The sequence below is a fragment of the Oncorhynchus masou genome, chromosome 6 (assembly GCF_036934945.1).
Source record: "Oncorhynchus masou masou isolate Uvic2021 chromosome 6, UVic_Omas_1.1, whole genome shotgun sequence".
Lineage (NCBI taxonomy): Eukaryota > Metazoa > Chordata > Actinopteri > Salmoniformes > Salmonidae > Oncorhynchus > Oncorhynchus masou.
Genome location: NC_088217.1, coordinates 47934179 through 48222536, shown reverse-complemented (window position 1 = coordinate 48222536; position 288358 = coordinate 47934179). Strand labels below are relative to the sequence as shown.

At 43.3% G+C, this 288358-nt stretch overlaps 3 protein-coding genes across 9 annotated transcripts; 1 reads left to right on the top strand and 2 right to left on the bottom strand.

Moving 5' to 3' along the window:
• The first annotated feature begins 97131 nt into the window (after nt 1–97131).
• Nucleotides 97132–229471, top strand: pdzrn3b (PDZ domain containing RING finger 3b). Of its 4 annotated transcripts, XM_064968896.1 has the most exons (10): nt 97132–97948; nt 101032–101118; nt 103181–103288; nt 222939–223192; nt 224053–224140; nt 225747–225845; nt 226095–226157; nt 226247–226348; nt 226489–226605; nt 226908–229471. In XM_064968896.1, exons 1-10 carry the CDS (start codon nt 97235–97237, stop codon nt 228438–228440), a joined length of 3165 nt encoding a protein of 1054 aa, XP_064824968.1. In that variant the 5' UTR covers nt 97132–97234; the 3' UTR covers nt 228441–229471. The 4 variants fall into 4 exon arrangements, with proteins under 4 accessions (XP_064824968.1, XP_064824970.1, XP_064824969.1 ...); XM_064968898.1 differs by lacking the exons at nt 97132–97948; nt 101032–101118; nt 103181–103288 and adding an exon at nt 165486–165509; XM_064968897.1 differs by lacking the exons at nt 97132–97948; nt 101032–101118; nt 103181–103288 and adding an exon at nt 180295–180413.
• A 21766-nt stretch (nt 229472–251237) lies between these two features.
• On the bottom strand, nt 251238–257997 carry ppp4r2b (protein phosphatase 4, regulatory subunit 2b). 2 transcript variants are annotated; one of them, XM_064968894.1, is made up of 10 exons: nt 257976–257997; nt 257302–257387; nt 255835–255916; nt 255474–255644; nt 254891–254984; nt 254599–254636; nt 253603–253677; nt 253340–253468; nt 252989–253245; nt 251238–252759 (listed from the first exon to the last, which is right to left on the bottom strand). In XM_064968894.1, exons 2-10 carry the CDS (start codon nt 257336–257338, stop codon nt 252419–252421), a joined length of 1224 nt encoding a protein of 407 aa, XP_064824966.1. In that variant the 5' UTR covers nt 257339–257387; nt 257976–257997; the 3' UTR covers nt 251238–252418. The 2 variants fall into 2 exon arrangements, with proteins under 2 accessions (XP_064824966.1, XP_064824967.1); XM_064968895.1 differs by lacking the exon at nt 257976–257997 and having other exon boundaries at nt 257278–257515.
• Nucleotides 257998–260242: 2245 nt separating this feature from the next.
• LOC135542165 (glucoside xylosyltransferase 2-like) lies at nt 260243–278026 on the bottom strand. Of its 3 annotated transcripts, XM_064968893.1 has the most exons (8): nt 277629–278026; nt 268230–268431; nt 265393–265536; nt 264491–264742; nt 263924–264047; nt 262224–262372; nt 262064–262137; nt 261723–261808 (listed from the first exon to the last, which is right to left on the bottom strand). In XM_064968893.1, exons 1-7 carry the CDS (start codon nt 277895–277897, stop codon nt 262096–262098), a joined length of 1182 nt encoding a protein of 393 aa, XP_064824965.1. In that variant the 5' UTR covers nt 277898–278026; the 3' UTR covers nt 261723–261808; nt 262064–262095. The 3 variants fall into 3 exon arrangements, with proteins under 3 accessions (XP_064824963.1, XP_064824964.1, XP_064824965.1); XM_064968891.1 differs by lacking the exon at nt 262064–262137 and having other exon boundaries at nt 260243–261808; nt 262200–262372; XM_064968892.1 differs by lacking the exon at nt 262064–262137 and having other exon boundaries at nt 260243–261808; nt 262200–262372; nt 265393–265524.
• Between the last annotated feature and the right edge of the window lie 10332 nt (nt 278027–288358).

Here is a 288358-nt window from a genome sequence, read left to right as displayed (position 1 = left end):
ATTTAGGAGTAACCAAAGTTACTTAGAAGTCATTCAACTTCATCCTCTACATCTAAGCAATGTAAAAAATATTTTTTTAAACATTGCCTAGATCTTTCCCTATGTTCTACCTGATAAAGCCATTTTGCAATTTTGTGCAGTGGTATTTACTGATTGACAAAAACATTGAACATATTTGCAATATTTTCTCTCCTGATTAGAACAACGTGTTGATATTCTGTGAACAAAACACTTTACTTTGAGTGAATTTTGTATTCATTGATGACAATTGTATTTAATTAACGCTTCTTAAAAGTTGGTCTAAGATATGCAATCAAGGTACAAAGGTTAGAAAATGATCTGACATTCTGCAAACGTATTTAGGCATTTGATCATTGCTGTTCTGACATACTGTTGGAACATTTAACCACAGTTCCAAAAAATGCTTGCACTTGATTGTGAAAATTAGAATTTGGTGCATTGTTTTCCCTGTGACATTTCGAGGGCTTTGGGAGATTCCAGACAATTTTGAACTGGGCTTGGGATCAGGTCATTAATATTGGCAGCCTGTGCTTCCTCTCAATATTGTGTAATTAGAGGTAGGCACTGTGCATTTTCCTAATTAAGTAGAAATGCCAAGCTCGTCAGACAGTGGCCAACGTAGAGTCTGAATGCCAACAACTGCTTCTATTTGTAAACATTGTCAGTAAAGTTAAGTGAGCCTCTCATTTCTTCACACAGACATGTTCACGGCTTTAACTTTAGCTTTCGCTTATGGCATAAGCCATTTATTTAGAATTATTCTGTTTTATCTTAATTTAATGTCAACACAGGACTGTTCCCTGGGTATGAAAATGTAAAAGGTATACATAATGTTGTACCTTCAGAAGTACACATTGAATCTCTCATCATACTGATTGGTACTTTGTAAGGGCACATGTTTGATTATTTGGCTTATTTATTTTCTGATTGATTGATTGATCTATCGACCAATAGCGATGGAGCTGTGAGCGGGCTCGAACTTCAAAGGTTGTTTTGATTTTGGTGCCAACAGACATGATTGTGCAATGGATGAACTGACAACTAACGAACTAAGAACTGGAGAGCTGTCTGAGAAACTGACTATAAAGTAGTTTTGGCTTGCTAAAACTACATTTTTTCCTGATTTGGTAGTTATACAGGCAACTTTAGTTATACAGGCACATCTAGCTGACTAACTGAACTTAGCTAACGAGCTAGCATTTTTAGCAGCATCTAGCTAACATTTTCTCATAGATCACATCTGCTTACATTATCTAAGACTAAAATGCTGGGAAAGTCCTTTTAAAAGTGTCATGTCCGTTGTTAGATTGAGACCAAGGCGCAGTGTGGTAAGCGTACATCTTTCTTTATTTGGATGGACACCAAAAGACAAAACGACCGTAAAGTTCTGCAGGCGAAACAGCAACTAACAAAAACAAGATCCCACAAACTCAGGTGGAAAACAGGCTGCCTAAGTACGATCCCCAATCAGAGACAACGATAGACAGCTGCCTCTGATTGGGAACCATACCCGGCCAACAAAGAAATAAACACATAGATTTTCCAACCCACGTCACACCCTGACCTAACCAAATAGGGAATAAAAAAGGCTCTCTAAGGTCAGGGCGTGACAAAAAGATATATGTAAAATTGTATTTGTATTCATAGATACCTTTATGAAGGTTTTCGATTACGAAAAACACAACGCAATCAGAAACCTTTATGAAAGGCATCAGGTGAAGTCAATTAATCCACAAATATGAATAGAATTTCACATACTGTACATCTCAAATTACCGTTTTTTTTTCTTCGATTTAATTATTTAATCTTGAAGCCCATTCAAAAACCATACAGGACATGATCCAGGAAATAGGCGGGACTTTCCCAGCATATTACCATGTACTGTAGATAGGTTGTTAAAACACTAGCTAGGCAGTATTATACTAGTTATAACTTAAACTAGTTAAATTACAAATCTGGTTTATCCGTGATTTGCAGACAAGCTAAACACCCACTTTGAGAACAACACAGTTCCACCGACGCGGCCCACTATCAAGGACCTCAGGCTCCCCCTCTCCTTCTCCTTGGCCGACGTGAGTAAGACATTTAAACGTGTTAACCCTCGTAAAGCTGCCGCCACAACAGGTCCAATCTCAATCACACTGTACACTGCTTTATTCCAACGGAACAAGAGGAATACCTATGTAAGAATGCTGTTCACTGACTACAGCTCAGCATTCAACATCATAGTACCCTCCAAGCTCACCATTAAGCTTAAGGCCCTTGGTCTCAACCCCGCCTAGGACAATTGGGTCCTGGACTTTCTAACGGGCCGCCCCCCCATGTGGTGAAGGTATGAAACAACATCTCCACTTCGCTGATCCTCAACACTGGGGCTCTACAAGGGTGTGTGCTCCCTGTTCACCCATGACTGCGTGGCCATGCAACGATTACCAGCAACGATGAGACAGCCTACAGGGAGGAGGTAAGTGCACTCGGAGTGTGGAGTCAGGAAAACAACCTCTCACTCAACATCAACTAAACAAAGGGGATGATCATGGACTTCAGGAAACAGCAGAGGGAGCATCCCACTATCCACAACGGACGGGACAGTAGTGGAGAAGGTGGAACGTTTTGAGTTCCTCGATGTACACATCACGGACAAACTGCAATGGTCCACCCACACAGACAGTGTGGTGAAGAAGGGGCTGAAGAAATGTGGCTTGTCACCTAAAACCCTCACAAACTTTTACAGATGCACAATCGAGAGCATCCTGTCGGGCTGTATCAACTGCACCACCCTCAACCGCAAGGCTCTCCAGAGGGTAGTGCGGTCTGCACAATGCATCACCTGGGCAAACTACATGCCCTCCAGGACATCTACAGCACCTGATATCACAGGAAGGCCAAAAAGGTCATCAAGGACAACAACCACCCAAGCCACTGCCTGTTCACCATACTTTCATCCAGAAGGCGAGGTCAGTACAGGTGCATCAAAGCTAGGACTAAGAGACTGAAAAACAGATATATCAAGGCTATCAGACTGCTAAACAGCCATCACTAACATAGAGAGGCTGCTGCCAACAAATAGACCCAAATCACTGGCCACTTTAAAAAATGGATTTAACAAAGGTATCACTAGCCACTTTAAATTATGCCACTTTAATAATGTTTACATATCCTACATTACTCATCTCATATGTATATACTGTATTTCATACCATTTATTGCATCTTGCCTTTGCCAGACGGCCATCGCCCATCCCTTATCATTTGTGTGTATAAGGTAGTTGTGAATTTGTTAGATTACTTGTTAGATATTACTGCACTGTCGGAACTAGAAGCACAAGCATTTCGCTACACTCCAATTAGCATCTGCTAACCATGTGTATGTGACAACTAAAATTTGATTGGATTTGATTTGAGTTCCCTGCATTTCCCTCTCGTTTGAATAGACAATTTTCCTGACACAAAAGGCTGAATACGAATCCTTGGTTTTGACCCTGGGAGGATGGACACTCCATCAGGCTTGACTAATTAGGAGGGCACCTTTTCAACACATGACAAGGGAGGGGAGACAGGAGGGAGGTTTTGCAATTAATCACTCGGGTTTATTAATAGGGAATGTGCTCCGTATCGCCAGACAACAATATGAGACGTGAACTATCAGAGGCTAGCTCCATCAATCATGGGCTAAACTGTAGACATCAATTGGGCCCGGCTTTTGGAAACCATCTTTATTTGTGGGAACTGAAGAATGGAATAAATATTGAACCCAGTTATGGATCTCAAATAGGTATGCATCAGTTATTTTTATTTTACTAGGCAAGTCAGTTAAGAACATATGTTATTTACAGTGATTTTCCTACCCCGGCCAAACCTGGATGACACTGGGCCAATCACAGCCGGGAGTGATACAGCTCGGTTTCAAACCAGAGACTGTAGTGACACCTCTTGCACTGAGATGCGGTGCCTTAGACTGCAGCGCCACTCGGGAGCCCACTAGGTCAAAATCAAATCAAATGTTATTAGTCACATGCGCCGAATACAACCTTACAGTGAAATACTTACTTACGAGCCTAATAACCAACAATGCAGTAGAAAAAAAGAGGAAAAATATGAATAAGAATAAGAAATAAAAGTAACAAGTAATTAAAGAGCAGCAGTGAAATAACAAGTGAGACGATATATGGGAGGGTACCGGTACAGAGTCAATGTGTGCCTAAGATAGATAAAGTACAGATAAAGTACAATGAAGTATGTACGTTACACATACAGTACATAATTAAAGACAATGAGGTCGATTTGAAAGACATACATTTTATAAGTGAAGGTATCAATCTTCACGCTGCACTTGCAGGTAATGGTAATACAATTATGTTAATTAAGAGGGGGAGGTCTACAGTACGTGGTCAGCTCATTAAGGCTGTGAGTCATATTAAGAATAATAACATGAACTATTATAACAAGTAAAACAGTTCCACAAGCAGTAGTTTGATTCCGATGTACACAATGAGCACGTGTCCATAGTTGAATTCCATCTTCTTTCAGTGGACACTTTTTCTGTGCATAAGCTTGTGATTTCTCTTGATGTGTGTAGGCAGTTTAACATACTGAGAACAATGTCACTTCCTACCAGGATAATTATGTCTGAGACTGCCTTCCACAAGACTCCTGATTCCCTTTCCCGCTTACAGCATCCAGGCACTAATAAATCAATATAGTGCTGTATGAATTTCATTTACACCATAACTAGGCTACATCAATGAGTTCGACAAATCCTGGAAAAATTATTTGACTATTTTGTTTTTTCCATTTGTATTCTACTATTCTAATATGCCACCCATCTCCAAATAGATTACAACTAAACAGGGGTCAAATTTGATATTCAAATGATTATTTAATGACCTAACTGTGACAGTGTCCTTATGTGGCTATATGCCAGTCCTGAAAATTTGATGTTCCAGGTGTGAAACTCAATGGATAAAGCCAATGGGGCAGTTACACAGCATGCAACATGTTTTTGTCCTTAACAATGACATGCAAAGACTTAAAAAAACAGTCCAAGGACATGTCTCAGCTGATTACGTGTGGAAGGTACTCAATACCTCATTGCTCTGCAGACCTGATGGAACCAAATTATTCTTGCAGACTGCTCATTTTATGTAGTTCTTTGCAATAACTGTGGCTCGGTGATCTTAGTAAGCACAGGCTTTTTCTCTGTTTGTCCTTGTGACTAGTTTGAGTGGCATTTTGACAGGAACCCTCACAGATGCCTATCCAGTGGGTATAAATACTCTTTCACCACTCTTGATTTTCTTTCTTCAAATTTTGTTGCGTTACAAAGTTGGCTTGAAAGGGATTTCATTGTGATTTTTTGTTGTTGTCATTGATCTACGCAAAATACTCCGTAATGTCAAAGTTTTCAAAGGAATACAAAATGTAATAACTCAAATATAGTCTGCAAAAGTGTTCACCACCTTGAGGCAACCCTAAACTAGATCAGGAGCAAAATTTGGCTTAACAAATCAATTCACATGTACTGTAAATAACTTACATGTAAAATAATAGGGATTGACATGATATTTCAATGACTACCCTTCTTCTGTCCCCCTGTACATACAACATCTACAAAGTCCCTCAGTCAAGTACTGAATATCAAGCACAGTATGGCTCAACAACATTGTAGTTACTCCACAGTAATGATTTAGATGACAGAGTGAAAATAAGAATGCAAATATACAGAATAATAATACTACAAAACGTGCATCCTGTATGCAACAAGGCACTGCAAAACAACATGTAGAAGGAAGACACTTTTTGGCCTGAATGTAAGCCTTATGGCAAATCCAACACAAGACATCACTACATAACTGCCTCCTTAATATCAAGCTTGGTGGTGGCTGCATCATGGTATTGGTATGCTTGACATCAGCAAAGACTGGGGAGTTTTTCACTATAAAAATAAATGAGATGGAGCTAAGCACAGGCAAAATCCTAGAGGAAAACCTGCTTCACAGTCTGCTTTACACCAGACACTGGGAGATTAATTCAACTTCCAGAAGGACCATAACCAAAAGCACAAGGCCAAATCTATACCAGAGTTACTTACCAAGGAGACAGTGAATGTTCTGGAGTGGCCGAGGTACAGTTTTGACTTAAATCATCTTGAAAATCTATGGCAAGACTTGGAAATTGCTGTGTAACCTTGACACACAACACTTTCACAGAGCTTGAAGAATTTTTAAATGAATACTGGGAAAATATTGCACAATTCAGGTGTGCAAAGCTGTTACAGACTAACTCAAGAAGACTCACAACTGTAATCGCTGGCAAAGGTGTTTCTAACATGTATTGACTCAGGGGGGTGAATACTTATCTAATTAAGGTATATGAGTTTTTCATTATTTTTTTACAGGGTATTTTGTGTATAAAAAAACACACAATGAAATACAGTTTTAACCCCATTTTGTAAAACAATCAAATATGAAGAAATCCAATGGGGGTGAATACTTATGATACCCACTGTATACTGTTGGCTGTAGCATTCACCTCTAAGGTAGGGTTGTGGGTCTTCTAGTCGACTCAAGATGAATGTGTTTGATTGCTCAGGTGCCCCGGAACCCATATGGGTGATGAGGTAAACCCAGCTCTTGAGGGGCATGTCAAAACTGATAAATACGAGCACTCTCAACAAACAATGATTGTATGAAGTTGGTATTCCAACTGAATCAGTCATCATGAATGATGTGTTTTATAGAACTGTAAAAAAAAAAAAAGAATAATCCCATTGTAACGGTTCTCGTCTGTCGAAGGAGAAGCGGACCAAAATGCAGCGTGGTGGTTATTAATGTTCTTTAATGAAAGAGAACTCGACATGAAATAACTAACAATACAAAACGACAAACGGAACGTGGAAACCTATACAGCCTATCTGGTGAACAACAAACACAGAGACAGGAACAATCACCCACGAAATACTCAAAGAATATGGCTGCCTAAATATGGTTCCCAATCAGAGACAATGATAAACACCTGCCTCTGATTGAGAACCACTCCAGACAGCCATAGACTATGCTAGATACCCCCACTAAACCACACACCCAATACCTAACCAAAACCCCAAGACAAAACACACCACAATAAACCCATGTCACATCCTGGCCTGACCAACTAAATAAAGACAAACACAATATATCACGACCAGGGCGTGACAGAACCCCCCCCCCAAGGTGCGGACTCCCGGACGCACATCAAAACAATAGGGGAGGGTCCGGGTGGGCGTCTGTCCATGGTGGCGGCTCCGGCGCAGGACGTGGACCCCACTCTATCAATGTCTTAGTCCCTCCTCCTCGCGTCCTTGGATAGTCCACCCTCGTCGCCGACCATGGCCTAGTAGTCCTCACCCAGAACCACACTGGACTGAGGGGCAGCTCGGGACTGAGGCAGCTCAGGACTGAGGGGAAGCTCGGGACTGAGGGGAAGCTCGCGACTGAGGGGAAGCTCGGGACTGAGGGGAAGCTCGGGACTGAGGGGAAGCTTGGGACTGAGGGGAAGCTCAGCACTGAGAGGAAGCTCAGCACTGAGAGGAAGCTCAGGCAGGTAGTTGGATCCGGCAGATCCTGGCTGGCTGGTGGTTCTGGCAGATCCTGGCTGACTGGCAGATCTGGAAGAGTCTGGCTGACTGCCGGATCTGAAAGAGTCTGGTTGACTGGCGGATCTGAAAGAGTCTGGCTGACTGGCAGATCTGGAAGAGTCTGGCAGATCTGGAAGAGTCTGGCTGACTGGCAGATCTGCAAGAGTCTGGCTGACCTGCGGATCTGGAAGAGTCTGGCTGACAGGCGGATCCTGGCAGACTGATGGATCTGACTGCTCCATGCTGACTGGCAGCTCTGGCTGCTCCATGCTGACTGGCGGCTCTGGCTGCTCCATGCAGACTGACAGCTCTGGCGGCTTCTTGCAGACTGGCAGCTCTGGCGGCTTCTTGCAGACTGGCAGCTCTGGCGGCTCCTTGCAGACTGGCAGCTCCTTGCAGACTGGCAGCTCCTTGCAGACTGGCAGCTCCTTGCAGACTGGCTGCTCCTTGCAGACTGACAGCTCTAGCTGCTCCATGCTGACTGGCAGCTTTGGCTGCTCCATGCAGACTGACAGCTCTGGCTGCTCCATGCAGACTGACAGCTCTGGCGGCTTCTTGCAGACTGGCAGCTCTGGCGGCTCCTTGCAGACTGGCAGCTCCTTGCAGACTGGCAGCTCCTTGCAGACTGGCAGCTCCTTGCAGACTGGCTGCTCCTTGCAGACTGACAGCTCTAGCTGCTCAATGCAGACTGGCAGCTTTGGCTGCTCCATGCAGACTGACAGCTCTGGCTGCTCCATGCCGACTGGCAGCTCTGGCTGCTCCATGCAGACTGGAAGCTCTGGCTGCGCTAAACAGACAAGAGACTCCGGCAGCGCTGTAGAGGCGGAAGGCTCCGGCAGCGCTGAACAGGCGGGAGACTCCGGCAGCGCAGGAGAGGAGAAAGGCTCTGGCAGCGCTGAACAGGCGGGAGACTCCGGCAGCGCAGGAGAGGAGGAAGGCTCGGGCAGCGCTGAACAGGCGGGAGACTCCAGCAGCGCAGGAGAGGAGGAAGGCTCGGGCAGCGCTGGAGAGGCGAGGCGCACTGTAGGCCTGATGCGTGGTGCTGGCACTGGTGGTACTGAGCCGAGGACACGCACAGGAAGCCTGGTGCGGGGAGCTGCCACCAGAGGGCTGGTGTGTGGAGGTGGCACAGGATGGGCTAGACCGTGAAGGCGTACTGGAGATCTTGAGAGCAGTGCTGGCACAGGTCGTGCAAGGCTAGGGATGTGCACAGGAGGCCTGGTGCGTGAGGCTGGCACCAACTTCACCAGCCGACTAACACGCACCTCAGGACGAGTATTGAGCGCTGACCCAGGTGCCATCAAATCCCCGACACGCTCCGTCAGGCGAATACCATGCAAAAAGCACCAACACAGCAACTCCCTCATTTCTCTCTCCTCCAATTTCCCCATTAACTCCTTCACAGTCTCTGCTTCGCTAACCTCCAACACCGGCTCTGGTTCTGGTCTCCTCCTTGGCTCCTCACGATAAACAGGGAGAGTTGGCTCAGGTCTGACTCCTGACTCTGCCACACACTCCCTGAGCCCCCCCCCCCCAAGAAATTTTTTGGGCTGACCCCCGGGCTTCCATCCGTGTCACCGTGCAGCCTCCTCATACCGGCGCCTCTCCGCTTTACCGCCTCCAGTTCTTCTTTGGGGCGACGATATTCTCCAGGCTGAGCCCAGGGTCCTTCTCCGTCTAATTCGTCCTCCCATGTCCATTCCTCTCTTTGTTGCTCCTGCTGCCGCTGTTGCCTGTTACCACGCCGCTTGGTCCTGTTGTGGTGGGTGATTCTGTAACGGTTCTCGTCTGTCGAAGGAGAAGCAGACCAAAATGCAGCGTGGTGGTTATTCATGTTCTTTAATGAAAGGGAACTCGACATGAAATAACTAACAATACAAAACGACAAACGGAACGTGGAAACCTATACAGCCTATCTGGTGAAGAACAAACACAGAGACAGGAACAATCACCCACGAAATACTCAAAGAATATGGCTGCCTACATATGGTTCCCAATCAGAGACAATGATAAACACCTGCCTCTGATTGAGAACCACTCCAGACAGCCATAGACTATGCTAGATACCCCCACTAAACCACACACCCAATACCTAACCAAAACCCCAAGACAAAACACACCCATGTCACATCCTGGCCTGACCAACTAAATAAAGACAAACACAATATATTACGACCAGGGCGTGACACCCATGTTAAGCACATGACTGTTCAAATGCCTTTGGGCCATGTAGAACATAAGGATCACTTAACATCTACACTTAATAGTATTATGCCTGTGCTATAATGTGAGCTACAGTATCATAGGACAAAACAGAACACTGCATTTGAGGTGCAGTACAACAAAGGACTTCTCTGACCCTCTATGACAAGACAAATAAAGAACACTTTTATGAAGAACTGTTGGCTTTATACTAGCATTAGCATTGTAATACATTTCTACTGCTTCTCTTCATCAAAATCATTGTGGTCAGACAGATAGGTGTTGCACGTCATGGTAACTTGAATAAAGAGCGAAATGTTATGTGGAACAAAGAAGCTTTTGACAGTGAATATTGAGCCCTTGGCACCGAGTCGTAGGCTACGAGTCAAATTATGGCCGAATTTGACATATCCATGACCTTAAGGGAACGTATCCAACTCTTGGATCGATAAAAAAATGAAAGCATTGTGCCAGAGAGGGAATATGCACATCGATAAGTCACAAATTGGATCAGCCTCGTATATTCAAGAGCCCTCAGCAGTTTGCCAACCCTTTTTCTTTGCTGTTTGTTTCTGCCAGTGAATTATTAAAAATGCACCTGTCCCTCTCGATGCTAAGAGCTATATCCCTCTCTTCGTCAAGCCAAAGGTGAGATGGGTCTACTTGCTTTACAAGTAGTGATTTGCATTTTTTTTTTTTAAATGTCTTCATCAGTGAGTGGGTTCATATTAGGACTTCTTGAATCATCGATATTACAAAAGTCTTCTGCCAGTTAGCAATGGTTTTAGGATAAACAATATGATTAGTGCAGCAATACGAAAACATCATGCTGGGGGTTATTGATTCATCACTGCAGGCTAGGAATATATAATATGGCTGTTCTGCCGGGAATTTAGAAGAAGTTAATTTAGTAGACGGTAGTATCACCTTCTTCACAGAAGTTGCTATTTATCTGGCTGCTTTGAAGTGTGATTGTGGAAGTGTTGTGTCTGGGAGCATTCAATAATAATAGCAGCACTGAACACAATTCATAATAATAGGGTGTTACAATAGATATTGCCATGGGGGAGGCATCAAAGGCCAACCTATTCAACAGGATGCACTCTTTCAATATTCCACCTTGAAAACTTTTGTTGACTGATAGATGCTGCTTGATTTGAATATACTCCAAAACATTACTTTATAGAGTATCTTTGTAAGCTCCTGTCAAACAACCAACCGGCTTTGTTTCGAACATCAGCTGATGACCTTATCTGTGTAGCAGATTGGGATCTCAGCCTGAAGTGTCTCTACTTCCGCTTTCGAATAGCTAGCTTTCTAGTTGTGCGACTGGGTGAGATGCTTCAGGGGGGGGGCGTCGGGTGTGTTTTGCGAGGCAGAGGTCCTGGGCTTGAGCCCAAGTATGAGCGGAATCAAGGGGAAGCGGTACTCGTTAAGCAAGCAGTGTGTCATCCTTTACATGCGTAACAACAGTTGAGTTGATCCAGTAACATCTCCACCAATAGACATCATCTACAACAGGGCTCTCCAACCCTGTTCCTGGAGAGCTACCGTCCTGTAGGTTTCCACTCCTACCCTAATCTAGCGCGCCTGATTCTAGTGGTTAGCTGGTTGATAAGCTGAACCAGGTTGGTTACAACTGTGGTTGGAGCAAAAAACCTACAGGAGGATAGATTTCCAGGACCAGGGTTGGAGACCCCAGATGTACAAACACGTGTCATTCAAACACCACAACCCAATATCTTGCGTTCAATTTTAAAGCAAGCAGGTTTGGCTTAGCTACTTACATTTTCAATTGCTTAGCACAAGCATTTAAATATTTTGTTAAAAAGCCACCTTTTTCTTTCAGTCCCAGTGGAGTTAGTATCAGCTCTTCTATGTAGGACTTCAGGGTGTTAGCAACAGCAGCTGTTCTCTTCCCTTTAATAATGAGTGTGGTAATAAAAAAATCTGCCATTCCTAACAACCTATTTTAGGCTTTTGCAACTGGGGAGAGGTTTTTCAGCAAATGACATTTCAGCAAATCTTTTTTTAATTTAAAAGTTTGCAGTCATTCTCATACATCCCTATGGCATTACTGACACATAATTAAGAATTCGAAGGAACTCGGTGCCGTCCAAGACATTGGTAGAAGGGGTGTTACAGGAAATGTGCTAATTTAATGAATTTGTCCATAACAGTTTCCTGTTAAAAATGTTCAAGTGGCGTGCTCCAAAATCAAATAATCAACCTCCCACCTTCAACTGTTCTTTGGACCTAGGTGCTAAACATGGTTAAATGCTGCAGATGCATTTAAAGTGTCCAATGGATGTAAACAGGCAGGATAATTAGTGTTTGTTGTGAATTGAAGGGAATACTAGGCCACCACATTTAAATGAATAGCATAAAACCTGTGGCCTAGGGGATGACATATGTTAATATATTCTTTGGCTACACTCTAATCTGCTATTCTGCACATAACCCTCAAGCAAATTAAACTTGCACTTGAATTATACATGTGTATTAGGAGGAAAATAAAGCAATGAATTGTGAGGTTATTAACATTCATGTCCCACTGCCACATGGAGTCATCAACCACAGCATTTCAAGGAGAATAATGTCGGCGTCCACACGAACCCATCTCATTCAGAGTTCTATAAAGGTCACGTATGTCCAACACAAAATGTTGTCCAGTGACATTACCATAATCTGACAGAGGGCCATTCCATGTGTTTTCGGTAGTTGCTGTGTAGTTGGGGACCTTCTTCCGCTCATAGTGTCACAGAGTGAAATAAAACATTTATCACAGATTATATTTATTTTGTCTGGTGGTGGTGTCGCACGCCTTTGTAATGATGAGCTGTGCTTACAGCACAGTGTGATGTGCCATTCATATGGAGGAGCTGGAGCTCGGTGATGTGAATGAGTTGTGGCTCTGGGCACTCCCTGGGCTGGATGGTGCCTTTCATTGTGGCTTCATTAAGCCATTAAAAGCAAATGTGGATAGTGAATGCTGATCACTATGATGTACACTACCATTCAAAAGTTTGGGGTCACTTAGAAATGTCCTTGTTTTTGAAAGAAAAGCACTTTTTTTGTCCATTAAAATAACATCAAATTGATCAGAAATACAGTGTAGACATTGTTAATGTTGTAAATGACCATTGTAGCTGGAAACGGCAGATTTCTTTTATGGAATATCTACATAGGTGTACAGAGGCCCGTTATCAGCAACCATCACCCCTGTGTTCCAATGGCACCTTGTGTTAGCTAATCCAAGTTGATCATTTTAAAAGTCTAATTGAAAACCCTTTTGCAATTATTCTAGCACAGCTGAAAACTGTTGTTCTGATTAAAGAAGCAGTAAAAATGGCCATCTTTAGACTTGTTGAGTATCTGGAGCATCAGCATTTGTGGGTTCGAATACTGTATTTCTGATCAATTTGATGCTATTTTAATGGACAAAAAAAATAGCTTTTCTTTTCAAAAACAAGGACAATTCTAAGTGACCCCAAACTTTTGAATGGTAGTGTAACTACTGCTGTGGACTGGGATTCTGAATAAAATATACTCACAGGACTTCAGGTAGTATGAAGGGCTTGGGGCTTTGATGGCTTTTCAAGCTGGTGCTGTAGATCATTTTCTGAGATTCAGCGACAGTACGTCACATGACCTTGTGCCACTGTAGACCATAGAGCACATGCTGCAGTGTGTTATTGTTTTAATGACCTAAAGACTTGTAAAGATAGTTTGCATGAGCAGATAAAAGGGACATTATTTGTCACTGCCGTTTATTACAGTGAGACTACGCATTGGACTCATGCATTTGAACGGAAATGCCTTCATTTCTGGAACGCTCAATGTATATATGCGGGAGAATGTATGCATGTGCAATGTATTTATGCGGGAGAATGTATGCATGTGCAATGGATATATGCGGGAGAATGTATGCATGTGCAATGGATATATGTGGGAGAATGTATGCATGTGCAATGTATTTATGCGGGAGAATGTATGCATGTGCAATGGATATATGCGGGAGAATGTATGCATGTGCAATGGATATATGTGGGAGAATGTATGCATGTGCAATGTATTTATGCGGGAGAATGTATGCATGTGCAATGGATATATGCAGGAGAATGTATGCATGTGCAATGTATTTATGCGGGAGAATGTATGCATGTGCAATGGATATATGCAGGAGAATGTATGCATGTGCAATGTATTTATGCGGGAGAATGTATGCATGTGCAATGGATATATGCGGGAGAATGTATGCATGTGCAATGGATATATGTGGGAGAATGTATGCATGTACAATGGATATATGGGGGAGAATGTATGCATGTGCAATGTATATATATATATATATATATGGGAGAATGTCTGCATGTACAATGGATTTTTGTGTGAAATCTATGCATGTACAATGAATGTGGGAGAATGTATGCATGTACAATGGATGTGGGAGAATGTATGCATGTACAATGGATATATGGGGGAGAATGTATGCATGTACAATGGATATATGGGGGAGAATGTATGCATGTATGTATACTGAATACACAAAAAAACAAACATCTGAGCATACATTTGAATTATCACTTGAACACTGCCAATACAGTTGATCATTGCTAATCAAGTTAGTTATTTGGTTCTCTAGGCTTGTATGTGGGATCCCTGATCCAGTGTATGTGCTTTGTGGCAGGGCCTGGACTTAGTGAGCCCTGTCTCTACACGAGAATGTAAAATAGGGCTCAATGTTCCTGGACAGTAGTGAGCTGGTGGCTTCATCTGCAGCGACAGGCCAGGCCCTTGACTGTGTGTGATGATGAGAGACAGCTAGGGGTTGGCGCTGGGTACTGGCTCTTCAGCTGACAATGTGAATTACGGAGACCTGAAGGAGCCTCGTGTACATCAGTCCCCGCCCCCCCCCCCCCCCATCCCCCTTGCCCCTGATCTATCCCAGAGTTGTTGTGCACTACGTGGGCTACAGTACCACTGTGTAGCCTGGCTGGTTGACACACACGTGTGAAAAACCCCACAATGGGAGTAATGAACCCAGGTTCTCTTTGGAGTTGTTTCTAGTCTGTGCATGTTTTATACCCCTTTCTAGAAGTGCTAATACATTTGAGCAATGATTCTGGGAGGACATAAATCAATGGGCATACTGTATCGGCATCTTGAAAACACACTTTTCTTTGACAAATATTGTTGTCAAGCTTAAGTAGCCTACAGTATAGGTTACAGTGCCAAATAAATATATATTCCGAAAACAATCCCTGTGGGATAGACAAGTCCCCAGGAATCAATGTGTATATTTGTTCTCTGTGCCTTGTAATGAACCCTGGGACTGATGTCTTGGTCTAAGAGATAGGAAAATGAGCCATTCAAAGAAATCCAAATCCGGTTGCATGTTCTTCTCTAATCCTGCCTTTGGATGATAAGTACACAGCAGAGCTTAGAAACACATACCACCCAAGCTGAACCGCCGAGCACAGTCTTGGGAGTGAAGAAACAATGGTATCAGGCTGTGCATTCTCTCACCCCCTGCCCTGCCAAGTTCACATGCCCACACAGACACCAAACTACTGCCAACGGAGCCCCACACAATATACCAGACTCATAGGACTAAAGGTAGAAATATAACAGAAGCACCAGTCCTTGACAGACCCAGCTCAAATCCGTATGGATAGATAGTGTAGGCTCCTCGTTTTCCGTTGCTGTTTGTTCCATGTATTTCAGTGTGCCCTGGATGGATGTAATTGTGTAGCATTGAAGTTCAAAGCATTTAATATGCCTCCATTTACAGTAAACATTAAGTGGTTCCAAACAGGTCATGGTCGTCATTTCTTGGATTCAGTTACCACAACATGTGTTCATGGAAGCCTATTTGTTCAAATGGAAATGGGCCAGCCAGTCATATGCCCACTATATGGTGCTCATGTAGGAACATCAATTGAAAGAGTAGTTATCTGTGTGATGAGCTCGGCTGAGTTGCTTTGCTGCCGGATTTTGTAAATGCTGTGGGTTGACTGCAAATACATGAGTGTAAGTGTGTGTGCATTACACAAGGGACGGATCTGTAAAGTGAGGGAGAGGAGGGAGAGCGAGAGAATGGGAATATGTGTGGTATGGAGAATCCTATCTGTCTTACTGCACGTAATCAGGATTGCTCTAAGAGCCCCGTGGAGGTAGAGGGGTGAGAGAAGCATGCCTATAGCTGATATGCTATAATCTCATTAGTTAGAAACACAAGTCTTTACTATTGGCATGTTGTCTGAGGCAAACACTCCCACACAGCCTGTTCCTATCCGTCTCCAATCCAATATAGTGTGATCTACATTTACTGGGAAAGTGGCACAGAGTTCTTTTCTGCACACCAATAAAGGTTAGAGTTGGCTTTATGTTCTGAGATTTTTCTACATTACAAGGAGTTGTGGGACACTTTTAAAGCAACAGAAAATACCACATTGCCTTTTAGTTGTGCCTCGGTGTAACTATTATTGAATTTGAACATTTTAGTGTTATCTCAATTCTAAACTTTAAACAATGTCACTCTAAATAATGCCACTTTAATAATGTCTACATATCTTACATTGCTCATATCACATGTATATATTGTATTGAGACCCAGTCACTGGACACTTTAATAAATGGATCACTAGTCACTTTAAACAATGCCACTTTAAACAATGCCACTTTAATAATGTTTACATAACTTACATTACTCATATCACATGGATATACTGTATGTTATATCATCTATTGCACCTTGCCTATGCCGTTCGGCCATCGCTCATCCATATATTTATGTACATATTCTCATTCACCCCTTTAGATTTGTGTGTATTAGGTGGTTGTTGGGGAATTGTTAGATTACTTGTTATATTTGTGTGTATTAGGTAGTTGTTGGAAATTGTTAGATTAGTTGTTAGATATTGCTGCACTGTTGGAACTAGAAGCAGAAACATTTCGCTACACTCTTATTAACATCTGCTAACCATGTGTATGTGACCAATACAATTTGATTTGATTTGATTTGAATTCGGGGAATATAGTTGTGTATATGGTTCTACGAATATGGTTCTATGTATATGGTTCTACGAATATGGTTCTACGAATATGCTCAGATGGAACCTGTTACTGACAGTGAGTATTGTCTGCATGTGGTATGTGGCAGTTAAATTGTATCCCTTTAGTGTGTATACATTGGTTGTATTCACCCTGTATATTAACTATTAATACTGTGTGATTTAGTGCTAATTGAAGGCTGTATTCAAAGCCCATTGTATTCACCCTCTATATTAACTATTAATACTGTATGATTTAGAGTGCTACAGTAATTGAAGGCTATATTCAAATCCTATTGTATTCACCCTGTATATTAACTATTAATACTATGTGATTTAGAGTGCTAATTGAAGGCTATATTCAAAGCCCATTGTTGTTGCGGTGCAGACTGCTATTTGTGTAGCACTTAGTAACAGTTGGTAAATGTACCGTTATTGAGCCTGTGTAACTGCTTTCTACTAACAGTGTCTTGTATCTGTTTGTACCTTATTTGAACCATCATCCGTTACCTGTTACGCCGTCTGAAGCCTACAAAGATCAAAGACACAACTTATGTTCAATAAAAGGCTCTACCCCTTGTGCTTTTACAGACACTCCATTGTGGCAACTCCCAGCCACCCACCTACAGATTTTACGCTATTTTTCAATCATAGCATTTACAGATGTTATGATTATGGTTTGCTGCTGTGGAAACAATGTGTTGTTTGTTCCAAGCAGACATACAGTATCCTTCCTGCACATGTCCAGGATAGATACTGAGCTATAGGCATATCCAGGCCATTGTGTGGTTCTGTCTTCTGGAAGCTGTCCTACTTGGCTGCCAGTAAGGACAAGATCTTCGGCTTCCTGACTGTCTATCCATTTTCATTTTACACCGTCATGACTTGATCTCTGATGGATTGAATGAACTATGACGGATATCCATCACAAAAGTCAATTGATCAAATATCTACCAGATTGATCCTGTTTTCTAAACTCCATATGTATTATTTTTCATAAAACTAGATTAGGCTACTTCATTTCAGTTAGTCACACTATTCCTCTAACCAGCGTTCTGTTTTGACACAGCAGCAGCATCAAATCTTATTAACCCACACCACTTTGACTTTTCCCCCATAAATATCTTTCATTTTTCAATCTCTGTCAATATGTCTGTCAAGTCTAAAGTCCACTGCCAAGCCAGAGAAGGGGCCATGGGATTCAGGAGGAGTGGTCCTGAATAGCACAGCCATTCATTCTGTATATGAAACAGTCCCTAGCCACCACATATGAATCACTGACACAGAATTCACTGGCTCTAGAACTAAACCTGATCTTTGTACCTTGGCTTTAGTTTGAGGCCTGTGGAGTGGAAACATGGAGCTGCAATGAATTATTAACGTCAAGCGCAGAGATGGTCAGAAATAGATGCTACTCCAACACAAACGCACACACCTGACCTCTCTCTACTGTGTATAGTCATTGTGTAAAGGAGAAAATATGAAATGCCATAATACATTTAAAGAATTGTTACATACATTTATTTAGTCTTACATATTAACCCCAAAGTCTCCCATTTTTAAAAGCGGACCACAAAAGCAGAAGGCAAATACAGTCGTGGCCAAATGTTTTGAGAATGACACAAATATGAATTTTCACGAAGTCTGCTGCCTCAGTTTGTATGATGGCAATTTGCATATACTCCAGAATATTATGAAGAGTGATCAGATGAACTGCAATTAATTACAAAGTTCCTCTTTGCCATGCAAATGAACTGAATCTAAAAAAAACATTTCCACTGCATTTCAGCCCTGCCACAAAAGGACCAGCTGACATCATGTCAGTGATTCTCTCGTTAACACAGGTGTGAGTGTTGACGAGGACAAGGCTGGAGATCACTCTGTCATGCTGATTGAGTTTGAATAACAGACTGGAAGCTTCAAAAGGAGGGTGGTGCTTGGAATCATTGTTCTTCTTCTCTGTCAACCATGGTTTCCTGCAAGGAAACATGTGCCGTCATCATTGCTTTGCACAAAACGGGCTTCATAGGCAAGGATATTGCTGCCAGTAAGATTGCACCTAAATCAACCATTTATCGGATCATCAAGAACTTCAAGGAGAGCGGTTCAATTGTTGTGACGAAGGCTTCAGGGCGCCCAAGAATGTCCAGCAAGCTCCAGGACCATCTCCTAAAATTGATTCAGCTGCGGGATCGGGGCACCACCAGTACAGAGCTTGCTCAGGAATGGCAGCAGGCAGGTGTGAGGACTGGGGAAAAGTCATTTTCTCTGATGAATCCCCTTTCCGATTGTTTGGAGCATTCAGAAAAAAGCTTGTCTGGAGAAGACAAGGTGAGCTCTACCATCAGTCCTGTGTTATGCCAACAGTAAAGCATCCTGAGACCATTCATGTGTGGGGTTGCTTCTCAGCCAAGGGAGTGGGCTCACTCACAATTTGACCTAAGAACACAGCCATGAATAAAGAATGGTACCAACACATCCTCCGAGAGCAACTTCTCCCAACCATCCAAGAACAGTTTGGTGACGAACAATGCCTTTTTCCAGAATGATGGAGCACCTTGCCATAAGGCAAAAGTGAGAGGCTCGGGGAACAAAACATTGATGTTTTGGGTCCATGGCCAGGAAACTCCCAGACCTTAATCCCATTGAGAACTTGAGGTCAATCCTCAAGAGGCGGGTGGACAAACAAAAACCCACAGATTCTGACAAACTCCAAGCATTGATTATGCAAGAATGGGCTGCCATCAGTCAGGATGTGGCCCAGAAGTTAATTGACAGCATGCCAGGGCGTATTACAAAAAGAAGGGTCAACACTGCAAATATTGACTCTTTGCATGAACTTCATGTCATTGGTAATAAAAGCCTTTGACACTTACGAAATGCTTGAAATTATACTTCAGAATTCCATAGTAACATCTGACAAAAATATCTAAACACACTGAGGCAGCAGACTTTGTGAAAACGTTTGGCCATGACTGTATATCTGTTTTGATACAAGACAATGTGATGAACCCTATCTACTGTATATCACCCATGCTAGTTAGAATGAGCTAGCCTAGTTAGCCTACAACTACATAATACATGTTGTAGCCTACTTGGTCATACTAATGGAAAGTTGTTTAGTAAGTGACTAAGCATTTCCTTGGAAATTCTTAGTGAGACAATAATGTGGAGAAACTTACAAAATCCTCTAGTGTCTCCAGGGGCAGAAAGAGATGCTAAGCATTTCCACTTGGGTAGTCAAGGAATGCTTGAGGCATGAAAACAATTTGTTCATTTTTCGTGTACTATGTTTCAACAGACTCTATACAATAGCTATTGACCCTAGGAGTGGGAACATACCCCATGGCAGTGTCTACTAAGAGTGTGAGTGGTGTTGGTAAGTGCTGTTTCACCCAAAGGGTGTGCTCTTTCCCCAGGTAATACCAACCATCACTGAGACAATACAACGCGACAAGGGGAGCAGTGACCTGGTGTTGCAGAGCGTCTAAATCTACCAGGTACCTGTATCATACGATGACCCACATCCACAGTCTTCTGAAAACGTTTATTTTATTTTTTTCTGTCGGAAACACTCAAACGCACAAAGGTATGAATGTAAACGTTTTGTTCTAATGAGGACTGAAAACTGTCTGATTCACTCAGCAACTTCCCAGTTCAGTGTGCTGCTGTGCACTGACACAATGAGGCTATACGGCTGTCACTCCCAACAGAGATCTTTAATGAATACACATAAAACACTATGGGAGGTGCTCTGAAAGTTCAAGCGGTTTGTTGTCCCGCTCCTCTAAGAGATTTAGGTCTAAACGTGGACCAAATCTAGGAAGTTGGGTGAACACTCTCCTTTGGAGCAGTACAGTGCAGTCAGCGAGTGACCTGCAGATTAGATACATATGAACAATATATAGTTGTGCATAATGCTGTCTGGGTACTTCCTGTAAGGGACGTTACAAGACTGACTTTGAATCTTCTGAGGGTGGAGATTTGAAAGCCTACTCATTTTCATTATTTTCCACATTCAAAGGCGAAATATGGCATTGTGAAATTTTAGTTCGATGACATGCTGTATTGAGGGTTTTGATTGAAAGTCAGACAGGTCACCGACAAGTTATTCTCGGGAAATAGGCCAGAGAGGAAGAGTGGGCTTTTTTTTTTTGTCTCCTGGCAAAATGTCACTTTTCACCAGAGATGAGTCTATATGCCCAAAGTCAAATGTCACTGCACTCTTTGTAAAGCAATGTGATGTGTGTCTGTCTGTCTGAAAGGGACTTCAAAGGTTTCCAATCTATTTCATATTTCATGCTTAAACGCTGGTGTCAATAAAACAGCGTCAGCCTACCAGACAGATTAAACGAAAGTACAAATGGAGCAAAGAGAAAGTTGTCCTGAAACATAGCATTATTCAGTGTAGTCCATTGCCCATACACTTTCATACTTTCTTCAGCCAAGTCGTATTTCACCTTACCTCACTTGTACCAGACGGAGCTTTAGAATGTGAGATTTGATCAAGGGTACGTCGTCTCCATGCAGGGATTGTTCACAGGTTGCTATGGTAAAGGGAGTAAGTCAGGCTTTAAGGCAGTGTGTTTGTTTTGCTGTGGCCAACACTACTGCTGTCACATGGGGACCCTGAGCCTCCCTGAGGTCTGACCAGAGACAGGGCCTGCCTATCGAAAGGGCTCGGTCAGCACAATTCCCCCTCTCCCGTGCACTCCCCAACCCCCCAGTCTCTAATATCACTCCACTTGACATGTTAGAAGGGCAGCTTGTGGTAGACCACAGAGCACAGAATCATTGTTTGCTGATAAAAGGCTCACCACGGTGGGTATGGACAGAGAGTCAACCTCCTGAGTGCTAGCTACAGTATGACTGAAGAGCAGGAGGAATACTGCGAGGCAGTCAATTTCATTTTATTAGAAGCAGATATGAAAGCATTGTGTTGACTGCAAAGAGAAAGTTATTTTTTAGATGCTAATTCTAGGGTTTAGTATTTAGCCAGCACAACTAGTCTTTTTCAAATAAGATAGAAGAGTATTTCCTTCAAGGAAGGTTACTCTCAAGAGACAGACTTTTTTTGTAAGAACAGCTTACAAAGGATTACTCTGAACATTCTAGTATTTTCCCATTTTATGTAAGTGAATGTTTGAGTGAACTACAGCTCCAGAATTCTGTGGCACAACCTACATTTAGTCGTTTCACTCCATCGTATTTGACCCTATTCTCAATATTTTAAAAGAATAACACAATAATGACCTCAAACTACTACCAGTAAGCATCACATGTACAGAGATACTACATACAGCATATCTTAATATCATACAATGCCCACGCAATGCCTAAAACAATAGGCTCTGTCAGCTTCCAGGGGAAGGCTTCGAATTAAACAAATTCTCCATCAGCAGGAAATGTGCACTTTGATCAAAACAGCATGGGATGCATCCAACGCTTTTCCCCCAGTTTGAGTCCCTGAAGGCAAAACAGACTGAAGTGGAGGTTGTCAAATTATGTTGCAAATTATGCATTAAATGGCATGTGGCTGGTGAGCTACAGAGGTGGCCAGCAAATTTTCCAGGTGGAAAGTTGCACATCCCCCTAACAACCCACTGTCTGGAATTTGGCCAGGCAAGCTGGCACCATTTTAAAGGAGCTAGGTTTAGCTCAGTTCACTAAAAGGGTTACTGCAGATAGAGACAACACAGTGTTAACAGAGCAATGGACTGGATTGACCATGTCCATGGGCCTGATATCCTCAAAGCACTGGTGCTGAATGGACAGCAGAGAATCACTTTAAACCACACCCTCTCCCATGTCCAATACATATTGTTTCAATACCTATTGTTAAACAAAATATATATATATATATGTATGTAATACTCCATAAGAAATATAGCTTAAAAAATAATTATAATAATGGGAGGGGTGTAAAAGTTTTCTTCTCACCCATCTACACATAATACCCCATAATGACAAAGTGAAAACATGTTTTTATACATCTTTGCAAATGTATTGAAAATGAAATAGATTAAATATCTAATTTACATAAGCATTCACATCGCTGAGTCAATACTTTGCAGAATCACCTTTGGAAGCGATTACAGCTGTGAATCTTTCTGCGTAAGTCTCTAAGAGCTTTCCACACCTGGATTGCGCAAAATTTGCCCATGATTCTTTTCAACATTCTTCAAACTCTATTGGTTGTTGTTCATTGCTAGGCAACTATTTTCAGGTCTTGCCATAGATTTTCAAGTAGATTTATGTCAAAACTGTAACTTGGCCACTCAGGAACATTCACTGTCTTCTTGGTAAACAAATCCAGTGTACATTTGGCCTTGTGTTTTAGGTTTTTTATCCTGCTGAAAGCTGAATCGATCTCTCAGTGTCTGGTGGAAAGTTGATTGAACCAGGTTTTCCTTTAGGATTTTGTCTGTGCTTAGCTCATATCAGTTTCTTTTTTACCCTGGAAAACTCCCCAATCCTTAACAATTACAAGCATACCCATTACACGATGCATCCATCACTATGCTTGAAAATATGGAGAGTGGTACTCAGTAATGTGTTGTATTGGATTTGCCCCAAACATAACACTTTGCATTCAACACAAAATGTTAATTGCTTTGCCACATTTTTTGCAGTATTACTTTAGTGCCTTGTTGCAAACAGGATGAATGTTTTGGAATATTTGTATTCTGTTCAGGTTTCCTTCTTTTCACTCTCATTTAGGTTAGTATTGTGGAGCAAATACAATGTTGTTGATCCAACCTCAGTTTTCTGAGCCACTAAACTCTGTAACTGTTTTAAAGTCACCACGGGCCTTCTGGTTGAATATCTGAATGGTTTCCTTCCTCTACAGCATCTCAGTTAGCAAGGACACCTGTATCGTTGTAGTGACTGGGTGTACTGATACACCATCCAAAGTGTAATTAAAAACTTCACCATGCTCAAGGGGATATTCAACGTCTGTTTCTTTTTCCCTCTCCCGTCTACCAATAGGTGCCCTTCTTTGCGAGGCATTGGAAAATCTCCATTCTCTTTGTGGTTGAATCTGCGTTTGAAATTCACTGCTCGACTGAGGGACCTTACAGATAATTGTGTGCCTGGCGTACAGAGTCATTCAAAAATCATATTAAACACTGTTATTTCACACAGTAAGTCCATGCAACTTATTATGTGACTTATTAAGCACATCTTTACTCCTGAACTTATTTAGGCTTGTCATAACAGAGGGGTTGAATACTTATTGCCTTGAGACAAAGCCAAAAAGACAAGACATTGAAAAACATAATTCCACTTTGACATTATGGGGCATTGTGTGTAGGCCAGTGAAATTTAAAAAAAAATCAATTCTGGCTGTATCACAACAAAATGTGGAAAAGGTTAAGGGGTGCCTTCTGGATGCACTGTAGGTCTAAAAAGGTTCTGAAATGGCCACCTCATCCAGATTTGATATAGAATTGTTTGTGATACAAATGTCAAAAGCGTGTCAAGCATCCTTCCTCCTATTGAAGTTACTATGTAAGAATTGCCAGAACAATCTGAGATACTGAAAATATTTTCTGGCTCCACTGGCGTGGAAACGCCCTGTACTCATACAGCACAAAAGCTAGATTAGGCACATTTAATTCTGTGTGGGCTTATACGTTCATGAACATAACAGTAACATATCGGCATGCTCCCCCCCCACCCAATTCCCCCAAGTCTGAAAATGTCCTCAGTTTAAGCAATGCCAATGGAGTGAGCCAGGACTGCCTTGTTGAATCACCACGCTCCCCTTTCCAAATCAATAGCAGGATTTATAATGGCATGTGAAGCATGCTTTTACTCTCACCTCCTGATTGGAGGGCGCTTTAATTGCTGAAATCTATTCCACTGATTAGATGTAACTCACATCGGGCTGCAGTGTGTAATTCACTGCTAATTAAAGCATTGAGTTAAGAGACTAGCTTGGTTAATTAATTAGAGCCTGGCTCCCCCACACATATGCAGACACAATCAATGACATGTTCATCTACATTTATAACCGAGGGTATTTGTTTGGAACAACTCATTGAAACGTTACAGAGAAAAAGTATTACTATAAAGACAAGACACAGGTAGCCATGTTTCCATTAACTTGTGCAGTGGTTTTTGTCATTGTTGATGTTTACAACGTTCCCACAGAAAATAGATGCAACAATTTTCTGCCAGGATGCATTTCCAAAGAGAGGAAGAGATAAAGAGAGAGGCCCCACTTCGCCCAACAATCAAGGAGTTTTTGTATGGAGGTCAATAAGAGTGTTACATTTGGTCGCCATAGAAATGTATGGCTTATTCTCTACGTGAGGTTTTATTTTATTTGAGAACTTTCATAATACTTAGGTTGTTACGAGTGTAGTGATACAAGTAGGACACATGAAACTTTTGAGAAAAAAACACTTTATATCAGAATTGTCTCAAGATGGCTATGCATATTCATGTAATAGCATCTCTCCATTGAATACAGGAGGTTGACGTCAACAACCCTCATCAAATATTCAAAAAAGTATTAAAGTAATTTGATGTATCCACCAATCTAATGAAAGGATAGGCAGGAACTAGCCCGCTGTGCCACTTTGTGGACAATGACTCCCATTGTTAGGGCAGAGAGACAAGTATCTTGTCAGTATATCAATAATCTTTGGATGTTATTGTCTGTTGTTCAAAACAGCTGTACATAATGATGTCACACCAAACTTTTTTCTCAAAAACTTACAGTGTTGAATAAAAATGTAGTAGTTGAAGTGTTTCCATTACCTATTTAGGCAAATTACACATTAATAAATTGGCGACAGACGGTTTCTTTTACACATGTTGCAATGATTTTTTGGGGGGCTATGTATTGCACCTTGAGGATTTGATGATATTAGCTACTGAAATCTGTTTGCTGATAAGTTATCATTCAAATTGCCGAGCCGTTTGCTCTTCATGGTTAATTAAAGTTAGGAGTTTGGAGACAAATCTCTCTAATTAAGCACTGCAGACATGACCCCTCTCTTTGTTCCTAGCCATCTATCTCTATAAACACGTCAACAAGCCTACACCAAATCGCTACCTTTATATTTATGACTTTGAAAAGGCTCCCACAGCACATTGAACAAACATTAGGAGACAGTGTACTTTTTGGAAGAGCAAAGCAGACAACGATAATAGATTTCACCCACTGCCTTTGAAACCTGATTGCTTTTGGCTTTAAATAATTCATCATGGTATAAGCATCTGGTCACTATCAGGTCTCTATCTTTACCACCAGAGAAATCACTGCTACTGTACTACTGAACAGTATAGGAACTAAGGTCCTCTGGACACCAACAGATTAAAGTGAAACGATAAAAAAGAAAAATGCAAAGTTGAATTATCTGATTATTTGTTATCGTCCTTGTTCAGTTGCAATGAACTCAAAAATGCCTGACCATTTTCTGCATGGCAGAAGAACTGCTACTGCTTATTATTTGGAAATACATGATATAGTAATATCAGTCTTGCGCTTGACATGATGTGCAACAACATAGTAATGAGTGGGCTGGACATGACGAGAGATGAGTTTGGATTGGCCAGCCATGTTGCACGCTTCTGTCTGTATGAGTTGGTCAGTATGTGTTGGTAATCCTGTCTAACGCAGTTGTTTATATATATATATATATCATGTAGTATAACTGCATATGTGTTGTTCTCCACTTTCTGCAGGACCGAGATTTGAAATCAGTGGAATTATAGTACATATGATAGCTAAGGAGATGGAGAAAACACCTGTCCCGGATTACATCTTCAAACTAAGGGCAACCATGGCATCCGTGACAAAGAGTAAGAAGCGTCCGTCCGAGCTAGCTACATTTTCATATATTACACGTTTCTAATTTTGTCAGAAAGTAGTTTTCATTTCAAGTTACAGTGTACTGTTAGCTAGCCAGCTAACATTAGCTGGCTGGCTCGCTAGCTAACGTGACGTGTATGATCTGTGTAGCAATATTATTCATATCTCAGAGCCATATGCTTTGAAAGCTATAGCCTAATGTTAACGAGCAAACATTTAACCTGGTTGATTAGCTACCTGAGGATTAATGCAGGGTAGTACTGTAACATCATGAGTTGGGATTATGGTTCATTGTTTAGCGAGCTATCTAGCTAGCTACACGTCTTAACAAAAGACTCCACTATGCAAGAAACCATTTCAACAGAATGTTAATGATGTCATTGGGAAAAATGTTGATAGACGTAGCTGGTAAATTCACTCTGACGATTAACTGATGCATTTACAAACGTTGGCAGAAAAGCAGAAATTGTTGCCTACAGCACAGTTGCAATCACAAACGTTCTGGATAACGTAAAAACAACCTAACCAGCTCTGCTAGGCCGAGCAAAATGGTCAGTGAGCTGATCTCTCATTTGTGTCTGGAAGTAACTAGCAAGCTAGCCAGCGTTAGCCAGTTAGCTTGGGTGTTTGACTGTTGTTGTTGTTAGGACAGAACGCTCGGATCAACCCTTAAAGAGATGGGTGGGGCTTTTTATTTATTTATTTATTTCACCTTTATTTAACCAGGTAGGCTAGTTGAGAACAAGTTCTCATTTGCAACTGCGACCTGGCCAAGATAAAGCGTAGCAATTTGACACATACAACAACACAGAGTTACACATGGAATAAACAAAACATACAGTCAATAATACTAAAGCTAAAGCTTAAGAGGGGGTGAACGATGCTAAATGGGTCTAAACGAAGAAGGGCTCTAGTATAAAAACATTCAAAGGCCATTTTCTCAAAAGTGAGGTTACAAGTTTATCAACTTTCAAGGCAGAATTACTTTCCCAGTGTTCCTCAGCTGTAGTGTATGATATACCATTTTCTAGCTCTGAGTCTCTACTTTTATCCAATGTAAAAAATAGAATTTCAAATTTTGCTACACAAGACCGATTTGAGCCGGTCGATCACGTATGTATGTGCATTCATTGCTGGCTCATAACCACATTGATGCAAACTGTAGCCAAATAATAATTCCACCAAAGTATTAGTATTGGGTGGCCATGACCTGTTAGGTATATTTAACGTTTTACTGGAATGGATCCCATAGGTAGAAATAATGGCTTCGATTACACAATTATTACAGCTTTATTTGATTACTGTCAGACATGCTTCAGTGCACATTCCCAAACATTGTATCTCCATTAAGACTGGTAGGCACAGCTGTGTATGCTAAAACGCATGTGAAACACAGAGGCATCCAGTATTTGTAATGCAGAGAAAGTCATAAGCCCAAATGTTCATGCATTATGTTGCTAGCTGCAGTATGCGTTACAGATAACTGGTGTTTTGTAAATATTAGTCCTGGTACACATTTTCAGGCTGAGTGACTCCATTCATATTAAGTGGCAACAAACAGAAGGGATGCCCGGCCCTGCTCGAGGGAGGTGAGTAGAGGGAGGCTTTTGACTGACAATTCTCTGAAAGATTGTCATATCCCTTCACCGAATGATTGTCTAATGAAATACAAAGACAGATTGGCTAGGGGGTGATGTTGAGTTCAGTCTGAGAAATATGACTGAATGGGAATACCCTATTGTTTGACTTGAAACGTCAGAGCTACAGATTGCTCTTCTTTGTTTTCCTCAGTAATGATCTCCCAATTATTCATAATGTGTGTGCATCTGAGGAATCACCATTTTGATGTTTTGGTGGTTTGGTGAGTGATGAACTAAAGCAAACAAAGGCTTGACTGTTCAATCCCCCTAGGAGTGGATGATGACAAGTCTTCACAAAGGAGATATCCATGTGTTTATCCATCTTTCCTCCATCCCCCTGTAGCCATCCCATCCTCAGTTCATCAGCCGTTTTGCTCTTTGTGCGAAATTAGTGAGCAGATGTCCAATTGATAGATAAATAACTAAATAAAGAAGACAGAATGAAGACCTGAGCTTTGGTACCGCCATCGCACGTGCCTGCTCAGCTATTTTAAGGGCCTGCTTTCACATGGTGAGTGGACAGGAACAGGGGGGAGGGACGTGTGAAGTGTTGCTGGTATGGCATGCAGAAAGAATAAAGAGAGAGTTGGATCCGGTTATCACAATCCTGTCCAAGAATCCTTGCGTGCCGCGCTCCCACATAATTCCGGCTCCTCCGGTGTGGCACCACGGCCTTGCCACCTAATTTACAGGCTGAGAGACAGCAGGTGCTCAAGAAAAAGTCAACAGAGGAGCGGGGGGGGGGGGACCAGCAGACTTGCTATTATGAGGCTCCCTGCTGTAGTCAGAATGGTGATGTACTGTATCTGTCTTGGCATGCAGAGGCTGTTTAGCCTGCCCAATCCTGCTCTGGCCAAGTGCTCAGCTGGGCCCCAGGTCATGACTTTAGAGCAGGCTGCACAAATGCTGCTGCTGCGCCCCCAAGGCACCGACCAGCAGGGAAATGAACAGGCAACACAGTATGTTATCCTTCTGTGTGTGTGTGTGTGTGTGTGTGTGTGTGTGTGTGTGTGTGTGTGTGTGTGTGTGTGTGTGTGTGTGTGTGTGTGTGTGTGTGTGTGTGTGTGTGTGTGTGTGTGTGTGTGTGTGTGTGTGTGTGTGTGTGTGTGTGAGAGAGAGAGAGAGAGAGTTGTCTCACTGCCATCACAATCTCTGTTGTTGCACTTTGCATTGTTAAAAATAAATATTTATCCTCTTGTTGTCGTTGCATTAGATACGACAACTGTATATGACTTGGACACCATTTAGGGCAGTGCTTCAATTCTTTTTATGTGAATGCAGTGATGTTCCCCCTGCTATATAAACAGTGTTCCAGTAGCAGTGTTTGTAGCAGTATTAGAATCCTGTCAGATATCATTGTGTTGGCCTCCAGTCTCTCTGCTGTCTGACCTTTTCCACACTAGGAACTTCCTCCCTCTGTTAAATATACATATTTCACTTCGACACATGCTGCTATTTTTTTGACTTATTTAGCTGGCATTTCCATGTGAATCAACATGATTTTAGCTTGAAATGTGCATTTGATATTTTTTTCCATTTTTTCCATTTCCATTGCCTAAGAAGTTCTTGCTGGCATTTGCCGTCAATATCCGAGTCTATGGGTCTGAACTTGAAGAGGGCTGAATTCATGTCCATGTGATAACAACTATGTGCTTTTTTTACCTATCCATGGTACTCCTTTTGAGATGTACTTGTCTTTGTAAGTGTGTGTGTGTCAGTGGAGGCTGCTGAGGGGAGGAGAACTCATAATAATGTATAGAACGGAGAAAATGGAACGGCCTCAAACACATTTGAAACCATACCACTTATTCCGCTCCAGCCATTACCACAAGCCCGTCCTCCCCAATTAAGGTGTGTGTGTGTGTGTGTGTGTGTGTGTGTGTGTGTGTGTGTGTGTGTGTGTGTGTGTGTGTGTGTGTGTGTGTGTGTGTGTGTGTGTGTGTGTGTGTGTGTGTGTGTGTGTGTGTGTGTGTGTGTGTGTGTGTGTGTGTGTGTGTGTGTGTGTGTGTGTGTGTGTGTGTGTGTGTGTGTGTGTGTGTGTGTGATTGTGATTGTGTACACATGTGACCGTGTGGTAGATGTTTGAGTCAGACACTCACATCCAGAGTTCAGGCTTTGACAGAAAATGTCCACTCATATCTCATCTACGAGACGGCAACAAGCGTTTCCTCACTAGCAACTCTTGTTGTCCACTCGACGGTGGCCTCATTGTCATTTCCAGCGGCTATGGACAGGCAACATTCTGTATCCACAGGGACATTCTGCAGGCCATCAAAATGACAGTGGATGGAATGACCATAGGAGTTGTGCGATATGACCAAGAGCAAAGCCATGAAAGGAAGGGTCAAATGAATGGATTGAAATGTGCTGTTGTAGGTCAGAGAAAGATGACACAGAATACAATGATTCATTTGACCATCTGATTTGGTGGACGAAAAATATGTTGCTGAGATATGCATGTGATAAAAATTGGAAGGCTGCAAATTTGTGTTGATTTCAAGCATTCTACTTTTGCAATCACTGAGGACTTGTATTCCAGAACAAAGATATCTTCCAGCTAGAGAGCACTCTGGTGGGTTTTGCTCTCAAGGTTTCTCAAACCTGCAATCACACTCACACATTTACATTCAGTGTGCATCTTAAACTATATTAAATGGCACAGCCTCCATGCAAAGTGCACCCCTCTCAAAATGTCTTGTCAAGGCTGATTTTCATGCAAGCTTGGGAAATATGGCTTTGACCTCAGCCCACTCAACATATATAAAGTTCAACCAGAACATCCATTTATCAAACAAGCCAAGCGGTCTCTTACGCTTCCCGAGCCCTGGATTTCACCAATTATCATCTCTTAAGTGGCATTGCAACCTCTGCATCTGTGTGCCTTGGATTTAATGCAGAGGACGGCTGTTCAGTATATCAAAAAATGTGTGTTGAATGTTTTTCACACTTTTAAAGGATTACGAATTAATGACAACTGTGTCATGCTGAGAATTAAGATTTAACGAAAGACTCTGTCATATTTGCTAGTCAAAGATTCAATCAATTTATCGCACGTACTGCAGAGAACTCCAGACGCATTATCTTATTGTAACGTAAGATAATACACCAAATGTTTTTTTTTAAATACACAAAATGTAAATATATATATATATATATATATATATATATATATATATATATATATATATATATATATATATATATATATATATTGTATAATATTGTCCATGATAATTTATTTGTCAGTCAAACAATGTTTTAAGGTTATGGTCAGGGCTAAGGTTAGGGTTAGGGGCAAAGGTTAGGGTTAGGATTAAGGTTAAGGGTGGGGTCATAAGTGGCAAGTGCATGACTGAAAAGCTACTCCAGTGAGAAGCATAGATTTAATTGAAAAAGTAAATAACATTGTATACAATGTTTCAGATGGGATGTTAAACAGGCGTCCTGACTCTCTGTGGTCACTAAAGATCTCATGGCACTTATCATAAGAGTAGGGTTGTTAACCCCAGTGTCCTGGCTAATTTCCCAATCTGGCCCACCTAATCATTCTCAGCTTCCTATTAGCTCATTGATCCTCCTCTCCACAAGCATTTTGCTACATCTGTGAAATATGTGTATGTATGTGACCGATTTGATTTTGTAACTATTCCCCGGGTCGTTGCTGTAAAAAAAGAACGTGTTCTCAGTCAACTTAAATAAATAAAAAAACATGCAAATAGGATGTTCATCAGATGTTTTCCTCTGCACTGTGACCAGGGCTAAAGCCCCCGTTGTTTACCAGGATGACCTTCCACCAGGCATTGTATCTAGTCCTACTGCACCACTCCCTCAGTACTCTGCTGGGACTTACTGTAGCATAGTTAGTGTATGCTCACCCAGGCAGACGCTTAGCCTGGAGCATGACTCCTGTTCTCTATATATTGCAGCCTCAATGGTGACACGGCTTAGGTCAGTCCCAATGAAGCATCCTCCCATCCACCCCCACATTCCGCTCAGTCAATACGCACCTCAACCTCTGAAGAGCCATGAGACAGGCATGCAGACCATCAGTCAACCAAACAACCCCACAGAGCAACAGCAGAGTCCACTCAGCCATCATTTTCTTCAACTTTATTCCTACTGAGCTGAATATAGTGCAGTGACAGTTATACAAGAAAAGAGAGAAATATATGATGTGAACGTAGACAGTGAGACTGGAGAAAGGCAGATGAAATGCAGAGCCACACATAGAGATACAGAATATAGGTGGGTGCTGGTTTTGGAGATGCAGTGTGAGACTCAACTTCGAAGAGATGTCTGTAGCGTTTTTGCCAGTGGCTCGACAGTAGCAGATATATATAAATTGATTGGACCATAAATCCCCATGGTGCATGTGATGTGCTATGCTGTTTATAGTGGGGAAGAGATGCAAAGTGAAGTGCAAAAAAACAGCAAGATATCTCTCTGCACCCGGAGACTTAATTACTAGAGTAACATAGTTCATCAAGAATTAGCCATTTTTCCTTATAGGGCTGTCTCAAAGGGCATGGCTATATGGAGGGGCAACTGTCTCTGTTTGTTTGGGGGTTACCTTTAAAAGAACTCATAGCTTAAAGATATGTGTTATTTATGGAAGTCTTTCTCCTGAAATGACTCTTTTGTTTGTCCTTGTCTACAACTGCTAATTGCAACAACAAAAATATTTAATCTCAACGATCAATAGTCTGTTTTGGTAAGGAGTTCTCGATTGAAATCAAATTTGAGCACCAACAACATAATGAAGCATATTCACAATTCAACTCATAAAACACATTCGATATTTATTTAAGTGATAATGCCCAAGAAGCCCATGTTTGGAGGATATATTGGCACAGGTGTTGTTAAGCCTGAGACTAAGTCGAGGGCATTATCACTTTATACAACGGGTTACCAACATATTCAAATATTGATTGACATATTTTCATTAAAAACGTTATTCTGATGAATTCATTCATACTATTTCATCCTTCCACAAGATATAGTCCCAAAACAAATCTAGGCTTGCTACCCAAGCCGGCTAGTCTTCTGGTTCTGCATCTATGGATACAACCCAGTCGTTCGTTCTAAATGTTCCAATGTCATACTGGCTGACAACGTTCATTTATTTGGATACATCCATAACAATGAGCTAATGAGGCACGATTGAGCCTGGCTTAGAAAATGTGCTCTCTCGTTAGGACACTGTTGTTTTGAGGAGCTAGCCAACAACACAGCTAACACAATAACTTCAAACTGAAGCAGGAAAGACTGCAAACTAGATGCAGTTTGTTTCGTTTTCCCTTTTTTCAAGTGACATTTATTTTTATGAATCCATAAAAATGATGCCAGCTGATTCATGATTTCGACTGGCTGGGAAACGTTGCCTTTCTCTCTGTCTCGTCCCTACTCCCGACCCCTACACATTCATTACTATGGGACCGTTGGAGATCACAATTCAATATTGATACTATCTTGAAAAGGTCGGAGAGACAGATAGCAAGGTTTATACAGATTTCCACTGTTGAAAGCTAAATGTTAGTCTAAAAGTGAGATAATGTCTACATGCTTTGTATAGTGTCGATCAAGTTTAGAACTTCCCTGCCTGGGCTGATGAGACAGTGGATTGTGCAGTCAGATGGAATAGAGTAAATAGGCATTTTAACATCATAGATTTAGCCGGTGGTAACTTGTGGAATAGACACCGGCTGGAATGCGGTTTTAACCAATCAGTGTTCAGGATTAGACCCAGCCGTTGTATGAAATATTAATAGCATGTGAAATTAGCCTTTAAGATGTACGTCTTTGGACAAAGTCAGTCTCTTGAGAAATATAAAATATGCACACCAATTAACGATCGATATTAATCAGAGGTTGAATTGTTATCTTGTAGGTGGCGGCACTGACAAAATGGATTGTCTTCCTGCGATACTTTTTAACAGAAAACTATTAAACTCACACTGTATGCTGTCTCTAACCCTAAGGTGGTGGAACTCGCAATTTAACCTATGATTTAATATTAGGTTATAATTAACGATGATACATGAGGTGCCATTGAAATCTGCTGACAGAGAACACTTACCCCACTAATGAATGGGCAGACTCCTTTATACATTTCAACAGCTGGCTTTGTTTTGGTTGTGTAATGAATTATACCTGTGGTGTGGAATATTTGGAACCCGTTTATAGGTTTGTTATGCTTCATTGTTTCTCCTGGCTCCACACAAGGAGAGTTCCAAATGTCTCCCTTATGCACTATGAAAGTGCTTCCAATTAGATTTGAAATGCCACAGAAACTGGGTCTCCACAGGCATTATATGAATAGGACTCTCCCAGGGCACTAGATGTTATATCTCATTACTAACAGTTCAATTCACCTGGGAGTAAAGTCAGAATAGCTGAGCACTTAAGCAATTGGCTTCTCTCTCGTTCCCTTTCTTGGATTGATTGGATTTATTCTCCCCAAGCACCTCTTTAATGTCAAACACATCATGTATTGACCTCTGTTTTCATGGAAAATGTTCAACTAAACTGTGAACATATTGTACTTAGCAGCGTGTGCACTAAACAGTGACGTAGATTGAGAGTCCGATTTGTTTAATGAAAAGTATACTTTGCATTGTAGTGTCTATTTGAAGAGGGATTTGAAAATAGCACTGCATGTTCAATTGGTGTTAACAAGCCGTTTAGAACGAAGGACACTCAACCCCTCCAGCATAGTCATACATACAGTATTAGCCATTTTGGAGTGGGGGTTTTGGTGGAATGTACCCCATTTCCAGAGCTCCCAGTAAGCAGTAGGGCTCCAAGTCCTCCACTCCTCATGAAGCCAGTTGAAGCAGCACTCCATGGGTTTAAAGACGTTTTCTTTTAGTAGAAGTAGTTCCGTTTACTGCTAATGAGCCCCATGCAGCCATGTAAGGAAAATAGAGCCTGACCTTCACTACCTCGGGAGAGACAGTCACACAGCACTACTGTATATGGCAGACGGCACACCGCATACTGAGAAGTAGTGAAATACTACCTTTCACTACTACATGCCGTTATGTTTGCCGTTGACTGTAGCAACGTGTGCTTTCTGAGAGACAAAACTGTAACTGCCGCCCGGGTACATGTCCTGATCCAATGCATAAATGTTGAAAGTTATCACTGCCTTACTCTCTATGCAAAACCTCCTCTCTGAACAGTGTTGTTTTCTCTAATGTTAGAGCTTCATTAGGAGCTGCATTTGCTTCTTCCATGTGGTCAGGAAAGTGTCATAAAGAAATAATTGAGGTTTGAACAAGGATATTTCACTATACAATATTTGGAAGAATATTAGTTTTGCTACTATTGAAATACCTTCCCACAGTATTCTTAAACTTCCACTTTTGATTTTACATGCATTATGGATGTATGTGTTTCTGTGAGTTGAATGCTCTGTTAATGCAGTGGTCATGTTTTGAATTCATTATCAAAGGTCCTTTTATTTTCTCCCGTAATTCCAAGGTTAATGCTCTGGTTTGTGTCGAAGCTTTGGTCAATTCCACCGGGCTTTGCGGCGAAAAAGTCTAAAAGTATCACTGTTCTGGCATCTTGTTAACGAAGTATTATTGGTGAAGTTGAGAAAGAAGTGACATGTTCCTAATGGGTGTTGTTCTCTCTCTCTCTCTCTCTCTCTCTCTCTCTCTCTCTCTCTCTCTCTCTCGCTCTCTCATTCTCTCTCTCTCAATAATTATTGCTGCAGCGACAACACACAGACATCCAGTGGGAAAGGATACCACTTCAAGCTCATTAAATATGTATCTTCTGTTAATTAGTATATATCAATTTGCAGGTACAAAATCCCATTTGTTCTGATTTGACAGTGCACCTGCACTTAATTATCCTATGGAGAGGTCCTGACCAGGTTCATGCAAATCAACTGCCTCTATTCTTCAGAGAGGCCCTCCATTAGGCTGCCTTTTACAGCAGCATGGCGCCCAAGGGCTCTGCAGCATGGTCCTCCTTCACTGCTCCTCTCCTCTGCACGTCTCCACCGTCCATCTGAGGAGACAGCCTCTTCACCTCCATGCCCCCTCCACTCCCTCCCTCCTTCTTTATCCCCCCTCCCCCAGGCAGGCAACTCTTCAGCCCACACAGGAGCAGTACAACTTTTCAGACGAGACCAACTACCTCTTGCTTTACGGGGATGCCATACTCTTATCTGTGAAAATGCCAAAAAGGCCCTGCTTAGGACAATGGATAATACACTAAGACAATGTTAATGTTGTTACAAGCCTACAGTAATGCAACACATTAAACACTAAAACAGAATTGGATTATCCAGCAAGCGTCAGTGTGTAACGTGGTGCAGTCTTCAGTGTTAATCAAACTGGAGGTGCCAGGGACGATTATTTAACGTTGCCTCTGTTTAATTTTCTTAACATTGTAAAATGCCAGAGAACGGTAATTGAGAGTTATGTAAACAATACATTTTAAAAGCTTTATTTTACGAATGCAAAGCCCTCAGTTTGTGTAGAGGTGAGTAAATCAACATCATTTTAAGAGGACTGAAGCGAACTGAATGCTAATAAATGCTTTGGTACTGCATGCTTGATGAGATATACATAAATATTGTGTGGTTTACAGTATAATAGTATTGTATATTGATGGTTTAGAGCAAGATCTGATTCCCTCCTTTAGGCTAATGAAGTTATATGCCCTAGCACAACCACCAAGGTGTCTGCTAATGTTCTTGGCTAAGATAATTAGAGCAAGGCTCCACTTACGGGAGAACATCTATATGTCAGCACTGCTGAGATGGACAAATCAAGGCTTGGTAATGCACAGAGGTAATTATTTGACTCATAGATAGGGGTTGCATGTATGTAAGGCCAGTTCACAAAATAGTGCTGAAAATGATCAGATGAATAACGTAAAGTATAGGACATTAAGCAGGGTGTTTCACACACATCAAATAGGACAAGAAAATATGCATTGACATGCAGTTAGTCCTGAATACGGGTTTGTTTAGTTTTAATCAGCCTCCACCTGAGTGTTTGGCAAATAGTGGGGAGTGGCGTAAGTTGAGACATGTTTTATATTCAGCATCACTCCATCAAGGGAAATACCGTATTCGTTCTAACAAATATATGTACATATACTTCAGGATGTTGTGTATCCTTGGAAAGAATCAGAATTCATGTAAACATTACTGTTTTGAAAACCTAAAGTGGTCTCTTGGCACAACTTACCCCGGGTATGGCGTCAGTTAAGCCACCTACACATGTATGTACTAAATGAAATATTACCAGTAACTTTTTAAAAACAATGTCTATCCTTACTTTACCAAACACAATCCAACATATTCACAGTTTATTTTTTGTCTTTTAATCATTTTGCGTCTTTTAACACAGGCTTAAGACATAACAAATACTTTGTACTTTTTGACATAGGTCTTGCCCTGTTGTTACCTCAAATCCCAGTGATAATGCCGAGCATTACGCCTTGGAAGAAAACACTTCCATTTGCTCAACTTGCCCTTGCCTCAACTTACCCGAAGGCAAACATTTTGACTACTGTATATTATCCCAAACAGCGACAAGGATGCACATTCATGCTGGGTTTACGAACTCAAATCGAAACTTATAGAGAGCCCAACTGATCTATAGAATAATACAAAAAGTATCTACTTTGGTGTAGACACAAGAGTCAAGAAACCTCGAACACAATAAATTAATTTGACTTGGTGAAAATGTATTTTTTGGAGGGCCTAACTTGCTAACAACATTTTCAACATGGTTTCTTCCGTTGAGGAAGATCTCTTCCTAAATACAGTATGTTAATCATAAAACAAAGACAAAAATCTCACTACATATGTTGAGGAGAACCGATTGAGGCTTCTAGACTTAGCAGACGGGGGTGATTTTAATGACGTACAGTATTCATTAAAAAGTAGCTCACAGCATCTCTGGAGGTGGTTCCTGTCAGATTAGTCGTACTGAGATAATGCTGGTGCTGAATGTGAAGAGCCCATATGGTGTGTCTGTTTGACAGAACTGTGACCTAGAACAGATGTGCCGCTTTTCTCTCCCATGGTGTTATTATACTGCTCAGTCACACCTGTGTTTTCCCCCTTAAGCCACACAATAACAACAACAAACAAGACTGTTGGATGTGCCCTTCTAAATGCTGGAGCGTCTTCAACGCTTGCATTGTTGACATCTCGATAATGGTATCAAAAGAGTGTGGACTGAACGCCTGGCTCGCTGCTCTATTGAGAAAATTGGGTGGTGTGTGGCTATGTTGAAATACCAACAGTAACCCGCAGTAAAAATGTTTTTTCTTAATGTCACATATTTGCATATTGATACAGTATATTGGATGGCACTCTGCAGTACCATGGATTCCAAGAGAGAGGACATGACTGTTTGGACTAGTTGTCTGAATGTCCAGATGGTTTGCCTTCAAAACTGAAATCTCACTATGTCACTGAGACAAATGATGGAGAGGCTGTGCAGCTCGACTTCATGTCACTGGTGATTTAGAGGGTTATCTAGCCCAGTCAGTCCCGCGGTATACAGCGTTATACAGCTTATAGCATCCACCTGATAAGGTGGCAGTGACTCACACTGGATGGGGAAACAATTTAAGAAGAACATACCAGAATGCCAATGATCAGTTTTCAAATATGGACTTTGCACTCATGGCAAATGTCAATGTGCCTGCTGGCAGCCTGAGAGGCATGGGTTTCAGCAGGGGAATGATTCTTCATACAGACAGAAATAAACTATCCATAAATGGGTTACTCCCATTTCCAACCTGGGTATGGCATCCCTTTTCTGCATTCAGGTTTGAAGGTATCAGTAGCAACAATAAGAAAATGACTTCCTGTGGAAGTGATGTCACACACCAGGGGTCCATGAACAAATAAAGAAAGATGGTCTATTTTTTTTATGTGAACATTTTAACTGATGAGGGTCTATAATGCATGTCAAATTGTTATGGATATAAGTGTCTATTATACAGCAGCAGCTGTCTACTGTCCCCATAAAGTCTAATCCGTCTCAGTTGGAAGTAAATGTCAATTCCTCCGTTATACAGTATATGCACAGGCATAAACCTGGAAGGGTGGAGTGACCAGTAATCACGCCATGGGGGGCATAAGGGAAGAAGAATCTCCTCAGACCTACACTGTGTGCTGCAGCACTAGTCTATCTGCAATAAGAACGAGCTCCATAGAGTTTAATGGATGTCCCCTGGTGAAATGCCATCTGGAGAGAAGCAGGGGACTATGGATTAATCACCTGAGGAGTTGTCCCTACCTTCCATTCGCTGTAACCTTCTGAACAGGTGGGAGGTAAACCGGCCTCTCTGTGGCCCTTTGTCCCACTGATAAAGCCCTGAACCATCCTCTTTCTCTCTCTGTATTAAAAGTGTGTCTGCTGCTGCTGAAGCTAAGACCTATGCCTGTATGATTTCTGAGAGCAGACACAGAAAGCAGGACCGTTAATGGACGACCCAGGGCCCACAGGTAGATTAATAGTCCAACTAGAGATGTGGGGGGGAGGAGAAGATGCCACTTTATTGGGTATTGTGTTGCAACAGTGCCAGCAGCGAGAGATTTATGATGGGTTGTTAGAAGCACATAGATAAATGATAGTTGGCCACTGTATGTGGGAGATAGTTGTTCAGCTCAAATGTGTCAGGGAAAACAAGAGAAACAGAGGTGTACTCCTGTCGCGGAGGAGATTCATCTTCTAACCTGTGGGATTGTTCTTTTATAGTAGCTATCCAGATGCAGGTTCTCTTACTGCTCTTGCTATCCTCCAACAATCCATCTAAATAGGACTTTACTACAAGTTAATGAGTGTCATCACCAGTGGTGTAAAGTACTGAAGTAAAAATACTTTAAAGTACAACTTAAGTCGTTTTTTGAGGGTATCTTTACTATTTATCTATTTGACAACTTTTACTTTTACTTCACCTCATTCCTAAAGAAAATAATGTACTTTTAAAAATTTTCCCTGACGCCCAAAAGTACTCGTTACATTTCGAATGCTTAAGAGGACACGAAAACGGTCCAATTTCAATAGTTCTTAACCCTTTTTTCTCCCCAATTGGTAGTTACAGTCTTGTCCCATCGCTGCAACTCCCGTACGGACGTGGGTGAGGCGTAGGTCAAGAGCCATGCGTCCTCCTAAACACGACCCCGCCAAGCCGCACTGCTTCTTGACACACTGCTCGCTTCACCAATGTGTCAGAGGAAACATTGTCCAACTGTCGACTGTGTCAGTGTGCATGCACCTGGCCCGCCACAGGAGTCGTTAGAGTCTTCCCCTAAACCGGATGACGCTGGGCCAATTGTGTGCCGTCTCATGGGTCTCCCGGACACAGCCTGGAATCGAACCAGGATCTGTAGTGATGCAGTGCCTTAGACCACTGTGCCACTCGGGAAGCCCCAATTCACGTACTTATCAAGAGAACATTCTTGATCATCCCTACGGCCTCTGATCTGGCTGACTCACTAACCACAAATGCTTAGTTTGTAAATTATATCTGAGTGATGGAGTGTGCCCTTGGCTATCCATTAATGAAAAAATATATATTAGAATAACCGTGCCATCTGGTTTTCTTAATATAAGGAATGTGAAATTATTTATACATTTAATTTTGAAACTTAAGTATATTTTAGCATGTACATTTACTTTTGATACATAAAAAGAAGACAAGTGCCTTTGGAAAGTATTCAGACCAGTTGACTTTCTCCACATTTTGTTACGTTTACAGCCTTGTTCTAAAATTGATTACATTGTTTTTTCCCTCATCAATCTACAAACAATACTCCATAATGACAAAGTAAGAACAGCTTTTAAGAAATTGTAGCAAATTTATGAAATAAAAAAAACTGAAATATCACATTTCCATAAGTATTCATACCCTTTAGTCAGTACTTTGTTGAGGCACCTTTGGCAGCGATTACAGCCTCGAGTCTTCTTGGGTATGACGCTACATGCGTGTATTTGGGGAGTTGATCCTATTCTTCTCTGCAGATCCTCTCAAGCTCTGTCAGGTTGGATGGGGAGTGTTGCTGCACCGTTATGTTCAGGTCTCTCCAGAGATTATTGTTCAACTCCGGACTCTGGCTGGGCCACTCAAGGACATTCAGAGACTTGTCCCGAAGCCACTCCTGCATTGTTTTGGCTGTGTGCAAAGGGTCATTGTCCTGTTTGAAGGTGAACCTTCACCCCAGTCTCAGATCTTGAGCACTCTGGAGCAGGTTTTCCTCAAGGATCTCTCTGTACTTTGCTCTGTTCAAATTTGCCTTGATCCTGACTAGTCTCCCAGTCCGTGCCGCTGAATAATATCAGCATGATGCTGCCATCACCATGCTTCAACCGTAGGGATGGTGCCAGGTTTCTTCCAGATGTGACGCTTGGCATTCAGGCCAAAGAGTTCAATCTTGGTTTTATCAGACCAGAGAATCTTGATTCTCATGGTGTGAGAGTCTTTAGGTGCCTTTTGGCAGACTCCAAGCAGGCCCTTATGTGCCTTTTATTGAGGAGTGGCTTCCGTCTGGTCACTGTACCATAAAGGCCGGATTGGTGGAGTGTTGCAGAGATGCTTGTCCTTCTGGAAGGGACTCCCATCTCCACAGAGGGACTCTAGAGCTCTGTCAGAGTGACCATCGGGTTCTTGGTCACCTCCCTGACCAAGGCCCTTCTCCCCCGATTGCTCAGTTTGCTCAGTTCTTGGAAGAGTCTTGTTGATTACAAACTCCTTCCATTTAAGAATGATGGAAGCCACTGTGTTCTTGGGGACCTTCAATGCTGCAGAAATGTTTTGGTACTCTTCCCAAGATCTGTGCCTCGACACAATCCTGTCTCTGAGCTCCTTTAACCTCATGGCTTGGTTTTTGCTCTGACATGCTCTGTCAACTGTAGAACCTTATATAGACAGATGTGTGCCTTTCCAAATCATGTCCAATCAATTGAATTTACCACAGGTGGACTCCAATCAAGTTGTAGCAAACATCTAAAGGATGATCAATGGAAACAGGATGCACCTGAGCTCAATTTAGAGTCTCATAGCAAAGGGTCTGAATGCTTTTTCTTATTTTAAATTCATTTGCAAAAAATTCAAAAACCTGTTTTCGCTTTGTAATTCTTGGGTATTATGTGTAGATTGATGAGAACATGTCTTTTATTTAATTTTAGAATAAGTCTGCAACGTAACACAATGTGGAAAAAGTAAAGGGGCCTGAATACTCTCCGAAGGCACTGTATATTTGAAACCAAATACTTTTAGACTTTTAGTCAAGTAGAATTGTACTGGGTGACTTTCACTTTTTCTTTAGAATTTTGTATTAAGGTATCTTTACTTTGACTCAAGTATGAGTCAGAAAAGATACTTTTCCCACCACTGGTCTTCACAAGTATTGAATCATACATGCCTTGGAATGTTGTTTTTATGAATGACTCTGGCACAACCCCCCCCCCCCAATTCCCCCCTTGGGAATCTTCAATAACTATCATTCATTACAATTGCACTACAATTACAACTACATTGCAGTTACCAATATGTCTGTATGTAATGTAAGGTAAACACACTGTGTTAAACCCAACATTTGTGATATATAGAGTTGTATAAAGATATATATATATCTGGTGTTTGGACCTGCAGCTCATCTTAGCAATTGCATAGTGCCTCGGTTGCTCTTTGATGATGGCTTCATATGGCTATCGCATACTTGCGATGGCTATACAATTATGAAGACCTGCAAACAGAAATGGCTCCCACTAGCTCTCTCCGTGGCTCTGTGTGGAATGTAACAAGGTCATCTGGATGGTAAACTAATGAGTAGAGTACAGTAAGCTATCTGATATTACAGGATACTAGATGCATGCATCTGAACCATGTGCCAGGCTTATCTACTAATTGAGCCCATTTGCATAAGCTCATGTTTCTATATGGCTGACAAAATGTAGCCGAGCTCCATTATTTAGTTAGGTAGACATAATATCATATATCATTGCCTCTCTATTGCCCTATTCTGGTTAAAACATCCCCATAGATTCCTCACTGGTAGGAATGTCTGGTCTAAATTTTCTAATTAAACTTTGATTAGGTTCCACTAATCAAACTTTGTCCGATTCCTCAATGATCGGCAAAGTCAATTACATCGTATCTATGAATTTTATTTTCTCATTACAATTTTTTTCCCTTCCAGTTTTAAATGAAAGCATTGAGTGCGTTGAGCCTGGCTTCATCAAGAGGAAACCTCCAAAGCCCTCTGACTCTGCAGCAGGCAATCTCACTGAGCCCCTGAGCCTATCGCTGTGAGCCAGGCTTCATCAGGCTTATACGCACTGTGTCATATCGGCATTACAGCTGATGGAACTAGCAGCGACTCCATGGAAATAACCTCTGTGTGACTAATGAATGAGGTGAGGCGGAAGCTACGACCATTCCGTCCTACTGGGGGTGAAGAGGGGAGAGTGAGAAAAAGACTCCTTAACGTTGTTTGAAAGCACGCGCTAATATCTTAAATGATGACTGGATGTAGCCTTTATGAATGATTTAATGGTTGGTGAAAACTGGCATCTGCGGAGGAATACGGGCTGTCAACTGTCTGAAGATGAAAGCCTGGGATAGGATTGACTTGCAGGGCTTGACGAGATGCCATAGTATATAGGAGCTCTGGGACAGTGAGTGGAAGGATGAGGGAATCAGGACCAGCTGTCGCAGTCACCACTGCCACCGTCATGACATTTTATGATGATAAGGGGTCCTTGGGCAGTAGAGGTTGTGTGACCTGTATTCGGAGTCATCCAGCCAGTGACTTGAGTGCTCAACATTCCATCGCTCACTTCTACCCAGAATCTTTTATAGCTTCCCTTAAAAGACTTGAACATGTATTTTTGAAGGGCAGACCACAGTGCTGTATTTTCCCCTTTTGAAGTGTGTCAAGAGTCTGAGAAGCAGCAATAAGGGCGATGCCATACGTAAGAGATATGGCGGTGCTCCTAATAAAGAAATCGATTGTATCGAAAGTTGATGCTGTCGCCGTCCTGCTGAACAACAGAGCAGTTGCGCTCCAGCTCAGTCCAAAAATGAAACCTCTAACTGCGGGGGAAGTGTGCTGTGCCTGTGCCCTACATTTCTACCCTTGAATCTCATTGGACTGCAAATGCAGAGGCAGTCGCATTACATTATTGAGATTTGTGTACAATACACACAGTCATACACATGCAAACAGGAACACACTCGCTCTCACACACACAGCCTTACTCTCTGTCTCTCTCTTTCTCTCTCTCTCTCTCTCTCTCTCTCACTCTCACTCTCACTCTCACTCTCACTCTCACTCTCTCACTCTCACTCTCACTTTCTCATTCCGTTGAGTCGGGTGTGCTCATCTCCCAGACAGTCCCTGAGACTGCACAGATGATTGAGAGGGGAGAGAGTGGTAATGTTCCAGCAACATGGCTAAACCCAGGAGAGGCTCTGTCAAAATCCCATCTAGGATAGGAAGAGAGAGAGATTCATTTATTAGTCACATGCACAGGGTCATAGATGGTACACCCAGTAGGTACGCCCATCTAGTAACAGGTCGGACCTCCCTTTTCCACCAGGACAGCACAAATTATTCGGGACAATCGACAAGGTGTTGGAAATGTTCCACAGCGATGTTGGTGCTGATGTGGTGGCATCATGCAGTTGCTGCAGATTTGGCAGGGGTACATTCATGCTGTGAACAGCCCGTTCCATCTCATCCCAAATATGCTCTATTGGGTTGAGGTCTGGGGACTGAGCAGGCCACTCAAGTAAACTGAAGTCACTTTCGTGTTCCAGGCGATGTTTTCCACTCCTCTATTGTCCAGTGTTGGTGATCGCATGCCCACTGGAGCAGCTTCTTCTTGTTTTTAGCTGAAAGGTGTGGACAAGGATCGACGAGTTGAGCGTTCCGAGATGCCGTTCTGCACCCAACTGTTGTACTGCGCTGTTATTTGTCTGTTTGTGGTCCGCCTGTTAGCTTGCACGATTCCTGCCATTCTGCTTCTACCTTTCTCATCAATGACCTGCTTTCTCCCACAGGACTGCCGCTGACTGGATGTTTTTTGTTTGTAGCACCAATCTCTGTAAACCCTAGACACTGTCATGCGTGAAAAGCCCAGGAGGGAGGACGTTTCTGAGACACTGGATCCGGCTCGCCTGGCACCGACGATCATACTTCACTCAAAGTCTCTTAGGTCACTCGTTTTGCCCATTATGACGTTCAATCGAACAGTAACTGAACGCACCGATGCTTGTCTGCCTGCTTTATATAACAAGCCACGTGACTCACTGTCTGGGGTGCAGGTAGCTGCCTAGTGGTGGCTATTCAACAACCTGATGGTCTGGGGGTAGAAGCTATTGGCCAGTCTGTCAGTTTTTGCTATGTTGCTCCTACACTGCCAGGGTCTGAGTGATAGAAGCGGGGGGGAAAGTTTGTGGCTCAGGTGGCTGAGGTCCCTGATGATCTTCTTGGCCTTCATGCGGCACCTGGTGTTGTAAGTGTCCTGGAGGGCAGTCAGAGTGCACCCAATGGTGCGTTTGGCAGAGCGTACCACATTCTTTAGAGCCTTGCAGGCTTCGGAGGTGGAAATTGTCTTTCCAAGCTAAGATGCAGCCCGACAGTATGCTCTCAATGGTGCTCCTGTAGAACACTGTGAGGGCCCTCGGGGACAGGCAGAATTTCTTCACCCTCCGGAGATTGAAGAGTCTCTGTCGGACCTTCTTGACCATTTCAGCTCCTCAGAGATGTGTACGCTGAGGAACATTACATCTTTGACCATCTCCACAGCGGCCCTGTTGATGAGGATGGGGCCGTGCCCAGCCGGGTTCCTCCACAATCAGCTCTTTTGTTTTCCTTCACCACCTGGGGAAGGCCCATCAGGAAGTCCAAGACCCAGTTGCACAGGGAGGATTTCAATCCGAGGGCCATGAGATTTGTGGTGAGTTTAGAGGGCACTATGGTATTGAAAGCCGAGCTATAGTCGATGAACAGCTTCCTCACATATGCATTCCTTTCATCCAGGTGGATGAGGGAAGTGTGATGGCGATTGCGTCGTCCGTCGATCTGCCGGGTGGTAGGCGAATTGGAGAGGATTGAGTGTGTTGGGAGAGAGAGAGCGAGAGGGTGAGGGTGAGCGAAAGAGAGAGAGGGGATATCTGTGTGCTTCCTGTGCTCGCTCATGTCTCAGCTGTTCAAAGAGAATTGATAAACTAACATCCTCAGGCCTCAGCAAACAGCGTGGTGGCTATGTGGTCCAGGCCTGAGTGCCTCTTCCTCACTGTGCACTGTGCTCTCTTTCTCTATCTCTGTCTCTCCTCTATCTCTATATCTCTCTCTCTCATTCTCTCTCTCTATCCCTCTCTCTCTCTCCCTCTCTCTATCTCCCTCTCTCTCTCTCTCTCTGTCCCTCTCTCTCTCCCTTTCTCTCTGTCTCTCTCTCTGTCTCTCTCCCTCTCGCTCTCTCTCTATCGCTCTCTCTCATCTGTATGCACAGGCTCAGAAGAGAGGAATTCTGTTTGTTTTTCTTTTTCATCAGTGTCCTATCCAAATAGTCTCAAGGGGATGTTGGGGGGGGTGAAGTAGTGAGTGATTTCAAAGATGGCGGCACACTAAAGGAAAACTAGATCATCTCAGTATCAATGATGTGCTGTTTATTACCCCTGGAATGTTAGTGGATGTTTATGTTTACTTATTTATGTTCCCAGGGATAAGCATGGATTGATGAAGGGAATGAAGCATCTTCCAAACAACTTTTACAGTTTGTTGTATAGTTCGCAGTTCACATATGGCACTCTAGTTAGTGCTTTAGTAATGTCGTCAGTGTTCCTTGAGAACAAACTTTCATAACTACTATAATACAAATAGAACTCTGTGTGAGTGTTGGATCCAATCCATGTTTTCTCCACCATCACTAACAATGGGTTTTGGATGGTCTTTGCCTCTGAAGCTTGTAGTGACAAGTTGAACAAAAGACTGTCACATTACTAACCCCTGAGTGGTAATGTAAAAAAATACAAGGCTTGGGGCGAGAGGAATATCATGTAAGGACCTGAGAGGGAATTTTCTGCTCCTATCTATCTGAGCAGATCAGCTGCTCACAGTCTGTATCTTTCTTCAGTAAATTGGCCCTCAGACATCCTCCTGGCCCCATTGTCAATCTTTTTTTTTATCTCCTCACCCAGCTAGCACATAACGTTCTGAGAACAATATGTGTCTTAGAGCTTGGTGAGAGCATGGTTGGTGTATGGCTATTTTGCATAGAACCTTCCCACAACTTTCTGGGAATGGTGCAGGATAGATGTTTAGCTTTAGAACATTTGCAGCACATTTAAGGAACTTGGCAAAAAAACAACGTTATTTCATTACTTTAACAGAATCTTTCCTAATAGTTCAAACTTGGTTGCATTTCATTTCAATTTTGGTTATGTTCTAGGAACTGACTCCAACTGGTTTGACATTGGGATTGTTTTCAAATAGTTCAGAGAATTTTAAGAAACAACATTCTTCTGTGGGGATTTTAGTACTTCAGGATAACGTTTCCTACAGGTTTCCTCATGGTTCTATTTCAAGTAATGTTCTCAAATTGTTCCAAGAACATTAAGAAACATTGTTCTTCTGTGGGAATTGCAGTACTTTGGCATGACATTTCCTACAGGTTTCATCATGGTTCTATTTAAAGTAATTTTCTCAAATTGTTCAGCCAAAGTTAAGAAAACTCTGCATAAAAAATTATGAGAACTTTAGTAACATTTATAGAACATTCTAAGAATGTTTTTTAAAAACATACATTCCGTTTTCAGAATTTTAAGAAAACTTTCCATAAAAAAAACTACTAAAAATCTACAGTAACGTTCAGAGAACGTCCTAATAACGCGATTAAAAAACTTCTACAGTACATTCTGTTCTCAGCATCAATAAAACTCTCTCTATCCTCTATTTTCTTAATTGTGTTCAGGTGTGTTGGGCATGCTCACTAACTCTTAATGAGTGCTTGTTTCCTTTGAAATAGGGTCTGTTCGAATAAAGTAAAATAAACAGCTTTGTATGCATAAAACAACATGCCGTGCTAGCTCCACCCTGGTGGCGCGGTGGACTAGTTTCATGAATAGAGACCAGAAGATTATAGGGAGTTCAACAAAAAAGTGAACCCAAAATAAGCTATTAAAAGTCTTATTGAAACATTCAGTGAAAGTTTTAAGGAAATTGTCCAAAAATCTTAATAAAACCTCCCAGTACAAATCTCTTTCAAGGTGCCAGTGTAAACCATTATCAGAACCTCTCTGCAAACTAAAAAAATAACATTTTCCCAGAACAGGTGAAACTTGTACTTTTGTTCTCAGAAGGATTTAAAAAAAACATTCCGTTTTAACAGTCAGGAATTGTATGGCTTCGCTCCCACAACCAATGTGAAACCAAAAACACCACTTCCAAGGAACCAAATGTGCTAGCTGGGTGGGCTCCGTGTGATACACATTGCACACCACAGTGTGATATTCTTTGTGTTTTAGGAAAGGGAAATAACACCATTACTCCCATTATCTCACAATAAAGAGCCCAATTTCTGCTTTTTTTTAGTCCTGCTAGAAGCAATGAAGAAAGACAATCTTTGACTGAAAGTCTGAGTTTTTGAAAGACTTTGCTTCTCCCTGCCAGGGTCATCAGAGGTTGATGGGATGGGATGGGGACAGAAGAGGCTTTAGGCTTACATTACCTGAATGGGAGTTTCATTGCCATGGCATCAATAATCCCATCCACTCTACATGATACATCTGATATTTCACATTTCTCGCCAATGCCATTTTGATGCTGTAATGATGTACATTAGAAAATTGAGAAATGATATTGCTGCTGCTACAGTTGTTATGATGATTACAATGTTGCGTAAGTCACACAGCTAGCTAAGTCATTTTAAATGACTTTGCTGCTGCTGATGTTGTATACAGCATCGAGGGGTAAAATCCTGCACCTCGGATTTAATCTCTGGAAATGGACAGTGTAATGGTTGCTTAGCGATGCCTCATGCTGGTTTAGAGCTAGGTGTATGTGTAACCATCTCCACCGGATCCCCTGTAATCACAGTACCAATCTGAACTGTACCCAGTACAGTTGAACACTGAAAAGACTGGAAACAGGTGTTTTGAAGTACATCTGGGCTTTGATACAATAAACAATTTAATAGATATCCTGTAAGAGACGATCAATGCAAACAGAGTTGAAGGGCAGCAGTGCACAACCACTCAAGGGAAATTTGACCTGTTACGCTTGTGATTTAACATTGAAGGGAAGTTGCTCTTTTTGGATGCAGAATGCTGAAAAATCAATGCTGCTATTGGATGAATGATGAAAGGACAAACATTAAGTTATTTTTATCCAAATCCCCCGATATATCCAATCCTTTTGGAGTGAAAGTTGTACCTCTGGAAGTTGAGGTTGTTTCAGAACGTGACCTTTGAGCCCTGCTAACACGTGACCTGAAAATAATAAATGTGTCAGGTACCACAATTTGCACTAAAAAGCTGCTTTTCCTTTTGAAGAGCGAGGTAACAACGCTAATCTACACCTCCTGAAAGCTCTGAAGGTTCAAACATCACTCCAGTCTGCCACCCCAGTAGCCCGTCGCTTGTGAGCTTCGCGCCATGACTCTAAATGGAATTTCATCTCGGCAGCCTTGAATGTTTAATATAAAGGGATACCTTTGTCCTCTCAATAAGTGCAATGTAATGAACTGTGTGGAATGCAATTTGCCACTAACTCAAACCCCCTTTCGTCCTCATTTTCAAAGGGCATTGTTTGAGACTAAAAAGACTGTCTATTTTTCTAATTGAGAAATGCTTGCTAACATGTACTTTATTATGAACACTCCTACACCATTTCTATAGCAATTTCCAGGCTTCTTTTTTTCTTCTTCCGTGGACATTTTAACAGCATGACACTGCCATCTCTTTGATCTTTAGAACATGGTGATTGTGAGGTTTGCCAGCCTGTGCAGCTGATTTTGTATTTCAATATCTTTATCCATACTCTTCGAGGGGGCAATGGTAATAACGCAATTACCAATGTCTGTTTTGTCTGACTGCCAATCAGCAAGATGTTTGTAATAGCAATTATGCTGAAGAGATGGAGTTTGGACAGAAAGGAATACTGACTTGATAATAGAAATAGTCAACAAGATGGTCGTGCATGTGCCAATCTAGATGCCGTATTTCCATTACTCTGTTATTACCATATAGATAACCCATCAAGGTTTAATTACGTTTCACTGTTGTCTTGTTTCACTTGAATTAAATTTTAAAAAGACTGAATCGCCAAGAACAACAAGGGTCTTTAGCTTAAACAATTGCCTGAATTGGTCTTTCGACCAATCAGATCACCTCTGAAAAAGATCTGATGTGAAAAAATCTGATGTGATTGGTCAAAAGACCAATTACTGGAAAAAACATCAGAATTGGGCTGCCTCTGAACGCAGCCACTGTAACACAGACCACACAGCATAACACGTATTTTCTCTGGAACAGTTGGACAAACACGTCACAGACACTCTCTCTATCATTGGAACGAATTTAGTGGTTATGCTTGGTTCTATTATTATGTGTGAATTTGCAGTGAAGTCAAAGTACTAAGTGGTGTAATAAGCATAGGCTCTGTGAATTTCTGCTACAACGTGGCCTGGTCTGTAGGCATGTGTGTCTCCTCTCTGGGGACTTTTAGTGTTCAGATACCATAGGCCCCCACTGAGGTCCCTCCAGGTTCCTAAATCACCCAGAGATAGTTGCTTGTAGGAATGTGGGTAGATGAAAAATCCGGGGGAAGGAGACAAGGACAAAGAGGGCAGTTGTTTGAGCTTCTAGGTCAGTGATGCATGACCCCTCTTTCATACCCTGCTGATTGTTGACTTGGGTCTACATGTACATGAACAGTAATTACCCATTGAGCTATAAGGAGTTCTTTCACTGCCCTCCAGTGGCTAATAAAATGAAAATGGGTGTGTGGTGGATCGTTGTAATACTACGAGCACTGCTGTACCAGCTTTAAATTCCCTGGAAGCTGCTGACACAGTTTTGAACTGAGCTGACAGGATAGAGAAGATCCAAACATGTTTACTCTCCGACGCTATCCTCATTATATGTTTATTTAATTTGGTGTCCCTACAGCACTCAAGAAATTACATTCAAGGTTTTAAGGAAGTAACCAATTACCAATCCATGTAATTTAAGAGTATCCAACACAAATAAGCAGAATATGATCCTTTTATTATCTGAAATTTGTAAGACGCAATTGAAAGTGGGGAAAGATTCTTGCAAAGCAAAACCAGATGTGGTTTCTTCTGCCTTTCCAAACGAAACCTTGAGGAATGTATGACTCTGACTGACTGCCTATGAGTGACAGTACGTGTGGTGAGGAAGAGAGGGTCGTGCGGTTGAGGGGTTCATTATGCTGACTGTCTAGATGAAGAACGGATGAGTCTTGGGGTCACACACCACCCCTGCTGCAGCCTGCAGCGCTGAGCGACCGATGGGGCCAGGGAGGTGGTGTCTGTGAAAAAGAGGAGCTGTGGCTATTGCAGTCAGCAGGGGGTGATGTTGACTCTCCAGACACACAGCCAGAACAGAACACCAGTCTGCAATCTCATCACTTGCCTCTCACTGGCTGCTCCTGTACCACACCCAATCAGATTGAGTCTAAGACTCAAAATAACACTGAGATTTATTATCGGAGATGACTACTTTATTTCCTCTGAAGTTTGTTTGTTCTAATTTCGCATCCAAATTACACTGGCCCTTTCAAGTTTCAAATGATATTTAGGCACATGGAATTTTAAATAAATTAGCTGACTCTGGACACAGAACAGAGAAACTTGAGGGGAAAGCATTTTGGTCAGTTTAACCATATCATCTGCACTTCCAAATATAGCCAAATAATATTGAACATTTAGTATATACAGTGGGGCAAAAAAGTATTTAGTCAGCCGCCAATTGTGCAAGTTCTCCCACTTAAAAAGATGAGGGAGGCCTGTAATTTTCATCTTAGGTACACTTCAACTATGACAGACAAAATGAGAAAAAAAATCCTGAAAATCACATTGTAGGATTTTTTATGAATTTATTTGTAAATTATGGTGGAATTGTTATCAGGATAAAAGACACCTGTCCACAACCTCAAACAGTCACACTCCAACCACCACTACGGCCAAGACCAAAGAGCTGTCAAAGGACACCAGAAACAAAATTGTAGATCTGCACCAGGCTGGGAAGACTGAATCTACAATAGGTAAGCAGCTTGGTTTGAAGAAATCAACTGAGGGAGAAATTATTAGGAAATGGAAGACACACAAGACCACTGATAATCTCCCTCGATCTGGGGCTCCACGCAAGATCTCACCCGTGGGGTCAAAATGATCACAATAACGGTGAGCAAAAATCCCAGAACCACAAGGGGGGACCTAGTGAATGACCTGCAGAGAGCTGGGACCGAAGTAACAAAGCCTACTATCAGTAGCACACTACGCCGCCAGGGACTCAAATCCTGCAGTGCCAGACGTGTCCCCCTGCTTAATCCAGTACATGTCCAGGCCCGTCTGAAGAGCATTTGGATGATCCAGAAGAAGATTGGGAGAATGTCATATGGTCAAATGAAACCAAAATATAACTTTTTGGTAAAAACTCAACTCGTCGTGTTTGAAGGACAAAGAATGCTGAGTTGCATCCAAAGATCACCATACCTACTGTGAAGCATGGGGGTGGAAACATCATGCTTTGGGGCTGTTTTTCTGCAAAGAGACCAGGACGACTGATCCGTGTAAAGGAAAGAATGAATGGGGCCATGTATCGTGAGATTTTAAGTGAAAACTTTCCATCAGCAAGGGCATTGAAGATGAAACGTGGCTGGGTCTTTCAGCATGACAATGATCCCAAGCATTTCAAGGTCCTGCAGTGGCCTAGCCAGTCTCCAGATCACAACCCCATAGAAAATCTTTGGATGGAGTTGAAAGTCCGTGTTACCCAGCAACAGCCCCAATACATCACTGCTCTATAGGAGATCTGCATGGAGGAATGGGCCAAAATACCAGCAACAGTGTGTAAAAACCTTGTGAAGACTTACAGAAAACGTTTGACCTCTGTCATTGCCAACAAAGGGTATATAACAAAGTATTGAGATAAACTTTTGTTATTGACCAAATACTTATTTTCCACCATAATTTGCAAATAAATTCATAAAAAATCCTACAATGTGATTTTCTGGAGAAAAAAAATTCTCATTTTGTCTGTCATAGTTGAAGTGTACCTATGATGAACATTACAGGCCTCTCTCATCTTTTTAAGTGAGAGAACTTGCACAATTGGTGGCTGACTAAATACTTTTTTGCCCCACTGTATGCCATTTCATTTCATGTCTATGGTTGCTGACACACACACTAATATGCACACACACTAATATGCACACACACGTAGGCCTACATGCAATACACACACAGAGCCAACCTATAAATGCAACTGAGGTTAAACATTTTGCTGTCTTTGCCAAAACTATTTATCTGGTTAGACTTTGAATAGACCAACCCAATGATTAATAGATGAATTAAAAATGTCCAAAGAGTCCTTCCCACAAGAGGAAAAATGCAATTAACTTTCATGTATCAACTGATTATTCATATCACCAATCAATTCCAGCTAATTTATTTACCTAAGAATTTAATAAGTGTCCTAAAAATACTACAAAGTATTGAATCCGATTTGTGACACATACAGTGTCTTCGGAAAGTATTCAGACCCCTTGACATTTTCCACATTTTGTTACGTTACAGCCTCATTCTAAAAGGATTAAATTGCAAACATTCCTGATCAATCTACACATAACACATGACAAAGCAAAAACATGTTTTTAGAAATGTTTGCAAATGTATTATAAATAAAAAAGAGATATACCTTATTTACATAAGTATTCATACCCTTTGCTATGAGACTCGAAATTGAGCTCAGGTGTATCCTGTTTCCATTGATCATCCTTGAGATGTTTCTACAACTTGATTGGAGTCCACCTGTGATAAATTCAATTGATTGGTCTAGGTCATGATTTGAAAAGGCACACACCTGTCTATATAAGGTCCCAAAGTTGACAGTGCATGTCAGAGCAAAAAGCAAGCCATGAGGTTGAAGGAATTGTCCGTAAAGCTCCGAGACAGTATTGTATCAAGGCACAGATCTGGGGAATGGTACCAAAGCATTTCTGCAGCATAGAAGGTCCCCAAGAACACAGTGGCCTCCATCATTCTTAAATGGAAGACGTTTGGAACCACCAAGCCTCTTCCTAGAACTGGCCACCCGGCCAAACTGAGCAATTGGGGGAGAAGGTCTTGGTCAGGGAGGTGACCAAGAACCCGACGGTCACTATGACAGAGCTCTAGAGTTCCTTTGTGGAGATTGGAGAACCTTTCAGAAGGACAACCATCTCTGCAGCACTCCACCAATCCGGCCTTTATGATAGATTGGCCAGACGGAAGCCACTCCTCAATATGACAGCCCGCTTGGAGTTTGCCAAAAAGCACCTAAAGACTCTCAGACCATGAGAATCAAGATTCTCTGGTCTGATGAAAGCAAGATTGAACTCTTTGGCCTGAATGCATCTGGAGAAGAACTGGGACCATCCCTTCGGTGAAGCATGGTGGTGGCAGCATCATACTGTGGGATGTTTTTCAGCGGCAGGGACTGGGAAACTAGTCAGGATCAGGGTAAAGGTGAACGGAGCAAAGTACACAGAGATCCTTGATGAAAACCTGCTCCAGAGCGCTCAGGACCTCAGACTGGGGCCAAGGTTCTCCTTCCAACAGGACAAGCACACAGCCAAGACAACGCAGGAGTGACTTTGGGACAAGTCTCTGATTGTTCTTGAGTGACCCAGCCAGAGCTCAGACTTGGACCCGATTGAACATCTCTGCAGAGGCCTGAAAATAGCTGTGCAGCAATGCTCCCCATCCAGAGTTTGAGAGGATCTGCAGAGAAGAATGGGAGAAACTCCCAGCTGGTTGAGAACAAGTTCTCATTTGCAACTGCGACCTGGCCAAGATAAAGCATAGCAGTTCGACACATACAACAACACAGAGTTACACATGGAATGAACAAAACATAGTCAATAATACATTAGAAAAAAAGAAAACAAAGTCTATATACAGTAAGGGAATTCCCCCCTGTATTGGACAAAAATGAATGGCAAACTATTGGCATAGTACAAACCATGTACACAATGGCCAATACCACCCAAATCGGCGTTGATTCATGCAAAATGTACTTCAAATGCCATATGGCTATTGCCAGTTGTAACACTTCAAAAATCCAACAGGTGGCGTGTGCGCTCCACCGTGGTTTTTCATATTGAAAATGGACTCCAAGTCAACATCCAAAAGCCAAATTTTGAAAAAATGGATTTTTTGTCAAAAACTTATCACCCCTTAAAAGAGTGCTTTCTGGACTGTTTTTCGAAATTCTTTCGCTTTTTTTGTCAATTACACATGTGTAAAAACTGTATGAATATACTTTTGTCCAATTTTATTATCATATTTTTTTTTATTTTTTTTACTTGCGCATTATTGCATGTGTTTTCTCCATTTGCAATATGATTTCATAGGAAGTCAGAAGTCAAAAGTCAATAATTGCAAAATTTCATAAAAAACTTCACACACCCCTAAAAAAGTGCTTTCTGGACCGTTTTTTGTTTTTTTTTTCGAATTTTGTGTCAATTACACACGTATAAGAACTGTATCAACATACTTTAGTCATATTTTATTATCATAATCTTCTTTTTTTTTTACTTGTGCATAAGGCATATGTTTTGTGGGGGCCAAATGTCATAAGAAATTTGACATGCTCAAAAATCCTGCAGAAATGCAAAATTGACTGGCCTGATGAACTCGGGATGGCCGGGCAGTGATTGTTGTTCCTTTCAATCACTCGTGGTGTTGATTTCATCATGTCCATTTGTTTATGTTTTCTCACTTTTGCAAAGTCACTGTGCATTTGCAATATGGTTAACTGGGCATTCACCATCACCAATTTGTCATGCTATAAAAATCGTGCAGGAATGCCAAATTGACTGGCCCGATGAACTCGGGATGGCTGGGCAGAGATTCTGGTACCTCTCCATCGCTCGTTTGGGTTGATTTCAGAATGTCACTTTTGGTGATGGTACCTCACTGTTAAAACATATTTCAAATGTTTTCTCACTTTTGCAAAGTCACTGAAAATTCGTGCAGGAATGCCAAATTGACTGGCCCGATGAACTTGGGATGGCTGGGCAGTGATTCTGGTACCTCTCCATCGCTCGTTAGGGTTGATTCCAGAATGTCCATTTGGTGATGTTTCTCACTCTTGCAAAGTCACTGTGCATTTGCAATATGGTTAACTGGGCATTCACCATCACCAATTTGTCATGCTATAAAAATCATGCAGGAATGCCAAATTGACTGGCCCGATGAACTCGGGATGGCTGGGCAGTGATTCTGGTACCTCTCCATCGCTCGTTTGGGTTGATTTCAGAATGTCACTTTTGGTGATGGTACCTCACCGCTTAAACATATTGCAAATGGACAAGAGTCACCTGCAAGTCACCGTCCATCAGTTAATTTGATATCATTCTGACACCAAACTGATACAAACTGACACCAAACCCACTTTTCCCAACTCGTTTAGGAGCCAAGTATCACATACTTCAGAGCTGGCCCAAAATTCACAACGCCTTCGGTTCAAACCATAAAAAAAACATAAAACACATAGTTACTTTCTAGCTGCGGGGCCAGTTCGGACATTATGTGTAGTCCTATGTGAGGCGACCCCGAATCCCGAGTTTCGGCTCGATAGGTCATTTGGTGTCCGAGTAAAACACTAATTGGTGCTGAAAAACCACTTTTTTCCATGCCTTGCTATGGGGTCCTTGAATGAGCTATCGGACAGAAACGTTGGGGTCCGTGTCTATGGGCCGATCCGGTTTCAATGCACCTAGTCTTGTGTCTCTGAGACTTTTCTAAATGTCGCCATTTTCGCAATGGTCAAAATGAATTGAAGTCATTGCAAATGTTCGAGGCTGTTTCTCGGACCGAGAACCTTCTGGAGCGCCGTAACTCACCACGCACTATCGACCTGAGGTCTAGAACAGGTTTCTAAAGTTTCGGAACTCTAGGTCTGACGGTTCTTTTTTAGCTCGAACAAAGCTAACTATTGGAGGCACTGTCAGTCTCTACACACCCCAATACGTCCCTCCATCCAAGTTGTGTATCTGTGTGATTTAGTTTTCCTTTGAATTTTTATGGGAAAAAATGACTGATTTACAGTTCATGGGGGTTGCCTAATCACACATATGAAGTTTTGGACAGATCTGTGCCCCTGAGACACCAATTATGGCACTTCCGGTTGACACAGGAAGCTATAAGTCAACACATATCCTCATTGGGCTATGCTTTTACAGAATCCTGAGTTTTAAGTATTTACGTTAAGAATTGACTGATTTACACAGGGTTCAATGCACTATGTCCATCAAATTGCAGGCAGTGTATGGATATACACTTTTAGGGTGATTTTAAGCACTTCCGGTTGGCCCAGGAATCCTAGAATCGACACAGGTAGACCTTATAGTGGCCTGATGGACTGGTACCGAAGACAGGTTCATACAGCATTCATAACCCATATAGACTACAGGTTGTATTTAGGGGAGCAGGCAATGTATTCCTATGGGGAGAGAAGTCAATGCAAACTGTTTTGATGTAAACACCTTCTTTTACCTGTGAAGGGTTAATGTCACACGGTCAAGGTTAGGCTTGCACAGATCGGGAGGACCTTAGGAACAGTCCTGTGTTTGAATTGTCCTTCTTAACCTAACGGTTCCGCCGCTGTCACCCAAAATCAAATGACGTTCTGGTGCAGGCTTCATATTGGGCCTAGTTTTCTCATGGTCGCTGCGCTTAGACCGAGCGAGCTACGGTCAAGCGGGATATCTCGTTGAACTCGGCACGGCCTTGGGATTATGTTTATGCCATTGCCTGCTCTCCGTGTCTTTAAACACCGCGCTTTGTCACTCCGTCCTTGCTGTGTGTGTGTGAGAGCTTTTCTTTGACATCTGTTGGGAGAAATTAGTGATTTTACAGTTCAGGAGGGTTGCCTAATCACATATGAAGTTTTGAAAAGATCTGACCTTTTTAACCCTTGGATACAGCCACTATGACACCATTTAAGGCACTTCCTGTTGGTACAGGAAGCTATAAATAAACTCATATCCTCATTGGGGTATGCCTTTACAGAATCCTGAGTTTTAAGTCTTTACGTTAAGAACTGAGTTATTTACGGAGGGTTTAGTGAGTGTGTGTTATTTCAGAAAATCATAGAAAATCACAGAAATGTCGCAGAGCTCCTCAGCACACTTTAAAAATATTCGTATAAACACCCTGCAACTTGATCTGTAACCGTTGAAAAAAAACACCTATATTTGAACATCACAAACCTGTCATCGTAAGATTTCTCTTAAATGACGATAGATAAATGGCTGATTTTTTTTATTGACCCCGGAGGCTCCTTGACTTTGACGTGAAGTGAAAAAATCATTTCTCTATTTTCATTTTGGACCTTTAATCCCAGAAATATGGCCATAACGCAAAAACCGTTGAGGCCTAGACGCCATCTTGTTCGGGGCCAACTGCCCATTATGCCAAACCTATGCTCACCAGGTTTCGGAATCAAAATATTTTCAGTTTTCGAGATATGGCCCGTCGTGATTCGTGATGTTTTGTCAAATTGCAATATGATTGCTTATGCCCTCTTGTGGGATTTTCCGGCATAGCGGAAAAATTGACCAAAATTTGATTATTTTATCAAACGAAAACCGAATGTCCGACAAAGTTCATTTGATGACTTCCCGGTAGGTCTGGCCCTGCCGCTCGGCCCGACGCCGTCCCCGAATTTTAAAAATGTTTTCGGACGTCTAGTAAGGGACGGTACATTTGCAATATGGACTTTCTCACTAACCATACGGTAATTGTCGAAAAGTTCCCTTAAGGTATGTGAGTGCAAATAAGGCAATAAATAGGCCATGGTGGATTACAATATGGCAATTAAACACTGGAATGGTAGATGTGCAAAAGATGGATGTGCAAGTAGAGATACTGGGGTGCAAGAGGAGCAAAATAAATAAATAAATACAGTATGGGAATGAGGTAGATAGATGGGCTGTATACAGATGAGCTATGAACAGGTGCAGTGATCTGTGAGCTGCTCTGACAGCTGGTTCTTAAAGCTGGTGAGGGAAAGTTTTACGAGGGTATGATGGGAATCTCCAGCTTCAGTGATTTTTGCAGTTTGTTCCAGTCAGTGGCAGCAGAGAACTGGAAGGAAAGGTGACCAAAGTAGGAATTGGCTTTGGGGGTGACCAGTGAGATGTACCTGCTGGAGCGTGTGCTACAAGTGGGTGCTGCTATGGTGACCAGCGAGCAGAGATAGGGCGGGGCTTTACCTAGCAGAGACTTGTAGATAACCTGTAGCCAGTGGGTTTGGCGACGAGTATGAAGCAAAGGCCAGCCAACGAGAGCGTACAGGTCACAGTGGTGGGTAGTATATGGGGCTTTGGTGACAAAATGGATGGCACTGTGATAGACTACATCCAGTTTGCTGAGTAGAGTGTTGGAGGCTATTTTATAGATGACATCGCCGAAGTCAAGGATAGGTAGGATGGTCAGTTTTACGAGGGTATGTTTGGCAGCATGAGTGAAGGAACCTTTGTTGCGAAATAGGAAGCCGATTCTAGATTTAGTATTTGATTGGAGATGCTTAATGTGAGTCTGGAAGGAGAGTTTACAGTCTAGCCAGACACCTAGGTATTTTTAGTTATCCACGTATTCGAAGTCAGAACCGTCCAGAGTAGTGATGCTGGATGGGTGGGCAGGTGCGGGCAATGATCGGTTAAATAGCATGCATTTAGTTTTATTTGCGTTTAAGAGCAGTTGGAGGCCACGGAAGGAGAGTTGTATGGCATTGAAGCTCGTCTGGAGGTTAGTTAACCTCTAGCGTCGAGCAATCCCGTATCCGGGAGCGTAATCATAGCCTCAAGCTCATTAGCATAACGCAACGTTAACTATTCATGAAAATCCCAAATGAAATGAAATTTCCTGTATGAAATTTCATCTTGGTTTCACCTGTAGCATTAGTTCTGTGGCACTCACAGACAATATCTTTGCAGTTTTGGAAATGTCAGAGTGTTTTCTTTCCAAAGCTGTCAATTATATGCATAGTCGAGCATCTTTTCGTGACAAAATATCTTGTTTAAAACGGGAACATTTTTTATCCAAAAATTAAAAGAGCGCCCCCTATATCGAAGAAGTTAACACAGTGTCCAAAGAAGGGCCAGAAGTATACAGAATGGTGTCGTCTGCGTAGAGGTGGATTAGAGAATCACCAACAGCAAGAGCGACATCATTGATGTATACATAGAAGAGAGTCGGCCCGAGAATTGAACCCTGTGGCACCCCCATAGAGACTGCCAGAGGTCGGACAACAGGCCCTCCGATTTGACACACTGAGCTCTATCAGAGAAGTAGTTGGTGAACCAGGTGAGGCAATCATTTGAGAAACCAAGGCTGTTGAGTCTGCCAATAAGAATGTGGTGATTGACAGAGTTGGAAGCCTTGGCCAGATCAATGAACACGGCTGCACAGTAATGTTTCTTATCGATGGCGGTTAAGATATCGTTTAGGACCTTGAGCGTGGCTGAGGTGCACCCATGACCAGCTCTGAAACCAGATTGCATAGCAGAGAAGGTATGGTGAGATTCGAAATGGTCGGTAATCTGTTTGTTGAATTGGCTTTCAAAGACCTTATAAAGTACTAAATAAAGGGTCTGAATACCTATGTAAATGTAATATTTCAGTTTTAGATTTTTTTATAAATTTGCAAAAAAATCTGGAAACCTGTTTTTGCTTTGTCATTTTGGAGTATTGTGTGTAGATTGATGATTAAATGAAACAATTTAATCCATTTTAGAATAAGGCTGTAGCGTAACAATGTGGAAAAAGTCAAGTGGTCTGAATACTTTATGAAGGCACTGTATTGTTCTAAGTTCTATCTTGGAACGAGTCCTTTCCAATCATAAGTGAGTTAGCTCTATTACTGCAGCGATCGTCTCTGGTGCAGGAATGGAGAATCTCATCCCCCTCTCCTTCTATCCTTCTCCCCTTCTCTCTCTCCACTGATCTTAAGATTCACCAGATGTTGTTCCATTGACCAAGTCCCTCTTTATACACAGAGGTGTGTGTGTGTGTGTGTGTGTGTGTGTGTGTGTGTGTGTGTGTGTGTGTGTGTGTGTGTGTGTGTGTGTGTGTGTGTGTGTGTGTGTGTGTGTGTGTGTGTGTGTGTGTGTGTGTGTGCGCAGAGGTGCATGTGTGCGTGCATATGGGACCCTACTGTACACCCATGTGTGAAAATATTTTGATATTAAACCTATCAATTAATTTTAGCAGTATTTTGTGTATTTTCTCAGACTGCTTTCAAAGTAAATTAACATTTAACGTTCAACTCTATCTCAATTTTCCAGTCTTGCTCTTTTAGTGAACAGTTAATACATTTTTTTGGTGTGGTGCAGCGTTTTGATCATCTGTACCAAAATGCGTGTGTCGCTTACATAATGCAGTGCTGGCTTCAAACTGAAACCATTCTCCCATCGAAGAGCTTTTGCAATCTAAATGATGTTGGTCTTTCAGAATTTCTGCTGCACCTGGTCTCTGTCAAGCGAAGCCAACACTAAAGGGCAGTTGACGCGTATCCTTTTAGAGGGTCATGTTTTCAGATTTCCTTTTGCTTTTCCGACCATGAACTTGGAGACGTGTGTCAGAGACTCTGATAAGGCTCTTGAGAGGGTCACTACATGAAAAGCAGTTAGAGTATCTGTCCGTTTTATGTGACTCAAAGCAGCAGCAGCATGACAGCATGGCATTTGCAAAAAAAAGGGATTTAAAAAAAACATCTGTCTGACAATGCAGTACTTTAGGCATGGGGCCGATTGCAGGGCAATTTATACATTATCCATGACAGATTTGTCATCTTGTGAGCCAGAGAGAGGAGGGAGAGAGAGAACTGGCTCCCAGTTAATTGAAAAGGTGTTGGGGGGGGGGGAGAACACACTCGTCTCCCCCTGCTGTCGCCTGTACTCAACACAACTCTTGACACCACATTTCTGCACCTCTCGATCTGAGTACTGCCAAGTCAACCTGTAAAGGGACCAGGATTTCAGCCTCTCTCTGAGCTCCAGAAAAAAGGAGATATCCAGCCTGGTCTCATAGATTAGACGTAACATAGGCCATGTAAATCTGAGACACTCAAATTAGTATGATATGTTAAGTTTGGTATGGTTACATAAGACAGAAGGTTAATAAGACAAACTAGCTTCTTTGTAAATACTTAGCATGATGGCTAACCCTTCCCCTAACCCTAATCTTAACATGAACCTTTCAACCTAACTCCTAACCCTAACCTTAACCATAAATGTAACACTAGCCTTAACCTCTAACCCTAAACCCTAGCCTAGCTAACATTAGTGTTAGCCACCTAGACACCTAACTAACATTAGTCACAACAAATTGTAATTCGTAACATCTCACATGTTTTGCAAATTCATAACATATTGTACTAAATGCAATTTGTAACACATTGTACTAATTGCAATTCGTAACATATTGTACTAATTGCAATTCTTAACATATCATACTATTTGGAGAGTCCCAGATTTACATTTACTATATTATTTCTACCTCTGAGTCTAGGTTGAGATATCAGCAGGCACCCTGAAGCCTACAGGTTGGAATCTTGTAGGACTACTACTACTACAGTACTACTACAACTACTACTACTATTACTACTACTGCTACTGCTACTACTATTACTACTACTACTACTACTACTACTACTACTACTACTACTACTACTACTATTATAACTACTACTGCTACTACTACTACTACTGCTACTGCTACTGCTACTGCTACTGCTACTGCTACTGCTACTGCTACTACTACTACTACTAATAATAATAATAATAATACCACTAGTAGTCGAGTCAAATAATTTTCTCAGCAGTCCCTGTGTCTGGAGACTGTCAGTTCATTAATGAGTGTTTTGGTGCATAACCTGCTGTACCGGCTTCTATTTTATCAGGGGGCTGATCTGACTCTGATGCAAGTGAACATCACCTGCATTCCCTGATAAAATAAAATACCCACACAAAGACATGAGAGAGACACCTCCCTCCAGATCAAATTAAGCTCATATGACATTATCATAACATAAAACAATGTGGGGGAAAAAACACTTGTTTTCAATTATGAAATACCTACAGAATGTGCTGGGACTCGACAGATGTTCAGAAGGAATGGCCCGGACATGTTGGAGTATGGCTGAGGAAGTGCACTCAGTGTGGCAGCCACACATGGACTGGACTCTTGCCATTCACTGACATGTGGTGAGTGTTTACTCAGCGATGGCTAATAGATCCTAGACATAGTGCTGAACAGGGTGGCATAGTGCTGAACAGGGTGGTAGCAGCTCACGATCCAATCAAATTAACCCTGTCTTCTGCTGATATTCCGTTGATTTCTTATCCATTAGGCGTAATGATTGTGTCACCAGAAATGATAGCTCTAGATCTGTGGTCTTTTAATGGAACATTAACCCTTACACACCTATACTGGTTTTCAATGGAGACTCCTCCCCTGACATATGTCAGTTGTACACACAGCAATAACTTACCTTGATGGCTTTTTCAATGTGGTCTAAAAACACCTAAATCTTCACTTTGCCACTGTAGTTGATGGAGAATGCTGCTTTGAACCCTACACTTTATGTACTGCTGTGTATTCACCATCCTGTACAATTACAAAGAGCATCAATGAAATGTATCAACCAAATCAGACCAAGATGGACACCCATGATGCTATTATACATGTTTTTGTCTGGAGTAATTTCACTGAACATAATGCATCAGAATGCAGAGAAACAAGAAAGCCCTTGACCGCAAAATGGCCATTGAATAGGGTATTCTGTGGCTCTAACCCCACAAATAAGATCTCCCATAATCCCAGACTGAGACTTCAGTTCAAGACAGTGGCCTGGTTGTTTTCTTTTGTCCCCTCACCCACCCACACAGCGTGGAATTAGTCAACCCACAAATAGAGCATTCGAGTGGAGTTTTATCAGTGCAGGCGTGGCCTTCTGAGTTTCCAGTGGGAACAGGGCTGGGCGGAACAACTACGAGATGCTTAACGTAGAGAGTCTAATGGGAATCTGACCAGTAAGACGCCTGCCTGTTGTATTATGATCCAAACGTATTTTACTTGTATTACTTTAACTTGTATCCCTTTTTCTCATCAATTGGTAGTTACCCTCCCCTAACCCAGACGCTGGGCCAATTGTGCGCCACCTCATGGGTCTCCCTGTCACAGCCAGCTGTGACACAGCCTGGGATCTAACCCAGGTCTGTAGTGACGTCTCAAACACTTGCAATACAGTGCCTTAGACCGATGCGCCACTCGGGAGGCCAGAACTGATGGTTTTTGTGTGGTCAGAAATATGGATTTGTGTGAATGAAACTAGCTGGTATACAGCAATGGATCAAACTTTTTTGGTTAACTATGTTTCATGAACCAGCTGTTTCCTTTAGCAATTTATCATGCAAAACATCACCCTGTGGCCTAACATGTCCTCATAACGTCTGTAATGTTCTGCATATCAATTATACCACTCTATGCCAGCCCTGCAGCCAAAAGAGGAGTTATACCCGAACTGTGTGTTTACGGGTTCTGTGTACTGTACACGGGCTTCCTCTCCCTGTTGTTCAGACATGTTCAGACATGTTTGTAATTTCTGCCTTAGATGTGAATCTATGCATTAACCACATTCCTCAAACTCCAAAAAGTATGGGATTCCAGCATTCCTCACAATCCACAATCCTCCCTTTCCCTCCTGGTCTTTACAAGCCCAGTGTTTTCCAGACGAGTCAGTCAGGTCAGAAAGATGGATGTTGTGTAATGAGTGTAATTGCAGCGATCCTTCCGTTTTCACAGCACTTTAATTTCTTCATGCTGTTACCTAATCTTAATTGGGACATCATTTGTATTCTGTATATGATTACATTTCCTCTTTCAGTCATTTGGCAATGGGGCTTACACACTCATGCTGGCTTGCACAATACACCATTGTTACTTTGGCACAGGCTTGTAAACAACAATACGAGGTTAAAAAAAGGGCAATACTGATACACTTTATCCACTGTATATAATGTACGTGTATCTGAGTAGCTCAAAAGCTACAAACAGAAAAGTATGTAAACCAGGAGAGATAGTTATTCCAGATGTCTATAATTTCTCTATTAAACTTTATTGTCATTTCACTCAATACTGAACTCCACTGACAAGTCTTGGACATTCATTTGAATGTTACCATTCAATTATCTGGTGCCTGTATGTCTCAGACTTACAACACATTCCCATAGAACAGCCTAGCGGTCAGAGGGAATATTAGCTATGTCATTTTGTGGTCTGTGGACTGATGGATCGTGCTATCTGATATCTAGGGGGGAGGGTGAAGTTTTCAGGTCAATAAATGTTTATTTTGAGACAGATCCAGCAGGACAGAGAATAGTTTCTGTCCGAATCAGAGGACATCTGAACAGGGGAAGATGCTAAACTGTCTGTACTAGATGATGCTAAACTCTCTGTACTAGATGATGCTAAACTCTCTTTACTAGATGATGATAAACTGTCTGTACTAAATGATGATAAACTGTCTGTACTAAATTATGATAAACTGTCTGTACTAGATGAGGATGGACTGTCTGTACTAGATGATGATAAACTGTCTGTACTAGATGAGGATGGACTGTCTGTACTAGATGATGATAAACTGTCTGTACTAGATGAGGATGGACTGTCTGTACTAGATGATGATAAACTGTCTGTACTAGATGAGGATGGACTGTCTGTACTAGATAATGATAAACTGTCTGTACTTGTTGATGATAAACTCTGTACTAGATGATGATAAACTCTCTGTACTAGATGATGATGAACTCTCTGTACTACATTAGTAGTTGTTCTCTATTCAACTCTTATTGAGATGCACAATCTCATCTGAATCTTGGCTCTCTCAGACTGGCACTGATGTTTTCAGTCCCTTCGCTGTCGAGCTTAAACAGCAACACACTGAAAAAACAAACTTATCTTTCAGCTTGGTCGGTTGTCTGCCTTCCTGCCTGTTCACTCACTCACTGGCTCCAACTGAGGACAGAAATATTTGCGACACGGAGAGGAAGGAGAGACATCGCGACTCCTGAAGGATATGGTTTTGGTCACCGTGTGCCTGAGTCAATACCTTGGAGTGTAACATTATGTATGGTTAGGATAATGGAGAGGGTGCAGTAGGACGCCCTGCTAGACTCATTATCATCAGAGGAACATTCTTCACTGGCCATGCTGGCTACTGTACCACTAATTTAGTCCATCTGATTCTCTGACTGATTCTCTCGTTTCCCTGCTGCTGATTCCCAGGGAAAGTCCCTTTTACGCTATCTACAGCATCTAATTAAGCTGTCTGTTGTCCGTCCAATCTCTGTTCACTAGCATACTAGTCGCACAGAGGGGGTGGCTGGGTTGATGTAAAAACTGACTTGACCTGGATATCCAAGTACATACAGGCTTCCGTAGAGGAACACCAAAGCTTCTTTGAATAAGCTTCTCTCGGCTTTATAAGAACGCTACAAAGACTTTCTTGACCGGTTTGTTCAGCATGTGACGAATGTTGCTATTTTCAACCAGATCCCTGTAAGTTCACAGACTCCAGACATATTAAATAGGCTACATGTCAGTGAGTACAGATTATAGATGTGGGATCTTAATTTGAACCTTATTACAGGAGAACTGCCCTGCAATGCAAAAAAATAAAATTGTAGTGCATTTGAGGCTTCAAAGGGCTTCTGAAGTTTGTAATTCACACCTCTCAATTTCAGACTTGATTTTCCCTTACAAATTTTTTAATCAACCGCTACCAAAATGTCCATTCATTATTATCCACATAATAATTCACATTTCCTGTTGCTGCAGGAAAGTGAATCAAATTAAGATCCTACATCTATAGGTTCAATCTCATGATGCTGCAGCTTATTTGTAGGTAGATAAGCATGCAGCTAGCAAGGCAGGCTCTTCATCCTTTGGCCTTGCTGTGTCTATGTCTGTGGTATAGCCAGAGGCCAGAGTGTCAGTGAGGTCATTGGCCAGGTGGTCTGGGAGAAAGAACAGCAGAGTAGTCAATGCGTTGAGCCTTACCTCCTGAGACTTCTTAGCATGACAGAGTGAATCAACAAGAAAAGAAACCCTCAAATCAAGTCCATAGGATTTTGGAACATTTCTTCATGACCCTATTCTTTGCCTTTTTTTAGTATGACTCGTGTGTTCTAGCCTGTGGCGTGTTGTTTTAGGACAGATTGACCTTAAAATGTACCTGTTTAAGGAAAAGGCCTGTACCTTTTTTTAAATGGCTGTATTGAAGCAGTTATACCAACATACAGAAATGTGTTCCCTGTGCCACCCTTGTTGGTTTGGCAGACCTTAGAATTTGAAGAAGTGCCTCCACGCTACTCTATTCTTCCTCCCTGCAGAATGTAGCTGGCTGGCTGGTGGGTCTGTTGAGAGATACGGATGGAAGGATAGGTATGTACAGTTGAAGCCTGAAGTTTACATACACCTTAGCCAAATACGTTTAAACTCAGTTTTTTACAATTCCTGACATTTAACCCTAGGAACAATTCCCTGTCTTGGGTCAGTTAGGATCACCACTTTATTTTAAGAATGTGAAATGTCAGAATGATAGTAGAGAGAACGATTTATTTCAGCTTTTATTTCTTTCATCACATTCCCAGTGGGTCAGAAGTTTACATACACTCAATGAGCATTTGGTAGCATTGCCTTTGAATTGTTTAACTTGGGTCAAACATTTTGGGTAGCCCTGCACAAGCTTTCCACAATAAGTTGGGTGAATTTTGGCCCATTCCTCCTGACAGAGCTGGTATAACTGAGTCAGGTTTGTAGGCCTCCTTGCTCTCACACACTTTTTCAGTTCTGCACACAAATTTTCTATAGGATTGAGGTCAGGGCTTTGTGATGGCCACTCCAATACCTTGACTTTGTTGTCCTTAAGCCATTTTGCCACAACTTTGGAAGTAAGCTTGGGGTCATTGTCCATTTGGAAGACCCATTTGCGACCAAGCTTTAACTTCCTGACTAGATGTTGCGTCAATATATCCACATAATTTTGCTCCCTCATGATTCCATCTATTTTGTGAAGTGCACCAGTCCCTCCTGCAGCAAAGCACCCCCACAACATGATGCTGCCACCCCCGTGCTTCACGGTTGGGATGGTGTTCTTCGGCTTGCAAGCCTCCCCCTTTTTCCTCCAAACATAACAACGGTCATTATGGCCAAACAGTTCTACTTTAGTTTCATGAGACCAGAGGACATTTCTCCAAAAAGTATGATCGTTGTCCCCATGTGCAGTTGCAAACCGTAGTCTGTCTTTTTTATGGCGGTTTTGGAGCAGTGGCTTCTTTCTTCCTTGCTGAGCGGCCTTTCAGGTTATGTTGATATAGAACTCGTTTTACTGTGGATACAGATACTTTTATACCTGTTTCCTCCAGCATCTTCACAAGGTCCTTTGTTGTTGTTCTGCGATTGATTTGCACTTTTCACATCAAAGTACGTTAATCTCTAGGAGAGAGAACGAGTCTCCTTCCTGAGTGGTATGACGGCTGTATGATCCTATGGTGTTTACACTTGCGTACTATTGTTTGTACAGATAAACGTGGTACCTTCAGGCGTGTGGAAATTGCTCCCAAGGATGAACCAGACTTGTGGAGGTCTACAATGTTTTGGCAGATTTTGGCAGATCTTGGCTAATTTCTTTTGATTTTCCCATGATGTCAAGCAAAGAGGCACTGTGTTTGAAGGTAGGCCTTGAAATACATCCACAGGTACACCTCCAATTGACTCAAATGATGTCAATTAGCCTATCAGAATCTTCTAAAGCCATGACATAACTCTCTGGAATTTTCCAAGCTGTTTAAAGTCACAGTCAACTTAGTGCATGTAATATTCTGATTCACTGGAATTGTGATACAGTGAATTATAAGTGAAGTATTCTCTCTGTAAACAATTGTTGGAAAAATTACTTGTGTCATGCACAAAGTAGATGTCCTAACCGACTTGCCAAAACTATTGTTTGTGAACAAGAAATTTGTGGAGTTTTAATGACTCCAACCTAAGTGTATGTAAACTTCCGGCTGAGGTGAAATGCCCCTCAGTTTGAGAGAATATTCCATTTTCACCTGTCAAAGTGTCAACAGCCTGTGCAAAGCCTGTGCATCTCGCTGTGAGATGTGACAAGGTATTAGAGGACATCTGCAAGATATTACATTGCTAGGTTGTTGATTATAAATGGCACTTTTCAAATCGAGTTCATGATCAAAAGCCATGGGGGAACCACATGTGTTTATATTTAGCATACATTGTCAACCTCGTTGAAAGCATGGCCTCTTACTCTCTTACAAGCTATCCAGCTGCTTCTTGTCAATCTTTGTCACTTGCTCTCTTTTTTCCTTAATGTTGTAAAGCTGTTTTTGTATTGATGTATTCAGAGAGTGGGACCTGTTTGAGAAGATCTGAAATGGAAACTAGTGGAAAATAGTTTTAAATGGTTATCAAACTAAGCTGTCATCCATACATGAAAAGACAACATGGATGATGTAGCTTCATGGCTTTTCAGTGTGGCAGGATTCCATTTTTTAACTTTTGAGAATTTATTTATAGACGTTCAAAGTGCTTCCATTCATCTATGATGAATTCTGGCAATTACATTGATTTATGTTTTGTTACCGATAACATAATGTGTAGAACCTTGTTCGTGTGGCAAGGGAGGTTTTCATTATTTACAAAACAAAGATCTGTCTCGTGTTCAGTTAACCTCACGCGATTAAAAAACATGTAGATCATAAAAGCAAGTATAAATCACCATCCTTCAGCATCACATCAGGCAGACAGTGTGATGAAAACAACTGAAGAATAATGAGTTTCTACTTGCTGAATAATGGTTGTTCTGAGGCAGAATGACTAGTCTTTGTTTATGACCAATTCAATAAAAGTCCATATTCATTTGTCCTTGTGCAACTGCTCTTTAATCACAGTCAATAATGTGGGACAAAAACTTCTGTTTGAACACTGTAGGTTAAAAAATCCATTACATAGATTACAAAATATATAAGCCATTGAATAGGAAGACGTTAGTGGTATTCTTTAGCAAGTGTTATGACCAAAATATAGTGTGAAATCGGGAGGTCTCAACAGTAAAACCTCTTCAGGTCCACTTTCAGGACAAAGTTTAGGCCAAGGGTTATAGGTGAAGTTCATTGAACTTTCCTCCTCATTTAGCATATGATCATTGACACCAGAAAAACAATCCCATTAGACAGGTTAGGACCTGACTGACGGTTCCTTGTCTGTTCCATCTCCTCTGACGAGCAGCCTTCAGACTGCATGAGCAGACGTGCCCCAATTGTCCCGCATGCATCCATCTCTTGCTGCATTTGTGAGGAGGATGCCGTGCCGTCAGGTGAGATAAGCTGTTTGATTTTCAGGGCTTAGAACAAGCAAGTGCTGATGTTGCTCAAACCCCTGGCTTGATAAGGCTTCGTGATAATGTTGCCGTCGCATTCCTGGTGCACCCACAAATTCAAGAGCGACCATGGATTCCTCCACCCAGCTTGTGTTCCTCTTCCTGGGCTAGATGCTAAAAGCGTTCCTCTCATCAGTTGAATATATAACAGGACTATCCCTGTATCCCACAGGAGGACACATGGATGTTGTAGTCACCCTCACATAAACAGCTCAGTATAAAGATGTACAGTGTCCATACTCCATAAGGAAGCCTGTCTAACATTTTTGCTGCAATGTTTCATTTAAGACGGGCGATAGCTGTTACAGGTTGGAATTCCTCCTCTAAGCATTGTGTATGTTCATTATGTATGTTCAGAAACACGGAATTTTCACAAATATTTTTTTCTTCATGATTCTGGGTGTGTCTCACTTCTTCAGGGACTTCACTACTGATCGAATAAATAGCTCACAGTATCAAGTGAGGCCATGAGCTAAACTAATGAACTAATGATACTAAAAGAAGAACACATTAATGATAATAAAACATCTAACCAATTATCAAGGCAAATCACAGATTAGAAATGACATATTTTGGCTACATGCAGTTACTTTATAAATCAAATTATATTGATTCAATCAACATCTACATTATCTTGTCATTTAAATGATAAAATATGAAAACATCACATCTAAATACATCTATCATTTATTGTATCCTTTCAATTGTATCGAAGTGTTCTGTTGGCAGTTCCTTTTAGTGTCTCGGAACGGTAGGCCGGCTGTGAGGGCTTTACAAAGAGGAATGCTCTGTTTAAACACAGTTTATACTGTACATCTACAAACCCAGAAACATGGAAGGCAATAGGTCACGGCGTAAGAGAGAGAGCCATCAGGGGAAGCCTCACATGTCACTTTGATACACTGCAAGCACGCAACAGGGGAACAAGAATGTGCCCTCCAGAGTACTGCTTCCGTTTCCACATAATACAGACCCCCGTCGTGGGGGTCTGGACCTCTTGACCAGATCTTCACAGGACAACCCACTGCTTTATGGATACATCTCTCTGGACTGTTTACATTCCAGCTCATACTCTCTCTCTCTCTCTGTAGCCCTCCCCCTTCCCCTATTTTCCCTTATTGTCCCTTCGTTGAATGATGAAATTGTCACACCCTGATCTGTTTCACCTGTCTAGGGCTTGTCTCCAACCCCCACCAGGTGTCTGCCATTTTGCCCCATTATCACCTGTGTACTTATACCTGCGTTTTCTGTTGGTCTTTTGCCAGTTTGTTTTGTCTTGGCAAGTCTTACCAGCGTGTTCTCCAGTTTTCCAGTATCTCTAGTTTCAGTTTTCTTGTCCTCCCTTTTCTGACAATTCTGCCTGTCCTGACCCTGAGCCTGCCTGCCGTTCTGTCCCTTATTGATGTTGTCTTGGATTACTGACATCTGACTGTCCTGGACCTGTCGTTTTCCTGCCCCTTGTTTTGTAATAAACATCTGAGATTCGACCTGTCTGCGTCCTGTGTCTGCATCTGAGTCTTATCCTGAGTCGTGTTAGTATCAACTGGCCATGACTGACCCAGCAGACTCGGACCAGCTCCGTAATGCAGTCTCCTCCCAAGGAGCCACCATTGGAAGACACGAGGAGTTACTTCAAAATCTTATGGAAGGATTCCAGACCTTAGCGGAACGCCATGTCCGCACTTTCAATACATTGCTGGAGCAATTCTACGGATTGTCTATTAGGCAAGGTTACCCGAGTTCCCCCTGGAATCACTGAGGTCTGCCGACTCGCCTCCTCCGTAGCCCATGCAACTTGGCAGAGCTAGATTGTCTCCTGCCAAACGTTTACACAGATTGAACAGCAAGGCCATTAAAACACCAGGCTCATCAATAGGTACGAGTATGCTGGTGGGCCATACAGAGAATTTCCAATCTTCCAGTACACCTACCCCTCTCCATGCCATCCTGTTGTGGAGTGACCGGTCAAAGTCTCTCCGGGTACACATTGACTCTGCGGCCGACAAGAGTTTTATGGTCATTACCCTGGTGTCAGAGCTGGAAATCCCCACTCAACCCCTCTTCACACCCATACACGTCAGAGTGCTGGATGGGCGCTCTATTGGCAGAGTCACCCACAATACGGTTCCTATCAACCTGTGAGTGTCAGGTAACAGTTCAATTTTGTTTTGGGGTTTTCATTACTCCAGAAGCATAATCCCCTTATCGTCTGGACTGGTTCTATCAAGGGTCGGAGCGGGTTCTGCCACGCTCATTGTCTGAAGTCGAAGCAGCCTGCCCCGTGTCATCTTCCTGCAGGCTTGAGAAAAGCCTCGGACCTCTCCGCCATTTCCGCGGAGTACCAGGACCTCCGGGAGGTTTTCATCTAGGCAGGTGCCGCATTGCTCCCTCCACATCGGCCCTACGACTGCGTTATCGACCTTCTCCCGGGCACTACACCACCTCGGGGGCAGCTTTATTCCCTGTCAGTTCCCGGAGACCAAGGTAATGGAAAGGTACATTGAGGACTCCCTGGTTGCAGGGTGTATCCGTCCTTCTGCCTCCCCCACCAGTGCAGGGACGACAAAACCCTGCGCCCGTGTATTGACTACCGGGGCCTTAATGACATCCCGGTTAAGAACCGTTACCCACTACCACTCATCACTTCGGCTTTCGAGCCTCTCCGGGGGGTTACTCTCTTCTCAAAGTTGGACCTTCGGAACGCCTAATATCACGTGTGGATACGGGAAGGAGCCGAGCGGAAGACAGCCTTTAACACGGCTAGCGGGCAGTACAAATACCTGATGATGCCATTCGTACTGACCAACACTCCTGCAGTGTTCCAGGCCCTGGTTAATCTCTCTGGTACATGTGGGACGCTGGCACCATTTTAAAGATAAACGTCTTGTAAATCTAACCACAGTGATTTAAAAAAAGGCTTTACTGCAAAAGCACACCAAACGATTATGTTAGGTCAGTAGCTAGTCACAGAAAAACACAGCCATTTTTCCAGCCAAAGAGAGGAGTCAAAAAGCAGAAATAGAGATAAAATTAATCACTAACCTTTGATGATCTTCATCAAATGGCACTCATAGGACTTCATGTTACACAATACCTGTATGCTTTGTTCGATAAAGTTCATATTTATATCCAAAAATCTCAGTTTACATTGGCACGTTATGGTCAGAAATGCATTGACTCAAACAAACTTCCGATGAAAGTGCAGAGAGCCACATCAAATAACAGAAATACTCATCATAAACATTAACAAACTATACAAGTGTCAACTTCTTTGATATAGGGGGCGCTCTTTTAATTTTTGGATGAAAAAACGTTCCCGTTTTAAACAAGAGATTTTGTCACGAAAAGATGCTCGACTATGCATATAATTGACAGCTTTGGAAAGAAAACACTCTGACGTTTCCAAAACTGCAAAGATATTGTCTGTGAGTGCCACAGAACTACTGCTATAGGCGAAACCAAGATGAAATTTCATACAGGAAATGCCCCAGATTTTGAATGCGCTGTGTTCCAATGTCTCCTTATATGGCTGTGAAGGAGCTAGGAGTGAGCTTATGTTTTCCTACCTCTTGTCTAGTGGCTGCACTCATCTGGGGTATAGAGAACCAGGTCAGTGAGGCACAGCGTTCCAAATGTTTGTCCCAGACTCTGCCTATTCCCCGGTCTTGGAATGGGCTCATTCCTACAGACTTTCCTGCCATCTTGGCTCCCGTCGGACCCTGGCCGTTGTACGACAACATTTTTGGTGGCCCACTATGGTTCCTGACGTCTCCCCGTTCGTTGTCACCTGCACTGTGTGTGCTTAGAATAAGACCCCACAGCAAGCTCCGGCTGGTCTCCTGCAACCACTCCTTGTTCCTCACCACCCCTGGTCCCATATATCCCTGGACTTCGTCTCTGGTCTCCCTCTATCAGATGGCAACACCACTATCCTTACAGGGGTGAATAGGTTTTCCAAAGCCGCCTATTTCATTCCCCTGCCCAAATTACCCATAGCCAAGGAGATGGCCCAGCTCATGGTGCAACACGTCTTCCAGATCCATGGACTTCCGGTGGACATTGTCTCTGATCGTGGTCCTCAGGACTCGGTTCTGGAAGGCGTTCTGCACCCTCAATGGGTTTTCACCCCAGGTCCAACAGCCAGTTGGAGGGAGCCAATCAGGACCTGGAGACAGCTCTTTGTTGCCTCGTCTCCACCAAACCCATCACCTGGAGCCAGTAACTCATGTGGGTGGAATACGCCTGCAACACCCTTCCCTGATCGGTAACTGGTCTCTCGCTTTTCAAGTGTTCCATGGGATACCAGCCCTTGTTCTTCCCTGAGCAAGAGGAAGAGGTCAGCATACCCTCAACCCAGATGTTCATCCGCCGCTATCGCCATACCTGGAAGAGTGCCCGGTCTGCTCTTCTCAAGACCACCTCCAAGTATCGGCAACAGGCGGACAGCCGCTGGACCCCTGCTCCCCGCTATCATCTCGGAAAGAAGGTATGGCATCTGCTCCTCCGGGCGGAGTCCCGTAAACATTCCCTGCATTTTATCGACCCTTTCCCCATCTCTAAGAATCTTAGCCCCTCTGCTGTTCGTCTTCTGTTGCCCAGCACCCTCTATACATTTTACTTTTCATGTGTCTAGAATCAAACCTCGGTCTCACAGATCTCTGTCTCCTGTTGCCAGTTCAAATCAAATCAAATTTTATGTGTCACATGCGCTGAATACAAAATGTGTAGACCTTAAAGTGAAATGCTTGCCCTTAAACAACCATGCTGCTTTAAGAAAAACAGTTTTACGAAAGTATTTTACTCAAATAAACTAAAGTAAAAAATAAATTACATTTAAATAAATTTACAGAAAAATAGAATATACACGGGGTACCGGTACAGAGTCAATGTGTGTGGGCACCGGTTAGTCAAGGTAATTGAGGTAATACTGTATATACATATAGGTAGAGGTAAAGTGACTATACATGGATAATAAACAGAGAATAGCAGCAGCGTAAAAATGAGGGTGGTAGGGACAATGCAAATAGTCTGAGTAGCCATTTGATTAGGTGTTATGGCTTGGGGGGTTGAAGCTGTTAAGAAGCCTTTTGGACCTAGACTTGGTGCTCCAGTAGCGCTTGCCGTGCAGTAGCAGAGAGAACAGTCTATGACTAGGGTGTTTGGAGTCTTTGGCAATTTTTAGGGCCTTCCTCTAGGGACATCTCCTGGTACAGAGGTCCTGGATGGCAGGAAGCTTGGCCCCAGTGACGTACTAGACCGTACCCATTACCCTCTGCAGTGCCTTGCGGCCGAGCAGTTGCCATACCAGACGAGAATGCAGGATGCTCTTGATGGTGCAGCTGTAGATCTTTTTGAAGATCTGAGGACAAATGCCAAATCTTTTCAGTCAACCACTGTTGCGTCATCTGCAAACTTAATGATGGTGTTGGAGTCATGCTTGGCCATGTGGTCATAGGTGAACAGGGAGTACAGGAGGGGACTGAGCATGCACCCCTGAGGGGCCCCGTGTTGAGGATCAGCGTGGCAGATGTGTTATGAACCCTTACCACCTGGGGGCAGCCCGTCAGGAGGTCCGGGATCCAGTTACAAGAGAGGGAGGTGTTTAGTCCCAGGGTCCTTAGCTTAGTGATGAGCTTTGAGAGCACTATGGTGTTGAATGCTGAACTGTAGTCAATGAATAGCATTCTCACATAGGTGTTCCTTTTCCCCAGGTTGGAAAGGGCAGTGTGGAGTGCAATAGAGATTGCATCATCTGTGGATCTGTTGGGGAGGCATGCAGATTGGAGTGGGTCTCGGGTTTCTGGGATAATGGTGTGATGTGAGCCATGACCAGCCTTTCAAAGCACTTCATGGCTACAGACGTGAGTGCTACGGGTCGGTAGTTATTTAGGCAGGTTGCCTTAGTGTGCTTGGTCTGCTTGAAACATGTTGGTATTACAGAATCAGTCAGGGGCAGGTTACAAATGTCAATGAAGACACTTGCCAGTTGGTCACCACATGCTCAGAGTACACGTCCTGGTAATCAGTCTGGGCCTGCGGCCTTGTGAACGTTGACCTGTTTAAAGGTCTTACTCACATCAGCTACGGAGAGTGCGATCACACAGTCTTCCGGAACAGCTGATGTTCTCATGAATTCTTCAGTGTTGCTTGCCTCATAGCAAGCATGGAAGTTATTTAGCTCGTCTGGTAGGCTCGCGGCTCTGCTTCCCTTTGTAGTCTGTAATAGTTTACAAACCCTGCCACAGGGCGTCAAAGGCGGTGTAGTACGATTCAATCTTAGACCTGTCTTGACACTTTGCTTTTTTGATGGTTCATCGGAGGGCGTAGTGGGATTTCTTACCAGTGTCCGGGTTAGAGTCCCGCTCCTCGAAAGCAGCAGCTCTACCCTTTAGCTCGGTGCGGATGTTGCCTGTAATCAATGGCTTCTGGTTGGGGTATGTACGTACATATGGTCACTGTGGGGACGACATCATCAATGCACTTATTGATGAAGCCAATGACTGATGTGGTGTACCCATCAATGACATCGGAAGAATCGCAAGAGAATTTTCCAGTCTGTGCTAACAGTCCTATAGCTTAGCATCTGCATCATCTGACTACTTCCTTATTGAGCAAGTCACTGGTACTTTCTGGTTTAGTTCTTGCTTGTAAGCAGGAATCAGGAGGATAGAGTTATAGTCAGATTTGCCAAATGGAGGGCGAGCTTTGTACTCGTCTCTGTGTGTGGTTGCACATTTAACATGCTGGTAGAAAAAAGGTAAAACAGATTTAAGTTTCCCTGCATCAAAGTCCCCAGCCACTAAGATGGGCCGCCTCTGGATGAGCATTTTCTTGTTTGCTTATGGTCTTATACAGCTCGTTGAGTGCCGTCTTAGTGCCAGCATTGATTTGTGTTAATAAATGATATAGATGAATATAGATGAAAACTCTCTTGGTAAATAGTGTGGTCTACAGCTTATCATGAGATACTCTATCTCAGTCGAGCAAAACCTTGAGACTTCCTTAATATTATATTTCATGCACCAGCTGTTATTTACAAATAGACACAGACCGCCACCTCTTGTCTTATCAGAGGTTCTATCTTGTCGATGGACTGAAAACCCAGCCAGCTGTATGCTATCCATGTTGTAGTTCAGCCACGACTCGGTGAAACACAAGATATTACAGTTATTAATGTCCCGTTGGTAAGATAGTCTTGATCGGAGCTCATCCATTTTGTTATCCAATGTTTGCACGTTGGCTAATAGGACTGATAGTAGAGGGGTATTACTCACTCGCCGTCGGATCTTTACAAAGAACCCCGACCTACGTCCCCGATATCCGTCTCTTCTTCATGCGAATGATGGAGACTTGGGCCTTGTCGAGTGTCTGAAGTAAATCCTTTGTGTCCGACTCGTTAAAGAAAAGATCTTTGTCCTGTACGAGGTGAGTAATCGCTGTCCTGATATCCAGTAGCTCGTTTCAGTCATAAGAGACGGTGGCAGAAACATTATATACAAAATAAGTTACAAATAACGTGTAAAAACACACAATATCACAATTGGTTAGGAGCCTGTAAAACGGCAGCCATTTCCTCTGGCGCCATCTCTCGTTTTGTCTTGTCAAGTCTTACCGGCGTGTTCTCCTCTTTTCCAGTATCTCTAGTTTCTGTTTTCTAGTCCTCCAGGTTCTGACCATTCTGCCTGCTCTGACCCTGAGCCTGCCTGCCGTTCTGTCCCTTATTGACGTTGTCTTGGATTACCGACATCTGCCTGTCCTGGACCTGCCGTTTGCCTGCCCTGTTTTGTCATAAAAATCTAAGATTCTAACTGTCTGCCTCCTGCGTCTGCAACTGGGTAATATCCTGAGTCGTGTTAGAGATTCTTCCACCTTCTCTTGTTTATGTATTTCATAGTTGTTCCAGATGTTGTTGATGATTTGGATTGAGTGATATGAGAAATCGCTTGCACTAACAGTCGTGTGGGAAGCCTTCATCAATGACACAGATCCTTACAGTTTTACTCGGCTACTGTGTCAACACCAGCAACGGGATACTGTGTACCAAAATCTGAAAATGTTTTGGCAGATAATAATAATGGATATGGATATCCCATTTTAATACTTCATTGCACATATTTCTCAGCCTTGCAATGTACATAATTTGGTGAAGTATAACATGCTGGTACATGTTCAAAGGAGTGAATTGTTACCACAACAAAGTCAACACAGTAATTTTGGGTATCCTCTGTCACTTTGACTTTTTTTTTCTCTTTAATGGACTGACTGAGTATTCGAAACAAAAAAATCTTCATGGTAATAAATCACGCCTGTGTTGCAAAGAATGGAGTAGCTGTCTCGAAACTATGCGAGCTGACGCTACAAACTGAAGAAAAAAAACTATGCCCTATCTAGTGTGCCTGGCATGTGCTTGGTGTTTAAAAGATTCCAGGCACATGTCTGTTAGACACACAAATAGCAATAATCAGACCACCCTAGGGTTGACACACTGGTTTGGGATACCTCTGATATCGACCAGTAAATATTTTCTGCTGATTTGCTTGTCCGTTGAAAGGTTTTTCCCATTGACTGACTACTGATAGTGCTGGCAGAGGGAGAAAAACATAGGGTAAGTTTGCAAGAGCAGCTAGCTTTGACAATGGACTGAAGTTTTGGAACATATCCCACACATTGAAATATATATCTCAAATAAGTTAGGAGATAAATGCATTTTATAACACTTAGCGGTGCTCTTAAGAAATTATTATTTGAATATGTTATACAATAAATCTGTATTAACATTCTGCCAACTGTAAATCTCAAAGATTTGGCATTAGGAAATTATCTAAAGTTATCATTTCTTTGGTTCTAATGAATCAAACAGAGACCAACGGTGGTGGCATTTGTGGTTGAAATATGATACCAAGGAAAATAAAAAAATACCTCCTACTGAGTCATGAATTATTTATAAATTGCTTTTTTTCACAAAACTCTCCTTTTTGTGGTTAATGTCTTCGGTTCTATTTTTTTCTTTCTCTGACAACTTTGATGGTCAATTATATTTAATAAACAGTTATTGTGCCGAAATAAATCAAGTTCAAGAGGATCTACAGTAATCCTCAACTGAAGCAGACTGTGAAACCACAAGTCCTGGAGAAATGGTTGAAACGGGCCGTAATGGAACACATATGTCATGCTACTAAGGCCTCTGGGAGCCCAGCGATATCCCATACTGCTCTCTGCAAGATGGTGGAAAAGTAAGGAACTGAAGTCGGGGAACTGATGGAGGAAGCAAAGCCCTGTACTTCATCCATCGACTGTTTGTCTATTTTCCCAGAGCAGACTTGTGAGGGATGGTTGTCTTCTAGTCTGTATGGCAGACCTTCAGATGAAGCCTTTTCATTATCCTATCACCCCTGGGTTTAGGGTTTGCACATGACACAGCCACCATTTCTGCACCCGCTGTTGAGCTCCACACGTGTGGTTGGGATAATTTACAAACTGTTGGGTCAGAGGTTTTAGTCCTCTCACCAGTCTGGTTAGCTTGGAAAATCTTGGGCGGGTCTGGCAGACACTCAAGTGGCTCTCCTTCTCTTGATAGAATCCTATTATTACATATGTAGGATCTTAATTTGAGCTAGTTTGCTACAACAGGAAAATAATCCTGCAGCAACGGGAAATGTGAATTATTATGTGGATTATAATTATCATTAATGGACATTTTTTTTGTAGGGGTTGATACGTTTTTCGTTAGGGAAAATCAAGTCTGGCTTTTTAAAGTGGACATGTGAAGCTTTAGAAACCTTTTTAAGCCTTGAATACTCTAGAAGTTTGCATTTCCTGTAGTAAGGACTGAAGGCATGCCATGGGCTCAGAGCAGTACTGTAGGATATACAGTTGATTCACTCTATTCAAGTTTGAGTGTCATATAGACTGAAGGATAAGTTGCTGCTTTTGCTTTGTCCACCCCACAAAATCTCCTGGAAGATGGAAGTTACTATATTGTGCAAACATTGAAAATGTTGTGATCATAAAGCACTTTCTCTGTTAATCATCCTACAAGAAATTTGCTGATAAGCATGTGTATGTCTCCAACATCTTCCAATGATTTGCATGTCTGTTTTCTCTAGCTGATTGTCCATTGCTAAGCAACAGCGGCCTTGTTCAGTTTGTGCTGGAACAGAGCCAGAAGGTTGATGATGAGGCTTTGACCACTGGGACTCCCAGTCGTTCCTGCTTGTCCTCCGTGGTTTCATGCTAAAGTGGTTTTAGCACAAGCAGATTAAAGCAGGAGGGGAAATATATAGGTCTACAACTGTACAATTGCCAAAATTAAAAAGCATATTGCAGTTGGCAGTCTGCATCAAAGAGCATTATGTTTTAAAGCCTTCTTATTTTGCCTCTGTCTCTTGGATTCTGGAACGTGACTGAATTATGCTTCATTAATGTCTCTTGAGATTCTAGGTTTAGAGATAAAATGATTGGGCTGAAGAGATCTTTTTTTAAGAATAAAAGTTTTGTTGTGGTGGATTCTATGGCCTTTTGGTGATGCTTCAAACTTTTAACAGTTGTTTTGCTCAATTTCCATCAAGAGCCTTTTCATCCTTCACCATACTTTCAACATTATGCCAAAAAGCAACATTTTTCCCAGATGCACTTTTGAAAGAACACTAATGACCTAGTTCATAGAGCTAAATCTTTCCGATTTTTTTTACAACATACACTGCTTTGTTACATATGACTGTTCTGTGGTACAGTAGGGGTATTATCCTACACTGGGGTGGAATGTGGAACAAGTTTTTAAGTCAAGCTCAAATGAATAAATATCACTATATAAGCAGCTTGCTAAAAGGAGCTTACTGTGAATTTAGCCTTTTATGCCCAGGAGTGATGTGAGTGTCCAGAATTAGAGAAGTACTCAATTCGCCTGAGAGCGAGGCTACAAGCCTGAACCCATAATTGGAAAATGATAATCGAAGGGTTCTTGCATCGATCATTTTATCATATCATCTTACCGAAATGTTTGCTTACTGAATGTGCAATCCATCGAGAATACAGGTGGTTCTTGTTCGTTTTAGATTTTTGGTCAACTTGGTCAGCTACTGTATCATTATGGATACATATCTCTTAAGAATATGTCTGATTATTTACTTTTGTATGAAAGGGGGTAGTTGTGTTCTCCACAACCCAAAAGTGCTGGATCAAAATGATACCAATTCAGCAATTTCCATTAGGCTACGTTTATGTGTTGTTGAGATATTGTAGTACAGGGTTGGTGTCAATTACACAAATATAATTTGAACCTCGGCAAGACGGAGCTGCTCTTCCTCCCGGGGAAGGACTGCCCGTTCCATGATCTCGCCATCACGGTTGACAACTCCATTGTGTCCTCCTCCCAGAGCGCTAAGAACCTTGGCGTGATCCTGGACAACACCCTGTCGTTCTCAACCAACATCATGGCGGTGGCCCGTTCCTGTAGGTTCATGCTCTACAACATCCGCAGAGTACGACCCTGCCTCACACAGGAAGCGGCGCAGGTCCTAATCCAGGCACTTGTCATCTCCCGTCTGGATTACTGCAACTCGCTGTTGGCTGGGCTCCCTGCCTGTGCCATTAAACCCCTACAACTCATCCAGAACGCCGCAGCCCGTCTGGTGTTCAACCTTCCCAAGTTCTCTCACGTCACCCCGCTCCTCCGCTCTCTCCACTGGCTTCCAGTTGAAGCTCGCATCCGCTACAAGACCATGGTGCTTGCCTACGGAGCTGTGAGGGGAACGGCACCGCAGTACCTCCAGGCTCTGATCAGGCCCTACACCCAAGCAAGGGCACTGCGTTCATCCACCTCTGGCCTGCTCGCCTCCCTACCATTGAGGAAGTACAGTTCCCGCTCAGCCCAGTCAAAACTGTTCGCTGCTCTGGCCCCCCAATGGTGGAACAAACTCCCTCACGACGCCAGGACAGCGGAGTCAATCACCACCTTCCGGAGACACCTGAAACCCCACCTCTTCAAGGAATACCTAGGATAAGATAAGTAATCCTTCTCACCACCCCCCCTTAATGATTTAGATGCACTATTGTAAAGTGGCTGTTCCACTGGATGTCAGAAGGTGAATTCACCAATTTGTAAGTCGCTCTGGATAAGAGCGTCTGCTAAATGACTTAAATGTAATGTAATGTAATTCAATTATCTTTCCCTGCGAATGCCATTTAATTCAATTCAAATTTCAGGTCAGTCTTTGAATTCAGAGTGTTACTGTTTTCTTCTAACTCCTGTAGCAAGGATCGGACCAAAATTCGGCATGGTAATTTTCATACATGTTTAATGAACGAATAAACATGAACAATTACAAAACAACAACCGTGAAACTCTAAACAGCCTATCTGGTGACGACAGAGACAGGAACAATCACCCACGAAACACTCAAAGAATATGGCTGCCTAAATATGGTTCCCAATCAGAGACAACGATAAACACCTGCCTCTGATTGAGAACCACTCCAGACAGCCATAGACTATGCTAGATACCCCCACTAAGCCACAAACCCAATACCTAACAAAACCCCAAGACAAAACACACCACAATAAACCCATGTCACACCCTGGCCTGACCAAAATAATAAAGAAAACACAAAATACTAAGACCACGGCGTGACACAGAGATAATTTAATTCCTCTTAATTCCTCTGAATTACCATGTTAGGTAAATATTATCTTCAACAATTCCATGAATTCCAATTCGAATTAAATTCGCCCAGGCTTTCAGGCTGATCATGTCACTGTTCAGACAGCCTATAGCTATACTGGAAATACAGGAATATAGATTATATTATTAAAAACAAATCCTACAGTCTATGTTTTATACTATGTGCATTAATTCCATTAACTTGGAAATTAAAAAATATAATATAAGTCAATTAAATTCCAAAGATTCAATGTTTTTACAATTCCAATTAAATTCAAATTCAAAAAGTCCAAACACTCTAATTCCATTTCCAATTTGAAGATTTGTAAAATTCGAATTTAATTCAAAATAAATTCTCCACTTCATGAATGAATTCAATAATTGAAATGGAATTTCAAATTAAATTGGAATTGACCCCAAACTTGGTGATGGTGTATGTTGTGGTTGGCCACATTTTATATTGGTAGGACCATGTACTTTATACTTTACCATGACTAATTTCAACCACACCTCTTCCCTTTGCTTCAGAATAACACAGATGTAGTGTACCATGCCCCCTCCCTGTGTACCATGGAGACAATGTACCATGCCCCCTCTCTGTGTACCATGGAGAAAATGTACCATGCCCCCTCTCTGTGTACCATGGAGACAATGTACCATGCCCCCCCCCCTCTCTCTCTCTACTGTGTGAAAGTAATATCACACCTAAAGACGTGATCAGTGGAAATAAAACCTCTAATCTCTTAATTAGCCTTATCTCACCATTTGCATCTGCTCACAATTTAACATCTGAAGTCTGAACAGTTTGAATCCACCACAGATGCCATGGTTCGGTGAGCAAGCCATATGGTTCTGTACTGTTACACATAAAATACTAGGCATGGCAATGGCAACGAATTGATGCAGATTTGTACAGAGCAGATGAAATGGGAGTAAGGAACAGCACTACATTGTAAAACCCCGTGTGATGTAAATGCCGTATCTTTGTTGTGGTTTGGGCCTATTTCAGAGACAAAAAAATCCTCAGGCATATGCTCCTTGCAACAAGGCCCTCTGTGCTGCTTTCTGTATTGTCATATCAAAGCATGACATGATCGTTACTTAGTTACGTGCTGGAAACTATCCAGATATGTAAATAACGGAATATGTGATTCACTGGAGTCTGGCCTCAATTGTCTGTGCAGAAGAGTACATTATTTGACCATAAAAGCCTTCTGTGTGTAATATAACACACCAGGACAACGACATGGCTGGTCTGAGAAGACTAGCTGGCCAAACCTCCCATCTCTATCACCACTCCCATGCAACCCCACTCTGATCATGGCCTACTGAAAAGAAGCCATGTGGTGCTGCAGCACACAGACTCGTGGGCAGGTGGAGAGTTCGCAGAGACCCAGGGGTTGACACCCCATGCTGATGTGACAGGATGTAAAGGCACAAAGTAAAGTGTTGCTAGTGCTTGTGGTTTGAAAAAGATGGCAAGACCAGATGCATAGGAAGGAGCTCTACATCTTCACACATACACTTCTTCTCTTGCCTACTCTCATTTCTGGAATGAGGGCTGTGAGGCGTGTGTATGTTTACGATTGATTCACAGCTGTATTTAGGTTATGCCATTAGGACTGCAGCCAAGAGAGTGGCAAGAAGTAGTTGCAGTAGTCACATATAATCATTTTCTGGGTCAAAGCAAATAGTTTCACTTCAATCTGTGAGACACACAATTTCTAATGTGTTTTCAAAGACTGACACACTATGTTGATATGCCTTTTCCACCCTAGACCCCACACTTTTGTCAAAGCTCATCATGTTGAAGCGTGTTTAACGTTCTTCCTAGGTTCATTATCCTCTGCCTCTTCTGCCTCCTCTTTGTCCTCATCATCACTTTCATCATCGTTCACAACTTGCATTTTTGTGTGTGTTGTAAGTGGTTGAAATCCCTAGCAGGGAAAGGAAAGCCTTTTCGAGACAAGGACAGCATGAGTTCTCCTGCGTTGTGGAATTTGGTTTGGTTTCACACCCATCCTGAGTGTATGAACAAAGGCACTATCTCCCCTCCCATCTGGTCCTGAAAAGCTTTGGCAGGAGAAGACTCAGTGTCAGGGACTCAGGACAGGTATTTGCCTACAAAGCGTCACGCTACTGAAAGAAAATGCTGCCTTGGATGATATGATTCAGTAAGCAGCTCCCCAAACCTCAGGTTTGCTGTGGAAAGAATGGACAACCCATTCATACAGCTCAGAAGTCAGAGTAAAACTGGACAGGGTGTCAGATATTACCCAGGCATCTATGGTTCCTCTCTAGGTTTCTTCCTAGGTTCTGGCCTTTCTAGGGAGTTTTTCCCAGCCACCGTGCTTCTACACCTGCATTGCTTGCTGTTTGGGGTTTTAGGCTGGGTTTTCTGTACAGCACTTTGAGATATCAGCTGATGTAAGAAGGGCTTTACAAATACATTTGATTTGATTTGATTGCGTTTGGAGTCCATTGTTTATAGAAGTTCATGGTAATGCCAAATACCAAAAATACCAAAAATGGTAGGGAACCTAGAGACAGTTTGTTCTCAGCAGTTACAGACAGTCTATCTTTCCAGAGTACAATATATTGTATGTTTTGTTCAAATAAAACATTGAGATAATTATTTCATTACACATAGTGGCCAGATGACACAGATAATGAGTGCACTTTGAAATCAGAGTCTAAATATATCATTTGAGGTGTAGCTTAAATATAGCATAGCCCAGACTGGTACTCTCTAGCTCTCCACAAGGGATAGAAATAACTATAATCTCAGTCTGCTATTTTCCTAATGGATAATTAGAGGGGGATTGTTTCCGATTAGCTCTTAATGTTGCTTACACAGGCCATTGCCTTGTTTCCGTGTATATTCAAATATCCTGCAATGAACCACTCTCAATGGTGCATTGTGGGACATTTTACCTGGTACGACTTCGTATTTCAGCTGAGATTCAATGTGGTTGTTTGTTTTTGTCCCGGATCACTCAAACATCTACGCCACATGTCTGGTTCATTACTTCTTGGAATGTTGTGATCCTAAACCCAGCCAGCTGTTGTGGTTGAGAGCTTCAAGTTCCTTGGTGTCCACATCAACAACAAACTAGAATGGTCCAAACACACCAAGACAGTCGTGAAGAGGGCACGACAAAGCCTATTCCCACTCAGGAAACTAAAAAGATTTGGCATGGGTCCTGAGATCCTCAAAAGATTCTACAGCTGCAACATCGAGAGCATCATGACCGGTTGCATCACTGCCTGGTACGGCAATTGCTCGGCCTCCGACCGCAAGGCACTTCAGAGGGTAGTGCGTATGGCCCAGTACATCACTGGGGCAAAGCTGCCGCCATCCAGGGCCTCTACACCAGGCGGTGTCAGAGGAAGGCCCTAAAAATTGTCAAAGACACCAGCCACCCCAGTCATAGACTGTTCTCTCTACTACCACATGGCAAGTGGTACCGGATGGCCAAGTCTCAGACAAAAAGGCTTCTCAACAGTTTTTTACCTCCAAGCCATAAGACTCCTGAACAGGTAGCCAAATGGTTACCCAGGCTATCTGCATTGTATCCCACCACCTGCCAACCCCTCTTTTTACGCTACTGCTACTCTCTATTCATCATATACAGCTGTATGCATAGTCACTTTAACCATACCTACATGTACATACTACCTCAATAAGCCTGACGAACAGGTGTCTGCTACTGTCATTTTCAGATGTCTTTTTACTGTTGTTTTATTTCTTTACTTACCTACCTACACACACACACACACACACACACACACACACACACACACACACACACACACACACACACACACACACACACACACACACACGCACTATTGGTTAGAGCCTGTAAGTAAGCATTTCACTGTAAGGTCTACACCTGCTGTATTCGGCGCACGTGACAAATAAACTTTGATATGTTTTGATTTGGTGAGGCAACAATTCAGGAAGAACTAAACAAAATCTTCTCATTAGGACAAACGGCCTCGTCCCAAAGAGTAGAATTCCTGTTGCATTACGTGAAGTGTTCAAAAAAAGGAAGGCCCATAAATAGGTTATACAGCCAAGTCTGGATGGGAAAAGTCTAAACACAGCTAAGCTATTGGTTGAATGTCTGTGAGCAAAATGGAGGGATATCTCTGTCTCTTCATTTCAAAAGGCTTCCATTGTTTTACTAGAGCTCCGCCTTCCCTTTTTGCATGTGAAATGTATTCGTGGCCTGCTGTGTTTTAGTGCATGTTGAGTGTAAATTCATCATAAACTGTAGTTCAATCATCCCTATCCTGTAAGTATGGTTTTATCATGCTTGATTGTGCCACAACCAGTCTCCTAAATACCCACAGCGTTGCACTAAGGTTGCCAGCGGTTACTTCACACTGCTTTGTTTAAATTGGAATTACTCTGTGAAGGATTGTGCCCAAACATCCAGGATTAGACTGAAATGTATTCATCCGAACGACTGCATTGAACCATCCATATAAAACCAACAGTTTATGTATGCCTTCTCATCCCAGCGGAAAACTGCTGTGCACACTATCCTGTTTCCAAATATTCCTCCAGCCTTGACCTATTTTTAAGAACACTAAATTATACACCTTCTGGGGTGGAAAAAATGTGGATAAACCCCAGTATAGTCTACCAGTACAATCTGTGACTACAAAGTGAGGTACAGTAGACTATTTCCAATGTGTAACATGCATAAGGTTTTCAATAATTTCATATTTTGTTATTGTTAATTGACTGTGATCAATCAGTACCGTACCACAACTCAGGACTGTTTTGCAGATAGAGATATGAATTTGAGAATGTTGTTTTGCGTCACGCCAACAGAATCGATGGAATTCTGGCACAAGGTGGCTGTGGTTATAGCAACCTTGTCTGTGTGTTTTGATTATTCAGGTCAGACTTTGCCATAACACTGATGTCTCTCAGGTGTCCAATGTTTACCACCCCTGGTCCACAGACGGAGACATAACTGCGCACAGACATTTAACTTCTGATACTGTTCACTCTTAGGACAAATGGGTGCTATCTAGAACCTAATATGGCTCATCGGCTGTCCCCGTCGGAGAACCCTTTGAAGAACCATTGTTGGTTCTAGGTAGAACCCTCTGTGGAAAGAGTTCTACCGGGAACCAAAAAGGGGGAAAGCTGAAGAACCTTTATGGAACCCTTTTTTCTAAGAGTGTATGTCGATGTATGATGGACAGACAACAGCTACAAGCCTTAACCTTGTAAACCTTTTAAGACATTGTGTATCATGACACAACGTTCCAGTTTTGGCTCACCAAATTAAGTCGGACATCTTATTCCACCGAAGGTCAAATCAGGGACAGTGGAGGGTAGCTAACGGCCGTCTGTGTTTCAATTGTGAACACAGCTTATTCCATAGACTGTAACACAGACGCCCTTCCGGCAAAGGCCCAATGAACACCTGAGAAAAGTGGTTCGACCCGAAGTCAACCCGGTTCTGCTGGCCCAGTCTGCCAGAAGATAATATTTGTGTGGATTTGTTTAAACCCCCCTGACCCCAAAACATCTGATCATTCATGTTGCAGGTTTTTTTGTTGGAGTATAAACCACAGAAAACAAGTGACAGTTCAGCTCTCCGTGAATGGTTTGTGAGGCGGTTTAAGCATTTGTTCCCTGGCTTTACACAAGGACAGGTCCAAGGAATGTAGCCACTACACACCTGCTTAGAGACATACGTACAACACTCAGCCCATTTCTCACTAAACTCACTGGTGTGCTTCCATGTTTACAGCACACTTCTTCCCATCCTCTCTGCATACATTACACTCAGCTGCACCATTGAGAGCATCTTGACTGGCTGCGTCACCGCTTCTATGGCAACTGCTCGGCATCAGAGCAAGGCGCTCCTGAGGATAGTACATACGGCCCAGTACATCACTGGGGCCGAGCTCCATGCCATCCAGTACCTCTATATCAGCCACCCAAGTCATAGACTGTTCTCTCTGCTACCGCACAGCAAGCGGTAGCGCCAAGTCTGAGACCTAAAGGTTCCTGAATAGCTTCTACCCCCAAACCATGACTGCTGAACAGTTAATCAAGTGGCTACACAGATTACTGGCATTTACCCATTTTTTTGTTGTTGCACTGACACTCTTGCACCGGCTCTATGCACACTTATTGTACTCTACCCACACATACTACACTGACACTCCAACACACACACACACACACACTCCATATGCTCACACACACAAAACAGACTCCTGTGCTGTACATGCTACCCTCAATCACCTCAACTACCTCGTACACCCGCACACTGACTCTGTACCAGTACTCCTGTATACTGTATACTGGAATACTTGTTCATTTTGCTAATTGTTCTTACCTTTTAACTCTGCATTGTTGGGAATGGGCTCATACTGTAAGTAAGCATCTCACAGTAAAGTCCACACCTGTTGTATTCGGCGCATGCGACAAATAACATTTGATTTGACTCATTACAAATGTGTGTGTGTGTGTGTGTGTGTGAGAGAGAGAGAGAGAGAGAGAGAGAGAGAGAGAGAGAGAGAGAGAGAAGTGTATCTGCAGCTCCAGCCTTATTGTCACCTCAGGTGTCACCCATTTCCCAAGAACTGTTCCTCCAACAAGACTGACCTACATGCCTTTCACACACTTCAGCAAGTCCCTCTAATCCTCCAGATCATGTAGTCGACCGGTGTGCAGAGGGATAGGACTGCAGTGTTAAGGGGTTGAGGGGTGACATGAATCACATGATCACATTGATGAATACAACCATGCAGAGGTTTGGTTGGGAAACACTTTACATTACAAAGTGCCTGTGTTCTTCATTTGTGATCAATTACTGAATTGAAATGTTGAAGTCATAAAAAACAAACCTGTGGGTTTAAATGGTCTGGCATCATTTCTGTGGGTCGACATAAATATTTTTTCTACTACGTTTTTAAAAAGAAGTGATAAGGATAAGAAGTGTCAAGTTGACTCTCTATCTCACGTGTAGAGAGCTTCCAGACAATGTGTGGTGACACTGAGGCTTCAACGTGGAACTTCTGATTGGTTCTCTCTCCATCCTGTTTTAAACAGTCTCGGGTGTCCCTTTGCAAAACGAATCATCTGTTTCTAATATTACACACTTCCCACTAGTCACAGACATCAATTCAACATCTATTCCACGTAAATGAAATGACGCGGAAAAAAAACGTTGATTCAACCAATGTGTGCCCAGTGGGTTGTCCCTGGGCACACACTGGTTGAATCAATGTTGTTTCCCCATTGTTTCCACGTAACTAATGCATGTGTTAGTCCATTTGCAAGAAGGCTGAGAGATTTACATAAGATCTACAGCAAATTACATTCTGAAGAGAATAGTTGTTTTTTTCAGGTAGATTTATCCCTTCTCACTTCATAGAGACCAGCTTTGTGTTCCAATTAACCAATGCCATTCATCCCTCGACTTGAAATCGCACGCCAACACCATAGAAACACTTGAAAGACACTCAGCTAATACCACCTCATATTTTTGGTATTTCTATCTTTTTTTCCCAGCTGTACTGACTTAAAGAACCTTAAATCAGCAGTTGTCAAAGCCTGACATCCTGCCTTTCCTGAATCTTGCTCCACAAGACATAATGTTTATACATAGTTTATTTCCTACTCCCAGGCCCACAATAAAACGCCTATACATATTAAATTAGCTACCGTGTGTGCGGCAAACAGACTAAGGTTAGATTTGGTTCATTTGAAATGGAGATTGCCCTTCTAGTGTAGTCGTGATTTGGTGCTTGTCCTTCCTGGTTTCTCTCTGACCCATATCCTTTCACTCCACCTCCCAAGGTGTTTTCACTCCATTCTTAAGTCTGTCATGTGAGCAACATCTCTGTGAAAACACTGGTGACGTTAGAACATCACCAATCCCAGTCTCACATGTTTATGCCTCAGATTACATTGTGACGGTTGAGCCGCTGTTCACTGTCATAACACACAGAAAGGTACTGGGTGGTTATTTAGTTCTCACACCATCTGTCATCAGCATCCTCTGGAAGACGAGTGTGGCCTTGCCTTGCCAGTTCCCAGTTTGGACCCCTCCCTTCCCATGCAGCTCCAAAGAGCATGATCACAAGTCACCCTGAGACCAGTAGCAACATGTTTTACCCACGGTTCCCTAACAGGGAACCCCAGGAACATTCAGTTCAACCATAGACACAGTTTTCTTTTTACTAACCCAAGAGGGAACAGTCAAGCTTAACATGAACAGCATTATATAGGAATGTAACTAACGAAGCTAATGTACAGTACAGCATGCCATTTCTGCAACGTGTGCAAGGTTAGCATTACGCACACTAGTTGACCGTGACCCAAAAAAAAGCAGTATGAACAAAGGGAACTGAAGCGTTGAGATAGATGAAAGTGCTGCTTTTGTAAGTACACCGTGTTACAAAGCCACATGAAAACACCCCCCCCCCCACAAAAAAAGCAATAACTCATCTTCACAGTCTCCCACATGACCCTTATGTTTCTGACATATCTGAAGAAGCCTGGTGATGATTACTATATGGCCTTGCTCCAAACCCCCCCAGAACACCCTCATCACGCTGCTGAAACCTAGACCTCACTGTAGCGTTTTGTCAAGAAAACAGAGCGAGAGGGCTCATTGACCAAGTCCTACAGCCTCCTAGCGATATCGGTCACCACATACAATGAAATGTGCACTTTGTAATCAAATGAAAAGCACTCGGTTGTATGTTTTTACATATTTTTTTGTTGTTACATCTGTCCATTTTGATGAGCCAGGATTTAAACAAAAAATGATTCACACAATTTACCCTACTATGATCCATCCAGTGTGTCTTGCCCTTGCCATGGAATGGGGCCCAAATAGAAGTTCACTATATTATTTTTTATTTTATTTATTTTACCTGGCAAGTCAGTTAAGAACAAATTCTTATTTTCAATGACGGCCTGGGAACAGTGGGTTAACTGCCTGTTCAGGGGCAGAACGACAGATTTGGATGTCATAAGGTGAATTCACCAATTTGTAAGTCGCTCTGGATAAGAGTGTCTGCCAAATGACTTAAATGTAAAATGTAAATGATTTGTACCTTGTCAGCTCGGGGGTTTGAACTCGCAACCTTCCGGTTACTAGTCCAACGCTCTAACCATTAGGCTACCCTGCTGCCCCACCATGTTTTTCTTTGTCGTGTATCAGTCTGTTTGTATCCTTCGATAGCAGTCTGGGCCTGGAGAGTTGGGATCAACTGTTGTCTCCACTAGGACCCCGTCTGTCTTTGTGCTGGACACCACATAGAGTTGTCTGCGCCCGATGTTGCCACTTCATCCAAGTTCATGGACAACAGTCCCAGATGTCATCTGCAGAGAATTCCATAGCAGAGTGAATAGCCTCTCCTTGTAAAATGTAGATACCATTCCTAACTCTGAATAATCACAGGGCGATATTCTCAAAATGTCTGACGGTCAAATTAACATTTGGATATTGCTGGTTATTGTTGATGTTTGTTTTCATGTCTTTACATTCCGGAAAACAAATATTTAATTTAGTTTGACGCTAAGAGGGAGACTCGACAGATCAGCCCCAGAATAAACAGCTAGAGGGAGTCTGTTATTCTGTGGGAAACAATAATACAGAATTATGAGGGAAAATGGGCAGGAAACGCAAACAAACAGTACTGTAGAAAATCTCATCATTCTCAGCTACACACTACTGGAAATTGGGAAATTGGAGAACCTCAGTTGGCAAAAGGGGTGTAATAGAACAATAACATTTATCACAGTTCAACATTTATGATTTTGCACATTTGAAAGCTAACAGTTGCATTACTTCCAACATAGCCAATAAATACCATCAAGGTGTCCAATTACATCGCATTTGACTCATGAGACACCTATTCATCATGTGGAAGAGCATTGTCTTACACATGACAGAGGTCTGCACTGATGGCAACTGCGTGTCACGTTAGGATGAAGCCATTTGACAGAAGGCAATGGTGGAAGAGTTGATGCATTACCTCAGTCTTTAATTGACTGCGAGTGTGCTTTTTCTTTCTGTCACTCTGCCTCCAAGAGTCATTGATGAGCCCGTTGGTTTAAGTCTTTGATAGGAACACATGTGGAATGGGTTTATCAAGCATAACATCACATGCTATTGGGTTTCCCAGAGAGTAGGCAGCCAATAGAAATGTGTTTCCCATCAGCAATATTACGGAGTCTGATGAACAAAGATGGACTCTGCTCACAAAAGACAGTTAAGCTGCCAGCGTGCTGGCCATTCTTGCCCTGTCACACAACCGTCGTTCCCTGTGAGTCGCCCTTCCATCATTGACAATTCAAATGCATTAATGACTGTAATACTTCCTGCTGAGATTGACAGAGAAACAGCCACAGACATGCACAAACAATCTCACACACACACACACACACACACACACACACACGCACACACACACACACACACACACACACACACACACACACACACACACACACACACACACACACACACACACACACACACACACACACACACACACACACACACACACACACTTACTTATGGGGATTGGCTAATAGAGTTCAAGTGTAGACTGCCTCTCTGATTATATTACCATAATTGGCCAAAGGCCTGGCTGAAGGAATATGTTTTACATATTTTTCCATGCTTCACATACAGTACCAGTCCAAAATTTGGACACAACTACTCATTCAAGGGTTTTTCTTTATTTCTAGTATTTACTACATTGTAGAATAATAGTGAAGACATCAGAACTATGAAATAACACATGGAATCATGTGGTAACCAAAAGAAGTGTTAAACAAATTAAAGTATATTTGAGATTCTTCAAAGTAGCCACCCTTTGCCTTGATGACAGCTTTGCACACTCTTGGCATTCTCTCAACCAGCTTCATGAGGTAGTCACCTGGAATGCATTTCAATTAACAGGTGTGCCTTGTTAAAAGTTAATTTGTGGAATTTCTTTCCTTCTTAATGGGTTTAAGCCAATCAATTGTGTTGTGTAAGATAGCCCTATTTGGTAAAAGACCATGTCCAAATTATGGCAAGAACAGCTCAAATAAGCAAAGAGAAATGACAGTCCATCATTACTTTAAGACATGGTCAGTTAATCTGGAAAATGTCGTAAAAATCATCAAGCGCTGTGATCAAACTGGCTCTCATGAGGACCGCCACAGGAAAGGAAGACCCAGATTTACCTTTGCTGCAGAGGATACGTTCATTTGAGTTACCGGCCACAGAAATTGCAACCCAAATAAATGCTTAACAGAGTTCAAGTAACAGACAAATTTTAACATCAACTGTTCAGAGGAGACTACGTGAATCAGGCGTTCATGGTGAAATTGCTGCAAAGAAACCACTACTAAAGGACACCAATTAGAAGAAGAGACTTGCTTGCGCCAAGAAAACGAGCAATGGACATTAGACCGGTGGAAATCTGTCCTTTGGTCTGATGAGTCCAAATGTAAAGATTTTTGGTTCCAACCGCCGTGTCTTTGTGAGACACAGAATAGGTGAACGGATGGTCTCTGCATGTGTGGTTACCACCGTGAAGCATGGAGGAGGAGGTTTGATGGTGTGGGAGTGCTTTGCCGGTGACACTGTCAGTCATTTATTAAGAATTCAAGGCACACTTAACTAGCATGGCTACCACAGCATTCTGCAGCGATACGCCATCCCATCTGGTTTGCGCTTATTGGGATTATCATTTGCTGGTTGAGAGAATGCCAAGAGTGTGCAAAGCTGTCATCAAGGCAAAGGGTGGCTACTTTGAAGAAACTAAAATATATTTTGTTTTGTTGAACAGTTTTTTGGTTTTTGGTTACTACATGATTCCATATGTGTTATTTCATAGTTTTGATGTCTTCACTATTATTCTACAGCGTAGAAAATAGTAAAAAAAAGAATACCCTTGAATGAGTACTTGTGTCCAAACTTTTGACTGGTACTGTAGGTACAGGTAAGCATTTTCCAAATTGCCTTTTTTTCCCACACATTTTAAGTATGGACTGATGGTGACTTAATGTTGTTGCTAGCAAACCCGTTATCAAAACTCAACAGAGTCATAATACCCATTCATTTTTCCCATAGGGGATTTTAGAAACACATCAAATAAGGGCTGTGTTTCCTGTAGGCTTACCCTGGCGTGACATTTTGATAACCATGTAAATCTCTCTAGGACAAGATGACTTTTAACATTATATTTGCCTGTATTTACCCCCCCCCCCCCCAAAAAAAAAATGGAATGCTAATGAGCTGCTAATGTGGCTAACATAAAGAACTACAGATGCCATGATGATCTAGATGAGACTGATGAATCAAGGCAAAGGTAAGATTCTCTGGATGAACTATATAATGTTGGCTAAATGTAGTAATTAATAAATTGGCAACATTTGTTTAAATGGACAATTCTGTGAACTGACTTGTGCAAGTTTTACATTTACACAATACCTGTTAGCAAAGGTGTCAGCTTGAGATGACATGCAGGAGCTAGCAGGGATATGTAGTTTTGCATGATGTCCACTTTGATGCTAATTGGCATTTTCAAATCTGAGAGTAAATAGAGCCGGATATATTGATAAAAGCCATCTTGTCCGAGGGAGATTTACATGGTTATCAAAAAGTCATGACAGGGTAAGCTTACACAAAACACAGCCCTTATTTCAAGTGTTTCTAAAAATACCCTATGGGAAAAAGTTATGGTGGAAAAATTATTTGTACAATTTCCATGTTTGACCGCTAGGCTTTATAGGTATTATGACACCTCCACCGTGGCTATACTCTGCCTCGATATAAGAGAACTGAGTTGAACGTTCCTCAGCAAGTGATCACAACGTCTTTGTTTTTATAGATCATACACTGCCAGTCACAACTACTGTAGTCAGTAAACACATATAGCCATAGCTCTTTCTAACAATGTCACACTAACATGGTTTTACAAAATGAGAAGTCATCCTCAGAGCACCATCCCTTCCTCCTACACACATTGTTAAAACGTGCAATATCTGTTTATGGCATTTGCAAATACAATACAGATAAATTCAAAATCTAAAACAATGATTCTAGGATCCACAATTAATTGGAGTCTGTTGCATAACATTTTCACTTAGTAAGTAGAACTACTACTATCTACAATCTGCCTACACTTGTAGCCAGCCTACCTGTCTTTGTAACTTGTAAATCACATTCAAAAAGCGTAAAGAATGCCCTCTTCGAATTATCATAGCAATCGTCTGATGATTGCCTTGCACTCGGGTGCGCGGCTCTTATGGCAGTTACGGTAGAGAATTCCTCCACATTTTTTTTCCCGGAGGAAGTCTCGGTCAATTAGTTTAGACAGTAAGGAGAGCTTGAAGTCAGTACTCCTCCAATGAGAAGCTAAAACACCCACTGCTCTTGCTTCGATTTGTGGGAATCCCGGCGGAATTTTGGATTTATTTAAAAACATGGGATTTGAGTTGGATCGGTTTAAAGGGGCTGTGGACCCAGATTTTAAATGTAATTTGTGTAATAAAGTTCTAGAAGACCCGCTCACTACTCCGTGTGGTCACGTCTTCTGCGCTGGCTGTGTGCTGCCTTGGGTTGTCCAGCAAAGCAGCTGCCCCGTCAAATGTCAAAGGATCTCCACGAAAGAGCTGAACCACGTTCTCCCTCTGAAAAACCTGATTATGAAGCTGGACATAAAGTGTGACAATCATGCCAGAGGCTGTGAAAAAGTGGTAAAGCTGCAACACCTGGCAGAGCACGCCGAGATGTGCGATTACTCGCCGGCAAAATGCAGGAATAAAGGATGCAACGAGGTGCTCAATCTGAAGGACATGGATGCACATATGCGCGAATCGTGTGATTGCAGACCGGTCGGGATATGCGAAAATGGATGTGGCTTGATGCTCGCCCACAAAGAGCAAAAACTAGACACCCATTGCTGTTTGAAAGCCCTGAAAGCACACAACAGTGCATTGCACGTGAAGGTGGTCAGCTTGGACAAAGAGTTCAAGAAGCAATCTTTGAAATCGAGCAAAAGAGAGAAATCTCTTCTTGCTCAACTCTCTGCGGTGCATAATGAGCTACAAATGACAGCACTGAAGTATCAAAAGAAATTCACTGAATACAGTGCAAGGATCGACTCGCTGACTAAGACCCTTGCCCCCCCGTGCAAGGTAAATTCGTTTCAAATTACATCATTTGTGGCTATGGAATTTGTAATGCTGGTAGTTACTTTGTGATTGCCGGTTGTTCTATTGTGTGTTACTTTGTGTCTCTTCTGCGCGCGTACTGTCATTCTTTTCACATATAGTTTTCGAGCGCTACTTTGTTGCATGTTCCGTTACTTATCAGAGGCTTGTATTTTTAACCAACGGGAAACTTTAGAGGTCCGATGTCTGCAAGCCCTTGACCAGACAGACTTTGAGTCTCCTGTGGTCAAACACGCTTTTATTAGTCTCCTGCTTAAATGGCGTTTAATGTGATTTCCAACGACGAAGTAATTGTAGGGGCCAAGTAATGGTCAGAAGTGTTTCTTCTCCTCAGCTTTCCATAGTGTATGTCTGTCAGCTGCACGGACAGCCAGCTGGCAGTCTGGGGGAGGGGCAAATATTTACTATTGTTCTGTACACATGACTCAGGTCACAATTTCCTCCTCAAGGATCAAGTCAACCTCTTCAGGGTTGTTAGGGACTGTCTGTCTGAAGATGTTGGAAGAGAGACTGTGCTATTGTAATAACAACATAATAAAAATGTGCCTAGTTTTTTGTCATGTTCTATAGCCAACTCAACACACGGGATAGAAATGGATATAGGCCTCTCTTCTGGTCAGTAAGGGAGTGGTTGAAGTGTTTATGATGTTGTGTCAGTCCACATAAACCCATAGTGGAAGAGCAGGCGAGGTACAGTAGTAGAAGGCCACAAGCATTCTGAATGTAAGGTAACTGGAGAGACATGTCAGCAGTGTGACATCTTTTGAACTGAACATGTGTGCTGCACCGCACTACCACACATTCACAAGATGCCAATTATCAGTTATTATAACTAACCATCTTTTTTCAGCCTGGTAAGAGGAAACCCTTTCAACGGAGATTCAGGTTACTTATTTAGCACTGTGTATTCAACCCTCTGAAATGACTGCACTGGACAAACTCAGTGAAAGGGGATGCACAAAGAAAGTTGTGCTCCTCCTTGGAGCTCTAATCCCTGGAAACATCTCCAAAGGTATCGTCTCTCATATCATCCGTGAAAGACAAAAAGAGGGAAGCCAGAAAAAAAAATCTGAATGTGGATGATGTGGATAGTTTTTAAAGGATTTCTTTCCCCCTTCCGAATTTTCCCTTCGGATTCAGTCGAGCACTGCGAACAGGATTGTTCGGCGGAGAACTTCGGTGCACATGTGGCAGTATCAAACGGAAAGACACAGGTGGAATTAACTGTTGGAGGCGGGCAATTTGGTGACTGTCGCTGCGTTGCAAATCTTAAGAGAGCCAGCGTCTCTGTTTCTTCTTCTTGGGCTAGTTCAGGTCACGTGTGAAATGTAGGACTTATTTCAGATTCAGGGTGACATATTTGGTCCACAAAGCCACCGCCAAAATATCAGTGGAGACAGTGACTGGTAGCCTCCTTTGACTGCTGAGTTTGGGGCTTGGCTTCTGATGTACAGAATAAGTAGACTGGCTTAGAACGACTGGGCTGGATATGGGAATGTTGTCTTTCACCTTGGTCCTGTTGTAAATAAGGCTACATATTGTAGGTTAGATGACTGAGAAGCAAGATCAACACTGTCTGTGACGATTGCTGTCTGCCTGTGGGATTTAGTACCTTTCTGGCATGACATGCTTACCCAACTGGTTTTTAGAAGTCCTCAGTCCTCCTTACACGTTGTCTTGGTTACTCCGTTCTGACAGATCTAGGCTGTCCTTACAATGTCTAAAAGGTAGGGACAAGGCTGAGTACAAAAGACTTCACTTCCTAGCCTATACTTTTTTTCCCTATTCATATTGTTCATATTCCCAGTTATTAGATGTGTTCAATTCCATGTTGAGTGACAGAGAATCAGAATTTTCACTTAAAAATATGTCAAGCAAAAACCGTTGCTTGCAAACCATACAGCTCTATTGTGTTATTGACTGAATGTTTGTTTATCCCATGTGTAACTCTGTTGTTGTTGTCGTCTCACTGCTTTGCTCTATCTTGGCCAGGTCGCAGTTGTATTTGAACTTGTTCTCAACTGGCCTACCTGGTTAAATAAAGGTGAAAAAAAACACACTAACCAACTCCTTTTTCCAAAAACATGTACTTCAAGAACAGTGCAGATGCAGAGTTTGGTAACAGAATGACGGTGTGTGCTGTTTTGAGATGTCATTCTGTTACTAAACTTTGCATCTGCGCTGTTCTTGAAATAAATGTGTTTTTAGAAACTGTTGAGTCTCAGTGTTACTGTGGAATTGCACAAATGCCATTATCCATTTAGTAAATGGCCAATAGTTGTCTTTTAAATGTGGAACTCTGTTCACATGCATCTACACAACTTGGTCCAGCAGCAGTGCTGTACTCTGTACCCTATCCTGTAGCCTATATAGTAGCTAGACTCAGTCATGACACTGTACATACCGTTAATATTTGCTTTTATATTTAGTCCCTGTATGCTATGGCATACCCCATACTGGGATGACAGCTGACATGATGTTCCCAGCCCCCCCCCCCCTCTGACTGTCCTCCTAAAAAGGTGGAGAGCTGACTGTACTGGTTTCCCAGCATTTCACTTGTCCTCCCTTCATTGACCGAGAACTCTACTGCTGTATTAATATAAGGAGCAAATGTCTTCTGGAGCGAGAGAAGGGAAATGGCATGAACCCTTACTGGAATCAGTCACTTAACAGCTCTTTCTCAGAGCGGTTGTAGATCCACAGAAAATCATGTTGTAGATCCATACCAGCGATGTACTAAAATGTTGGTTATTGTGATACTTTTTTACATATCAATGAACTGTGTATGGAGTAGTCTTGCATTTGACCCTTGTTACCTCAGGCTATTTCTATAGCTAAAATACACCATTGACTTCTAAGTCAATTTCCTAGATTTATTTCAGTCCTTTCTACTGTGTTATTTTTGTGTCGTTTTGAAGTGAAACTAAGCTCCAGTTCTCCATCGCTCAGGGAGGGGGTGTCATTGATTTTGTTCAATCATTTATGTTATTCAGTGACATTTGTGGGTTGCTAATGACTACCTGTCTCCTGCCTGTGTCTGTCCACAGGGTGGGGAGACCAAAAACGTCACAGCCATCCTTCATCGGGAGGGCGGTTCTCTGGGCTTCAACATCGTGGGAGGACGACCATGTGCGGTAAGTTGAATCTCTGCGGTTACTGTTTTATCTCGTTGATGGTCTGCCAAATGTCGTATGGGAAGTCCGGGATGGAGGCACATACTTGAACCACAACGAATTATAATGTAGTGTTATACCCCTTTACTGACATAGACATAGACAGTAATACACTGCACGTTTCTCTCTTGAGCCTATGTGGACGGACCGCATCAATCAAGGTTTTATTGTGTTAGTTTATTGGTTGGGTTTAGCGGATTTGGTTTTTCAGATAAAAACTATAATTACTTTATATGAGTGTTAAATGAAGGATTATGACTGTGCCTCCAGTTTTTTTTCGTCTTTAATTGAGGGGACATATAATGACATGGTTAACACAGACCAGCTGTGAAATGGGTCCTCTGCTCTGGGCTGATAGCCTTTCATGACTTCTGTATTTGCTGCCTCACAGACAAGCATTAATGATTCCATGGAGTCCTCTGATAAGAGTGTCAGTGTTGAAAATATCACTGCTGACTTGGGATCCGAGCGCATATTCACAAAGATTCTTAGAGTAGGAGTGCTGATATAGGATCAGTTTGGCCTTTTTCGAGATGATAATGAATAGAATAATATTTCACAGGAGGGACCTGATACAAGATCGGCACTCCTACTCTGAGATACTTTTGAAAATTCTGGAACTGGGTCTCCCATACATGGAGCCTCTCTCTGTCTCTCTGTGTCTCTCTCTGTGTGCAAAACTGGCCCCGTTGAAATGGTGTTCGCAGTATCTGTTTCACTGGGAAGAATGTGTGCCAAAAGGTTCCACTCAGGGGTGTTTTTCTGGGTTTCATTACAACATCCGAAGCAGATTTTTTTTTCTTAATTCCATGGTCTTGTTGATTTGTAACCTTTCTCGTTCCCTTGACAGAACCATACATCAAGCTCAACCCAAAGAGAGTCCAGAGGATACAGTCAACTTGCTCGCAGTGTTTTTAAGGCTCCGGATGAATTCATAAAGAGGTCACCAATCCTCCACAAGAAACGATTGATTTGAACGGAAATAACATAGAGGCTTTGCAGATTTTGACACATGGAATTTTCATCCTTGACTGGGGTTGATACGATGGGGAGGCCAGGATGGGTCGGGTCGCCAGGATAACTATGATTAAGGGCTGGCCCTTGTAGAAAATAGAGGGTCTAAATGCTGGGGGATTCATGGCAAAGCATCGGGCCTCTCACACTGCCCTGTCGTGACATTCCGTTGGCACTCCGGGCCATTTTTTTGGGTTGCATCGTGTTGGTTTCACAGTAAACACTGTGCTGTGATGAGCTCGGATAAAAGAGGAAGCAGACCTGAAATAATGAATTACAGCATTCACAGCTTGATTTCTGAGGTTTCTTTAAGTATTCCATAAAAACGTAGCACAGTATTGCACGACTTGGCAGAGGTGCGGGTTGGATTGATGTGGTTTTAAGAGGAGCTGAGATGGATGTTGGCAGTGGTTTTGTTAAGCCAATCATAGCTTTTTCAACTCAGGGGGTCACAGCCTCATCGATGGACGCAGAGTGTACCCATCCAACACATCCATTCAACATTTAGCCCCTCTAAGGGGATGGGTCGTAGTCGCAATCTCCAGCCCTGGGAAACATGTCAACTGGCAGGCCATTTTGGCACTGGGGTTGTGTGGACCACAATATTAAGCCCTGTGTAATGTGCACCTGCAACCCACTAGTGAGTCACTGCGGGCTGTTGATCCAAGCGGTTAATCGCTGGGTTAATCCAGGCTGCGTTGATGACTATGGTTGTGTTCACATGTGACTGCAGGGTGTCTCTGACCCTGATTGGTGAGAATGGGTAATGGGAAAACCATTTAGAATTGTCTGCATATTATCCTCAGGACCTTTGGAAGTAGGTTAGGCAGTTTTAGCAAGAGACTTGTTTAATATTTTCAATATCTTATTTTTTTCTGAAGAATTTGAAGTCGATTATCATGTATTTTAGTTTCATATTTTTTTATTTTTATGTAGTCATCTTCAATGGTTACATTTGATTTCTTATCCAATTTGATCCATGTGTAATCTGAGATAGTTTCTCCCACAGGACGACCACGATGGCCCTTCGAATGAAGGGATCTTTGTATCTAAGATTGTTGAGAACGGACCAGCAGACAAGGAGGGAGGCCTTCAGATCCACGACAGAATAATGGAGGTATGTGACCTGTGCCGTTTCATGTGAAGGCCGATTCAGTATGCAGCCCTTTAACCATATCTGGAGTCTTGGTATTCACATGCATACGTTGTAATGTTTGCACCAGAGAACCAGATACTCTACAACACCCTAGCACACAACAGTAACCACTTCAAGCAGCAGTAACAAGTGGCTGAAATCCTGCTGTTCATTCAAATTCATCATAAGCTCCCTTGACAATAGACAGATTGAGCCACCAAAACCGACAGCAATATACTTGGCGCCTAGTGACTTAAGACCACTGGGGCTTCCAAGTGGCCTAGTTGCCTGGTCTGTAAGGAGAGATTAGTTCACGTGCCGTGTGAATGTGTGTCAGTGTGACTTACTGGGAGAAGGGCTGTGTGAGGGTGATACCAGGGGGAACCAGTGTACGAGGTTATATGAGAGGACACCTCTTGTTATGCTCAGTTAATAGCCATTCATCTTGAATCAAGTTAAAAGAAAGCAAATTTAGCTTAAAGGTGCAATATGCAGAAATCTCTCCAGCATTTCCTGGTTGCTAAAATTCAAATAGTCATTTCAGTTTATGTGACAAAACAAGAAATTGGGTCCAATGTGTGTAGGATCATTGTACCATCTAAACCGCTGTGAAATATATTTTCAATAGCCAAAAATATTGTATTTTCAGCTGTTTAAGCTGGTGTACAAAACCGAAAGGAAAATATGCAAAAATGTCATTTTAAGAACGGGAAGCAAAGAAATGGCGCACATAGAACAGATGTACAGTTTATTAGACTTGCTTTCAATGTTCATTTGGTCAGGTCATCCAAAAAGGTGTAATACTGCAGCTTTAAAGATGACATTGGACCCACATTGGTGTTTTTGTCTCTGTATTGTCTGTGACTTAGTGGGGGAGAAGTCACAGAGAGGAAGGTGGAGAACGTTAAGAGAATGAGGACATTGAGGATGGAACTAGGGACCCTATTCAGTGACGCTCTCTCAAGATGAGTGGGGTGACTAAACAAAACCGAACAAATAAAAAAACATAATTGCTGAATCGCCGTGGTGCCTTTAATTTGATAGGGGATCATATATCAGAGGTGGTTTAAGTTTCTCAGCAGCCATCTTTGTTACAGCTCAGCCGTAAAAATGACCTTGTCATATACGGATTCTTCCCTGGTTGAAGAGAGATGTGTAATTGAGGCAGTTCAGTTGTGTTTCCTACCTGGGGTGATGGAAGTCTCAGTGGGACCTAGTGATTCATTGAGGGGGGGAAATGAATACCAAGAACCCACCAGCAGTTCCGTGTACTGTACTCCCAACCCTGTGTGGCTAAACCAACAGTAGCCTCATCCTGCTATGTGGGGCGCCGTGCACAGCTGGAGCGTGCATTTTTAAACCTGCACCACCGGAACCCTTCCAGGTACTGCCTCGTCTCTCCCACATGTCTTCTGTTTCTTTCTTTCTTAAGTGCTGTTCAAATGGCTCCTGCTTTTCTCTACTTTGAGGTTGGAATCACCGTGATGCAGTTTAAATGGTTGTTTGTGGATGTGGCACATTTTTATTAAGTTCCTGGCGTTTTGTTATGCAGGCTAAGTGAAAGTTGAAGACTGTAATTTGTCCAAATCCACATCATTTATATTTTTGTGGATCACAGTCGTGGTGCGTAGCCTAATGCTGGTATTATGCCCCTTTTTTTTTGTTGCTCAGATTCTCAACAAAGGACTGTGTGACCTGACAGCAAACAGGACATGGGTGTCACACGTCATGTTTTAATATTCTGATTTCATTGTCCCTATCCCCTTTACACTTGGGCCTGCGCAGGTGTGTGAGACGCAACAACTTCAGTGTTTACTCCTCACCCCCAACCCATTTCTATTGCCTTTTGAAAATCAAAGCTTTTTTCTTCTTTTTTTTTATGAACACCATATGAATGTAAAATCCCATCATGTGGATCACCACTCATTTCATGCGCCACAAAAAAAAGCTCCAGTGCCTTTCCCAGCTGCGGTGATCAGCTGGCGTAAATGGAGCCATTTACATAACATGTGGAACTAAGACGTAATAACAAGTTCAACTGAGGAGGCAAAAGCACTGGGGTCACTTCTTTCATACATACTAACTAGTGATGGGGGGGTCGATACAGTTAACTATCGGGATATTATTTTTGATGCATCTTTTGACAATACCACAATGTTGTTTTTGCGCTAGTTGGCCGTGCCTGCTTGTTCTCAGTCTACTTTCTAAATACTGAGGCAATTCATTTTCCGCACTTAAAAAAAAAAAAAGTATTTCCATGACTGATCAAAACTAGTTCTCATGGCTCTCTTGTCACTGCAGCAGACGTACGGTGAGCCAACACGTTTGGAACGTCGAATCGCAACGAAATCACAGTATCGAATCACAATCCATATAGAATCGCAATACATGTCGTATCGGCACGCGAAGTATCATGATAATACCGCATCGTGCGGTCCCTGGCAATTCCCAGCCCTACTACAAACAAAGTGTGGTGTTCGGTCTTCCCCTTGTGACGGTGTTAGTTCCAGTAAGTATACATGGATGTAACATGTCCATGATGATCCAGGATTGTTCCTCCTTAACAGACTCTTAGTGGAGGAGTGTGATCATGGCAGATGTCCCTCCTCTGCACCACTGCTAACACTTCAGCCTGGGATGAATCTGCTCATGAATGCCTCCTTGTTCAGCACAGACATGTTCTTGTAAGTTGGAGCAGTGTTTGCTTTTGCTCAGTCTCCACGAGCTGAAATTGTAATACATAGGTTTGATTCAATTAAACTCACGGGGCTGGGTATAAGAGTGTAATGTACCTAGTCGAAAGGGGACTTAGTTTCGCTAATGTTTTCACTTTCACTTTGAAATGCGAGAGCTGTGTTGAAGTAAGAAATGGCGTTCTAGTATGTCTTCCCTTTTTTGGGGGGGGGATAGCTAGGCAACTGTTAAAAGGATATTATCTATCTGCCTGCCCATTTCATATAGCCCCAGTCTCCGAGGCATTGATAAGTTCTTCACATTGACAATGTGTGTATGACACCACACTGATGCAAACATTGTTAGAACCAATAAAAATGGAACACAAATGTGTGCTTTGCGGTTTTTGTCTCCAGGAAATGGCGCAGGATATTTACTCATGTCTCACATATTATGCTGAATCTTAGCATCTTTGTTTGAATGACTAAACCAATGTCACAATCCTAAAATGACTGCCTGATCTCTCAGGATCGAGTTGTTGTTTTTGTAGGCATCCAAGTGCAAGAACAGGAAGAGAACGAGGACGCTGAGCCTGAGACTACAGTTGTAAATGTCACCTTGTAAATCCTCTGCAAACACTCAGGTCATGGAGGGTGAACAACAACAACTACTTTAAAAATAAACTGACATTGAGGAGATGCCAGTTCTAGTCTTGGAGGACATGTTATTGCCAGCAGAAATGTGTCCAAATTTAAAGTTAAACTCAGCGATATGACGTTGCCACGAGCAGCGCCGGAGATATTGAGATGAGCGAGATGCAACACTTCGCTCTCACACGGTATCTGCTCATGTGCACGGTTTCGCTTCACGCTGTCACAGCATGGTAGCCACGGAACCAAAACAGCAGAGAAGTTGAGCCTCGCGGTTCAACGCTCTGTTGTTGCGGAAATTAACCCACTATGCTGTTTAATTTCTGCATCTACGTTACATCGCTGAGTCTGCCTTTAATTGTGGCAGCAATGTAAGCTTTAGTCAAGAATCCCCCCTGGGCTGACGGTGTCATGCTAAAGCCTGTCTCAAGTCTGTCAAAGTAATAGTGTTCAGAGTCCAGTTTAGTGTCGTTGTTGTTTTTACTTGCTTGGTGACTCTCCCTGTTTCTTCTGTAGTATTTGAAGTGAAGGCTCAATCCAATGTTCTGATAGATGCAGGAATAACACAACTTTGGGCCACATCTCTTGTAAATGTCCATTCTATGGTGTCATCAGCTGTGTTTTTATTTAGCTCACTGTCATATGGTACTGATTTTAATGAAAGTGCTTTAGGTTATTTTTTTTCTTCAGAAATGAATGTGATTTTTCTTCTTCGGGCATTAGGTAGTTTATTGTTGTTAGAAGAGTGACTTCACAGTTTGGCTTCACAGACATGCATTGACTAGCCACCCCGAATAGAACCGAAATAGCATGCAATTTGTTTCTACACAACACAAACACACCGGGCGTAACATATGACAATATTTATTCACAGGCAATGACTTGTGGTTTTTCTAGTCTGCTTGGAAGTGCATGCGGAGGACTCTGGTGGAAAAATGGCTCCGTTTTACAACCACATCCGTACTGCAGTAACACTATTTTGACAATGATAATATTATATTTACCTCTTGACTCAATCAACCTCATTGCATTTGACTTACCCCTCACCCTTCCCCTTATTTTTATTGACCTTGAAATGTGTATCATAAGTTCATGGAATTGTGTTTAACTGCTACGACTGACTATTGCAAAAACGACAATGTAACATTTTAGCTTTGGATACCTACTGACTGCCGTTTGGTACCCCCACAAATTCCCATATTAGGATTGGACACTATTCATCATGTCAATTCTGTGAGCTGGAGGAGGTGAAATCCTCGTCTAAGGTCTGGAATTCTGCAGGCCACACCAGAGCAGTCCCTCCTTATCTTCCTGTGACCGCTGAGCTGTGAGGTTACCCACAGTGCACCACTTAACACCCCATACCTCCCCCTAGTTATTTTAGTGACGACTCACCAGCCAGACCCTCCCGGTGCTAAATGGCAGCCATCTGTGGAAGATGGCTGATTAGAAATGTGAGTTGAGTGGAGGGGCGACCAAAGCATGCATGTTGATGAGGCCTAATTCTGTTTGATGTCTTGGTGTTAGCATTCCTCCCACTTCCCGGGCAGGCCAGGCTAGGGGGACAGAGATGTTTGGACAGTTTGAGGGAAAACCAGCTCTGCTCTGCTGTGTTCCCACTTGTTGCAAAGTGGCCCTGTCCCTACCCTATAGGGAAACATGGTGATCGCCCAAGTTTCTGCCCCAAAAATATTCTAAGCTTTTTTCTTGAAGTTTTGCTCAGAGAGTAGTTTGCGAACATTATTTTTTAAACCTACACTACCTTTTGAAATATATATTCAATCTCTCAAAGTTATTTTTTTTGTATGTTATCTAAAATTGTATTTCAATCATGAGTGAACCTCTAGAACTTGGGTTAAAAGGATTTAGGGATATTTGTAATTTTGTATTACAGCTTAACTGTTTTAATTCAGTATTCAATGTGAACAAATTGACTAGAATTGGATGTACTTCCAGTACATGAGTCTGTGATAGATTTAGACCTTTCCCAACCAGGGCCCCTCTCCTTCCATTCCCCTCAGAGGGACAGAATGCCAGCATGGTGTGGGCGGTCCGTACCCACTGTCACTAATAAGTTGTCACAGCACATGGCATCTTGGACAGGCTGAGTCACAAGTTCCCATGTGTTATTTCTGACCCGGAGGCTATGAGGAACAGAAATGGCAGTTATTTCCCTAAGGGGATCACATGTTGTTTGGCATCCCGAGGCAAGAAGCAGGCCTTTGTCAGGGCCTTTATTGAATTTAGGCCCCTGTGCAATTGGCCTCTCTCTCTCTCGCTGTCTGTGTTTTTCTCTGTTTCTCTATTGCTCTCTCTTGCCCTTGCTCCCTGCTCAATACTCCAGTCTCTTTGGCCCTCCCTACTAAAGAACTCTCGTCTACAGGCCCGGCAGGCAGGCCAGTTTCAGCAGCACAGGAAGGCACATTCCGAGGCTCTCTGGCTAAGCTAAGGCAGGGACATTAAATCAAATGCAACTTTTAAAGAGGCCATAATCAGCTTCTGGTGGTGGCCGCTGCACTGTGCCGGGCGCACACACGGACAGAATGGCCGCCTTTGTGGTTTAAGCAGTGAGTGCCACCGACTGGAACAGTCACAAGGCACATCTTTGTTTTCCCTTCTCCATAGGGAAAAGAGCGTGAGGTTTTATGAAGCTGTGGAGTGATTACATATACAACCCTGAGAGGGTGTGAGGTGAACTCGCTCCTCGGCGGTGCCGGCCAGCTCCTCTTTTTCTGCACCGCCACTGTACGCCAATGCCACACACACAAAAAGATAGCATTTTCCACTGTGTTTAAACGGCGTTCTTCCTCAAAGGAGAGCCGACGGTTGATGATTTTCATGGAGACACTCTGTCTGGCCTACTGTAAATGTGTTTGCTTTGCTCCGACACCAGTCTAGTTAAAGGTTGGCTCGGCTCTCTCTCTTTATTCATAGGGCCCACTCCCTTTAATTTATGGCCCCTGAAAGGTTTAGGGGGCAGAAATAGACAGGTGTAATTAAGGATGATTTTCCTGCCAATTAATCATTGGTATTGTGAAAGCGACTCAGTAACAATAAGCTCAGGTTACCAGTTGCTCTCCCTGTCGGCCCCTGACTCCCCCTGTGGACTGCCCACTGTCTCCCTAATTAACTACCCCCAATTAAATGCTAATAGGCTGATTAACAGACCTTTGTTGTGCTGTATTGGCCCGGCATTTCTTCCTCGTGGCCCTCTGAAATGTGTAAAGACTGCAGCACGTTAATCACTGCCCACTCTTGAGTGATCTCTGTGGGCTCGGCAGGGACCGGTTTGGCCAGCTTCACGCTCCACTGTTCTCCAGCTTGTTTCACTGTGATTGATATCCTTACAACAACAACAAAAAGCCCAGAGTCTAAACCACCGTTGTTTCTATGATTTCATCTGTGTATTATGTGAACTACAAAAGTCAGGGAGGACCAGCGATTTAAGAAATGCTCCATGCAGTCAAATCAATTATGGGACAGAGGCTGCTTGTCATAACCCACAGCTGTACACTTTAGGATAAATCACACATAATGCTGACATGCATGTGGTTTGGGGTGGAAATTTTGGGTGTAGGGTTTTATTTATAAAATAATCATAGTTTTATGGGAATGGAGCTTTCCTAATATGGAGTTTAACAGATGGAAGAAGAGAATTATATTTTCCTTAAGATACTTGGGACTGGGAGGTTTTTACGACACAGTCCAGCATTGTAGTGAAACATGGAAGTACTTTCCTGGTTTACTTCCTGGATATTTTTTTCTTTCTTCTAAAGTTGGCTTCAGACTGTGTGTGTGGCTGTTCCTATTGAAATAGCCATACTTTAATTTGAACAAAGTTTGTTCAATATTTCGACGGTCACTTCGTGTTCCAACATCAGTCCCTTCAGCTGGCTGTATAGATTTCCAACTCTACAGATGTCTCATTTCCTATCATAAAGCATAAGAGTGGATTTAATGTGTTCTCTTCAAATGGAAACTACGAGCTCCTGTGAGTGTTGAATTAATATTCCATTTTTCACCAGTGCTTTTTAATCGAGTACATACGTTATGTTGAGCTATACTGTATATGCTGAAATTCATGGCAGGAAACTTTTCTTGCAGAGTGACATATACCAAACACCCCATAAAAGGTCTTTGTCTACCTGCACTGCAGCCAGACCTCTGTCTAAACTGCTTGGTAACTCAAACTCACTTTTCCATTGGAATACAGTCAAAGCTCTCCCAGGTGCCAATGGGTGTAACTGTACAGTGTTTTGCTTTGTAAGGGTCTTTGGATTTTATTCCGGGAGAAGAATACAAAGCGTGTACCATTGTACTACAGGTAACTCTCCCTTTTCTGACTTGCAGATGATGGCTGATATCTGAGCTAATTAGAAAACATCGCCTTGCATGTTTCTTTAGAAAAAATAAACTACTGAACAAGTCATGCAGAGAAAATGCTCCTCCATTTGCAGTACGTCACAAAGAGACACCTGCTCCAACATCTCAATAGGCTGTTGCCAGTCTGGACAGTGGACGGGTCACAACGTGTCATTGGATGCTGGAACGGTATCCCAGGATGCTTTGATGTAGCACAAATTCAAGGCTTCGTGGTGGCATCCTGGCCTCCGTTGTACAACACCTTCTTCCATTCGCTAATCCTGACAACACGGGCAGCTTTAGAATTCTAATGCTCCCATCCTCGTGAGCCATTTTTTTTCAAGAGGGTTTGTAGATAGACGCCCTTTAACTTGGCAAGAAAAGCGTAACCGGGTGGCTGCTGCGCACCTTTCTGATGCAAATGTGCGAATAGAAAAACGATGTTCGTCAGCTTGGTTCGTTACGCATTACGCTGGTCTTTCCTTTCTCTCTCTCTCCCTTGAGAGGGATGTTTTGCTTTCAAGTGGTACCTTTCTGTCTGAATTAAACCTTTTTCTTTAGAGAGAAATTGCCAGAACTTCCACAACTAGGAAGAGGTTATGGAACACACACACACACACACACACACACACACACACACACATGGAGTGGGAGTTAGGCTAGGCTGGGGGCACCTCCCTCAAAATACCTACTTCCTCCACTCATGTCTCTTCTGTATGCCTTCACAATCAATGAAGAGTAGAACTTTTCAGCTTTCTCACTCACTCACTCACTCACTAGAGAAGAATTCAACAAAGTGCGTTACATGTTTAAATTAATGATATTTACCCATTGATTCTTAAAGAATATAAATTAGAAATGCCTCATGAGCTTAGTTCAACTGTCGTACCCCATCAGAACCCAAAATATAAGCTTATTTTACAAAATTATTTGTCAACAATGTACAGTGGCTAGAAAAAGTATGTGAACCCTTTGGAATTACCAGGATTTCTGCATAAATTGGTCATATAACTTGATCTGATCTTCATCTAAAGCACAACAATAGACAAACACAGTGTGCTTAAACTAATAACACACAAATTTTTGTGTTTTGTCTATACTGAATACCTCATTTAAACATTCACAGTGTAGGTTGGAAAAGTATATGAAGCCCTAGGCTAATGGCTTCTCCAAAACTATAGTTTTGGCAAGTCGGTGAGGACACATTGTACATGACAAAAGTCATTTTTCCAACAATTGTTTATAGACAAATTATTTCACTTAGAATTCACTGTATCACAATTCCAGTGGCTCAGAAGTTTACATGCACTAAGTTGACTGCCTTTAAACAGCTTGGAAAATTCCAGAAAATGATATCATGGCTTTAGAAGCGTCTGATAGGCTAATTGACATGATCTGAGTCAATTGGAGGTATACTTGTGGATGTATTTCAAGGCCTACCTTCAAATTCAGTGCCTCTGCTTGACATCATGGGAAAATCAAAAGAAATCAGCCAAGACTTCAAATTGTAGACCTCCACAAGTCTGTTCATCCTTGGGAGCAATTTCCAAACGCCTGAAGGTACCATGTTCATCTGTATAAACAATGGTATGCAATTATAAACACTGTGGGACCACGCAGCCGTCATACTGCTCAGGAAGGAGATGCGTAAATTTAGAATTCAGCACTGTTGTGATGACTGCAAGAGCACAGTGCCGAATGCTCAATGAGGTTAACCTCTTGAAACTCTGGGGGCGCAATTTCATTTTTGGATGAAAAACGTTCCCGTTTTAAACAAGATATTTTGTCACAAAAAGATGCTCGACTATGCATATAATTGATAGCTTTGGAAAGAAAACACTCTGAATTTTCCAGAACTGCAAAGATATTGTCTGAGGGTGCCCTAGAACGGGAGCTACAGGCAAAACCAAGATGAAACGGCAACCAGGAAACCAGCAGGATTTTTGAGGCTCCGTTTTCCATTGTCTCCTTATATGGCTGTGAATGCGAGAGGAATGAGCCTGCCCTTTCTGTCGTTTCCCAAGGTGTCTGCAGCATTGTGACGTATTTGTAGGCATATCATTGGAAGATTGACCATAAGAGACTACATTTTCCAGGTGTCCGCCCGGTGTCCTCCGTCGAAATTGGTGCGTCTTTTTCAGCTGCTGGTATTTTTCCATGCGATTCTGAGGGGAAAGCAGGCTTCCACGAACTGCATATCAATGAAGAGATATGTGAAAAAACACCTTGAGGATTGATTCTAAACAACGTTTGCCATGTTTCGGTCGATATTATGGAGTTAATTCGGAAAAAGTTTGACGTTTTGGTGACTGAATTTTCGGTTCGTTTCGGCCAAATGTGATGTACAAAACGGAGCGATTTCTCCTACACAAAGATTCTTTCAGGAAAAACTGAACATTTGCTATGTAACTGAGAGTCTCCTCATTGAAAACATCCGAAGCTCTTCAAAGGTAAATTATTTTATTTATTTGGTTATCTGGTTTTTGTGAAAATGTTGCGTGCTAAATGCTACTTAAAATGCTAAGCTAGCTTAGCATACTCTTACACAAATTAGTGATTTGCTATGGTTCAAAAGCATATTTTGAAAATCTGAGATGACAGTGTTGTTAAGAAAAGGCTAAGCTTGAGAGCAGGCACATTATTTTCATTTTATTTGCCATTTTCAGAAATCGTTAACGTTGCGTTATGCTAATGAGCCTGAGGCTTTATTCACGATCCCGGTTCCGGGATGGGGAGTATCAAGAGTTAAGAAGAATCCTAGAGTGTCAGCTAAAGACTTACAGAAATCTCTGGAACATGCTAAAATCTCTCATGAGTCAACGATACGTAAAACACTAAACAAGAATGGTGTTCATGGGAGGACACCATGGAAGAAGCCTCTGCTGTCCAAAAAGAGTCTAAAGTTTGCAAAAGTGCACCTGGATGTTCCACAGGGGCTACTGGCAACATATTCTGTGGACAGATGATACTATAGTTGAGTAGTATGGAAGGAACACACAACACTGTGTGGTGAAAAAAAAGGCACAGCACACCAACATCAAAACCTCATCCCAACTGTAAAGTATGGTGGAGGGAGGGTCGTGGTTTGTGGCTGCTTTGCTGCCTCAGTGCCTGGTCAGCTTGCTATCATTGACAGAAAAATGAATTCCCAAGTTTATCGAGATAGCTTAACATTCTCCTGCAAAATATCTGTCCGCCAATTGAAGCTCAACAGAAGTTGGGTGACGCAACAGGACAACGACCCAAAACACAGAAGTAAATCAACAACAGAAGAAAATGCGCCTTCTGGAGTGGCCCAGTCAGAGTCCTGACCTCAACCTGATTTGAGATGCTGTGGCATGACTTCGAGAGCAGTTCACACCAGACACCCAAGGATATTTCTGAACTGAAACAGTTTTGTTAAGAGGAATAGTCCAAAATTCCTCCTGACCGTTGTGAAGGTCTGATCCGCAACTACAGAAAATGTTTGGTTGAGGTTATTGCTGCCAGAGTGTCAACCAGTTATTAAATCCAAGGGTTTACATACTTTTCCCACCCTGCACTGTGGATGTTTACACGGTGTGTTCAATAAAGACATGAAAACGTATAATTATGTGTGTTATTAGTTTAAGCAGACTGTGTTTGTCTGTTGTGACCTAGATCAGATCAAATCTTATGACCAATATATACAGAAATCCAGGTAATTCCAAAGGGTTCGCATACTTTTCTTGCCACTGTAATTGTAAACTAACAGCCTCTCAACTTGATTTAAAACTATAATTTTGACATCACGGATGGTCAGTCTTTGTATTCATAGCTCCATAAATGAATATGAAAGTGGTTACATTTCTCTAGCCCCATCCCGTAGCTTTTTACCAAAACAGTGGCGGGGTGCCTACACTTTGTTATTGTTTGATCTGCAGATTACACCTTTAATCAAGAAACATATCTGTTTTTCATTACAAGATGTGGGGGAACATAATTTAAGCAAAACCACAGTCATTGCCAATGTTCCCACATACACCAGTATGGTATGTGTTTTAAATGGTCTGTGTTGCTGAGTTGGGTTACACCGACTACTAACTATCAAAGCTGCAGTGTTGGTTAAAGCTACAAGAGTGTCACAGAAAAGTATTTCTCGATGCGTCATCTGCTGTTTCAAATGTATGTACAGCACAAAGGATGTTCAATCTCACTTGGCTCATTATTTGGGTTGTTTTACAAAATGAGTGCCTTTTGCGTCCCTTTGATATTTTAAGTAGAAAATGTGCACGAATATAGAATTTTAAAAGGGTGTTATATTAAATAAAGTGCCCTTTGATGTAGACCACATGGAGAATTCAATAAATCATATTTTCAATATGAATAAAGAGTTGCTAAAGTGGCAAAAGATTACCATATTACAACGAGAACTAATATTTTTTGTTAATACATTTTTTTTATAAGAAACATTAATAGTCAAATCACAGTGTAAAAACAGGTGAGCTGGTTCTACTCGTTTCAGCCATTTCCTGGTGTTTTATGGTGGAAAACTGAGTGGGTCGAGCATAACACATCAACCCTGTTATCCATAGATAAATAGGCTAGACATTTTTAGGTCCAGTGCACTCAAAAACATGATTTCCTGTGTTTTTATATATATCTTTCTACACTATGAAGTTGTTCATAATTACACAGTATTATTCCATAATAATGCCCTTTTAGTGCAAGAGCTGTTTGAAACGACTGCCTGAAATCTCAGCTTGTATTGTTGGGATGGAGTTTTGGCCTGCCTCACCAGGCGGTAAATTAGTTAATAGACCAATAAGAAAGAGAGATCCAAACCTCACTGCCAATAACAGCTCATTTTAAATGTTCCCCTCCCAACTCAGACCACTCCCAGACAGTCCTAGCTAAATTCTTGCTTGATAAGTTGCCCAAGCTAAAAAGCTATTTTTGTTTCTTTTAGACCATTTTATATTGAAAACAATCACAGTAAGGCACTGAATTGTTTGCCAGAATTTCCCCTTCCTATTGCACACAACAAGCTTCCATTCCCCCTGTCAGAAGGGGATTTATGGCTGATTTAAGATAAAACTGTCAACCCTGTTATGGTCATCCCTGTTACTTTATTTGGCACTTAATAGGAATTTACTACTGTCATTATGTTATTGAACCTCTTGAGATGGGAAAACTTTTTTTTTCTGAAGTTGAACATGTGCTCTTTTTGACAGAATCTTAAAATGAGGTGAAATCGGAAGTTTTCACATTTCTCAAATGGTGAAGCGACACATTTACTGAATCTGTGCTCGGCACAAAAGAACTCGGCTCTATACGTTCTTTTCTTAACTTGATTTAGTGTGTGAAACAGTATGACTTCTCATAGAATCTATAAAGTCGGTCCCATCTCACGTTCTCTCTCCCTACCCATCTATTTCACACGCATATAGACACTCACACTCCTGCTCTGTAGTTGAAAAAAATTCTAAATTCCTTTAGATTACAACACATGATAGTGCCAAGGCAGAGAAAATAACTCTTGGGCCAGATGGCGAGACGCAGGAGACCACCGAGTGGAGAGCAGAGCAGCGTGTCAAGGTCAGGGTGTCAATAAAGTTGCCTTTACCGTCCCTCCTCCACCAACTGGGAAGCTTTCATTGGCCCTCATATCGGGACACATAGGACCAATCAAAAAAGCATGGGATGCAGAGGTAGCCATAAACGGTGTATTCCTTTAGTTCCCATCACATTTTTCCATAAAAACTAACATTTCCCTGCTGTGTTTGAAAGAGACCGAGCACAAGGCCAGATATGTGATTGATATGTGCAGGTGGTTTCCCGATATCCCCATGAGTGAAGTGCTCCTTCCAAACTTGAAAATTATTATTTTTTTCCCCCCTTTGCCATCCTATGAAAACAGTAGTGTAGAGCTGAGAGGCAGGATAGTTCAGGGAATGAAGAAGGGGGAAAAAAGGCGGTGTAATTGAAGCACATTGTTTAACGCCATGCCTGCTCTAGCTGGACAATGAGCCATTGTGGACTAAACTGCTACGTTTTGCACCTTCTGTCCATCAGCCAAGACACTGCAAGCAAAGCCTGCTCAGGTTTACTTTTTAAAGACGTCTTTTTTCTTTTACTGACATGTTCATGAATCCATTCTCCATTTACAATCTGCTATGCTATTTTCTGAGGAGACCGAAGCAGTGGAAGCAATAGAGAAAGGACTCTTTCGTTGAAATACTTTTCTACCTCAAAGAAAGGTTAACACTATATGTTATTCTCCTGCGGTGAGTAGACACAGATTACATGGGCTTTGGTGAGAGTCCGAGTGCAACCTGAAACTATCTGTCTGGGTTCCCACAGAGTCTCAAGACAGTGGTGTCTAATACACTCAGACCCCATGCCCTGCACTCACTGCAGGATGTTTCAGAGCTGGAGTCGAACTCTGAGCAGACACAGAGAGCCAGGGTCAGAGATGAAACAGACCTCAAACAACGCCCCTTTGCCTATCATCCCGGGAGAGTAGTGTAGGCATGTGGAGGGGGCGACAGCCAACAGAGGGACTGATTTAGGGAGTGTCCTGTTGTTGGACAATGCAAGTTATGTTGAATAAACCTCCCCACATCTGCAGAGGGACTTCAGTTACTGACAGCTCCTCCGGCAGTCTGACAACAAAGTGCTCCTTTCTAGACTGCTGAAGGAGTCCGTTTGTGTGTGTGTGTGTGCGCGTCTCACTCGTTTCTTTTCTCTTTCTGTCTATATTTCTCTTTATCTTGCTATTCCTCTCCTCCCTGACTAACTAGCATAGCTAAGCACAAGGTCAGAGTCTTGCCAACGTCATATAGGTTGATGCCAGATATCTTGTTTTTGTATCAGATGCCGTCATCTAGCCTTATTCTGTCGGGACACGTACTCTCAGGGTTAAGAAAGATTAGAAGCGGGAAGAAACAACAAGGAAAATATGATTTGGGAGGAGCTCATGCCATGCCCAGCTGAAGTTGTGATGTAGATCAAGTGGAACGAGGCCGTGCAAAGTGTACATGTCATCACCTTGACAGGATTCAAAATCCTCACTTTATTAAACAGGAAGATGAATTTAGGGCATGAGTAGTGTTACATATACTAGGTACTTCTGTTTGTATTCCAGCAGTTGAATTCAATGATTGAGAAAGCAGACATTCACTGTGTGTTAGAAGAAAAGCTAATAAAGAGAATTTGCACCTCTGTGTCCGTGTCTAATGTCACTCTGTTTCTGCTGTCATAACTGTCAAGTAGAGATAAGTAGAAACATTTAAATCCTCCCTGTTCCTCTGGCCTTAGGTAAATACAGTGCTTTTGGAAAGTATTCAGACCCCTTGGCTTTTTTTAAATAAAATTGATTAAAATAACAAATGTTCCTCATCAATCTATACACAATACCCCAAATTGACAAAGCATTTAGATCCTTTGCTATGAGACTCGAAATTGAGCTCAGGTGCATCTTGTTTCCATAGATCATGCTTGAGATGTTTCTACAACTTGCTTGGAGTCCACCTGTGGTACATTCAATTGAATGGACATGATTTGGAAAGGCACACACCTGTCTCTACGAGGTCCCACAGTTGTCTATGCTTGTCATAGCAAAGGAAGGTGACCAAGAACCTGATGGTCACACTGATATTTCATCTGTGGAGATGGGAGAAACTTCTATCTGGTCTGATGAAACCAAGATTGAACACTTTGGCCTGAATGGCAATCGTCATGTCTGAATGAAACCTGGCACCATCGCTATGGTGAAGCATGGTAGTGGCAGCATCATGCTGTGGAGATGATTTTTAGCTGCAGGGACTGGGAGACTAGTCAGGGTCGAGGGAAAGCTGAACGAAGCAAAGTACAGAGAGATCCTTGATGAAAACCTGCTCCAGAGCACTCAGTTACTTCAGACTGGGGCAAATGTTCACCTTCCAACAGGACCACAACACTAAGCACAGAGCTAAGACAACGTAGGAGTGGCTTCAGGCCAAGTCTCTGAATGTCCTTGAGTGGCCCAGCCAGAGCCCGGACTAGAACCCAATCGAACATCTCTGGAGAGACCTGAAAATAGTTGTGCAGTAACGCTCCCCATCCAAACTGACAGAGCTTGAGAGGATCTACAGAGAAGAATGGGAGAAATTCCCAAAGTACTGAGTAAATTTGCTAAAATAAAAATAAATTGCTTTGTCGTTATGGGGTATTGTGTGTAGATGAGGGAAAAAAAACGATTTAATCAATTTGAGAATAAGGCCGTAACATAACAAAATGTTTTTAAAAAAGTCAAGGGGTCTGAATACATTCCGAAGGCCCTGTAGGTTGGGTCAGAGTGGGTTCAGAGAAAAAGAGAGGCTGAAGGAACACAACATATTTGAACCGTCTGCCTGCCCCCTCTACTCTGTGCTCCTCTCCAGCCATGCTATATCAGGCCAGCAGCTGCTGTCTCTCTGCTAAGGCATGCTGCATGCCTGCCTGGGCTGGGCTAGGCTTTCACCCACGCTACACCGGATCTTACACAAGGCCCTTTTATTTTGCGGCTTATGACCCTCCTACAATAACAACCAGACCAGGCTCAATGTTTATTAGCTGGGAAATATGACAACAGTTATTTGTGTCTGTCATGAGAGGCCATGCGTGTCTAAATAGATGTGGAATAGTTAGCCAAAGTGACTTGGGAGTCATGGTGTTTTTGAGAAGGAAGGTGTCTCAGGTGAACGTTACAGAATAGGCAAGACCAGTCGGCGTACTTTTGTGTTCTACACTCAAATTCCTTGACACTGAGCCAAAGAAATGTAAGTCTTCTCCCAGCTGTCCCTTGGCACATCCAGGCATGACCTTTATCTGATTTGGGAGAGTTTGAGTGTGTGCAGCATGAACAGTGAACAGTACCTCTGTGGCCTGCAACCTATTCAGCCGTCACACTAGAGCCTGGGGAGCTCTGCTCTCCTCAAACAACACAGGCAAACACAATGTAACAGCCATGTGTTTGCGAGCTAGTGACTCCAGCCAAGCCAACCTACCCTGCATGCTCAACACGCTCAAGCAGTCGCACAAAGCCAGAGGGAATCAGAGCTTCTCTCTCGCTCCGCCTTTTTTTGAATTGTTATGTTTTCTATAACTTGAAAGATTTTTTGAAAAATATTTTTTGAAAAATCTTGGAATCAATGGCTGCAGTAATATTTAGAAACAAGAACAACTTGTGCTAAAGCTAGCTATGAAAATGAGAACCACATGTTTGGCCACATGTTGTACATAAAGCTATGTTATAAAGATAACAATGTCAGCTTTTCTCTGTTTTCTCCTGGACCTCTTACCAGTCCCTTACCTACGAGCAGCAGACAAAGCCAGCCACAATCACAGGACAGGAATTACCTGGTGCTCCAGAATGCATTTCATCATATTTCAATAAGGAACATTTCCGCCTTAAAAAAACCCAACAAACTCAAACAGTAAATAGGAAATGTTCACCGGCTACCCACAATTTCACAATTCAGGCATTATGAAAGTCAATGTTATTTTCACCTAATTTAGTCGGCAGAGAAGTGGTTCCAGACCGTTAATGTCTATCACAGGAGAAACGGAGTCCCTTGGTTATTTTCGTGTAAAAGTCCAAATAAACCTTGTATGGGTCTTGACCCCACTGATCTGAACCAAATGTGCCGTGCTTGCCGATCTTTTTTTGAAAGCATTACCAAGTTTACCTTTTTCCACAGTTGCCTTCCTTCCCGAAGCTCTTCCTCCGCGAATGTTGCTATAAAACATTCCCTGGGTAAGAACATCACTCTGCATGTAACAGGGCTTGCTTTATCCACACTGTGTGTTTATTGACACAACTTTATTTGTCAGATAGTCAGCAGGCAGGTTTAAGACAAATATACAGTGTTCAGAACACTTCCCTTTTCCACATTTTGTTACGTTACAGCCTTATTCTGAAAAGGATTACAAAAATACATTTCTCATCAACCTACACACAATCCCCCATAATGACAAAGCAAAAAACAGTTAACATTTTTGCAAATGTATTTAAAAATGAAAAACAAAGTATTCAGACCCTTTGCTATGAGATTCGAAATTGACCTCCAGGTGCATCCTGCATCCATTGATCATCCTTGATGTTTCCACAACTTTATTGGAGTCCACCTGTGCTAAATTCAATTGATTGGACATGATTTGGAAAGGCGCACACCTGTCTATATAAGGTCCCAAAGTTGACAGTGCATGTCAGAGCAACAACTAAGCCATGCGGTCGAAGGAACTATCTGTAGAGCTCCGAGATCGGATTGTGTCGAGGCACAGATCTGGGGAAGGGTACCAAAAAATGTCTGCGGCATTGAAGGTCACCAAGAACACAGTGGCCTCCATCATTCTTAAATGGAAGAAGTTTTGCTCAGTTTGGCCAAACTGAGCAATCGGGGAAGAAGGGCCTTGGTCAGGGAGGTGACCAAGAACCCGATGGTCACTCTGACAAAGCTCCAGAGCTCCTCTGTGTAGATGGGAGAATCTTCCAAAAGGACAACCATCTCTGCAGCACGCCACCAATCAGGCCTTTATGGCAGAGTAGCCAGACGGAAGCCACTCCTCAGTAAAAGGCACATGACAGCCCACTGGTCTGATAAAACCAAGATTGATCTATTTGGCCTGAATGCCAAGTGCCACGTCTGGAGGAAACCTGTCACCATCCCTACTGTGAAGCATGGTGGTGGCAGCATCATGCTGTGGGGATGTTTTTCAGCGGTGGGGACTGAGAGACTAGTCAGGGTCGAGGAAAAGATGAACTAAGCAAAGTACAGAGCGATCTTTGATGAAAACCTGCTCCAGAGCGCTCAGGAATTCAGACTGGGGCAAAGTTTGCCGTTCCAACAGGACAACGACCCTAAGCACACAGCCAAGACAATGCAGGAGTGGCTTCAGGACAAGTCTCGGAATGTCCTTTAGTGGCCCAGCCAGAGCCTGGACTTGAATCCGGTCGAACATCTCTGGAGAGACCTGAACATAGCTGTGCAGCGACGCACCCCATCCAACCTGACAGAGCTTGAGACGATCTGCAGAGAAGAATGGGAGAAACTCCCCAAATACAGGTGTGCAAAGCTTGTAGCTTCATACCAAAGAAGATTTGAGGCTGTAATTGCTGCAAAAGGTGCTTCAACAAAGTTCTGAGTAAAGGGTCTGAATACTTATGTAAAGGTGATATTTAATTGCTTAATTTTTAATACTTTCATCATTATTTAATCAATTTTAATCCATTTCATAAGGCTGAAATGTAACAAATTTTAGAAAAAGTAAAGGGGTCTGAATACTTTCCGAATGCACTGTATACATGTTTTCGTGAACCCGGCTTTTGAAAACAAAACAACTTTAAAATATGTTTAAAATGAATGCATTGCTTTTCTTGTTCATAAACTCATCAGCGACTTTATTTCATAAGGCTAATTAGTTAGTTGTTACTTCCATTACTACACTGAGAACATTTTCATTATGGACAGATCTCTTTGAAGATTGGGCCATTCATCAAATGGTGATTGTCAACACTTTCAAACATGTTCAAAGACTAAGGGTAGTCCATGGAGAATGTTTCGTCTATCACTCTCCTTTTTCTCCCCCAGAACAACTTACATGGTTCTCAAAAGCTGGTCAATATTTATGTAAGTGTGTACATTAGGGAAAGCTGACGGCCGAGGCCTGGGGCCCTGATCAAACGGCCCTTTCATCTGTGGTAGGAACTTCCTCCGACTCGGCTCCCAGAAGCCCCGGACGAAGCTGGGGGTAATCGGATGTCAGGCTGGGTGTTCGCCAGGGATTTTCACAGACATCACCTCACTCACTCACTCACCACTCACTCAAGCTGCTGTCTGACAGACTCTCTCTACCTGTTCTGTTCACCCAGACAAGTCCCAGTGGTGCGGTGAAAGTTATATACAGCGCATGTTCATGGGCAGCAGTTATAATCTGCTAAGAACTACAGGAACGTTTGATTGTCAGCTATCAGATCGTAACATAATATACAGGGCCTTTAGAAATATTCACACTCCTTTTACTTTTTCTATATTTTGTTGTGTTACAGCCTGATTTTAACATTTATTAAAATAAGATTTTGTGTCACCGATCTGCACCCAATACCCCATCATGTCAAAGTGGAAAAGCTGAAATGTCTTGAGTCAATAAGTATTCAACCTCTTTGTTATACCAGGAGTATAAATTTGCTTCACAAATCACGTAAGTTGCATGGACTCATTCTGTGTTCAATAATAGTGGTTAACTATGATTTTTGAATGACAGCCCCATCTCAATACCTCCTAAAAATCTGTATTCAACAACAAAGACCAGGGAGGTTTTACAATGCCTTGTAAAGAAGGGCACCAATTGGTAGATTAGTAAAATAAAATAAAAAGACACTGAATATCCCGTTGATCGTGATAAAGTTATTAATTGGGCTTTGGATGGTGTATCAGTACACCCAGTCACGACAAAGATACAGGCATTGTTTTTTGGGGGGGATAAAAAAGAAACGGAATACAGCTAAGCACAGGCAAAATCCTAGAGGAGAACCTGGCTCAGTCTTCTGTCCATCGGACACTAGGAGACAAATTCACCTTTCATCAGGACAATAACCTAAAACACGAGACATATACAGTTGAAGACGGAAGTTTACATACACTTAGGTTGGAGTCATTAAAGCTCCACAAATTTCTTGTTAACAAACTATACATTTACATTTACATTTAAGTCATTTAGCAGACGCTCTTATCCAGAGCGACTTACAAATTGGTGAATTCACCTTCTGACATCCAGTGGAACAGCCACTTTACAATAGTGCATCTAAATCATTAAGGGGGGGGTGAGAAGGATTACTTATCCTATCCTAGGTATTCCTTGAAGAGGTGGGGTTTCAGGTGTCTCCGGAAGGTGGTGATTGACTCGGATGTCCTGGCGACGTGAGGGAGTTTGTTCCACCATTGGGGGGCCAGAGCAGCGAACAGTTTTGACTGGGCTTTACTTCCTCAATGGTAGGGAGGCGAGCAGGCCAGAGGTGGATGAACGCAGTGCCCTTGTTTGGGTGTATGATCAGAGCCTGGAGGTACACAGCTCCGTAGAAGCACCATGGTCTTGTAATGCGATCCCTGGAAGCCAGTGGAGAGAGCGGAGGAGCGGGGTGATTGAGAGAACTTGGGAAGGTTGACACCAGACGGGCTGCGGCGTTCTGGATGATTGGAGGGTTTAATGGCACAGGCAGGAGCCCAGCCAAGAGCGAGTTGCAGTCAAGACGGGAGATGACAAGTGCCTGGATTAGGACCTGCGCCGCTTCCTGTGTGAGGCAGGGTTATACTCTGCGGATGTTGTAGAGCATGAACCTACAGGAACGGGCCACCGCCATGATGTTGGTTGAGAACGACAGGGTAGGATCACGCCAAGGTTCTGCTTGGGAGGAGGACACAATGGAGTTGTCAACCGTGATGGTGAGATCATGGAACGGGCAGTAGGAAGAGCAGCTCCGTCTTGCCGAGGTTCTTGAGGTGGTGATCCGTCATCCACACTATATGTCTGCCAGACATGCAGAGATTACCTGGTCACAGAAGGGGGAAAGGAGAAGATTAATTGTGTGTCGTCTGCATAGCAATGATAGGAGAGACCATGTGATTTTGGTTATGACAGAGCCAATCTCTTGGTATAAAATAGGAGATTTGGTGAGAGCGCGTGTTCTCGCCACGCCACCTGGTAGGAGCGACCTGTCAGGTAGGACCCAAGCGTGGGCAGCGCCGGAGATGCCCAACTCGGAGAGGGTGGAGAGGAGGATCTGATGGTTCATTAGGTCTAGAAGGATGAGAAAAGAGAGAGTTAGCTGAAATACAGAGAAGAGCAGTCTCAGTTGAATGACTAGTCTTGAAACCTGAATTTGGATCAAGAAGGTCATTCTGAGAGAGATAGCGGGAGAGCTGGCCAAGGACGGCACGTTCAAGAGTTTTGGAGAGAAAAGAAAGAAGGGATACTGGTCTGTAGTTGTTGACATCGGAGGGATCGAGTGTAGGTTTTTCAGAAGGGTGCAACTCTCGCTCTCTTGAAGACGGAAGGGGCTAGCCAGCGGTCAGGGATGAGTTGATGAGCGAGGTGAGGTAAGGGAGAAGGTCTCCGGAAATGGTCTGGAGAAGAGAGGAGGGGATAGGGTCAAGCGGGCAGGTTGTTGGGCGGCCGGCCGTCACAAGAAGCGAGATTTCATCTGGAGAGAGAGGGGAGAAAGAGGTCAGAGCACAGGGTAGGGCAGTGTGAGCAGAACCAGCGGTTTTTGACTTAGCAAACGAGGATCGGATGTCGTCCCGAAGTCATCTGCAGAGAGGGAGGAAGGGGGAGGGGAGGAGGATTCAGGAGGAGGAGAAGGTGGCAAAGAGCTTCCTAGGGTTAGAGGCAGATGCTTGGAATTTAGAGTGGTAGAAAGTGGCTTTAGCAGCAGAGACAGAGGAGGAAAATGTAGAGAGGAGGGAGTGAAAGGATGCCAGGTCCGCAGGGAGGCGAATTTCCTCCATTTCCGCTCGGCTGCCCGGAGCTCTAGCTCGCAATGAGTCATCGAGCACGGAAGACATAGAGAGTCAAAGGATGCAGAAAGGGAAGAGAGGAGGGTTGAGGAGGCAGAATCAGGAGATTTTATGAGCAGAGGGAAGAGATGATAATGGAAGAGGGAGAGAGTAGCGGGGAGAGAGAGCAAAGGTTGGGACGGCGCGATACCATCCGACAGTGTGGGAAGTGTTGGATGAGAGCGAGAGGGAATACAAGGTAGTGGTCGGAGACTTGTTGCAATGAGGTTAGTGGAAGAACAGCATCTAGTAAAGATGAGGTCGGCGTCCTGCCTTGTGAGTAGGGGGGAAGGTGAGAGGGTGAGGTCAAAGAGGAGAGGAGTGGAAAGAAGGAGGCAGAGAGGAATGAGTCAAAGGTAGACGTGGGGAGGTTAAAGTCGCCCAGGACTGTGAGAGGTGAGCCGTGGAAAGGAGCTTATCAAGGCATCAAGCTCATTGATGAACTCTCCGGGGAACCTTAAATGATAAGGATGTTAAGCTTGAAAGGGCTGGTAACTGTGACAGCATGGAATTCAAAGGAGGCGATAGACAGATGGGTAAGGGGAGAAAGAGAAAATGACCACTTGGGAGAGATGAGGATCCCGGTGCCACCACCCCGCTGACCAGAAGCTCTCGGGGTGTGCGATGGGCGGACGAAGAGAGAGCAGTAGGAGTAGCAGTGTTATCTGTGGTGATCCATGTTTCCGTCAGTGCCAAGAAGTCGAGGGACTGGAGGGGAGGCATAGGCTGAGATGAACTCTGCCTTGTTGGCCGGATCGGCAGTTCCAGAGGCTACCGGAGACCTGGAACTCCACGTGGGTCGTGCGCGCTGGGACCACCAGATTAGGGTGGCACCCGGTGTGGAAGCGTTTGTATGGTCTGTGCAGAGAGGAGAGAACAGGGATAGATAGACACATAGTTGACAGGCTACAGAAGAGGCTACGCTAATGCAAAGGAGATTGGAATGACAAGTGGACTACACGTCTCAATGTTCAGAAAGTTAAGCTTACGTTCTTATTGACTAAAATGATTGAAATGATACAGTACTGCTGGAGTAGGCTAGCTGGTAGTGGCTGCGATGTTGACACTACACTAATCAAGTGTTCCGTCGAGTGTAATAGTTTCTACAGTGCTGCTATTCATGGCTTTTGATTGCATTACCTTAAAAGAACGACAATAGCTGGCTAGCTAACCTAGAAAATCGCTCTAGGCTACACAATTGTCTTAGATACAAAGACAGTTATGTAGCTAGCTACATCAAACAAATCAAACCGTTGTACTGTAATAGTTTCTACAGTGCTGCTATTCGGGGGCTAGCTGGCTAGCTACGTTAAAAGAACGACAATAGCTGGCCAGCTAACCTAGAAAATCACTCTAGACTACACAATTGTCTTAGATACAAAGAGGCTATGTAGCTGGCTAGCTACGATCAAACAAATCAAACCGTTGTACTGTAATGAAGTGAAATGAAAATGTGATACTACCTGTGGAGCGACGGAATGTTGACCGGGTAGTTGAAGTTCAATTCGGTAGAGGTTGGCTAGCTGTTGGCTAGCTAGCTTCTCCTGTTCAAGGACGACAAATAGGTGGCTAGCTAACCTCGGTAAATTAAGATAATCACTCTAAGTCTACACACTCTAAACTACACAATTATCTTGGATACGAAGACAGCGAAGACAACTATGTAGCTAGCTGACACTAAATCGAGTCGTTCAGTTGAGTGTAATAGTTTCTACAGTGCTGGTGGACAGTGGATGTTAGCTAGCTGCTTAGCTAGTTGCTGGGCAGATACGTTAGGACGACGAAATACGATAATTATGCAATTATCTTTGATACAAAGACGGCTATGTAGCTAGCTAAGAAGAAATTGCTAAGATTAGACAAATCAAACCGTTGTACTATAATGAAATGTAATGAAAAGTTATACTACCTGCGGACCGAAGTGTAGATGCGACCGCTCGCTCCAACCCGGAAGCGGAAGCATATAGTTTTGGCAAGTCGGTTAGGACTTCTACTTTGTGTATGACACAAGTCATTTGTTCACAGACAGATCATTTCACTTATAATTCACTGTATCACAATTCAATTGGGTCATAAGTTTACATACTGTACACTAAATTGACTGGGGCCTTTAATCAGCTTGGAAAATTCCAGAAAATGATGTCATGGTTTTAGAATCTTCTGATTGACAACATTTGAGTCAATTGGAGGTGTACCTGTGGATATATTTCAAGGCCTACCTTCAAACTCAGTGCCTCTTTGCTTGACATCATTTGAAAATCAAAAGCCAAGACCTCAGAAAAAAATTGTAGACCTCCACAAGTCTGATTCATCCTTGGGAACAATTTCCAAACGCCTGAAGGTACCACGTTCATTTGTACAAACAATAGTACACAAGTATAAACAACATGGGACCACGCAGCCATCATACCGCTCAGGAAGGAGATGCCTTCTGTCTCCTAGAGATGAATGTACTTTGGTGCAAAAAGTGCAAATTAATCCCAGAACAACAGCAAAGGACCTTGTGAAGATGCTCAAGGAAACCGGTACAAAGGTATCTATATCCACAGTAAAGCGAGTCCTATATCGACATAACCTGAAAGGCTGCTTAGCAAGGAAGAAGCCACTGCTCCAAAACCGCCATAAAAAAAGCCAGACAGTTTGCAACAGCACAAGGGGACAAAGATCATACTTTTTGGAGAAATACCCTCTGGTCTGATGAAATAAAAATACAACTGTTTGGCCATCATGACCATTGTTATGTTTGGAGGACAAAGGGGAAGGCTTGCAAGCCGAAGAACACCATCCCACCCATGAAGCACAGTGGTGGCAGCATCATATTGTGGGGGTGCTTTGCTGCAGGAGGGACTGGTGCACTTCACAAAATAGATGCCATCATGAGGCAGGGAAGTTATGTGGATATATTGATGCAACATCTCAAGACATCAGTCAGGAAGTTAAAGCTTCGCAAATGGGTCTTCCAAATGGACAATGACCCCAAGCATACTTCCAAAGTTGTGGCAAAATTGCATAAAGACAACAAAGTCAAGGTATTGGAGTGGCCATCACAAAGCCCTGACCTCAACCCCATAGAAAAGTTGTGGGTAGAACTGAAAAAGCATGTGCGAGCAAGGAGGCCTACAAACATGACTCGGTTATACCAGCTCTGTCAGGAGGAATGGGCCCAAATTCACCCAACTTATTGTGGGAAGCTTGTGTAAGGCTATCCGAAACGTTTGACCCAAATTAAACTATTTAAAGGCAATGCTACCAAATACTTAATTGAGTATGTAAACTTCTGACCCACTGGGAATGTGATTAAATAAATTAATCTTTCTCTCTACTATTATTCTGACATTTCACATTCTTAAAATAAAGTGGTGATCCTAACTGACCTAAGACGGGGAATTTTTACTTGGATTAAATGTCAGGAATTGTGAAAAACTGAGTTTAAATGTATTTGGCTGTGGGTGTATGTAAACTTCCGACTTCAACCATACGCTGAAGTTGATTACCAAGACGACATTACATTTTCCTGAGTGGCCTATTTACAGTTTTGATTGTCTTGAAAATCTATGGGAAAACTTGAAAATGGCTTTCTAGCAATGATCAATAACCAATTTGACAAAGCTTGAAGAATTAAAAAAATAATAATGGGAAAATATCTTACAATCCAGGTGTGCAAAGCTCTTAGACTTACCCCAAAAGACTCACAGCTGTAATCGCTGCCAATGGTGTTTCTAACATGTATTGACTCAGGGGGGTGAATACTTCATCTATGGATTTCACATGACTGGGTATCCAGATATGAATCTGTTGATCACAGATACCTAAAAAAGTAGAGGCGTGAATCAGAAAAACCAGTCAGTTTCTGGTGTGACCATCTCCTTTTCGTAGAGTTGATCAGTTTGGTTATTGGCCTGTAGAATGTTGTCCCACTCCTCTTCAATGGCCGTCCGAAGTTGCTGGATATTGGCGGGAACTGGAACACGCTGTCGTGCAAGTTGGTCCAGAGCATCCCAAACATGCTCAATGGGTCACATGCCTGGAAGGACTGAGACATTTTTGGCTTCCAGGAATTGTGTACAGATCCTTGCGACATGGGGCCGTGCGTTATGATGCTCAAACATGAGGTGATGGTGGCGGATTACTGGCACGACAGTGGGCCTCAGGATCTCATCACTGTATCTTTGTGTGTTCAAATTGCCATAGATAAATGCAATTGTGTTCGTTGTCCGTAGCTTATGCCTGCCCATGCCATAACCCCACCTCCACAATGGGGCCCTCTGTTCACAACGCTGACATCAACAAACCGCTCACATCTGCCCAGGACAGTTGAAACTGGGATTCATCCGTGAAGAGCACACTTCTCCATCGTGCCAATGGCCATCGAAGGTGAGCAAATTGCCCACTTATGTTGGTTACAACGCCAAACTGCAGTTAGGTCAAGACCCAGGTGAGGACGACGATCCTGCAGATGAGTTTCCCTGAGACGGATTCTGACATGTTGTACAGAAATTCTTCAGTTGTGCAATCCCACAGTTTCATCAGTGCGGCTGGTCTCAGACGATCCCGCAGGTGAAGAATCCGGATGTGGAGGTCCTGTGCTGGCGTGGTTACATGTGGTCTGAGGTTTTGAGGCCGGTTGGACGTATTGCCAAATTCTCTAAAACCTACGTTGGAGGCAGCATATGGTAGAGAATTTAACATTAAATTATCTGGCAACAGCTCTGGTGAACATTCATGCAGTTAGCATGCCAATTGCAAGCTCCCTCAACTGGAGACATCTGTGGCATTGTGTTGTGTGGCAAAACTGCACATTTTAGAGTGGCCTTTTGTTTTCCCCACTACAAGGTGCACCTGTGTAATGATCATGCTGTTTAACCTGTTGAGTGTAGGGGGCAGTATTTTGATGTTTGGATGAAAAACTTACCCAGATGAAACTGCCTATTGCTCAGGCCCAGAAGCTAGAATATGCATATAATTAGATTGGATTAGGCTAGAAAACACTCTAAAGTTTCCAAAACTGTCAAAATATTGTCTGTGAGTATAACAGAACTGATATTGCAGGCGAAAGCCTGAGGAAAATCCCACTTGGAAGTGCCTCTTATTTTGAAACCTCCCTGTTCCATTGCATGCCTTCCCTCCATTTAAAGGGATATCAACCAGATTCATTTTCCTATGGCTTCCACATGATGTGAACAGTCTTTAGACACAGTTTCAGCCTTTTATTCTGAATTATGAGCGAGAACGATCACATCGCGTCAGTGGATGGCTGGGTGCCAGCAGTTTTGCACGCGCCAACAGCATGGAGCAGACATTTTCTCTCTATCTCCTATTGAAAAAGCTACGGTCCGGTTGAAATATTATCAATTATTTAATGTAAAAACAACCTAAGGATTGATTATAAAAATGTTTGATATGTTTCTACGAACTTTACGGATACTATTTGGAATTTTAGTGTGCCCCGTCGTGACCGCTCGAGCCTGTGGATTACTGAAGATAACGCGCCAACCAAATGGAGGTATTTTGGATATAAAAATAATCTTTATGGAACAAAAGGAACATTTGTTGTGTAACTGGGAGTCTTGACATTAGAGGATTTTGTGTATATCATTAACCAAAAATGTCAATTAAATATATTTTAATCCAAACTTGCAGCACAACAAAATGTGGAAAAGGTCAAGTGGTGTGAATACTTTCTGAAGGCACTGTAAAGGCATCAGCATGCTTCCCAGATGAAACAGTTCGGAAGAGTTTGTGTGTATATATTATGACATTTTGTGACGTTTTTGTTCATTTTGGACTTCCATAAGGCTTTTTTCGGCGGTTCGTGCACACAAAAATGTTTCTCAAGGCAAGCCGAAGTTGGTAGCCAAAGTCTACACCCCTTCGTCTGTGATTGGTCAACAGTAGCAATTATTCAATAAAGTATTTGTTGTCATTCAACGAGGGATGACTTGTTTTAATGCACATTTTTACATTGAGAAATACTCCCCCAAATATCTTTATAAGATGTAAAATTGTGCAACTAAGATCTTCTTGGCAAAAACCTCAAAATTGATGACAAGTCAAGAAATGTAACTTAAAGCATCTACATTAATTCTGAATATTTTGAGGAAGTGTATACTGTCTACGGCATCTGTAAATGGACAAACAGTACTATTGATGCTTTTTCTAATTTTTCAAGCGAAGGTCTTTTAAGGGAGTATGCGAGCACACTCGTTCGGTTTGCCTAGCCTTACATAAGCATGCTGACACCTTAAGACAACATGGTGTACTGTAGACATTTACTTGAGCATTTAGGAAACGTGTTAATGGTTTGCTATGTATAGCACGTCTCTCTTATGTTGTTATGCAGTATGTCATAATAAATGTGCATACCCATATTAAGATTTTTCAAGATTAAAAAACAACTTTGCAAATTCTCAATTCCTAAAGAACATAGTTAGTATGAGGTCAAAGCTTCTTTTAACAGTCACCACTGTTCCCGGTGTGGTGAAGAATGACACTAGGACATACAGTAAGAACATAGTTAGTATGAGTTAGTATGAGGTCAAAGCCTCTTTAACAGTCACCACTGTTCCCGGTGTGGTGAAGACTGACACTAGGACATACAGTAAGTGGTTATCTAAATGGGTAATCCACAAGGCCATGTATTTACACAGTAAACAAAGAGTTAGGACCATTCATGACCCAAGAGGTGTTTGGCATCTAAAAGAGCTAACTTTGCGATTACAATTACTGGAAATGTTTTCTCAGAGGTTTGTGGAAGTAATTTGTCTGGCATGGTAAGTAACCATCACTGTCATCCTGTCTTCCAGCAATGGGAGCATTGGTTATGGGTCTGTTGGTTCTGTTTAGCTACTTCTGAGCCAAGGGCTGTCAGCGAGCTCGGTAGGTGGACACTAGCTGTGTTTCGTGGCTTATGAATAAAAATACATGATGCAGAATCTCTAGGGGGGCAGACTAGAGACTCCAATCTCCAAGTGGTGAGCGGCAGTGAAATAATTCCTAGTTTCCTTTTCAAGAGGCTTTTGTGCTATCAAGCTGAAATGACAAGTAGCAGCTTTTGACTTTGAGACTGCCACTCTTACTTTCTGTCTGAAAGGTCTCATTTTTGCTTTTCTTTCAAACTCTCTGCCTTTCTCTTTATGTCTCTCTCCCTTTCTCCCACTGACTCTCCCTTTCTTCTCTGTATCTGATTTAATGAGGTATGACTCTCCAAGGAAAAAAATGCAATTCTGTGGCCCTCCAGTGCTTCATTCCTGGTTGCTGTGTCCAAAAATGTTATTTTTTAGCTTAATATTAAGTCTGGAAGTTGGACGGTCTGGCAACCACCCCATTACAAGTACCATCTGTAGATAAATTGCCTGCTACTTTGTAGTGCTCTCATTTAAATCATTCCTAGGGCCATTCTTGAAAATGAATAACCTTTCGTACCATGGTACCAAACGAATCAAGATGATGTTTCCAGGCCACTAAAGTTGCAGGCAAACTGCACAATCAGTGTTACGATGGACCATAGTCAGGACATGGAACATGACACAGCTTGCATAAATACATATTGTTTATGCTAACCGATTGAGGCATACTATGATTCATATTGCATATGCTAATACATGTTTGATGATGGCACTGATCCAGCACAAGTGGGAGTTGAGGGAGTGTTCAGTGCAGACAGTCAGTACAGGTTGTTTTTTGTATTGTTGGAAAGTTGTGATGGTTGGAGCGGGGACAGCTAACTGGCCTCTGGCTCCATATGGCTGAAACAGACCCTGCTGCAGGTCAGTTCTGTCAGCTTGGACAGAGACCATTCTCAGATTAGCCTCGCTCCGCTCCCTCCGCCTTTCTCTGTTCCACTTCCATTATTGTTGCAGTCTCTGTGAAAAACAGGTTGCATTGGCTTTCACAGCTGACTGAGTAACACCCAAACCGCCCCCCAAAATAGTAATTTTCTCCCTCCATCACCTCACCTCCCTCTCTTCTCCCCTCCACTTCTCTCCTCATCACAAGAGCAGAAATCATTCAACTAGAACTGAGGAGAAACCCTCGCATGCAGACACATGATTCTCTTAGTTAATTAGCCTCTTCATTCAAAGCTTCTTTTTATATCTCCTCAAAGATGCATTGGCTTTTGTGTGGATTTCATTCCAGAGACTTGGTTGGTAAACAAGCAGGTCTTGAAGCCCCTGCCATTCCAAGCCATAGAGGTGAGAGAGACAGAGAGAGTGGAGTAGTTAGCACAGAGTTACATAATGGCTAACTGTGAACTTTAACACCTCACAAAGCAACTGTTTTTATTATGCAGAGGTTGTTGATTCTGCTCTTCACAAGTCCTCACTGTTAGCCCTTGTTGTGACTTTACTTTGACATTAATCTGATGACTGTTATTTATCTAATAAACTAACCATGTTTAATTGTTACCCGATTTTAAATTCATCATGTAACCATCAGCTCATTAGGATTTGGGGCACCACGAGAGCGGTTCTTTACAGAGTTACCCAAATTAAACCCAAGGTCTTTACTTATTACATCTGTAAACAGTCAATTTATAAATCATAACCTCGTTAGGTGCCCATCATCATTCTGAACAGTCGTAACCTCCTTGCACCTGCAAAAACCAGAGCCTTACTTATGATTCAGTACTACAGAATTGGTTTAATTATTTATTTACTAGCTAATGAAATGGTAAGAGAGGATAAACATACATACTTAATACATTAGAAACAGCTCCCTAGCGGACGGACAACAATATGGCTGCTTGTTACAAAAGACATTGAGAGGGCGAGAAAGAGAGAGGGACAGACACAATGTTGGTACGTTTAGAAACTACTCTCACTTATACTTTATCTGTTGTACTCTGCATTAGTCCGGTATCCGGTGACTTGTCGTGTAGTCCTGGACAGAACTACACGTTTATTCTCCTTCCATTCGCTCAGGTAAATGCTTCTTAGAAGAGAGGCTAGCCAGCCGTGTCGATGGTTCCCAGTGGGGTGATGAGAGTAGTGTACTACGATGGTTTAAAAAGAGTAATAGAATGGTCCCACTTAAGTTCACTTTTCTAAATACTTTACTTAGGACAGCTAATCAGCCATGCCAGTGATTGTCCGGGAGGTGACTTTATCGTTTCTACCTCGTGTTGAGATTCAGAGTTCAAACCACTTTAAACATGAGCTGCAGCTCCACGTCTCTCTGGTCTAATATGTTCATTCTTAACCCATCATTTTATACCGTTCATTCAAAAGGGGTGGTTCCGTCAGGCAGGCATGCTCTCTGAACCTCACTCAAGGCAGCAGTGACTATAGAAACAATTTCCTCTTTATAGTTTCTAAAATCACATCCCTCTCATACATTCATATTTTTTCATGCACAATGCAGAGGATGGAAACTTTGTAAATGTGGTGCGTATACTTTTCAAGTTACAGTATTTCATTTATATCATTTTCAATGATCTCACAAAATAACACCCAAAACAACATTGGTGTTCTTTTTAGGTTGCCTCTGACCATACCCCGCGTTCTATGTTAGAAATATTGTTCCAGTAGTTACTTTTGAACGTGTTAGAGTTTAGGCTGGGGAAAAACAAAGCACCTTCCTTGGGTGAATTTGGAAAGGGATGTCCGAGTGTTCTGTCCTTGATTTACAACAGGGTGTGAGGTTTTAACCCCCACCAGTTCCCTCCTCCCCACCTCTGAGGGTGAGAGTGGGTCTGGTTGAAGTTACTCATTATAAAGCTGATTTCACCTATTTGGATCCTCAAAGGACAGTCATGACACCCTATCTATGGAAACACGATTTCCCTAGTTTAAAATAAGGCTGTATACACTAGTGTAACACTGGTGTTGCAATCGAAAAGCAGCATTAGAGTAGTCTCGAACTCTGGAGCTCTGGGACGACGCTCCACCCTTTGAAAATAGGCTTCTTCCCCACCGGAGAACCCTTTTTGTTTCGGGTAGAACCCTAAAACATAATCTTCAGTGGGCCATAGAATTGCCGCCTTTCCTTATGTTGCTATGTGCATAATAGCAAAGTTCACCAGTATATTGGGACTGAGAACAATGTGGCGGAGGCTGCAGCAGTAGAGATGAGGAAACAGCCCCTGCCTTAGCCTAATTGTTTAATAAAATTGAGGGAGGAAACCCCAATTTTATTTATGTCTATAGTCAATAGCTTAACTGTTAAAAGTGCCTGGCTTAATAAATCATCCATATATATCTACAGAAATAAGACAAATCTGGCTTTTGTTGCCCATTCGTTTGAGTGTTTGTTTAATAGCCTAATGATTCTGTGAACACCAAGCCTCATGCAATGGCAAAATGTTGGATAAAGCAATTTCACAGATTCAGCTGTTTTTAATCTTTGCTATGCTGTAATAAAGGCTTTACTTTTTTAAATTTAACAGGCTGCTATTACTTTTATTATTTATTTAGTGTTTAAACTGTTCCAAACAGGCAGGAAAATGATATTGTAATCTAACAGCACCTGTTTGTCATTCATAATATGCACGCAGCTTTAGCTCCTATACTATTTTTTTTTATCTCATTATTGTTATTACAATTATGATAATCATTATAATAATACGTCCTGTCGTTATCATTAGTAGGCTTTGTATAGTATCCTTATATAACCACCATCAAGCTGAGGGGCCTAAGAGTGCATCCTGTTGAGTCTCAATACCGTGACTTACGGAAAGTATTCAGACACCTGGACTTTTTCCACATTTTGTTACATTACATCCATATTCTAAAATAGTTTTTTCCCTCATCAATCTACACACAATACCCCATAATGACAAAGGATAAACGGGTTTTTAGAAATGTTTGCAAATGTATTAAACAGATCACGTTCACATGAGTATTCAGACCCTTTACTCAATACCTTGTTGAAGCACCTTTGGCAGGGACTACAGCCGAGCAGAGTCTTCTTGGGTATGAGGAAACAAGCTTTGCCTCACCTGTATTTGGGGAGTTTTTCCCATTCATCTCTGCATATCCTCTCAAGCTTTGTCAGGTTGGATGGGGAGATTCGATGCACAGCTATTTTCAGGTCTCTCCAGAAATGTTAGATTGTGTTTAAGTCCGGGCTCTGGCTGGGCCACTCATGGACATTCAGAGACTTGTCCCGAAGCCTCTCCTGCGTTGTCTTGGTTATGTGCTTAGGGTCGTTCTCCTGTTGGAAGGTGAACCTTCGTCCCAGTCTGAGGTCCTGAACTCTGGAGCAGGTTTTCATCAAGGATCTCTCTGTACTTTGCTCCGTTAATCTTTTCCTCGATCCTGACTAGTCTCTCAGTCTCTGCCACTGAAAAACATCCCCACAGCATGATGCTACCACCACCATGCTTCACGGTAGGGAGGGTGCCAGGTTTCCGCCAGATGTGGCACTTGGCATTCTGGCCAAAGAGTTCAATCTTGGTTTCATCAGACCAGAGAATCTTGTTTCTCATGGTCTGAGAGTCCTTTAGGTGCCTTTTGATAAACACCAAGTGGGCTGTCATGTGCCTTTTACTGAGGAGTGGCTTCCGTCTGGTCACTCTAACATAAAGGCCTGATTGGCGGAGTGCTGTAGAGATGGTTGTCCTGGAAGGTTCTTCCATCTCCACAGAGGAACTCTAGAGCTCTGTCAGAGTGACCATCAGGTTTTTGGTCCTTGACCAAGTCCCATCTCCCCCGATTGCTCAGTTTGGCCGGGAGGCCAGTTCTAGGAGTCTTGGTGGTTCCAAACTTCTTCCATTTTAAGAATGATGGAGGCCACTGTGTTTTTAGGGACCTTCAATGCTGCAGAAGTTTTTTGGTACCCTTCCCCAAATCTGTACCTCGACACAATGCTGTCTCGGATCTCTATGGACGATTCCTTCAACCTCATGGCTTGGCTTTTGCTCTGACATGCACTGTCAACTGTGGGACCTTATATAGACAGCTGTGTGCCTTTCCAAATCATGTCTAATCAATTGAATTGATCCACAACAGGTGGACTCCAGTTGTAGAAACATCTCAAGGATGATCAATGGAAACAGGATGCACCTGAGCTCAGTTTCGAGTCTCATAGCAAAGAGTCAGAATACTTATGTAAATAAGGTATTTCTGTTTTTTATTTTTAAAGTTGCAAAAATTGTAAAAGCCTCTTTTTGCTTTGTCATTACGGGGTATTGTATGTAGAATGATGAGTTTAAAAGAAAATCTATTTTAGAATAAGGCTGTAACGTAACTAAATGTTCATGCCATCACACAGCATACAAGACACTCATGCTTTGAAATGCAATCAAGCGTATTAGTTTTAAAATGAAATAAAGGGAGCTTTGAATAATTAGCCTAAACAATAAATAAACTGCAATTCATGAATGTATGCAACTGTCTTTAGTCTGCTGTAATAAACGCTTTATATATTATTATTTTTTCCGTTAGAACTGACTATCCGGCGCACTTATTTAGTTGTTTACACTGTTCCAAATGGTTAAAAAACAAAAATCATATTGTAAACTAACAGCAACTGTTTAGCACCCCTGATACTCACGCAGCGCCTGCCCCGAAACCCTCCTTTTTCTGGATCTCCAGTAGTTTCCACAACTAAGTCACATGTCTTCACACACATCTTCCCCTATACCAGTTTCAAGTTTATTTTTTATGTCCTCCTCATCCATTTTGCTGTCGACAATACTGAGTTTGTTATAACCAATTTATTGATGTGATTATGATAGGCTATAGGTCTCGCCCTATTGGTCACATGCATGTGATGCTTACATGTTTCAGGTAAAGAGAGCAAGGATTGAGGGAATAGTAGGGAATGATTTTCATAAAATGTGGTATTTCGGTAGCAGAACGTTTTGTCAGAAACAAGTAAGAAACGAAATGTCTGAAACGGTGTTGCACCTTCAGCACAGACAGCGCAATAAACACTTGCTATGCTGTGGTGTCTTTTCGCTGCAGTAGGGAGGAAAGCGAGACAATGTGCACTAGTCACACAGGCACTCGCTGTCATTTTTTTGACAGTCTTTCTTGAGTCATTTGTGTGTGAATTAGTTACTTAATAAAACAGTATGCTTAAAGCATCAAACAAGTTCAGTGCATATGCAGTTTGATTTTATAAAAATATAGGGTGTGTCTGTATATATATGTATGGAAAAATATGTTTAAACATTTAGACCAATCGAACGAACAGGACTACTGTGTTGACCAATATTCTTTTCTGTTGTTGGGGACAGCCCTAATGTAGATCCCTCTGGAGAATGCCAAAAAACAGTTTAAAGTTCTAGATAGCAACTTTTTTTCTAAGGGTGTAGAAGCTGTGATTCACCAGCAACTATATCACAACTACAGAACCCTCCTCAGGGCCTTAATAAACAATACACTTTTAAAGTGTGCATTAAATACACACACACACACACACACACACACTGAAACCCACTCATTTAAAGTTGCTCCGAGGCACTGCATTTAATGATGCAATGTGCTTTGATGGTGAGGAGTATGAAATCTACTCTGAGCTTTAAATGTGTAATGTGTGGTTGCAGAGTACATCAAACGTAATCATGAATTTGTTTAGACACATCATTTGAACCTATGGCTATATGAAAATAATAACAAGGACATGTCTATCAGCTAGTCCAACAGGATTTGTCAGTTTTGAGGGAACGTGGTGCACAGTGCTGGGATAGATTGAGATGTGGATTGCTGAAGAGTCAAGAGCTGCTGACTGGAAGACAAATGATCTCTTTAAGTCCTTTATCAAATGTGTTTCCATAATGTCAGTGACCTACTTGGTTCATCTAGTCACAGAATGCCCACTGTACTGGATGTTTAAAGGCCTGACATTTGGTTTTCATTTTAACAGTTGGATTGTGAAGATGGCCTTGGAGAGACAACATTAGCCTACATGTATTTGAAATAAAAGCATTTTTAAACTTTACTGTGTCAAAACATCCCAAAAATCTTGATGGGGGGGGGGGACAAGATTTGTATAGTCAAACTCGTGCACTAGACGAGGGAAAAAAAAAAACTATTTGGATATTCAAACCTCTGGCACTTTTGTTCACGTCCTTCTGCTCTTGAATACCACTGGGTTGACCTGGGACCTTGGGCTATAGTCATCAACACAATCAACTGTTTGAGATGCTGCATTTTTTCAGTGAGCAATGGTGCTGCATGGGCAGGTGCCACCCTGAATGTCCACGTCTCCGCCTGACAAAGCACCGAGACGGGCTGATTAGCAAGTGTGAGATCACCAGCCTGTCAAGTCTATACAAAGGTTGTGTGGCCATCTTGAAAACATGCATTGTGTTAGAAGATAGAGAAAGAAAATAAATGGGGAGATGCAGAAAGAAAAGTAAATGGTAAGGTACTCTACAATGTATACATTATGGACACTGAAAAGTGGATTGTACTGTACTCTACAATGTATACATTATAAACACTGAAACATGGATTGTACTGTACTCTACAATGTATACATTATGGACACTGAAAAGTGCATTGTACTGTATAGTATACACACTCTTCAATGTATACATTGTGAACACTGAAAAGTGCATTGTACTGTACAGTATATACACACTCTACAATGTATATATTATGAACACTAAAAAGTGCATTGTACTGTACTTTACAATGTATATATTATGAACACTGAAAAGTGCATTGCACTGTACTTTACAATGTATACATTATGAACACTGAAACATGGATTGTACTGTACTCTACAATGTATACATTATGGACACTAAAAAGTGCATTGTATTGTACAGTATACACACTCTACAATGTATACATTATAGACACTGCAGAATAGTTTAAAGATAAATAAAAACAGTCCAATTTTCCTCACTTATATTGCAGAATCCCCATTTACTAGGCACATACAAATATATAGATCCCCATTGCTTATTGGAGGCATATCCTACATTTGGTCTGAGGGAATGTTCAGGAGAGAGTCCGATTTGGAATGGGCACAGGGGTTATGTGTTGGTTGTTTCAACCAACTAGGCGGCAGGGTAGCCTAGTGGTTAGAGCGTTGGACTAGAAACCAGAAGGTTGCAAGTTCAAACCCTCAAGCTGACAAGGTACAAATCTGTACCTTGTTGTTGTTCTGCCCCTGAACAGGCAGTTCCTAGGCCATCATTGAAAATAAGAATTTGTTCTTAACTGACTTGCCTAGTTAAATAAAGGTAAAATAAAAGAAAAAATGTAGAGGAGGGGACTCAATATTTTTTGACTGTAGGTTTAGTAACGTCCTTCTTTCTCTTTGCCTGCCTGCCTGCTGTCTACTGGCCTGGGTCTGGTGTGTTGTTCTAGAGGGCGATCCCCCTGCCTGGTTCTGCTTATCTAAGCACATCTAGTCTGGTCCAGTTTTGACCCACTGCTCACTTTCAGCTGAGCGTAAGGCCTAGTTCCCCCATTGAGCAGAATGTGTGGTCTATTGTGAGTGTGGCGACAGGCAAACAGCATACGGACCACCAAGGTGAATAGAGAAACCATAGTGGGAACAGCTACAGGGAACCGGGGAAGGCAGGCAGACGGCTAGGCCACTCAGGGACAGAAACAAAACAGCACATTATACTAGAACCTCTCTATTCTCCACTAAAGTCAACAGAGGCCTCACACCTAATAATCCGAAAGGGCACTTAATGACAACAAAAAGTGTGTCCAGTTATTTATTTTACTGTAACAGTAACTAATGCCTTACGTGTCTTTAGCCACCACTGGTAGAAATACAGGCGGCCATGTTGGAACATGGTTCTCTCTAGCCTATTTCTCTCAGTAGCATATCTGGAATGATACACTGTACGATCCCTACACATTTTACAGTTGGTAGTAGGCTAGTGTAATGAGCTGACCTAGTTCATCATGCTGTACGACAGACCCGAGCTGTAGAAGCCACTGAGCAGTGAGCAGCCTTCTTCATTAGTGAGATAGCTGATTCCGAGCAGAGCCCATAGAGCCCACTCTACACTCCTCAGCCAGAGCAGATGTGGGTCTCGCATAACATCCACTCTTTACTAATGTGTTTTTGCTAGGCACTACCAATGGAGATCTGACTTACCGCTGGATCTCATATCACTGTTTGATCTGTTTTGCACTTTGAATAATGAGCTTGGAAGGAATTGATACTGAGTCTGAGGGAAAACTAAGTTCCATCTTGACTATTTGAAAATGGGCTTTTCCCATATAAATAACCATGTCGAGAATGCTCTCCGTATTTCAGGGAGTGTTTTTTTGATGTTGAAGCTCGATTCACCTAAAATTGGTTTTGGAATTAGTCAGGAAAAATTTGACCTTGGTTCTTGCTAAAAAGCATTGTGTGTTTTAATGGGGATTTAAAAGGCTTGTTGTGGAGAACTGCTGTTAGAAGTGTGTCCCATTTCTCACCACAATTTTATACACCAGTCTGCCCCTCATTGAGTAAATGTGTTTCCTTTTGGCACAGTGTTAAAATAATCATAATAATTTGCCTGCATAAACAACTCACACAAAAAAAGACCCAGCATTTTGCAGTGATTGCAGAACAAGGCTAGTTGATTATGCGTTGCGGTGTTGGCGAACTGGGGCCACATGTGCCCTTCCTACATCACATTACCAGGTCTCACAGTTCACACTGACAGATAGACGGCTCTGATGAGATGACACAATCCCATATGACATGCTCGTTTCAGCAGTGCCCTGATATGCACCTTGTCCGAAGAACAAGAGAATGTAATTCTTCACATTCTAACCCAGATCCTCGGTTCACTCAGGGTGACCTTCACGTTATCTCTTCATCAGTGCATGTCTGCGAGGGAAAGAAGGAAGGGGTAGGGAGGGGGGGTGAGAGACCAGTAGTAGATTGGAGTAGCTTGTTACAAACCAAATCTGGTGTGGTGTTCTCGAGTAGTGTGCAACCTCAGCAGTGCCCTGGCAGTCTGGCAGGGCTCCTAGGTGTGTACTCTGTAGTAGTAAACAAGGAGGCAGACTCCTGGCTAAGTATGCACGATATATCGGTGAACATATTGGAATCGGCCGATATTAGCTAAAAATGCCAACATCGATATCGGCCCGATGTCTAGTTTAACGGCGATGTGCAAAACCGATGTCAAAGCTGACGTGCATACCTATATAACGTAGGTACATGATGTAATGACGCCACGTAAAACTTTGCACTACACGTGCAACACAGCATTATTTAACTAGCCCACAATGTCTGCTGTGTACAGTAGATCGAGCAGTCAACAAGTCGAGCAGTCATTTGAAAGAGTAAGAACATTTCAGCGAGACACCTCAAAGGCAAAATCCATTAAAGCCAAGATAATGGAATTCATTGCCCTTGACAATCAACTGTTCTCTGTCGTGGGTGATGTTGGCATTCAACGACTGGTCGAGCACTGGTACACACTACCAAGTGTGCTATTTTTTTCAGATGTTGCCCTACCGGAGTTACACAGTAATGGCATCACTGCTATTAGCTTCACGACATACATACAATGGAACGCCGTTTGGGTCTTTGCCTGTCAAAAAAGATACAGTAGCACTGTCAAAGCTGTACAAAAAAGTCTGCAAACAAGCAAACACCGGCCACGAACAATGTGTTTACAATACCGCGTTCGTAATAAAGCATAATTTGTTTGACCGAAACTTCTGGGGTAGCTAGCTTTAGCTTGGTACCTAGCTAGCACCAATACAACCAGCCTGAAAACAATGACTAGCAGAACCTGCATTATTCTTAGCAATGATTTAGGAATCCTTGTGAGTAAGTAAGTATTAGCTAGGTTTCCACTTGTTGTTTGCCTATTGAAATTGAACTTCAGTTCATGAAAATATATAGCTAGGCAGCTACTTAACCCTGTTGCCCAAAGCTAATGTTATAATCAGCCAGCTAGCTTCATCTGGCTAGGGAGGCTCGACCACACCGGGTTATGTTGTGAAGCTAGCCAAAATAAGGATTAGGCACAATAGTGGAATTTGCGGTTTGCCTTCAAAATAAAAGTATGTAGTTGACAGTGATGCAAATGAATGCAAATAGTATAATTATGCCATACTTTTATTTTGAAGGCTAACTGCAAAATCCACTATTGTGGCTCATCTTTGTTGTGGCTAGCTTCACATAGATGGGTCCGACCACCATTAATCAAATAAGAACTGTCTTATAAAATAAGGGTATTTTAGATGTTGACACTTAGCTAGATAGTTAGCTAGCTAACTATATAGCTACTGAAACAGATTTTGTTGTTTTGCTACGTTTTTGGGGAAGAACATTGTTTGCATCCATGAGCTAGCTAGCTAGCTTTTTTATGACCATTACTGTAGCTGCGTGAGACAACTTTACCAGCATCATAGCATGCGTATCAATGAATCGTTGTGGCATATGAAATACGAGTGATTAGTGTAATCAATGTAAAATAAAATGAAATGTATGAACGCATTAAATTATTATATGACATGCAGTCATATTCAGGTTCTGATTGGTCAACTATCTTATTTGTCACGTCAAATAGTGCTATTTGACCCGCAAAGACCCAAACGGCGTTCCATAGTCAAATAAAATGTATTTATATAGCCCTTCGTACCACAGCTGATATCTCAAAGTGCTGTACAGAAACCCAGCCTAAAACCCCAAACAGCAAGCAATGCAGGTGTAGAAGCACAGTGGCTAGGAAAAACTAGAAAGGCCAAAACCTAGGAAGAAACCTAGAGAGGAACCAGGCTATATGGGGTGGCCAGTCCCCTTCTGGCTGTGCCGGGTGGAGATTATGTTGGCCAAGATGTTCAAATGTTCATAAATGACCAGCATGGTCAAATAATAATAATCACAGGCAGAACAGTTGAAACTGGAGCAGCAGCACGGCCAGGTGGACTGGGGACAGCAAGGAGTCATCATGTCAGGTAGTCCTGAGGCATGGTCCTAGGGCTCAGGTCCTCCGAGAGAAAGAGAGAATTAGAGAGAGCATACTTAAATTCACACAGGACACCGGATAGGACAGGAGAAGTACTACAGATATAACAAACTGACCCTAGCCCCCCGACATATAAACTACTGCAGCATAAATACTGGAGGCTGAGACAGGAGGGGTCAGGAGACACTGTGGCCCCGTCCAATGACACCCCGGACAGGGCCAAACAGGAAGGATATAACCCCACCCACTTTGCCAAAGCACAGCCCCCACACCACTAGAGGGATATCTTCAACCACCAACTTACCATCCTGAGACAAGGCCGAGTATAGCCCACAAAGATCTCCGCCACAGCACAACCCAAGGGGGGGCGCCAACCCAGACAGGAAGATCACATCAGTGACTCAACCCACTCAAGTGACGCACCCCTCCTAGGCACGGCATGAAAGAGCACCAGTAAGCCAGTGACTCAGCCCCTGTAATAGGGTTAGAGGCAGAGAATCCCAGTGGAATGAGGGGAACCGGCCAGGCAGAGACAGTTCGTTGCTTCAGAGCCTTTCCGTTCTCCTTCACACTCCTGTGCCAGACTACACTCAATCATATGACCCACTGAAGAGATGAGTCTTCAGTAAAGACTTAAAGGTTGAGACCGAGTTTGCGTCTCTCACATGGTTAGGCAGACCATTCCATAAAAATGGAGCTCTATAGGAGAAAGCCCTGCCTCCAGTTGTTTGCTTAGAAATTCTAGAGACAATTAGGAGGCCTGCGTCTTGTGACCGTAGCGTACGTGTAGGTATGTATGGCAGGACCAAATCAGAGAGATAGGTAGGAGCAAGCTCATGTAATGCTTTGTAGGTTAGCAGTAAAACCTTGAAGTCCGCCCTTGCCTTGACAGGAAGCCAGTGTAGGGAGACTAGCACTGGAGTAATATGATCAAATTTTTTGGTTCTAGTCAGGATTCTAGCAGCCGTATTTAGCACTAACTGAAGTTTATATAGTGCTTAATCCGGGTAGCCGGAAAGGAGAGCATTGCAGTAGTCTAACCTAGAAGTGACAAAAGCATGGATACATTTTTCTGCATCATTTTTGGACATAAAGTTTCTAATTTTTGCAATGTTACGTAGATGGAAAAGAGCTGTCCTTGAAACGGATGTGTTCTTCAAAAGAGAAATCAGGGTCCAGAGTAACGCCGAGGTCCTTCAGTTTTATTTGAGACAACTGTACAACCATTAAGATTGATTGTCAGATTCAACAGAAGATCTCTTTGTTTCTTGGGACCTTGAACAAGCATCTCTGTTTTGTCCGAGTTTAAAAGTAGAAAGTTTGCAGCCATCTACTTCCTTATGTCTGACACACATGTTTCTAGGAAATGTACAGCTGTGTGTCATCCGCAGAGCAGTGAAAGTTAACATTATGTTTTCGAATGACATCCCCAGGAGGCAAAATATATAGTGAAAACAATAGTGGTCCTAAAACGGAACCTTGAGGAACACCGAAATGTACAGTTGATTTGTCAGAGGACAAAACATTCACAGAGACAAACTAATATCTTTCCGACAGATAAAAGATAAATTTGATTGTTTGATAAATCCTGGTTGAGAATGAAACGACGACTGAACAAATGAACAACGAAACAGCACAACAAGTAAGTGAAAGAAATAGGTTTTGATTATGTTTTACTGGTAATGGGGACATATGTAAATGGCAACAAAATAATGTGTGTGTGTGTGTGTGTGTAAAACCTTTATTTAACTAGGCAAGTCAGTTAAGAACAAATTCTTATTTACAATGACGGCCTACCCCGGACGATGCTGGGCCAATTGTGCGCCGCCCTATGGGACACCCAATCACGTCCGGATGTGATACAGCCTGGATTCGAACCAGGGACTGTGGTGATGCCTCTTGCATTGAGATGTAGTGCGTTAGACTGCTGCATCCGTGTGTGTTAACTATTTAACTGTACTAGAATGCTTAAAAGGCCGCTAAAATTTGTACAGTAGAAAAAATCGGTATTGTTTTTTGGAAAATATTGGATATTGGAAAGATTTCATATCAGTGCATCACTACTTCTGGGGCATCATTTATCAACCGTGCGTACATTTCATACTAAATTCTGGAGTACGTGGAGATTCTAGGATTTGCATGCGCAACAAATTTTGGGATCTCACTAACTGTCGCACGCATGTTTTCATTGATAAATCAGAGCAATGCTATATATAAGGCTCGTGAACGAGCGTTACAACCCTACCTGGAAAATGCCCCCCATTCACCTTTTATAGTGGCAACATCATCTTCATTTCATTTCATGTATAATTTGGAAAATGTTGAAACTGGGCCATGACAGTTTCTGAAAGAACACGCAATGGCAAATTTGATCACATTTCTGTAGATGTTTGGGCGGAATGTTTTCATATTTTGCAGTGATTTATTTCGAACGAAAAATGCAATGTGGCCTATAGCGAGTGCCAAACTCTGGCCTTGCTTTCTGAAAGATATTTGAAAGTATGTGCTACAGCCCACACTTTTATGCAAAAGAGGAATTGTTATTAAATATTTTGCTTATCAATACATCATTATGTTACTATCTTCTGCCTTGGGATAAACTCTGAGATTAAATAGACTATGATCTTATGCTCCTACTGCACAGCAATACTGTATGTAGCTTTCCCATACTATCAAATATTTTAAATAGGCTACTGGTCTATTTACTTTCGAGCATGGTTGGCTATTTGGTATTTTATTAGGATCCCAATTAGCTGTTGCAAAAGCAGCAGGTACTCTTCCTGGGGTTCACACGAAACATGAAACAATACGGAATGACATAATACAGAACATTAATAGACAAGAACAGCTCAAAGACAGAACTACATACATTTTAGAAAAAGTCACACGTAGCCTACATATCAATGCATACACACAAACTATCTAGGTCAAATAGGGGAGAGGCATTGTGCCGCGAGGTGTTGCTTTATCTGTTTTTTGAAACCAGGTTTGCTGTTTTATTTTAGCAATATGAGATTGAAGGAAGTTGCATGCAATTAGGGCTCTATATAATACTGTACGCTTTCTTGAATTTGTTCTGGATTTGTTTACTGTGAAAAGACCCCTGGTGGCATGTCTGGTGGGATAGGTGTGTGTGTCAGAGCTGTGCGTAAGTTGACTATGAAACAATTTGGTATTTTAAACACTGACCGCATCACTTCTTTTTGTAAGAAACATTCTCTCCTCAACTCACAGCCAAGAGAGAGACTGGCATGCATAGTATTTATATCAGCCCTCTGATTACAAGTAAGAGCAAAACGTGCCACTCTGTTCTGGGCCAGCTACAGCTTAACTAGGTCTTTCCTTGCAGCACTGGACCACACAACAAGATGAGACGAAACTAGAGCCTCCAGAACTTGCTTTTTGGAGTGTGCTATCAAAAAAGCAGAGCATCTCTTTCTTATGACCAAATATCCGGTATTTTCCTTGCCAAAAAAAAACGATACCGATAACCAATATTTACAAATTTAGCTGCCTTTTAAGCATTCTAGTACAGTTAAATAGTTAACACACACAAATGTTATAAGTCACATGCGCCGAATACAACAGAGTGAAATGCTTACTTACGAGCCCCTAACCAACAATGCAGTTTCAAAAAATACAGATAAGAATAAGAGATAAAAGTAACAAGTAATTAAAGAGCAGCAGTGAAATAACAATAGCGAAACTATATCCAGGGGGGTACCTACCGGTACAGAGTCAATGTGCGGGGGCACATGCAGGGAGAGTCAATGTGCAGTAGTATGTACATGCAGGTAGAGTTCTTAAAGTGACTATGCATAGATGACAACAAAGAGTAGCAGTGGTATAAAGAGGGGGGGGGGGGGTGGCACTGCAAATAGTCTGGATAGCCATTTGACTAGATGTTCAGGAGTCTTATGGCTTGGAGGTAGCTGAAGCTGTTTAGAAGCCTCTTGGACCTAGACTTGGCACTCCGGTACTGCTTGCCGTGTGGTAGCAGAGAGAACAGTCTATGACTAAGGTGGCTGGAGGTCCTGGATGGCAGGAAGCTTGGCCCCAGTGATGTACTGGGCCGTTCGCACTACCTGTTGGAGGTCGAGCTGTTGCCATACCAGGCAGTGATGCAACCAGTCAGGATGCTCTCTGGTGCAGCTGTAGAACCTTTTGAGGATCTGAGGACACATGCCATATCTTTTCAGTCTCTTGAGGGGGAATAGGTTCTGTCGTGCCCCTTTCACGACTGTCGTGGTGTGCTTGGACCATGTTAGTTTGTTAGTGTTGTGTACAACACAGAACTTGAAGCTCTCAACCTGCTCCACTACAGCCCCTTCGATGAGAATGGGGGCGTGCTTAGTCCGCTATTTCCTGTGGTCCACAATCATCTCCTTTGTCTTGATCACATTGAGGGAGAGGTTGTTGTCCTGGCACCATACAGCCAGGTTTCTGACCTCCTCCCTATAGGCTGTCTTGTCGTTGTCGGTGATCAGGCCTACCACTCATCGGCAAATTGAATGATGGTGTTGGAGTCGTGCCTGGCAGTGCAGTCATGAGTGTACAGGAGGGGACTGAGCACGTACCCCTGGGGGGACCCTGTGTTGAGGATTGGCATTGCGGATGTGTTGTTACCTACCCTTACCACCTGGGGGCGGCCTGTCAGAAAGTCCAGGATCCAGTTGCGGAGGGAGGTGTTTAGTCCCAGAGTCCTTAGCTTATTGATGAGCTTTGAGGGTACTATGGTGTTGAACGCTAAGCTGTAGTCATTGAATAGCATTCTCACATAGGTGTTCCTTTTGTCCAGGTGGGATAGGGCAGTGTGGAGTGCAATAGCGTTTGCATCACCTGCTGATCTTTTGGGGCGATATGCAAATTGGAGTGGGTCTAGGATTTCTGGGATGATGGTGTTGATGTGAGCCATGACCAGCCTTTCAAAGCACTTCATGGCTACAGACGTGAGTGCTACGGGTCAGTAGTCGTTTAGGCAGGTTACCTTTGTTGTCTTGGGCACAGGGACTATGGTGGTCTGCTCAAAACATGTTGATATTACAGACTCAGACAGGGAGAGGTTGAAAATGTCAGTGAAGACACTTGCCAGTTGGTCATCGCATGCTCGCAGTACATGTCCTGGTAATCCATCTGGCCCTATGGCCTTGTCTAAGGCACTGCATCTCAGTGCAAGAGGCGTCATTACGGTCCCAGGTTCAAATCCAGGCTGTATCACATCCGGTTGTGATTGAGAGTTCCATAGTGCACCGCACAATTGGCCCAGTGTCGACCGGGCCATCATTGTAAATAAGAATTTGTTCTTGACTGACTAGCCTAGTTAAATAAAGGTTATACACACACACACCACACTGACCAAAAAGTTATTTTGTTGGCATTTACGTAATTCCCTATTACAAGTAAAACATCATCAAAACCTTTTTCTTTCCCTTATTGTTGTTTCGTTGTTCATTTGTTCAGTCGTTTCATTCTCAACCAGGATTTCTATGGAACGCCGTTTGGGTCTTTGCGTGTCAAAAAATATATAAATAACACAACATCTGTTTCAATAGCTATAGTTAGCTAGATGTCTTCATCTAAAATAACCCTAATTTAGAAGACAGTTCTTATTTGATTTATAGTGGTCGGACCCATCTATGTGAAGCTAGCCACATTAAGGATTAGCCACAATAGTGGACTTTGCGGTTAGCCTTCAAAATAAGAGTATGGCATAATTCTACTATTTGTATTTATTTGCATTACTGTCAATGACATACTTTGCAAACCACAACCACTATTGTGCCTAATCCTTAATGTGGCTAGCTTCACACGGTTGAGCCTCACTAGCCAGATGAAGCTAGCTGGCTGATTATAATGTTAACTTTGGGCAACAGGGTTAAGTTGCTGACTAGCTATTTATTTTCATGAACTGAAGTTCAATTTCAATAGGTGAACAACAAGTGGCAACCTAGCTAATACTTACTTACTCACAAGGATTCCTAAATCATTGCTAAGAATAATGAAAATGACTGCAGGTTCTACTAGTCATTTTTTCAGGCTGGTTGTATTGGTGCTAGCTAGGTACCAAGCTAAAGCTAGCTACCCCAGAAGTTGCGGTCAAACAAATTATGCTTTATTACCAACATGGTATTGTAAACACATCATTCGTGGCTGGTGTTTGCTTGTTTGCAGACTTTTTTGTACAGTTTTAACAGTGCTGCTGTATCTCTTGTAACAGGCAAAGACCCAAACGGCGTTCCATAGTATGTATGTCGTGAAGCTAATAGCAGTGATGCCATTGCTGTGTAATTCCGGTAGCACAACATCTGAAAAATAGCTCACTTGGTAGTGTGTACCAGTGCTCGACTAGTCGTCGAAAGCCAACATCACCCACGACAGAGAACGGTTGATTTGTCAAGGGCAATAATGGATTTAATGGATTTCACCTTTGAGTTGTCTTGCTGACATTTGTTACTCTTTTAAATGACTGCTCGATCCACACAGCAGACATTGTGGGCTAGTTTAGAAATGCTGTGTTGCACGAATAGGGCAACATTTTATGTGGCGTCATTTACGTCACGTGCCTACGTCAGCTTTGACATAAGTTTTGCACATCTGCATTAAACTAAACAAATAGATTCAATTAGGGATGCACGATATAATCAGTGAACATATTCTGATATGTTCACCGATTATATTGTGAATCCCTAATTGAATCTATTGGTTTTGACCATGACAGTTTACAATCTAAAATAACGCCAAGTAATTTAGTCTCCTCAACTTGTTCAACAGCCATATAATTCATTACCGTATTCAGCTGAGGTCTAGAACTTAAGGAATGATTTGTACCAAATACAATGCTCTTAGTTTTAGAGATGTTCAGGACCAGTTTATTACTGTCCACCCATTCCAAAACAGACTGCAACTCTTTAAGGGTTTCATTGACTTCATTAGCTGTGGTTGCTGATGCGTATATGGTTGATTCATCAGTGTACATGGACACGCATGCTTTGTTTAATGCCAGTGGCAGGTCATTGGTAAAAATAGAAAAGAGTAGAGGGCCTAGAGAGCTGCCCTGCGGTACACCACACTTTACATGTTTGACATTAGATTAGCTTTCATTAAAGAAAACCCTTTTGAGTTGTATTAGATAGATATCTCTGAATCCACAATATGGCAGAGGTTGAAAAGCCACAACACAAGTTTTTTCAACAACAGCTTATGGTCAATAATACCAAAGGCTGCACTGAAATCTAACCGTACAGATCCCGGAATCTTATTATTATCAATTTCTTTAAACCAATCATCAGTCAGTTGTGTCTGTGCAGTACATGTTGAGTGCCTTTCTCTATAAGCATGCTGAAAGTCTGTTGTTAATTCGTTTACCAAGAAATAGCATTGTATTTGGTCAAACACAATTTTTTCCAACAGTTTGCTAAGAGCTGGCAGCAAGCTTCTAAGTCTGCTGTTAGAACCAGTAAAGTACGTTTTACCGCTCTTGGATAATGGAATTACTTTGGCTTCCCCCCAGGCCTGAGGACGAAGACTTTCTTCTGGGCTCAGATTAAAAATATGACAGATAGGAGTGGCTATAGAGTCAGCTAACATCCTCAGTAGCTTTCTATCTTATGTTGTCGAATCCAGGAGGTTTTGTCATTATTGATTGAAAACAGTAATTGGTCCACCCCTCCCACACTAACTTTACAAAATTCAAACTTGCAATGCTTTTCTTTCATTATTTTTTTATGCATGAATACAATTGCTCACTGTTCATTGTTGGCATATCCTGCCTAAGTTTGCCTACTTTGCCAATGAAATAATCATTAAAATAATTGGCAACATCAAATGGTTTCGTAAGCCACCTGATTCGATGAAAGATGGAGTTTGAATTTGTCTTTCTGCCCATAATTTCAGTTAAAGTACTCAAGTTTTTTTCCCATCATTCTTTATATCATTGATCTTGGCTTCATAATGCAGTTTCGTCTTCTTTTTGTTGAGTTAAGTCACATTTGCAGTAAGTTAGCCAGTCAGATGTGCAGCCAGACTTATTAGCCACTCCTTTTGCCCCATCTCTTTCAACCATACAGTTTTTCAATTCCTCATCAATCCATGGAGCCTTATTAACAGTTCTAACAGTCAGTTTCTTAACAGGTGCCTGTTTATCAATAATTGGAAGAAGCAATTTCATAAATTCATCAACTGCACCGTCTGGATGCTCCTCATTAATCACATCAGACCAACAAATATTTTTAATATCCACATAAATCACAGCAATCTGTGAAAGAAAGTAAAAAAAAAACGTGATCTTTTATACACTATTTTAGGCCCAGCTGTTAGAACTTTGGCTTTCCTGGATATAGCCACTATATTGTGATCACTGCATCCAATGGGTATGGATACGCATGGTCTGAGCTGTACTTGGAGATACACACACTTTTCCGTCAAGTTCAAAGTGGATAAATACCAACTTTTGGAAGTAAACTGGCGTGCGCACATTTGATATGAGGCCCCAGGCTAATACTGCTATGTAGTGTGAACCCTTCCCATGGTTCCCTTGGGAACAGTGTGCTCCAGACAGGCCAGAGAGGAAGTGGACCAAGCCCAGGGCGAGGAGACAGATGGGACGGCCCACTGGGGTGGGGTCACCGAGGTTGTCTCCACGGACACACTAATGCGAGACAAGCAGCAGACCTGTTTGATGTGCTGACATAACGCAGGTTCTCATAGTCCCAGCTGCTAACGTGCACACAATACAGTACAGTAAAGATGGATAGGAAACTGGACTCTCTGTTATTAACGTGCCAAGCTCTCCAAAAGTTAAGCTTTCACCTTAGCACTCAAAATGTCAGTTCCAGTTTATTAAGTCATTTTAGGCCCATAGCATCCAAATAGAGCACTAAATCTGTCACTCTCTCCAATGCCGGCCAGAAAGTATCGAGCCTTTCTGCAAGCATAATGCAAAACGTCACCATAATGCAGTCATGCTGTGGGAGTGAGTTAAGGCAGAGAGACTGCACACCGGAGCTCTGTGAGTCACTCCTCAGATCTGATTAGAAGTCTCTCTGCTAACTGTAACCTAGCATCATTCAGATGTGGCCTGGATCTGCAATGTCCTGGTCGGGCTATCATTTAACAGCATCTGACTGTGAGAGAAGAGAGTTTTCTGTTAGGTTCACAGAAGGATAGATGTGTGTAGTCACTAACCAACCATACGTAAGTCACTAACCATATGTAAGGCTCAACTTGAACAGGATAAAGTCTGGGCCCTAGTCATAGACTATAACCTAGTGTTATTCCTGGTCAGGTCACCCAGTCAACCAAAACTTAGTACCTCAGGCATATAAAAATTTAGATTTCTCACACTGCCTGCGTAAACGCAGCCTAAATGTATCTGATAGTCTTAACAGGTCAAGCCTAATTGGTGGATGTGTGTCCATGTGCTGAGACAGCTGAGGCCCATTGGTGTCATGCCCTGTCTAATCAACATCAACTGTCTGCAAATTACCAACACATGCTGCCTCGTTAGAGCAGAAGGCCTCAGCAGAAACACTTGGTGCTTATGGAGAAACGATATGCCAACGCGATGCTGCTCACCAATGGCAGAGAACTACAAGAGTCGGTTTCAGGGTGGGAGCGTTTGGCCTGGAATGAAACGATCACTTACGTAGTTATTTCTGTGGCATGACTCATGCCTTGCAAAATACAACCTGCTCGTTTTAAGCTAACATAATGTTGGCTGAAGTGTTTTTAGCTTCTTTTTACAAACGTTCCAGTTTTATACACTTGTTTAGAAGTTACACCAACATGCCTTGAGTTGCCTAATTTCTCAACATTTACTGTACAAAAAAATACCATTTCAAAGACTTTGATAGCCCTGAACTTGAACCTTTTAGAGTTTTTGGATCGATTGACCGCATTGCACATCAATATCTAATACAAGTCTCTGCTGTAGAGAACATAGCCAAGATAGGCGGAGAGCCTCCTACCATTACGCAACCCAGCGTATGCTCGTTAAGTCCCAGAGAACACATTAAACACACCCCAAAACCACCAACTTCTGAACTTCACTTCCCATCAGCTCTCGGGCAAAATTCTTAATGGCTCTTTGCCTAGATGGCCACTGTACTGTAGCTACAGTAAGTCTCCTCCCTCCACCTTTATCCCTGTCTGGTGACTGAGGCTCTACTGTGCCATTCAGGACTCCGTAGGAGTCTGTGCATGCATACATGCTGTAGCTAGCTACCATGTTTGGTAGTACATTAGTGAGGCCCTGGAGAACATGGCCTAGAGACCCCCTGAAAACCGTTTACCACACCACACGCTCCCCAGGCAGGCTGCTGCTCTGTACCTCTCCTCCCCACTCTGCTCTCCTAATTAGTCCTTCCTAGTAACAGTCATGATTTAGGTCCAAACACAAATCCCCCTATGCACTGGAGTCCATAAATCTCCTGTAGGGCAGCCAAGGCATGCACCGCAGCAGGCCAAGCATGTGCTGTACTATACAGTACCCGTGTTAACGTGCACACAGATGACCCATTCTAATTTCATTAGCAGACCAGCTAGGCTAATCGCAGTCTCTGCGGCTCCACCGACTTGGAAGGAAACGTGACACCCGAATGAAACATTATATTTCCTCTGAGTGGCTTATTTAGTAATTTGCTGATTTGTGTCCTTTTGTAGCCAGGCTAAGCTGTGAGCTGGTCTGGGCTGTGCCGCAGGGAGACTGACTGACTGGCTGGCTGACTGAGTTACTGCCTGGGGTCTGGCTCCATGTCCAGCTGGAGTTGACCTCTGTCTCTCTGGACCGACTGACTCAGACAAAGTGACTCACTGTAATGGGAGAAGCAGATTGTCGTTGGGGAGTTAGGGAGAGGCGCATTAGGAGACATATCATTTATTTCTCTGTGTGACCTGGGTGGTCACGTTGTCAGAGTGAGACATCAGAGCTCCGATCAGGGAGGCAGCGCTGGAGGAGGGGCTTAGTGAACTCTATGGTGTTGACCTAAATCTCTAGCTAGCTAGGTGTTCATCAAACACAGAAACATGTAGCTTAGCCCCTCCCCTCTGCATCGCCGAGATTTGAGGTCAACATGCACTTTCAGCTTATCGGTGAAATCTTCTCTTAGCTTGTCGTTTACATATCTCTCTATCATACCATCTTCTGACCTAAACTCTTACTTAGGTAGGTATTCTCCTTGATCTGAGTCAGGCCCCCAACATTAACACCCGTGGGTAGATTTTGTCATTGGTGAGTAAAATGACTATTTCAACAGCCATGTTGACGGGTGGTCAGGGCTCCACAGTGCAAGCATTTCACTCGCATTGTGAATAAAAAGTCAAGTGTGATCACATTTATTAAAAAAATTAATTCTGCAGTAGCTGTTTTCAATGTATTTTTGCCTCACACTGCATGGCTGGGGGCTGTCCTCCGCACGTGAAGAGCTGAGTGGCAGATACATTTTTGAAGCCTTGCGCACACAGGTATAAATGTTGATCTAATTGACTTGAAATTAAAGTTGACCGAAGTGAGACTTTGTCGTTGTGTTTCTTGGCTATTTACATTTTGTTTTGTTCACAAGCTAGGTTGTTTTTCAAAGTTGCAGTTTCAAATGCTAGGGAAGAGAAGCGATGGCGGAAACTAGTCAGACTCTCACAGGCACAAACATGACTGGAGTCCCGTTACCACTGTAACCTCCTGCCTTAAAGGGGCAGGTAAACATTTTTTGTCTCATCTGTGATGTTTTGGTAAAAGACTCATGTAATAATAATGTATATAATTGTAAAAAAAAAAGAATACAAAACAATGAAATGAAATTAAGCAATATAACACATGACCTCTAACTAGTCATACATTTGTTTTAGAAACATTACAAAGTATGCACTTTGTAAAGTCTGTTTGTTTGTGTTTTGTTGACTGTAATTTTAGCAACAACAAAACATTTTGGCTGAGGCCTCCCAGGTGGCGCAGTGGTTAAGGGTGCTGTACTGCAGCGCCAGCTGTGCCACCAGAGACTCTGGGTTCGTGCCCAGGCTCTGTCGTAACCGGCCGCGACCGGGAGGTCTGTGGGACGACGCACAATTGGCCTAGCTTGGTCCGGGTTCGGGAGGGGTTGTCCGGTAGGGATATCCTTGTCTCATCGCACACCAGCGACTCCTGTGGCGGGCCGGGCAGTGGATGCGCACTGTGTTAAGAAGCAGTGCGGCTTGGTTGAGTTGTGTATCGGAGGACGCATGACTTTCAGCCTTCGTCTCTCCCGAGCCTGTACGGGAGTTGTAGCGATGAGACAAGATAGTAGCTACTAAAACAATTGGATACCACGAAAACGGGGTAAAATTCAAAAAACACAACAAAAAACTAAAAAAAATTGGCTGGTAAAAAAATTGGAATGGTTTTTAAAAATCTACCTGCCACAGTGGCTGGTGGACCAAAAAGTACATTTTAGGCCCTGATCATAGTGACATTGACTGTATATGGTCCTGTATGCAGATTTATGCGTGTATGTACAGTGTGGTGTTTATTGGATAAGCAGTAGTATATAAGGAGGTTAAGGACACAGTCTACACTTTAGCATACCTTCATTATATTACATCTTTATTTTCTGTATGCTTGACCTCTAACCTTCATCCTTTTTTCACTCTTTGTGTGTGTGTGTGTGTGTGTGTGTGTGTGTGTGTGTGTGTGTGTGTGTGTGTGTGTGTGTGTGTGTGTGTATCCACTAACAGGGCGTCTCCTGTATCTTCACTATGTAGCCTACTCTTCCATCTTGATGGGCCTTGTACATAGTTAGACCTAACACACAATCCACTCCTGTGCTTTTGGTAGTTCTCCCTTGTGACAAGACCTTTATTGGTTCTCGAAATCCCAATTCTGCGGCTTGTTCTGCGCGCTGTTCTCATCGCGTCAACATTTCTAGGCCCAACATTGGGTAATATATCAGCCTTTGATTTGCCGTGGGAAGCGGATCTGTTTTGCCAGCGTGCCTGGATGGTTGGAAGTGTAACAGCAATCAGCAGAGCTGGAAACTAATAGCATTGAAGAGGGCACACCGGTGCGTAATGCAATCTGGGCCGATGTCATACCTCCGAGTGGATAACCAACAACATACAGCGGTGTTGAGTGCAGAGAAATCACGAATACATCCAAGAAGCACGATGACTACTCATCAAGAGACTTTATTAATAGTGGTGCTCAGGTGTTGGAATTCTGTTTGCATGTGAGCCAGTCAGCCAGCCAGAAGGCCCCTGGGTGGCTATAGCCAGGCTGCCAACACATGACTGTGATTTTCATATCCCAGACATTGAGACCCGGGCCACTGCAAGCAGCACAGTCCTATGTTTAACTTGGCTCAGATCATTTCCTGACACCTATTGAGGTAGGTTCACGTTCGAGGACAGGTGAGCTGAGCGAGATGAACGTGTGATGGACAGTGTGTGTGGTTGTGTTCCCCGGGTTTGGTTCAGGGAACGTTTGTTTACAGCGTGTGTTACTCATGAGTGGCGTGCTGCTGGAGTCCAAACATCCTGCATGGGACATGGGGTTTGAATTATGTGTGTGTGTGTGTGTGTGTGTGTGTGTGTGTGTGTGTGTGTGTGTGTGTGTGTGTGTGCGTGCATAAGCACTCTTAATGGTCCACATTCATCCAGCGGGGGCTCACCAGTCCCTAGCAGATTCCAGCAAGCCCAGCTCCCTGCAACAGAGCGGCTGTTGTGCAGCTCGACTGGAACTGCGTCAGCTCCTCTGAGAGAAATGCCTTCAGAGAAACTGCTAAGGACATTTCTGTAAAGGACATTATGCGAGGAGAAAGGCTGGAATCCGACGGTGTAAATAACAATCGGGGGAATCTGAATGGCGGCGAGATTATCTGTTGCTCCAATCTCTCTGAACTGGAAAAGGGTTTTTAAAAGCAGAGCTGAGGCACACTGTATCTTCCCCCTGTCTGTCCTCTCTTTATGAAGAACACCTTCAGGCTGACCAGACACCATTACCCCCCCCCCCGCCTCTGCCCCCAATCTCCTCCATCAACATGGGGCAGGTCATAGAGGAGATATCTCCATATCTTAAAGCCCAAACCTCGCTCTCCTCCAATGGAAAATATTAACAGTCTCACCCACCAAGACCCCCTCAGGACTAGTGTCCCCTTCACCTCATCGCTGTCTGATTCTGATGGGAATAGAGCACCTAAAGTGATGCATTATGGACAGATTCAGATCCCACCAGCAGGTTCTACTCCAGGCCTCCATCACAGTTCATCACAATCTCAGGTCCCTTCTCAATATGATTTTGTATTATTCTCACAAATCCTCAACTGGCCAGAACGACATAACTCATGTTGATGGCTGGATTTGGGCTAAACCTGCTGTCAGAATGCGATATCTTGCTAATGTGTTGAGCAGACTTGCGTTGCGCTCAGGGGAAGGAGAATGATGGAGAGAGAGCGGAGGCGTAGAGCGAGAGAGAGAGGGCAGTGGACTGAGCCCAGGCAGGCAGGGTTGAAGGAGTGCACAACTGCAACCACAGCCGCGTGTTGGGTCACAGCAGACCCTCTCTTTATCAGCCTGATTTGGTTCCATCTGGCATCATTACTTCCACCTTTGAGTCATCCAGCGTGGAGGGGGGGGCAGAGGGGGCTGGGGTGGTCAGAGGGGGCTGGGCGGTGGGTAAGACCTGGAAACATGGCCGTGTTTACGTGTGTTTACGTTCACTGGCCAAGTGGCCAAGCTCTGCTGCTGTCTTTTTTTATGATCTGTTGGTAAGGCGAACAACCTTTACAAACACTTAGTCTGGAGTACAACATGGTTCCTTTTAGTCAGAGTTGTTTTCCTCCTCCAGGTGTCCAGTCTCTCCATTTTCCGTTTGCTACATCAGAGACTGGCTGGAGACAAAAGCGTCAACAGATTGTGTTTATTATCCCCCAGTCCAGAGAGCAAACTAGCAGCTGCTGTCATTACAATTGCACTGCTCCACTGTATTCAAATCACACCAATAACATATAGGATAGTAAGTACTTTGCATACCAACACTACCGTGCGGCATATTGTACATTAAACAAAGTACGTTTAAGCCTCAAAACAGCCTATCCAGCACTAATGACCAGCGTATGTGGTGAGTAATGTTCCTCTGGCTCTGTTGTGGAGGAGTTTGTGATCCAGATGCAGATGTTGGCCTTGCTAGTGGAGAGAGAGGCAGCCTGAACTGAGCTGACCTTTTCGTCTTAAAAAAGAAGAAGTTTTACATCAAGTTTTTATTATTTTAATTCGTAGGATTCATACAATATATTTATAGATATATTTTTTAACCCCCCCCCCCCCACACACACACACACACACAGACAATCTGATAGCATGTCAAATAAGATGAGATAAAGACATATAAATGAATATTATATGTTAAGTCTACTGAACAAAATGGATGTAAAGACCCGTTGGTTAAGAGTTCAGAAATGTCCACTGCTGCTTTTTTTCTTCTTCATGTGGACACCTTGGCCTGTGGATTCTGGCCGTGGAGAACTCCATAACTACCATTTCCTTAAAGGTGAGCAGCCATTGTTGCAATGGTAACTGATGAGTAGGAATCCAACTCTGTACAGTCATTTTCTTATCAGGTGTGGTTCCTGCCAACCATAGCCTCCGTTGGCGTGCTGACAAGTGCAAATCAGAGTCATCACAAAGCAACATCACTATTGGATCTAATGACAGTATTTTATCTAAGTACAGAGATGGCATCGTTTGCTTTTCCTCAGAATTCAACCACTTCCGGACAGTTCCACAGCACATCCTGAAAATTATCACGGTCCCCCTGTGGTGCAGAACTCACATAATGTTGATGGACTAATACCTATGTCATGTCTTTTTCGTGGCATTCTATGGTACGTTGGTGTTTCTAGAAGATCCAAATATACATTTTCCCATTCTGTCTCCCAATTTATTTGTCTGTCAGCAAGTGTCAAATCATTTTCCTGAGCTGACCTTCTGATGGCACAGAGGTCTGCTTGGTGCCCAAATCTGTGTTGATGGTTCAAAATGTGTGCCATCGTCTGCAAATACAAGAGTATGGCGAAGAGTGCCATGTGAGGATTGGAGAGGGTTTTAGTAGAGATGTGGGGTTTCATCTCTCGCTCTCTCTTTCTCTCATGTTTCTCTTTTTGTTTTTGTTTCTCTCTCTTTCCTCTCTCTCTTTCTCTCTCTCTCTCTCTCTCTCTCTCTCTACGTGCCTGTGGACCCCCACCCCTCCCCCAGTGGAGGCCGTTTCCTGCCATGCCTCTTGCTCAGGCCTTATTTTTCTTGGCATGGGCCGCACACAGACACTCGTAAGAGTTCTCTGAAGCTTCCGTGTTTTTCCCCCCCTCTTTCCACCTCCTCTCTCTTCACTCTTGACTGTCACATGCATTTGTGAATAAAAGTCCTTGTCACGTCACTCCTCAAAAATACTACAGGTGAGTAAATGGGGACTGATGACAATGTGTGAGGAGGTGTCTCGATAAGAGGCTCTGTACAGTGAAGCTCAATAGCTCATAATGGATCCATGGTTCTCCAGGCAATTTTTGGCAGAAATTTGAGCCCCGCTTATTCACCCAGCACATATTTTAATGACATTTAAACATTTCCAGATGCAATTTGAAAGAACACAAAAACGGCCTAACAAAGTTGCACCGATTTAAGGCTTTTTGCAGTGTTGCACTACAGGCTGGAAAATCACTCCGAATGTTTACAGATTTGAGGTGTGCTTTTTCGTGATTCCTTCTCGTTCAATGTGATCAATTGTATAATAAGAACGTGCATGACAATATTACATGAGTGAACAAGACGGTGTTCTTTTGATTTCATGTATTCATTGTGCTGTCAGGCCCTATACTATCCGCCTGGCTGTACGGACCCGGGGTTGACTGAATGTGAGTGATGCCAGCATATTGTGTCCCAGCACTGCTCTGTGGCTTGTGGGAACAGGGTTATAAAGAGCTTTGAATGACAGAAGCGTGCACTCTGGTCAGTCTGTGCATTGTAGTCTAGTGTTTACATGCCTCTGGCCCTCACACCACCGCCATGGCCTAGAGCAGTTAAACTGCTAGTCTGAGTTAGTGCTGTAAAAAGGTGCTCTGACTCCAGGGCTATCAGTGACGAGGAACACTGGAGATGTGTGCTTTTCTTGGATGAGCACACAATCCCTGCATTCTCTGTGTGTGTGTGTGTGTGTGTGTGTGTGTGTGTGTGTGTGTGTGTGTGTGTGTGTGTGTGTGTGTGTGGAGCATGTGGGTGGAGGGGGGGGGCTGAGTGTTCGAAACAGACTGAGCTCATCAGCGACTTTAAACAGTCCCACATTTCAGAAAGAAAGAAAACACGACTGTTGCTCAGCATTTTACCCTGTAAGAGAGTGTGTATGCAGGCAACAGACTGTCGACCACTTTAAGAAAGTACCTTATCCCCACACAGCAAATACATTAAATCAGGGCTCTAAGTCATGATAATAAGGCTGGTTATTTAAGGCTGGTTATTGTGTACCTCCTTCCCCCCGCCTCTTACCTACAGCAGAGCTCAAATGAAACCCATATGGCTATCTACCAGGCTTTACTCAATCGAAAAATAACCCTACTCTTGGCTTTGCGTCTCCTCCTCATGCAATGTTTTCCATTGAACTGCAGGCCGTACCCGGAGGGAGAGAGGGAGGTAACAGAGAGGTTGAGTCCCACTGTTACGTCACGTTGTCTACCCAGCCCACTGATTTGAGTTATCACATAATTACGGCTGTTTAAATAAATAGACAGGCCTTCTAAAACACCCAGCGTGGATCGACGACCGCGCCTCCCATCCCATCCTATCCTGCTCCAACCAGCAACAGGGCGTGCCATCGCTCATCACACCAGAGTACAACTGTGTACACTACACACACACATACATACTCTACTCCCTCGATCCCCTTAATGTGATGGCAGTCGTTCAAAACTAGCAGAGCTCTTTGAACATGACAATGATTTGTTGTTGTTGTTGTTGTTTTTTTCCCAGCATTCCCCTGGATAGTAATTGGAGGGGTGAGGGGGTGTGGCAAGGGGTTTTGGATGAGACCGGAGCTGCCCCTCCTTCCCCACTTAGGGCCCAGTGCGTGTCTCTGTAGCCAGGGCCAAATTAAAAGCCTCTGTATTCACATTCAATTAAAAACTCCCCTCTGTGGCCGCAGAGAAACAGCTGCATCGCCTGCTCACTGTCTGTGGTGTTGTGTCTCGCTCTAAGACGAGACCAGGGCTCCTCTGCTCACTCACTCACACACACACACACACACACACACACACACACACACACACACACACACACACACACACACACACACACACACACACACACATGGAAATGTTTACATGAGAAGTGACGTCCTGACTTCACTCATCCTTATCTGGCCAGTATAATAAGGCACAATTATAGAATAGATAAGACAACATGGACAACAGGCTTGCAAGAAAGGAAGTGAGTAATGGCTTGTAAAACAGATATGTTATCCCCTATTCTTTGATGCAGAAGCCCGAGTATCTCCAAGAATGAACCCGTACGTACTGATCTGTAATCATGTGGTATTTGTTTATTTGAGGCTTGTTAGAATTTCCACATTGGAAACGTCGATAAGGTCACTCTAATATTGTTGCACTTACATTTAATGACTGAATGCAGTCAAATCTGTCCGAATATGAACGTTGGATGGAGATATGTTTTGTTCCTGGCTGCTGAGTTTACTATGTGGCCTGATATGTGATATAGGGTCTAAGTCTGTTCAGGGTGGATACATGCATACATCCTGTAAATAGCTGAAACACTCCTTGACCCACAGTCTTTAAATCACAGGAGCAAAAGTGCACAATGCTTGTGAGCTTCAGCTCTGCTCCAGTATATGTCCTGTATAGTAGCCGTGAGATGGTTGGAATGGTAACGGAGTCCCCGATGGCTGCTCTGCCTTGACAGCCTGGCCGTGAGAGGAGGACTGGGGACTGGGGTCCAGTCTAAATGTAAACCTGTGGACAGATGAGTATCGTGAGCCTGTGGCCTCTGCCTCATTCGATTATTTTATTTTTTTTAAACATTTTCGTTGTCGTTTAGCAGACGCTCTTATCCAGAGCGACCAGTAGCGGAGTGCAGACATCAGTGGCAGTCCAGTCTGTCCACTCATGTCTCTCCTTCCTTCCCTCTCATCCTACCTCCCTCCTATAACTCCTGCAAGAGAGTTTTAATCAAATACCTTGTTGATTTACACCTCAAGTCATCTCATTCTGCATGTAGTTGGCTCTCCGTACCTGATGGACTTTACTTTATCCTTATCTGACGTATGCACTGTTCACCCTATGTAAATCAGGCGTTGGATTTTCACCTGTCATTAAATGGTATTTAGTAGGACTGTGACGATACCATTATTGCAATATTTTTTTTTCCATGGCAAAAGTGAAAACATGAAGCAGACAAACTCTCTGGTCCTTTAAAAACCTTGTATAATAGGTACTGTATGTCAAATATTGTGTGCTGTACCTGGATGACGATATAATGTTTGTTTCCAACACCGTATTTTGATCCTTGCCATGATACAAACGAGTTTCGTGATACTGGTATAATTGCATACATTAGTCATGTGAAAATGTTACTGTGTATATACAAAAGTATATGGACACCCCATTCAAATGAGTGGATTCGGCTATTTCAGCCACACCTGACAAGTGTATAAAATCAAGCGCAAACATTGGCAGCAGAATGGCCTTACTGAAGAGCTCAATGACTTTCAACGTGGCACCGTCATAGGATGCCACCTTTCCAACAAGTCAGTTGGTGAAATTTCTGCACTGCTAGAGCTGTCCCGGTCAAATGTAAGTGCTGTTATTGTGAAGTGGAAACGTCTAGGAGCAACAATGGCTCAGCCATGAAGTGGTAGGCCACACAAGCTCACAGAACGAGACCGACGAGTGTATAAAAATTGTTTGTCCTGCAACAGTCACTACCGAGTTCTAAACTGCCTCTGGAAGCAACGTCAGCACAAGAACTGTTCATCGGGAGCTTCATAAAATGGGTTTCCATGGCGAGAACCCGCACACAAGCCTAAGATCACAATGCGCAATGCCATACATCGGCTGGAGTGGTGTAAAGCTCGCCACCGATGGACTCTGGAGCAGTGGAAACACATTCTGATGAATTACGCTTCACCATCTGGCAGCCCAACGGACCAATCTGGCTTTGGCGGATGCCGGGAGACCGCTAACTGCCAGAATGCATAGTGCCAACTGTAAAGTTTGGTGGATGAGAAATAATGGTCTGGGGCTGTTTTTCATGGTTTGGGCTAGGTCCCTCCGTTCCAGTGAAGGGAAATGTTAATGGTATAGCGCTAAGATTAACATTCTAGACGATTCTGTGCCTCCAACTTTATGGCAAGAGTTTGGGTTGACCCTTATCTGTTTCAACATAATAATGCTCCCATGCACAAAGCGAGGTCCATACAGAAATGGTTTGTTGAGATGGAAGAATGGAAGAACTTGACTAGCCTACACAGAGCCCTGACCTCAACTCCATCAAACACCTTTTGGTATGAATTGGAACGCCAACTGCAAGCCAGGCCTAACCGCCCAACATCAGTGCCCGACCTCACTAATGCTCTTGTGGCTGAATGGAAGCATGTCCCCGCAGCAATGTTCCAACATCTAGTGGAAAGGCTTCCTAGAGGAGTGGAGGCTGTTATAGCACCAACTCCATATTCATTCCCAGGATTTTAGAATGAGATGTTCGGCAAGCAGGTGTCCACATACTTTTGTGTATACGTCTATGACAATAAAGTGTAGGTTGTCTGTTGTTAGAATGTATATCTGTGTGGGGGATGATGAGTAGCCTGTAGATAAGAGTGAACTCTGGGGGAGACTCTGCTGCCTGTCAGTCTGCCTGACCAGCTGAGACCAGCCCAGGCACTGTGTTATTAAACAGAGACGGACTCGGAGAGAACCCACACTCCGCACCAAATAAGGCCAACAGCTCACCATCTTGCCTCATCTAAATGATGAACAAAAAGTAACAGCCTGCCCTGGCCCACTCCAATTACTATACATGCCTCCGTATCAAATAACATGCAAAAGTATTAACGTATTCCTACCCCTCTCTTTTCTTTCTTTCTCCGCAGGTAAGAAAGACTGCCCTCCCTTAAAGCCTTTTTGATCTGCCATGTAAGTAGAGTGTCACAGTGCGAATTCCCCCATCCTCTCTCTCTCTCTATCTCTCTCTCTCTCTCCCCCTGTGCAGGTATGTGTGTGATATCCTTTTTGGTTACTTGTTGTTTTGACAGCCCGTTGAGTCGGGCTGCTTTTGAGAAATAGTTAGCGGTGAGCTCGCGTTCCCCAACCTGTCTATCACGAAGTAATCCAGTGTGTCAGTCAAACCATGCCACTGATTACTGGTGCCATGTGATGCCATCTCCTCTCTATTCTGCTGCCGTGGAAAAGGAGCAATTTTCTGCCCACAATTTAGCGCTCGCAGTATTGGCTTAGTGATAATAGAGATTTAACCTGTATTGACTTACTCCTTTGCATAATCCTGGCTAAAGAGCAACTTCCAGTGTGTCTGTGGTCACTACAAGGGTAATAGCACCTGGGAAACTGGCGGGCTGGCTGCTCTAATCCTGCTGTGGCGGATACTTTGGGCTTCAAGAGGAAGGGAGGGAGGTAAACCTTTGAGAGGCCTTCAAAAGGGAGGAGTGAGGCTGGGCCATGACGGCAGTGTTTGTTGTGAAAGCAGTAGCCATGTCGATCAGAGGGGCCCGGGGCCACCAGGTCACTGGAAGGAGTGGGCTTGGACAGACAGGCCACTCAAGAACATGCAGACGGATGACACTCCTCCACCAGACACTCCCATCCCCACACCAATCTCCTCTGCCCCCCCCCCCCTTCTTATGTAACCCAGCCTCTGGGCATGTAGAGAAGCAGCAGGAGGTCGGGGAGCTGGTGATAGGAGCAGTCCTGTTCCAGGTCTGCCAGAGGAAGAAAATATGACCTCCATCATGAGGAGAACTCAGTTGGGCTGAAGGGCCTGAGGTGCAGGTCTAAGATTCCCAGAGTGCACCTCTGATTTACCACTCCAGGAAATAAAGGCCAGGAAGTCTGAACTGAGCCAGGCCTTTCTATCTTTGCTCTGGTTGTTTTGCTCGACGTCGACAGTGTTGAACCGCATATTAGATTTTCTCTTACTGAATGTCCTAAGAAGAAAGAGCTACATCACTCAGAGACTGGGAGAGAGCCCATGTTTGGAGGTTTGATTTAGGCCGTAGTATTAAAAAGTGCATCTGATCTGAGTTCTTTATAGGGGCCGGCCATACATCCAGCAGTTCTGGGGAGTAGCACACATTGTGAAGTATAGAGCTTCACTTTCAACGTAGTTTCTGCTCCAAACCTTCATCCACTTTGCCCAGACCACACATCGTTTAGGGCCAATATTTCTGAAGTTGGTTTGCTTATACATTTGCTCTCTTGCTCTCTTTTCTCTCTCGGCTCGCTCGCTCTTGCTCACTCTCTCTCATTTCATGCACAACCAGAGAGAGAGAGAGAGAGATCATATTCATGTTCACTAGCCTGTTAACTGAACACTCACTTTCATCAGTGTACAGCTGAGCAGAATACTGCAGCTGATCTCTGATCATATTTGTTTAACTAAATGTTCTGTAATGTGTATATTTTTACAAGGTCGACATAAACATACTTGTCAGGCAAACAAAATTTGCAGAACGCCTCCTAACCTAATTTTGTTTATGCGGACCTGGTTAGGAAGCCATTGCAGGGGCTGCTGGGTAGGAGGAGGGCATAAAGCTAAGGAGCCCGCTGGCTGCCATGTTAAAACAAACTGTGGTACTGTGGCTGTAGCCTGGCTGGGACTGGGACAGCTCTTGTAAATATAGGGCCTGTCTGTGCTTGTTTGTTCTGGGGGTGATGGGTGAGGTCATATTTAGCACAGTCAGAACAGAAGAGAGGCAACTCCATAGTGTTGAAGCCCGTTGTGTCGTCTGGACCTCGTATTGAGGCTTTAGTAATGTTCAGGAAAAATGTATCCACTTCAGTCAATGCCCAGCTAGCACATTTAGTGGCTTGGAAATTGTGAGAACTCTTGTTTTTGGTTGCAAGAGTTTTTTAAACGTTCTGAGAACAGAAGTGAATATTTTGCCTGTCCTGGGAACATTTATTTTTAGGTTGCAAGGAGGTTCTGAGAACGGTTTACTCTGGTTCCTTGAATGTTTTCCTGGGAGGTTTTATTAATGCTCAAGGAATGGAAATTAAAGGTTTATTTGTAGTTTTTAAAAATAATTTCCTGAAAATGTTCACTGAATGTTTCAATAACACTTTTAATGACCTTCCTAGCTTATTTTGGGCAAAAACATTTTTTTTACTCCAAGCACAGACAGGACACATTTCTTTAGCCATTAATAATACAAACATAAAAAAAAAAATTGTGACAAGGTATCCGTGAGATTTGAACCTATAATTGTATGTTCTCTATCCATGTAATTCCAACACCTGAGCCCTCTGATGTAAAAAACTACAGACCGGTATCCCTTTTTTATTTTCTTTCCAAAATACTTGTCTCTGACCAAATCTCTCGCTATCTCTCTCTGTTCGACTTTCTTGACCCTAACCAGTCAGGCTTCAAGACGGGTCACTCAGCCGAGACTGCTCTTCTCTGTGTCACGGAGGCTCTCCTACCAAAGGTGACTCTCGCTCTTCTGTTCTCATCCTCCTAGAGCTATCTGCTGTCTTTGACACTGTGACCCATCAGTTACTCCTCTCCACCCTCTCAGGGCTGGGCGTTTCAGGCTCTACACACTTTTGGATAGCATCCTACCTGGCAGGCAGCTCCTACTAGGTGATATGGAGAGGATCTGTGTCTGCGCCACATACTCTCACTACTGGTGTCCCACAGGGCTCGGTTCTAGGCCCTCTTCTCTCTTTACACCAAGTCACTTGGCTCCATCTTATCCTTATATGGTCTCTCATATCGTTACTATGCGGATGACATTCAACCATTTTTATCTTTCCCCCTTCTGACACCCAGGTGGAGACGCACATCCCTGCCTGCCTGGCAGATATCTCAGCTTGGATTTTCATCGCACCACCTCAAGCTCAACCTCAACAAGACAGAGCTGCTCTTCCTCCCAGAGAAGGCCTGCCCGCTCCAAGACCTCTCCATCACGGTTGACAACGCCACGGTGTCCCCCCTCCCAGAGTACAAAGAACCAAGGTGTGACCCTGTACAACTCCCTGTCATTTTCTGCAAACATCAAAACAATGACTCGCTCCTGCAGGTTCATGCTCTAAAAGATCCATAGAGTATGACCTCACCGCACACAGGAAGCGGCGCAGGTCCTAATCCAGGCACTTGTCATCTCCTGTCAGGACTATTGCAACTGGTTGTTGGTTGGGTCCCCCTCTAGTGCCATCAAACCCCTGCAACTTATCCAGAACGCTGCAGTCTGCTTAGTGTTCAACCTTCACAAAAACTCCCACATCATCCTGCTCCTCCGCACACTCTACTGGCCTCCAGTCGAAGCTCGCATCCACTACAAGACCATGGTTCGTGCCTACGGCGCAGCAAAAGGAACTTCCCTGCCCCACCTTCAGGCTCTGCTCAAACCCTACACGCCAACCAGAGTATGCCACCTCTGGTCCCTTAGCCCTGTCACCCGCTCAGCCCAATCCAAATTCTTCTCTGTTCTGTCAGCCCAATGGTGGAACCATCTTCCCCTTGAAGCTAGGACAGCAGAGTCCCTGCCCATCTTCAGAAAACATCTGAAACCCTACCTCTTCAAACAGTAGATCAGAGGGAGATCAGTCTCATGCTGTCTTACTGTACTGGAGACCAGTGAGGAGGAGCAGTGATCTGTTAACAGGAGCGTAGGTGGATGAGGTGGATAATGTGCCAAGCAATGCAGATAGTGAAGATAATAAGCCCCCACCCCTCACCAGTCAATGCCATCTGCTGCCCTCATGGGCACAGTTTATCCTGAGCAATCCTCCCTCTCTGACTATCTCGCACTCCCACCCTCTCCCATCCCCTCCCATCTCTCTCTCTCACTCTCTCTGAGTCCCTCCAGCAGCAGCACAGACAGCCAGGTAGGGAGGGAAAAGTGCAGAGTTGATGAAGGGTTAGGGTTAGTAAGGGCAACACAGATTTCAGCAGCTCCCACTGTTAACGAGTAAGGTCCCATTGATGGAGGGAACACAGGGAGTTGAGCCCTGGCTGTCCAAGCACTAGATTCTGAATGGGATAGGAAGTGATGGACAATAAGTATTTTAAGAATCACTGACAGCTGCTAGGAAGAAATGAATCCTCGCCAGAACATTCTCTGTCCCCCCAGAGATTACCCTGTGACTCCGATACCAGTGAGCATTAGTTTTAACAGTGTTGGGATATATAAAAAAACGTATTTTGCCCAGAACAAAGTCATTAATTGTAACCATGGACGAATGCTTGAAATCAGGTGGGAGTTATGTTAACCTGTTGAGTGTAGGGGGCAGTATTTTGATGTTTGGATGAAAAACGTACCCAAATGAAACTGCCTATTTCTCAGGCCCAGAATCTAGAATATGCATATAATTGTCAGATTAGGATAGAAAACACACTACATTTTCCAAAACGGTCAAAATATTGACTGTGAGTATAACAGAACTGATTAAAACGCTTGGTATGCTTTCGCCGAAAAGCTTTATTGAAATCTGACACGCCAGGTGGATTAACAAGCTAAACTGTGTTTTGCTATATTGCACTTGTGATTTGATGAACATTTTATATTTTTAGTAATTTGAATTCGGCGCTCTGCAATTTAGCAGATGTTAACGAAAATTATCCCGGTAACAGAATGGGTGCATCAAGAAGTTAAAAGAGGAAGGAATCGGGGAAGGTGATGGAAGGGTGACAGGAGTGGCAGGGTCTACAGACAATCCCGGATTACAAATGGAAAACCAGCCACGTCATGGACACCGATGTCTTGCTCCCGGACAAACACCTTGTTTGCCCACTTTGAGGATAACACAGTGCCACCAACGCGTCCCGCTCCAAAGGACTGTGGGCTCTCATTCTCCACGGCCGACGTGAATAAGACATTTAAGAGTGTTAACCCTCGCAAGACTCCCAGCCCAGATAGCATCCCTAGCTGCGTCCTCAGAGCGGACATATTTACGGACATATTCAATCTCTTCCTATCCCAGTGTCCCCACGTGCTTCGAGAGGTACACCATTGTTCCTGTACCCAAGAAAGCAAAGGTAACTTAACTAAATGACTATCGCCCTGCAGCACTCACTTCTGTCATCATAAAGTGCATTGAGAGGCTAGTTAAGGATCATATCACATCTACCTTACCTGACACCCTAGACCCACTTCAATTTGCTTACTGCCCCAATAGATCCACAGACAATGCCATCACACTGTACATTGCCCCATCCCATCTGGATAAGAGGAATACCTATGTTTGAATGCTGTTCCTTGACTCTATCTCAGCATTCAACACCATAGTACCCTCCAAGCTCATCATTAAGCTCGAGGACCTCGGTCTGAACACTTGTGCAACTGGGTCCTGGACTTATTGACGAGTAGTCAAGGAATACCTAGGATAGGATAAGTAATCCTTCTCACCCCCCCCCCCCCCCTTAAATGATTTAGATGCACTATTGTAAAGTGGCTGTTCCACTGGATGTCAGAAGGTGAATTCACCAATTTGTAAGTCGCTCTGGATAAGAGCGTCTGCTAAATGACTTAAATGTAAATGTAAATGTAAGAAACAACACCTCCACTGGGGGAGGATCCACTGATCCTCAACACTGAGGCCCCACAAGGGTGCGTGCTCAGTCCCCTCCTGTACTCGCGGTTCACCCGTGACTGCGTGGCCATGCACGCCTCCAACTCGATCATCATGTTAGCCGACGACACAACAGTTGTAGGCCTGATTACCAACGATGACGAGACAGGCTACAGGGAGGAGATGACGGCACTGGCGGATTGGTGCCAGGAAAATAACCTCTCCCTCAATGTCAACAAAATGAAGGAGCTGATCGTGGACTTCAGGAAACAGCAGAGGGAGCACCCCCCATCCACATCGAAAGGACAGCAGCGGAGGTGGAAAGCTTCAAGTTCCTCAGCGTACACATCACTGAAAAACTGAAATGGTCCACCCACACAGACAGCATGGTGAAGAAGCGCCTCTTCAACCTCAGGAGGCTGAAGAAATGTGGCTTAGCCCCTAAGACCCTCACAAACTTTTACAGAAGCACAATTGAGATTATCCTGTCGGGCGGTATCACTGCCTGGTACTGCAACTGCACTGCCCGCATGTGGTATGTCCAACGCATCACCACGGGCACACGGCCTGCCCTCCAGGACACCTATAGCACCCGATTTCACAGGAAGGCCAAAAAGATCATCAAGGGCATCAAACACCTGAGCCATGGCCTGTTCACCCCACTATCATCCAGAAGGCGAGGTCCATACAGGTGCATTAAAGCTGGGACCAAGAGACTAAAAAACAACTTCTATCTCAAGGCCATCAGACTGTTAAATAGCCATCACTAGCCAGCTACCTCCCGGTTACTGAACCCTGCACCTTAGAGGCTGCTGCCCTATGTACATAGACATGTAATCACTGGCCACGTTAATAGTGGAACACTAGTCACTTTAATAATGTTTACAAAACTGCTTTACTCATCTCATGTGTATATACTGTATTCTATTCTACTGCATTTTAATCAATGCAACTCCGACATTGCTCGTCCTAATATTTAGATATTTCTTAAATCCATTATTTTACTGATTTGTGTGTGTTCTTGTGAATTGTTAGATTCCACTGCACTGTTGGAGCTAGGAACACATTCATTTCGCTACACCCGCAATAACATCTCCTAAAAATGTGTATGTGATGAATGACATTTGATTTGATTTGAGAGGATAGAAGAGAAAGGCATTAGAGAGGAGGGTCGGGGAGAGAAAAGTGGGGGTCGGTTGGTTGGTGAGACTCCTACATGTTTTGAACCAAGACAGCCTATCTTTAGTTTGCGTTGTGTGTGTGCAAATGCAATGTCTCAATCCTTCTTATTATTGCGCCGTCAGATGTGTCCATCAGTGACAAGCCTCCGACCTCGGCTCTGACATGGAGTGGACTTCAACTCGCTCTCCCTGTTTGTCCTGCTTCAGACTTTTTAATTACGTTTGAGTTTCATCACTTCTGAGTTCAGATTTTTTTTACCTCGCTTGTCCTTAGCTTCTTCTTTCAACAGCCACACGTAAAACCAGAACTTCTGTGTGTGTGTGCGTGTGTGCGTGTGTGTGTGTGGGTGGGGGGGGGGGGTATTATGGTTTTCAACACTGTTTCATTTAAATCCGTATTTAATGTCTGTGAGCGTTCCAGGGAGAACTATTTCTGACCCTTTCTCCATGCCAGGTTATCCCTCTCAGTGGAAGAAAAGCTCTGCTCTCCCGCGTGTCTGTATAATACATCCAGAACCCTGCCGCCCTCCCCCTGTATGCTCCTCCACCTTTCTCAACCAGGGCCCAGCCTCCAAGTCTGACCTTATAAAAATCACTGGACTACTTCCAGAGGAGGGCGTTCCATTAGATTAGGGACACCTCTGGCTCTGTCCTCCTCCCCACCTTTGTCCCAACTGTCTGTCAGGGAGGTTGGAACTCCTTTCTACCTTTCTATTAAAAGGTGTGAGAGAAAGTTGGGTAAAAGTGTATTTGCACCTCGTTACAACACTCTATATAGCCATAATATGACATTTGAAATGTCTATTTCTTTTCAACTTTTGTGAGTGTAATGTTTATTCATTTCTGATTTGTTTACTTCACTTTTGGTTATGATTCATTTCACTTGCTTTGGTAATGTAAGCATGTGTTTCCCATGCCAATAAAGACCTTGGAGGGAGAGGGGTGCGGGCCAGGTTGGGCTAATCTCAGCCTTATCTACTGGACTCTGTGAGTCTGGCTCCAGCTCTTCTGGGGCTCCTCCCATCCTGGGTAGGGGAGGGAGGGAGGGAAATGCCTTTTATTCAGCCTGACTGGTCTGACTTCAAAGGCGCCAGAGGCAGCACCGGGTATCCTTTCTTTCATTACCAGGAGCTTTGTGCTAATCTGCAGGGACACACCTGACGTCCCCTCAGCTCAGGGAGTAAGTGCTGTGTAATCTGGACATAAAGGAGACTTAATCCCTGCGTCAGGGTCACATACTCCTGCACCTCTACCTGATCCAGGATCAGCTCAAGAGCTTGTTAATTTGTTAATCAGAGCCGGGTTGCAGTCAGGGCCATGTGTGGATCACAGGAAGAGCGGGGTCAGGGACTGGCATCTTAACTAACACCAAGGGACATGGAGGCCATGTAAGGCGAGCATTGAAGAAGCAGTTGGCCAGTGTTGGGGAGTAGTGAATGTAGTTCAACTAGTAATTGAACAACAATTTTGCAGTAGCTTGGTGCTACACATTCTGCTAACATCTGACTCTGTCTTGCAGTTTGTAGTCTATGACATTTCAGATTTAGATAAAATAACTACCTTTTCCAAATAACTTTAGTTAAGTAAACAGTATTTCTCTTCGGGGTAGATTTGGTGTAGCTGAACTTCTTTGGTAACTTGGTAAACTATCTTTTCAGAGTAGGTTCCCAAACACAATAGTTTACCCTCCCATTTGACTTCCAGAGGGTAATGCATAGTAAAAGCCAGTTTGGGAGTTTGCTAAGTCTGTTGAAAGTAAAGTCCATGTCCATAGCTCTATAAAGACAATGATGTTACTACAAAGCCATGTGGAACAGAAATAAAGTATTTAGCAGAGCTGTAGCTACCATTGTGAATTATTTATTCACAGTGGAGCTCCTATGGCCTAAACATTGATCCCTACTTCCTACTGTAGCTCAACTCCTGGCATGCTCATTGGGTGGCTAATGATGCAAATAACAGCAGCCAAACAGCATGCCTCCAGAGATGGGGATTCAGAACAGAATCTTCTCGTCCCCTTCCTCAACATACAGTGCATTCGGAAAGTATTCAGATCCCTTGACTTTTTCCACATTTTGTTACGTTACAGCCTTATTCTAAAATTGATTAAATGTTTTTTTCCCCTCATCAATCTACACAAAATACCCCATAATAACAAAGAAATAAAAAAATATATAATTTAAATAAAAAATAAAAAAATTATATCACATTTACATACAGTGCCCTCCATTAATATTGGCACCCTTTGGTAAATAATAGCTAAATGGGCTGTGGAAAAAAAAATCATTGCTGTTTATCCTCTTGATCTTTCATTCAAAATACAAAAATCAAACCTTTAATTGTAAAATTATTGAAAACAAATGTATGTGAAATAAATATTTTTCTCTGAAACGTGTTCCACAATTATTGAAATTCTAGAAATTCTTATGAGTAAAATCTAACTGGAGTAATTCCCATTCATACTTTACGTTAAATTCACCATAGTGATTAGGAACACTCAAGCGGTAAGCCATGACTTCCTGTTTCACTGGGGTATAAATATGAGGTGACAAACAGGCCAAGTTCCTGCATTTCTAAAAACCTGTTTTCACTTTGTCATTATGGGGTATTGTGTGAGGATTGATGAGGGAAAACAAATCATTTAATACATTTTAGAAAAAGGCTGTAACGTTACAAAATGTGGAAAAGGGGAAGGGGCCTGAATACTTTCTGAATGCACCGTAAGATTGTGAACATGGAAGTTCTACTACATTATCTATGGTTATTACAATGTCATGACTCTAGTTCATTTTAGTCTAAACTTCAAGTTGAAGTTAGAGAAGAAGAATCTTGGAAGTTAAATAACAACAATTAATGGACACAAGTAGAAGCCCTTTAAAAGATACAGTGCCTTCAGTCTAGCTGCTATAGAGTGAACAAAGGTATACAGTATGTGCTCTGCGCGAGTAAAAAAACAGCACAGAGTTGTATTGCTAATTGGCCAGCATTGCAGGTTCCTTGAGGGTTTCTCTGGCAAAATAAGAAGATAGACAAGCAGAAAAGCACACATGTACAAAAGCAGACATGCTCTAGTGTTCTGGCTTGCAGGTCTGCAGCTACTTTTTAAATTCCCATTTCCTTGAAGGTTTACTTCCTGTTTAGTTTGTAGATACATTTTGTCATAAGCCTTTTCCCTGAACCCTCATGGAACTATCTTTAAGGCATATGGGTCTTTCTATAAATAATGGGGCAAATGTGTGACATTGGGATCAACATTTCAAAATGGTTTGAAACCAAACTAAAAAGGATGTTCATGCAGTTCCACATGTGTACTTAGAGAAATAGATGTGAACATATGCAAATTGGCCCACAACTCCAGCTATTCAACAACATAGGTCTAGGACTATACATCCTTTAAGCAGGGTTCATACAGACATTGGCAAGTTAAAATTAAGGACTTGTTAATTACGGAATTGTAATTTTCAAGGACCTAAATGTTATACAATTTTATAATTTATATAATTGTACATATAGGTTGTAATATAGAACCCCCCTCCCCCCAAAAAAGCATGTAAAAAGGGTCACTTTAAGATAATTAATTTGTTAGGCCTTGCCAGCGCATTGATATTCAAAGCATTATTATATTATAAAATATGTGAGAACAATGTGGACACTGCCTGACTAAATAGATTGGATGCATGCATGGCGATTTTCTGTGGCCTATGTGGTCGACGCAGGCACGCATAATAAAGGCATGAATAGCGGTAGCATTAATCTCGCCATCGCTGTTTTTATAATGAGAAAGTGACCAAAAAACAGGTTCCTTTTTCAATGGAAGGATTTGTATGGAAAGCCAAGTTGAAGCCAACAATAGCTGTTGTCGTCCTCGTAATAACAGCAAGTGGTTTAACCGCAACAGAGTAGCATAACACCCTTCAATTGAAACTGCGGGAAACAAACGAAATTGGCCACACCTCTCACAAAACCCGATCAAAAATGAAATCACGGATAATTGAAGCGAGCATGATAATCAAAAATTGACTACTCTGTGTCCAATCCGAGGCACAGCAGCATGAACTCATTACTTTGACTCTTTCTCTGTTAAATCTAACAAGACCCTTAATCAAGCAGACCGCAACAGATGATCAACATACATTTGATGGCACAACTATCTTCACCGGTGCAACGAATAAGACACCAAAATATTGTGGACGTTCCATGCGACCACATTTTTTCCAGCACTTGGGTTGTTGTTTCATTGCATGCGCCATCACAACAGCTGTTCGTCACTTGACTGTCATTTGAAAAATTCCTCTCCGGATCAGATTATGATGTGTGAAAATATCATGATGTAACTAATCAGATGGAAAACCAAATGCGCATCCAACAAGAGTTATGTAAAATTATTGAAGAACCACGTTAATGACAGTATCGATTTGGGTTTTAAGTATCAAGGTAAGGTGACTCTTTCGATTAGAAGCATTCAATTTTGCAATGCATACATTACAAACAACAAAGCGACAACTAGATCCAGGATTCGTACAGGGTTCAAGTTCAGTGTCTAATTTAACTGATTTAATGCTTAATATATGATATTACACCTTACAATACCATGAATGCAAGGACAGAAAAGTTGTGTTCTATGTCACACGATTTTGGACAAATCCATCAAGACACCAAGGATTTTAAATCAACTCAAAGTATTCAGACTTCTTGACTTTTTTTTTTGTAACAGCCTTATTCTAAAATTGATTTAAAAAAATATATATATATCCTCAGTAATCTACACACTACCCCATAATGACAAAGCAAAAAAAACGTTGTTTTTTTTAGAAATGTTTGCTAATTTATTCAATATTAAAACCCGAAATACCTTATTTTACTTAAATATTCAGACCCTTTGCTATGAGACTCGAAATTGAGCTCAGGTGCATCCTGTTTCCATTGATCATCCTTGAGATGTTTCTACAACTTTGGAGTCCACCTGTAGTAAATTCAATTGACTTGACATGATTTGGAAAGGCACACATCTGTCTATGTAGGCTCCCACAGTTGACAGTGCATGCCAGAGCAAAAACCAAGTGATGAGGTCGAGGAATTGTCCGTAGAGCGCCCGAGACAGGAGTGTCTCAAGGCACAGATCTAGGGAAGGGTACCAAAAAATGTCTGCAGCATTGAAGTTCCCCCAAAACACAGTGGCCTCTTTCATTCTTGAATTGAAGAAGTATGGAACCACCAAGACTCTTCCTAGAGCTGGCTGCCCGGCCAAACTGAGCAATCGGGAGAGAATCGGCATCGGTCAGAGAGGTGACCAAGAACCAGATGGTCACTCTGACAGAGCTCTAGAGGTCCTTTGTGGAGATGGGAGAACCTTTCAGAAGGACAACCATCACTCCAGCACCACCAATCAGGCCTTTGTGGCAGATTGGCCAGACAGAAGCAACTCCTCAGTAAAAGGCACACGACAGCCCGCTTGGAGTTTGCCAATAGGCACCTAAAGACTCTCCGACCATGAGAAACAAGATTCTCTTGTCTGATGAAAACAAGATTGAACTCTTAGGCCTGAATGCCAGATGTCACGTCTGGTGGAAACCTGGCAACATCCCTATGGTGAAGCATGGTGTTGGCAGATCATGCTTTGGGGATGTTTTTCAGCGGCAGGGACTTTGAGACCAGTCAGGATTGAGGCAAAGATGAACGGAGCAAAGTACAGAGAGATCCTTGTTGAAAACCTGCTCCAGAGAACTCAGGACCTCAGACTGGGGCGAAGGTTCACCTTCTAACAGGACAACAACCCTAAGCACACAGCCAAGACAACACAGGAGTGCCTTCGGGACAAGTCTCTGAATGTCTTTGAGTGGCCCAGCCAGAGCCCGGACTTGAACCCAATCGAACATCTCTGGAGAGACCTGAAAATATCTGTGCAGCATCACTCCCCATCCAACCTGACAGAGCTTGAGAGGATCTGCAGAGATGAATGGGAGAATCTCCCCATATACAGGTGTGCCAAGCTTGTAGCGTCAGACCCTAAACCCTAACCCTAATGCAATATTTCAGTTTTTTATTTTTAATAAATTAGCAAAAATGTCAACTGTTTTCTCTTTGTCGTTATAGGGTATTGTGTGTAGATTGATGAGGGCAAAAAAAACATTTCATCAATTTTAATGTGGAAAAAGTCAAGGGGTCTGAATACTTTCCGAATGCACAGTAGCTTTGATCCACCTTACAGTATATCTTAATGCAATGACATATACATTGTTTTGAAGATTAATATCAAAGACTTATCAACAGCTGAAACAAGTTATCCAGTGTAGGAAATCCTCACTGGTGACCTAGTTTGTCGCACAACCCCATTCAAGTTCACATTTTTAGGAAGCAGTGGAGGAGACAAAGCTCTGATTTAAAGCAAGAGAAGGTGTATTTGTTGGCTCTTTTTCCTGCTCCAACTTTCACAGTTCAGCACCCTACTCTCACTAGTGTTTGAGAATATTTCCGAAGGGCCTCTGGAAGTCAACCCAAAAATGTTCCAAAAACTTTTGGTTTGAGAGTGCAGACAGAGTAGTGTGAATTGAACTCTCTCCACCCTCTACCCGACTTCCCCTCCCAGTCCCTATCCCGGCCCTTTGGTCCCCCAAGTTAACTCCTCTTTTGCGAATCTGTAGCAGATAAAGATTGATGTCATTGTCGGTCGGAGTCTTTTCCTCCCTCTTCCCCTCCTTCCCTCATCTTGGTCTTATTCATCTTCTCATGACCACCAGTATAATTACAGCAGCTAGCTCCTCAACTCAGCCGTCCCCAGAATGAGCTGTTTACTTTGGGCCGCTTGCCTCTGGCTACTGTGGCTGAGCGCTGATCCCCATAGTACTCAGCGGGGGCAGCCACACAGTCACCAAACTCAACCAAGCGCGCGCCCGCCAGCCCTGCTCATCCAGGCTCCCACCCAGCCGCCACACGGCCGCCGCGCTTCTTCCAACGCGCGACCGCCATAACCGCGTCGTCCATATGACCAGCCTACCCATGCTTTCTCTCGTCAGTAGTGGTAGCTAGAACAGTAAGACATCAACTCTCGTTGAGGAAAATCATAATCATCATTCATTTTAGTAATGGGTTTGGATGTATGAGGAGGCATTAAGTTGGCTCTGGATGGGCATAGCTACCACATTTTGTTTTCCATTTGCCCAAAGGCTGAGGAGGAATGAAGAGGCATTCTTTTTCATTGAGACTTTCCCCCACACCCGTGGGTCTACAGTGTATTATGTCAAAACAAGCTCTACTGTTTTAAGTTTTAATTTCACGTGCACAATTTACAGTGAAATGCATTTCTTGCAAGCTCTAGTGTAATTGTGTCTCCTTCAGGAGAGTGACACTAAGACTTGGAGGGAGCAGAATCAACAACCTTTGCATCCTTCAAGACGGTTGCTTTGTGAAGGTGTTAAAAAAAAGCACACAGTTAGCCATTGTCATGTAAATGCAAGCTGAAAAAGACCCTGGACCTGGGCCTCAATGTCAGGGCAAGTCCGCCAGAGCCATGTCCCAGTGAGACAGGGGTGCCGGTCGGCGTAGAAGAACACTGGGATAAATCCTCATTGCGAACTCATAATAATCATCTGCCACTGCCCTGTGCAAAGGAGGGGAGTGGTATTTGTTTACCAACAACCCAGGCAGGCTATCTGTTGGGCCACAGAGACACATAATATGTTCCTTCCAGTTGGGCTGATCATGTGTCGTGTTGGTTGGTTGCAGTGCCCCTGCCTGCCAGCCAGCCAATCTCAGGCCTCTGGACCCAGGTGCTTCCTGTCTACAATTTGGGAAAAGCGTGAGTGAGCTCATGATGGGCCAAGTCAACCATGAGCATTACGCCCTCCCTGCTCCAAACCCCATGGGATCGGCAATAAGGCTTTAAATATCCAACACTATTTTTTTTCTCTCTCTCTCTCTCTCTCTCTCTCTCTCTCTCTCTCTCCCTTTCTGTCTTTCTACCTCTTTTTCTCTCTTGTAATCAGTGATGGCAGATACATTTGTCACTAACGTCGGTGCAGGGAGTGAGCTGAAACGTTAAGTGGGGATCCTTGTAGCTCCTCTCCGTCTATTCGTTTGGCTGTTTCCTACTGCTGAGGTGTTGCTTGTGATGCTGGTAAGACATGCTGATTTTTACCCATGGATCCTATCTTGGGCTGTGCTGTCTGTGTGTTGTTCTGTTGTCGTTCCCTGTGCCTTTCTGCTCCCTGTGCTGTTCTTGTTTTGGAAAGGAGCTCTCTCGGGTTCTTCCATGCGTGTGCACACGGCGTACATGCATAATGTAGAAGTTGTGTCCAGAGTGCACGCTCGAGGTGAGGCCGAGGCGTCGAATATTCGAGCAAATATTTTCACAAGTGAGCGGGGATTTACGCGGTTTTGTGCCAGCTGTGGCATTACCGTAAAACATTTATATGCTCCCTGAAAAATGCATTTTATGTGTAACTGAAGCTGTTGCCTGTTAAACGTCTCTAACAGGACGACTGAGGCTCTGTGTGTTTTCCACAGGAATGATTCTTATCCAAAGGGAGAAGATGGGAGACTGAGCTCTATGTGTGAGGATCATTCTTGACATCAGTCCAGCTAGTCTGGAGCAACATCAGTGGCAGAGGGGTAGAGAGCCTCCTAGTGGCCACAGTCTGCACTCACAGCCTCAAACTCAGCTCTGGTTCTAAAAGTGCAACTTCTATATCGACTCTAAAAAATAAAATAAAAGGTGTAAATCAATTACAGCCAAGCTTTTGGATGGGCGTCTTAGTCTTGATGATTGTTGTACCCGTTTTACATGCATTGTTGTGTTGTCTGAGATTTACGAGACAACAGCTGACTAACTCTCCCCGTCCCCGTACACAGTTAATTTAACTCGCTTATATTTTTATCTCTTGACACATGAGCATTTAACATAACAAGGTATGATTTATGACCACCATGAAATGAATTATTTTTGGTCTCCAGTAGAAGCTTGAGAATAAGTGAGCCACTCAGCTGTCAAATCATGGTGGAAACAACAGCAGGCTTTTGGTTTGGGATCCTCCCTTCAGCCAGCTCCTTGCCTCTCCAGAAGGACTCTTTCACCTTGGCTGGTTCTGGTTTTAAAGAAGGGGGCAGAACATAATAATAGCATTACTTGTCTGACAGACAGCAGGCAGGACTTGTTTGTTTCAGGGCTGGTGTCATTCAGGAGGCCTGGCGCTGTGTAGAGGACTAGCTAGCTAGCTGAGGCAGGCTAGACACAAGTGTCGGTACATTAACTGCTCATAAAATAGCTGATGTCACTCATTCACAGCCTGGCCCCAGTTGTCTCGCGTTTTGATTGGTCCTGACGGGGTATTTCCATGGTGATGGGGGTCAGTTAAGGTGGTGGTGTTTACTTCAGTCTGCAGCATACCCAACTAGTCTGCCTAGCCTGACGCCAGCCAGAGCTGCTTCTGCGTGTGCTGCTGATAAGAGACTGCGTGCCACCGCTTCACGGTGACTGTTGAACTCCTAAAGGTTGGGTTAGGCCAGGGTCTGTCTCAGGTAGACAGAGAGGGCTGTTTGCTCCAACCAGGCTGTACCGTCTAAAGAGTATAATAAACAACCTGAAAGGACAACTGAACCACTCAATTCAGGCCAGTTCCCTCGAGCATTTTTCCCACCCATCTGTTGACCTGCTTTGAGAAGGAGAATTGAAGATTGAAGCCCGTTAAAGTGGCTCTACTTAACTTCCTGCTCTCCTCTCTGCGAAAGAGTGAAAAGTAAAAGACCAGAGGTCAACTACAGTTCACGTGCTGTCACTGTCCTCCAGGGTGACCTTAAACCGATTGTCACCACTCCAGACTGTTCGTTTCAGACTATGACCTTAAGAACATACATAGACAGGCGGAACGGGTTCATGAAAGCGTCACTTCAGTTTCTGCTGCATGGTCTCGATCACCTCTGGCCGTGTGGTAGTGGACAAATATACAATTGCATTGGAACTGGCGTCTGTCTCCCATTCTCATGCTGTTCTAGTTTACCCACAGCATTCGAAAGACGTGTTTAATCAAAGAAATATTTGGGGCCATTTTATATGTTTCTTTTACACGTTTACAATTTCACCCTCTTCACCTTTTCAATTCAGCTCTGTGTTGGCTCCAGATAACTGTCCCCCCCAGCAAGGCCAGGCCCAGGAACAGCTGTGGAAACAGCACACAGTGCGCTGTGGCGACTAGCGAGGGGGATCTGGGTGTGCTGGATCCACGCAGCTCTGTGGAGATGGAAGTTTTCATTTCCTCAGGATGTAGCGTCGGCTGTTTGAACAGGTGGTGGAGGAATCCTTCTGGGACACCGGCTCCACTCATGTCGTCCAGTTTTGGACTCCTGTCTTCAGCATCGCATTCCCCAGCCAGCAGCACAGACGAGCAAAGCAGAGTAGGCCCTGCACAGAGAAGAGCAGCACAGGGGCCCACTCTCCCCCCCCCCCCCTTCTGCTCTGCAAGTCCTCTCGTGATTGAGAGGCGTCCCGCTCCCAGCCTACTCCCGTCCCACATGGCAGGCTCCAGAAGAAAAAGCCCAACCAGACGCGTCTCCTAATGCGTTTCCAGTCCCCCCTGTCATTGGGGTTATTACTGCTGTGTGCAGCTGGGCTGTGCTGGGACTGGGGACCTGGGAGCGCCTGTTAGGGGGAAAGTGAGCATCTGAATGCTCTAATTACAAGAGGAGGGGATGTGTGTGGGACTGGCTGTGTGTTTTGTGTTCTTACCCCCAGGGGCGGGGATGCACACTGCCTGAGTCATACTAGACTGGAGCCATTGCATCGTGTCTCTCTCTCCCTCTCCTCCCACTGCTTACACAACCAGCTGGGCTACGGAGATACACAAACACAGAGAGACATAGATTTACTCGATGGGAGGATGGAGAGAGGAGTGCAATGCGGAGGATGAAAAGGGAGGAGGGGGGAGGAGGAAGAGGGGAGTGTGCGAGGCCCTGGGTAGATTTATGGCTTGCTGTTGAATCTAGCAGGTAAATACCAGGGAGGCCCTCCTCCCTCCCACCTCCCCCAGAGGAAAAGGCTCTGGGATTATGCCACTTGTTGAAGCTGTTTGCACAGATTCTCAGTTCGTTACAAAATCCTGCAGGGCAGGACCTGTCTCTCCACCACTCCCACTTCCACTCTCACTTCTTTTCAGTCTGCCTGTCCGCCTGTCCGTCTGCTTGTCTGCGTGTCCGTCTGTCTGTCTGTCTGCCTGTCCGTCTGTCTGTCTGCCTGTCTGTCTGTCTGTCCGTCTGTCCGCCTGTCTGTCTGCCTGTCTGTCTCTGTCTATCCGCCTGTCTGTCTATCCGTCTGTCTGTCTGTCTGTCTGTCTGTCCGCCTGTCCGCCTGTCTGTCTGTGGTTTTCCTGTCCCTCTTCCGATCTCTTGATATCACAGTGTCATTTGAAATATCAAAGAGCGAGGCAAATGATCGAATGCTTTGAACACATTAGGCTTAAAGAATTGTGTTGAACTGTTTGCCTGTCTGTCAGTCCGCCTGTCTGTCAGTCCGCCTGTCAGTCCGCCTGTCTGTCAGTCCGCCTGTCTGTCCGCCTGTCTGTCCGCCTGTCTGTCCGCCTGTCTGTCTGTCCGCCTGTCTGTCTGTCAGTCCGCCTGTCTGTCTGTCCGCCTGTCTCTGTGTCTGTCTGTCCGCCTGTCTGTCTGTTTGCCTGTCTGTCCGCCTGTCTGTCTGTTTGCCTGTCTGTCCGCCTGTCTGTCTGACCGCCTGTCTGTCTGTCTGTCCGCCTGTCTGTCTGTCTGTCCTCCTGTCTGTCCGTCCGCCTGTCTGTCTGTCCGTCCGCTGCCTGTCTGTCCGCCTGCCTGTCCGCCTGCCTGTCCGCCTGCCTGTCTGCCCGCCTGTCTGTCTGCCTGTCTGTCTGCCTGCTTGTCTGTCTGTCTGTCCGCCTGTCTGTCTGTCCGCCTGTCTGTGGTTTTCCTGTCCCTCTTCCGATCTCTTGATATCACAGTGTCATTTGAAATGCTCTGCTCTGTCTGTCCGCCTGTCTGTCCGCCTGTCTGTCCGTCTGTCTGTCTGTCGGTCCGCCTGTCTGTCTGTCTGCCTGTCTGTCTGTCAGTCCGCCTGTCTCTGTCTGTCTGTCTGTCCGCCTGTCTGTCCGTCTGTCTGTTTGCCTGTCTGTCCGCCTGCCTGTCTGTCCGCCTGTCTCTGTCTGTCTGTCCGCCTGTCTCTGTCTGTCTGTCCGCCTGTCTGTCCGCCTGTCTGTCTGTCTGTCCGCCTGTCTGTCTGTCTGCCTGTCTGTCTGCCTGTCTGTCCGCTTGTCTCTGTCTGTCTGTCCACCTGTCTCTGTCTGTCTGTCCGCCTGTCTGTCCGCCTGTCTGTCTGTCTGTCCGCCTGTCTGTCTGTCTGTCTGCCTGTCTGTCCGCCTGTCTGTCTGTCCGTCCGCTGCCTGTCTGTCCGCTGCCTGCCTGTCTGCCCGCCTGTCTGCCCGCCTGTCTGCCCGCCTGTCTGCCCGCCTGTCTGCCCGCCTGCCTGTCCGCCTGCCTGTCTGCCTGCTTGTCCGCCTGTCTGTCTGTCCGCCTGTCTGTCTGTCCGCCTGTCTGTCTGTGGTTTTCCTGTCCCTCTTCCGATCTCTTGATATCACAGTGTCATTTGAAATGTCAAAGAGCGAGGCAAATGATCGAATGCTTTGAACACATTAGGCTTAAAGAATTGTGTTGAGCTCTATTTTGTTTTCGATTGCCTGTTTATTACCATTCAGCCGTTGACTGCGTGAGCACACTAACACGCATGGCCAATAGGTGGCGGTATGACCCTATAGAATCTGAGCTCCGTCTATTAGTTTCCAGAGGGAATATTTTCACCTTGCCCTCATTTGATCTGACTCCCTCAGCCAAATGGCATCTCGTTAGTGCAGTGCACATTTAAATACACCATTGGGTGCTGTAAAGCATTTGCCAGACAGTTTTTTCCCCCTGCTGTCTAAAAGACATTAGTATTTATTTACTAGTAGAATGCAAGGTTTCGGTGCCTGAGATCATTTGTGTCCAGGACGTCTGGAGCATAATAAATACGCCTAGGTGAGCATAATAGACTGACTGAACACGCCCTTATTGATTCAAAACAGGTATCCATTGGTCACAGGCGCTGGCTGTCATATGATTATCTGATAGCCTGTTTGCGTGTGGGTCATAATTTGCTCAGACGGCGAAAAGCGAATTCCTCTAACGGGGGGGGGGGGGGGGTAGAACACAGTCAATGTGTAAACAAAGACCTCCAGATGAACTGATAGCCCATGTAGCACTGTTGCACATGCTCTAGATGTAATCCAGTACGTTTGCGGAACTGTGTCCACAGTGTGGTGTTGAGGCATTGTCAGAACAGCAGCTCTGTTCCAGTTCTCCTCTGTTCCAGAATGGGAGCAGCATCCACAAGGCACTTTTAACCCCAAAATGAATCCTCTTCGTGTGGATGGTGACGCCTCTAGTATTTCTCAACGGGACCCTCTAAATGGGCTGACCTGGTAGGTGGAACCCTGGAAGGCCAGGCATCTGCCCCCCCCCCCCCCCCCTCACATGACAAGGCCTTCTATGATGGAAAGTGAATTAGTGCACTGGGCCTTTACTAGTCCAGTATTAGCAGACCGATATAGCCGTCTGGAGCGCGGGAACACGTAGGGTGTGCCAATGTGCATATCTGTGAGCGTACATGGGTGGGTGGCTGCAGATGTGTATAAGTGTGGGCTAAAGTTCAAGAGTGTGTATTGGTTTGTGTGACAGTAGGAGTGTATGTACAGTACGTGTGTTTTGGCATGAGGGAGAAAGGCTCACCAGACAGATTTGTGATGTAATCAGGAGTTAATCTGTTCCCTGATGCTTGCTGAGCGGCTCCAGGGCCACAGGGGCCAAAGCACAACCCCCTTTCTGCTGGAGTTGACCTTAGCCCTATCCTCGACCCTCGCCCTCAGCCCTCCGAGCCCATTTGAACTGATAATCTCATCAGGAAGAGTGAGGGCACTGAGAGAACAAAAGCTCTACTTCACCTGAGCCCTCGCACTCAGTGCACATCAAGAGCTTCATTTGACCCCACTGGATGAATGGGTGGATGGCTGGAGTAATCACATTGCATAACTGAGCCCAGCAGAGCAGTAGAGTGGCTGGGCTGGTTGAGCAGGAACCACTACTGTGCCGGGGCTGCACACAGAGGTGAACAGACTGGCCATGGCTCAATCATTTCTTATAGACAGACGGGGTGCATCTCATTCAGCTGACTCGGGCATTGATAATCCACAGTAGTTTTTTTTTTAGAGTCATATGGTTCCAAACAACAAAATATTTTTGTTTGCCTATATCCACATTGGTAGGGGCATTTTTTAATGATTTTAATGTTGTTGTTTTTTACCACTCCAGCAACCCAGATTTCTTTGGTTTTCATTCAGAAAAGGTAAGATGTGAACTGACGAATGGTGAGGTGAATTCTAGACATTTGGAGCTGATATTGAATATTGGGCTGAAAAGCTTGAGTTGAGAGTATTTTGATGAAATATTATTCATTTCTCTCAGAATGTCTGCCCTCCCTCCATCTCTGTATGCCTTTATCTCTGAGAATAAAAGACCACAAAACCCCACGAAGACAGAAGAGGAACATCTTCAATGGACCGTATTCCCCTTCACAAGAGGCCCGGAGCACTTTTAGGATCCAGGTTGCCATAGTGACGGACAGTAACAGTGCATGTTTCCTAGGCAACTTTCCCTGGTTCTGCCATGCAGGGTACATTAGTATTATTGTTCGGTCTTCTCAGAGTCGGTCTACCCACTCAGAAGCCCAGAGACACACACACACACACACACACAGGAAGCTGTCTGAGAGGAAAGCTCTTCATTTGAGTTTGAACAGGAGGTCAGCGATTGTGCTTGTTTGGAGCTACCATGAGCATCTTAGTATGCTGGCCCTTTCCAGCCATCAGTGTTGGAGTCCCATCGAAGCCGTGTAGCCAGGTCCGTCTCCATACTCTGCCGTGTTTGTGTGGCCTGACAATGAAAGTCTGCGGAGTTGGCCAAAGCGCACACAGTTCTGGCAACTCTCTCTGAGAAATACATTGACTTTGTCACATCCATGCCGCAGCGGAGTCGTCTTGTTGAGTTATGGTGCGGTTTAGTCGTGACTTTCTGCGCTCACCTGTTTGCCTCATTAGGGCCCAGTGTCTGATGGCGCATGAAGGCGCAGCATCAAAGCAGAGTGGCCTGGCAGTAATGAGAGGCCTTGTCATCCTGTGCAACTCAATTAGCCCAGACTGGCCAGTCCCTCAGGAAGACTAATGACACCCCACTGGGACCACAGACCCCCGTAGGGAGAATGAGGGTGTGGGTTTAGGGAGGGGGGGGGGTACCAAAAATGTCCTTCTTCACTCTGGGCTTCTGAAGTGACTAACCCCAGTACATAACACAGAGAACCATATCCTCACATTGGAAAAATGCAAGGCCCTACAACACCGTGGGATCTTTACAGACATGGCACTGGTTCTCATGCTTGAGTATCTATAATTGATGTTGTCCCTTAGGATCTCTTTGATAGGCCGACAGAGACGACACCTCTCGTCTGTGGTCTGCGAATTCCTTTCGGCGATCCTATAGTTAAACTGTTCACTTTCATTACTGTTATCTTGGCTCGTGATGTGGCTGGTCAGGCCCCGGGGCCCCACTGACCTTGCTGTCCTCAGCCGTTCACTCACCAGCCAGCTGGGCACATAATAGAGCCTCCCTTCTAACATTGATATTTTTCAGTCCATTGGCTTTTCAGGTGAGTTAGAGTCCGTGTGAATGGTTTAGCGGTAGCTGACAGTGAAAGATAAGGAGCCACTCTTGAGTGTGAGCGGACTGATGAAGAAGACTTGGTAGTGTGCTGCTCCTGCTATGAGGTTGGCAGATGGCGGTGGAATCGCCTGTGTGACCCCCTCACAGAACACCAAGCCAAGCGTCTGTTGTTAATCCGACCTTTCGACCTCCTGTGTTCAGAAATACATTCTAACTATCTGCTTGTGGAGATACGTGTTTCATTTTGATTTAGTTCTTTATCGAGGATGTAGTCTTTCAAACTGCGCTTTGCCCGCCTAGAGTATGTGGTGTAGCCCGTCGACGGCAGAGTCTGTGTGACTGTAGCATCTCATCTCGAGCCATCTTTGTAAGTCCGTGGTGCCTTGTCCCAAAGGAACCAGCTGCTGGAGGACGGTTAGCAGGGACAGGGCCGTGGACTGGGACCCCTCACCTTACCGGACCCCACCACGAGCCCACAGGACCTCTGTGTCAGGGGCCACAGCTTGAGTGACAGGTACAAAGTAACCATTCTCTGCTGTGGGGTCCCGGGGAGGGGCGGAGACGCCGCCCCTGTCACTCACCCGCCCCGGGACAATGATGTGGGCGGGAAAGGCGATACCCTCGCCTCTTTTGTCTCCTTATTGAATTACAGCACAGGTTGTCTTTGTGTACTCAGAGAGTAATTGAAAACGTGACAAAAAAGGAGGGCGGAAAATGGAGGATGTGCTCCAGCGCACACAGTCAGTCAGTGAAAGGAGCCAATAAAAGTGAATATCAGGGCTTGGCATTCGGTGCTGAACGCAGGGCTCAAGTGATCCTTTTTGTAGTTGTAAAGTCTGGATAGAAGCGGGCTTTAAGGTGATTGAAGGAATTGTGCCATTCTCTAGAGAAGTAAAGTCATGTTCAGGGCAGTTCGCTGCAGGCAGAACTTAACCTCATTGTGGACCTGGAATATAAAGTCTCCAAGTGGTCAGTTGGGATATAGGAGGATACTTAGGCCCACCCCCTCTCCTCGCTGCTTGGGGTGAGTGGACAGTCGGCGATCACTTGGGGAAAGCATTTACAATGCTCTTACATAAGCATACCGTCTTGTGCGTTGAGCGTCAGCTCCACGTAATCCTCGGCAAACACGTGCACCATAGAATTCCTCTGTCCGTCACAGATTTCTTATCTGAAGGATGCAGTAACTTTTTGGGCGACCCCAACAAAAATTCGCATAGAAATGAGAGTTATAAATCTTTCATTCAAATTTTTCGAAGAAGATGTAGATGTCACACCCTGACCTTAGTATTCTTTGTTTTCCTTGTTATTTTGGTTCGGTCAGGGTGTGACATGGGTGATGTATGTGTTTTTGTCTTGTCTTGGGGTTTTGTATGTTTATGAGGCTGTTTCCTTTCTAGGTATATTGTATGTCTATGGTTGCCTAGATTGGTTCTCAATTAGAGGCAGCTGTCTATCGTTGTCTCTGATTGGGAACCATATTTAGGCAGCCATATTCTGTGGGTACTTTGTGGGTGATTGTTTCCGTGTCTGTGTTTGTTTCACCACACGGTACTGTTTTGGTTTTTCAAGTTTTGTTTATTGTTTTGTACTGTTTCGGTTTTTCATTAAAATCTACTATGGACACTTACCACGCTGCATTTTGGTCCGATCCCTGCTACACCTCCTCTTCAGACAAAGAGGAGGAAATCGGCCGTGACAGTAGATCTGTTCTATGTGTGCTATTTCTATGCTTCCCACTTTTTTGCGTCTTTCATCTCAGTTTTGTATACCAGCTTCAAACTGCTGAAAATATAATATGTTTTGTTATGGAAAATATATTTCATAGTGGTATAGATGGTACAATGATTCTCTACACTATACTTGATTTTTTTTTTGTCACATAAACTATTAGAATTTTAGAAACCAGGAAATGGTCGGAGCGATTTCTTTCATAGTGCATCTTTAACTTTTTTTCTTTCTCAAATGTCTCATTTCAGCCATATTATATGATAGATCACCAACCTAAACCTATTGAAAAGCTTTTTTCCTAGTGAAACACATTGTAGGGTGCGGGGATCTATTTTAGGGCAGTATTCTACCCTCCCTTATCAGTTTGTAATGCCCCACTTCTGTCATGATGTCCCTATTACACATGAGGTGTGTAGAGCACCGGTGAATGACCCACAAAGCCCCACAGAAAATGACCCACTGCCACAGGAAAGGGAAAGCGTGTGATTACATGACCATAACATGGAGCCAGACAAATAAGCACACACGCATGCACTCAGGGGAAAGAGAGTGGGGTGCATAATGGTTGCTCTCTGCGGGTACACGAACACATCAACGTGCCCTTTTCACATTACTCCCTTGATTACCTTAATCCTGCCTCGAAACTAGGACCTGTCATATGCACCAAGGGATCTGAGGGTCATAGGTCAAAGCGTCCCCGTGATCACTCTCTGCTCTCTTCCAAAATCACTGACTCCTCATTATACAACAGGACTCTCTCTCTCTACCCCCTCTCCTTCCCCCCCCCTTCCCCCTCCTACGCCGCCCTTTCACTGTCTCTCTCCCCCTCTATCTCTCGTTCTCTCTCATCTTTGTCAATTAAAAATATATACAAGACCAGTCCCTCGTCTCTCCCTTTAATGGAGCCAACAAGTCCTCTTCACTGTGCCATAGCATTGTGTTCTGTAATGACAGCATTTGCGGAGCACTTCAGTGCCAAATGAAGTCGGAATTGGACGAAAGCGGTAGTGCCAGGCTCTTTAAAACCCGACATATTTTTCTCCTATCCATTTGGAGAGAACAGGGGAAAGCATAGGCTAAATGTGTGGGCTTATTATTTTCAATCCAACACTTCTCTCTAAGGGTCTGTGGTGGAAATAGCACTCAGGGAATGACAGTTTTACTAATGACATGGGGCTCATGAAAGTGTACCGCACCTCAATGGGGAAAACTGCACTTTATGGCAATTTTACCATCCCCAACCTGAAGTGAAATGCTCTCTGAGATACAGGGGCTTGGAAATGGAATGGCTTCATCCAGCATCTTGTATTGATTTAAATACCATCTCTTGGTTTGTCCAATCTCTGGAACATAACCAGCTAATGGTCACTCATTATGCGAAAGACTGAAAGACACATGGCAAAATTACTTCCTGTGAAAGACTGAATAGCAAAATTAGCTGTGTTGTAAAAGCATTAAGATTCATAAGTGTATGTGGGAAATTAACAAGGACACTGCAAGCATTCACCTGTTTCCTATTTGCATTTTTATTATGGATTATAAACCCCCCTCACAGTATTTGCATACATTAACGATTGAATGCAAACATTATTGTTTAACAGTTCACCAGGGCATTAACAGTTGAGTCGTTACACATTGACAAACTAAGTGCATTAGCCTTCACTGTAAGTGAAAAGAGTTTTCAGTGTATTCGGTAATGACGTCTGTTGCAAATTCATTTCCCATTTCGACTAAAAAGATTAGTCGATTCCCTCTAAATGCAGTAACCTTTCTGTTATCTGGGGGGGGGTCAGGGGAGAGGGAGGAAGTAGAGTCATGATAAATTGGACTTTGATACTCTGGGAGTTGCTTATTGAATTCACTTATCTGCCAAACGATGTTAGCATTGTGCTGAACAGATGTGTCAGGGCAGGTCTGGGCTTAGATAGAGGGTCCGGGATGGGGAGGAGAAGTGGAGAGGCTGGATTAGATAGACCAGTCTGTTACTGTTTGTCCCAGAGCTCCGTTCTTACACCATGTGACTATCAGTGGGAAAGGATAACACGTAAAGTATCATACTTATTACAACAAGAAATGATGTAAAAGGGTAGCCTAGTGGTTAGAGCGTTGGACTAGTAACCGGAAAGTTGCAAGATCAAACCCCCGAGCGGACAAAGTACAAATCTGTCGTTCTGCCCCTGAACAGGCAGTTAACCCACTGTTCCTAGGCCATCATTGAAAATAAGAATTTGTTCTTAACTGACTTGCCTGGTTAAATAAAGGTAAAAAAATTAAATAAATAACCCTATGAAGTCTAGCCAGTGACAGTATGTGTTACGGTAGAAGGTTTGTGTCCTGTTACTGTACAGTAGTTTAATCCAATGCATTATGGGAGGTATCAGTCGCGTCGCAAAACCAGATTGCCATGGGTCATCTTCAGAAAGCTCCGGGCTCAATTGATGTACTTTTATTCAATGCAACTGTGATGATTTCCCAGCCTCAGGGAAAGATATGGAGAATAAAACAATGACTGTTCTTTACATGTGTGACTGCCCTGAAGATGACAAGGTTAAGGATGAACTTCTCTGCCTTTCAATGTTCTATTTGGTCCCAGATGCGTTTCCATTCTTCAAACCAATATAGAAACTAGGATTGTCTGTGGAGAGACCAAGCAGAAACTGTCTGTAAGTTGGTGTATGTTTGGTGGCTTGTTCAGCCTGTGTACAGTACAATGCATCATTCATGGCGATGTTCAAATGTGTCTGTAGGTCAGGTATGACACATTTCAGGACATTATTGTAAATCATATATTTGCCTCCTTAACAGACTCGCCTGGATATATAAAGGTTAAATAAAAATACATTAAAACAGTCTAAAGAGAAGGGACATCTACCTCACTTTGAAACTGCTCAGTGACTCAACAGGGAGGATGGGAAATCCCCTCTACTGCTAGCTAGGCCACACAGAGGTCACTGTCTGTCTGCTGGCTGAGTGACTAACAGGGAGAGGGGTCGTTAATTTAAAGATTTACTGACTGTCCCAGTCTTTGAGTTAGCCCAGTTAATGTTTCAATTTCATTAAATCTTGTGAAGTAACACAGACAAGCAGCTTTGCACGTAGAAAAAAAAATATTGTTTCTCTACTTCGGCAGCAGTCCTCATTCGTCATTGTTGACTTGTTGGTCGTTAGCCTAACTCTCTGTCCTAGTATAGAAGCCTGTGATGTCACTGTCATGTCAGTTACTCACCTGTCGATGAGGTCACCCCTCAATCAGACCTTTCATTTGGGAGAGCACTGTAATGTAATGAGATGGACTCCTGAACATGGACCTGTCCAATAACTCTCCATCACAGCCCCTGAGACAGACAGACAGTCACCATGGGACACAGACCTGCCGATTCAGCCCCTCAGTGGTCCTGTCTCATTCCACACCCAAGAGATTGAGCTCTGTCCACGACCTTGGCTGTAAACACAGCGACACAGCCAGGAATGCTGATGGGTCTGGGAATGAGCTTGTGACAGGAGTCAGTGTCCAGGCCAGAACTGAGAAGGAGAGAGTCCTTGTGGTTATGGAGGCTGCAAGGTGCCCCACTGCCCACCTAACTGTAGCAGTAGCACCGGGCCTCTATTCTGCTCATAGTACAGGAGAGGGGCAATGGGGATGAAATATGAACTCCTTGATTATCGCGCCTGATAACTGTGTTGACAAGCTGCACGAGTTCTCTTCGGGAGGCATGTCGTGACATTTGGAAAATTAGCTGAAAATAGTGTTTTATGATACCTTGCTGAGGACAATCGACAGCCCGGCTTTCTATTTGTAGCAAAGGTTAGGTGGCGATTTTAGTGGCCCTATTATGGCCGTTAATTCTTGTGGGACCAGAGGTCTTGTGTTGGTTGGAGTCATATTGGATCTGTCAGCCCCCTGGCCAGGGAGAATCCATTCCCTCTGTCATCACCACAACCAATTTATTTACATTCAAATCCATCTTGATCCCCTGTGTGAACGACCCATCTCTCTCTCTCTCTCTGACAGACTGCAGCTTATTGCCAAGTCACTCCATTAGAAGGATCTTGGGGCCTTGTACTCTCCAGTGTGTGAACACTGTTTATTTTTTTTAAAGCTAACAAACTCTGAAACTGTTGGATTTGTTGTTTTCCTGTCTGGCAGTGAATGTGATATTTTCGTATCAAATATTGCATTTGGTGGTTTTGTCCTTTTTGTAGAGCGACTTTGTTTCATTTTCCCATATTTCACAAGATGGCAAATATAAAGGTAGACCCTGCTGAATACATAATGGAAGACAAACAGTGATATGGAGAGGAGCTGAGACTTAAACGCTATCTGTTGCTGTTTGGTTTTCTAACTCCTCTGGGAGTGGGAAGGTATCTCAGAAACATGTCTTTGACTTTTTCACATTACAGTTGCTAAGGGATATGGCTTAGTTTGTGTACTCCATGAATGGAACCTAATTTATACGTTATATTTGTTAAGGCATATCTGGTTATTGATACAGTTATCATATGCATGGTTTTCTCCCAAGCCAACTAAACTACTGTACTGGACAGCGGTGGTCACCAACCGGTCGATCTCCAAGGCATTCCTAGTCGATCACCAAACCTTTCTATAAAAAAACAACAACATTGATGTAGTCAACCTTGCGTTCCTATTTTTTTAGCATTTTTTTGCACTTGATTCAGCAGTCCTCGCACTGGGAAAGCAAAGTGTTCCCATTTTGAACAATTTCATGCATGTGAAAGTAGAACTCCGCCTACCCGGCAGGCCCAGAGAGCAAATCAAGTGCACCTATAGGAGATGAATGTACTTTGGTGCGAAAAGTGCAAATCAATCCCAGAACAACAGCAAAGGGCCATGTGAAGATGCTGGAGGAAACAGGTACAAAGGTATCTATATCCACAGTTAAACAAGTCCTATATCGATATAACCTGAAAGACCGCTCAGCAAGGAAGAAGCCACTGCTCCAAAACCACCATTAAAAAAAGCCAGGCTATGGTTTGCAACTGCACATGGGGACAAAGATCGTACTTTTTGGAGAAATGTCCTCTGGGCTGATGAAATAAAAATACAACTGTTTGGCCATAATGACCATCGTTATGTTTGGAGGAAAAAGGGGGAGTCTTGCAAGCCGAAGAACACCATCCCAACCGTGAAGCAGGAGGGTGGCAGCATCATGTTATGCACACAAAATAGATGGCATCATGAGGCAGGAAAATGATGTAGATATATTGAAACAACATCTCAAGACATCAGCGAGGAAGTTAAAGCTTGGTCGCAAATGGGTCTTCCAAATGGACAATGACCCCAAGCATACTTCCAAAGTTGTGGCAAAATGACTTAAGGACAACAAAGTCACGGTATTGGAGTGGCCAAAACTAGGCCCTGACCTCAATCCTATAGAAAATGTGTGGACAGAACTGAAAAAGTGTGTGCGAGCAAGGAGGCCTACAAACCTGACTCAGTTACACCTGCTCTGTGAGGAGGAATGGGCCAAAGTTCACCCAACTTATTGTGGGAAGCTTGTGGAAGGCTACCTGAAACATTTGACCCAAGTTAAACAATTTAAAGGCAATGCTACCAAATACTAAATGAGTGTATGTGAACTTCTGACCCACTAGGAATGTGATGAAAGAAATAAAAGCTGAAATAAATAATTATCTCTACTATTATTCTGACATTTCACATTCTTAAAACAAAGTGGTGAATCCTAACTGACCCAAAATAGGGAATTGTTACAAGGATTAAATGTCAAGAATTGTGAAAACGGAGTTGAAATGTATTTGGCTAAGGTGTATGTAAGCTTCCGACTTCAACTGTAAGTTCTTTGCCGTCAGCTGGAAGATTATGCCCCCGTTTCTTAGTGGTGGGAGGGAGGAGTGACGGTGAGTCTCGCAACTGCTCCCTCCCTCAGACTGACCGTCAGATGTAGGCCATCAGTCCAGTAAAAAAGCTGTGCCTCACGAGTAATAAAACAAATTATCAATTACCAGTGTGATCATATACCTACATGTTTTCAATATAGTAAAAAAGTATGTCTAGCAATAATCAACAACTAACTTGACAGACCTTGAAGAGTTTAAAAATAATAATGTGAAAATATTGTACAATCCTGGTGTGCAAAGCTCTTAGACTTACCCAGAACGACTCACAGCTGTAATTGCCGCCAAAGGTGATTCTAACATGTATTTTCTAATAACATAGATGGGTGAAAAAACAATACATTTAATCAATTTTGAATTCTGGTTGTAACACAACAAAATGTGGAGTAATTCAAGGGGTGTGAATACTTTCTGAAGGCACTGTAGCCTGTTTGAACAGCAGCTTCAAATTCAAAATCTATTCTAATAACCAATGAGTAATCTAACTAACAATTCCAAAACTACTACCTTATACACACACAAGTGTAAAGGGATAAAGAATATGTACATAAAGATATGTGAATGAGTGATGGTACAGAACGGCATAGACAAGTTGCAGTAGATGGTATCGAGTACAGTATATACAGTGCCTTGCGAAAGTATTCGGCCCCATTGAACTTTGCGAACTTTTGCCACATTTCAGGCTTCAAACAGAAAGATATGAAGTGAAGTGGAAAGTGAAGTGAAGTGGAATGACATTTATTGGATATTTCAAACTTTTTTAACAAATCAAAAACTGAAAAATTGGGCGTGCAAAATTATTCAGCCCCTTAAGTTAATACTTTGTAGCGCCACCTTTTGCTGCGATTACAGCTGAAGTCACTTAAGTCACTTGGGGTATGTCTCTATCAGTTTTGCACATCGAGAGACTGAAATTGTTTCCCATTCCTCCTTGCAAAACAGCTCGAGCTCAGTGAGGTTGGAGGAGAGCATTTGTGAACAGCAGTTTTCAGTTCTTTCCACAGATTCTTGATTGGATTCAGGTCTGGACTTTGACTTGGCCATTCTAACACCTGGATATGTTTATTTTTGAACCATTCCATTGTAGATTTTGCTTTATGTTTTGGATCATTGTCTTGTTGGAAGACAAATCTCCGTCCCAGTCTCAGGTCTTTTGCAGACTCCATCAGGTTTTCTTCCAGAATGTTCCTGTATTTGGCTCCTTCCATCTTCCCATCAATTTTAACCATCTTCCCTGTCCCTGCTGAAGAAAAGCAGGCCCAAACCATGATGCTGCCACCACCATGTTTGACAGTGGGGCCGATGTGTTCAGGGTGATGAGCTGTGTTGCTTTTACGCCAAACATAACGTTTTGCATTGTTGCCAAAAAGTTCAATTTTGGTTTCATCTGACCAGAGCACCTTCTTCCACATGTTTGGTGTGTCTCCCAGGTGGCTTGTGGCAAACTTTAAACAACACTTTTTATGGATATCTTTAAGAAATGGCTTTCTTCTTGCCACTCTTCCATAAAGGCCAGATTTGTGCAATATACGACTGATTGTTGTCCTATGGACAGAGTCTCCCACCTCAGCTGTAGATCTCTGCAGTTCATCCAGAGTGATCATGGGCCTCTTGGCTGCATCTCTGATCAGACTTCTCCTTGTATGAGCTGAAAGTTTAGAGGGACGGCCAGGTCTTGGTAGATTTGCAGTGGTCTGATACTCCTTCCATTTCAATATTATCGCTTGCACAGGGCTCCTTGGGATGTTTAAAGCTTGGGAAATCTTTTTGTATCCAAATCCGGCTTTAAACTTCTTCACAACAGTATCTCGGACCTGCCTGGTGTGTTCCTTGTTCTTCATGATGCTCTCTGCGCTTTTAACAGACCTCTGAGACTATCACAGTGCAGGTGCATTTATACGGAGACTTGATTACACACAGGTGGATTGTATTTATCATCATTAGTCATTTAGGACAACATTGGATCATTCAGAGATCCTCACTGAACTTCTGGAGAGAGTTTGCTGCACTGAAAGTAAAGGGGCTGAATAATTTTGCAAGCCCAATTTTTCAGTTTTTGATTTGTTAAAAAAGTTTGAAATATCCAATAAATGTTGTTCCACTTCATGATTGTGTCCCACTTGTTGTTGATTCTTCACAAAAAAATACAGTTTTATATCTTTATGTTTGAAGCCTGAAATGTGGCAAAAGGTCGCAAAGTTCAAGGGGGCCGAATACTTTCGCAAGGCACTGTACATATGAGATGAGTATGTAAACAAAGTGGCATAGTTTAAAGTGGCTAGTGATACATGTATTACATAAAGATGCAGTAGATGATATAGAGTACAGTATATACGTAGACATATGAGATGAATAATGTAGGGTATGTAAACATTATATTAAGTAGCATTGTTTAAAGTGGCTAGTGATATATATTTTACATCAATTCCCATTATTAAGTGGCTGGAGTTGAGTCAGTGTGTTGGCAGCAGCCACTCAATGTTAGTGGTTTCTGTTTAACAGTCTGATGGCCTTGAGATAGAAGCTGTTTTTCAGTCTCCCGGTCCCAGCTTTGATGCACCTGTACTGACCTCGCCTTCTGGATGATAGCGGGGTGAACAGGCAGTGGCTCGGGTGGTTGTTGTCCTTGATGATCTTTATGGCCTTCCCGTGACATCGGGTGGTGTAGGTGTCCTGGAGGGCAGGTAGTTTGCCACCGGTGATGCGTTGTGCGGACCTCACTACCCTCTGGAGAGCCTTACGGTTGTGGGCGGAGCAGTTGCCATACCAGGCAGTGATACAGCCCGACAGGATGCTCTCGATTGTGCATCTGTAGAAGTTTGTGAGTGCTTTTGGTGACAAGGTCTGGAGCTAAGCTGTGTAAGTCGGGTTTATTTTATCGGTTTATTTACTTGTCTGTTGACCATATTCTTGAGATTAAAGGATTTTTATGTTGTGTTTTTAGGACGGTAGCTACAGTCAGCGATGTCCAACGATGATTGCTGTATGTGTGTTGTACACAGAAATTTAAATATATTTTTGTAGGCTATTTCAATAACTCAGGGCTAACACATTATGATAGCCTACTATATATACAGATTCACATTCAGGAAAGACATTTTGATCTCTATATACTATTGGAAAGAGCAGATTCGGAGGTTTCCAAATCAGCTACTTTTTCCAAACAACTCTTAAATGAGTGGATGAGCTCTGTTTTATAATCAAACTTTTTTACAAAATGGCCGCAATTCCATGCTTTGCACAGTAACATAATTAAATTCATACTATGTGAATTTTTTGCTCATGTTGTTTAGGAACTAAACCCTTCTTATTTCAGGGTTACGTCGGTATTTCACATATTTTCACACAGTCTGTGGCCACCAAACGGGACCCGACCCAGATCCAAGGGTCAGCTACAGAATTTTGGACCCGACCCAGATCCAAGGGTCAACTACAGAATTTTGGACCCGACCCAGATCCAAGGGTCAACTACAGAATTTTGGACCCGACCCAGGTTGGACCCATGAAGACCTCTACTCCACACACAGAATGAATCCAGTCAAATGACAGAAAGATGGCATCATCAATGTATTAGTATTAGTATTAGTTGTACCCATTGATTCTTGAAGAATACAACTTAGAAATGCCTCTGGAGCTTAGTTCAACTGTCGTACCAAAATATAAGCTTCTTTTACTCCAATGTTTGCAAACAAAAGTAAATGTAAACCAACACTGTAATAGTGACTATAGCCTCAAAACATGGTTCAAACTATACTTTTGATATCATGGAAGTCCTTGCATTTATAGCTCTGGGGGGGGGGTGTATTGTTTCAACTGCTGATTTTCCCCTTGAGGAGGGAAACTTATTAAAGTACCCCCTCTTCTCACTCTTCCTCACCTTCCTTGTACTTATTCTTCTCCTCACACCTGTTCACCTGGTGTCCCCATTATTCATAAAGCCAGAGCCGAGCGGGGTAGTTCCTCCTTCTCACATATCCTCTACAGATTAAGGGGATGATGTGTAGAGCCCAGACCCCATGGCCAAAGTCAACTCAGGGGGGACGCCACTAATCTCTCCCCATCACGGGCCACACCGCTGTGGGAACCTGTGGGATTATGACACTCCCTCTCTCCTTTCGACTGCCACAGACTAGTCTCAGCCTGGTCAGGCATGCCTTGTCTGCACGGAGGTGACACTGAATACATCAGCCATTTATTCATTTAGATGTCTCTTATTCGCTATTGCCAACCCCCCCCCCTCCTAGCACCTCTGCTGGCATCTGGACAGAGCATTATGGAGTGTGAGAAGGACTGGACTCTTGTCATCATCTGCCATCGTCTCCTGTTTCCTTCACGTGTTGCCATGTCATCACTTCCACAGAGCCAGTCTCAACATTCTGCTCAACCCCCTGTTTCTCTCTGATCTCCTCAGGTCACAAAAACCTCATCCAGGTTGCAAGACCAGTCGATTTGTCAGATAAAGGGACTGATAGCTTGCAGTTTTCCAGCGCTGGGTGATAAAACGCAGAGTTGCCATCTCCAATGAACCCAGTGGCATGGTGAAGAGACCCTGGTAGATCTACAGGGATGCTGCTGTGGCCTGCAGCAGAAACACTGTTAAAGCTCCGCAACAGATCAGCACTGAGACTGTAGAGGGGGTCAGCCATACACTGTTAACCCTGGTGCACCTGTAGTAAACCTTCAATTAGTGTGAGCTGAGCGGGTGTTTAAGCGGCTGTCAGCCTGGCTCTTGTAAATACATGCCACCTGTATCCGTGTGGCTCATAGTAGCATGGAGATAACTTTCGCCTACAGCACATAGGCTGAGGAGGGACACACCCAATCAGGGTAAGCCTCACACGTGAAAGAACTGCAGGAGATACTGTACATGCATATTATGTGATCTCTGGCCTCTTCAATCCAAATGTATCTTGAGAGAGAGCCTTGCAGGGAACAAGTAAGAGAGAGACAGATAATGAGGGAATGTGTGGAAGACCGAGGGACTCCGAACCCGGACCCATCGCAGGCAAGCAGCAGTGCTCCTCTGCTGATCCCTCTTTTTCCGTAAAAACACAACTGTTCAACTGGCCCCAGTGGGACCCCAGCAGAGCGGAGCGCTACAGAGACACCATGAATATGAATGGCCCAGTCAAGCATGGAGCTAGACAGCACAAGGGACCCACACTTTTGAAGACCCCATAGCTAGTGAGGGAGGGGACATGGGTAACCTCTGCCCCCTTCCTCTATCCAACCCCCCAATGTTTACAGTGACAAGCCACATGACATCATTACCTTTTGGTCCTACTTGTTACTGGTTCCTGTGTCGAGGCAGGAGCCACTAATGACTGGGGCTTGGTGTTGGACTCCTCTCCAGAGCCTACATATCAAGACGCTGTTTGAAGCCTGTTTAACCCCCAAAAAGGGCTCATGTTTAGCGTCACCATGCACAGTGGGGGGTATACTGTTATCACAGCAACTGTAAATGAATTGCTCATTTGATTAATGCAGTGCTCTGGCGTGGCTATTATTTTCATTGTCGCAATCCCTTGTGGAAAAAAATATGAATTACATAAAAATCAAGTGTACGTGCTCCTTTGTCCCATCCATATTGTTTCTATGTCAGTCTATGTGGTTCATTCTCCAGAGTGAATAGCCCTGGATAGGGGACTGGGGTTTCAGCGCCGCTGCCCATCAAACTCTGGAACCCCAGACGCTCGCAACTCTGACTCTAATCATCACCTTCAAAAACAGCCCAAAAAACGACTTGTTCAGTCTGGCTTTCCCCTCGGTTTAGGTTAGCTCTTAATCGCTAGCTTAGTTTATTAGGATCCCCATTAGCAGCTCCTCTACTCTTCCTGGGGTCCACAGCTTAAGCTAAGTAGCTTTCATTGCTGTTTTTCCTTTTGTCTTATCCTTGTTTTGTTTTTTACTCTCTTGCTGCACAGTGTCCTTGGGTTTCTAGAACGGAGCTTTGAATCCCATGTATTATCATTGACTACACTGAGTATGCACCCTCGTAAAGCCTGTTTATCAGCACACTGACCACCGGGACTATACAAGCTGTTGGACTCCACACAATAAGACTCATTATAACAACAGCTCCTGCAAAAGGAGCTTTCAGTTTGCCTGTGGCAGGTTTCCCTTATAATAAGACTCTATAATCAGCTCTGTCATATTATCATATAGTTTCTGTTGTTAATGTGTGCTGCCCAAAAGTGTTAGGATTTATTATTAAGAGATTATCCATAGAAAGTCCCCAAGCGGTTAAATCTCTGCAGATGGATAAGGAGCCTGGCTGGATCCTATAGAATGAGAACAGGATGAGGTTTGTCTTTCTCTGAAGGAGGATCCCATTGGAGCTGTGTCACGGCCCATGGTGGAGCAGGCCTGGGAGGCAGCGGTGAGGGAAGCAGATGGGGATAGGGATAGGGAAGCAGCGTCGACAGACAGATAGGGATCAGTGGAAACGTCTGGCCTGAGGAAACGCTGTGCTCATGTACCACTATCAACACCAGCCACCACCCAGGGACCCAACCAGCCATGTGATGTAGACAGGTATGGATCTATATAATCAAAAATGTTCTATGAATGAGAGCAGAGCAGACAGAGGGTTATGGGACGGGGCCCCGTTGACCAGTGTCTGAAATAATATTTCCTTTCGTGATAACCCCCACGTCTGACAGACGCAGGGATGACGGCCCTGTGTAAGTAAGAGCAGGGGGTAAGTGTCAAGAATAAGTAGATGGCTGTGATGTTCTGGTTCACATATCACATCATCTGTCACTTCATCACATCATTTGCCTTGATGTGTTATTAACCTTTGGCAGTGTACTGATGTGAGCATAGCGGTGCCAGTTTCCCAGCACTCCAAGGCACAGGCCTGGATGATCTCTGACTGCCGAGTGACATCAGGCTGGATGGGCCCATGTGTCACTAATTGCGTGAGCAGAGCAGGGAAGGACAGGAGGAGGGGCTACGGCAGCGCCGCTCAGACAGGGGCATTCTGTTTCTGGGAGGTCCGTGCCACCCCTCATTGTCGAAATGAACAAGGCCACCCGGCGCCCCACTATCTAACTCTAATTGGCATTACGGCTTGGTTGGCTGCGTGGCACCAGAGCGGGTACCAGAGCCCATGCCAGGTCTGCCACACTGGAGACGTAGCCTTTGTCAGCTCAGGCGATGGAAAGGGTAGCCTGTGACTTAGGATGGGGACGCCACCGAGGACCCAGAGAATGGCATGTCACTTGCCATCAGTTGCTCCATTGGCTGAAGCTTTAGGAAGCTAGTTTTAGGAAGCTAGTTTTAGGAAGCTAGGGTAAACATGTCATCTCTTTTTGTTGGACTGTTTGTTTGGCTGTCGGCCCACCCATTAAGATAATTCAATGGGAAAGAATAATTTGGCTTTATCCTGAGAAAGCATATGACAAAGGTCATGGTGGGAAAAAAAATGATTGAACTGGGGACATGGAAAATTCCCTCTGTCTCCTTTGTTTTATCTCAACCTCTTTCATAGAGCGTTTCTGTGGACTTTGTTTCTAATCCAACATTGGAGATGGATGCCTCTTTGTGGCTCTGTGCACATGGGACCCCGGTCATTGTCACCGCACTGAATGATTCAGATGTAATGTCTGGAAGGGTTAAGACTGACGAGCTCTCCTGGCCCCAGGAGAGGAAGTCATGTTTGTTTGCAGCGACTACAAAAAGCCTCCATGTCACTCACTTTGTCCTCGACACAATAGATGTAATGATTGTTAATTAATGAAACTTCAGCTGGCATAGTCTGTGGTTACCCCCACTCCTCCCCCGTTTTAACCCCCCCCCCCCCCCTCCCCCCACACACACAGTCGTATTGGGGCAGTACCTCATGAATATTCAGTGAATGGCTGCTTAATTTGCACGAGGGGGTGTGTATATATAGGCTGAGAACAGAGCGGAAGAGCCTCAGAGAGTGGGGGAGTGTGCGTGCGAGTTAGTGCGAGACCGACCGAGAGCAGAGCGTGCTTACTCCTACTCAGACACACACTCATAGACACACGCGCACGGCTGGCTGCGCAGCCTTCATATAAATCCTGCCAGCTAAACCTATTTCCTTGGAGAGTGGGAGACAGAGCAGACTGGTCAGTGGCTCATCAGCTCCATGTGAGCCAGTAGCCCAGAGAGAGACAACCTGCCTGGCTGACTGGAGGGGAAGACTGGATGGTGAGATTCCTCCACCATGGGATGCAGCCTCTGTACCCTGCAGAAGCCTGAGGAGCAATACAAACTACTCTATGAGGTCTGCCAGGTACTGTAACCACTTCTGCCTTCTCCTGAACGGCTGAACTTTCAGGGCTGTTAAATCACGTGTATGTGACACATACAATTTGATTTGATACGAGAAGTCGACTCAGAAAGTGTAGAGGTTCTGCAAAGGGACATAGGACGCAGACGTTTCGTTGTCTACTGCTATGTAAATGCTTTACATCTGTGACCGAACTGATTTCTTCACTCGCTGGGATATTTCTGTTTGTGGTTGTAGTGTTTCTCTGGTGTTGTATATTTTGGTGTCTTTGTGTTTGTAGTTTGGTGTTTTTTTTCTTTGCATTTGCTTCTCTGCTGGTTTCATCCCCAGTGTGTTTAGGGCAGGTTGACTAACAGGGTGGGAGTAGAGTGTTGTTGCTGCCTGGCTGGATAGTGTGAACTCTGCGTGCGGGGTCAGGGAGCGGTGATGAGGAGGTGTAGTTAAAGGAGGGCTGATGATGAAGTTGACAGCTCTCTGAATGTGTCTGTTAGTGTGTGCTGATCACAACCCACCTCCTCATTGTCAACAGACCGCTGACTCAGCCACTTCTGACTTTAACCCCCTGGTTGACTCGTACTTTAGGTTTATGTTTAACACTATCATGAGCAGTCGGCACATTTTCTCCAGAGATAATAGACAAGAGGTGTCGTATAGGTGTTTGAGTCATTCAAATGTAGTTTGTTGTTGTTTTCAACCCAGTTTATTTAACAATGAGGAATTTTTGTATTTAGCAGCCTTTAATTTGAATGAAAAAGTTCAAGCCGACAGAACATAAATGTATTAGTACCCATCAAGCACACAGGGATTTCCTGTTGTAGGATGAAAGGCACTTCTGATTCAGTGTATATATTACCAACATTGAAAAAGATCAGTTGGACATTGTACAGCCTGGGATAAAACCAGGACTAAAGGGGATTGGTAGAGTGGGGAACCATATGGCTCGTCAAAGTCCAGTCGGTCGATTACATCCCTTCTGTCCTCAGATTAACCTACTATGCTAATTAACAGTAGTTACTCTGTCTCGAAGGGCGAGAAGAGCTTAATTTATTACACGTTGATCGAGCCAGCAGTGAGGGACTATAATTCAGTTGACTGTCATTTTAAAATGTTTGTTATGACGGGAAAGAGAATGAATGGGGATGACAGCCCTAGTCATAGACTGTTCTCTCTGCTACTGCACTGTAAGCGGTACCGGAGGGCCAAGTCTAGGTCCAAGAGGCTTCTAAACAGCTTCTACCCCCAAGCCATAAGACTACTGAACATCTAATCAAATGGCTACCTGGACAGTTTGCACCCCACCCCTTTACGCTGCTGCTACTCTCTGTTATTATCTATGCATAAGTCACTTTAATAACTCTACCCAAATGTATACATTACCTCAATTACCTCGACTAACCGGTGCCCCCGCACATTGACTCTGTACCCGTAACCCCTGTATATAAGCCTATTGTTATTTTACTGCTGCTCTTTAATTATTTGTTACTTTATTTCTTATTTCTTGGGGAGTATTATTCTTAAAACTGCGTCGTTGGTTAAGGGCTCGTGAGTAAGCGTCTCACTGTAAGGTCTACCACCCCTGTTGTGTTCAGCACATCTGACAAATACAATTTGATTTGATTTGACAGACATTCAGCATGTAGTTTGATTTCTGTCCAGAAGGGGGTGCTTTGGATCAAACACATGACCATTGCCTGTAGTCAAAGCATGCTTTTTTCCCAGTCTTTCTTCACGTACAGTAGGCCTACTATAGTCATCTAAAAGCAGGTGTGCACTATCACTGAACATGTTCTAATAAGAACACAGCTAGACAGTGTGTCAGCAGACAAAGCTTAAGCTCCAAGTGTCTCACTCTGACAGGCTGGTTTTTAGTCTTGTGAGCAGAAACAAAGGAGCTTTTCGTTTTTCTCCGTGTTGTTTTGAGGAAGAGTGTTGTTAGCGTATTACCGTCAATGACAAGCCCGTTTAGTGAGACAGGTGCTGCAGTGTCGCAGGCTGTGTGTTGGCTGGTTTCGATTAAGCTACTCTACGAACAAGCGCTGTATGCATCTTCCTCATTATTCCCCAAAAAGATGTTCTGTTCCATCCCATTAGCGAGAGATGACAGTATTTGGTCTGCAAATCACCCTGCTTTGATCATTCCAGGTCTGCTTCAGAATGACTAAAAGGTAGGAAAGGGGTATGTTTTTGTGATGCTAAGTGGATTCTGGGTTTTGGTAAATCAAACAGCTGATGTGAAAGGCCCCTCTCCTCTATTTACCCCCCCCCCCCCTTAAAAAAGAACATGGTACTATAGAAGGGCAATGTCCCTTTGTTCCTCTCCCTATTAAGCCACAGCCAGGCTGTTATTCTGCCTGTCAATTACTGTTGATTGGCAGGCTGTTAGCTGGCGGAATCCTACTGTTTCTCTTATGGCACCCTCCCTCTGCCTTGCCCATTATTCCTACCAGGAGGGAGCGCCACCTGAACAGACTGATCCAGGCAGAATAGACACGGCTCCTCCATGTTTCCCATCAAACCCTGTTCATCACTGGTAGCTAACCTCGGACAAGCCCATTCAGCAACCCTTCCTTCCTCCCCGATCACATAGATCATGCGATTCAACTTGATACATCTTTTTGTATTGATGCACCTTGACATTGAATGATAAAGCACTAAAGAACGATGTTTATCCGCCTTGGTTTCTCCGAGCCACTCTGTTGGCTGAAAGATGAAGCATTATCTCAATGTGACATTGCCAGAAAGGGAAAAAGCTTAGCAATTTGATTAACCTTGCACATTAAAACCGTTTTTCTCTGTCTGCGGGCAGTAGAAGAGTGGACATTGCTCCCGTCCAGTTTGTGTGGCTCAATTTCTGGCAGCCATCAGCTGATGGTGAGAGAGCAGAGCTGTTCTCATTAAGGGTCCAGAGCCTGTTAGCCATGCCGTCAGCCACTCCACCAGCTCTAATTGGGAACAATAATGAAGATCTTCGTGACGTTTGTGGCCGCAGGGACGGTGTCTCATAAACCATGGAAGTGTTGTTGTGCAGATTTGTTTTGGTCACTCACTCACTGTCCTGAAGAGTGTGCCTTTGGCCAGGGTTGAGGTGAGGTCACTTCCTGTCAGGACAGAACTTGTACTGTGACAGGGAGGGTGGCCCGGGCTTCCAATGAACAGGGTGAACAAAATGTCGAAATAAAAGTGAATCTGCCGGCATGCCTTTAGGAGAAAAAAAAGAATACAATATCACAACATCCTGTCGTGGTTGTTTCATTGTCACGCTCTTGTGTTAATTTGGGTGTGGGTGAACATTCTCACTGCCAGTTTCTCCACCATCCTCATGCGTGGATTAGACCGCTTTTAGCCTTTGTGTGTGTGTGTGTGTGTGTGTGTGTGTGTGTGTGTGTGTGTGTGTGTGTGTGTGTGTGTGTGTGTGTGTGTGTGTGTGTGTGTGTGTGTGTGTGTGTGTGTGTGTGTGTGTGTGTGTGTGTGTGTGTGTGTGTGTGAGTGCATGCAGGCGTGCATCTGTCTGTCTGCGCTCTGCACGCTTGCCCAAGTTCTCGCAGGCGTGTGCCGACAGTGCCCCGTGCCATGTGGCCACCTCATGGGACAGTTCAAAGGGGTAGGTTTTCGTTTGCCCGCACACGTGTTAAATGAATCCAATGAGGCTGGGACTATGGTTGTATACAGAAATCAGAGTAGATCAAGGAGGTCTGTATGTGTCAGTGAGCCCTGAGATGGGATACACACAGATCCTCTTGATCAAGCTGCCTGGCCCACTGCCCACACCACTCTACCCTCACACACACACACACAGCTCCCTAAGGGTTTAATGATGAACAACACTCAATGCTGCTCTCTGTACATCTCACCGTTTACACACACCTGCTGCTCCCAGACAGGGAAAACATTGCTGTTATGGATACGAGTCTCCTATCTAGTGAGTGTGTTATCTCTAATAAGAATTGCATTTCAACAGGTATCCCTGCTGAATCAGCATTAGCTGGTTGCTGTGACGGTCATTGTTGGTTGCCGTGACGGTCATTGTTGGTATGCCAAAAGTGAGAATCGGTTAAGGCAAAGATTTCAATCAAGATACTCTTTGAAAAGCCACTGTTAAGGAATGAGTATTAGTAAGCAGCGTGAAAGGCGTCCTGGAGGCAGAAGAAGTCCAGATAATTAGAGCTTTGAGTAGGGCAGGTTAGGTGCAGTAGGGAGGGAGGAGGGACTGTCTCAGTCCCCTCTACAGAAACTTGACCCCTGGAACAGGCCTGAACCCCAAGCTCACTCTTCAAAGGTAAGCGCCGTGCAGAGATGCAAGTTCAGCTGCTTTTGTCAGGGCACTGATGGTTGGGCCGCTGGAAACTCTGTGTGACAGTCCTGTCTGACCCACGGCTCCTAATCTCTCCACAAGTGGCCTGTAATAGCCGCGGCGCCGGTCTGTGTCTTGTATAAGACCCGGGCTTAATGAGAGCTTCAACACAAGCCCCCCCCCATTTAAGCTCCGATCCAGACTGGAGTTGGCCTCAACAACGTTGTCACTGCTGCTTTCCTGTGCCGTCGTTTACAGTGCTCGTTATAGAGGGACAGTTTGGGGGTAAAGAAAGAGATTGAAACATTTGTGATCGGAGCTAACTGTTGGAGATACTATTGAACCCGTTATTTGCTAGCAAGATTTTTCACTTCAAAGTATTCTGATTTTCATCAGATGTACATGAAACTGGCCAAAGACATTTTAAGCATGACGTCTTCCTTCAGCCTGACGGAAGAGAATGAAATGAAAATATTTGTCCACCGTGACCCCAACCCCCACTGTCAGGACCCCTGTCATTAAAGCATCATGACATGTGGAGCTCCTGGACGGCTCTCCCCCTCTCCTGGTAATGAGGCTTGACAGAGACGGGGTGGGCAGACAAAGCAGGCTGCGCTGAGGAGCCCACTACACTGTTTAATAAGAGACAGGTTCACCCTGGTGCGCCTCCACATCTGTTCAACACTGGAGCAGGTGGCTAGCAGCCACTGGGGGGAGTGCTCCTCCTCGCACCAGCCCCCGTCCCTCCTATCCTCCATCCCTCTGTCCCCCATCCCTCCTTCCTCAGGCCGAGGACGGCACTGAGGAGCACAGACACCATATGTAGACACAGCAACAGAGACGCTATATGTAGACACAGCAACACAGACGCAACAAACACATTCTGAAAGAAGTTATGCAATGCACAGAACACAAAGGGAGAATCACTAACACTCGATGAAAGTACATGGAAGTGCACCCATTGTTCTGATACACAGTGGCCGTGGCCGAATACCCGTACTAGTGTACTACATGCTGTACTTAAACTACATACTCGGCATTTCGGCATTCGATCTAGTAGAATTCATTCGTCATTTCCGTGTTTGATAGCAGCGGGTGTCAACACAATCGAGCATTAGATGCCGCCTTTTGGATTACTGGACACCTGCTCGTTGAACATCTCATTCGAAAATCATTGTTGGTCCCCCCCTTTGCTGCTATAACAGCCTCCACTCTTCTGAGAAGTCTTTCCACTAGATGTTGGAACATTGCTGCGGGGACATGCTTCCATTCATCCACAAGAGCATTAGTGAGGTCGGGCACTGATGTTTGGCGATTAGGCCTGGCTTGCAGTCGGCATTCCAATTCATCCCAAAAATGTATGATGGGGTTGAGGTCAGGGCTCTGTGCAGGCCAGTCCAGTTATTCCACACCGATCTCGACAAACCATTTCTGTATGGACCTCGCTTTGTGCAGGAGGACATTGCAATAATGAAACAAGAAAGGGCCTTCCCCAAATTTGTTACCACAAAGTTGGAAGTACAGAATCATCTAGAATGTCATTATATGCTGTAGCGTTAAGATTTCCCTTCACTGGATTTAAGGGACCTAGCCCGAACCATGAAAAACATCCCCAGACCATTATTCTTCCTCCACCACTATGCATTGGGGCATTATTCTTCCTCCACCACTATGCATTGGGGCAGGTAACGTTCTCCTGGCATCCGCTGAACCCAGATTTGTCTGTCGGAATGCAAGATGGTGAAGCATGGTTCTCCACTCCAGAGAACGCGTTTGCACTGCTCCAGAGTCCAAAGCGGCGAGCTTTACACCACTCTAGCCGACGCTTGACATTGCGCATTGATCTTAGGCTTGTGTGCGGTTGCTCGGCCATGGAAACCCATTTCAGCCCCCGACGAACAGTTATTGTGCCGACGTTGCTTCCAGAGGCAGTTTGGAACTCAGTAGTGAGTGTTGCAACCGAGGACAGATGATTTTTGCACGCTACGTGCTTCAGCACCCTGCGGTCCCGTTCTGTGAACCTGTGTGGCGTACCACTTCGCGGCTGAGACGTTGTGGCTCCAAGACGTATCTACTTTACAATAAACAGCACTTACAGTTGACCAGGGAGGCTTTAGCAGGTTAGACATTTGACGAAGTGAGTTGTTAGAAAGGTGGCGTCCTATGACACTGCGTCACATCGAAGGTCATTGAGCTCTTCAGTAAAGACATTCTACTGCCAATGTTGGTCTATGGAGATTGCATGGCCGTGTGCGTGATTTTATACACATGTCAGCAATAGGTTTGGCTTAAATAGCCAAATACACTCATTTGAATGGGTTCCACATACTGTTGTGTGTGTATATATAGTTGGGGTTTTTGTTGAAATTTCACGTACTATAAAACTACATTTTTTTTTCCCTCAAACTATTTAGTACGCTAGTATGGTTATTTGGATATGGGCCAGTATCACAGAAATCCCACTATGGTGTACTTGTTCAGTAGTTGGCTACTTATTATTGTAAAGTATTATTCTTCACTTAGCCAGGAGTGACATGGGTTGGTCTCTGGGCCCATTCTACCAGGCAGATGGAAATACAACACTGAAGGTTATACCAATGACACAAAGATTATTACATTTGCCACAAACATCCGTCAGATTCCTGAAATAGAAAGACATCATCATTTGGACCCATATGGATATGGGAGTCAGATGTTACTGTGTGGGAGGACTGCCGGACTGGTGGGACGGTTCCTTTTACGAGGACATGATATTTCCTCTATCATGTGTGCATGCTATTTTCGGATATAAACTCAGCAAAGAAAGAAGCGTCCTCTCAGTTTCAACTGCGTTTATTTTCAGCAAACTTAACATGTGTACATTTTTGTATGAACATAAGATTCAACAACTGAGACATAAACTGAACAAGTTCCACAGGCATGTGACTAACTGAAATGGACTAATGTGTCCCTGAACAAATGGGGGGGGGTCGAAATCAAAAATAACAATCAGTATCTGGTGTGGCCACCAGCTGCATTAAGTACTGCAGTGCATCTCCTCCTCATGGACTGCACCAGATTTGCCAGTTCTTACTGTGAGACGTTACCCCACTCTTCCACCATGGCACCTGCAAGTTCCTAGACATTTCTAGGGGGAATGGGCCTAGCACTCACCCTCCGATTAAACATGTCCCAGACGTGCTCAATGGGATTGAGATCCGGCTCTTCGCTGTCCATGACAGAACACTGGCATTCCTGTCTTGTAGGAAATCACGCACAGAATGAGCAGTATGGCTGTTGGCACTGTCATGCTGGAAGGTCATGTCAGGATGAGTCTGCAGGCAGGGTACCACATGAGGGAGGAGGATGTCTTCCCTGTAACGCACAGCGTTGAGATTGCCTGCAATGACAACATGCTCAGTCTGATGATGCTGTGACACACAGCCCCAGACCATGACGGACCCTACACCTCCAAATCGATCCCGCTCCTGATCACAGGCCTCGGTGTAACGCTCATTCCTTCGACGATAAACATGAATAAGCCACCTTTTTTTCGATTAGAGATCTATATTGTCTTGTTTAAAACAATAACCCACAGTACAGTCGTTGCCAAAAGTTTTGAGAATGACACAAATATTAATTTTCACAGTCTGCTGCCTCAGTTTGTATGATGGCAATTTGCATATACTCCAGACTGTTATGAAGATTGATCAGATGAATTGCAATTAATTGCAAAGTCTCCCTTTGCCATGCAAATTAACTGAATCCCCCAAAAAACATTTCCACTGCATTTCAGCCCTGCCACAAAAGGACCAGCTGACATCATGTCAGTGATTCTCTCGTTAATACAGGTGTGAGTGTTGACGAGGACAAGGCTGGAGATCACTCTGTCATGCTGATTGAGTTTGCATATCAGACTGGAAGCTTCAAAAGGAGGGTGGTGTTTGGAATCATTGTTCTTCCTCTGTCAAACATGATTACCTGCAAGGAAACACGTGCCGTCATCATTGCTTTGCACAAAAAGGGGCTTCACAGGCAAGGATATTGCTGCCAGTAAGATTGCGCCTAAATCAACCATTTATCGGATTATCAAGAACTTCAAGGAGAGCGGGTCAATTGTTGTGACGCAGGCTTCAGGGCGCCCAAGAAAGTCCAGCAAGCGCTAGGACCATCTCCTAAAGTTGATTCAGCTGCTGGTATCAACACATCCTCCGAGAGCAACTTCTCCCAACCATCCAGGAACAGTTTGGTGATGAACAATGCCTTTTCCAGCATGATGGAGCACCTTGCCGTAAGGCAAAAGTGATAACTAAGTGGCTCGGGGAACAAAACATCAATATTTTGGGTCCATGGCCAGGAAACTCCCCACACCTTAATCCCATTGAGAACTTGTGGTCAATCCTCAAGAGGCGGGTGGACAAACAAAAACCCACAAACTCCAAGCATTGATTATGCAAGAATGGGCTGCCATCAGTCAGGATGTGGCCCAGAAGTTAATTGACAGCATGCCAGGGCGGATTGCAGAGGTCTTGACTCTTTGCATCAACTTAATGTAATTGTCAATAAAAGCCTTTGACACTTATGAAATGCTTGTAATTATACTTCATTATTCCATAGTAACATATGACAAAAATATCTAAAGACACTGAAGCAACAAACTTTGTGGAAATTAATATTTGTGTCATTCTCAAAACTTTTGGCCACAACTGTAGACCTAGAGACTATTCAGACTCGTGATAATGCATTTGGTAGCATCACCTCTTGCTATCAGGGAAATGTTCTAGTGTACTTTGATTTGCGTTCATTTATCCAAACGAAACCCATTCCTGTGCTATGTGTGGGTGGTTACTATTCATTTACAGTTACACAGCTCCTTCATTGAGGCCTTATGCACAAAGCCAGAGACCAGTCATGTATTTGATACTGATAGGACATGATTAAGAGAGAACCAAACAAATCATCTGTGTGCATGTCAGCCTACCATGTGAATGCACCAATCTGTCCCCTGTGTCTGTCCGCAAAATACCATCATGAAGAAGCCATCTGAACCAACAGAGGGAAGGGATTAAAGTGGCGGGGGACATTTTAATGCAGATGATGGAGGCTCATTATGAGGTGGAGGCAGGAAGGGCCCTCCCTGAGCTGCTATTCACTGGGAGCCCATCACTGTCCCATGCTACATTCAGGCCCCTGGTGCTAAGTGTTAATGTGGTGACCAGGGATTGTTTTACTGTGACTTGTGGGGCCACCTGAGACCCAGAGCTATGATCCCTGTGTGGAGACGAGGAGCTGACGATGCCCCGGGCCCTGCTGCGATCCCTGCAGGAGTCCGCTTGGTGCCACCAGTCACTGTCATTTGAACGTCTATTTTGATTGGCTGTGTTTGTAACGTGTGTCCGTCTGTCTACCACAGGACGTGTGCTTGATTGCGGATGGGGGGAGCTTTCTGAGATGATTGAGAGAGGAAGCCCTAGGTTACACACACAGCAGCTGTTTCTACTGGCTCTACATATTAGTGAGACTACTATATCTGTGATGGTGCCGTCCTGAGTAAATGATGGTAGCGCTAACAGACATGGAGCTGCTGCCTGCTGGAATAAAATAGGATCTGCTGTCAGTCCTCACAGAGGGTGTGTGGAGAAATGAGCCTGTGTGCTGCTGCTCTGCCTGGCTGGCTGCAGCTCTGAGACTGGGTGATTGTGGGCCAGCGGAGTGAGATAAGAGCGCTAATGAAGGGTGACAGAGCCCTGGGTCTCAGCCCCACTGCCGGTGATTAGTACCCCACCGGGTCGAGCCCCCGCTCCCCTTTTGTCTCCATCCCCTGCCCTCACTGTGGAGAACCAGATAGAGGCAACCATGAGGATAACGCGCAGACTCTACCTCACGTTCAGATGTTCTATCAAGTTTTTATTAATCTTATGTACGGGATACGCACGGTAACATCATCCAACGAAATGTTTTCTTGCGGGTTCCTTCTCGACAATGCAATAACAATAAGAAAACATATGAATATAAAGTAAAATGGCAGTAGAATAGAATAATACATTCTGGCATAAGTATAATACAGGAAGGCACAATTTATAGCACAACATTTGCCCTCAGAACAGCCTCAATTGGTCTAGGCATGGACCCTACAAGGTGTCGAAAGCGTTCCACAGGGATGTTGGCGCATGTTAACTCCAATGCCTCCCTCTCAAGTTGGCTGGATGTCCTTTGGGTGGTGGACCATTCTTGATACACACAGGACACTGTTGAGTGTGAAAAAAAACCCAGCAGCGTTGCAATTCTTGACACAAACCAGTGCGACTGGCTCTTACTTCCATTCCCCGTGGATTGTGTATTGTACACATACACAATCCATGTCTCAAGGCTTAAAAATGATCTCCACTGATTTGAAGTGGATTTAACAAGTGACATCAATAAGGGATTGACCTGGATTCACCTTGGTCAATCTATGCCATGGAACGAGCAGACGTTCTTAATGTTTAGGAGTGGGTCCAGTATGCCTGGCATGATGGCCTTGATGTGGGCCATGACCAACCTCTCGAAGCACTCCTACACTCTAAAGTGAGCGTGACAGGGTGAGTCATTTGGGCATGTCACTTTGTTTTTATTGGTTACTGGGACGATGATGGTATCCTTAAAGCAGGTGGGGGACCACAGCCTGGGACAGGTTGAGCACACCACCAGCTGGTCAGCACACACTCTGAAGACGCATGACAAGGGATACCATCTGGAGTTTTCCTCACGTCAGCCTCGGAGAGCGGAATCACCTGGTTGTATGGAGCAGCGAGAGTCTTCGTGGATGGCTCGGTATTGTCTACCTCGAAGCGAGCACAGAATGTGTTGAGCTTGTCTGGGAGAGGCTCTCAGCATTGTATGGATATCTCCGTTCATCCAGGGTTTTGGGTTGTCCAGATTGTTATTGTGGGTACATCATTAACACATTTCCTAAAGAAGCATGTGACTGACGATGTACACTACCGTTCAAAAGTTTGTGGTCACTTAGAAATGTCTTTGTCTTTGAAAGAAAAGCTATTTTTTTTGTCCATTTAAAATGATATCAAATTGATCAGAAATACAGTGTAGACATTGTTAATGTCGTAAATGACTATTGTACCTGGAAACGGCAGGTGTTTTTTAATGGAATATCTACATAGGCGCACAGAGGCCCATTATCAGCAACCATCACTCTGGTGTTCCAATGGCAACAGTGAAGAGGCGACTCCTGGATGCTGTTCTCTGTCCAGTGTATGTGTTCTTTTGCCCATCTTAATATTTTATTTTTATTGGCCAGTCTGAGATATTGCTTTTTTTTACAACTCTGCCTAGAAGGCTGGTAGTGTTTTGCGGGTACTATTTAATGAAGCTGCCAGTTGAGGACATGTGAGGCATCTGTTTCTAGACACTCTAATGTACTTGTCCTCTTGCTCAGTTGTGCACCGGGGCCTCCCACTCCTCTTTCCTTTCTGGTTATAGCCAGTTTGCGCTGTTCTGTGAAGGGAGTAGTACACAGCGTTGTATGAGACCTTCAGTTTCTTGGCAATTTCTCTCATGGAATAGCCTTCATTTCTCAGAACAAGAATAGACTGATGAGTTTCAGAAGAGAGGTCTTTGTTTCTGGCCATTTTGAGCTTGTAATCGAACCCACAAATGCTGATGCTCCAGATACTCAACTAGTCTAAAGATGGACAGTTTTATTGCTTCTTTAATCAAAAAAACAGTTTGCAGCTGTGTTAACATAATTGCAAAATGGTTTTCTAATGATCAATTAGCCTTTCTAAAATTATAAACTTGGATTAGCTAACACAATGTGCCATTGGAACACAGGAGTGATGGTTGCTAATAATGGGCCTCTGTAAGCCTATGTAGATATTCCAGAAAACAAATCTGCCGTTTCCAGCTACAATAGTACAACATTAACAATGTCGACACTGTATTTCTGATCAATTTTATGTTATTTTAATGGACAACAGATTGTCTTTTCTTTCAAAAACAAGGACATTTCTAAGTGACCCCAGACTTTTGAACAGTGGTGTATATATTCCCCAGTGTTGGTGGATGAATCTTTGAACATATTCCAACCAGTATTCTCTTAACAATCCTGACCACTGTAAGTGGATGCCAGACAGCACAACCTGGTTCATAGCAGTTCTCAGTCATCTTCTCAGTTAAAACTATTGTTCAAATTGCAAGTAAAATGTGCCCCAACCTGAGCACTCCGTTCTTTCACCTCTGGGCTTTTGTACCCCCCACTCATCCCAGTCAAAGCTCTTCACTGCCCTGGCAGCCAAATGGTGGAACAAGCTTCCCAATAAATGTTGGGACAGCTGAATCCCCCCCCCCAAAAAAAAATAAAAAAAATAAAACCCATTAACACTCCCACTTGTCTTTTTCTACTAGCACGGACTACTTTATTATTAAGGAAACATGTACTTAAGACTGTGAAATGTGTCTGTCTCACCTAGCTAGAGTATCTTAAGACAAATGCACTAACGAAGTCGCTCTGGATTAGAGTGTCTGCTAAATGACAAAGGTCAAATGTAAACATAATGCTGGTTCCATTAGAGTGAGAAACTAGGAAAGCCTCTTTTTCTTGATTAGCACCTGACGCTGAGCTCATTAAGACAGTGGAAGGCAGCAGGATGCCTGAAGGAAGTGATTCTGAATATTTTACCGATCTGCTGTGGATAACAGAATGCCCCATGCTTAAATCAGATTAGGAGAAAGCAAGAGTAGTGTCTTTCTCAGCCCGCCGTGCTTATTAGCGGCACTAGTCTCTCGCTATTTGTTCTGTAATCCTCCGTAAGCCTGCCTGCTGCAGTAAATAAAGACTGCTGTGTTTTTAACTGTCGGAGTGTGGTAAGACTTTCCCCACAGTCAGTCAAAAGAATTAAACACACACAAGCTGCGCACACTCTGAGAGAGACCATTACCAAGCTCTTCGATTCGCACTGCTTTTTTTTTTTTGAAAAATGGTTCAACGTTAAATAAAAGAGGTATTAACTGTGGTTGACCCACACTGGGAACGCTCCCGCTTCCACTCAAGCAGCTATAGGCCCCCTGAAACTAAGCTCTCAAGCCTCCATTCACTCTCTCTATCACATCAGCCCTCCTCTCTCTCTGTTTTCAGAAAAATGCAGACTTTGAAGAATTTGCTTAAGAAGTGTATCGGACCATAAAGAGCGACTTTAGAGAGCGAGAGAAGCAATCGCCACTCATGGTCCCTTATGAACAAGTGTCTATAGACTGAGGTTCCCAGGGCTTTCCTGCCTTCCCACTGTTGAAAGGCAACTTCTTTTGCCTGGCAGTTTCCACTCCATTCACCTCACTGTCTGCTTCATCAAAATGACAAGAAGGAGTCTGTCTTTAATGACGTACTCTTCTTTTAAAAAGGAGTTGTTGGAGTTTGGACAACTAGAAGCTTATTCAGATAGACAAAAGTTAGAAGAGAGGCATTGGGACAAAATACACATAACATGTACATAAACTTTTCAGTTTGCATTAGCAATTGAATGTTCCGTGCCGAGAGAGAGAGTACGGGTGACATTCTTGCTTCGCAGATCAAATGTACCGTAAATATCACATTATCCACTGGCCAGTAAGCATGCAAACCACTGTTCAACTAGCTATGCGAGAAACTTTCCATGCATCTACCACATTACAATCTTGATTAATGCAACAAAACCATTTTACACTCTTGAAAAATTGGAAAAATTCACAAGCAGGTGCAGACATTTAAATGGTTTATTTTCTCCTCCGTAAACTCATTAATTTAGCTGCAAGACAATAACAGCCAAAGTTTCTCAGCTGCTAGCTAGCAAGCTAATGTTAGCTAACAACATTTGCTTCATCAAGTAACGTCATCATAGAGACAAATGAAGGCTTACCCCCTCATATGAATGTAAAAGTACAGTAACGTTATCATACAGTGTTGTTCATATTATACATAACTACAGGAAACTGCCAAAATAAAGGAAAAAACCAACACAACATCTCTTAATAGGGTGTTGGGCCACCACGAGCCACCAGAACAGCTTCATGCATCTGGGCATTTTTATACCTTACCCCTAAGCATGATGGGATGTGTATTGCTTCATTAACTTGGGAAACACACCTGTGTGGAAACAATCTGCTTTCAATATACTTTGTGTTCCTCATTTACTCAAGTGTTTCCTTTATTTTGGCAGTTACCTGTAGATAGCAAGCTAAACACAATGTGTGCATCCTCCTCACAGCTAACGTACTAGCTAACTGACTAACTTCAGCCAACGATAGCGGAACCATTGCTAGATTGCTTAGAACAAACCATGCTTCATTTCATCAATATCATGCAAAGCATTACATGAAAAAAAAAATTGCGACTGAAAAAGTTGTTCATTCAAGGTGTAGTTGCTGCTTGCATTCCTGCTTGGTTTTGCATTGAAAACATTTATTGTGTTCTGATATTCCCTTAAAGTAGCAGCGTCAATTTCGGAGTAACCGGCTTTTACTGCAATTTCAGGTAAAAACTCAAATAAACAAGTCTAATATAAGAAATATGCCTATACATTTCCGCTGTTTCAAAAACAATGCTCTGCTATTACGTTTTTTTGTCCTGTAGAAGTGTTGGGCTTAACAAGACTTCCTTTTTACACTGCCCTGCTTGGAGGAGGGCACCTGTCGGGCGAGTGTCGTGCAGGACCTCCGGAGGTAGATGTCGAGACGTGACATGTTCGCAAGTTTACATTCCGGTAAAAGGACTAGCCGGGGGAATTTCCTCAATCTCTAGGCAATCTCTCAGAGTGAGAAGAGGCCCTATAGCACAGACAACTGTAACATGTTGCATTGTATGACTTGGCTCAAATGTGTAGGCCTTTGAAGATAGCAAACAATACATCTCCAAATTGGCACTGTTGATGTTTTTTTTCCCCACATGACTTGAAGGCTACAGCCTTGTGCCAGAATGAAAGTTACTGTTCTCGCAAACAGACAGATAAGCCTATTTTGGCAGCAGGTCAGCAATCAGGAAGAGGCTGATACACACACACCTACCTGCTGCCTTCATGGCAAAGTCTTAATCTGGACCTGATTTGCATTCTAGCGGTGTGTGGCGATGGAGGGAGGTTGAGTGAGGATAAGGGAAGGCTGGGCTTTCCATTTGAGTTCCTCATTACCTCCAGGACGTGGACACATGTCTGGGCTTAACAGAGTCGCCTAGTGGTTAGAGCGTTGGACTAGGAACCGGAAGGTTGCAAGTTCAAATCCCCGAGCTGACAAGGTACAAATCTGTCGTTCTGCCCCTGAACGGGCAGTAAACCAACTGTTCCTAGGCCGTCATTGAAAATAAGAATTTGTTCTTAACTGACTCGTCTGTAAAATAAAAAATAAATAAATAAATGTCTGAGGTCCAACATTAAAAGATACAGCTCATTTTATGACCAATGTCAAAATGCAGAACATTTAGTCTTCTATGTGGAATACCAAGTCCCACTTCTTCCAAAACTCATATCGAGTCTAAGCCAGCGATCTGATGTGTTGTCTTAATGGAAGGAAAGGCATGACAAAGTAAATCCGTCTGTCTGGATAGTCACAAATACACCAGGCAGCTCATTCAGACCTCATTACTATTCCAGAGCTGAGCTCGTTGCCCTCTTGTCAGTAAAATTGGATTGACGAGACCCTTCACTGAGGGAGGGCTGTACAAAAGCTACTTTACATAGCCATTTCTACATGTCACTCACTGCTGCTTTCTAAAGCTTGGCATAATGCTGATGCAAACGTCACAGCTGATACTTCTAAAATGTTATGTCGATTTTAACTGATAACACATCTTGAAATACTGTTCATTACTGTTTGACAGTATTCAGTGATTCAATTTCAACAACCGAATGTGAATGCTTAGGCTCTGTGAAGATTAAGGGTTATGACGGCACATGGTTTTGCATGGACAGCGATATAGCGAGCTGTGCATATTGTGTTTGTGAATACTACGTGTCTTACATAGTGCACTGGGCAGTGCCATGTCAGAGGTGAGTGTGGTGGTGAATGAGGGCCGTGGGACCCCCTTCCTGCCTTGGAGGGGACTCCCCCATTGAGGGCACTGAGGCGGGATTCTCTGGGCTCTCCGGGAGGGGGGGGGGGTCTGGCATTGTCTCCGGGTCACTGCCTTCAAGGACCAGTGGGATTAAACCAGGCAACCAGGCCTGTCTATGAGAGGGATGGACACAGACAAGATTGTTCCTCACAGCTGATCTGAACAAACACTGCTAACCCAGAGAAATGGACAAAGAGAGACAGAAAAGGGGAGAGCGGAACTTAATTTTTTACCTTCTTTCTATGTAGTCTGTTTTCAAAGCCTCTTTCTCAACACTCGTCCTCACATTACTTTTTAAAAGTTTTTATTTCAATTTCGTAATGATTCTGCACATTTCTTCTCATTCCATTTTCTCTCGATTATTCAATACAAATTGTAAATGGAAGCTCTTACTTTTGGCCAAGTTGTGATGTGGAAGTTGAACCCGTTTGAGATGATCCAATTATCCTGGAGGCTGGGATTAGCATTAATCCTCTCTGGTTATTAGTGAGCACATAACCTCTTCAAAGTTGAAGTGCACAATGTCCCCTCATCCTCGCTCCAAAAACGCGCACGCTCAGTGCTCTGTGGAATGGAGCACATTCTAAGATATTACAATAGAGCACTTGGCAATTTACCACAAACATTTGGCAAGTTCTCTCAAATACTTGGGAGTGGTGGATATTATAGTGGGCATTAGATAGCACAACCAGACTGGAACTAGAATCCAGGGCGGCACACATGCCATAATTTAGTCACCTTGACATTGCTGCTGTCCCTGTTCTACAGTATCCCAGTTAAGCTGTGAATTAGAACGAGACAAAATATGGCCAGAGGAAACAGTATCAACCAATTACACACTTTAATCCTGTGTGTGTGTGTGTGTGTGTGTGTGTGTGTGTGTGTGTGTGTGTGTGTGTGTGTGTGTGTGTGTGTGTGTGTGTGTGTGTGTGTGTGTGTGTGTGAGAGAGAGAGAGGAGAGACAAAGGTTTCAAACAATGAATAACATGTCTAATGACATCCATAGGTATAAACCTAGACATCCAGCTCCATTGCATCACTTGAGTCTTTCTAAATTGAGACAGGGTTTTATCAGTCTTCTCAGGGAGCTCACAGTGTGCACTCTTGGCCCCGGCCTGGCTGCCGTGTGTGTGGAGAAGCAGGCAGGGGGAAGAGGAGAGCGTGGCCAGCCTCTGAACTGCAAAGAGCCCCCGGGCTCAGATCCTATCAAAGCTCTCACACGTCCAGGAATCACAAACGAACAAATTCCAAATGCTGCGCTGATGGAGGGCGGAACTGGCGGAGGCTCTGGGAGAGACCTGATAAGCCGAGAGTACAGGCAGGCAGTCTGCTGACCCAGGGTGCCGTGCTGCACTGCTCGCAGGAGGAGGGCTCTTCTCCTGCGGTGATGTCTTCTTGGCATCGTAATGACTTTCCTGCTTTACTTTTTTTGGGCTCTGATTTTTGCTCTGGTGAACATGTGCAGCACGTTCCACAGTTCTGCAGGATTTTTCTTTGTCATGTTTTGTCACGTAAAAACATGGATAGCTCCACATTTGAATGAAATGATATTTAGTATCCGATAGTATTTTGACTATTGTGTATGACCCTAAACAATGCATGTGTAACAAGCTGTAAATCTCTCATGAGATCCAATGACAAATCCTCTTCATTATACGGGTTGATAAGGAGAGGGGATTGGCTTTCGTGGCTCATCCCAACGTCATTAGCCTCTTCTGTGTGACACTGCAGCCCGGCCCACTGCTCAAATTAATTTCCCCTGGTTAACAAACTGCATCAGCCTGCTAATCTCTGATGGGAGGGTAGATTCTTCACTTCCCAGAAATGACTTCGCTAAATAAGGGCTCCGCGACGCAGCCTCTCTAACGACCTTGATTAATTAAAGAGGGCCCTCAGTCTTAATTAAAGTCCTATTCTGCTTCGTCGGGGTGGTGACCCTGTAAAACAGACTGAGGCAGTAGAAAGTTATCACACACCACTGTCAGGCTGGAAGACTCTCCTCCCGGTTTTGTGGAAATCCACAGTCACACTCATCCGGTGATCTGAGGGTTTAATCATCTATGCTATGATGGTATCAGGGCTCGTGTAGCATGAGGGAGCGATATCCATCTACTTACAATAAACCCCAGCCTGTTAAGGAGAGAGAGATGGGGAAGCAATTGAGAGAGATAAACTGCGTCATTTAAATCGGTTTCATCACGCCATGTACTATTTGCGTTCACGTTGTTACAGCAGTGTGTACAAGAAAACTGTCATATAGCCACTATTCTCAGAAACTAAAGAGACCTTTCAAAGTCAAATTTGGTTAAGAACAAATTCAGTTAAGAACCAATTCTTATTTACAATGACGGCCTACGGGACTCCCAATCACGGCCGGTTGTGATACAACCTGGAATCGAACCATGTTGTCTGTAGTGACGCACTGAGATGCAGTGCCTTAGACCACTGTTCTTCTATAGTTGAAGGGATACTTTGGGATTTTGGCAACGAGGCTCTTTAATCGACTTCCAGCAGACTCCGATGAACTCATGGACACCATTTGAATGTCTCTGTGTCCAGTACGAAGGAAGGGAGAGGTAGTTTCACGAGCCAATACTAACTAGCGTTAGCACAAAGGCTGGAAGGCTATAGGTATAATCTCAAAGTAACCATATTCTGTCTGTGTGTGTAGGTGAATGGGAAGGACCTGTCCAAGGCCACCCATGACCAGGCAGTGGAGGCCTTCCGCACAGCCAAGGAGCCCATCATGGTCCAGGTGCTTCGCCGGGCACCCCGCCCCAAACCCTCCAGCCCTGCCTCAGACACCCAGGTGGTGGACATCAGCACCCAGACAGACATCACCTTCCAACACATCATGGCCCTCACCAAGCTGCCTGCCGCCGCCCCCACCGTGGCTGTGTTGGAGCAATACCTCATGCCCGAGGAGTGAGTTACAGTACACTGTCTAATCGGATGGGTTGGGGTTAAGGGGAGGGATGGGGTTAAAAGACTAGATCCTTCTGTTTCTTATTTTCTTTCCCTCCTGGTCACTGATTGGTTAAGGACTTGATAGGCAAAACCAGTCCTTTGACCATTTGTCACTGGTCAGTATAGAAAGGGCTCAAGTAAAGATGGAGTATTTTTGATACAGCTTTTTGTAAAATGTCACTTTGCCAGTTCATTACAATGGAACCTGGTGTGTTTTCACACGAACAAATTGGTATGTGTGCCTTCTAACGGAAGTTAGATGTGAATGTTACACCTGTTACTAAGCGAGATGTCAAGTCCTGGGGCACACAGCCAAATGAAGATGGCCTTGTTCATTTGTGTTTGCATATTAAATGACTTCCTGTCTGTCGTCCGCTAGCTGTGTCTATGTGTGGCCCGGAGCTCACAGTCTGGGTACTCAAACACATTATTGTCAGGAGCAGTTGCCCTTTACTAGGTCAATCGTGGTTATTTTTAATTGATTTCAGAGTCAAATTAAAAACATGGCATTTCCATTTCTGATTAACCTCAGGCCAAAAACAATTCTTAACTTGATTTAAAACTTAGACTTTTACAGAAGAATGTGGGCACTTGTTTTCCATTCTCAAGTAATTCACAATTGACTGAAAGCTCTGGTTGCGTGAGATGTCACTTGATAAGATTTACGCTCGGGACATTGGGATAATTTCATTTCAATCCAGTGACACACTTAACACTGACGCACTGTCATGTATTGTGATTGTATTTCTGTGTAATAACAGATTAATCATGACAAGGCCTGTAGGAACTATCTTTATTGTGTTGAATTGCTTTCATAGGCATTCCCCTGGGCACGAGTACTTTGACCCCAATGATTTCCTGGAGGGTATGCAGCAGGAGATGGAGCGAGAGGAGCTGGAATATGAGGTAAAATACAGACGACTCCCTCGTCTTCTCCCTCCCCCTTCTCCCCCTTCTCCTCCTCTACCCATCCCCCCTCTCTTCTTCTCCCACTCTCTCGACCTCACCGCCTTTCTCCCCTTCTCAATGAAGATAAACATTCAGACATGCGACTCCGTATTCCTCTAGCCGTCCCACCACTGAGCCACTGTGTCTCCGTCCCAATAGCTCTGTTAGTCACCGCAAGGCCCATTCTCCCAATATATCACCGTTATCGATGAGCTGAGCCCACTCTATCCCCGTAACGACACTGAGTATGTAGGCCAGACGGAAATCGAGTGGCTTGTTTTCTCCATAGTACCCAGGAGCAGATGCTAAATGGTGACATCATTACTTATTTTGTGACAACGCCTAATGCGTCTTTGCTTTAGAGCGGGGGGGCGCTGCAAGAGGCTTATGCACTGACGATAATTAGATGGCACCGATAATAGGAACCAGAGTGATGGATCTGATGATGCACATTAACAATGGCATGATGGGGCCCTGATGAGGAAGGATGTAGCCAGGAGATAGAGACTCCAAGGTCTCAGGGTGCTCCCCCCTCTTTCCCTCCTCCCCTCCCAACTACTGCAGTGCATTAATAACCAATCGCCAAACATGAAGCCAGGGAGCTCAAGCTGTCCGAGCCAAAAGCGCAGATGCACAGTAACACAGACTCCCTGCCCTGACCTTGTCCTAGACCCAAGGTCGATCTGATGAAGCCCTCTTAATACTGTGGACAATGACAAAAGGAGCCAGTGGCCTCCCTGTGGTGCTCTTAGCTCACCACCACCATCCCGCTGATGTTCTTCCGTTCCTCCTTTGAAGGGGTTCCTGTCTCAGTCCTCCCTGCCCCAGTGTTCACAGACGCTTACACTGGAATGCTTGCGTTAAAACATTTGCAGAGTGATTTTAGGCGACATTTAGACGGCTTATGATGTAGGTCCACAACAAAAGCCTGATTTTGTCTGACTATCAATTCAGACGATAGGCTGGGGGCATTTTAAAGGGGTATTGCACTGTAACGACACGGTAAAGCAAAGGTCACTGTAGTCTTGTGAAAATTAGGTCACATGTTGTGTACACTTTGTTTATGAAAATCCCTCTCTTTTTTTTTACCCTGTCTGAAACCCCAGAGTGTTCTGCGTGTTCTGTTTTGGAGATTTCAGTAGTCAGCTGCTGCTGTGGTAGAGAACAGTTGCGTTGGGGGGGGGGGGGTTTAACCCGTCTCTCCACCCCCTGGCCCCGAGGTATGCTATCAGGGTCGGTATCTTACAGATTACAGATGTTGACTAGTGACAAACGGGACACTGCTTAGCTGCAAGCCAGTGGATCATCCCTCATCCTGTCACTGTCCCCTAGAAAAGTTACAGGGCCTCGGCTGCACGCAATTAAAGGAGTCATTATTACGATTGATGGGTCATTGTGTGTGTGTGTGTGTGTGTGTGTGTGTGTGTGTGTGTATGTTGAACCTCGGTTAAACGCAATATACTGCTGGGTGTGTCTTTAAGAAAACAACAGCAACCATGGAACTCCCCTCCGCACATTGGGAGAGAGCACATCTGGGATGTTTAATTTGCTGTTTTTGTTGCAGGAAGTGGATTTGTACAGAGCCAACATCCAGGACAAGCTTGGGTTGACCGTCTGCTACAGGACTGATGATGAAGACGAGACTGGGATCTACGTCAGTGAGGTATGTGGCACACCTTCAACAATGGCCAGTTGTTAGGGTGTAAAAAAGGGGATAATGGATGCATAGAACGTATCATCTTATGGTAACAGACCGCGCACCTCTGAATTAGGAAAATCAAAACCTGCAGATAGGAATTGCATTTACTTCTATGCAGAGATGTTTTTCTCGCTTTCTTTTTGCTGCGTCTTTCGTCTCCGACCGGAGGTCTGCTTGAAATGAAAAATCCTCTCCTGTTCTCTCTTTCTTTAGATTGACCCTAACAGCATCGCTGCAAAGGATGGCAGAATCAGAGAGGGAGATAGAATTATCCAGGTAAGGATAAAGAACACTCACAATGCTTCCAATGAATGCATTGCCAGCTCCGAGCCCGTCTCTAATTCCATTCCTTCTGCTTGCTGCAGATCAACGGGATTGAGATCCAGAACCGGGAGGATGCTGTGGCTCTGTTGACCAGTGAGGAGAATCAGAATGTGTGTCTACTGGTGGCCAGACCAGAGATCCAGGTAAACTCACCGCCCACCTCCTAGAATCCTTTATAGTACTAGGCATGCATAGACTGTGTATAGTTGTCTGTATAGTTGTACTGTAGCCTTAATTGGCAGCGACTGAAGTCATCTTCCTCTCTTCTACCCCTGTGCCCCAGCTGGATGAGGGCTGGATGGATGATGACAGGAATGACTTCCTGGATGACCTCCACATGGACATGCTGGAGCAGCAGCATCACCAGGCCATGCAGTTCACCGCCAACATGCTGCAGCAGGTAGTGTACAGCAGCCGGCATAGAGCCACTCAGAACTGTAGACACATGCATACACACAGCATGAGTCAGCAATCACTCACAGAGTCACATATGCTCACCTGCATGTCCACTGACAATGAGCCAATTCCCAAACAGAGTCGAATATTCTCAGTTGCCATAATGGCCCATTGTACTCTACATACCGAAATCTAGTAGTACTGAAGCGGGTAGGTTCACATACTGTAGTCAATGATAAGTACAGAGAAAACACATTTAATAATGTTAGGTGATTCAATTATTCATCCTATTGCCTGGTGTTGCAGAAAAAGCGTGAGGAGGATGGTGGAACGACTGACACAGCCACCCTGTTGTCCAATCACCACGAGAAAGACAGCGGGGTGGGCCGCACCGACGAGAGCACGCGCAACGACGAGAGCTCTGAGCAGGAGAACCTGGGGGACGACCAGACTGCGGCCTCCAACACGCTGGGCAGCTGCAGCCGCAGGAAGCTGGCCTACAGCCAGGACACCCTGGGAAGCATTGACCTGCCCTTCAGTGGTGAGTCCTTCATCTCCGCAGACTACGACCACGCTGACTTCCTGGGTATCCCCGCTGACGAGTGTGAGCGCTTCCGAGAGCTCCTGGAGCTGAAGTGCCAGGTGAGGAGCGCGGGAGGCCCCCAGGAGCTGTATTGCCAGAGTGCAGGGGCTAGAGGTGCCGAAGAGGGGGTGGACAAGGAGCTGGAGCTGCTGAACGAGGAGCTGCGCAGCATTGAGCTGGAGTGCCTCAACATCGTCCGGGCCCACAAGATGCAGCAGCTGAGGGAGCAGTACCGCGAGTCCTGGATGCTGCACAACAGCGGCTTCCACAACTACAACACCAGCATTGACGCTCGCCGCCATGAGCTCTCCGACATCACAGAGCTGCCCGAGAAGTCAGACAAGGACAGCTCCAGCGCCTACAACACCGGTGAGAGCTGCCGCAGCACCCCCCTCACCCTAGAGCTGTCCCCAGACAACTCCCTCCGCAGGGGGGCAGAGAACCAGGGCGAGTCTGGGGCCTCCAGCAGCGCAGGGCCCAACAGCAGGATCCTCAAGCCTCTGCTGTCTCCTGTCCAGGAGGCCGGTGGCCCCAGCAGAATCAGGCCCTCCTCCTCTAAGGAGTCTGAGTGTGGCCTGCAAGCGGAGGGGAAGGAGCGTAAGCTGGGAGAGTCTACTCACAAGCTGGCCCAGCCCCGCTCCCTGTACAAACACGCCCACATCCCAGCCCACGCCCAGCACTACCAAAGCTACATGCAGCTGATCCAGCAGAAGTCTGCCGTGGAGTACGCCCAGAGCCAGATGAGCCTGGTCAGTCTGGTCAGCCGCGGTGACCCCGTGAACCCCGAAGACATGCTGGATCCCAAGATGGAGTGGAAGGTGAAGATCCGCAGCGACGGCACGCGCTACATCACCAAGAGGCCCGTCAGGGACAAGCTGCTGAAGGAGCGCGCCCTGCGTATCCACGAGGAGCGCAGCGGCATGACCACAGACGACGACGCCATCAGCGAGCTGAAGATGGGGCGGTACTGGAGCAAGGGGGAGAGGAAGCAGCACGCGGTGCGCGCCAAGGAGCAGAGGCAGCGGCGCGAGTTCATGAAGCAGAGCCGCGCCGACTGCCTGAAGGAACAGGCCAGCCTGGACGATGACAAGAAGGAGCCCAACATCATTGAACTGAGCCACAAAAAGATGATGAAAAAGAGGAACAAGAAAATCTTTGACAATTGGATGACTATCCAGGAACTTTTGACTCACGGTGCTAAGTCGCCTGACGGCACGCGAGTGTACAACTCCCTCCTGTCCGTCACCACAGTGTAGTAGGCAGGACAGGACAGGCCTGCGGTGTAATGTACTGTAAATAATAGGACACTACGGATTGGGGTACAGTTTCCTGCCTCGTTCAATGTGGCAACATTTTGTTAATATGAAACAGGAAAAGCCGTTTCTAAATGAACTTTTGACCCCTGCAGGCGGTTGGGAGATGCTCCACAGAGTGTTCCACGGATCGACTTTGAAGGTGATTGACATGATAAGAATGATTATCAGACTGTTTTCAAATGCTTTCAGTAACTTTTCTACCTTTGTGCTTGCTCTTGGGGCAGCAGGTAGCCTAGTGGTTAAGAGCATTGGGCCAGTAACCTAAAGGTTGCTGGTTTGAATCCCAGAGCCAACTAGGTGAAAAATCTGCCGACATGCCCTGGAGCAAGACACTTAACCCTAATTTCTCCTGTAAGTCGCTCTGGATAAGAGTGTCTGCTCAACTGTAAACTCTTTTGAATAATATTGATAGTGTTTCACAACAATATTTTGGTTTTGGAAGGTTTTTAAAGTGTGTAAAGACTGTGCCATAAGTAAACAGCAGCCAACATTTACATATTTTTTGGGTTTTATTTCATTTTTAACAAATATCTCTTATCAGTATTTTACTGTTATGCATACCTTTTGCTTATTGAAATAAATATTTAGCTTCAAGGTCAACACATAATCCTGAGAGGACTTTTGTAAATGTAACTAAAACCTCCTCGTTCTCTGCAAACAAAACACTTCCGTTATTGACGATCTGAAAGGGGGTTGTTTTTCAAAAGTTATACATCCAGTGTGTATCGTCTGTTACATATTCCACCTTCAAGAAGTGATGTCGCGTATGTATCAGAATAGAGCAGATCATTTGTTGAAATCAGAATCTTTCCATGTTCTTTTTGTTTTTAAGAACACATTGTAGTCGCCTTTACCTTTTGTAAGCCTCCAAATAACACGGCTTAACAAACCCTTAATTAGGTACCCAATTTGATGTCTTGTAAAATGAGAGAAATAATAAATTATTGTTTTATATTTGATGAGCTTTAAAACGCTGGTGTGGGATTTTTTTTTTTGATTCGCAAGAGTGTTTCGATAGACCTACTGAGTCATTGTTGGTAGGTGGCAGGTGAGTGAAGGAGAGCACAACATTCAAAATTCAGGAATTCAACACAACATTTAGAAAGACGTACAATAGCCTGACAATTTATAATTCACGGCGTTGTTTTTTTTCAGCTACTGACTGTGTAATCTCAGCTGAGGTGCAAAAAGAATTCCTAACTCACTCATAATCATGGGAAGAGGAGCGCCGTTCATTTGAACAGAGGAAGGATATTGACTATGTGCTCTGGGGGGGGGATCTCTTTTCACTGCGTCTCAATACACCCAGTAAATCATGTAGGTCTCTCACACTTTTATCAGTTTGCATGACCCACTTGTCCCGTACTTTGTAGAATAATGAGTGAGACGTGTGAAGGAACTTTAAGAACTGCATGTTTGGCTGCCGTTTTCATCCTTGTCTTCAATTTAAATACAGCTAAACTATTGGCCGAAATGCAATGTTGTCCTCCCACTGCACCGCAGTTATGCCCCTAGTCTAACAACACCCTATGACTAATGATAGGCATGATGTGGATTGATTCTTCTGTTGGGGATGCCCTGCCCTTCTCCACCGACTGCTGAGCAGATTCAAGGGAACACAAGGGCTGGATGTCGATTTTGTCTCAGTGGAAGAGACACGTTTTGAAATGGAAGAATTGCAGTGCTTGTGTGCTTAGGGTGATGCTACTACATTTTGTCCCTTCTTGAAATGTCATTAACCATTATTGGCAAGAGGATTTGTCCATGTCGTTGAATCACCCCTGTCTATGGGGCCGTAAAGTCTGTGGAATCATGGCTGAGTGGTGTCCACACTTGACTGACCACTCCATCCAGGGGCCACTGACTCACCCCCCCCCCCCCCTCACAGAAAAAGCCTAACTCTCAGACAAGTTAACAGAATCGTTTGAGTTACCACTGTTAAGAAAACAGGACAGAGGCATAACTTGATCAGTGCGTGGATGATATAAAACACGGATTTGTCCAAGATGATTTGGTGTGTAAGATACTCCTGACCTTCACAGCACAGTGATAATAGTTGTTCAGTATCTATGTTGGTACAGACCCTGAAGTCAAGCCTGTGGACACTGATCTGACTCTGTTCTTGTCGTTCCATGTTGCCATGAGCCTTATTGTCACACTGCCTTGGATGTTTGCGAGTGCGTCTCAGTGCGGCACACAGTGGTGTCTGTGTCCCAGACTGCATCACTTAAGGGGGATGATTATGGTAATAAGAGTAGCTAAGGGAGTGGGCTCAGGCACTTCCTCTACGTCTGCTGGTGTGTAATTGATTGCTCCTTCTTCAGCCTCAGCGAGCCCAAGCTCTATGATTTATGTCTGGGTACAAGGCTGTGTACGTACTCTTTTAATGGGAGGCAACGATATGGCACGCAAGCCAAATAAAAAGCTCTCCCGATCAATTCTGGACCGTCCCCACCTTGATGTAGAGAGATTAGGCCATCACACACTTTCGCTCCTGTGTTTAGTATTTAAGTGGTCCGTTCTTAATTTGCTGGCTGTCCTCCGTTTGGGCTGGATAGTGGTTCTTATTGGTTTAAATGGCAGCGCAGAGAAAGGCTGACATTCCAGTGTAATACCAGTGTAACCGATAAGGCTGGAGCTCTACTGCCTAGCTGGATGGTGTTGCTGCTGTTTTACATTCTTCAGGCTGAGAGGAACACGTCTTACTCGTGAACGGCGACTGGGCCAGAGGAATACATACTGGAGTGTGTGGTGGCCTTTTCAGTCTGACTTAATACTTACTGTAGGTAAGACTATGAATAATGTCTGGTGATAATGCTATGGACATTGTCATTCCTTCCCAGGTGGGCATTTGACTGGGTGAGACCTCAATATGTTAAAGGACAACTATTAAATGATGTGTGTGTTTTTGTTATGTGGTTTTCTATTGAGTAGTAAAAACTCTACTTAACAGTCTAAACAATAGTGAATTGGAAAATCTTAAAATATAGATGTAATTGGTCCATTTCAATGTAATTATAATGTCTGTGGTAGGTAGGAGCTGTTTTTTCCACTATATTTATCGGAGTTGAGTTCTGTTGCTGAGAGTGTGACCTAATCAATTTGCATATTTTGCAGTTGTTGCTGGCCTTCGGGGTTAGCACAGGGATATGATAAAGAACTTAACATTGAATTCTCTGGAAACAGCTCGTGGACATTCCTGCAGTCAGAATGCCAATTGCACGCTCCCTCAAAACTTGTGGCATTGTGTTGTGTGACAAAAAGTGGCCTTTTATTGTCACCAGCACAAGGTGCACCTGTGTAATGATCATGCTGTTTAATCAGCTACTTGATATGTCACACCTGCCAGTTGGATGGATTATCTTGGCAAAGGAGAAATGCTCACCAATAAGGATGTAATCAAATTTGTACACAAAATCTGAGGGAAATAAGCTTTTTGTGTGTATGGATTTATTTTATTTTTTTCAGCTCATGGAACATGGGACCAATACATGTTGCATTTAGATTTTTGTTCAGTGGAGAAACAGATTCTTTAGCAGTATTGCCATTTCAATTTCATTGACATTATATAATTATTATCAATGTACATTCAGCAGGACTATTTTGATATTGAGTGAATCACGTGTTACTAAACAGTGAAAACAATCCCTGTTATTAGTGGAATTGTCTGCCTGTCAGTGGTGTTGACAGGTAAGGATTTACGATGCCTCAAGAGCCCTTCCATTTACCCTGGCTACAGTGTATGATAATATTATAATATGTATAATATTTGAAAGAACTTGTGCACACTGGAGAGTCCAAGTCAGTAGGGAGATGCAGAGGTACACGTGCTGCATATTTTCAATTCTAAAACTTTTTTTCATGTCCTATTTCCATGTGAATCAGACATTAGTTTATTTGTCCCTAGACAATGTCTGCCAAAAATGAACGCCCCCACTCGAAAGAACCTTCAAATTATAGGGAGCGTTATCCCAGGGATTGTTGATGTGTACTTTCTTTTAGCATTTCTATGAATTTACCAAATCAATACAACGAGGATAGATGAGGACATACAGTATCTGAATGCATCAACATACATATCATTTAGAATTAAACCTGAACCGTATTGCGCTTTAACACAAACAAGAGGTTTGAGCGACAGGAGACATGACCAAGATGAATGACCTCATATAATATGATGAAGGGCCTTGTACATCCACAAGATTAGATAAAAAAAATATGTACAAGCCTCAACCATGTACAAGTGAGTGGTTGGTTGTTGAAACGTTCTCTAATTAATTCTCCAACAGCACAGACCACTGTCCGTCATATTATATCAATGAGTTATTGTTATTGCTGGCATTTCTACCTAAAAAAAAAGAATATGGGTAAGCCTGACGTGCCAATATCAAAATGTTCCTTTTCAATCATTCATTGTTGTAGCCCAGAGAGCGTTCATCTACGACATGTCTCATGTGATGGAGTAGAGCTTAAGCATAAGAAATACATGATGAAGAGCACCATATTATTTAGGGCCCAGATTCAATCAGATCAAACGTTAACCAGCGATAGCCGACAACCGCAGAGCTGATGTTTTGGCAGTGTTTGAAGTGTAACTGCGTTGGAGCTGTCAAATCAGTGAGCAGCTGCTCTTGATCGATGTCACGAAGCCAGACCAGTCCCACGCACGTTCGAAGTTCAGCACGAAAAATAATGATGCTCAAATTGAATGAAATAATTGGTGTGGATTACATCTCACATTCCAGTGCTCAAACTTGTAAACAAGGCTGTATGGGATTTCTCTTAAAACGACTCCGTGCAGCTTTAGGTATAATGTCAGGAGCCACTTGTGGATTTAACAACTCTAACGCAGTTTCACATGGCCCCTGGTCCTTTACACCTGCACAACAGGGATGAGGAGTGACCTGAGGGCCAGCTAGTCCAGGAAGCTATGTTTTACCTTCGCCTGGGGAGAATCTCCGTTACACACTCCTCGTGTCCTCTGTCCTCGCCTCCTCAAAATCCATCGGAGGAGAAGGTCAGAGGGGAGGGACCTCTGGCTCTCACATCCAATGAGTTTTGAGAAGGATGCGAGGAGAGAGGACGCGAGGAGGATGTAACGGAGATTCTCCCCTAAATAGCCTAGGAGGGGATGTGGGAGGGAGAGGGGTGGGGGGGGAGAGAGAGACTGTGACTTTTGTGGTTTAAACTGTGAGATTGGGATGAAAAATAAATTAAGTTGTGACCTGCTTCTAAACCTCCCATCTCATTCAAACCCCCCCCCCCACACACACACAAAAAAAAAACTGTGGCCTATTCTGAGTTATTCAGAGCTCACTATGCTCTTTGTGTAAACCTCTGGGTAGTTCCAGTTCAATTAAACCACAGATTACTAAAATGACATTTGTGAGCATGTTTGTTATTTTTATCCTTAGCATGTTAAATTGCAGTCATAAATGACACTTTTGCGTAAACAGATAAATACTGGAAAAAAAAGGGCTCTGACTCTAAAATGGCAGGGGGACATAAATCTCTTACTACCTATTTGACCCTTGAACTTACCATGGACTTGTTAAGTTCAGGGGTCTCTTTGTTTATTGCCACAGAGCCATAACTCAGCACTCCCAAATTCCCACATTGGAGATTTCAGGGGTGGATCCGTTTAGAACATACCCCTACTCTGGGACCTCTGACTGCTCTCGGTGGGCCTGCTGAATGGATTTATTGGGCTACAGCTAATTCGTCCATTATAGACCTTCCAGATTGCAGGCTCGGGACAACTGGATGAAAGCAGCAGAGCATGGAGAGCAGAGGTAGTGCCTGTCATTCCACAGATGTAATCTTCCTATGGTCTGAGCTATTAGAACTCAACCCGTGTCATCTGTGTGCACCAAATCAGTGTATATTCATAGTTGATGTGACTTCGACTTGGATTTCTTTGTCAAATTTCTGTGGAATTCTTTTTTTAAATGAAGGAGGAATTCTGATCAAGTTAAGTGCGCGTAAATGGAACATGATTCCCTGTTTATTTTCTCTACGCTTATTCTGACCTTTGAATTTAGGCATGATAATAGCATGCTATTTACCCGCTATTTGTTCGAGGTGGAACAATAAATGAAGGTGAGGCGGAGGTGTGTCTACAGATATGCCGTATTCTGACCTTAATTCCATCATGATTCCACCACCTTTATGCGTGAGAAAACCATGAATAAGTTCAAGCAAATTTGTCAGTTCCAAGTGGAACTTTTTGATAGAAATAACAGCGTTCTCCATGCGCCGTAATTTATAAATTGATGATCTATTGATAAAAGCTAGGTAAATGAGTAATCTGTTTGTAGAAGGGGATTGGAAATACACATAGTAATTGTTTTAGATGATTTTTCCTTATGATCCCTGGAGACAAATAAGAATCCAGCCATATGGAAGCAAACTGAAAATCATATCGACATCACATGTAATTCGGGCCCTTTTCCTTGGGGCTCCTGAGTGGCACAGTGGTCTAAGAAACTGCATCTCAGGACTAGAGACGTCACTACAGACACCCTGGTTTGAATCCAGGCTGAATCACAACCGGCCGTGATTGGGAGTCCCGTAGGGCGGCGCACAATTGTCCCAGCGTCGTCCGGGTTTGGCAGGTGTAGACCGTCATTGTAAATAAGAATTAGTTCTAAACTGACTTGCCTAGTTAAATAAAGGTTACATTAAATAAATACAATTCCACAGTGAAGTAGGCTATAAATACAGTACCTTCGGAAAGTATTCAGACCCCTTGACTTTTTCCACATTTTGTTACGTTACAGCCATATTCTAAAATTGATTTTTTTTATCTACACACGATACCCATTGAATGACAAAGTGAAAACATTTTTTTTGTATTTGTATTTGCAAATTCATTAAAAATTTAAAACAGAAATACCGTATTTACATAAGTATTCATACCCTTTGCAATGAGACTCGGAATTGAGCTCAGGTGCATCCTGTTTCCATTGATCATTCTTGAGATGTTTCTACAACTTGATTGGTGTCCACCTGTGGTAAATTCAATTGATTGGACATGATTTGGAAAGGCACACAGCTGTCTATATAAGGTCCCACAGTTGACAGTGCATGTCAGAGCAAAAACCAAGCCATGAGGTTAAAGGAATTGTCTGTAGAGCTTTTCAGACAGGATTGTATCGAGTCACAGTCCTGGGGAAGGGTACCAAAACATTTCTGCAACATTGAAGGTCCCCCAAGACCACAGTGTCCTATATCATTCTTAAATGGAAGAAGTTTGTAACCACCAAGACTATTCCTAGAGCTGGCCGACCGGGGAAACTGAGCAATCAGGGGAGAAGGGCCATACCCAAGAAGACTCGATGCTGTATCGGTGCCAAAGGTGCTTCAACAAAGTACTGAGTAAAAGGTCTGAATACTTAGGTAAATGTGATATTTCATTTTTATTTTATATGACCAAAAATCGAAGAAAAAATAATAATTGCTTTGTCATTATGAGGTATTGTGTGTAGATTTTATCAATTTTAGAATAAGCAGTAGCGTTACAAAATGTGGAAAAAGTCAAGGGGTTTGAATACTTTACAAAAGCACTGTAGCTGTGCCATTATTCCCAAATTTTAAATGTGTGCCCTCATAATTAGCATGGATGAAATGTGGAGACCCAAAAGGAACCTTTTCTGTAGGGCTGAACCTGCCGAGTTGATGTATGTGCTTTAGAATGTTTTGACTATATTTCCGGGCTTTTCTCCATTTTATTTTACAATTTGGATCATGTTAAATATTAGCCACTGTCGGGAGCCACCGTCAGTAATAACCACATACATGTATTTTTTCAGCATTCCATTCCATTGACCTTTCTTTCCTCTGTCACGTCTGTGTCATTGTTCCTGGGGGTCGCTGGCATTAGTGGATCATGTTAGGCTAACGTTGTGCAATACTTTGGGACCTGTAGCCTATTTGAATTGTTATGGAACTCAGACCACTGGACCACACGTAGCAGGTCAAACCTGGAGCCTGGCACACAGTTCCCGACTGCTGGACCATTGTCATACAGTTCCGTGATTAGTGAGGATTAAGGTGCATTTATAGGATTATTGTTCAGCCCCTATTGTACACTTTCTTTCACCTTCCAATATTTTGTGTGTTGAACTCGAATATGACAACTTTCAGGATTAATCAAAGCCACCGTATTTGTTATTCATCATGAGTAAGACGTTTGGATAAGCGGGATTTTCAATATGAATGACAATTGTTTTAGAACTATTTTACCTGATGATCGCTGGAGACAAAGGTGAAACCAATCATATGGCAGCAAACTGAAGCATATCAACATATCATCTTTTCCAGAGTGAAGTTTATGAAATGCTGGCCTTATAACTTAGGATGAAATGTGGAGACCCGAGCTATAGGCTTCTATAATCATCTGCAAATGACAGTATAGTGTCAAACCTATCAAGTGATTTATGATTTCTAGTAATAGATCATATCAGGCTAATGTATTACAAGTTGTGCAGTGATTTGGAAAATGTAGCTTATTTGAGCCATTACGGAACGCAGACCATACAGTGGGGCAAAAAAGTATTTAGTCAGCCACCAATTGTGCAAGTTCTCCCACTTAAAAAGATGAGAGGCCTGTAATTTTCATCATAGGTACACTTCAACTATGACAGACAAAATGAGAAAAAAAATCCAGAAAATCATATTGTAGGATTTTTAATGAATTTATTTGCAAAATATGGTGGAAAATAAACATTTGTTATTGACCAAATACTTATCTCAATACTTTGTTATACTCCCTTTGTTGGCAATGACAGAGGTCAAACGTTTTCTGTAAGTCTTCACAAGGTTTTTACACACTGTTGCTGGTATTTTGGCCCATTCCTCCATGCAGATCTCCTCTAGAGCAGTGATGTTTTGGGGCTGTTGCTGGGCAACACAGACTTTCAACTCCCTCCAAAGATTTTCTATGGGGTTGAGATCTGGAGACTGGCTAGGCCACTCCTGGACCTTGAAATGCTTCTTACGAAGCCACTCCTTCGTTGCCCGGGCGGTGTGTTTGGGATCATTGTCATGCTGAAAGACCCAGCCACGTTTCATCTTCAATGCCCTTGCTGATGGAAGGAGGTTTTCACTCAAAATCTCACGATACATGGCCCCATTTATTATTTCCTTTACACTGATCAGTCGTCCTGGTCCCTTTGCAGAAAAACAGCCCCAAAGCATGATGTTTCCACCCCCATGCTTCACAGTAGGTATGGTGTTCTTTGGATGCAACTCAGCAATCTTTGTCCTCCAAACAAGACGGGTTGAGTTTTTACCAAAAAGTTCTATTTTTGGTTTCATCTGACCATATGACATTCTCCCAATATTCTTCTGGATCATCCAAATGCTCTCTAGCAAACTTCAGACGGGCCTGGACATGTACTGGCTTAAGCAGGGGGACACGTCTGGCACTGCAGGATTTGAGTCCCTGGCGGCGTAGTGTGTTACTGATGGTAGGCTTTGTTACTTTGGTCCCAGCTCTCTGCAGGTCATTCACTTGGTCCCCCCGTGTGGTTCTGGGATTTTCGCTCACCGTTCTTGTGATCATTTTGACCCCATGGGGTGAGATCTTGCGTGGAGCCCCAGATCGAGGGAGATTATCAGTGGTCTTGTATGTCTTCCATTTCCTAATAATTGCTCCCACAGTTGATTTATTCAAACCAAGCTGCTTACCTATTGCAGATTCAGTCTTCCCAGCCTGGTGCAGCTCTACAATTTTGTTTCTGGTGTCCTTTGACAGCTCTTTGGTCTTGGCCATAGTGGAGTTTGGAGTGTGACTGTTTGAGGTTGTGGACAGGTGTCTTTTATACTGATAACAAGTTCAAACAGGTGCCATTAATACAGGTGATGAGTGGAGAACAGAGGAGCCTCTTAAAGAAGAAGTTACAGGTCTGTGAGAGCCAGAAATCTTGCTTGTTTGTAGGTGACCAAATACTTATTTTCCACAATAATTTGCAAATAAATTCATTAAAAAATCCTACAATGTGATTATCTGGATTTTCTTTCTCATTTTTGTCTGTCATAGTTGAAGTGTACCTATGATGAAAATTACAGGCCTCTCATCTTTTTAAGTGGGAGAACTTGCACAGTTGTTGGCTGACTAATTACTTTTTTGCCCCACCGTATGTAGCAGTTTAAACCTGGAGCCTGGCACACGGTTCACTACAACTGGACCATTGTCATCACAGTGAGGATGATTACAGTGTATTTATAGGACTACAGTTCAACCCCTATTGTACACTTCTCTCACCTTCCGATATTTCATGGATTGAACAATTGAATATGGCAACTCCAGATAAATCAAACCACAGTGCCTAAAGGGCTCTCCAAACCTGTTTTTGTATTGATCATAAATACTTTCCTAACCCTAAATAATATGCAAGATCAGTTTTTTTAAATTTTATATCTACCAATTGATGCGGAAAATGACATACATGTGTGTATTTACATGGCTTTCTTTCATTGATGCCTAATATTCAGATTTTTCTTCATATATTCCAGTGAGTCTGTCGACAATTCCAATGTAGATAAATGTACTGAAAGCCCGATTGAATGAAATCTCCAAGAGGAAAAGCTATTGGCCAGCAATTGGGAGGGTTTTCAGTGGTTGCAACTTAATGCATTCAGTGTGCACAAAGAAACCATGCCTGCAAAGCCTGTTGCGCACATGCATAAGGTATGTCTGAATACAAACTACTCATAAGTGTGTAGGAAAGGTGTGCATAGAAAAGGCATACATTTCCAGAAGTCTGTATCTGTCCCAAAAGAATAGTCTGCCGAAATGCTGTGATATTTGCACTCTGTCGGTATGTTTGTCTGTCAACATCAACAACATTCACAATATTTGATGTTCAAATACACTCTCCACATCATCCCTGAGAGTGAAATGTGATTTGATGAAACGAACAAACACGACTGACAAACAACATAACAAACAAACAAGCAAACACACACACACGTACCACGATAGGAGAGACGTTTATGCGCTGCTCATGAAGCAGCATTATGCCTACTAATTGTGTAGTTATACAATGTCATCATGACCTTATATCAACAATATAGCTAGTGTGTGCAGCGAGGAATATTCCCACAGCCCACACACAGACAGGACACAGAGCAAGACCAAGGATGCGTTTACACAGGCAGCTCTATTATGATATTTTTGTCACTAGTTAGTTTTTTGACCAATCAAATAAGATCTGAAAAAGATCTAATGTCATTGGTGAAAAGACCATTTAGTGGAAGCAAGAATTGGGCTGCCTGTGTAAACGCAGCCCAAGTGAGCCATCTCCGGCCAGCCCCGCCCATTGCCCAGACCCAGAGCCAATCCAAGTCCACTGTCCGGGCAGACCCAGTCCACTGCCCAGAGCCAATCCAAGTCCCCTGGCGAGAGGCAGTGTTGTGACGGAACTGTCAGGTAGGTGAGAGGGCCAGTGTAGTTTCCTCTGGCTCTCCTGGCAGTGTCTTCCAGGACAATATCATCAGAGCGGTGTCATCAGACAGCCTCTGCTTTTTCTTACCCTGAGACCTGAGGAGCTGAGCTGCGTCTACACAGCCAGCCAGAGAGAGACTAACAGGGACGCTGTAATAGGACTGTGTGTTTGTGCGTGCGTGTGTGTATGCTCACTTTTGCTTGTGTTGGTGTGTTTGAGAGAGAAAGAGAAGAAAGAAGGAAATAAAAGGGATTGCTGTCATGGAACAACACTGAGTCATACGCGATTCAAGTTTTGGGGACGGATCAGTGGCTGACAGTGACTCATTGGCTGACGTACCATAGAATTAGCTATGTGTCAAACCCTCGTGATTAGCTTACCATGACTAGATTCTGCCTTTTAAGCCCACAGTAAATGGCTTGAAAATAGCTTAAAATGTATTGTGGTGGGGAATGCAGTTACAGCATCTGCTTAGGTTTCAAATGGTATAACCACCTCCCAAGAGTTGTAACAAAAACAACACTTTTGGCACTTCCCTATGACAAGGCCTTGAATGGTGTACTCTTTCAACAACAACTCTACAACGCCCGTTGCGAACATCTCATTACATTTATTGCAGGACCTGATAGACAGCCAGCCTTCCAATGATTAAAGGTTCATCCAAGAGTTCAGCCATGAGGTGATACGCTACTATGGTGGCCCATTGTGTTTCCCTGTCTTCGTACTTGATCATTTCGCGCCATCCTTGCCATGTCCACGCTACAAAGGACATATTTGTCCAGAGAGACAGGTCGTAATGCAGCATGTCAGTAACCTCAAATTCCTCACAGACACGGAAATACCCATGAAAATAGAGAGAAATTTGTCTCCTTTAGAATATCCCTGCCGGGGGCAGTGAAACGCGAGAAATTTCCTCTGATCAACTTGAAGGAGCAAATAATTAAAATCTCAGCGTGTGACAAGACTTCACCCAAACACTGCTTTCAATAGTGAAAGAAAATATTCAAATGGTTTTACATGGGTATAGTGTGAATCATAACACATACAAAATACTTAGCCCTTCGTTATATCCCAAACTGTGTCAGAACCTGCTCATGGCCCTATATACTGGTCTACCATTTATATGTCACTGCCATTTCTGACTGTTAAACTGCAGGACTCAGAGGTTTGCGTGTCTGGCCCAGGCTAGTTTATGGACTATTAGAAGTCCTAATGTTCCTCCTGGGGATGAGGTAAGGCTGACCAGAGGAACACAGAGACGGGGGAGAGACCTCAGACACAGCTTTAACAGCCACACACACTCCTAAATCCACAGGGTTTGGCACATTCAGTCCATGGTATATTTCGATGTCATCGATTTAACATTTAACCAGCTACTATCTTAAATGCCCCGTCTGCACAGTTGTGATAAATCTGCCATTACGTATTGTCAGTAATTATAGGTGGCAGTCTCAAAATATGCTGATCCCCATAACTGCGGGGTGTGATGGGCTTAGTGTGCAGTCAGGAGAAACAGTGTTATTTCTTGCCATTGATTTAGGATACTTCCAGCAACCCTAAATGTGACTCAAGGTCTATTGTCACAGTAAATTATCACTGATCATTGTGCGCATTCTTCTTGGAGCTCTGGAGTACATGAAGCTACATTCTCCATCCACCCGTGGCATGTTCACACAACAACAGTCCAATCAATACAACTTAAATGGCCAGCTTAAAAGACTCCATTCAATTTGTCAGTCTGCGTATACAAAGATATATTTGTTTATCAAACTACTTTCTATGTGGTAAAGGCCTAGGGTACAACTACAAATGAAAACAGCATGGCTCTGTGGACTTTATCAACCAAATTTGATCTAATTCAACTCCAAATGACCATGTCACTCATGAATCGTTGTGGCACTTCAATAAAGGACACGTTGTAGTGTACAATCTGTTCACTTAGTTTTGTTGTGTTTCATACAGTACCCCTGTAACAGGCAGACTTCTAGAACCAAATATACTCCTGTTGAAATGGTGTTTTCCTTTTGAGTTCTCTCATCCCTGCCTCGTTTGTCTATGTGGCCGAATGTGCTCTTCATAGTTATGCAACGGCCAGCCAGCCAGGCTACAGCCAAGCTAATTCTAACGGCCAGCCAGCCAGGCTACAGCCAAGCTAATTCTAACGGCCAGCCAGCCAGGCTACAGCCAAGCTAATTCTAACAGCCAGGCTACAGCCAAGCTAATTCTAACGGCCAGCCAGCCAGGCTACAGCCAAGCTAATTCTAACAGCCAGCCAGCCAGGCTACAACCAAGCTAATTCTAACGGCCAGCCAGGCTACAGCCAAGCTAATTCTAACGGCCAGCCAGGCTACAGCCAAGCTAATTCTAACGGCCAGCCAGGCTACAACCAAGCTAATTCTAACGGCCAGCCAGGCTACAACCAAGCTAATTCTAACAGCCAGCCAGGCTACAGCCAAGCTAATTCTAACGACCAGCCAGCCAGGCTTCAGCCAAGTCTAATTCTAACGGCCAGCCAGGCTAATTATAACAGGATACACACACACACACTCTTGCCACCAATGTCAGGGACAAGTTTGGCCTTTATTTAATTAGTCTCCCATATATACTTTTTACAACCCAATGCGAAGAGCAGCACGCCTCTTACAAAATGGTCCCTAAAAGCCCCGTCTGTATAATAAACAAAACCCTTCAGTGCCATTAGCTGGAGTGCATGGAGGAGATGCGGATAGGGACCAATGTGCAGACAATTAGTGCGCTTCATTAGACTGTAGTATTCCTATGCTGCAGGCCACAACCTGGTGGCGACCCTGGTAATACTAGCAATTTATATCCGCTCAAAATGGTCCAAGATTTTGATGCTGAAAAACATTTTCGATTAGACAAACTCATAGTTTTTTTTTTTTTTTTTTTTAACAAGGAAAGCGTGCTTTATTTAGTAACGTGCTCATTGGCAAACAGCTGCAACACGATTTATGTGAAGTTAAAACTGACTCACCTTTTGGACACCTTTCTTTTCAAGTGAATGCCGGTAACAGTTTATTAGAGGCTTTAATCAAATAGCAACGAGAGATACTTTGACGTCTCAATTTGCATCATTCACTGTACCTATGTGTTTTACACTCATCAGTAGCCTTATAATGGGCCAGGGGTTGGGGCAGGAATTACTATAATTTCATGATTCTGTAACATCACCTCCTACCACCAGGCATCAACCACAACAAGGAACCAGGTGTTTTAAGTTGAATTGGTGGGATGAACAGATAAATAGGGCGGGAAAATGGCCTGGAACATGATTGGACAGTAGACAGTAGTGCACATGCAGACACTTGCATGCACACGAACGCACACACCAGACACATATGGAGTCTTTTGAGACAAAACCCCTGGGGCTCTGTGTGTAAGCTTATCTTTAATCGCACAAATGGTGATTTATTGCTTTTGTTGGTGGTGAGTTTTTTTTGTTGTTGTCATGCAAACCTGATTATTCCAGTGATAAACAATAACCAATTGTATGACCCTGGAGTGTCTAAAAGCAGACCAAGGCTGCAGGCATTGCTCTGAAACCATTGTAAGCATTCAGGTGTAGTAACATGACTATCACAGGAGGCTGCTGAGGGGAGGACGGCTCATAATAATGCCTGAAAGGGAGTGAATGGAATGGCGTCAAACATATGGAAACTGTGTTTGATGTATTTGTTCCCATTCTTCTCATTCCTCCCCAGTCATTACCACGAGCCCATCCTTCCCAATTAAAGGCGCTACCAACCTCCTGTGAGGACTATAGAGAAGAAGGCCAAGAATCTGGGGTTTAAAGGTCCAATGCAGCCCTTTTTTATCTCAAAATCATCATCATTTCTGGGTAATAATTAAAATGGTCAATTAGCAATTTCTCCAGCAAGAATATAGCTAGGACTGTCTAGGAGTGGTCTGAGTGGGGAGGGGAAAACAGGTTTGAAACTCTCTTTCTTATTGGTCTATTAACTAATTTATCACCTGGTGTTGTCACCAGGCAGGGAAAATCTCCATCACACCATTTACATTTACATTTACATTTAAGTCATTTAGCAGACGCTCTTATCCAGAGCGACTTACAAATTGGTGAATTCACCTTCACACCAAAACTGGCTGAAATTTTAGGCAGTCTTTTCAGACAAGTCTTACACTTAAAAAAACCTTATCATCATTTTCACAATTTCACAGTATAAATCCAACCTCATACTTTATATAAAACACAGGCAAATCACATTTTTGACTGCACTGGGCCTTTAAGAGCGATGCTCCAACATGCTCTCTCACCTGTCTGTCCATATGGGAGAGCAGATGGCAAGGAGCAGGTGTCACATAGACTAATGATATATAGGCTTTCCTGACATTCAGTCAAGAGTCCTTTATAGCTGTCTTTTTACATACATTTAGCATTTCCCCCTCTTTTGCTGGTTTCTCTCTTTTCACCAGAATAAACAGAGATGGAAAAACTCCATGTTCTACATCTCTCTCTGATGATGCCAGTCTGACAGGTAAGTGGCAGTTCAAATAACAGTTACCTGAGAATGGCGCCCGCTTGGACTCACACCCACGCATTAAGCAGCACAACCCAAACCTCAGGCTCAAAACCTCAGGGCCTCAGCCTAGGATGACTTCCAGTCCATTTTCCTCCAAATATTCTAGGACATTACACAGTGTTCCCCTTTAGTCTCCTCTCCACTTGGCGGCTCTAGTGAAGTCGTAAAGTTGAACTTGTCTGGTGCTTCTTCCTCTGTTGTCCCTGGGCATTTAGGTGCAGTATCCCAGCCGCGGAGTGGGAGAAAAACAAGCTCTTTTCTTACTCCCGTTCTGTCTGTCTACAGTGGAATTCACCCGGCAAACGTCTACTAGCAATGCTTGCCATTTGTCAGAGCAGTGCAGAATCTTTGACACTGCATGCCAGACAATGGAACTTGACATTGATCAACAAATAACACACTTATCCTGGGCCTTTGGGATGTACAACCATACCAGACAAATTGACACTTTTAACAAAGACCTAGATTAGTTTGTTTGTTTCTTGTCTGGATTGTTTTGTTGTTGTAATCCTATCCTTTTTCGAATCAAATAAGTACAATGATGTACAGAATTGACATGAATTACTAGCAACGGACCTATGGGTCAGATCAATTCACAAACATCTAGAGCATATTCAAAACCATTCTATTATAGGTTCTAGCCTTTGCCTACATGAAATTAAAGTGAGGCACATTCAGCACAAGTTCCTGTGGAGGACTTCACTGCATTGGATCCAGCAGCCCCAGGAAGTAGAGCGGTCCCTATGATGTGGGAGAGTGTGACAACATGGTGGGGAGAAATGTGTCACAGCTCCTATCAACAGCTGCAGGCAGTACTGGGTCTGCATCTTCATTTCAGGCCAGGGTAATCATGTTAAATCTGCCATGGAAACAAAATAGTACCCTCTATTGGACAACACAGAGATTGCGCACCGGGATGCCTGAACCCTGTCAGGGGAACATCCTACCAATAGCTCAGATAGCTGCCTTTAAAGTCCAAACTCTGTGCTCCGCCTCTGAACTTTCGATCCACTTCCAGCGCTTGACGTGACTAAAGCACAGTATGATGTAACTTGAGGTATAAAGAATACATTATAGGATATAGGAAACTGTCAAAAAGTGACTTTACTTTAAAGACATATTATAAAGACACCAACCAAGGTAAATTTGGGATTCATGGTACTGTACAAGCAACCAATAGATAAATATACTGGTTATATACCATAAGCTGGCATTTGGTTCAAGATTATAAGCATCACTTGTTGTGCCACGATCTGTAATCTGTTAGAAGTCCTGGATCTCGTCATAATTAAACTGTCAGGAGAGGTCAAAAGCAATTAGCTTGATTGATTATGTACTGGAGCAAGTCAAAGTTCTACTGTACTTCAAATCAATGTTTGGTGACATGGGACAGAGGAGTCAGGACATTTGAAAGTCGGCCACTGGAGTAGACATCCAGATCTTCCATTCTGGACCGTAGAACATTTGGGAACTTTTTAAAATGTATCCAATAAATCACAAACTCTGACATACAGTTGAAGTCGGAAGTCTACATACACCTGAGCCAAATACATTTAAACTCCGTTTTTCACAATTCCTGATATTTAATCCCAGTAAAAAATTCCCTGTTTTAGGTCAGTTAAGACCACCACTTTATTTTAAGAATGTAAAATGTCAGAATAATAGTAGAGAGAATTATTTATTTCTTTCATCACATTCCCAGTGGGTCATAAGTTTACATACACTCAATTAGTATTTGGTAGCATTGCCTGTAAATTGTTTAACTTGGATCAAACGTTTTGGTTAGCCGTCCCTCAAGCTTCCCACAATAAGTTGGGTGAATTTCAGCCCATTCCTCCTGACAGAGTTGGTGTAACTGAGTCAGGTTTGTAGGCCTCCTTGCTCGCACACGCTTTTTCAGTTTTCTATAGGCTTGAGGTCAGAGCTTTGTGTTGGCCACTCCAATACCTTGACTTTGTTTTCCTTTAGCCATTTTGCCACAACTTGCTTGGGGTCATTGTCCATTTGGAAGACCCATTTGCGACCAAGCTTTAACTTCCTTACTGATGTCTTCAATATATCCACATCATTTTTCTGCCTCGTGATATTTTTATATTTTGTGAAGTGCACCAGTCCCTCCTGCAGCAAAGCACCCCCACAACATGATGCTGCCACCTCTGTGCTTCACGGTTGGAATGGTGTTCTTCGGCTTGCAAGCCTTCCCCTTTTTCCTCCGAACATAACAATGGTCTTTATGGCTATTTTTGTTTCATCAGACCAGAGGACATTTCTCCAAAAAGTACCATCTTTGTTCCCATGTTCAGTTAAAAACTGTAGTCTGGCTTTTTTAATGGAGGTTTTGGAGCAGTGGCTTTTTCCTTGCTGAGCGGCCTTTCAGGTTATGTCGATATAGGACTCGCTTTACTGTGGATATAGATACCTTTGTACCTGTTTCCTCCAGCATCTTCACAAGGTCCTTTGCTGTTGTTCTGGGATTGACTTCCACTTTTCGCACCAAAGTACCTTCATCTCTAAGAGACAGAACGCGTCTCCTTCCTGAGCGGTATGACGGCTGCGTGTTCCCATGGTGTTTATACTTGCATACTATTGTTTGTACAGATGAACGTGGTATCTTCAGGCGTTTGGAAATTGCTCCCAAGGATGAACCAGACCTGTGGAGGTCCACAATGTTTTTTCTGAGGTCTTGGCTGATTTCTTTTGATTTTCCCATGATGTCAAGCAAAAGGCACTGAGTTTGAATGTAGGCCTTGAAATGCACCGCCAATTGACTCAAATGATCAGATGCTTCTAAAGCAATGACATAACTTTCTGGAATATTCCAAGCTGTTTAAAGGCAGTCAATTTAGTGTATGTAAAGTTCTGACCCACTGGAAGTGTGATACAGTGAATTCTAAGTGATATAATCTGTCTGTAAACAATTGCTGGAAAAATGACTTGTGTCATGCACAACGTAGATGTCCTAACCGACTTGCCAAAACTATTGTTTGTTAACAATAAATGTGTGGAGTGGTTGAAAAATTAGTTTTAATGGCTCCAACCTAAGTGTATATCAACTTCCAACTTCAACTGCAGATACTGTAGGGTAAAATATTATCCAGGGCTGTTCTAGACTAGAACAGCAAGGCTACAGTAAGGCTTTGTTCATGTGAATTGAGGTCTTAAAGCAGGTTATCTGATGTCCTTGAGAGAGCCAAACTTTTTTCTTTCATTTTCAGGAAATAGGAAAACAAAGATCACTTACATACAGAGTCGCATTCATAAAAAAAGATCTAAAACATTTGTACAACCCCCCCCCCCCCCATCTACCATAAGCTTACTTCAAATTCAAAGGACACACAGAACTCCTTTGGGTTTTGCTGGAGCCCAGTGACAAGGAGTAAAAGTTGGCACCATCGCTTGGCTAGTGATTAATTAATTAAAGCAAATATTGAGCTTCTCAATTTCCATTTCATCCCAGTTTGAGTTAAACTACAGAAGTGCCAATAACAATCAACTCCAGTTTACAAGGAAAATTAAAAATGCATAAAACGCAAAACCAACCATGTGCAAGGTGATTTCCTCTTAGGAAGCCACGATAAAAATGTTTACGACACTTCTTGAATTTGGCAAGCCTAAAGAAATGCTTGCTGTTGGGCTTGGTGCCATGTGTTGCCTTTGTGATGTTATGAGAGGCAGAGGGTCAGGGGAATAATGAAGCTTCTCTACATACAGATCTGACAATGAGCAGCCTGGATATTTACCTTCCTTAGCCTTCTTCTATTCCCAAGAAATGAAGCCAGGTCCCCTGGGATCAAACAATACGCACTTGATATTAAAGATAGGCTTTCAAACACAGCTGAGAAATAATGAGAGGCTCCTTCAGCAACAGACGTGTGTAAATCTGAGACAGAAAACACAGCACTTAATTAAGTTTGGCATAGTACCCCCGAATGACGGGGGGGAGGCCTAATGCAAGTAACAGCTTCAGTACAAGGTCCTGAGCATGAACTTACTTTTAGAACAAAGAGAATAAACTTTTAAAAGAAGATGCCCAAATGAGTCACCAGTGTTGTTTCACTCGATTATAAACTCTACAATTTCTGGAGAGGTATCAAATGATAGCTCATTTGATTGCAAGAACCTCTTTATTCCCCGGGTGGCCTGGCATTTATTTCCCTGGAGATGTCTCTTCAAAGGCTACAGTTTAACACTGCCTCCCATCCCACAGAACAGCACTGCTGCTCGGATTTACACAACCCACTCTTTATTTCCTCAGAGAGTTTGGGTAAATTTCAGCAGCCAAGAGACAGACATGCCGAACGCTGTAAGACGAACAACAAAAACACCTTTGCTGCCCCTTTGTAAAAACACGATATGTGAGAATCAGTCATTATTAAAGTATAAAAAGGAGGGCCCCAGGGTTGTAACAAAGGCTCTTCCAACCCCAGACTATGATCCCCTGGTTCACTTTTATTCTCATGGGAGAAAGACATAGGCTATGTTCAGATTGGATTACTGTTTGGTCAAGGTCTACAAACTCAAGGCACCAGTGAACCATCACAAATATAACCTGCTAACAATTCTCATCCATTTTGTGCATGGTCTCAAAGACTGACTGCAGATTTAAAGCATAAATCATGTACAGTAACTGAGCAAGTATCAGGTTGTCTATGAATGACTGCATTAGCCCTTTGAGCCAAAGCCTCGACATTAGTCTTCCGATCTTAAGAGCTCAGGCCAATTCAAATAAAATAGTATTCGTCAAATGTTTCATGAACAACAGGCGTAGACTAACAGTGAAATGCTTGCTTGCAGAGAGAAAGAAAATAATAGAAATAATAGAAAAGTAAAACACGTAGTAATAAATACACAGTGACAATTGATAACTTGCCTAAATACACGGGGTACGGAGTCGATGTGCAGGGGTACGAGGTAATTGAGGTAGCGATGCACATATAACTAGGAATAAAGTGACAAATAATAAACAGTAGCAGCAGTGTATGTGATGAGTCAAAAATGTTGGTGCAAAAAGGGTCAATGCAGATAGTCCGGTTAGCTATTTGGTTAATTAACATACTATTTAGCAGTCTTATGGCTTGGGATAGAAGCAGTTCAGGGTCCTGTCCCAGACTTGGTGCATCGGTATTGTTTGCCGTGCAATAGCAGAGAGAACAGTCTATGACATCTGTCACTGGAGTCTATGACATTTTTTGGGGGCCTTCCTCTGACACCGCCTGGTATAGAGGTCCTGGATGTCAGGGAGCTCGGCGACCCTTTGTAGTGCCTTGCGGTTGGATGCCATACCAAGCGGTGATGCAGCCAGTTAAGGTGCTCTCAATGGTGCAGCTGTAGAACCTTTTGAGGATCTGAGGGACCATGACAAATCTTTTCAGCCTCCAGAATGGGAAGAGGCATTATCATGCCTTCTTCACGACTGAGTTGGTGTGTTTGGACCATGATAGATCCTTAGTGATGTGGACACCAATGAACTTGAAGCTCTTGACGGGCTCCAGTACAGCTCTGTTGATGTGAATGGGGGCCTGCTCGGTCCTCCGTTTCCTGTAGTCCACGATCAGCTCATTTGTCTTGGTGGCGTTGAGGGAGAGGTTGTTGTCCTTCCACCACACTGCAAGGTCTCTGACCTTCTCCCTAAAGACTGTCTCATCGTCGTCGGTGATCAGGCCTACCACGCCGTGTTGTTGGCAAACTTAATGGTGTTGGAGTCGTGTGTGAACAGGGAGTTCAGAAAGGAACTAAGCATGCACCTCAGGGAGCCCCCTCACCAGCTGGGGGCGCCCCATCAGAAAGTCCAGGATCCAGTTGAAGAGGTGAGCTTGGAGTGCACTACGGTGTTGAACGCTGAGCTGTTGTCAACAAATAGCCTTCTCACATAGATTTTCCTCTTGTCCAGGTGGGAAAGGGCAGTGTGGAGTGCAAGAGATTGAGACATTTTATTAATCTATTGGGGTGGTATGCAAATTGGGGTGGGTCCAGGGTGTCTGGAATGATGCTGTGTATGTGAACCATGACCAGCCTTTCAAAACATTTCATGGCTACAAATGTGAATGCGACAGGGCGATAGTCATTTAGACGGGATACCTTGGCGTTCTTGGACAGACTATAGCGGTCTGCTTGAAACATGTATTACAGATTGGGTCAGGGAGTGGTTGAAAATGTCAGTGCAGACACCCGCCAGCTGGTCAGCACATGCTCCGAGTTCATGTCCTGGTAATCTGTCTGAACGTTAACATGTTTAAAGGTTTTACATCAGCTACAGAGTGTGATCACAGGAACAGCGGGTGCTCTCATTCATGGTGCAGTGTTGCTGGCCTCGAAGCGAGCGTAGAAGACGTAGTTTATCTTGACTGGTAAGCTTGCGGCACTAGGCAAGCTCGCGACTGGGTTTCCCTTTGACATCTGTTTGCAAGCCCTGCATCAGAGTGGGTGTGGTAGGATTCGATCCTGTATTGACGCGTCGCCTGTTTTGATGATTCGTTGGGAGGGCGTAGCGGGATTTCATACAAGCTCAATATGGACTCGTAGTACAACCGGAACTACATGTTCAAACATGACATAGAAATCTGACAGGGTAATCAGTCGATTACTGATCGCCTTGAACTGAGCATTTGACCACATAATAGCTAACCCGGATTAAGAAGCTCACGTCTTCAGCAACACATTTATTAGAATAAGTCGGCAGAGATGTCAAGACATAAGGCCTCAAGAAAGAACGCATGACCACAATCTTTTTTTTTTTTTACATTTATTGCTTTATCTGAATACCGCATTGAAAGCCCAATCATTCAGAGCATACACAAACTATACAATTATATATGGTTTCACAAAGGCAGTGAACATATACTGTATCACAATCTACAAAAATCTACTTTACAGAAATTTAAAATTCTACATATCAAAAAGTACAGCTGCAGAAACAGGTGTAAAGCTGGTAACCAGTAAATGCTCTGGATATCTGTCAGTCAAACAACTTGGTGACATCACAATACAAAGCAGAAGTCATCTTTGTACTTACAGCTGGTTTTGGAAATGAAATAACTGGCTGTCAAAAACCATATTTTCCAAAATAAGTAATTCAGTTGAAATGTTCATATAAATGATGGTTCAATGCACCCAAAATGATATGTTACATTTTAAGGTAAAAGGTAGCATGTTATATTACTCTGAGTTGGGTCAGAAGTGTATCATCGCAAAGAAAATAGATGCAATTAAAAAGGAGAATAAGGACACATATGGAAAATCTATTTCAATACTCCCAACTCACGAGGAAAATGTATGGGGGGAACAAACAAGGAAATATACATTTTTTCAACAACCAAGATGGCGGCACGAGTAAAAACAGTGGTATGAGCTGGATGCTAAGGCTTGTGCTTCAGTCAGAAACAGAAATGATTCTAGCTAGTTCATCGCCGGAGTGATTAACTGAGCATAAATAATGAGGAAGTTAATTAGCGGCGATAGCTTTGTCTCGACTCTGGTGTGGCAGAGGTGATAATCCACAGAGAGAAACTGGCTACAGGGAAAAAAACTGCCTGGTTTACGTTTCCTGACAAATGCTTAAACTGATGAGGGGAAAAAAGCCAGATGAACACCCCGACCTATCAGCACAGCCACAACAAACATCATCTGCAACCCCAAAGACTGATCAAGGCTGAAACAAAGACCTCTAGAGACCACAAGCCTTAAAATGAAAACTCTGAATAGTGTAGGAAAAATAATCCAGTTTGTATTTGATTCAAAATAAAAAATGTTTATGCCCACATCAGGTGGTCATTTTGAGGAGTGCCCAAAATGTAGACAAGGCGTAAAGTATCTAGGGAACCAGGATGGCGCATCCCCTTCACCGGTGACACTCAAGCTGGACTTGAGGACAGATGTTCTGAATAGTCAACAGATGGATACTGAGATCCTAGTCCTGCTCCATGGGCTCCTCACTGGTCCCAGTGTCCAGGCTACCGCTCTCCATGGCGCCCTCTGCAGGTGGCTCAGAAGTACTGCTGGAGGGAGCAGAGGCTCTCTCTTCCCTGGCTCCACTCTCCTCACTGCTACTGACACTACTGCTGCTGCTGACTGGGTCACTGCCCTCATCGCTTTCCCGGGCCTCAGGGCTCTCCAGGACGCCAGCAGGGGCCTGCTGTTCTGACTGGTCCATGTCATTACATTCCTCTTGGGAGCCACAAGGAACCTCCCTCTCTGCCTGCTCGTCCTCCCCGGGCCCTGCTGATGGCTCCAACTGTGTGCTTGATGGCTCTGTGGGACAGGCGAGGACACAGAAATAGAGTTAGTAATGTTAACTGCATAAGGGTTGATGTAGATCTGGCAAAGAAGATAAGCTGAACCTGCGATGAACACCTCAGAATTCTGCCAATTCAGGCAACTCCTGGTTCTGCTCATACACGTACTAATATCCACAAAGGATTGTACCAGCAATGCATGTTGGCATGATTGGCGAAAATAAAGAGTGAAAAACAAGTCCTACCTTGGTCTTCACAAGTCCCAGCAGTACTGGGAGCCTCACTTCTCTTCTCGTCATCCTCCTCCTGGACCATGGACTCTGCCTCTTCCGACAAACTGTCATTCTTGCCGTGTCTGAGGGTGTCCCCCTCCTGCTCATCCTCTTTGCTGAACTTGAGCCTCTTCACCTCGTGTTGCTCTGCCTCCATATCCTCTTCTTCCTCGTCGTCATGGTGCTTGTTCTTCACAGAGCTCCCCTGGGTACCTGATGCCGACACCTCACTGAGAGAGCGAAGATTCATCACACATTCAATTCATCAAAAGAAAAAAGTAGGAAGTGAGTATCACACGGTCTGTTGGGTAGCAACTGAAGTACCTGGAGGGTTTGTCATGTCCCTGCTCTGTGGTAGGGTCTTTGTTTTCTGTACTGTCCGGTAGGCCGTTTGTCGCTAGAGAGAACTTTGGTCTGTTCAGCGGCCTGGGGGTCCCTGGGCCATTCACTTTCCTGCAAGAAAATAGAGGAAGAGTGAAAGAAATGTAGTGTAAGAAAAGTGTCAGAAATGTGAGTGGTTTACCTTTAGGCAATTATCACTGAGGAAACTAGGGTGAGAAAATAGGAACCTGTCATTTGAGCTTTACCTCTCCGTAAAAGCAGATGCGTTCCCAGGCAACATAACACCATTCATTCTATTCACACCACTGCATCCGTTTTTCCTTCATGACAGAAAGAAACATACAGTAATACAATATTTTACTTCATATAAACTATACTGAACAAAAATATAAACGCAACATGTAAAGTGTTGATCCCACATTTCATGAGCTGAAATAAAAGATCCCAGAAATGTTCCATACACACAAAAAGCTTATTTCTCTAAAATGTTTACATCCCTGTTAGTAAGCATTTCTCCTTTGCCAAGATAATCCATCCACCTAAAAGGTATGGCATATCAACAAGCGGATTAAACAGCATGATCATTACACAGGTGCACCTTGTGCTGGGTAAAATAAAAGGCCACTAAAATGTGCAGTTTTATCACACAACACAATGTCACAGATGTCTTAAATTGGGGGAGCATGCAACTGGCATGCTGACTGCAGGATATCCACCAGAGCTGTTGCCAGATAATGAAACGTTTATTTCTCTACCATAAGCTGCCTCCAATGTCATTTTCGAGAATTTGGCAGTACTTCCAACTGGCCTCACAACCGCAGATCACGTGTAACCACGCCAGCCCAGGACCTCCACATCCAGCTTCTTCACCTGCGGGATCATCTGAGACCAGCCACCCGGACAGCTGATGAAACCGAAGAGTATTTCTGTCTGTAATAAAGCCATTTTGTGTGGGGAAACTCATTCTGATTGGCTGGGCCAGCTCCCCGGTGGGTGGGCCTATGTCCTCCCATGCCCATCCATGGCTGCGCCCCTGCCCAGTTGTGAAATCCATAGATTAAGGCCTAATGAATTTGACTGATTTCCTTATATGAACTGGAACTCAGTAAAAATCGTTGAAAGTGTTGCATGTTACATTCATATTTTTGTTCAGTATAAATACAACGAATCACCTCTTTGTAAAAATGTTTCATTTATATAATTATTGTCCTTATAACAATAAGGACAAAAACAACACTTACTCTGAAGTAGGATGCACACAGCTGACCACCATCACATTCTGGAAGAAGAAAAACCCTTCAACACAAACACTTATAAAATAATATAAATACTACAACATATAGAGACTATACACATCTAATCTAGTATAATCTAGATGCACTATTGTAAAGTGGCTGTTCCACTGGATGTCAGAAGGTGAATTCACCAATTTGTAAGTCGCTCTGGATAAGAGCGTCTGCTAAATGACTTAAATGTAATGTAAATGTATAACACTGCACAACTGCTCCTAAACTGACATGGCACTCCACTCACCTTCTCAACACCTCTGAGGAATTTCTCTGTCCCTGTGTAATTTCTCTTGGGTTCTGTAAGCAGCTCACACAAACGCTGAATCGTAAATGGAATTCTGAGGGAATTAAGTAAGGAAGTTATTTAAATACACCTGAGGTAGGGCTAACTCAAGAAAAAAAGTGAAATTAGATAAGTACAAAATAAATTATAATGACATGCGTGTTTACAATATGGTTGCCATTGGGGAGGCAGGTAGCCTAGTGGTTAGCGCGCTGGGCCAGTAACCGAAAGGTTGTTAGACCAAATCACCGAGCTGACAAGGTAAAAATCTGTCGTTCTGCCCCTGAACAGCATAGTTAACCCACTGTTCCTAGGACGTCATTGTAAATAAGAATGTGTTCTTAACCGACTTGCCTAGTTAAATAAAGGTAAAAAAAAATGTAAAATACATTTGAGCACAACAGTACATGTGACACCTAGAAATGCCTCTCCAGTAGATGGCGCCCTTGTACAACCACCACAAAGTTAGCAATGTTAACTCTTTAGATGCCATGACATGATCACAAGAAAACAGTTGATTCTAAAAGGTTATACTGGTACCTACCCATTGTATCCATTCACAATCTTCAGTATCCTCTCCTTCATGTCCTCAAATGGAATGGAGTCCACATTGGGATTGGCTACCCCCCTTTGATCGGGTGCTGAGGCATTGAAGTCGTCCATCACCTTCTCCAGTTTGAAGAGGAAATAGCTTTTAAACTGAGACCACTGAACACTGGAAAGACAGAGCACAGATCTCTTAACAAAAGTGATACAGCACATGCAGAAGAGAAGACTAGGCATGATCTAGGACTACACCTCATAATTTGAACCAGTGATGTTGAAGTTATCCCACTGAGCATGCTTCATCCTCTCACATACATGATATCTGTAGCTACAAGCTTGTCAATATGAACATTCCTTACATGGTTTCTCCAGTCTTCGCAACATGACACAGAAACTGGTCGAGCAGTGTTGCCACTTCTTTCTTCCCTTTATTGTCAAAGTCTAAAGAGAACAGTGATATCAAGCCAGTTAGCACAACACAACAGAGCAGGGAAATTTGGATAGATTGGCTTGATTATGAAACCATTGACTCTAACGTTAATGATGACTTGTGACTACAACACTGTCAGTGTGTTCATGCTATATATGCTGCAGTAGTTTGTGTCGGGGGGCTAGGGTCAGTCTGTTATATCTGAGTATTTCTCCTGTCTTATCCGGTGTCCTGTGTGAATTTAAGTATGCTCTCTCTTTCTCTCGGAAGACCTGAGCCCTAGGTCCATGCCTCAGGACTACCTGGCATGATGACTCTGTTGTCCCCAGTCCACCTGGCCGTGCTGCTGCTCCAGTTTCAACTGTTCTGCCTGCGGCTATGGAACCCTGACCTGTTCACTGTGATTACTATTATTTGACCATGCTGGACATTTATTAACATTTGAACATCTTGGCCATGTTCTGTTATAATCTCCACCTGGCACAGCCAGAAGAGGACTGGCCACCCCTCATAGCCTGGTTCCTCTAGGTTTCGGCCTTTCGAGGGAGTTTTTCCTAGCCACCGTGCTTCTACACCTGCATTGCTTGCTGTTTGGGGTTTTAGGCTGGGTTTCGGTACAGCACTTTGATATATCAGCTGATGTAAGCAGGGCTATATAAATACATTTGATTTGTTCAGCCATTTAGCTCACCAGCTCAAGAAAGGAAAATGCCAAATGGAGCCGATCGACTTAGCTAGCTTGCTAACTGTGACACCAACTGAAAATGTAATTGTGTTCCATAAACCTTTATAGCGACCTAGCTAAGTGTGGCCATTGTCATCGGCCAAGTTAAGTAACTCAAACTTGCAAGCTAGCATGTTAGCTAGCTCGCTGGACAACTTGTCAGTTAGCTACATAAAATCAACAATTAGTTGGGCTTACCTTCATTGTCTTACTGGCTAGTTAGCTAACTAGCGTAGTCAATAGAAAATTCACAAGCCAACTAACTGGAAATGGTAGCTAACTACCGGTAGCTAACTTAATCAGTTCATTAGTTTGCTAACGTTAGCTAGCTAGCTAAGCTAACGTTAGCAGTGCGATGGAGTTGTCAACAGCACCATGGCTGACTAGCTAGTTAAATTGTTAAATTCAGAAATAAATATATAAAGCTCTGGAGGTTTGAGAATTGATAGCTAGTTACCTTTAAGCTAAAGGGGAAACGCTAACGTTAGTTAGCAACTATGCTTATTCTTCCGAATGTTAGCATTAGCTGACAAGCTAACATACGCTTAGAGCTAGCTAACGTTAGCCACAGTCAACACCTTCTGGCAATATAACCACTGTAATATAGAATAAAGTAAAACAAAAAGTCTGACTTTCTTTAAATATTACGTTATTCATAAGAACCCCAAAAACCTTTAAGCGCCTCTTGAAGTGAGTCAATTTCCATCATGTTGTTGTCCTCTGTCAATCTCTTGGAGCAAGAGGCAGACTAGTGGTGGCTGCGTTCAACACAAAAAAAATAGTGGGTTAGTCCTCACTGGGATCCTTGGGACGTCCATAGCCCACATTGAAGTTGAAATCTAAAATAGTTTTAAGGTTAGTATGTAAGGATTATGGTATGGATTAAGGTTCTAACAATGCGATATAACAATGAGAAGTAGGTTTAGATATACAAATCTTTGGTTAGGGTATGGACGTCCAAAGCATCCCAGATAGCGCTGCCCCATAACATGTAAGGGGAAGAAGCGTTTTAATATGGCGCTCGTGAGGTCATTGCGGATCAGTTCAGAACGCAGAAAGTACAGGGAGTACACGCTGCTGTTCAACAAGTTGCAAAATACATTAGGTAAAGGATCATTGGAACGCAGAAAGTACAGGAGTACACGCTGCTGTTCAACAAGTTGCAAAATACATTAGGTAAAGGATCATTGGAACGCAGAAAGTACAGGAGTACACGCTGCTGTTCAACAAGTTGCAACATACATTAAGGATCATTGGAACGCAGACCAGATGAGGGTACATTCAACAAATATCATCTAACAGTGAATATTATTCAAATATGTTGTGATGTATGTATTATAACATACCCCATACCCCAACATACAATGTGGTTACTAAAGTCCGACTTGGATGTACTATTTTTGGCTGTATGACATATACAAGTGGTCCATTTTCAGGTTTAGAAGAAGTGACTGATAAAGGCTAACTTCCGTTCGTATAAACTGGCATACAGAAATCGGTGGTGCTCGTCAATACCGTTTTTAACTGTAATGCAGTCGATTGTTAAAGACATCAGGGTTGAGTTGGCACCCATACAAGCGTCATACTCCGATTTTTACCTCAACATAGTGTGAAATACACATAACAAGAGCCTAAATGTAGGCTAATTTTGCTGGGGGAAATGAGGCGACCCAGGATCTCGACCCACGGTCCTTTCCCCCCACGCGTTTCCATGGCAATTCTATTGTTTCGGGTCGAGTTCAATAGTTTCAATGCATTATACCGCTATTGACCTCTCTACCACAGCTAGAATAATGAGACAGATATTTCACTGGAAGTATAAATGTGAAGCATCCGGTTGGCGTTTCCACTCGCTCAAATATGGCGGGCAGTGAAAGAAGATGGAACGAGATGGATTTTGGGCAACATTCTGCAATTTTTCTCATCGATTAAACATTTGATTTCAATACAGTTGTCTGTTCCCAAAACTAGAATATGATATGAACAGAGTGGACTAAGTTTTGTAGACTTTACCCTTTGCAAAAGTTGTTTTTAAATCGCTCCGTTTAAGAGTGCAAAGGCGAATTGAGTTACTGCACACGCGCACTTTAGATTAGGCGTTCCCTAACAGACATGGAGATGTTTACTCGAATGAGCCAATAGGATATCGCTCGTCCGTGCTTGGCTCTGCCCACTTTGACTCATTTGTTCCCGTTGTAAACGAAAAGTTGTGGTCTATCTTGGTTTAGTTATACAAATCTTTGTCACTACATTCCAGAAGGACAAGTATCTCTGCTGCACTCCACCAATCAGGCCTTTACGGTAGAGTGGCCAGTCGGAAGCCACTCCTCAATAAAAGGCACATGAGACAGCCCGGTTGGAGTTTGCCAAACGACACCTAAAGCACTCTAACTAGGAGAAACAAGATGCTCTGGTCTGATGAAACCAATATTGAACTCTGTGGCCTGAATGCCAAGCTTTACTTCTAGAGGAAACCTGGCACCATCCCCACGGTAAACCACGGTGACAGCATCATGCTGTGGGAATGTTCTTCAGCTGCAGGGACTGGGAGACTAGTCAGGTTCGAGGGAAAGATGAACGGAACAAAGTACAGAAAGGTCCTTCGCACCTTCCAACAGGAAAACAACCCTACGCACACAGCCAAGACAACGCAGGAGTGGCTTCAGGACAAGTCTCTGAATGTCCGTGTGTCCCTGCCAGAGCCTGGACTTGAACCCAATTGAACATCTTTGGAGAGACCTGAAAATAGCTGTGCAGCGACACGCCCCATCCAACCTGAGAGCTTGTGAGGATCTGCAGAGAAGAATGGGAGAAACTCCCCAAATACAGGTGCCAAGCTTGTAGTGTCATACCCAAGAACACGAGGCTGTAATCAATAGCTGCCAAAGGTGCTTCAACAAAGTACTGAGTAAAGGGTCTGAATACATATGCAAATATGATATTTCATATTTTTTTTATAGATTTGCAAAAACGTCTAAAAACATGTTTTTGCTTCATCATTATGGGGTATTAGGCTGTAACGTAACAAAATGTGGAATAAGTCAAGGGGTCTGAAAACTTTCCGAATGCACTGTAGGCAGATGTCTTTCCAAATAATGTCCAATCAATTGAATAAACCACAGGTGGACTCCAATCAAGTTGTAGAAACATCAAGGATGATCAATGAAAACAGGATGCACCTGAGCTCAATTGAGTCTCATCGCAAAGGGTCTGAATACTTAAGCAAATCAGTTTTTTTTTCTTTAAATAAAATGTGCAAAAATAACTTTGCACTTTGTCATTATGAAGTGTTGTGTGTAGATTGAGGATATTAATTTAATGCATTTTTTAGAATAAGGCTGTAACGTAACAAAATGTGGAAAAAGTCAAGGGGTCTGAATACTTTCCGAACGCACTGTACATTCATGCCAGCACCTTCAAACTGGAGCGTTTCTTCTATCATAGATACTAATCCTCCAATTGCCTTGCCTTGCTTTCTCCACGTCATGTACTTCAGGGTGGGCATACATCTGACAAACCACTGAGTGTCCCCTGCATGTTTTATTTCAAATGTCTGGAATCTATAGCTGCAAGGCTGTTTATGTCTCATGTTCCACTAATATAGACACAGAACTGCTGGCATTTTCTTTATTCTGGAAAAAGAGTAAACATAAGCATGTATAAATACAACCATCTTGAGTTTCCAGTTTAAATGATTGCCGGTAAACACACACGACAACTGATGGAGTATAGGCTACACGAACGTCACATTATAAATCCCAGAGTCCACATACTGTATCACTCACTGATAGTATGACTTTATAGCAAGACACTTTCATTAAGTTTACTGTCCTTTTCTTGCAGAAACAAAATGAAAACATTTTAAGAGCATTTATTAATTCACATGGCACATAGTTTTGAAAATACTGTCTGACTATAAGCACTAGCACTTTGGTAGTTTTGATCTGCGACAACTACACTGCTTTTTCATAGGGATTTGCAATGCTTTGACAATTGAGTCGAGGACTAATGGTATGCATGCCCTGTTCTATTTGCACACGGCAAACTATTACAGCAATGCCATAGGGCAGTCAACCCTGTTCTTGGAGTACTGCAGGATTTTTGTTCCAACTAAGGCACCACACCTGACCGAACTGATCACTTCGGCGATTGCATAAATTCAACACACCTCGTCTTCCAGGTCAGCTAAAGCAAAAACATGAAGTGCCTGCAGCTCGCCAGGAACAGGGTTGCCTGCCCCTGCAATAAGGCATTTACCTAATACATCTTCTAATACAAAATCTGAATGGTCAATTTCTAGTGTGTATGATATGTTCATGATACTGTCGTTGGCATTTGGAGAACTGGACAAGTTGAATCACATCCACTCATTCCCACATGTACAGATATGCAAGTGATTTTTGTCTTTGACAGAAAGCTCTGGTTAAGCAAAAACCCATTAGCTTTGTTTGACAGAAAAGGATCAGTTAGGCGCAGACCTCCAGGCAGAGTAGGAACATTTCAAACCATTTCCAGAAGCCTCAGATATAAAGGTGTTACGACAGACGCTTTCATGCACATTAAGAGAAACAAAATTACCTCTGCCATTTTTTAAATTCCCACTTAATTCTCTCCACCAGGACTTAATCCCGACCTGAAGAAAGCATTGTACTTAAAAAAAAAAAGGTATTAAACACATTTTGAAGCCAATCACATTTTTACCTGTAAATCAGTTTCTGTAAAAACAATTAAGTGGGTGATAAGGCAAGCTTACCCCACACACGGCATCATTGACCAGCACTGAATGCCTGTCCTACATGATCATCATGATCCATTCCAATCAAATGGAATGTCATTTGTGATCCACTGTGGTGTGCAACGCATTCTGATTCCATCAATCAGTTTCCACACTAGTTCAGTCATAATATGGCAGTCTGGACTGGGGACTCCTGACATTGCACATCTTCCACAGAAAGATTCCCATAGTCAGAAACAACTCCCTCCATCCAGTTTCCTTTAGTTATTTAGGTGGCGGCTTCACATGACGGACCACTTTCTTCTCGTACACGGTCCTCATGGTCTTCTCTACCTGTTTGAGAAACACCTGGGGAATCCGACCACACAGGGTGTTGACCGTGTCCAGAAACTTGGTCTGGAGGGGATAGAACAGCGACTGGAACATGTTGTCCTCAAATGGGTACTGTAAAACAGAATCATTGCAGGCCTAAGGGTTAGACACCAGTAGTGGTAGCTTATCATACCTCTTCTAAATCAACTGTGCCAGTGGCTTACAGTAGGTACAGTAGAAGAGGATGGATATGAATCAAATTGTCTGGTTAATAAAAGGCGTATCTATGGACAGCAGAGGGGGCTGATGTTGCGGTGAGACAATGATTTCCTTATGTTAACATTTCCACAGCATTTCCAAGGAGAAAAGGACAGAAGGATTTAATACCAAGGTTGATCATTTTCTGAGATCCTCCCCCTTCATATTTTGTTGCCTTTGTCCCAGAGGATGTAACCGGTAATCTAGTAAAGAAACGTGCAGTTTTTAGTGAAACAATCCACTCAAATGAATAGATTATTCTTACCTCATGTATTGCATCATACACTACTTTAAAGGCTGGCTGCTTGTCATCATGGTACACTCCTCGGTTCCCGTGGAGAATGGACACGCCTTCCTGTTCCGCTCCTTTACAGTTGCTCCCATACATGCAGTGATCAGGCCTGTAGTTCCACTGGCATGGGAAGGTGTACAGAGACTCTGCAAACACAGGAACATACCATTACATGTCTGTTACATCAGATCTCTTCAATGTCTCAAAACTTACCATAGTGTATACTGTGACACCAGTATTGAAAAAATAAATAAACTGATTAGTACCAAAGACAGCATTTAGGAAAAAAACAAATGACTTCAACCTACAATGATAATCGTTCAGAACTCATGTTTTGCTGTTCCTAAAACATGTCAATTATCAAATGGCTTGCTTCACAACTAAAATGATTCTAGTCCTTTGAAAAATGCATTAAATCTTGGCTTGGGAAGAGAGAAAAACACCAACGGAGAATCCCCCTCAATCAGAAACAAGGGCAGCAACCTAGTCTCTGAGCATTTCGTATTATTCTGTAAGTAAAACCCGGGACACTCCATTGAGTATGATGTTTGTATAGTATGTATTAATTTGTGGATGTCCATCACCTATTTCATATATGTTAAGAATTACATTTCGTATTATGTTACAAATTTGCTAACTGTACAATATGTTGAATTTGCCAAACATGTTACTAATTCTAACTAGGTGGCTAACGTTAACTAGCTTGCCAATGTTAGTGAAGCTGCGAGGTTAAGGTTACGTGAAGGGTTAAAGTTAGGGTTAGCTAAGTAGTTGCAAAGTAGCTAAAAAGTAGTTAGTTGCTAAAATGCTAAAGTTGTCAGTGATGAGATTTGAACTCGCAACCATTGTGTTGCTAGATGGGTTAGGGTTAAGTTTAGGAGTTAGCCTTAACTCTTCCCCTTTAACCTAGGTGAAGAGTTAGCTAAAATGGTTAAAGTTAGGGGAAGGGTTAGCTAAGTAGTTTCAAAGTTGCTCAAAAGTAGTTGATAATTAGCTAAAATACTAAAGTTGTCCGTGATGAGATTCAAACTCACCCCATCCATCCACCCCACTTTCGTTTTTGCCTTAAGTAACCATCTGATAGAACCATATGAAACGTAACACATCACACTAAATGGAGTGTCTCGGATTTACGTACAGAATAATACTAAATGCTCTGAGACCAGGTTACGGGCAGACATAAAAGGAGAAAGATCAGACACATGCCAGAGACTAAAGACTTTCCATGTTGGATGCAGATCGTTCACAGTGACTGGCTGCTCCCTCCACATGGCCCTTTAAAAATATATATATGTATTTGGGGATGCTGCTAGGGATGTGCTTGTTTAGCAGACAGGTTCCATTCATGTTGTCAGACAAATAATGCTCCTGCCAAGTCTACTTAAGGCTTGGAACACTTGGTACTTGTGACTGAATCTGCTGCAGCCGCAGGCTTGTTTAGTTCCACAGCATTGACCTCATTCAGGAGAGTTCTTTATTGTGGTTGTATTAGAGCAGGAAAACCAATAACGACACCTGCCTGAAGGAATTGTATTGAATTCCATACAAGATGACATTTATGCAACCACCCTTGGAATCATGTTTTGGGGAAACATTATAAATTGATGCAAGCCTAAGTACAGCTCTTGCTGTCAACATGAATGGCAGTGAAATGATATGCCATTTCATTTTCGTATTCGTGGTGTGGTAGAGTGTACCTGGGTTGTAGTGGAAGATAATGTTGAGGAGGTCTTGGTCGCCCCAAGTGATGTGGTTCTTGTACTTCTGGTAGAGTGGGTGGAGGAGGTCCTCCCATGACAGGCCACTGGGTATCATGCTGTTCTGGAGTAGGAACAAGGACTGGTTTACTCCACAACCCAAGTAGCAGCTACACATCTTACACAACAGAAATGCCCGATTTGAAAGGAGAAAATTTAGAGTTTTAGCCAAGTATTCCCCAAGTTACAATTTGTAATGACCTTTCTTGGATGCAGGGAAATGCCAATTTGAACTTGAGTGTGCTGAAGCACTGCTCTAATGTTAGTGTGGCACTCACAGAGCCTTAAATCATTGCCTTACGCTACATTGAGCACTCCCAACTGTTGAGACGGAGTGCCAATAAGTGCCATATCTTAAGCTGGCTGGCTTCAGACAGATGATTGAATGATACAACTACTCTCCTTAGAGATTTAACTCAGAGGTGGACAACAGGGCAGAAATGCTCAGTAGTGAGTGACACGGGACAGGGAATATGACCAAAATGTTGATTGATTGATGATCCTTACTTTGAACAAAGTTCTTCGGATCCTTGTTAGGTTCATCAGCATGACTCCAGAGTTGACCCCGGTGACCCCATAGAAGGGGTGGCGTGCGAAGCGGCTGTACCAGCCAATCTTGGGGATCTCATGTTCTGGGGCCATAGCAGCAAGCTGGGTGGTGTTGAAGGCCTTGAGGAAACTCCACATATCATCCATGGGCCTGAGGAACAGCACATCTGTATCCACGTAGAGCAGAGAGTCCACATCCTTCAGGATCACCTGTTGTCACGACAATCATGTGTAAGTTACAATCAGAATACCACATTTTTTCCTATTCCAGTGACAGACCTTTATACATACATACAGTATGTGCCATCTAAAAACCGACAATGGCTTGAGGGAAGAGAGCAATCACAAAGCAATCTGTTCCTGATGAGAATCAAATATCACTTGGCACCTGCAAAGTATGTGGTTTGTGGAGAATCATCCGCCAAGCAATCAAACTGCAGTCATGGATTACTTACCACGTTTTACAATGGTGTAATGCAATGTGTACGAACATAAAGCAATGTGTTGTGTAAAGGTCAATGGGTATGAATAAATCCATATATATTACCATGCTAAGGTAATTGATTATTAACAAATGTAATACAAGTAAAAATCCCAAAATAAAAGGATACACCATTATTCTCTGGGTATATCACTCGTATGCTTGCGTAAACTAAGCTCATCCTATGTACCTAATAGAAAATGCATTGGGGTCAGAATGCAGCCCTGAGTGGAACAGAAATAGGAAACAGATAACCTGGACAATTATTTAAACACATTTGCTGATTAATATATATCTATATCAGTTTAAATCAGTGTATATGTTTGATAAATACAATATAGTACACAGAGAGGTGAGAGAAAATGTGCTGTAGCCTTACAGGGAGAAACAGCCTCTGGGCAGCGCAGGGCTTGAACAGCTTTTTCCATTCCTCTGCATTCCCCACAGAGAACGTGATTGGGTAGATACTGTACTGGAACTTGTTGGAGATAGCACGGGCCCACTGGCTCAGCTGAAAGAGAAACTACAACGTTACAAGACACCATCATCATCTGTTAGAGGTAGCACAGACATCACAGGGTGTCTCCTTTATCATTGCATATCTAACTTCCAAAGTAACAAAACTGCAACTCGAAAGGTTGAGTCAAGGTGTATGGGAGAGAGATCACTGAAAGACCAAATGGAAATATTCCTTATTCTGACACGATACACTCCTGAGTGTTCAAGTCTACATACGGGTGCCTTCAGAAAGTCTTCAGACCCCTTGACTTTTTCCACATTGTTATGTTACAGCCTAATTCTAAAATGGATTTTAAAAATGATCATAATCCTCAGCAATCTGCACACAATACCCCATAAATGACAAAGCGAAAACAGTTTGACATTTTTGCAAATGTATTACAAATAAAAAAAACATACCTTATTTACAGTGGGTATAGAAAGTCACCACCCACTTTCAAAATGTTCACCTTTTGTTGCCTACAGCCTTACAGTAACCCACAACATGCAAGTGGGAGAAAAAAAATCTGAAAATGAAAAACAGTAAAATACCCTATTTGGATAAGTGAACACCCCTGAGTTAATACTTGGTGGAACCACCTTTTGCTTGAATTACAGCCATGAGTCTCTGTGAATACGACTTGAACTCTGCTCACCTAGACTGTGCAGTATTTGCCCATTCTTCCTTGCAGAATTGTTCAAGCTCAGTCAAATTGCATGGTGACCGCTCATGGACTGCACTCAAGTCATTCCACAGATTCTCAACTGAATTTAGGTCGGGGCTCTGACTAGGCCACTCAAGGACATTCACCTTCTGTCCTTCAGCCACTGTACGGTTGCTTTGGCAGTGTTCTTTGGGTCATTGGCATGTTGAAACGTGAACCATCTTCCCATTTTCAACTTCCTGGGAGAGGGCTGCAGGTTCTCAAGAATCTGTCGGTATTTTCCACTTTCCCTTCTATCCTGACAAGTGCTCCAGTCCCCGCTGAAGAGAAACATCCCCACAACAGGATGGTACCACCACTGTGCTTTACTGTAGGCATGGTGTTCTTTGGGTGGAAAGATTTATTGGGTTTTCACCAGACATATCGTTTTGCGTTAAGGCCAAAAAGTTTAATTTTGGTCTCATCTGACCACAGCACTTTTTGCCACTTGGCCTCAATCTACAATGTGCTGTTTGGCAAAGCTTAAATGAGACTTAATGTGGCTTTTTTTGAGGAGGGTTTTTTTTTTCTTGCCACCCTCCCATAGACACCAGATTTGTGGAGTGCTTGTGATATTGTGGTCACATGCACACATTGACTAGTCTTTGTCATAAAGGCCTGAAGCTCCTTCAACGTCGCCATTGGCTACTTGGTAGCCTGTGATCAGTCAGTAAAACCCACAAGCTCACTGCAGAGAAGAATGGGAGAAACTCCCCAAATACAGGTGTGCCAAGCTTGTAGCGTCATACCCAAGACGTCTGGAGACCGTAATCGCTGCCAAAGGTGCTTCAACAAAGTACTGAGTAAAGCATCTGAATACTTATGTAAATATTTTTTACATTTCTTAATTTTTTTATGAGCAAAAATGTCTATACCTGCTTTTGCTTTGTCATTATGGGGTATTCTGTTTAGATTGATTAGGTGGCGGGGGGAGGGGACTATTTAATACGCCTGTAACCTAACAAAATGTGGAAAAATTCAAAGGGTCTGAATACTTTCCAAAGGCACTGTACACATCGAAGGAAGTCTTTGTAAACCAATGAAGTCATGTCTTTACAGTAAGTGCAGTGGTGTTGTACATTGACCATAATGCTGCCAGCTGTTGCTACAACTACGCCTAACCCAGTGAAACTAACCTAAACAAGAGGTAGCCGATTTGAAGCCCATTCTGTCCAAGCCTGAGGGTTACCCCCTCAAAGTAAACACTGCTGTCACACAGAGAGGCCTACGATTTTCTGCTCCGTTAGATTCTGAAGCCCTCCATAATCGTCAGCATTATTAAATAATTTGGCCCCAAAACAAAGATCAGTGGGCGGAGCTGGCCGGGTTTCTGTTCGACTAGGAGAAATAGATCGAGGCCTGAACCCCTTTCCACCCCTTTTCTTCTACCTCCTTTTTGACCAGCGCAGGCAGGCCAGACATGGAATGTTCCATCTCCTGCACATATGCTACTGATTTTAGGGTTTAACTAACTCAACTTCCTGGCTAGCATGGAGCCAATTATAAAAGGGGAGGTTCACATGCTTCACAGACCATACCCAATAAACACTCAAAGGGCATGTAGCCTCACGCATGCATGCTGTTTTCATTTACCAGTATGTATACCTTTAGATTTACAGCTACACAGTAGCCCAACACATTGACTTTGTAAAGCTTGGCTCATGAATAAACAAAGTAAAGATGACTGAAATGTTGCATGAGTAATGCAGTGAGACAAATGTCTGAGTGACAGGATCGGTCTTGAGATAAAAGGGTCTGAAGCCTGTAAGATGTTGAAGCAAGAGGGAGTTCAAAAAGCTTACATGTTTTTTATATATATTTTTTTAAACAAGCTCAGATCTGGTAGTTAATGTAGTATATTCCTGAGCAGCAACCAAGATATACATGAGAACCATGAGTCTCTGAAAATATTCAATAAGGCCTATATTTTGAGATTTAATGTTTTCCTTTTCCAGAAACATACCGTACCTAAAGCCTAGATCATGTACTCTAGTGCCTGCCTGAGGGTACATACCTTCTTTTCAAACTGAGAGGCCAAGGGGTCCTCTGCAAAGATGTGGAACTTGATCCTCTTGATGCTGAAGAGAAGGGCCGACTTGACCATGGTAAGCGTCTCGTCCAGGCGGTTCCCGCAGGCCACCACGGCCAGGTGCATGACTTCTTCAGCTCGGGCGCGCTTCGATGAGAGCCTGCCCAGTCCCATGTCACTCCTCTGTCTGATACAAGGGAACACACACAGGGGCAACAAGGCTAAAGACTCTCAGTTTACAGAAGCCTCATCTAATAACATCCGAACAGCAGAGCCATGTCGCTCCAAAGCAAGGCTGCTACTTCATCAAGGACAAATCAACGGCAACGCCGTGAGAACACATCTACAGCTTTCTTTAAGAGGCACGGCAGGAACATGACAGGATATGCCTGAGACACATACATTCCAGACAGCACATCATCACACTGTTTCTACTGACAGACAGCTTAACCAGCACGTCCATATCCAAGGCCTTCGTTAAGACGTCCCTGAAGAGTGTTCATGAGTGAGCAGAACTCCCTCCCCTTGTACTGTAGGTCTGTATATATCCACTGGGCTTGGTTCTAGTGCTCAAGTTTCAATATCGGATTTCAAAATCATTCTCTCTGCACAGCAGCAGAGACTGCCATTAAACTCAAATGGATTCAGCAGAGTTGAATATGAAGTCTGAAAAATATATAATTTTTATAGCTCAATGTAGAACTAGACCGAGATACTCAGAGCTGCACTTTGTATATACTGTATGGGCTGGGTGTTTTTTTAATATAACACCTGTAAATGGAGGCATTAACATGAGCAAAGGAAGAATGCAAACTCATGGCCACAAAAAATCCTCCTTTAGAACAAAGCATCCTTTGTCTATCAGTTGTGAAAGGATTTTGGAAAGGTGGGTTGCAGGCATAGTCTCCAAGCGTGACACTTCGTTTTCTGCATGGCTGAGAGACAATCATGCAACACAGATTATGATTGATGGCAGGGCTCAAGAGAAACCTGTCCTCTAGTCTAGGCTTTGATGGCTCTTTCAAGAACAATTCATGTTTCTGAGCATGTACTGTGCACAATATTAGTAAGGGGGAATGTAATACTGAGGAAGAGGCATATTCTCTTTTAACCTGCAACCTAACCCTAAAATGTGTTGTTCTATGATGCATACTAAACTCAGCAACAAAAAGAAACGTCCTCTCACTGCCAACTGCGTTTGTTTTCAACAAACTTAACATGTGGAAATATTTGAATTAACATAACAAGATTCAACAACTAAGACACAAACTGAACAAGTTCCACAGACATGTGACTAACAGAAATTGAATAATGTGTCCCTGAACAAGGGGGTGGGCGGGGGTCAAAATCAAAAGTAACAGTCAGGATCTGGCAGAGGTGTGGACTCCAGTCACATGACTTGGACTCGAGTCACAAATATGATTACTTGCAACTCGACTTTAACACCAATGACTCGTGATTTAACTTGGACTTGAGCCTTTTGACTGACTTCATACCCTCCCCAAGCCCAAATATTAAAAATGATGCTATTAAAAAAAGTGTGCAGCGCATCAACTCTTCATTTAACGGATTACAGATTGAATCGGACAGCAGCCAATCAAATTGTACCAGTTGAGGAAAAAGTTGTACGTGGCAGTGCAGAGGAAAGTATTCGGGTGAATTCAGATGGAGCCCTTGGAAAGATGATACCCAGAATTATTATTTTCGGATATAAAGACAACGCTGTATCAACAAAAAACGGATTGCAACTTGCAAAACATGCGGGAAGAAAATTAGACGGAGACGCAACAATTTACAACTTTGTTCGACATTTGAAGCTGCACAAAGAACGGTAAGTTGTGGCTAATATAGACGACAGCTATACAGTGCCTTGCGAAAGTATTCGGCCCCCTTGAACTTTGCGACCTTTTGCCACATTTCAGGCTTCAAACAAAGATATAAAACTATTTTTTTGTGAAGAATCAACAACAAGTGGGACACAATCATGAAGTGGAACGACATTTATTGGATACTACAATATTTTTTAACAAATCAAAAACTGAAAAATTGGGCGTGCAAAATTATTCAGCCCCTTTACTTTCAGTGCAGCAAACTCTCTCCAGAAGTTCAGTGAGGATCTCTGAATGATCCAATGTTGACCTAAATGACTAATGATGATAAATACAATCCACCTGTGTGTAATCAAGTCTCCGTATAAATGCACTTGCACTGTGATAGTCTGAGGTCGTTAAAAGCGCAGAGAGCATCATGAAGAACAAGGAACACACCAGGCAGGTCCGAGATACTGTTGTGAAGGAGTTTAAAGCCGGATTTGGATACAAAAAGATTTCCCAAGCTTTAAACATCCCAAGGAGCACTGTGCAAGCGATAATATTGAAATGGAAGGAGTATCAAATCTACCAAGACCTGGCCGTCCCTCTAAACTTTCAGCTCATACAAGGAGAAGACTGATCAGAGATGTAGCCAAGATCACTCTGGATGAACTGCAGAGATCTAAAGCTGAGGTGGGAGACTCTGTCCATAGGACAACAATCAGTCGTATATTGCACAAATCTGGCCTTCATGGAAGAGTGGCAAGAAGAAAGCCATTTCTTAAAGATATCCATAAAAAGTGTTGTTTAAAGTTTGCCACAAGCCACCTGGGAGACACACCAAACATGTGGAAGAAGGTGCTCTGGTCAGATGAAACCAAAATTGAACTTTTTGGCAACAATGCAAAACGCTATGTTTGTCGTAAAAGCAACACAGCTCATCACCCTGAACACACCATACCCACTGTCAAACATGGTGGTGGCAGCATCATGGTTTGGGCCTGCTTTTCTTCAGCAGGGACAGGGAAGATGGTTAAAATTGATGGGAAGATGGATGGAGCCAAATACAGGACCATTCTGGAAGAATGGAGTCTGCAAAAGACCTGAGACTGGGACGGAGATTTGTCTTCCAACAAGACAATGATCCAAAACATAAAGCAAAATCTACAATGGAATGGTTCAAAAATAAACATATCCAGGTGTTAGAATGGCCAAGTCAAAGTCCAGACCTGAATCCAATCGAGAATCTGTGGAAAGAACTGAAAACTGCTGTTCACAAATGCTCTCCATCCAACCTCACTGAGCTCGAGCTGTTTTGCAAGGAGGAATGGGAAAAAATTTCAGTCTCTCGATGTGCAAAACTGATAGACATTGCCCAAGCGGCTTACAGCTGTAATCGCAGCAGAAGGTGGCGCTACAAAGTATTAACTTAAGGGGGCTGAATAATTTTGCACGCCCAATTTTTCAGTTTTTGATTTGTTAAAAGTTTGAAATATCCAATAAATGTTGTTCCACTTCATGATTGTGTCCCACTTGTTGTTGATTCTTCACAAAAAAATAAAGTTTTATATCTTTATGTTTGAAGCATGAAATGTGGCAAAAGGTCGCAAAGTTCAAGGGGGCAGAATACTTTCGCCTAACTTGGCTAGTGTAGCATGTAGGCTGAACAAGGCAGTTAACCTACTGTTCCTAGGCCGTCATTGAAAATAAGAATTTGTTCTTAACGGACTTGCCTAGTTAAATAAAGGTAAAATAAAAAATAGCACTTTTTGCCAGTCCTGTTTGGTCCAGCAACGGTGGGTTTGTGCCCATAGGCACAACGTTGTTGCCGGTGGTGTCCGGTGAGGACCTGCCTTACAACAGGCCTACAAGCCCTCAGTCCAGCCTCTCTCAGCCTTTTGTGGACAGTCATTATTTAAGCTGTTAGTGTCTTAACGACCGTTCCACAGGTGCATGTTCATTAATTGTTTATGGTTCATTGAACAAGCATGGGAAACAGTGTTTAAACCCTTTACAATGAAGCTCTATAAAGTTATTTGGATTTTTACGAATTAGCTTTGAAAGTCAGGGTCCTGAAAAAGGGACGCTTATTGTTTTGCTGAGTTTATATCTGGCCTGGACCAGTAAAATGAATGTTGTGAACACAGACCCAGCAAAGCCCCATTAAGAAGCACATGCTGCTTATGTGAGGTAGTCTGAGTGTTAGAATGACAGTACCAGTCAAAAGTTAAAGGATTTTATTTGATTCGTTCTATTCATTACAATGTAGAATAATAGTGAAGACATCAAAGCTTTGAAATAACACATATGGAATCATGTAGTAACCAAAAAGTGTGAAACAAATCAAACTATATATTTTAGATTCTTAAAAGTAGCCACCCTTTGCCTCGACAACTTTGCACACTCTTGGCATTCTCTCAACCAGCTTCACCTGGAATGCTTTTACAAACTTCTTGAAGGAGTTCCCACATATACTGAGCACTTGTTGGCTGCTTTTTCTTCACGCTGCGGTTCAACTCCTCCCAAACCATCTCAATTGGGTTGAGGTTGGGTGATTATAGAGGCCAGGTCATCTGATGCAGCACTCCATCACTCTCCTTCTTGGTCAAATATCCCTTACACAGTCTGGAGGTGTGTTTGGGTCATTGTCCAAAGTCCCACTAAGCACAAACCAGGTGGGATGGGGTATCGCTGCAGAGTGCTGTGGTAATCAGCATGGCTAAGTGTGCCTTGAATTCTAAATAAATCACTGACAGTGTCACCAGCAAAGCACTCCCACACCATCACACATCCTCCTCCATGTTTCACAGTGGGAACCACACATGCAGAGATCATCCATTCACCTACTCTGCGTCTCATAAAGACATGGCGTTTGGAACCAAAAACCTAAAATATAGACTCCTCAGATCAAAGGTCAAATTTACACCGGTTTACTGTCCATTGCTCATGTTCCTTGGCCCAAGCAAGTCTCTTCTTCTAATTGGTGTCCTTTAGTAGTGGTTTCTTTGCAGCAAATCGTCCATGAAGGCCTGATTCATGCAGTCTCCTCTGAACAGATGATGTTGAGATGTGTTTGTTACTTGAACTCTGAAGCATTTTATTTGGGCTGCAATCTGAGCTGCAGTTAACTTGAAATAACTTATCCTCAGCAGCAGAGGTAACTCTGGGTCTTCCTCTCCTGTGGTGGTGCTCGTGAGAGTCAGTTTCATCATAGCGCTTGATGGTTTTTACAACTATACTTGAAGAAACTGTCAAAGATTATGAAATTTTCCAGATTGACTGACCTTCATGTCTTAAAGTAATGATGGACTGTCATTTCACTTATTTGTGCAGTTCTTGCCATAAATTGGACATGGTCTTTTACCAAATAGAGCTATCTTCTGTATACCACCCCTAATCTTTTCACAACACAACTGATTGGCTCAAATGCATTAAGGAGGAAATAAATTCCACAAATTAACTTTTAACAAGGCACCCCTGTTAATTGAAATGCATTCCAGGTGACTACCTCCTGAAGCTGGTTGAGAGAACGCCAACAGTGTGCAAAGCTGTCATCAAGGCAAAGGGTGGCTACTCTGAAGAAACACTTTTGGTTACTACATGATTCCATGTGTTATTTCATACTTTTGCCATCTTCACTGATGCTCTACAATGAAGAAAATAGTCAAAATAAAGAAGAACCCTGGAATGAGTAGGCGTGTCCAAACTTTTGACTGGTACTGTATATTCCACCCATCTGGAAACATTTGGACAAACTCAGACTAGCTCTGAGGGGATACAACAAGAACTAATTATTGACAACAGAGAGTACTGTGTCTATGAGGCCTTGGGCTTGCACTGCAACAATCTTTTAAATCCTGAACCTTGAAAAAAACAGCAGTGACAATACAGCTTACCTTGTTCAACAAATCTATCAAAATTGACTTACACTATTCAGAATCAGACACAACCCACTACTACAATGAGCTGAAGGCTTGCTTGGATGAAGGCTGTGAGAAGGGAATTTCACCAGAGGTTTTGGAAAAAAATAACAAAAATGTGCTTGCTTTCCTTTCTGAATATGAAAGTCCTCCCCGTGCATAACGGATTTGAATAAAGTTACATTCTCTTTCAGTGAATCATCAGCCCTTGCCACGTGTATTCTGATAAACAGATTTTCCAAGTTACTCAACGCCAGCCTCTGCCCATAACTCCCGGGAGGTACTTTCTCCCTCTTTCTCCTTCATTTGCTCACTCTCTTGCAAAAAAACAATAGCTCCCCCCCCCCTTGAAAAGGCCCACATAAGATGTCCCTTAAAACCTCGCCAGGATGCTTTGGTAAGCAGGGAGGTTTCAAGACCTGCAGACAGAGAGAGCAGTCTTTAGTCATCCAAGATGCCAATTAGCTTTACTAATGTCACCGCAATAGAATGAATACCTTGTTAGGGTCAGGGCACACACATTTTACAATATTCCAGACGATGAAGGAAAGTGTTTGTTGTGACGACAGTATCATATATGTACAATTTTCACTTGACTGAGAACTATGTGGGGAAATTCCACAAACAATGATGAGCAGGGAAGAGTAACCAAAACAACATATCTTATGGCAATTCTATCCCTCTCTTTCACCAGAACCAATGGTCAAGGGCCTAAAGCTAAGGCAGATGTCTTTTTTTTTCTTCCAGAGACTTATGGTTTGTGAAACCTGCTTCAGTCAATTTCCTCCATCACCCCATTTCTCTTATCAGTAGAGGGCACACGTAGTGACCACACCCACACGCTAGGACACTATGGTCCAGTCTAAATGCTATATAGACGCTTCCAACCAGTTCACTGATCAAACAGGACAGTGCAGGGCAGCATTTCCCGAACTCGGTTCTCGAGACCCCAAGGGGTGCACGTTTTGGTTTTTGCCCAAACACTACACAGCTGATTTAAAATAATCAACTAATCATCAAGCTTTGATCATTTGAATCAGCTGTGTAGTGTTAAGGCAAAAAACAAAACATGCACCGAGTCTGGGAAACGCTGGTGTTGGTGAAAGCAAGCTTTACAACAGAAAGTACCACCTTTAGACTATCAAATCTGGATTATATGATCATATCCGTGATAGCCTGAGAGAGGACAAATATAATAGAAGACTAAATGTTTCCACCCCTGGGCTGAAATGGTGAAAGACGACAAACCATTGCCTGGTTATTATCCGGAAGGCACAGGAAAGAGGGGGTGAGAGCATGGGATGACATATTGTTTTGACCAGTAGTTGAGGTCATCTACACTGAACAAAAAAATATAAAACGCAACAATTTCAAAGATTTTACTGAGTTGCAGTTCATAAGAAAAATCTGTCAATTGAAATACATTTATTGGGCCCTAATCTATGGATTTCATATTTCAATGGGAATACAGATATGCATCAGTTGGTCACAGATACCTTAAGGTAAGGGAATGGATCAGAAAACCAGTGTGTGGCCACTATTTACCTCATGCAACGCGACATCTCCTTCACATAGAGTTGAACAGGCTGTCGATTGTGTCCTGTGGGATTTTGTCCCACTCCTAATGGCTGTGTGAGGTTGCTGGATATTTGCGGGAACTGGAACATGCTGCGTACACGTCGATCCAGAGCATCCCAAACAGGCTCAATGGGTGACATGTCTGGTGAGCATGCAGGCCATGGAAGAACTGGGACATTTTCAGCTTCCAGGAATTGTGTACAGATCCTTGCGACATGGAGACGTGTATTATCATGCTTAAACATGAGGTGATGGCGGCGGATGAACGGCATGGCAATAGGCCTCAGGATCTCGTCACGGTATCGCTGGGCATTCAAATTCTCATCGATAAAATGCAATTGTGTTCGTTGTCCGTAACTTGCCCATACCATAACCCCAACACAACCATGGGGCACTCTGTTCACAACAGCAAACCACTCGCCCACACGATGCAAAACCGGGGATTCATCTGTGAAGAGCACACTTCTCCAGCGTGCCAGTGGTCATCAGAGGTGAGCATTTGCCGACTGAAGTAGGTTACAACACCAAACTGCAGTCAGGTCAAGACGAGGACGCAAATGAGGTTCAAAGAGAGTTTATGCAGAAATTCTTTGGTTGTGCAAACCCACAGTTTCATCAGCTGTCCAGGTGGCTGGTCTCAGACGATCCCGTTGGTGAAGAAGCCGGATGTGGAGGTCGTGGGCTGGCGCGGTTACACGTGGTCTGCGGTTGTGAGGCCGGTAGGACGTACTGCCAGATGCTCTAAAACGACGTTGGAGGTGGCCTATGGTAGATCAATTAACATTCAACTCTGGCAACAGCTCTGCTGGAGATTCCTGCAGTGAGCATGCTAATTGCACCCGCCCTCAACTTTATCTGTGGCGTTGTGTGACAGAACTGCACATTTAAGAATGACCTTTTATTGTCCTCGGCACAAGGAGCATCTGTGTAATTATCATGCCGTTTAATCAGTTTCTTGACATGTCACACCCGTCAGGTGGATGAATTCTCTTGGCAAAGGAGAAACGCTCACTAATAGGGATTTAAACAAATGTGTGGCCAAAATGAGAGAAATACTTTTTTTGTACTTATGGAACATTTCTGGGATCCTTTATTTCAACTCATGAAACATGGGACCAACATGTTGCCTTTATATTTTTGTTAATTTATATGTCTAGAAGTGCTTGTTTACTTTGAAGGGACAAATACTTCTTTTGCCTTTATTTAACTAGGCAAGTCAGTTAAAAGAACAAATATTATTTTCATTGACGGCCTAGGATCAGTCTGTTAACTGCCTTGTTCAGGGGCAGAAAGACAGATTTTTACCTTGTCAGCTCGGGGATTCGAGCTTGCAGCTCTAACCACTAGGCTACCTGCTGCCCAATAAAGGCATAGGTCCTGGATGCAAGTAATTCTATAAGATATGTAAATGTATGCTCGTCAGTCCCCAGCGGTGTAATCAGTGGGTCTCCTTGGACTCATTTATACACCATATTGAAGACCTCTCAAGGTGACCTTTAAACCCGTTAACCACAGGACTTAAAATAAACTCCACAATTATTTTTACACTCGAGCCTTTTTCTTAAACTGGTGTACAAACAATTATTTGAGCTCATCATGCGATCAAATATGCACACAACTCACTGAATAGGTGAGAGACTGCGTGCAAATACCTCTGCAATAAATCCAATCAATACATCGATCGGTCATTAAGAGAAATACATGTGATAATAAAAATACGATTTGAATGACAATTGCATGTTTGGTCCTCTCGTGACAGATAAAGCCATTGTTTGTTGGCAACGTCCTTGAATTGAGATTTGAGCCCATGTATGTTTTCGATGGGGGAGCACGTCTCCTGAATGAAGAGGGAAAGGATACGTGTGGACTCATTCCATAACTTCCAAAAGGAACAAACGAAAAATAAACCATATCGGTAAACAGATAGTAATGCAATCCGTAGATTAAAAGTGCAGAAATGACTTTTGAGACATTTTACGTCTTTTAATGCGTGCCAAAAGGTTGAAGGAAAAAAATAGGCGTGGAGAAAAAGCCAATAAATCACATCAACAAGCAATGATCCGAGAATTGCTTACCGCTTTGCGATCGCATTGCCTCCTCTGACTACTTTCGCTTCTTTTCGGTCCGTGAGTGGTTGTTTCTGTAGAATGTGAAGTTCATCGAGAGGCTTTTTTGTTAACTTCGATGCAACAATGTTTCCAAGCCCAGAGGACGTTGGAAAATAGTAATCCTCCGCAACTTCTTTCAAAGGCGGATCGTCTGCAGCATTCCCCCCCAAAAAGTACAAAAGTAGAAAAACTCCTAAACAGACAGTGATCACAACAACTTTGCAGTGAATTCTCATCGTGGGAAATTGTTCTAATGATTTGGAGGAGCACAAGATTCCTCTTTCATGTCTGTGAATTGGCAATAACGCCTAGAGTTTACATTTTGTCGTTACTGCTCTGTTGCATTATGCTGCAGATGATAGAGAGCGAAGAGGAGCTTTGCACATTCATGAACTCAGTGGAGGAGGGTCTAATATTATTTTACCGTAATCTCTAGAAGAGATGTTTGAGGTCTCAAATTGAACTCATCCATCGCAATGCATCAAGTAACTGGATTTAGGTTTTTCAAAATTGGATTTATGAAAAATCTACCCACACCAGACAAACAAACGTATTATTGTGCTTTGATCTGGGAGAGCATATATTTTTTTGTGAATTAATGAGGGGTTTGTGGAGAGCATGCCATGTTTTTTTCAGTAATGAGAAACCCATCTTGTGATATCTTTAAAATATCAATGCTGAATATCAATAACAGTTCAGATGTTCACACATCACTGTGTTTCATGGCACAGTGCAATTCCAGGGGACTACTGTGACTGTGGTCTACATAGTGTGATTAGTCAAAATACCACTGCAAAATGGTTTGGACCTTAGGGCACACCAGTAATAATGTACTTACCACTGAAATGACAAGAGGTGCTATGCTATGTCATAAATGTTCAATGTTTCAGAATGGTATGAAATTGGCAGCCATTGTGGTCAGGAAGAAATCCAAAGCAGTCTAATTGGAAATAAAACCAGTTATGTCATGTAATATATCAGAAATTGTGTTAAGAATTACCCAGTCTGAGAAAAAACTACTTTTCAACACATATAATCTAGTCCGGGGCCCACTTTGGTTTTAGAAGTAAGGGGGACATAACCTGGTGGAGGGTCTTGGCATCCTCCCCCAGAGGTTTTTTGGCCAACTAAAGCTCATTTCCTGTATTTTTTACACAATCCAATATGCCGTCTCTATTCAGAACAAAAAGTAAGCAAAAATCTAGCTAGGTAAGAGATCATTAGTAAATACGTTTAAGTGATTAATAAGACTGAACTAGATCAAAGGTAATTCAACAATACACATTTTGTTGTACCAATAGCCTAACAAATGATAAACTCTGGAAAAAATACAAATACTTTTGATTGTCTTTATTAAGACATCCTCTATATCAAATTCCAGCTAGACCAGCCAGCCCGAGCCGCCTGCACACCCGACCCCCACCCGGAACACAAGTTCCTTCCCAGTTCCCACCTTAAACCTTTTTTGTTCCAAAGGGATAGGTTTGGAAACAAAAAACACACAAAAAAACATACATACACCTCAAATATACATTAACACACAGAAACAGCAAATTGTCCATATAATTTATCTCATAGGCCTAATAGTACTGTAGAGCTCTTTTTACTTGCACACAATATAGCTGGGTTGCCCCGACCTGTCCCTAGGGGTCCACCACCCTGCAGCGCCCCAACCCAACACACCCCACTCAGCTTTCGGATCTTAGTGAAACATTCGTTATTGGTTTTAGGATGTGTTAGGCCAAGGCCAGAGTGACAACCCACAGGATGGCAGACCCACAAGGCCAGGACTGAGCAGTCCACCAGCTAGGGATTGCCTAAATAGGTATCTCCCCTGATGTGGGCATGTTTTCAATACAGACTCCTCTAGTCGTACTGTATTCCATTTAAGGCATCCGGACCTTATGAAAGTTTCCCAGTGTAATGTATCGACTTGACTCAGACTCACGGGAATCATTTACCTGTACTTTATTTCTGGTCCCAGAAACCCATCCAACTGCATACCCCAAGCCTGGGCTCCCATCCTTTACTCGCGTGCCTCATAGTGCCCCGCTGGTATTGCACTACTAGGTGTCGCTAATACACTACACCCAGTATACCCTTCATCTGGAAATAAATCAAAGCTAGTGATACATAACTTGACATTATGGGAGGATAACCAACCTTCCAATTAATGGCAATGCATTTCTTCAGATAAGTCTCCAGTATCAACATTTCCAAGCAAATAAAACAGGGAGAAGGGAGAATCTGTCCATCTGCTGAGATAAAATAACATACTCTTTGCCACAACTCAGCCAGCCTTCACAAGACCATAACATATGCAAATATTTCCCCTTTTGTGTTTTCCACTTCCATTAGAGGAATGAGTGTATGTAATTCAGTTTCACTGGCATGTAGAACATTCTTTGGGTGGTCTTAAACTGCAGAAATGTATGTCTGAAGATATGAACATGACTTGGCATTCAAACATATCTGTATCAATTCATCTTCCTCAATAGCTTCTACCAGGTCTTCCTCACATGTTTTTGTTTAACATGTTTTGTGTCATCGGGAAACGCCTCCAAATCAACTTTGGAGGTTTGTCTGACCGCCTTAAAATAGCGTCTGGCTTGTCCATTGTTTGCTGCACAGAGAAAATAAAGTGTTGTATATGCAAAAATTCACCTCATCTCTGTCACAGACTGGTCTTCCCTGGTTGTGTGACCCTGCTGAGACCCCTGGCATGACAAAGAATGGTCTTGGTTTACATTCATATATTATTTAATCCAAGAATATTATCAATGGCTAAATATTTCAAGTTAACAAACAATAGTTTTGGCAAGTCGGTTAGGACATCTACTTTGTGCATGACACAAGTAATTTTTCCAACAATTGTTAACATACAGATTATTTCACTTAGAATTCACTGTATCACAATTCCAGTGGGTCAGAAGTTTACATATACTAAGTTGACTGTTCCATTAAACAGCTTGGAAAATTCCAGAAAATTATGTAATGGCTTTAGAAGCTTCTGATAGGCTAAATTACATCATTTGAGTCAATTGGAGGTGTACCTGTGGATGTATTTCAAGGGCGATGTTCAAACTCAGAGCCTCTTTCCTTGACATCATGGGAAAATCAAATGAAATCAGCCAAGACATAAGAAAAAACATTGTAGACCTCCACAGGTCTGGTTCATCCTTGGGAGAAATGTCCAAGTTCCTGAAGGTACCACGTTCATCTGTACAAACAATAGTATGCAAGTATAAACACCCCGGGACCACGCAACCATCATACCGCTCAGGAAGGAGACGCGTTCTGTCTCCTAGAGATGAACGTACTTTGGTGTGAAAAGTGCAAATCAATCCCAGAACAACAGCAAAGGACCTTGTGAAGATGCTAGAGGAAAAGGGTACAAAGATATCTATATCCACAGTAAAACGTGTCCTATATCGACATAACCTGAAAGGCCACTCAGCAAGGAAGAAGCCACTGCTTCAAAACCGCCATAAAAAAGCCAGACTACGGTTTGTAACTGCACATTGAGACAAAGATGGTACTTTTTGGAGAAATGTCCTCTGGTCTGATGAAACAAAAATAGAGAACTGTTTGACCATAATGACTATTGTTATGCAAGCCGAAGAATACCATCCCAACTGTGAAGCACGGAGTGGCAGCATCATGTTGTGGGGGTGCTTGGCTGCAGGAGGGACTTGTGCACATCACAAAATAGATGGCATTATGTGGATATATTGAAGCAACATCTCAAGGCATGAAGAAGTGTGTGTGAGCAAGGAGGCCTACAAACCTGACACAGACACATCAGCTCGGTCAGGAGGAATGGGCCAAAATTCACCCAAATTATTGTGGGAAGCTTGTGGAAGGCTACCCGAAACGTTTGACCCAAGTTAAACAATTTAAAGGTAATGCTACCAAATACTAATCGAGTGTTTGTAAACTTCTGACCCCTTGGGAATGTGATGAAAGAAATAAAAGCTAAAAATAAATCTCTAATATTTTTCTGACATTTCACATTCTTAAAATAAAGGGGTGATCCTAACTGACCTAAGACAGGGGATTTTTTCAAGGATTAAAATGTCAGGAATTGTGAAAAACTGAGTTTAAATGTATTTGGCTAAGGTGTATGTAAACTTCTGACTTCAACTGTATATTATATAGAGTATGGGGAACACAATCAATATAATTAAATATGTGGATCAATTGGCAATAAGACACTCAAACCACAGCCACAGCATGTCATAGCCAACACATAGGCTATGCTAATACATTATATGGATCAACGACATTGTTGCTATTCCACAATACTAACCTAAATGACAGAGTCAAAAGAAGGAAGCCTGTACAGAATACAAATTTTCCAAAACATGGATCCTGTTTGCAATAAGGCACTAAAGTAAAACTACAAAAAACGTGGCATAGAAATTAACTCATATCATCAATCAAATTTATTTAGAAAGCCCTTTTTATATCAATCGATGTGCTGTACAGAAACCCAGCCTGAAACGTCAAACAGCAAGCAATGCAGCTGTAGAAGCACACAGGGAGTGTGTGCTTCTACATCTGGGGAAGGCACACGGAGGTCTCCAGTGCGTCTGGTCTCCAGTGCGTCTCCTTGGGCCATCGTACATGGCACCAGCCTTACGCATGGTGTCCCCGGTTTGCCACCACAGCCCAGTGCGGGCTATTCCACCTCGCCGCACTGGCCTGGCTACCGGGAGCATTCGACCAGGTAAGGTTGGGCAGGCTCGGTGCTCAAGAGCTCCAGTGCGCCTGCAAGGTCCGGTCTATCCAGTGCCACCTCCACGCACCAGCCCTCCGGTGGCAGCCCCCTGCACCAGGCTGTCTCTCCGTCTTCTGCTTACAGGTGTTCCCGCCTGTCCAGCGCTGCTAGAGCCTTCCTCCTCTCCAGCGCTGCCAGTCTCCCGTCTGTCCTGAGCCGCCAGAGTCTCCCGTCTGTCCTGAGCCGCCAGAGTCTCCCGTCTGTCCTGAGGCGCCAGAGTCTCCCGTCTGTCCTGAGCCGCCAGAGTCTCCCGTCTGTCCTGAGCCGCCAGAGTCTCCCGTCTGTCCTGAGCCGCCTGAGTCTCCCGTCTGTCCTGAGCCGCCAGAGTCTCCCGTCTGTCCTGAGCCGCCAGAGTCTCCCGTCTGTCCTGAGCCGCCAGAGTCTCCCGTCTGTCCTGAGGCGCCAGAGTCTCCCGTCTGTCCTGAGGCGCCAGAGTCTCCCGTCTGTCCTGAGGCGCCAGAGTCTCCCGTCTGTCCTGAGGCGCCAGAGTCTCCCGTCTGTCCTGAGGCGCCAGAGTCTCCCGTCTGTCCTGAGGCGCCAGAGTCTCCCGTCTGTCCTGAGGCGCCAGAGTCTCCCGTCTGTCCTGAGGCGCCAGAGTCTCCCGTCTGTCCTGAGGCGCCAGAGTCTCCCGTCTGTCCTGAGGCGCCAGAGTCTCCCGTCTGTCCTGAGGCGCCAGAGTCTCCCGTCTGTCCTGAGGCGCCAGAGTCTCCCGTCTGTCCTGAGGCGCCAGAGCCGCCAATCTGTCCTGAGCCGCCAGTCAGCCAGGAGCCTCCAGAGCCGTCAGCCAGCCAGGAGCCACCAGAGCCGTCAGCCAGCCAGGAGCCACCAGAGCCGTCAGCCAGCCAGGAGCCCCCAGAGCCGTCAGCCAGCCAGGAGCCGCCAGAGCCTCCAGTCAGCCAGGAGCCGCCAGCCAGGAGCCGCCAGCCAGCCAGGAGCCGCCAGCCAGGAGCCGCCAGCCAGCCAGGAGCCGCTAGAGCTACTAGTCAGCCAGGAGCCACCAGAACATCAGTCAACCAGGCGAATCTCCCGCTTGTCCGGCGCTGCCATGGGTCCGTTCTGACCTTTATTTCCTTTGTTTTGTCTTTATTTAGTATGGTCAGGGCGTGAGTTGGGGTGGGCAGTCTATGTTTGTTTTTCTATGTTTGGTTTCTGTTTCAGCTTAGTATGGTTCTCAATCAGAGGCAGGTGTCGTTAGTTGTCTCTGATTGAGAATCCTACTTAGGTAGCCTGGGTTTCACTATTGGTTTTTGGGTGTCTGTGTCCGTGTGAGTGTTTGTCGCCACACGGCACTGTTTCGGTTTCGTTCATGTTCACATTTATTGTTTTGTATTTTATAGTGTTCAGTTTATTTATTAAAGTAATCATCATGAACACTTACCACGCTGCATCTTGGTCCGATCCTTACTCCTCTTCAGACGAAGAGGAGATCTGCCGTTACAACCAGCAGGGTCAGATAATAACAATCACAGTGGTTGTAGAGGGTGCAACAGGTAAGGTCATGAATGCAAAGCATTATGTTTGGGGAAAATCCAACACAACACATCACTGAATACCAATCTTCATATTTTCAAGCATGGAGGTGGCTGAATCGTGTATTGGGTATGCCAAATATAGACTTGAGTTGCTTACCAAGGCGACATTGAACGTACAGATTTGACCTAAATCGGCTTGAAAATCTATGGCAAGACTTGAGCATGGCTGTCTAGCAATAATCAACAACCAACTTGACAGAGCTTGAAGAATTTTTAAAAGAATAATGTGGACATATTGTACAATCCAGGTGTGCAAAGCTCTTAGAGACTTACCCGGAAAGACTCACAGCTGTAATCCCTGCCCAAGGTGTTGACTCAAGGCTGTGAATATTCATGTAAATGAGATTTCTGTATTTAATTTTCAATACATTTGTGAAAACATGTTTTCACTTTGTCATTATGGGGCATTGTGTGTAGATGGGTGAGAAAACAATCAATATAATCAACTTTGAATTCAGTCTGTAACACAACAAAATGTGGAATAAGTCAAGGGGTATGAATACTTTCTGAGGGCACTGTAGAGTTTGGTTACTGTAATTACAGTGCTACTCAGTGGTGACCTGTCATTCAGGGCAGGTAGCGCAGAACCCAACCTGTTTTGAGCCCCACCTGTTTATCAAAAAATTGTGCTGCATACAAACATGGTCTCTTTTTTGCTTTCTTGAGTAAGGCAGCTCCAAAATGCAGGTCTTTCAGCATAGCTCAGAGCTTTCTGTGGTGGTGGGGCAGCCAGTGGAAAATACGGAGTGTAGGAGTTGGTAATTTTCTCTAGTTTCGCCGTGATTGGCTAAGTGTTCTATCACTCATGGGGACACAACACCGCAAAATCTTTGGGGAGAACTTGACAATTCAAGCCCCTTGGGTGCTGTCGTAGAGTTACATTAGAAGCGCTCATCCAATAAGGCTCAAGGTCATTGGCTACAGATAAAATGACGTCAAATCACGTTATATCTACCGTAGCTTTGATTGGACTGATCATGTCAACATCATACTTTCAAAATCTTAGCTAGCAAGCTATGTCATCATCATGAATCAAGTTGACAATCTACTGGCAAATCCTTGTCATATGAAGAGAAATTATGGATAAAACTTATCAGTGCTCATTGGGCATTGGACATAAACATTACACAACAAGTTGGAAATTGTCTTGAAAGCTACAGTTGTTTTGAAAGCACCATAAATCCGGAGAAAGCCAGACTTCGATGACAAAGTTTGATGACAAATGTGCCCACAAAGGACCGCCGCGTAACATTCCTGTTCATGTGAGCGCAGCAAAACTAGGTGAGTCAAAAAATGTCTTGTATGCTGCTGCATAAATTATGTAATATGCCAGGGAGATATGTATACTGTAGGTAAGAAAGTAATACTAAGTGTATGTTCTGTAGTAAGCTGTTAGTAGCCTATGTGCCTCACCCTAATAATTTGGTCCCTTTTCCCCTTATAACTTAGCATACTGTTCTGACATGGTGGTGCACATGGTGGTGCACATAGCTTGTTTTAGAGAAATGTCATCATCAAATATTGTCAGAGCTTTCATTGTCTGATTATATGCCCCCTTTATTTTTCCTTTGGTTCTTACTTGGTGTACAGGGAGAATACTGTCAGAACGGCAGTTGTTCTGAATTCTGTGACTGTACATTTCAAAAGTGCTGAAAAAATAGTTATATTGACCACGTCTGTCCAAACTCGCTCATTAATGTCTTAATATAAATTACAGATTGCCTCTTATCCGCTCGTCGTCCCCTTATGCCATAGTTTTTACATCTTAATTGTCAGTTTAAACCGCATGCGTTTAAGCAAGTCAGCCATATCAGCTATTTTTTTAAAGGCAGTAAATGAGGCTGAATTAACTGTTTCGCTGCCAGACAAGGCTCCGCTGATAGCCAGGTGTAGCAGTGGTAAGGTCTTGGGACTGCTGTTGGGACAGCTTTATGTAGGCCCTAAAAGTTTGTGGGAACCTGTTGTCACCGTTATAGTGCAACTAATGTATTGTTTAGTGTTGTTTTGTGTAGACGTGTTGATTAAATGCATCTAAAATCATAAGATTTACATGCTAAAATCACCACTGGTGTTACTTCCAGTCAACTGTGAAGATGCTCTATAAATATCTGTCTTAGACCATGTTGTACTAAATATCACTGGATATAACACTCATATGGCTTTAACATGCTCCTCCAGTTGTGTTATGGGCTAGAGTGTGCCTGTCTACCCAAGTGAGATAATAAACCGTTAATTCACACAGTTATTGTGCGTCTTCCACATCTCCATTGAGTGAGTGCTGCAGGTTACATCTAAGTAAGAAGAAGTCGAGCTATCTATGCCTGTAGCTAGCTAGCCCAGCCAGGTTGTGCAATCTTCATCATTGAGGATGAAAGATCACTCCACTATAACAACTAACAGAGGTACAGTATTCCCACTGAGGTAGGCTTATATAATTAACGGGTCACATCTGGATTCCCAGCTGTGAAGGGTGCAATTGTGGCCTGCAATTTGGTCAGTTCCTGCATGTGGGTATTCCTGCATCTACCCCTCTTTATACTTTTACTGGTACTATTATACTTGCATTGGTACATTGGCCCCGAATTTCGGGCTGCAGTTGTTCGCTATTGTTCCCAGCTTCTTAAAAATGCTCTCCGATTCAGCAGGTGTCACGAGTGAGAACAAATACAATACATTTTCCTAATGTTATTATATTTCACATATTACGGTATAACATGGACACGCTAAGATCAGCGTCAAGGCAGCAAACATTTGTGTCCAGGCAGCAACATTAAGACTTCCGGTTTTCTGATTTGGTCTTCAAAATAAAAGTCTGTGATAAAACGCTATGTGTATGATACGAAATGTAGCTTTGCATAGTGCATAATGTTTAAAAAAATGTTACAAAAAAAATCTCAACTAAGGAGAATTACGACGTTATATAAGATAAATCATATTATAAAGTGGAGGATAAATGGTTGGAGCTTAAGTAAATGAATGTAAAGAACATAATATTCCACAGACCCAAAAGATGTAGCACTACTAGAGTCTTTATGGTGTTATTTCTTAGATGACTGTGGTCTAAATACCCAGCAGCCGTAATCCACCCATTCCATTTGTCCCAATGCAATACACTGTAGGCCTATAAATTACATATTGGCTTATAGTGAAAATACTATTCTATGTGCCGATGTGAAAGTGAGGTTGTGAATACTCAGTTGGATCTGTAGAATCTATATATGGTGTTATTTCATGGGGCTCTGAATAATACTGAATGTTGCTGGACTTTTACTGTGGTCAAATAGCTTACAACCAATAGGGTTGTAAAAACTGTTGGTCACTAAAGAAGGACCATGTAAAAATGGTTGGCTGGTATGCCCTCCCCCGTCTGAGCTGTGGGCTGTGAATGCCCTTACCCGCTGTATACTTATAAATGATTGGTTTGATTCTCTATAGTGCTGTCTGGTTAGAACATGATGTTGAGGCCCACCACTGTACTCCTGATTGTCACCACACACACACACACAACACACACACACACACACACACACACACACACACACACACACACACACACACACACGCAGACACAGACACAGACACAGCTGTTTCCATTTGAAGCTGTTTATATGATTGTGGTAATCCGAATTACTTGAAATCTTACTGATGTGATTCTATAAGACAAAGATATGCACACATGTAAAACAGTATTAGTTATAACTATACAATATACAGACAGTACCAGTCAAAGGTTGGGACACACCCTACTCACTTATTTTCTTTTTACCATTTTCTACATTGTAGTATAATAGTGAAGACATCAAAACTATGAAATAACACATATAGAATCATGTAGTAAGGAAAAAAGTGTTAAACAAAAAAAATAGATTTTAGATTCTTCAGAGTAACCGCCATTTGCCTTGATGACAGCTTTGCACACGCTTGGCATTCTCTCAACCAGCTTCATGTGGAATGCTTTTCCAACCGTCTTGAAGGAGTTCCCACATATGCTGAGCACTTGTTGGCTGCTTTTCTTCACTCTGCGGTCCAACTCATCCCAAACCATCTCAATTGGGTTGAGGTCGGATGATTGTGGAGGCCAGGTCATCTGATGCAGCACTCCATCACTCTCCTTCTTGGTGAAATAGCCCTTACACAGCGTGGAGGTGTGTTGGGTCATTGTCCCGTTGAAAAACAAATGATAGTCCCACTAAGCGCAAAACAGATGGGATGATGTATCGCTGCAGAATTCTGTGGTAGCCATGCTGGTTAAGTGTGCCTTGAATTAAAAAAAAATCACTGACAGTGTCACCTGCAAAGCACCCCCGCACCATCACACCTCCTCCTCCAGGCTTCACAGTGGGAACTACACACGCAGAGATCATCCGTTCACCTACTCTGCGTCT

Coding starts and splice junctions, on each gene's coding strand:
- pdzrn3b (XM_064968896.1), top strand. CDS start 97,235: ATGGGATTTGAGTTGGATCGGTTTAAAGGGGCTGTGGACCCAGATTTT. Junction 225,846..226,094: donor CTGGGATCTACGTCAGTGAG/GTATGTGGCACA, acceptor CTCTTTCTTTAG/ATTGACCCTAACAGCATCGC. Junction 226,606..226,907: donor CCGCCAACATGCTGCAGCAG/GTAGTGTACAGC, acceptor CTGGTGTTGCAG/AAAAAGCGTGAGGAGGATGG.
- ppp4r2b (XM_064968894.1), bottom strand. CDS start 257,338: ATGATGGAAATTGACTCACTTCAAGAGGCGCTTAAAG. Junction 253,246..253,339: donor GGACATGACAAACCCTCCAG/GTACTTCAGTTG, acceptor TCGCTCTCTCAG/TGAGGTGTCGGCATCAGGTA. Junction 252,760..252,988: donor TGGGACTTGTGAAGACCAAG/GTAGGACTTGTT, acceptor CCTGTCCCACAG/AGCCATCAAGCACACAGTTG.
- LOC135542165 (XM_064968891.1), bottom strand. CDS start 277,897: ATGAGAATTCACTGCAAAGTTGTTGTGATCACTGTCTGTTTAGGAGTT. Junction 265,537..268,229: donor CCTCTCAGTTTGAAAAGAAG/GTATGTACCCTC, acceptor GTAACGTTGTAG/TTTCTCTTTCAGCTGAGCCA. Junction 262,373..263,923: donor TATCTTCCACTACAACCCAG/GTACACTCTACC, acceptor CTGTGTTTGCAG/AGTCTCTGTACACCTTCCCA.